This window comes from Pleurodeles waltl, chromosome 1_1, assembly GCF_031143425.1.
Source record: "Pleurodeles waltl isolate 20211129_DDA chromosome 1_1, aPleWal1.hap1.20221129, whole genome shotgun sequence".
NCBI classification, from domain to species: domain Eukaryota; kingdom Metazoa; phylum Chordata; class Amphibia; order Caudata; family Salamandridae; genus Pleurodeles; species Pleurodeles waltl.
In genome coordinates this window covers 9,801,077-10,089,434 of record NC_090436.1, presented here as the reverse complement: position 1 = coordinate 10,089,434, position 288,358 = coordinate 9,801,077, and the positions used below count along the sequence as shown (strand labels likewise).

Genomic DNA, 288,358 nt, shown 5'->3' with positions numbered 1-288,358 from the left:
TGGGGTCTCCCTTCTTCAGAGATGTTAGTATAACGCCTGAGATTCCTTCTCTGTGTGTGTTGAGAGCTCAATCTGGAACACATGGAACACCTCAACTTTAAACTGCAAATTGCAGCAAACTTCACCCTGCATGAAACCCTAGGCTACCTACGCACCAGTGCCCTGAGGCGCCTTCATTGCCCCCCTAGACCTCATCTCCAGAGCTTTCATCCTCCTAGGACACCTCAATTTCCATCTATAGGACTGTTTGACCCCCAGTTCAGCCACCCTTCTTGACAACCTTGAAAACCAGAGACTAATCCAACTCACCATAGAGCCCACACATGCTGCTGGACACATCCAAGATCTTATCTTCACATCCTTCAATAATATCATTTATGATCAACACACTAAGACCCATCACCTAGACAGACCACACCATAGTCAGTTTCACAATCAGCATCCACAACACAGAAGAACCCCCACAATGGGTCCAACACGCTGACACCAGAACAACCTAACACAAGGAGATTCAATGAGATACTCTGACCCCAATGAAACAAAACCACATATCAAAAACCAGAACACCAGCCAGTTGATTCACCGAAGACCTCAGAATGAACTAACAACACTGCAAACAACAGAACAGAAATGAAGAACCAGGAAAAGGGAATTGGAAAAAGATGCTTTCAAAGCGTCCCAGAGAAAGTACTACTGACTAATCCAAGAAACTAGGAGGAAGGCACTAGTTGACTGAATAACACCAGCTCCAGTAGCAAAGTAATGTTTGCAATTGTCAAGGACTTCACTGCTCCCACAGCTACCACCAGCAACATCAGCCAATCACAAGATCTGTATCACAACCTCTCAGACTTCTTTTGTGGCAAAATTACAGCCTTATACAGCAACTTTCCACATTAACCGTACCCCCTGACCCTCTCCAAAAGTATTCCAGTGATGAACGACAATAACACAATCACCACATGGGACCTCATTGACACAGAGGAAAGCGGCAGACCTCCGCCCCCACCGCGTCTCCATACGTTTTCAGGCCTCGCCTACAGACACGGTCTGCTCTAGAAAGACCAATTGCGGTCAACACCAGCATAGTTTTGGGTCAGCCCATTGTTTACCATTGGTTGGCTTTCTTATCTATCTCACTTGATCCCTTCTTAACCCCTTCCCCGCCACGGACGTAATGGTTACGTCCATGGCAGCGCCCGTGTGGCGCCATGGACGTAACCATTACGTCCTGGGACTGGCAGTCGGGGAAGCGCCAGCGCTTCCCCCAAGGGCCACCCCCCACCCCCCAGGCCAGGGCTGAAAGGGGAATACCTTCCTCTTTCACCCCCACCGCCCCCATGACGTCAGCGCGCGATCGCGCGCTGATTTCATGAAAGGGGGAAAGACGTGCTGGAAGCCATTTGCTTCCAGCGCGTCTAAGGGAGAAGGTGAGTTTTTCACCTTCATGCGTGGGGGGATGCCTCTGAAAGAGGCATTGAGGGAAAGGAAAGGGTTTTCCTTTCCCTCGATGTCTCTTTGAGCATTCGTGCTGCCCGATCGCGATGCGATCGGCAGCAGGAATGCCCACTAGACACCAGGGATTTGTGTATGTGTGTGTTGTGTGCTTGTTTATTGTGTGGGGGAGTGACCCCTTGGGCAAGGGTCGCTCCCCTTGGGGGGCAAATTTATTTTTCGGCATTTCTGCCCCCCTTGGGGGCAGATTGGCCCTATTTGTAGGCTGATCTGCCCCCAAGGGGGGCAGAAAGCCACTAGAAACCAGGGATTTTATTGTTGTTGGTTTTTTTTTTGTGTTGGGGGGCGGCCCCTTGGGCAAGGGTCGCCCCCAGGGGCCCGTATGTGTTATTGGGTAGTTCTGCCCCTAGGCCTATTTTTTAATGCCTTTCTGCCCAAGGGGGGCAGAATCCCCATAGCGCCAGGGATACTATATGTGTGTGTGTGTGTGCTTTGTGTGGGGGTGTGGCCCCTTGGGCAAGGGTCGCCCCCCCCAAAGGGTGCAATGTAATCTGGGTGATTTCTGCCTCCCCCCCCCCCCCCTTGGGGGTAGATTGGGCTATTTGTTTTAGGCCCATTTTCCCCCAAGCAGAGAACACTAGACACAAGGGAAAATTAAAAAATGGTTAGTGGCGGAGTGTTTGTCAACTGGCGAAGTATTTGCTTTTATGATAATAACAGTTTTTCTCCTTTTTGTTCTAGTTCAAAGCTTTTGCTGACTTTGCTGTGGCTTGTTGCAGTTTTGGCAGTAGTTGTCCTGCGGTTTGCGTAGTTGCATGTTTTAGGTAAGTAAATACATTTAATCCAAGTGAGTATTGTTGCCATGCATGAATGACATGTTTGTAGGTGGTGTACTGAATGCAGGACTGTGTGTGAAATTGTCCTTAGATTTATGCACAATGATTATTGTGTTGTCTTATGTCTAATTTGCTTTTTTTTCTTCTCTTTTTAGTGGGATATCATTGGTGATTGCTGTGGCTGTGCAGAGTAGTTGCTGGTGAGTCAAGCTTTTTCAGGCAAGTGAGCAGTATAGTTTTTGAGTTTATAACTCTTAGTGATAAAGCTACACTTTGTTACTTATCTTACACAGTGCTGGTTGTTGGTGGTGTATTTGTCCAGTTAATTTTTGTAGGAAGGATCATGGCTAGCCGTAGGATGACCGATCAGCAGGTTGTTGGTTTGCTTTTTGAGTCATCTTCTGACCATGACTATGAGACTGACTCTGCATCTGAGGCAGAGGAGGAAGTGCAGGATTCTGGAAGTGAATTTTCTGTCAGAGATGAATCATCTGATGATGAAGCCACTCTCAGTGCTGATGAAGGGCCTGTTTTAGAGGAGGACAGTGATGTGCCAATGGTGCAGGAGCCAGCGGCTGAAAGGCTTTCCATTGGAACACCTGACACGTGGGTTGCACCATACATGGAGCAGCCACAGATGCCTGCGTTTACTGGTTTCCCAGTGTGTCGAGTTAATACGGAAAACTTTTTGCCAGTCAACTTTTTTGAGTTGTTTATGGACGATATATTTTTGAAGAGATTGTTGAGCAGACTAATTTGTATGCAGAGCAGTTTTTGAGGGACAACGCTGCCAGACTTAGGCCACACTCTAGAGCTACCCAGTGGATTCCCACAAATCTGGAAGAGTTGAAAAAGTTCTTGGGTTTAACTTTTTTGATGGGGCTGATAAGGAAGCCATCGCTGTCTTCATATTGGTCTACTAGTCCCTTGATGGCAACTGCTATATTTCCTGCCATCATGAGTCGTAACCGGTATGAGCTTCTTCTTCGGATGTTGCATTTTGTAGATAATGCTTTAGCCTTGCCACGAGATCATCCTGATTCTGACTGTCTTTTTAAGATTAGACCTGTCCTTGATCATTTGGTAGATCGGTTTTCAGAGATCTATGTTCCAGGGAAAGAAATATCTGTAGATGAGTCTTTGGTCCTGTTCAAGTGTCGTTTGGTTTTTAAGCAGTACATTCCTAGCAAGAGGGCACGGTATGGAATTAAATTGTATATGCTGTCAGAAAGTAGTACAGGATATGTTTATAATTTCCGGGTCTACACTGGTAGGGATTCCAATATTGACCCCCCTGGTTGTCCACCCACTTTTGGAGTTAGTGAGAAAGTTGTGTGGGAACTTGGTAGACGACTGTTTAACAAAGGTCACCATTTATATGTAGATAACTTCTACACTGGAGTTCGGTTGTTGAAGGATTTGTTCAGAGTGGACACTGTTGCTTGTGGCACAATCTGCTCTAATCGGAAAGGCTATCCAAGAGAGCTTGTCTGTAAAAAACATGAGAAGGGACAGTGCAGTGCTTTGCGGAATGACGAGCTGCTAGCTCTGAAATTTGTAGACAAGAGGGATGTATACATGCTAAGCACCATCCATGATGAGAGTACTTTACCTGTGGCTGTTTGGGGTCAGGTTGCCGAAGTGCGCAAACCTGTGTGCATCTTAGACTATAATAAGCACATGGGTGGTGTTGATAGAGTAGATCAGAAGTTGGAACCTTACACTACTGCTCGTAAGTCTTATGTGTGGTATAAGAAATTAGCGGTTCACTTGTTCCACTTGGCAACTTTTAATGCTTTTGTTGTGTTCAAAGATAGTTCTCCAGAGTCAGGGATGACATTTGTGAAATTTCAGGAGTCAGTGATAGCTAGCCTTTTTGTGCTGGAACAGGCAAAAGTTCCTAGAGAAGCAGTGGTGGAGGATGTGGCTAGATTGAAAGATCGTCACTTTGCTGAGCACATTCCTCCTACGGCCAAAAAAAACTTTCCTGCTAAGAGATGTAGAGTCTGTGCTAAAAGAGGTATCAGGAAGGAGACTAGGATGTACTGCCCTGATTGTCCTTCAAAGCCTGGGCTGTGTGTGGGTGGCTGTTTCAGGAGCTACCACGCACAGAAGAATTATTGGGAAATTCCGTGAGCGTAAACTGCTGTTTTATATTTTTATATGTTCGGTTTCACGGTTGGCATTAGTCATGTATTCAGTTAGAGCTTTTGTGTTTGTAGTTTTGTACTTATTTATGATTAGTGGTTTCTTTGTTGTTTAAAAACAACAAAAAAGGGATGGTATGTGTAGGGTGGCGCTTGGCTGGCGGTGTGCGTGGGGTGGTGCTTAGCTGGCGGTGTGCGTGGGGTGATGCTTGGCTGGCGGTGTGCGTGGGGTGGCGCTTGGCTGGCGGTGTGTGTGGGGTGGCGCTTGGCTGGCGGTGTGGGTGGGTGGGGTGGCGCTTTCTTGGCAGTGTGCGTGGGGTAGCGCTTGGCTGGCGGTGTGGGTGGGGTGGCACTTGGCTGGCGGTGTGGGTGGGTGAGGTTGCGCTTGGCTGGCGGTGTTGGTGGGGTGGCGCTTGGCTGGCGGTGTGCGTGGGGCTTGGCTGGTGGTGTGGGTGGGGTGGCGCTTGGCTGGCGGTGCCAGCCAAACGCCAGTCCACACACTCATCAGCTGGTGTGATTGCTGTATCAGGCATGTGGGCGTATGGAAGTGATGGGCCCTTGACTGGCGCTGTCTGTGGATGCGAGTCTTGTAATGTGCTGGGCCCGTGGCTGGTGGCGTGAATGGTCTTGTGCATGTCATGTATGAAAGGTGTGTGAATGGACTGTAAAGCGGTTGGTGCCTTGTCGTGGCTTTACAGCTCACGAGCTGTGAGTCATTGGTTCAGTTTTTTGGCCTTTCAGTTATTACCAGTGCATTTCACTTTTGTGAAATCTCTTGTTAATAAAATTTGATCTACTGAACTATCACTCACCCTCGTGCCAAATCAAACCAGTATGTGTGGTACAAATGACAAAACCTGCCCCGCTGTAATCAGGCGTCGCAGCACACTTGAGACACACTAGGTGTCTCAGGTGGGACCCCAATGATGAAGCATGCCACCAACTTGGTTGGTGGGTGAGGGGTCTTTTTCACATAACCTAAGTGTGTTTCTTTTCACAATTTTAGTGTTTGGCACATCACATACGTATGTGGACACATCAAAATGATATATTACAAAACTACCTGTGTTTGGGGGGGAGGGGCCACCTGTGTTTTTGGTCCTGGGTGCGGGCTTCATCTAGGGAAACCTACCAAACCCAAACATTTTTTAAAACTAGACACCCCAAGGAGTGCAGGGAGATGTGGCTTGCGTGGATCCCCCAACATTTTCTAACCCAGACGCCTCTGCAAACCGCAAAATTTGCTTAAAAAAGCATATTTTCCTGACTTTTGTTTGTACGATCACTGCTCCAGCACAAAATTCCTACTCCCCAGTGTTCCCCTCAGTCTCCCAAGTAAAATGACACTTCACTTATGTGGGTCCCCAAAGCAGAGTCAGTCTAAAGATGTATAAAAGAATATGTCCTTATAAACTCGCTGTGCTATCCCCTCTATCTCTACAAGTTTTGGGCCTTATTCTGTTGCAGGCACCTGGCCCACCCACACAAGTAAGGTATCATTTTTACCGGGAGACTTGGGGGAACGCTGGGTAGAAGGAAATTTGTGGCTCCTCTCAGATTCCAGAACTTTCTGTCACCGAAATGTGAGGAAAACGTGTTTCTTTAGCCACATTTTGAGGTTTGCAAAGGATTCTGGGTAACAGAACCTGGTCAGAGCCCCACAAGTCACCCCATCTTGGATTCCCCTAGGTCTCTAGTTTTCAAAAATGCACAGGTTTGGTAGGTTTCCCTAGGTGCCGGCTGAGCTAGAGGCCAAAATCTACAGGTAGGCACTTTGCAAAAAACACCTCTGTTTTCTTTCAAAAAATGGGATGTGTCCTCGTTGTGTTTTGGGGCGTTTCCTGTCGCGGGCACTAGGCCTACCCACACAAGTGAGGTATCATTTTTATCGGGAGACTTGGGGGAACGCTGGGTGGAAGGAAATTTGTGCCTCCTCTCAGATTCCAGAACTTTCTGTAACAGAAATGTGAGGAACATGTGTTTTTGTTAGCCAAATTTTGAGGTTTGCAAAGGATTCTGGGTAACAGAACCTGGTCAGAGCCCCACAAGTCACCCTATCTTGGATTCCCCTAGGTGTCTAGTTTTCAAAAATGCACTGGTTTGCTAGGTTTCCCTAGGTGCCGGCTGAGCTAGAGGCCAAAATCTACAAGTAGGCACTTTGCAAAAAACACCTCTGTTTTCTTTAAAAAAAATGGGATGTGTCCACGTTGTGTTTTGGGACGTTTCCTGTCACGGGTGCTAGGCCTACCCACACAAGTGAGGTATCATTTTTATCGGGAGACTTGGGGGAATGCTGGGTGGAAGGAAATTTGTGCCTCCTCTCAGAGTCCAGAACTTTCTGTCACAGAAATGTGAGGAACATGTGTTTTTTTAGCCAAATTTTTAGGTTTGCCAAGGATTCTGGGTAACAGAACCTGGTCAGAGCCCCACAAGTCACCCCATCTTGGATTACCCCAGGTGTCTAGTTTTCAAAAATGCACAGGTTTGGTAGGTTTCCCTAGGTGCCGGCTGAGCTAGAGGCCAAAATCTACAGGTAGGCACTTTGCAAAAAACACCTCTGTTTTCTTTCAAGAAATGGGATGTGTCCACGTTGTGTTTTGGGGCGTTTCCTGTCGCAGGCGCTAGGCCTACCAACACAAGTGAGGTATCATTTTTATTGGGAGACTTGGGGGAACGCTGGGTGGAAGGAAATTTGTGGCTCCTCTCAGATTCCAGAACTTTCTGTCACCGAAATGTGAGGAACATGTGTTTTTTTAGCCAAATTTTGAGGTTTGCAAAGGATTCTGGGTAACAGAACCTGGTCAGAGCCCCACAAGTCACCCATCTTGGATTTCCCTAGGTCTTTAGTTTTCACAAATGCACAGGTTTGGTAGGTTTCCCTATGTGCCGGCTGAGCTAGAGGCCAAAATCTACAGGTAGGCACTTTGCAAAAAACACCTCTGTTTTCTGTGATGTGTCCACGTTGTGTTTTGGGGCATATCCTGTCGCGGGCGCTATGCCTACCCACACAAGTTAGGTACCATTTTTATCGGGAGACTTGGGGGAACGCTGGGTGGAAGGAAATTTGTGGCTCCTCTCAGATTCCAGAACTTTCTGTCACCGAAATATGAGGAAAAAACTTTTTTTTTAGCCAAATTTTGAGGTTTGCAAAGGATTCTGGGTAACAGAACCTGGTCAGAGCCCCACACGTCACCCATCTTGGATTCCCCTAGGTCTCTAGTTTTCAAAAATGCACAGGTTTGGTAGGTTTCCCTAGGTGCCAGCTGAGCTAGAGGCCAAAATCCACAGTTAGGCACTGTTTTCTATGAAAATATGTGATGTGTCCACGTTGTGTTTTGGGCCATTTCCTGTTGCGGGCGCTGGGCCTACCCACACAAGTGAGGTATCATTGTTATCGAGAGACTTGGGGGAACGCTGGGTGGAAGGAAATTTGTGGCTCCTCTCAGATTCCAGAATTTTTTGTCACCGAAATATGAGGAAAATTTGTTTTTTTAGACAAATTTTGAGGTTTGCAAAGGATTCTGGGTAACAGAACCTGGTCAGAACCCCACAAGTCACCCCATCTTGGATTCCCCTAGGTCTCTAGTTTTCAAAAATGCGCTGGTTTGCTAGGTTTCCCTATGTGCCGGCTGAGCTAGAGGCCGAAATCTACAGGTAGGCACTTTGCAAAAAACACCTCTGTTTACTTTGAAAAAATGGAATGTGTCCACGTTGTGTTTTGGGGCGTTTCCTGTTGCGGGCGCTGGGCCTACCAACACAAGTGAGGTCCCATTGTTATCGGGAGACTTGGGGGAACGCTGGGTGGAAGGAAATTTGTGGCTCCTCTCAGATTCCAGAACTTTCTGTCACCGAAATTTGAGAAAAATGTGTTTTTTTAGCCAAATTTTGAGGTTTGAAAAGGATTCTGGGTAACAGAACCTGGTCAGAACCCCACAAGTCACCCCATCTTGGATTCCCCTAGGTCTCTAGTTTTCAAAAATGCGCTGGTTTGCTAGGTTTCCCTAGGTGCCGGCTGAGCTAGAGGCCAAAATCTACAGGTAGGCACTTTCCAAAAAACACCTCTGTTTTCTTTGAAAAAATGGGATGTGTCCACGTTGTGTTTTGGGGCGTTTCCTGTCGCGGGCGCTAGGCCTACCCACACAAGTGAGGTATCATTTTTATCGGGAGACGTGGGGGAACGCTCTGTGGAAGGAAATTTGTGGCTCCTCTCAGATTCCAGAACTTTCTGCCACAGAAATGTGAGGAACATGTGTTTTTTTAGCCACATTTTGAGGTTTGCAAAGGATTCTGGGTAACAGAACCTGGTCCGAGCCACACAAGTCACCCCATCTTAGATTCCCCTAGCTCTCTAGTTTTTAGAAATGCACAGGTTTGGTAGGTTTCCCTAGGTGCCGGCTGAGCTACAGGCCAAAATCTACAAGTAGGCACTTTGCAAAAAACACCTCTGTTTTCTGTGATGTGTCCACGTTGTGTTTTGGGCCATTTCCTGTTGCGGGCGCTGGGCCTACCCACACAAGTGAGGTATCATTGTTATCGAGAGACTTGGGGGAACGCTGGGTGGAAGGAAATTTGTGGCTCCTCTCAGATTCCAGAATTTTTTGTCACCGAAATGTGAGGAAAATGTGTTTTTTTAGCCACATTTTGAGGTTTGCAAAGGATTCTGGGTAACAGAACCTGGTCAGAACCCCACAAGTCACCCCATCTTGGATTCCCCTAGGTCTCTAGTTTTCAAAAATGCGCTGGTTTGCTAGGTTTCCCTATGTCCCGGCTGAGCTAGACACCAAAATCTACAGGTAGGCACTTTGCAAAAAACACCTCTGTTTTCTTTGAAAAAATGGGATGTGTCCACGTTGTGTTTTGGGGAGTTTCCTGTTGCGGGCGCTGGGCCTACCAACACAAGTGAGGTATCATTGTTATCGGGAGACTTGGGGGAACGCTGGGTGGAAGGAAATTTGTGGCTCCTCTCAGATTCCAGAACTTTCTGTCACCGAAATATGAGGAAAATGTGTTTTTTTTAGACAAATTTTGAGGTTTGAAAAGGATTCTGGGTAACAGAACCTGGCCCGAGCCACACAAGTCACCCCATCTTAGATTCCCCTAGCTCTCTACTTTTTAGAAATGCACAGGTTTGGTAGGTTTCCCTAGGTGCCGGCTGAGCTACAGGCTAAAATCTACAAGTAGGCACTTTGCAAAAAACACCTCTGTTTTCTGTGATGTGTCCACGTTGTGTTTTGGGGCATATCCTGTCGCGGGCGCTATGCCTACCCACACAAGTTAGGTACCATTTTTATCGGGAGACTTGGGGGAACGCTGGGTGGAAGGAAATTTGTGGCTCCTCTCAGATTCCAGAACTTTCTGTCACCAAAATGTGAGGAAGATATGTTTTTTTAGCCAAATTTTGAGTTTTGCAAAGGATTCTGGGTAACAGAACCTGGTCAGAGCCCCACAAGTCACCCATCTTGGATTCCCTTAGGTCTCTAGTTTTCAAAAATGCACAGGTTTGGTAGGTTTCCCTAGGTGCCAGCTGAGCTAGAGGCCAAAATCCACAGTTAGGCACTGTTTTCTATGAAAAAATGTGATGTGTCCACGTTGTGTTTTGGGCCATTTCCTGTTGCGGACGCTGGGCCTACCCACACAAGTGAGGTATCATTGTTATCGAGAGACTTGGGGGAACGCTGGGTGGAAGGAAATTTGTGGCTCCTCTTAGATTCCAGAATTTTTTGTCACCGAAATATGAGGAAAAGTGTTTTTTTAGCCAAATTTTGAGGTTTGCAAAGGATTCTGGGTAACAGAACCTGGTCAGAACCCCACAAGTCACCCCATCTTGGATTCCCCTAGGTCTCTAGTTTTCAAAAATGCGCTGGTTTGCTAGGTTTCCCTATGTGCCGGCTGAGCTAGAGGCCAAAATCTACAGGTAGGCACTTTGCAAAAAACACCTCTGTTTTCTTTGAAAAAATGTGATGTGTCCACGTTGTGGTTTGGGGAGTTTCCTGTTGCGGGCGCTGGGCCTACCAACACAAGTGAGGTATCATTGTTATCGGGAGACTTGGGGGAACGCTGGGTGGAAGGAAATTTGTGGCTCCTCTCAGATTCCAGAACTTTCTGTCACCGAAATATGAGGAACATGTGTTTTTTTAGCCACATTTTGAGGTTTGCAAAGGATTCTGGGTAACAGAACCTGGTCAGAGCCACACAAGTCACCCCATCTTAGATTCCCCTAGCTCTCTAGTTTTTAGAAATGCACAGGTTTGGTAGGTTTCCCTAGGTGCCGGCTGAGCTACAGGCCAAAATCTACAAGTAGGCACTTTGCAAAAAACACCTCTGTTTTCCTTCAAAAATTTGAATGTGTCCACGTTGCGCTTTGGGGCGTTTCCTGTCGCGGGCGCTAGGCCTACCCACACAAGTGAGGTATCATTTTTATCGGGAGACGTGGGGGAACGCTGGGTGGAAGGAAATTTGTGGCTCCTCTCAGATTCCAGAACTTTCTGCCACAGAAATGTGAGGAACATGTGTTTTTTTTAGCCAAATTTTGAGGTTTGCAAAGGATTCTGGGTAACAGAACCTGGTCCGAGCCACACAAGTCACCCCATCTTGGATTCCGCTAGGTCTCTAGTTTTCAGAAATGCACAGGTTTGGTAGGTTTCCCTAGGTGGCGGCTGAGCTACAGGCCAAAATCTACAGGTAGGCACTTTGCAAAAAACACCTCTGTTTTCCTTCAAAAATGTGGATGTGTCCACGTTGCGCTTTGGGGCGTTTCCTGTCGCGGGCGCTAGGCCTACCCACACAAGTGAGGTATCATTTGTATCGGGAGACGTGGGGGAACGCTGGGTGGAAGGAAATTTGTGGCTCCTCTCAGATTCCAGAACTTTCTGCCACAGAAATTTGAGGAACATGTGTTTTTTTAGCCAAATTTTGAGGTTTGCAAATGATTCTGGGTAACAGAACCTGGTCCAAGCCACACAAGTCACCCCATCTTGGATTCCCCTAGGTCTCTAGTCTTCAGAAATGCACAGGTTTGGTAGGTTTCCTTAGGTGCCGGCTGAGCTAGAGGCCAAAATCTACAGGTAGGCACTTTGCAAAAAGCAGCTCTGTTTTCTGTGATGGGTCCACGTTGTGTTTTGGGGCATATCCTGTCCCGGGCGCTAGGTCTACCCACACAAGTGAGGTATCATTTTTATCGGGAGACTTGGGGGACCATAGAATAGCAAAACAAGTGTTATTGGGGGTTATTCCAACTTTGGAGGAGGTGGTAATCCGTCCCAAATGGGACGGATTTACCACCAGCCGTATTACGAGTTCCATAGGATATAATGGACTCGTAATACGGCTGGTGGTATATCCGTCACTTTACTGTCACTTTTGGGACGGATTACCACTTCCTCCAAAGTTGGAATAACCCCCATTGTCTCTTGTCTTTCTCTACATTTTTCCCTTCCAAATGTAAGACAGTGTGTAAAAAAGAAGTCTATTTGAGAAATGCCCTGTAATTCACATGCTAGTATGGGCACCCAGGAATTCAGAGATGTGCAAATAACCACTGCTTCTCAACACCTTATCTTGTGCCCATTTTGGAAATACAAAGGTTTTCTTGATAGCTATTTTTTACTCTTTATATTTCAGCAAATTAATTGCTGTATACCCGGTATAGAATGAAAACCCACTGCAGGGTGCAGGTCATTTATTGGCTCTGGGTACCTAGAGTTCTTGATGAACCTACAAGCCCTATATATCCCCGCAACCAGAAGAGTCCAGCAGACGTAACGGTATATTGCTTTCGAAAATCTGACATTGCAGGAAAAAGTTACAGAGTAAAACATAGAGAAAAATTGATGTTGTTTTCACCTCAATTTCAATATTTTTCTTTTTCAGTTGTTATTTTCTGTAGGAAACCCTTGTAGGATCTACACAAATTACCCCTTGCGGAATTTAGAATTTTGTCTACTTTTCAGAAATGTTGCGGTTTCTGGGATCCAGCGTTGGTTTCATGCCCATTTCTGTCACTGACTGGAAGGAGGCTGAAAGCACAAAAAAATCGTAAAAATGGGGTATGTCCCAGTAAAATGCCACAATTGTGTTGAAAAATTGGGTTTTCTGATTCAAGTCTGCCTGTTCCTAAAAGCTGGGAAGCTGGTGATTTTAGCACCGTAAACCCTTTGTTGATGCCCTTTTCAGGGAAAAAACCACATGCCTTCTTCTGCAGCCCCTTTTTCCCATTTATTTGAAAAAAACGAAATTTTCACTGTATTTTGGCTAATTTCTTGGCCTCCTTCTGGGGAACCCACAAAGTCTGGGTACCTCTAGAATCCCTAGGATGTTGGAAAAAAAGGACGCAAATTTGGCGTGGGTAGCTTATGTGGACAAAAAGGTATGAGGGCCTAAGCGCGAACTGCCCCAAATAGCCAAAAAAAGGCTTGGCACCTGAGGGGGAAAAGGCCTGGCAGCGAAGGGGTTAATCAACCTCTTCCCTTCTTCATCTTGTGTGAGCCCCACTCCTGGAGCACAGCCTCTTTTCCGTCCTTTTGCTTTCATGACTTGTAAACTTCTACTTCTGACATTCAGGAAACAGCTTTTTTCTTTTTCCTTTTACACGCCGTTGGAGTGCATGTGTTTTCTTGCTTGCCCCCTCTTCTCTCCTGTGTGGCATTTCCCCCAGTTCTGTCCATGTTGCTCTCCCACCTCCCAGCTCGTCCATTGCTTACTGCTTTCCTCACAGTCCATCTCAGCTATTTTTTATACCACACCCCTATTACTTCTCTGCCTCTCCCTGCTCATCACTCCTTCTCATCAGTGACATTTACTTGCCCCCCGATTCACACACTCCTCCTTGTCGCCTTTTTTTATCTTATGTTTTTTTATTAAACATTTAAGAAGGACTCAGCAGCTGGAATTTGCTGATCGGCCACTCTTTGAATAAATGGCTATTTCCCACTTTTTTAAATTTACTTCAAGACGGGCGTCTGCTATCTTGGAACAGTAAATTTAAAAAAATGCCTGCTGTGTCATGATATGTGAGCGTGTATGTGTGGTGATGCAGATTCTCATATACGTCATCATGCCGCGACTGCCTTAGCATCATGACGCATAAATATTCATGTGTGGTGGCACATGCATACACCCTCATAATCTGGGTCTGTGTAGGGGTGGAGTGTGTGTGAAAAGGAGTCCTGCAGAGGTGTCTGGATGGTTGGTGGAAGGAGATGCAATTGTTCAGGTAGGTGGGGCCTAAGTTGTGTAGTAACTTCAATGTGTGTCTGAGGAGTTTGAACTGGACGTGTTTGTGTATCGGCGGCCAGTGGAGCTCCCTGAGGTGTGGTGTGGTGTGAGTTATGTGTGGTACATTGAGGATATGTCTAGCTGCCGAGTTCTGGAGGGTTTGTAGTCCTTTAGTACCTTGCTGGTGACTAGGGCAAGTGACAGTTTGTCTAGTGCTCTTTGGGATCTATTTCAAGATCTTCCTCAGCATGTTCAGGGGGTGAATGCAGGATGCATTGACAGCGTTGACGTGCAGTCACATCCAGTTTGCCGTTGATGAATATTCCGAAAAGGAATCCTGGCATGGGTTCTGAGTGTGAATCCGAGTCTGGCCACCAGTTGGAGTCCCATGATGATGAGATGTTCTTGCCAAAGATCACTCCTTCTGTCTTGTTGATGTTGAGCTGGAGACAGTTGGCTTTCATCCAGCTAACAACTTTGGCAATGGAGGCAGTGAGCTTGTTTCTTGTGCAGGGGGTCTTGTCCGAAAGGGAGTGTATGAGTTTGGTGTCATCAGCATAGGAGAGGTTGTTGATGTCATCTGTGCATCTGACATTTTCCAGCGGTATCGTGTATACGTTGAAGAGGGTGGGGCTGAGTGGTGAATCTTCAGGCACTCTGCAGAGGAGTTTGTGGTGCCAGCCCGACAGCTCGTGTTCCACCCATTAAGAAGAAGCAGATCTAGCAGAGAGCAGGTCCTTGGATGCAAATCTTGTGCAGTCGCCTGAAGGCGATGGGTTGTGAGACCATGTTAAACGCTGCAGAGAGGTCTAGAGAATGAAGACTGCTGTGTCTCCTCTTTTCAGAATCATGCAGTTGTCGTCTGTGGCAGCAACACGTGCTGTTTCTGTACTGTAGATGGGCCTGAATCCAGGCTGTGTGGCATTGATGTGCTGGTTGTTGCTGAGGTGGTCGGTGAGGCTTGGGTTGATTATTTTCCCTATGCCCTTCACTGGGTATGGCGGGAAGGAGATGGGTCTGTAGTTGGAAAGCGGGGCTGAGCCAGGGATTGTGTATAAACACGGGAGGACATTACGGGAATCAGTGGCAGTTTCATCAAGCTTTTAGTCTTTTTTTGGAGGTAGATGGATGTTTGTGAGGGAAGGGGGCAGAAGTGCCCTGCAAGGTCCCAACCTCCCTCTGAACACTCTCCCACACAGACACAGGGACTATTTTTTGCATTTGTCAGGCATTGTCTCGTCTGAGAGGGAAGAAGCAGTCCCTGAATAACTTTCTCAGCCAAAGGCAGCTCCCATGTTTAACTCAGTCAAGCAATCAGTAGATGTGTAGAGCGAGTGACATCTACCTGTGAGGGTATTGAGGTGCCAGCATGGTTCAGTTGATTAGCCAAATAGCCAGATTTTCAGGGACTTTTGGAACTCTGGAATAGATGGGAGGTCCAGAGATGAAAGGGTAGCTCATTCCATATCTTCACTGCAGGGCAGGAGAAGGAACGATCTCTGCATCTGCTACATCATTGGGTTAGAGAAAGGGAAGGTTTCCGGAGCGGAGACATCTGGTGAGCTGATGGAAGTTCAGGCAGTGGTTCAAGTAGGCAGGTCTGCAGTTATGTAGGGCCTTCTATGCACGGGTCAGGAGCCTGAACTGGCATCTTTTCTGTACAAGGAGCTAGTGGAGTTCCCTGAGGCAGGCGGTGATGTGGGTTTATCTAGAGGGATCCAGGACGAGTCTGGCTCCAGCATCCTGTATGGTCTTTAGTCATCGAAAGAGCTGAGCTGCGATCGCTGTGTAAAGAGCATTGCCATAGTCTAGTCGGCTAAAGATGAGGGCCTGGGTGATGGTGTGTCTTGAACTTTGGGATAGCCATTTGAATATCTTACGAAGCATGCAGAGGATGAAGAAGCAGGAGGAGGAGACGGAGTTGACCTGAGTCTTCATGGTTAGCTTGTTGTCCAGAATGATTCCTAGGCTCCTAGCGTGGTCAGTGGTGGTAGGATCAGGTCCGAGTTCTGAGGGCCACCAGGATGCGTCCCATGGGGAACTTTTGTTTCTGAAGATCGGTACCTCTGTCTTGCTCATATTGAGCTTCAGGCACTTGTCCTTCATCCAGCTGGCAGCCTTGTGATGAGTGTGTGGTGGGAGACCGCATCGAAGACTGCCGAAAGGTCTAGGAGAATCAGAGACGCAGTCTCTCCTCGGTCAAGAAGGGCTCGGATGTTGTTGGTAGCCACAAAGAGGGCTGTCTCGTGCTGTTGTTGCTGTGGAATCCGGATTGGAAGGAGTTGAGTAGGAGGTTCCATTCCAGATGGTTGATGGCTTTTTCTAATACTTCGGCCGGGAACGGGAGTAAGGAGATCGCTCAGTAGGTAACTGAACAGAAAAGGGCTAGAAGAGGCCATCATTTCCCACAGGACCTTTTCAGATGCTCGGTTGGTAGGAGATTCCATTCACCAGTAAGCAGCATCTTTCAGATAATCCTATATTGTTCACCAATACCACCCTATCCAAGATAGTTGCGTCCATTTCAGATGAGTCTTTGGTGCACTCACCAGAAGGACTGGAACTTCAGCATTTTCGGTAGACTTTTGTTCCTTTCAATGTGGTTGTCTTCGCACTCACCAACAGAACATCTTTATAAAACTGACTCCACTCTGCAGTAGGCACTATCCCACAGTGCACCACCCCAGGGTATCCAGCCATCTGCAACCAGAGCCCAGGGACCACTTTGCTCACCTACTTTATCAAGTGCCATCCCTAAGAGAAAGCTGGGTGGGCTTGCATGGCTGCGAGTTCCCTCCAGACAAAAAGAGTGAAATGCATCAGCTCAGGCTGTGGTCATCTGTGGGAGGCTGCTTCTTGCAGCTCCTAGAAGCACTGAGCTAAGCTTGAATAAATACTTTGCATATTCGTCTCCAAAGCTTTTGAAACAAAGGAGTATTTCTATATGTTCCCTTAAATGAAAGGCAGGCTCCGGGTCTGCTAAATGCAACATACGTCCACCAAGCATGGATAGGCAATGCTTCGGTATTTTTCCAATTAGCCGTAATGGATTTGATAGTTATAGAAATAAGGAGATTGCCTCAGGAGCTAGAGACCTGGGATCGACCCTCGGTGTCGGCGCAACGTCCTGTGATTCTTGACAAATCATTTAATCTCCCCGTGCCCATGAACAGTGCCTTGAGAGCCTCACCTGTGATAAACCGTGCTATATAAATCTACATTTCATTTCATTATTATGAAGGTCGGATCATTTTTCTAATCTGATTTGAGATTTTGTTGGATCACCAAGCTAGCTATTATTCCAGTAACGTCCGACGTCCATTTTGGATTGGGAAGAAGTTAACAGGAGCCAATCTGAGAGACGTACTCAGGCTACCAGTTATAACAACAGATGGGGATACACTTGTATGTTTACAACAGCAATAAAGGAGGCTTTGAACAGCACAGCCCCCCTTCGGTCAGCTAAAACTGAACATAAGTCTCCTCAGGCCGAGTGCTACAGTCAAGACCTCAGAAGGAATCAGCAGAATTGTAAAAAGATGGAGCGAGCTTGGAGATGCTCTAAATCTAAATCAGAAGCTTGCTCGATAGCTTTCATAAACAACTTCAAGCTGCGAGAAAAAACTTCCTGGCAGATAGGTTCGAAGAGAACTCATCCTCCATCAAGGAACTTTACAATATTCTTAAAGAAATCATGCAGCCTGTGCATCATCTATTACAGCCTTATAGGCCACCGTAGCGGGCTATACTGACCATTAAAGGCCTGCCCCAGCATTAAAGGCCCAGGCTGAAGGCTGACCGTGCAGTGATATGTCTCCTCGTTCAGTCTCCCCTGGGGAGGCAGAGGGACATATTTATGGGGATTTGGCATAGAGCATTGCAGCAGGCATCTTGCCGTGCTGCCCTATGCAAAGTGAAAGGGCAGGAATGCATATTCCTGTCCTTTCCCGCTGCGCTGGTGCCATTGTGGCAGCCTAGCACCAATGCAGACACCCTTACGCCATGGAGCAAGGGTGCCTCTGTTGCGTGCAGGATTGTTTTGTTCAGTGAGGGGCACCTTCCTGCACAAAAACAATCCTGGGAGGCGTTTTCCTCTTTCTATGGGTGCTGCAGAAAGCAGTACACACAGAAAGGGGAATAAATGAGGAGAAATACAAATATTTCTCCTTCTTACACCTGACCTCGGGAGGCGTAAGGTTTTGGGGCTGACCCAGGTTTACATGATTTTGTAAATCTGGGGCAGCGTCAAAATCCAGGGGTATTGCGAGGGAAAACCCACTGCAACGCCCATGGAACGCCTCCCTGGCACAGAGTAAGGCAACGCAGTGATCTGCTCTGCCTTGCCTTACTCCATATTTATGAGGCCATGCAAAGCCAAGCAAAGTGGCTTCCTAAATATGATTTAGTGGGTTGCACGCCATTGCATCACAAAAAGTGACGCAACAGCGGCAAAAGGGCCTCGTAAATATGGGACTTAGTCCATAGAATTAAAGCCATATCTCTGTCTCCTTTTAAGTCTAAGGCCACCTGTACACCTTGTGCTGTGGCGGTTTCTCTTCGAGGGTGGGGGAGTGTTACCTCCCCACCCTCTGCGAGCTGAGCAGAAAGAAATAGAATGGCAATGAAAATAGTTCATTGCCATTTTATTTCTTCCTATGCAGTGCGCACCAGCCCAGAGACATGCTGGGCGTGCCCTCTGCTGCCGGAAGCAGAGATAGCAGAGGACTCCCTCTGCTTCCGGCAGCTGAGGGCTGGAGCAGTGCCTGGACTGGATGCTCCAAAGTGCGCATGTCACTTTGGCCGACTGCTTTGCGCCGGTCTAAGTGACATGCGGCCTTTGAAGCTTTCCACCCAGCTGTCTTAAGACTGCTGAGTGGAGACCAGACACAGGCCTCCAGGGCCTGAAGAAGAGTCCAGTCAGGACGCTCCATCCAATCCAGGCACTTCTTTCATGCTGGTTAACCTCATGAGAGCAGCGTCTGGACTGGTGAGGGGAGCTCTCCCGCTATTGGACAGCAAAAACACAGGAGCAGGTTGCGCAACCCGTGGGTAAGTACCTTTTATTTATTTTTATGTGTGTGTGATGCAAGGTGTGTAATGTATGTTAAAGTGTGGGGGATATAAGTGTAGTGTTTGTGTTTTAGTTAGTGTTATTTGGGCAATGGTGGGATGGATGGTTTACTTTAGGGTTTTGGAGGGAGGGGATTTTTTTTTGTGTTTTGTTTTTTGCAAAGCTGTGGGGCACTTCACTTGGGCCACCACTTTAAAAGGGTACAGGCCACTTCTCACCTTGTGGGGTGCCACAGGGGTCTTCATTGAGCTCCACCTTGTTTAATGTATATGTGGCACCCCTGGCTGAGATTGTCAGGGAATATGACAAAGATAATGCCCTCTGCAAATGACATGCAACCGGTGGCGTCATTCACAGAAAAGCAGAAGGGAACCAGGGAAAGATTTGTTGGGTGCGAGCGCTCGGTTGCATGCTGGATGCAGCAGAACTGTTTCCAACTTCAAGGAGACAAGACAGAGATTATGCTATTTGGCAAGGTCAATGGGAATTGGACAGATGACTATTGGACACACAGACTGGACTGCCTCTTGTCCCAAATGTTTTCCCAGAAATCTAGGTGTTCTCCTAGATGACACCCTCAGCCTGAAGGATCAAGCTGTGGTGGCCTCTGGTACTTGCTTTGGTGTCTTGCATATGTTTAAAAATTGCATTCCACTGCAATGTGGAAGGCAGTCATGCAAGCCCTTATCAGCAGCATATTGGACTATGGCAATGCCTTGTAGGTTTACATATGTGATTCGTTGCTGGCACGTCTACAAGTAGTATAGAACACAGCCAGCCGGCTGATCTGCCATCTTCAGCCCAGAACAGCATCTGAATCGCTCCTAAAATCTCTCCAAATGAAAGAGAGGAGTCTTTAAACTTATTTGCCATCTACGTAGAGATTGGCATGGTGTGGCCTCTATGTATCGTAGAGACGGGGTTGGTTTAGATCAACCTGGATGAAGGCTAAGATCATCTGATATGATACACAAGGCGGAAAGCGGTGGCCGCTCTTTCTCCTATTGAGTGGCAAGGAGATGGAATAAGGTCCTATAAGAAACTGATATCCTTGAAAAAACTTCTCTGTGCTTGGCTTTTTTTATGTGTTGGTGAGATACTATGTTACTTCTTGGTCTGACTAATACTTCATCCTTAGCGCTTGGATACTCCTTTGGGAGTGAGCTGTTTGTGCTTAATAAATAAATGAAGTTAACATAACATAACATAACTGCAGTACATGCAGGTAAACGTCTGTAAGAAGCAGTTATATCTCCTGGAAAGACCAGATGCAGTATGGATGGTGATCCACTATTTTGAAGGGAACATGAAGAATGAAGAGAAAATCACCTTTTTAAAATCCAGAACAGGCCAATCTTTCCAGGCTGTACCAAAACAGAAGGGCACTGACCCTCAAAAACAGATGAAGTCTCAAAAACAGGAGAACCTTGACCCTAAAAAAAAGAAGAGGTCTGATCCTCAAACATGGAACAGCCTGACCCTCAAAAACAAAAGAACTCTGATCCTCAAAAACAGAAGAGCCGTGACCCTAAAAAACAGAAGAGGTCTGATCCTCAAAAACAGAAGAACTCTGATCCTCAAAAACAGAAGAGCCATGACCCTCAAAACAGAAGAACCATGACCTCAAAACAGAAGAGCCCTGAACCTCATAAACAGAAGAACCATGACCCTAAAAAACAGAAGAGCACTGACCCTCAAAAACAGAAGAGCTCTCCTGTGAAAACCAGGCTCATTTTGGGCTTGGGGTACAAGAGCGTCTTGAACCGAGCAGAGCCGGGCCTCTGGTTCGAGTTTTCAGTGGGTTGCCCACCTATAATACCGTGAACAAGAGAGTAACGTCAGGAAGGGCAGGATCCATGCAAAGATGTAAAACCCATTCAGAGTGTGAGGGTGGAAGGAGAGAGATGGATGCAAAGGAAGAGAACAGCTGAAATAAGATAGGAGGCCGGGGGAGAAGGGTGATAAAGAAGGGCACATGGAGAGAAGATGTGGGTGTAAAGTTGACAGAACCAGCAAAAGAGTTGAGGCAAGAGACGGCGAGAGGTTGGGTGGAAAGATGAGAGGAAAGGAGTAGAGCATTGTGGGGAAAGATGGATGTAAGAGCAGTAGAATAAAAGAGAGAATGTAAGATGCTGGTGGAGAGATACAGGAACAGGAGAGTATGGAGGGGTGAAGAGGATATAAGAGGGGGCTGAAGCAGCAAGAGTAGGTACGAGGCTGGGCAAGAGATGAGGTGTAGAGCATTGAGGGGTGAGAGGGACGTAAGTGGGAAGAATCAGCACAAAAGTAAGAGGCTGGAGAAGAGGTAAAAAATCCTTTTATTTTCCTGTAAGAAGTGTAAAAAAGTCTTAGTTTTGAGAAACATGTGTTATCCTTCACAAGGGGCTGTCATCTTGAAGTGTCCTCAGTGTGTCAGAGCTCACTCCAAGATGTGATAACGGTATTGAAACTCATATATGTATGTCATGTTTACCATACTAGATTAGCACCTCACTCAGCCACCCTAGCTGTGTCTTTTGAAAGGGACTGATTTGGAGCAGGTGGTAATAGAATGAAACAATGTGCAAAGTATCCTGCAAAGTGATAATGGACAGCAGTCACCCTGCAAGACGTAAGTGCTGTGAGGCCCAAAGAAGGAGCTAGATTCAAGCAGGAAAGGCAGAGGATCCATAGTTGACTGACGGGCCTATGACCAGGCCACTTGGTGAGAAGATGGTTTTATTACTGTGGAAACTCCTTGCTTGGGCTGGCTTGGCCGTTGGTGCACAACCCAAAAGGATGCAACAGTCTTGAGGTTCAGGTGCACAGAGTCTGACTGAGCTCTCAGAGACACCTGGCTCATTCTCATGTGCAGAATGACAATAGGCGGGCTTGGGCAAGCAGTGTATGATGTGCGCCTCTTCCCACAACGAATGATCCCAAACCTCAAGGAGTGACAGCCAGGCCTCACAGGAAGTGTCTGCTTTCCAGGAACACAGGCCCCTGTGAGAGGTGAGAGGAAGAAGGAGCAGTGTACGAGAGATAGGGGGCTGCAGGGAGGAGAGCAGCTGAGAAGTGAGGGGGCATTCCATAGAGCACATCCTTGCATACTGAGTAAGCACTGAGCCTAGGCAAGTGCGTAGCCAGTAGGTTCAGGAAGAGAGATCTGTCATTGGAGGCAGGAAGACAAAACCAGTTTGCTTAGGTACATGGGGAGTGTCTGGAGTGACTTGTGGATAATGGACATGATTTTGCATTCAATTATCTCTATAACCAAGGTCCCATGGATTTACCTGAGGACAGCACTGTTTCATTATTACTTCTAAGGCCATACATGAGTCGAGTGGCGTGGTTCTGTCCCTTTGGATCCGATGAGTGTCTTCTCACACTTGAGACTTTTTAAATTGTAAGTTTACGGTATTACTTTTGCACGAGTCTGCAAGTCACACACCACCTCCCCAATCTACCCATTTCACAGTGCTACGTTTCCTTCCCCTTTATCTGTAAAGTGTATAAAGTCTACGCTAGTCGGCCCTTTTGTTTTGTTGCTTTAATGTATCTCTTTAGTGACTGGCTCCTACTATAGAGTTGTGAGTCTTTTTGTCCCAGGTCACAAGCTGTTTTCCCTTTAGGCCATCTATAATGTATATCTTTAAGGTGTTTCAGTTCTTTGTATCTTTTAAGAATGGGGTTAGTAAGTAATTGCTGTGTGTAAGTGCTCTGTGAGCATGAGTGGGCCAGCCTGTGATGCTTCTACCTGCCACTATATCAGCCCCCCCCCCACCTGTGGATGACATTTGTGTTGTCTCCTCTGCTTTTATTCAGTTTGCTACAGTTCCTGCAGGTCACTTACCCCATCTAGCATGCATCTGTTTGTGTTGATCCCCTATATCTGCTGAACCCTAAATGCCTTATCATGAACTTCACTAGCATAAAGGGGGGCTCAGAGTCACTTGACGTCCCGCTGTATAGTTCTGGGACAATCTGAGTTGGAATTTTAATCATGCCCTAATCTAGGATCAATTAGTGAAGATTGTGGCAATCATATCTTTTTTGGAGCAACCTAGGCCTATCTGTTTCCGCCAGCTTGGTTAATGTTATGTATTTCCAAGGGGCACCTTCCTGCACAAAACCAATCCAGAGAGGTGTTTGTCCTCTTTCTATGCGTGCTACAGAATGAGCACACATAGAAAGTGGAAAAACAACGAGAATTAAAGATATTTGTCCTTGTTTTGCCTCTCCTGGGGAGACCACCGCCATTCCAAAGTCAGGCACAACGGAGGCCAGGCAGGAAGGAGCCTTCAAGGAGACACAAAAAACACACGCATGTCTGGTTTCATCTGTTCAGTACAAGAAATGTTATCAACACAGCTGCATACTACCGCTGAGGGACGCTGAGGCTGAGGAGCACGGAGGCATGGACCGCTGTATCAGAACCCTGATGTCCTGACTGTATGACATCATACTGCTAACCTAGAAAATTGCTGGCCAAAGCACACTGCTCTGTACAAACACTTACAGGAATCAATAAAAACTGTGAGTAACACTTACTGACTTGCCAAGTTGGCAAGATGAATCCTACAGGAATGAGAGCAAAAATCAGGAAGCATCTTCGGCTGGTACCATTTTTTAGGTGCTGGAAAGGGTGTGTGGCCTATGTTAGACACCAGTAGGAAGTTACCTATTTTAGTGTTGGATAAAAAAAAATTCATAGAGCAGGCAATAGGTGTGTGTATTAAAATGTAGACCTCACAATGTAATGACTGAGACGAGTAAGACAGGCAAGTAGGTAATGTGTAGTTCTCCACATGGTATTTGCACATTTAAAAGAAGAGGACAGCCAAACTGTCCTGGAGTATCAAGGTTGTAGCTTCATCAGATCCCTTCGGTCTTCGCTCCTGCCTGAAAGACCAGTAACACCTTCAAAGTTATCCAGGAGCACCAGTGAGGTCATCCACGGATGTTGCATCTTCACCAGATCCCTTCGGCCTTCACTCCTGCCTGGAAGACCAGTAACACCTTCAAAGTTATCCAGGAGCAGCAGCTAGGTCATCCGAGGATGTTGTATCTTCACCGGATCCCTTCGGTCTTCGCTCCTGCATGAAAGACCAGTACCACCTTCAAACTTATCCAGGAGCACGAGCGAGGTCATCCGAGGATGTTGCATCTTCACCGGATCCCTTCAGTCTTCGCTCCTGCATGAAAGACCAGTAACACTTTCAAAGTTATCCAGGAGCACCAGCGAAGTGACCCGAGGATGTTGCATCTTCACCGTATCCCTTCGGTCTTCACTCCTGCCTGGAAGACCAGTAACACCTTCAAAGTTATCCAGGAGCACGAGCGAGGTCATCCGAGGATGTTGCATCTTCACCGGATCCCTTCAGTCTTCGCTCCTGCATGAAAGACCAGTAACACTTTCAAAGTTTTCCAGGAGCACCAGCGAAGTGACCTGAGGATGTTGCATCTTCACCGTATCCCTTCGGTCTTCACTCCTGCCTGGAAGACCAGTAACACCTTCAAAGTTATCCAGGAGCACGAGCGAGGTCATCCGAGGATGTTGCATCTTCACCGGATCCCTTCAGTCTTCGCTCCTGCATGAAAGACCAGTAACACTTTCAAAGTTATCCAGGAGCACGAGCGAGGTCATCCGAGGATGTTGCATCTTCACCGGATCCCTTCAGTCTTCGCTCCTGCATGAAAGACCAGTAACACTTTCAAAGTTATCCAGGAGCACCAGCGAAGTGACCCGAGGATGTTGCATCTTCACCGTATCCCTTCGGTCTTCACTCCTGCCTGGAAGACCAGTAACACCTTCAAAGTTATCCAGGAGCACGAGCGAGGTCATCCGAGGATGTTGCATCTTCACCGGATCCCTTCAGTCTTCCCTCCTGCATGAAAGACCAGTAACACTTTCAAAGTTATCCAGGAGCACCAGCGAAGTGACCCGAGGATGTTGCATCTTCACCGTATCCCTTCGGTCTTCACTCCTGCCTGGAAGATCAGTAACACCTTCAAAGTTATCCAGGAGCACGAGCGAGGTCATCCGAGGATGTTGCGTCTTCACCGGATCCCTTCAGTCTTCGCTCCTGCATGAAAGACCAGTAACACTTTCAAAGTTATCCAGGAGCACCAGCGAAGTGACCCGAGGATGTTGCATCTTCACCGTATCCCTTCGGTCTTCACTCCTGCCTGGAAGACCAGTAACACCTTCAAAGTTATCCAGGAGCACGAGCGAGGTCATCCGAGGATGTTGCATCTTCACCGGATCCCTTCAGTCTTCGCTCCTGCATGAAAGACCAGTAACACTTTCAAAGTTATCCAGGAGCACCAGCGAAGTGACCCGAGGATGTTGCATCTTCACCGTATCCCTTCGGTCTTCACTCCTGCCTGGAAGACCAGTAACACCTTCAAAGTTATCCAGGAGCAGCAGCGAAGTAATCCGAGGATGTTAAGTCCTTTTCAGACGTCTTCACCTCAATCTCACATATGGAGAAGCCTAAGCGCAATGCTCACAACTAAAATTGAGGGAAGATTTTTACCTCCAGACTGACCTCTACTGCTGTTCATGGCCCATTCCTGACCAACTCAGCCCCAGAGATTTTAGCCACTAAAAGCTCCCCTGAAGACCATTTTCAGGTCATTCTTCCAGCATCGATAAACCTGGATTAAAGGACATGAGATCAGCTATTGGACTGTTTTGGCATAGTTTAGTTTTGCTCTATGTTGGTAAGGGTTGTGTCTCTTAAAACAGTAGAATCAACTTGGTGAGTTTCTTTATGTGACATTTGATTCTTAGTGCCTCATTAACACTGAAGTGGTGCAGCGCTGCGTCATTTCAGAAACGTAGGGATGCGCGGTATTTACTACAATTCGACACCCCCCTGTGTTCTCCCTAGCACTGGTGCTAAAATTAGCTGCCTAGCCTAGCACCATAGTGCATGGGTGCCTGCGTTGCAGGGAATGATTGTTTATGTGCAGAATCCACAGCTAGGCCCATTGCAAAAAAAAAGTCTGTTTTCAGTGGAAAAATGGGATGTGTCCCTGTTGCGTTTTGGGCAGTCTCCTGTCGCGGGCGCTAGGCCTACCCACACAAGTGAGGTACCATTTTTATCAGGAGACTTGGGGGAATACAGAGCAGCTGAACAAGTGTTATTAGCGATTGTCTGTCCCTGCATTTGCACCTTCCAAATGTAAGACAGTTTATAAGAAACAAGTCATTTTGAGAAATGCCGTCTAATGCGCATACTAGTACAAGTACCCCCTAAATTCAGAGATGCGCAGATGACCACTCCTAAACTCCATACGTGTGCCCATCTCAAACATACATAGGTTTCCTTGAAACCTATTTTTCACTCTTTATATTTTACTAAGTGAGTTGCTGTATGCCCGGTACACAATCAAAAACCATTGCAAGGTGCTGCTCCTTTATTGGCTCTGGGTACCTCTCGTTGGTGACCCTACAACCCCTACATATCCCCACAACCAGAAGGGTTCAGCAGACATAACGGTATATTGCTTTAAAAAATCTGCCATAGATGGAAAGATTTACAGATGAAAACATAGACCGAAATAGCTGTTTTTTTTCAACTCAATTTCAATATTTTAACTGTTACTTTCTATAGGAAAACCTTGAAGGATCTACACAAATAACCCTTACTGAATTCAAAAGTTTGTCTACATTTCGGAAATGTATAGCTGTCAGCGATAAACCATTGGTTTCACACCCATTTTTACCACTCACTAGAAGGAGGTTGAAAGCACAAAAAATAGGAAAAATGGGCCATGTCCCAGTAAAATGCCAAAACTGTGTTGAAACATTTGGTGTTCTGATTCTAGTCTGCCTGTTCCTGAAAGCTGGGAAGATGGTAATTGTAGCACTGCAAACCCTTTGTTGATGCCATTTCCATCACTGGTGGTACCACACTGGGAGCCAAGTGACCGTCATTGGTGGTACCACACTGGGAGCCAAGGGATCATTACTGGTGGTAACACATTGGGAGCCAAGGGACCATCATTGGTGGTAACACACTGGGAGCCAAGGGACAGTCACTGATGATAAACGCTGGGAGCCAAGGGATCATCATTGGTGGTGCCACACTGTGGTCAAGGGATCATCAATGGTGGTAGCACACTAGAAGACAAATGACCCAGTCTCCCTGGTGGTAACACACTGAGAGCCAAGTGACCGTCGCTGCTGGGAGAGATGGGACTCTGGGAGAGATGGGACCATCATTGGCGGTACCATACTGACAGCCAAGAGACCATGATTGGTGGAATTACAGTGAGAGCCAACGTACCATCACTAGTGGTAACACACGGGGAGCCAAGGGACCATCACTGGTGGTAACACACTGAGAGCCAAGGGACCATCAGTGGTAGCAACACACTGAGAGCCCAAGGGACCATCACTGGTAGTAACACGCTGAGGGCCAAAGGACCATTGCTGGTGGTAACAGACTGAGAGCCAAGGGACCATCATTGGTGGTACTACTTTGAGAGCCAAGGGATCATCACTGGTGCTAACACACTGGGAACCAAGTGACTGTTATTGGTAGTCACACACTGACAGCCAAGGGACCATCACTGGTGGCAGCATACTGAGAGCCAAGGGACTATCAACGGTTATAACACGCTGGGACCCAAGGCACAATCTCTAGGGACGGCAGACTGAGAGCCAAGGGACCATCACTGATGGTAGCACACTCTGAGACAACGGACTATCATTGGTGGTAGCAGAGTGGGAGCCAAGGGACCATCACTGGGGGTACCACACTGGTAGCCAAGGGACCATCACTGGTGGTAACACACTGGGACTCAAGGGACCATCCCTTGTGGTAACATGCTTGGACCCATGGAACCATCATTGGTGGTAGCACACTGAGAGACAAGGAACTCAGTTGGAGGTACCAGACTGAGGTCAAGGGATAATCAATGGCAGTAGAACACTGGGAGACAAGGGACCAACAATGGTGGTAACACACTAGAATTGAGGGGACTATCCCTGGAGGTAAGACACTGGGAGACAAGAGAGACAGTCTCCATGATGCTAACATACTGAGAGGCAAGAGATCGTTTCTGGCGGTACCTCACTGGGAGCCAAGGGATCCTCAATGGTAGTACCTCACTGGGAGACAAGGGATCATTACTGGTGGTACCACACTGAAATGCAAGGGTCGATCACTGGTGTTACTAAAATAGGAGCCAAGGGACTATCAATGGTGGTACCACACTGGAAGCCAAGGGTCCATCACTGATGGTAACACACTGGGAGTAAAGGGACAGTCACTGGTGGTAACACATCAAGAGCCAAGGGACCATCATTGGCGGTAGCACACAGACAGCTAAGGGACCATCACTGGTGGTAACACACTGAGAGTAAAAGGACAGTCACTGGTGGTAACACATCAAGAGCCAAGGGACCATCACTGGCGGTAGCACACAGACAGCTAAGGGACCATCACTGGTGGTAGCACACTGGGAGCCAAGGGACCATCACTGGCGGTACCACACTACGAGCCCCGAGAGTGGATTCCACCTTCTGCTGGTGCCCACATCTATGGAAGACTGGTTGCTTCGGAAGGCTCGAGGTGGGGCGCACACTGCCCCCTCCTGGATGTCTCCAGGCAGTGCTCTAAATCTGGAATGGCTGCCTGCCATGCTCACTTTATACAGGCTAACAGGACCCTGGCCTGAGCTGCTTAAGTGGCATGCCCAGTGGCTGCCAAGCCACCATTTACAAGGTTTGTTTTATGAAGGAATGAAAGAAGGGGGTGCAACTCCTATACAAGCTGAGGCAGAGAAGAGGGCCTTGGTCCTATTAAACAGCCTTATTAGGAACAGATCTGTATGAATTCCTTCCAGGCCTGGTTTTTTGTTTCCTTAGAAAGTGACGTATGCTGGTGGTATATTTTGCTCTTTCAATGTCTGTCCAGACTCCTTTTCTGTGCCATACTGTCCTGCAGATGCCCTTGCCATAGCCAGGCCTCAGTGCACAAGGACTTACCTGTGTCTGGGTCAGGTGTAACATGCTGTTAGTTCCCTGCTCTTGGTTGTGCTGCAGCCTGACTAATGCAGGCTGGGATTAGGGTGGGCGTTGTTGATTAAAGATACCCACCTGGTTCCCTTTCAGGGCAGTAATGCGTTCTGGGGTGGCCCCTGGTGCAGACAGACCTCTGCCCCACCAGAGGGACCAAGGCCTTCATAGATCTGTGAGGTGGCCAGTTTGGGCAGTTGATCAATGATACCGGAAGGAATTTCAAGGTGTTTCACCATATATTTCTGGAGTCATATTGTGTTACACTGCAGCCTGTCGTACACCTGTAGGAGAAACCTTTGTTACACAGATCAGCAGTCCAGCGTCCTGTGCACAACCGCGGACTCGCACACAGCCGTAAACCTTCTATTCAGAACTTTGGGGCATATGTCCAAGAAGATTGCGCCACGGTTGCGTCACAATTTTTTACGCTCCCACAGTGCATTCAGTACTCCATATTTACAAGGCAACGCATTTATGCCAAGGCACCATTTTTGGAGGCCTGTGTCAGAAAATACCTGTGGTGTAACCGGCTGTAATGTACGCAGGGTATTCGTTCCTTTGTAAAATCTCACTTACAACTGCCGCAGTGGTATTTACAGGTTTGGCAATGTGTGACGCATTTTTTTTATGTGTCGTGCAGAGCCTGGAATGCATCAAAACTCCTACCCTTTGCTAACCGAGGCGTAGGAAGTGACGCATTGGCTGTAGAGTAGGAATGTTCACCAGCTGAACTCACGTAACACACTGCAGTAAGTGAGGAAATCAGGTCCTTTCAGCTGGTAGTAGCTCTACATATGTAACAACCATGTCGTAGGACCCCATCACCGACCTGGGACCATGGCACTTATGGTATTATCATCCACTACAGCAATTCAATGTGGCGCTGTGTACTCCATGTAAGGGACAGGCCACGATTGTCACATTTTCATATAGGAATGGGTACCCAAGCCCAGCCAATCGTACTACAAATCACCGAAGGTAAGTACACACATGAGGTAGGTAACACAGGAATTGTCTCTTTACATAACAACATATACTGATATCCACTCACATTCAAGTGTCACTCAATAAGTCACACATAATTATGAATCTTTGTACATATAAGTAGACGATGCCCACTGTAATAAGACAGATAGCAGTACTTCGTACTTGGATGCTTTACATCCAGGACCGATGGAATAAAGTCCAACATGAGTTTTTCACCATTTCACACTCTATGACACTAGTCCCCACACATTAGGGCTACTTGCGTCAGTCAGTACTGACGCATCACCTCTGTTTTCTGATGCATTGCTATAGTTGCGTCTGTCGTAAGGCCAGCTTCAGCAATGCGCCACTTTTGGGGCAAATGCATTGCAGCATCCTTCCCACAGATGCATCAGCATTTCCGACGCACCTTGGAAGCTTGCAAGATGATGCTCCATACCATAAATAATGTGCTAAGCAATAAAGCCATAGTTATTGTTTGTGAAGAATAAACATTACATTATCCACTTTGTACCATATACGAAAGGGGACCAACATACCAAATTTGAACACTTTCCCCTCCCCCCGTGCTTGGCTCATCATAGTGGTAGTAACAGTAGGGTATACATATTCCTCAGTGACTGGATGAAGATTTCAGAGCATGTTATGCAATGGTTCAATGCCCCTATATGCTCATTTCAGCGGTGTCGCCCCCTTCTTCCTGAAGTCCCCTAGTTCGTGTTTCTTTGGGGACCCTGTTGTGTTGTTATGTATGTAATTATTTGAAATACTAGTTGTTATTTGAAATGTGTTGTTGTATTGTGCGCGTGTCTGCATCGCGTGTCTCCGTTCGGATTCGAGAATGGACTTTCGGTAGTTGGAGAGAGATCGGAGAGGTGGTTGAAGAGGAGACACAGAGACACGCAGCGCAGTGGATGCGGCAAGCCTTATTATTCATTAATACTTAATAGATATCCTATACTAAATATAAGGACTCCGACTTTACAGACCCCCGTCTGGCTACCGGGAACATCTGCGGCGGTAGCATGTGGGTCATCTGCTCGGTCATGTATCATGGCTGCCCATGCCAGCAGATCATCTGCTAGTTTATCGTCTCATCTGACTCTTGTCATATGAGCCTCCTCAGCCCCAGCCCATTCCGTCGTGTCCGTAACCAATCTATTGTCAAAGGGGATGAGTCCCAGAATAAATGAGCTGAATATATTTGACCTATAGTTGAGGTGAAATGGTACAAAATAGAGCCGGGTCAACTGCATGCTTGAAACATGGGCGATTGATAATTCCCCAGAACCAGGTACAGCGGCACATCCTGCTGGCACAAAGAAAGTCGTCCCATGCCTCATTTCACAAAGCTTGTATTCGCTCATTTAATACCTTTCTATACAAAGAACGACAGGAGGCAACCCTCAGACTACCCGAGGCACAGTCCGAGGGCTTCGAACAACAGACGATGCGCCTTAGAACAGGTAGCATCAGACCATTTAGGTGAGTTTGGAGCCCTAGGACTGCATTATGAAGCCAAAAGGAGCTTAAATTGGTCACAAATGATGGCGAATGAACTCAGAATATCCACATCAGAAGAGTCGCTACTCAGGCACGAATTGAACTCTGAAAAACAACCTTTGAACAAATTTAAAAGTAAGGTGCCCAGAATCACATTCTTCCACTTAAGGCGCTGGGACTAAGAACTAGGTACAACCCCCTCCAGAATACAATGCTCAGAGGGAACAGCCCCCAGTTCCCAACAAAACAAATGCTGTGAGGGGATTGAGATCACTCAAGGGGCACTGGACCACCTCAAAATTCAACAACAAGCGAACCATTGGAAAAGAAATAAAAATGTATTCAATAACACGTGCTGCGCCTCTCCCAGTAAAGCTGGGTTTGGGGTCGATTAGTGAGGTACAGGTAGAGACTCCGGGCTGGATTTAGAGCCTCATTATGAGGCTGGCGATCCTTTGACCGCCAGCCGCGCAGTAACGGTCGGACTGTGGCGGTCCGACCGCCACGTTACAACCCTGGCGGGTGAACCTGCCAGGGGACCACCGTCTCCACCGGGAACGTGGTTCCCGACAGCTAGACGGCGGATGCAGTTGCACTCAGCCACGGCGGCGTTGAACTCAGCGCCACCGTGTTGATTACAATGTGCTTTCCACCACCCTTTCCATGGAGGGGACCCCCCCATGAACAGGCTGGCAGAAAGCCAGTGACAAGGGTCACAGGGGGGCCACTGCACTGTCCATGCCCATGGCATGGGCAGTGCAGAGGCCCCCCTGCCCAGCACAATTGGAATGCGCACTGTCCGCTTTGCAGACTGTGCTCATTCCGATGGTGCTGGTGTGTTACGGTATTGGCCTTGGCTCTCCTAAGGGATCCAAGACCAATATCGTAGCACTGTTTCCGCTGGTCAGCCCGCCGGGAACGCATAATACAATGTTCCCGATTGTCAGCCCGACAAATTTGGCAGTCGTCTTCTCTGACCGCCAAACTCATAAGGCCCCAAGATCTCAGTGGATGGAATACTCCGTCACAAACTTGGCGGATATCCCATCTGCTGTTTTACGATCTCCATAGGCTATAATAGGGACGGGATATCAGTCACATCTGTGACGGAGTAACTCCTCCACCGAGATCAAAATCAGGCCTGAGGTTATATGCAACCAATAGTAAATTCATAAAATTACCCTCGGACTAGTGTAAAAAAAAGGACGATCTCCTAAGAGGGATCACCACCTACTCAATTTTGCAACAAACAAACTTGGGAACAGGAATGCAAATTGAAATTTCCAGCTAAGATAATGAAGCTTTTTTCTAGCATGGGTTTTGGTAAACGAAGCAAAAAGCTTTTTAAAACCTGACCTTCAGCTTGACTACCTGTCTTCAAAAATGAATTATAAAAAGGTATCCGAAAAATTCAGGGAAGGTTGGGAAATGTCAACCACGATGCAGCTATATTAGGAGAACTAGTAAGCAAAAAAGGGCCGGATGTACAAAGCCATCAAGCATTTCTTAACAGTCTGAATCGCTATTTCGGGACATTAAGAAATGCTAAATGAGCTTTTCAGATGTACAAAGCCCTTTAGGGAATCGCAAATTGAGATTTCTACCCAGTAGACATTGCCATTTGCGATCCCTATTCAGATGTACAAAGCATTTCCTAAATGCAAATTGGGGATTTAGGAAATGCAATTACCATTGACTCCAAGTTGATGGTATCCATGTGCAATTTTCAAAAAGCCCCCAAAGATATTTTGGGGGGCATATGCATATGCGTGCTCTACATATGCACCACTATTTTTGGGGTGAATCACAGGGGACATTTTGCCCATAGCCATCCTTGGTTTTTCATTCCAAAATAGCAATTTCCTATTGGGAAATCGCTATTTTGGAAATGCAAAACCGACCCACTGTAACAAATGGCATGGAATTTCTTAATTGTGATTTCCTGATAGCAATTTCCACTCCGTAGGAATCACTATTAGGAAATCGGTATTTGATACATATCATTTTGCATTTCCTAAACAGCGATTTCTATGGAGTTGCTATTTAGGAAATGCAAGATTGCATCTACGTACATCTGGCCTTAACACTTTAATAAAGGGCAAACACACCAGGATGAGAAGTCACCCCCGCTTTTTCCCTCCCGTGCGGAGAGGGAGTTGCAGGTACAAAATGTGAGGTATACCCAACCAGGTGAAAGTTGTTATTGATATCCCACATTTCCTGTATACAAATTATTTTAAATCTATGCAGCAAGGAAAAAATCTCTGCATTACCACTTTTGTTATAAAGACCAGCAACATTTCAACTCAAAAAGGGAAGAATACTTGGGAGACTCAACCACCCATCAGTAACGGTCTTGCAAGTATGAGAACTCTCCGGGGGGTGAGATCGGTGGTTTATAAAAATAACCTAAAGGAAGAAGGCAAATCCCCACAATTGGCGTAGATCTGGCTGCAAATTGTGACAACAAAGAGCCAGCTTAGTCGGGATTGCCAAACTTGACTACACACAGTCCCCTTGGAAGGGTTTGGTTTGGGGCCCTCCTTGCCGTAATAATAGACTTGTACAAAGATATGTGAAACCCCAAGCGTGTATTTAACCAGTCAACCACCTTGTTATTCAGGCACACCTAGGCTCTGATTTAGATGTCGGCAGATGGGTTACTCGTCACAACAGTGACGGATATCCCGTCTACCGAAAGATAAATTCTGTTAGTTCCTATGGGATTTATATTTCTGCAGACGCGCTATCTGTCAACGTTGTGACGGAGTAACCCGTCCATCAATCACTCAGAATTTATAAAGTGCACTACTCACCCGTAGGGGTCTCAAGGTTCGGGGGGTCGTTCCTCTGTGCTTCAGTCGAGAGCCAGGTCTTAAAGTCCTTCCTGAATTGAGGTAATGATGGTGACTGCCCGAGGTGCAGGGGCCGGGTGTTCCAGATGTTTGCCGCAAGGTAGGCGAAGGGACTTCCTCCAGCCGAGGTCTTACGTATGTGGGGTACAGTGGCTAGTGCCTGTTGAGCTTAGAGGTCTGGCGGGGGAGTCGATGTTGATGCAGTGGTTGACGTAGGTGGGTCCTAGGTCGCCCATGAATTCCTTAATAAGGCCCTTAGTCTTCTGTGCTGTTAGGGCCCAATGATGGGGCATTGGCCATACCGATGACGTAAGGGGAAGCAGCGGGAGGTAAGCTTAAACTATTATGCACCAGATCAGATGGTCGAAAAGACGACAAATCCTTATTAAAGGCGGAAAACCAGAGCCCCACCCTGATGTAAATAAATCTGCGGTGGCCTGCGATGAACAAGACTGAACAGGATTGAAAGGGATAGAGCTTTTATCGTACATAGACCTTGGCTGTTGCGATGTTGGATGTTGGGCATGGAACAGGGCAACATGGGGCTCCCTCTGTGGGGGCCAACTATTTGTGTAGTCCTCTCCCTACTACCTAGCACATTCACATTCTCTCCATCAATAACGCTAACCGGAGCGACTCCCAGAGCCATTACACTGGCCTGTGGGGTTCCTAAAGTTTCCTCAAACTTAACAATGGCATCCTCGATCTTAGAGAGTCTAGCTTTTCAAGAAGAAAGAGGGGAAACAACTAGGGTTTCAAGTTTTTCAAAGCTCACCAACAATGAGTCCTTCCAAAAGTCTTTTCATAAGTTCATTGCCTTAGCATCAGGATTTGCCACTGCCACTGAGTGGTTCATTGTCTGGGTATTAGGACCAGGTTCCACCTCAACTGCAGATTTCTTCTGCAATAGCCCCACTGCTGAGGTCAAACACGTCATGATGTTTTGGCCGTTAAGCGGACGTTTTCCATCCCCCGGGGACAGTTTAATTTACGTATACCCATGATGAAGATAAGAAGATGAAAACAAGAAATCTCAGGCCAAGGAGCCAAGAGAGGAGACCCGGTCCCGTCTCAGGGGGTCGGGGACAGGTGCGTATGGGCCCGCTCTTGGGCTGGTCTTCGCTCTGGCACGTCCCATGCTGAGGGGTTTCAAAAGTGCTTTTATAACGGTGGCGTGGCGTGCTGCAGGCCCCTCCTCTTAGCAGGTGAAGTGTGTGCTGGGGGACAAAGTCCTACCCCAGCGCTGGCACAAATACAAAGATTCCTTGCAGATTTCGGTCACAGAAGCACAGATGCTAACAAGGTCATGGCTCTGTCTTCCACAACTGCCCAACAGGTATTGACTCGGCTTCATCCTCTGGCCCAACTTCCCAAGGAGTAAACTAAGGGGCATATTTAGGAGAGGTTTGCGCCCCCAAAGCGTCACATTTTGTGACACAGCGGCAGTGCAAATTTTTCACACATATCTGTGAGGCCGCGCAAGGCCACTTTGTGTGGCTTTGAATGTTCTCCTAGATATGGAGTAGGAAAACGCAGCACGAATCGCTGCGTTGCCTTACTCTGCGCCAGGGAGGCGGTCCATGGGCACTGCAGTGGGTTTTCCCATGCAACACCCATGGGTTTTGATGCATCCCTAGATTTACAAGGGCATGTAAACCTGGGGATGCGTGAAAACCTTACGCCTCCCCAGGGGAGGCACAACGAGGAGAAATATCTTCCTTTCTCCTTGTTTTGCCTCTTTCTACAAAGAGGAATTTCGACTCCATGGATTGTTTTTGTGTAGGGAGGTGGCCCCTTCCTGCACGAACACAATTTTAGCCCATGACACAAGCACACTTGGTCCATGGTGCAAGGGCGCGTGTTTTGGCGCTAAGCTGCAGAAGTGGCACCAGCACAGTGGGCAAAGTATAGGAAGGCACCACATGCCACAAATGACTTACTGGGCTGCCCTGCACCAAATCCCCATAAATCTGTGCCTAAGTGGGCACACTGTATAGGCTTTCCTTTACAATGTCACCTGTAATCTCTGACACATAACCTTCATGCAAGCCTGGAGCCAAAGTTGGGTCATTATCTTCTTGCGTTCCCCGATGGGTATTCTAGCAGGCAGGGGCTCTGCTTTCCTCGACTTGTTTACATGCCACATGGTCACGTGATGTGCTTTGTCCGTGCCACTGACGTGCTGCAGCGGCTTAAATCATAGAAGCGTTGGGGACACCAATCAACAGTTGGCTCAGGTCAGCCCACCATGCTTGGACTGGGGTGGCCTCCTGTTTCTCCTGGATGTGACGCTCCTGGGTCTTCACCTTTCTCTGGAACAGAAAGTCCACCACATGTTCCACCCATCAGAGCCCAGCTCACCTTCCTGGCACCTCCCCCAGAACCATCAACAGACCACCAAGTTTAGTTCAGTTTTTCTTCTCAGGTGGTCTCCTTTCCGCAGGATGCCCCCCACCAATGCGCCGTGACTCTTGATTCTATCTCGTCATTGTCAGGGGCCCCCCCCCCCAGCATTACTATACTTGGGCTTGGCCTGAATGATCCATCTCCCTGCCCTCTCTCCCCTGCTTTGTAGTTTCAACTTCTCTCCCTTCTTTTTCCTCTCGTCCTTTTTCCTTTCTTTTCTTCTCTCCATATGTAGCTTAGTTTCTCACTCCTACACATCTTTCGTCTTCCTTTCTTATATTTTAGTAACGTTTGGTAATGGTGCATGTTTTGCAAACAGATTTGTATCTTACTATGGATTTATGCTGGACTTACGTGCCATTGAATTTGCTGATATTTATTTTTGGTTCTTAATTTATGTCAATAAAATAACCGACACACAAAAAACAGACCACCAAGTTACTTTTTTTATTTTCATGTGTATCTAAGAAGAGTAATGCCACTTTTCAAGCAGATGTGTTTCCTTTACAAGCGTTAGATGACTTCCTGCTTCAACCTAGGGCCTGAGATTGACAGACGGGTTACTCCGTCACAAACGTGACGCATATCCCGTCAGGCGTATTACGATCTCCATAGGCTATAATGGAATCGTAATACGGCGGACAGGATATCCGTTGCACTTTTGTGACAGAGTAACGCCTCCGCCGAGTTCTAAATCAGGCCCTTAGACTTCAGGTCTAAACTTCGACTTCAGGACCAAAGTTAGACTTCAGGTCTAAACTCGGACTTCAGGTCTAAAGTTAGACTTCAGGTGTAAAGTTGGACTTCAGGTCTAAACTTACTCAGACTTCAGGTTTAATACATTTGTATTCCTGGCACTTTCTCTATTGGTAAGAAAAACTACTTAACATCCCAGCAAACGTCATCTTTGACCTCAGTGCCCCTAAGACGGACAGACGTACAACCATGAAAACACTTGAAACTCCCCCTCTTACACCTGGAATTCACTGCAATATCGTCTTTAGAAAACTGTTCATTTTTGCTGGCGCCAACTCCTTCCCCACTCCACGGGGCCCTTGTTTACTTCCTTGAGAATGAGGTCTCTCCACTTCTTGCCAAAATGTCAGGGCTGTGGTTAGTCGGCCTCTCTCAGATCAGACCTTCTTCCGGTCCAAGGCCTCCATTAGGCTGTTTCATTACCTCCCCGATTTACGACTTGTTTAGCCAATTCCCGGCCTCTGTCCTCGCCCCCTTCGATTCAGCCCAAAAAGTTTCAGGCTTCTTTGATCTCAGAAAACAAAGCTGCCACGTGACCACTTAAGGGGGGGAGGGGCGAATTACTAACGCAGGAGATATCAGGACCAATTAATATCCCATTAAAACTCTCTAGAAGCGTCCAAGTTTCTAACCGTCTGCAGGAACAATGGCTTAAAATTAAAGAAAAATCCGTGTGCGTTAGGAGAACATACTGAGGGGGCGTTTATTCTGTTTGGTTGGGGCCACAAACTTTCAGGTGCTTTGTTTAAATCTAGGTGAAAGTGTGCAGAAGTGTTTGCCCCAGTGGTATGTCCAGGGAGCTGCCTGCGCCCCAGCTTGTCTGTGGGACACACACGAGGCCATGTGGGGTCCTGTGACAGGTGCATCCCTCCATCTGGACCACACACACCCACCTCCCTGGACGAGGGAAGGAGCGTGCCAAGCCTGGGCCACCCACATGGAGTGCCCAAGTCCCGCAGTTGGCATAGATGACAAACTCATTGGTAACCAAGGTCTTACCCAGTACTTAATTTGTAAAAAGATAAGCGCCAAGGCCCTTGTCGGGAGTCCACTGCAGTGTGTCCACCAATCTCCCCTGACTGCGCTGCCAATGAAAGTACCAACACAAATACCATGGCACTGACGCAAGTGGCACAATCTATACTTTAAATATACATTTAAAATGACTAACGTGTGCCGCACACGCCATTCTTATAGCTTTGGGTGGCAGGTATGAGTGTTTCTGTTATATATATTTAATTATCAAACAACTGTTGTTGTGTTCCTCTCAAAATTACACAAACAGCGCCACCATGTGACAGGCTGTTATAAGAGCCAGTGCTGAGAATAAACTGAGGTGGTAAGCACCGGAAACCACCTGCTCAAATTAAGCACTGGTACCCTGTGGTTTGGAAACCGAAGCCTGGGACGGTGTCCAGTAACAGCCTGGTTAGCAGTACCAGCAGCATGAACGGCAAATGAATTACCTGCCTACCAGGTGCTAACAGTGAACAGCAAAGAAACGATGTGCCAGCTTCCAGTGGGTGTCTACGCACCTGAGTATACCCGGGTCATCAAGAACAGATGCCAGCTCCAGATGCCAGCTCCTGAGGCTCTTCTGCAGGCTACCACACATGGGCATGAATACTCAAGCTACATCAGAAACTGCCAGGGTCATCAGAATCGTGCCAGGAAAAATCATCCCACATCAGAATCATGCCAGGGTCAAGCCCAGCCACACTGGAGCTATTCACAAAAGTAATTTACACTTGTGAGTAATTTACATGTGTAATTTAGTCTTAAACTTTTGATTAACATCACTACTATTGCCTAGTCAAAAAACCTGAGTGGAAAGTGTGGACTTACACGTCTCAATCTGCTGTAAAACAGGATGGAGCCAAATTTCTGAGTGTAAGTTACTACCGCCTTCCCAAGAAAATAATAAATAAAATCCCACTTAAATAAAATAAAATTATTGAAAATAGTTTAAAATATAAATAAATAGAATTTAATCTAAAATAAAAATATTTATTATTTAATTGTGAAATATTTTAATAATCTTTTTCAAATGTACACATTAATATAACATTACTTTTTATTAAAATATATCTAATTAATTAATTCTATGCATCACATTGATAATTAGTAATGCACAATAAAAGAAAGTATTTTTTTTACTTTAGGTGGGAATTTATCTTTTCATCTCAAGTTCAAAAAATAATTTCAATTTAAAATGTTTAAATCATTATAGATTGAATTCAAAATTAAGTTGATAGTGTTCTAGCATTTTTCTTTTGTGTAACATTTAAAATAAATATGTACCATTCATTTACAATAATATTTACGATATTTTACTAACGTATTATACATTTTCAAGTTCCCCTGAGTGTGGAGAAGTCTACCTATGGTAAAGTAAAGGGGAAAGTTAAAAGGTTTATTTCACTAAAAAATAGAATAAATATTTTTAAGCTAAAGTTTCATGTTAACAAAAGACAGAAAATGCTCCAAACACACAACATCCGGGCCCCACACAGATGGGCGAAGGACCCAGTTGCAGGGGGCTAATAGAACAATTTAAAAACAGAGAAAAGGCTGTTAGACCACCCTCCTAGCAGGCAACAGGAAATGACCTCTGGTGCCACAAAAATGATAATGCTGCAATCACTAGCAGCCTTCTTCAGCCCGGTGAGCTGCTGGTGCTCATGCACAACAACAAAAAGTGCACATGGTGTGGCTATCTAGCACACAGAGCCCTGCTCTGGATCTCAAACTGTGTCACAGAAGTGTTTCAGCACACATGCATTAAAAAAGCTGCAGGTTGCTATGGTGATTTAGAGTAGGGGAGGATGCTCTCCAGAGGCATGCGGGTACCGTTCTCCATCCCAGCAGAGACAAACATAGTCTTGAAAGGTTCCAGCCCTACTGGAGGCCCAACTATCCCCAAATGCCTAAATGGGAGTCTAGCAGCCCAGAAAGGCTACTGCCACGGTGAGCGCCAGCGAGCGCAAGGCCGTAAATGGCATCCTCAGAATAAAGAGACCCAGAGGACCGCGAGGTCCACCCAGCTGCCCATAACCACCTCTTATTTAGATGCTGAAAAACATATGAGTAATTACAACTCCCCACTGAGATGCAGGAGCTGAAAGTCACATTCACAATCCGCCATTCCCAACTGCAGGTCAGCCATCTCTCAAGTTACAGCGACAGGATACAACCTGTGGAAGGCTACCTGAGGTTTGCTGAGACCGAAACATCGCAACGCCTGCTCAACAAGACCGGGTGGGAAGGAAAGTAGTGAGGGTAGCAGGGATACCCTGATCTTAACTGCTCCTTATTGAACATTGCCACCTCCTCTCCTCAGTCTGAAATCACAGACGTGACATTTGCCACAACTAAGGGCTTGATTTAGATCTTGGCGGACAAGTTACTCCGTCACAACTCTTTACGGATATCCCATCTGCCGAAATATAAATCCCATAGGTTATAATGGGATGTATATTTCGGCGTCCGGGACATCCGTCACCGTTGTGATGGAGTAACTCGTCCGCTAAGATGTAAATCACGGCCTAAATCTGTAGGATTTCACATCTTATACTTTGGGAAACACTGACAGATCACTGCTGACGGTGGCCTGATTTACAGTCTTGGGGAAGAGGTTACTGCGTTACAAACGTGACAAATATCCCATCTGCCAAATTACGATGTCCATAGGATGTAATGGGCTTGTACTACAGCGGGCAGGATATCCGTCACAACTGTGACGAGTAAACCCCTCAGCCAAACTCTAAATCAGGCCCTTCTCTGTTATATGTCAAACAACTCCTCTGCTGCTTAGACAACATCATTCTAGGTCATTGTAGCCTGACAGGGGGCGAACAAGTCCCGACCTCAATAAATCTTTCATCTTTCTTGGATAACCACGCCCTTATGCAACACTCCAAAATCCCCACCTATGCAAACGTGGCGTCCTATCTCGTATCACACCAAAAAAGGATGCGTAAACGTTTGTACTCCCCAAACAGTAGATCAGTCTGAGTATGTCTAGGCGTGTTTCATGCCATCACACTCATCTCATGTTCCCAAGACCCAAATCCAAGGGAGTTAGTATGACCTGGGAAACTGTGAAACACTGTCCTATCGGGGTTTGAGGAGCCAATCGACACTCCTTTAGACGCCCAAACAAAAACAACCGCTGGAAATATCCCACAAATGGATCTCTGCACACCAGACATGCACCCTGCTGAAATATGTTGAAATTGAAACTGACTTGCATGGTATGTAAGGTGGTTCTTCTAAACATGGAGGAACCAAGCAAAGGAGAATAAATAACTGGTTCTCATCTGACCCTAAAGGAAGAAACAATGTTTGTGTGTGGGTGAGAGAAGGCAGATAAGCTATCCTACCACCTCCAATAAAGTCTCTGCAAAGTCTAAAAGAATATCCTCAAACCAAAGGCAGCATTGTTTAAATCTCTGATCAACACAGCAAAAAAAGACAGACAACTCTTAGAGCTATTTGAGAAAGAGGCACCCCAAGTAAAATATACCACATTCTGAGGTGTGAAGAATTTCATACACGCTTTCAACACCCTAATGATCTGATGACCCTTCTTATATGATCTGGGGAACCCACCCGAGCTGCCATGGTCAGATTTCTAACACCCGGTGCAAGGACTTCCTTCAGTGAGCCAATATGAATTAGAAATCCATTGGATTGCAACCCATACACAACCCACTGAGCAATGCTCTCCAGGAAGCTTTTTCTGGTAACGATCAGGCTTATAAGATGAGTTCAGGGTCACAGTGGAACTCTGCACTCTGTTTCGTAAATGAATAACACATGAAAAATAGCATTTAAAAAATGAGACATGCATTTTAAAATGTTTATTTCAAAATCTTAACCTACGGAATAAAATATAAATGGTAACCACACAGAATGGAACTAAGCTAGTCATGATCAGTGAAATCAGCCATTACATGTCCTCCATCATTATTGAGTTCTTAGCCTCCTAAGAACCTTCTAGGCTGATGAAGCAGTAAATAGCAAGCCTGTATTTGAGTTTCTCAAGATGGATCGATCGCACAGCATACCTGTGTTTTAGTTTAAGCCTGGGCGGAACGCGCAGAGTTTCACTCCGCGGAATTCTGCAGTTACATGAAAACTCCACAAGAGTCTGCAGAGTTCTGCGGGGAGGCCGAATTCGGGCACGTCATGCTGCTCGTGCTGATTTTTAATGCCGGGAGCAAGTTCCGTGCTGTGAATTCAGCGTGAACAGCACCACACGACGCACCAGATTTTCTACTCGAGCGGCAGATTTCTCAATGCGAACGGTCTTGACCTGCCGCAACTGCCCACATTGAGAAATCTTGCTGGGAGGTGTTCTAGCACCTGAAATTCACTCTACAGGACACAAATTCTTGCTCACACTCACCAAGTTAACGTTGTCGAGCGACGCATAAGAAAAAACTCCCCACGCAGTGGTTGGTGGAGTTTTGCCGGAATTCCGCACTCCAAGTGGAGCACAGAGTAGGCAAAACTCTGCCGGCGGAGTGGAATTTTTCACCCACCCCTAAATAGCAACAGGCTGAACACCACTTCTCGCTGTCCCTGAAGTTGCTTCTGACAGAGGCAGTGTCGTGCTGCGAGTCAGCGTGATGTGATAGTTATAATTCAAAGATCCTCTCTGACTATGGTTAGATTGCTGAGTTTTTTTTTGTATCTGATCGCTGATTTTATCTCATCTCATCTAGAAAAACAAATCAGCCCCTGCCGTGCCCCCACTTGTTTCACTAAAATCAGCAGTAATCCAAATACCCTAAAAATGGGGCTAATTACATTGTTCCTCAAAACACTCTAACAAAGACTTGAACTATGCAGAACATTTTCTCCCCATTGCACAGGTTGCTATGCATGGTTATACCACAGAAAAACTGCCTTGCTGCGCAGTTGATAGATTTCTAAATAATTGCATACTTAAGGAGCAACAATTCAGGCCCAGGTTTGTGAGGATCTCGTGAGCACACACAGCGGCGCCCAATGCTGTTTTGTGTGAGGAGAGGGAGCAGGAATGGGGCCGCGTCTGCAGAGGTACGGCGCCACCCTGCTCTCTCCCTAGCGCTACGCACACAAGCGCCATAGCGCTGCGAGCGCCTTTGCACCATAGCGCTGAGGGTTTGTGTGTAAGTCTAGCATAGGTTTTGTACTTAAAGGGTACTTTCCCAGTACGGAATACTACGGTTACACTAACTTTAAAACCTTTCCCACTTCGGATGTGTGCAAAGTGGGAAAAGTTAGGAGAAATAAAAGCATAGTCGTTTTAACGCCGGCTTCAAAGCGGCGTTAGTTTGTGCCGTAATCCCTGTCTACCGTCGATAGTAGATACCGTTTTGTGTCAGTAATGATGGGTGGTTGCTCAGAGTCGCCTACGTACCACCCATGGAACGCCCCCTTGACGCAGAGTAACGCAAAGCAGAGCTTAACAATGGGTTTCATTACTTTTTCCTAAAAATCAATGCAAATAACAATCGGCATTGGTTTCTAAATCTTGAAAAGGATTTTTGCGTCGGCTCTGCGTTATAAAGGTTACACAAACACAACGCAAAACTTTCATAAATCTGGCCTGGGTTCGAAGGAGGGCACAGTACAGAAACCATCACACTGAACCAAAAAGTGTCATATTCTGTATATTTTGTAGCAATGAAAACTGCCTCCCAATATTCCTGGATCTGTCATCAGCATTTGACATGGACCAGGACACCCTGATTTAAACCCAGGAAGAACGGATGGGTGTGAAAGGATTGCTCTCCTCCTGAAATTAAAGATCCTTCTCAAGCAAAATGGCACCGGATCACTGAGTCCACAGGGTTCAGATTGACACCTTCCCGTTTGATCTTTACATTGAAACTCTACGGGCCTCACAAGGGATCAAGCAGACGACACGTAGGTTTACATCAAATTAATCAATTAAATAATCTGACTTTCAAGATAGTCAAACCTCTCCTGACACCTGAGACCTGATGGCTTTAACACTGAGCTCTTCGTCCCTGAAACCTGGCCTCACCTTCCTCTCAGATCAACCTCCTCCTCCTCTAAGATCACCCTCCTCCTCCTCTAAGATCACCCTCCTCCTCCTCTAAGATCAACCTCCTCTTCCTCTAAGATCAACCTCCTCTTCCTCTAAGATCACCCTCCTCCTCCTCTAAGATCAACCTCCTCCTCCTCTAAGATCACCCTCCTCCTCCTCTAAGATCAACCTCCTCCTCCTCTAAGATCAACCTCCTCCTCCTCTAAGATCACCCTCCTCCTCCTATAACATCAACCTCCTCTTCCTCTAAGATCAACCTCCTCCTCCTCTAAGATCACCCTCCTCCTCCTCTAAGATCAACCTCCTCTTCCTCTAAGATCACCCTCCTCTTCCTCTAAGATCACCCTCCTCCTCCTCTAAGATCAACCTCCTCCTCCTCTAAGATCAACCTCCTCCTCCTCTAAGATCAACCTCCTCCTCCTCTAAGATCACCCTCCTCCTCCTCTAAGATCACCCTCCTCCTCCTATAACATCAACCTCCTCTTCCTCTAAGATCAACCTCCTCCTCCTCTAAGATCACCCTCCTCCTCCTCTAAGATCAACCTCCTCTTCCTCTAAGATCACCCTCCTCTTCCTCTAAGATCACCCTCCTCCTCCTCTAACATCACCCTCCTCCTCCTCTAACATCAACCTCCTCTTCCTCTAAGATCACCCTCCTCCTCCTCTACGATCACCCTCCTCTTCCTCTAAGATCACCCTCCTCTTCCTCTAAGATCACCCTCCTCCTCCTCTAAGATCACCCTCCTCCTCCTCTAAGATCAACCTCCTCCTCCTCTAAGATCACCCTCCTCTTCCTCTAAGATCACCCTCCTCTTCCTCTAAGATCACCCTCCTCCTCCTCTAAGATCACCCTCCTCTTCCTCTAAGATCACCCTCCTCTTCCTCTAAGATCACCCTCCTCCTCCTCTAAGATCACCCTCCTCCTCCTCTAAGATCACCCTCCTCCTCCTCTAACATCAACCGCCTCTTCCTCTAAGATCACCCTCCTCCTCCTCTACGATCACCCTCCTCTTCCTCTAAGATCACCCTCCTCCTCCTCTAAGATCACCCTCCTCCTCCTCTAAGATCAACCTCCTCCTCCTCTAAGATCACCTTCCTCCTCCTCTAAGATCACCCTCCTCCTCCTCTTGAACCGCTCCTCCTTTTCCTGCCAAACAAAGAAGTCAGGATCAACATGAGGCTACTTCCCTAAAAGAATCCTTGTCAATCTGCAAAGTGGTGGATAGAGTTAAAGCGCTGTTGTGTTATGTTGTGCTGTGTTATGTTATGTTATGCTATGTTATGCTATGTTATGTAATGTTATACTATGTTATGTTATGTTGTGTTTAGTTATGTTATGCTATGTTATCTTATGCTGTGTTATGTTATATTTTGTTATGTTATGTTATGCTATACTATGTTATGTTATGGCATGTTGTGTTATGTTATGCTATGCTATGTTATGTTATGTTTTGTTATGTCATGCTATGTTATGTTATGTTGTTATTGTTATGCTATGTTATGTTATGTTATGCTATACTATGTTATGATATGTTGTGTTATGTTATGCTATGTTTTTTTATGTTATCTTATGTTAGGCTATACTATGTTATGTTATGTTGTATTGTGTTATGTAATGCTATGTTTTGTTAGGTTATGTTATGCTGTACTATCTTATGTTATGTTCTGCTATGTTATGTTGTGTTATTTTATGCTATGCTATGTTATGTGATGTTATGTTATGTGTGCTTGTAAAACCCACTAGGCAGAGCTAGGCACACACCTACTCAGTGCCAGGGGTTCCTTGCGCTGAGCAGGTGTGAGTGCCTAGCCATGCTTATGCTACGTTGGTTAATTGAAAAGCCAGGTCTTGAGCTTCTTGCGGATTTGAAGCAGAGAAGAGGCGGCTCTGATGTGGAGTGGGTGGGTGGTCCACTCCTCAGGGGCGATGTCACAGAATGCCCGTCTGCATGATCTGGTTTGGTGCATGCGTGGCATGTATGCAAGTAGGGGTCCTGCGGAGCAGAGGTGTCTGGATAGTTGGTGGAACAAAATGCGACTGTCCAAGTAGGCGGGCCCTAAGTTGTGCAGAGTTTGAATTTGTGAGCTTGAAATGAGCACCTTTGTGCATCAGACGCAGAGTTGCAGTGTGAGGTGTGGTGTGATGTGAGTTTTGTGTGAGAGGTTGAGGAGGAATCTGACTGTCAAGTCCTCAATTGTTTGCAGACTTGGAGTGAGCTGCTGGTGGTCCCAGGGTACGGGGTGTCCCGGGGGTACAGCTTGCTGGTAACTAGGGTGTCCCCGGGGTACAGCTTGCTGGTGACTAGGGTGTCCCCAGGGTGCAGCTTGCTGGTGACTAGGGTGTCCGGGGGTGCAGCTTGCTGGTGACTAGGGTGTCCCCAGGGTGCAGCTTGCTGGTGACTAGGGTGTCCCCAGGGTCCAGCTTGCTGGTGACTAGGGTGTCACCGGGGTACAGCTTGCTGGTGACTAGGGTGTCCCCAGGGTGCAGCTTGCTGGTGACTAGGGTGTCCGGGGGGTGCAGCTTGCTGGTGACTAGGGTGTCCCCGGGGTGCAGCTTGCTGGTGACTAGGGTGTCCCCGGGGTGCAGCTTGCTGGTGACTAGGGTGTCCCCGGGGTGCAGCTTGCTGGTGACTAGGGTGTTCCCGGGATCCAGCTTGCTGGTGACTAGGGTGTCCCCGGGGTCCAGCTTTCTGGTGACTAGGGTGTTCCCGGGGCCAGCTTGCGGGTGACTAGGGTGTCCCCGGGGTCCAGCTTGCTGGTGACTAGGGTGTCCCGGGGGTCCAGCTTGCTGGTGACTAGGGTGTCCCCGGGGTGCAGCTTGCTGGTGACTAGGGTGTCCCCGGGGTGCAGCTTGCTGGTGACTAGGGTGTCCCCGGGGTACAGCTTGCTGGTGACTAGGGTGTCCCGGGGGTTCAGCTTGCTGGTGACTAGGGTGTCCCCGGGGTGCAGCTTGCTGGTGACTAGGGTGTCCCCGGGGTGCAGCTTGCTGGTGACTAGGGTGTCCCCGGGGTGCAGCTTGCTGGTGACTAGGGTGTCCGGGCGGTCCAGCTTGCTGGTGACTAGGGTGTCCCCGGGGTACAGCTTGCTGGTGACTAGGGTGTCCCCGGGGTGCAGCTTGCTGGTGACTAGGGTGTCCCGGGGGTCCAGCTTGCTGGTGACTAGGGTGTCCCCGGGGTGCAGCTTGCTGGTGACTAGGGTGTCCCCGGGGTCCAGCTTGCTGGTGACTAGGCAGCTTGCTGGTGACTAGGGTGTCCGGGGGGTCCAGCTTGCTGGTGACTAGGGTGTCCCCGGGGTCCAGCTTGCTGGTGACTAGGGTGTCCCCGGGGTACAGCTTGCTGGTGACTAGGGTGTCCCGGGGGTACAGCTTGCTGGTGACTAGGGTGTCCCCGGGTGCAGCTTGCTGGTGACTAGGGTGTCCCTGGGGTGCAGCTTGCTGGTGACTAGGGTGTCCCCAGGGTGCAGCTTGCTGGTGACTAGGGTGTCCCCGGGGTGCAGCTTGCTGGTGACTAAGGTGTCCCCGGGGTCCAGCTTGCTGGTGACTAGGGTGTCCCCGGGGTGCAGCTTGCTGGTGACTAGGGTGTCCCCGGGGTGCAGCTTGCTGGTGACTAGGGTGTTCCCGGGGTCCAGCTTGCTGGTGACTAGGGTGTCCCCGGGGTGCAGCTTGCTGGTGACTAGGGTGTCCCCGGGGTGCAGCTTGCTGGTGACTAGGGTGTCCGGGGGGTGCAGCTTGCTGGTGACTAGGGTGTCCCCGGGGTTCCAGCTTGCTGGTGACTAGGGTGTTCCCGGGGTGCAGCTTGCTGGTGACTAGGGTGCCCCCGGGGTCCAGCTTGCTGGTGACTTGGGTGTTACCGGGGTCCAGCTTGCTGGTGACTAGGGTGTCCCCGGGGTGCAGCTTGCTGGTGACTAGGGTGTCCGGGGGGTGAAGCTTGCTGGTGACTAGGGTGTTCGGGGGGTGCAGCTTGCTGGTGACTATGGTGTCCCCGGGGTCCAGCTTGCTGGTGACTAGGGTGTCCCCGGGGTCCAGCTTGCTGGTGACTAGGGTGTCCCCGGGGTGCAGCTTGCTGGTGACTAGGGTGTCTGGGGGGTGCAGCTTGCTGGTGACTAGGGTGTCCGGGGGGTGCAGCTTGCTGGTGACTAGGGTGTCCCCGGGGTCCAGCTTGCTGGTGACTAGGGTGTTCCCGGGGTGCAGCTTGCTGGTGACTAGGGTGTCCCCGGGGTCCAGCTTGCTGGTGACTAGGGTGTTCCCGGGGTCCAGCTTGCTGGTGACTAGGGTGTCCCCGGGGTGCAGCTTGCTGGTGACTAGGGTGTCCGGGGGGTGAAGCTTGCTGGTGACTAGGGTGTCCGGGGGGGTGCAGCTTGCTGGTGACTAGGGTGTCCCCGGGGTCCAGCTTGCTGGTGACTAGGGTGTCCCCGGGGTGCAGCTTGCTGGTGACTAGGTTGTCCCCGGGGTCCAGCTTGCTGGTGACTAGGGTGTTCCCGGGTTCCAGCTTGCTGGTGACTAGGGTGTCCCCGGGGTTCCAGCTTGCTGGTGACTAGGGTGTCCCCGGGGTCCAGCTTGCTGGTGACTAGGGTGTCCCCGGGGTCCAGCTTGCTGGTGACTAGGGTGTCCCCGGGGTCCAGCTTGCTGGTGACTAGGGTGTCCCGGGGGTACAGCTTGCTGGTGACTAGGGTGTCCCCGGGGTCCAGGTTGCTGGTAACTAGGGTGTCCCCGGGGTCCAGCTTGCTGGTGACTAGGGTGTCCCGGGGGTACAGCTTGCTGGTGACTAGGGTGTCCCCGGGTTCCAGCTTGCTGGTGACTAGGGTGTCCCCGGGGTGCAGCTTGCTGGTGACTAGGGTGTCCCCGGGGTCCAGCTTGCTGGTGACTAGGCAGCTTGCTGGTGACTAGGGTGTCCGGGGGGTCCAGCTTGCTGGTGACTAGGGTGTCCCCGGGGTACAGCTTGCTGGTGACTAGGGTGTTCCGGGGGTACAGCATGCTGGTGACTAGGGTGTCCCCGGGGTGCAGCTTGCTGGTGACTAGGGTGTCCCCGGGGTGCAGCTTGCTGGTGACTAGGGTGTCCCGGGGGTGCAGCTTGCTGGTGACTAGGGTGTCCCCGGGGTGCAGCTTGCTGGTGACTAGGGTGTCCCCGGGGTCCAGCTTGCTGGTGACTAGGCAGCTTGCTGGTGACTAGGGTGTCCGGGGGGTCCAGCTTGCTGGTGACTAGGGTGTCCCCGGGGTCCAGCTTGCTGGTGACTAGGGTGTCCCCGGGGTACAGCTTGCTGGTGACTAGGGTGTCCCTGGGGTGCAGCTTGCTGGTGACTAGGGTGTCCCCAGGGTGCAGCTTGCTGGTGACTAGGGTGTCCCCGGGGTGCAGCTTGCTGGTGACTAGGGTGTCCCCGGGGTCCAGCTTGCTGGTGACTAGGGTGTCCCCGGGGTGCAGCTTGCTGGTGACTAGGGTGTCCCTGGGGTGCAGCTTGCTGGTGACTAGGGTGTTCCCGGGGTCCAGCTTGCTGGTGACTAGGGTGTCCCCGGGGTCCAGCTTTCTGGTGACTAGGGTGTCCGGGGGGTGAAGCTTGCTGGTGACTAGGGTGTCCCCGGGGTCCAGCTTGCTGGTGACTAGGGTGTCCCCGGGTTCCAGCTTGCTGGTGACTAGGGTGTCCCCGGGATGCAGCTTGCTGGTGACCAGGGTGTCCCCGGGGTCCAGCTTGCTGGTGACTAGGGTGTCCCCGGGGTGCAGCTTGCTGGTGACTAGGGTGTCCCCGGGGTCCAGCTTGCTGGTGACTAGGGTGTCCCCGGGGTCCAGCTTGCTGGTGACTAGGGTGTCCCCGGGGTCCAGCTTGCTGGTGACTAGGGTGTCCCGGGGGTACAGCTTGCTGGTGACTAGGGTGTCCCCGGGGTCCAGCTTGCTGGTAACTAGGGTGTCCCCGGGGTCCAGCTTGCTGGTGACTAGGGTGTCCCGGGGGTACAGCTTGCTGGTGACTAGGGTGTCCCCGGGTTCCAGCTTGCTGGTGACTAGGGTGTCCCCGGGGTGCAGCTTGCTGGTGACTAGGGTGTCCCCGGGGTGCAGCTTGCTGGTGACTAGGGTGTCCCCGGGGTCCAGCTTGCTGGTGACTAGGCAGCTTGCTGGTGACTAGGGTGTCCGGGGGGTCCAGCTTGCTGGTGACTAGGGTGTCCCCGGGGTACAGCTTGCTGGTGACTAGGGTGTTCCGGGGGTACAGCATGCTGGTGACTAGGGTGTCCCCGGGGTGCAGCTTGCTGGTGACTAGGGTGTCCCCGGGGTGCAGCTTGATGGTGACTAGGGTGTCCCGGGGGTGCAGCTTGCTGGTGACTAGGGTGTCCCCGGGGTGCAGCTTGCTGGTGACTAGGGTGTCCCCGGGGTCCAGCTTGCTGGTGACTAGGGTGTCCCCGGGGTGCAGCTTGCTGGTGACTAGGGTGTCCCCGGGGTCCAGCTTGCTGGTGACTAGGGTGTTCCCGGGGTCCAGCTTGCTGGTGACTAGGGTGTCCCCGGGGTGCAGCTTGCTGGTGACTAGGGTGTCCGGGGGTGCAGCTTGCTGGTGACTAGGGTGTCCCCGGGGTTCCAGCTTGCTGGTGACTAGGGTGTTCCCGGGGTGCAGCTTGCTGGTGACTAGGGTGTCCCCGGGGTCCAGCTTGCTGGTGACTTGGGTGTTACCGGGGTCCAGCTTGCTGGTGACTAGGGTGTCCCCGGGGTGCAGCTTGCTGGTGACTAGGGTGTCCGGGGGGTGAAGCTTGCTGGTGACTAGGGTGTTCGGGGGTGCAGCTTGCTGGTGACTAGGGTGTCCCCGGGGTCCAGCTTGCTGGTGACTAGGGTGTCCCCGGGGTCCAGCTTGCTGGTGACTAGGGTGTTCCTGGGGTCCAGCTTGCTGGTGACTAGGGTGTCCCCGGGGTGCAGCTTGCTGGTGACTAGGGTGTCTGGGGGGTGCAGCTTGCTGGTGACTAGGGTGTCCGGGGGGTGCAGCTTGCTGGTGACTAGGGTGTCCCCGGGGTCCAGCTTGCTGGTGACTAGGGTGTTCCCGAGGGTGCAGCTTGCTGGTGACTAGGGTGTCCCCGGGGTCCAGCTTGCTGGTGACTAGGGTGTTCCCGGGGTCCAGCTTGCTGGTGACTAGGGTGTCCCCGGGGTGCAGCTTGCTGGTGACTAGGGTGTCCGGGGGGTGAAGCTTGCTGGTGACTAGGGTGTCCGGGGGGTGCAGCTTGCTGGTGACTAGGGTGTCCCCGGGGTCCAGCTTCCTGGTGACTAGGGTGTCCCCGGGGTGCAGCTTGCTGGTGACTAGGTTGTCCCCGGGGTCCAGCTTGCTGGTGACTAGGGTGTTCCCGGGTTCCAGCTTGCTGGTGACTAGGGTGTCCCCGGGGTGCAGCTTGCTGGTGACTAGGGTGTCCCCGGGGTCCAGCTTGCTGGTGACTAGGGTGTCCCCGGGGTACAGCTTGCTGGTGACTAGGGTGTCCCCGGGGTCCAGCTTGCTGGTGACTAGGGTGTCCCCGGGGTCCAGCTTGCTGGTGACTAGGGTGTCCCGGGGGTACAGCTTGCTGGTGACTAGGGTGTCCCCGGGGTCCAGCTTGCTGGTGACTAGGGTGTCCCCGGGGTGCAGCTTGCTGGTGACTAGGGTGGGAGCCGTTTCTTCAGGGTGTGGAAGTCGGATGCAGTCACAGCATTGACTTGTGCGGACATGTCCAGTTTGTTGTCAATGATTATTCTGAGGTTCTTAGCATGGGTTCTGGATGTTGGTGTGGGTCAATGTTCAGCCGACCACCAGTTGGAGTCCCACGACGAGGTGGCTTTGCCGAAGATCACTACTTTTGTCTTGTTAGCATTGAGCTCGAGATAGTTGGCTTTCATCAAGCTAACGACTTCGGACATGCAGGCGGTGATCTTGTTTCTTGTGTTGCGGTTCTTATCCGAGAGGGATAGTATGAGTTGCGCGTCGTAGGCATAGAAGATGAAGTTGGTATGGTGTGCACGGATGACGTTGGCCAGAGGAATCATGTACGTGTTGAAAAGGGTGGGGCTGAGCGATAAACCTTGAGACACTCCACAGGTAAGTTTCCGAACTTCGGAGGTGTAAGGTGCCAGGCTGACAGCTTGTGATCAATCCGTTAAGAAGGAGCAGTTCAAGCACAGAGCACATCTCATGTGCGCACCTGATGAGGATGCAGTGTGAGACCATGTCGAGTGCTGCAGAGAGATGTCCAGGAGAGTGTGGCCTTCGTTGTCTCCTCTGTCAAGGATCATGCAGGTGTCGTCTGTGGTGACAATATGTGCTGTTTCTTTACTATGGTCGGACCTGAGCCCGGAGTGTGTGGCGTCAATGAGCTGGTGGTTGCTGACATGGTCAATGAGGTGTCGGTTGATTAGTTTCGCTCAGGTCTTTGCGGGGTATGGTAGGAGGAAGATGGTCTGCAGTTGAAAAGCGTGGTTTATTGAGCAGGGGCATGGCTGTGGCCTGTTTCCAGGTGTCCGGGGATGTGGTTGAGTCAATCGAGAGGTTGAGAATGGGTGTTAGTGCTCCGCTGATCGTTAAGAGTCTTTTGGTGACGGTGTGGCAGGGGACGAGGGTCAGATGGAGCCCCCGAGCGGATGGTTTTCATGGTGGTGACGGCAGGCCACAAGGTCTGGGTTCGTTCTTTGGCTTTGATGGTGATTTGAGTTGCATCACTGACCGGGTCCAGTTGAGGATCGAAAATGCTGTAAATGGAGGGATTTTGTTACAGAAGAATTATGAGACATTGTTGCAATGGTCTTGTGAGGGGGCAAATTTCACCTTCTGTAAAATCTAACATCGTTAATACATGCAAATTATTCATTGCTAAAGAAGTTCTCAGAAATGCAGTGCGGTCCCTAGTGGTTTCTCGCACCAACTGCAGAAATAGACTCCTAGATGACCTCTCCAAAAAAGTGACATCACCAGTGAAAGTAATGCATTTACTCACAATTAAAGGTAATTCTAACCACATCACCTTCCTACAATCCTCTCTGAGTTAGCTCTCCGGGGAGACAAAGCTGTGTGCACCTAACCTGAACAAAGTACCTAACCAGTAAACTAGCTATCACAAGACACACCAGACACTTAAAGAATGAAAGAAAGTTCAGGCTCCTGTAACCCCATTTATTTAAAAAATGGCTCTCATGCCAGGGCTTTCTCAGGAAACACTCCAAAGGTTGGGAATAAATTACCAGCACAAATAAGACGAGCATATACCTAATGTCCTTAAATCAGGGCCTTGAAGTATACTCCCTACGAACACTTGAGTACACGTGCACCATAAGACACAAATAAGAAGCTCTGGACCTACTTTCAGGATGCACTAAACATGGTTTGGGATGAAGAAAGGTCCCTTGTACAGGTTCAGAGACCTTTCTCCTCTGCCTGAAATTCCCCATAACGAGGTGTAGTGGTTTTGACCCCCGCCTCAGCACACACCATGATCGCGCTGTCTTGTGTGACACGGCTTTTGTATGATAATAATACATGTTAGACACAAAACAGGGCTGGTTGCCTGCAAACCTGGCCACATTAATGCCCCCATTATGATAATGGCGGAAAAACCTCCTACTGCCGCAGCGACGGCCGCCAAAAGATCGTCGCCGCGGCTACCATCCGTCCGCCATAATATGACCCGAGCCGGATTTCCGCCACAAGAAGGGCGGATATCTGGCTGTGGCCATACTGGCGGATGGCGGTAAGGTGGCTCTGCTACCACCAGCAGTGCCACGTCAGTAGACCGCCGCCAGCAGTATTATAAAAAATAATACGGCCTGACAGTGTTCTGCTAGCGGGAGCTGCTGCCGGTAGCAGCACCCCGTCCCGTCCCCTGCCAGAAGACCCCCTGGATCCAGGTAAGTCGGGTTTCCGACAGGGGAGGGGAGGGGAGGGTAGGTGTTGTGTGTGTGGGGGTGTGGGGGTGTGTGCATGTATTTGTGTGTGTGCGTGAATGCGAGTGTGTGTTTAGTGTTGTTTGTGTGCGTGTATGAATGTGTATGTGTATGAATGTGTGTCAGTGTGTGTATGAATGTGTGTGAGTGTGTGTATGAATGTGTGTGAGTGAGTGTGTGTATGGAAATGTGAATGCGTGTCTGCATGTATGTTTTGATGTGTGTGCAGATGTGTGCGCAAATGAATGAATGCATGAGTGTATGTATGTGTGGATGAGTGTGTGCCTGCATATGTGTGTGTGTGTATAGGGGGGACATGGATGTAGGGAGGTGTGGGGGGTGTCTGGGGAGGTTTGGGGGGGAGGGGGCATCCTATCAGTGACAGGGAAAGAATTCCCTGTCACTGATAGGGCCTACTGTCTACTGCGTTCGTAACGCCGTGAAAACCATGGCGGTAGGCAGGGTCATGATACCGGCGGCGGCACAATAGCGGCCGCCGGACTGGAGATTCTTATTTCCACCCCGGCGACTGCTACCGCCATGGCGGTCGGAGTGGTACATTGGCGGATTGGCTTCAGCCAATGTCATAATGTGTCATAATGTGGCGGTAAGTACCGCCAGCCTGTTGGTGGTACTACCGCCACATTAGCGCCGACCGCCGGGGTCGTAATGACCCCCTTAATGTTAGAGCATGTGTGTAAGAGGTATAGCACCTAGAGGAGCAGACAATGATAACAAGAGGGTGCTCAATTGCGGTGTTTCCTGTTTAGAAACTCCAGCGCATATGTATGAGGTGTAGTGCCTAGAGGAGCAGACAAACTGAATGAATTGTAATGATAACAAGAGGGTGCGCAATTGCTGTGTTTCCTGTTTAGAAACTCCAGGGCATATGTAAGAGGCGTAGTGCCTAGAGGAGCAGACAAACTGAATGAATTGTAATGATAACAAGAGGGTGCGCAATCGCTGTGTTTCCTGTTTAGAAACTCCAGGGCATATTTATGAGGCGTGCGGCCCCGGAGCGTCACTATTTTTGATGCTCTGGGACGCAAACCTCACACAAGGCACTTTGCGTGGCTTTGAACAGCCTCATAGATATGAGTAGGGCAAGGTAAGACAGTCGCTGCGTTTCCTTACTCTGTGTCAGGACGCTGTTCCAAGGGCGTTGCAGTGGGTTTTCCAACGCAACGCCCATGGACTTTGACGCTGCCCCAGATATACAAAATCACGTAAACCTGGGGCAGAGCCAAAACCTTGCACCTCCCAAGAGCAGTCATAAGAAGAAGTATTTTAATTTCTTCTCGTTTTTTCCTCTTTCCATGTGTGCTGCATTCTGCAGCCCACATAGAAAGAGGAAAACGCCTCTCTGGATAGTTTTTGAGCAGGAAGGTGCCTCTTCCTGCACAAAAACAATACTGCCTAGAAGAAAGAAACCCTTGCACCGCGGTTAAACAGTGCCTGCGTTGGAACTAGGCTGCTGAAACGGCACCAGCGCAGGGGGAAAGGACAGAAATGCGTGTATGCTATAGATACTGTGCATCCCTGCCCTTTAATTTTGATGCAGAGCAGCAAGGATACACGCTGCACCGCGCTGCACAAAAACCCCATAAATTTGGGCCTCCATGATTTCTGACACCGTGTGAGCAAGACAGAGAAGGAAAACTTTCCACGTTTTTTGTGCATGCATTGTAAGTTTTATCTTATTGCACCAACTGTGATGGCATGACAATTGCCCAGTGGACAAAGTTATTTATGATTCAAGTCATGTTTGGTCTAAGATCTGTATACAATACATTACATTTTATATAACATTGTGTGGAGTCTCTTTTGTGGTGTAGTTATTGTGTCACTGGTGTGAGTGTGTTGCACAAACGCTTTACACATGAACTCCGGGGATAAGCCTGCATGCTCTGTGCCAAGCTGCCAAGGGGGTGAGCACAGGTTATCTTTGGTGTGTAACTCACTCGCCCTGACTAGAGTGGTGGGCTTTGCCTTGCTGAGGTGCGTACCCTAGCCAACCACAAACCCCATTTCTAACAGTGATAAACATAAAAAAGGTACCGATGCAGGTGTGTGGTTAGACACATGGACCGGTTGCTATGGGGAAGTACTTCATGCCTGAGTTCTGACTGCGGACTCGATAACAGAATAAGGCATGTGGGCAAGCCTACATGGCTTGGCATAACTGAGGCTTGGTGACCTAATACAGCTGAAGACATCATAGACACTTTGGGAGGGGAATTGTCTAACGCGTCAGGAATGTGTCCTGAAACATGACTGGGGACTATTTAACATTCGCCCTGATCTGCATATTTCTTTATGAGAATTATGATAATTTGCAGAAACATGATTTGTAAACAAATACAACGAAATAATCATAATATAGTACAATTACCAACCAATGTGTGTGCACACTGGTTTGGGACTACAAGGGCGGGCTCCATTTTATCATCATCTGCAGAGAAGAGATTCTCCGACAGGTTTATTTGACTCCTATCACATGTCTAGCAGAGCAGAGCTTGCTGGTGGAGGAGTGAGACACCTGCAAGTTCTCCTTTCTACAGAAAAGGTAAATTTCCTTTCGGGGTTATGGTGATCTACCAGATGGGACCTCAGTCATATTGGTCAATGTGTGTGTACTGGGGCCTTTCAGTGATCTGAAGTAAGACCCAGAGTGGGGCTTTGTAATCGAGAGGGCCACCGGGTGTGCCTCTCTTCAATCAATCAATCAATCAGGATTTATAAAGTGCTGTAAATCACCGGTGAGGGTCTCAAGGCGCTGGCGTTGCTAGCTGCTTCACAGTGCTCTGTTCATTTGAACAGCTATGTCTTGAGTCCCTTCTGAATTCCCAGTGATGTGGTGCTCCTGAGGTGGAGGATAAGCTCGTTCCAGGCTTTGGCACCAGGTGAGAGAAAAAGTATCCTCCACAGTTAGATTGGCAGATCCAGAGGGTGTCTGTGAGGAAAAGGAAGGCAGATCACAGGTGCCTGGTTGGTTGGTGAAATGTCATTCGTTTGTTGATGTTTGCTGCAGGGGCAGCTCCTCCATTAGGAGCGCCCCCCCCACCAGCAGCGGCAGTTGCAAAACCTTTACAAGAACGCAATAATAAACTTGTTTTCTTGTAAAGAGGCGGGGTCACAGGGGTGATGAGCAGTCACTCCCTCTCAGTGCGCATGTATGTTGGGCCAGCTGTCTCGGGTCGGCCAAACGCACATGCACAGTGTACTCTCCAGCCCGGCACTGTGTTGCGGGGCTGAAGGGAGCAGGCACAGGCTCCCAGTCTGCTTGGGAGCACCCTGGCTGGGAGCTCTCAGTCAATCCTGACGCTGCTCTGAGCAGCGTCAGGATTGGCCGCAGGGCAGGCTGGGAGCCTGTGCCTGCAGCCTGCAGCAGAGGAGATGGAGGAGCGGAGCGGCGGCGTGCAGGTAAGTTTTTTTTAAAAATGTTTATCTACCCATCCTGCCCAGCGCACTGCACCGCCCCACCCCTTCCGAGTGCCACAACTGGTTTGCTGGTCCTTCGTTGTGCAGGGCTTTGAAGGCGAGGGTCAGCATCTTGAACCAGCATCTCTTCTAGATCGGGAGCCAGTGGAGCTTCTTGAGGTGCGGGGTGATGTGGGTCCATCTGAAGAGGTCGAGGATGAGTCTTGCTGTGGGGGTTTGTATTGTCTATAGTCTCTTCAGGAGGTGTGCAGTGATTCCTACGTAATCTCTTTCTCAGGGGAGTGACTACAGTCATCTACCAGACTACAGAGGGCTGTCACTGGTGGCAGCAAAGTGGTTATAGCGAAGGACAGGCCTTTCTGCCTCCTACCTGCCTAGGCAAGTACCATCCGTTTCAAATTTCTCTGCAAAATGGCTTGGCTCTTTGCCCATAAATGCGCTGTATGGGTAATGCATGTACATGCACTACATGTGTGTGTGGACCATATGTGTGGATAGAACAACTGGGGTTTCCCTTTTGGTACCTAAGATGGAGGCTTGGAAGAAGAGTCCAGGCTGTAGATGTATGTTGCAGGGCAGTCCATATTACAGGGATCTCTCTCAGTGGGCCAGACCTGTTCAATTTGAGCCAGGGTTTGCCGGCGGGGGACACTGGCTCTTATTTTTGGGGACCAGTACTTATTTTTCCTCATCAGAGATTTCCCGGGAGCAAGAAAATGGAAAATACAAAAACCAAAAAGACGGAGAATGAGAAAGGCAGAAAATTAATCACCAAGGGAGGCAACAGAAGCCAGTAAGAGTGAGACATTGGGTCTGAGAGTGTCTGGTAGTGTATTAAACAGGCCAGAAGTGGATCAGGACTATGCACCCTCTGTATTCAACACGCTGGCATTTTATCGCGCCGGCCTCGAGTGTCTCAGCAGCTCTTTGTGCATTGGCACTTATTATTTTATAATTAAGTCACTGGGGCAGACATAAGAATATGCTAAAATTATGACAGGACACAAGTAGCCCTTTCAAAGCTAGGGAGTTGCCTACTCCCACAGGTTTGCGGGTAGTTAAGTGGGGCAGCCTCACCTGCCTCTGTGATTTGTTTTTGGTTGCTCTTGAAAGGAGACTCGCCTCTTCCACGTCTTTCAGGACCTCGGCTGGCCCAGTCCGAAAATTTACATCCAACACCCCACTTCTGATCTATTATAAAACTTATGACAAAGGCAGTAGGCTTGGCTTATTTTTTGTGAAAATCATCTTTAAAGTCAATAGGCCTTTAATTGAGATACTGAGTAAAAGTATAAGGACAGGTATTTTGTTACATGGAAGATCAGACTACCTTAATAGACAATGTTTTTGTTTATTTGCCCCTTTGAGAAACACTAGATTTAAAAGATTGTGCATGTTTTGATGGGACTCTCCACTTCATGTATAGACCCTCATGCCCTGTTCATGACAGCAAGCTCACCAAATCTGTTGTGGACATCTGCCTGAAACTGAGTGTGCTTCAGTTCTGGTGCTGGTGGCAAAGTCCTTTTGGTTTCCATTTCCGTTTCTTTCTGTCTTCATTTTTCTTTCTTCTTAGAGTACTTGGCAGCTCTCGAAGCAGTGCTACCCAGTTTCTAGTTTGCAAGTCATTTCATCTGCAATGCTTCTAAACCAGGCAGCCATCTTGGAATGATGTTATCTACAGTTTATCATTCTTTACCATTTCCAAGATGGCCACCTCATTTAGAAGCAACATGTTGGCCATCTTGTATCAGTACAGCAATGATATACTATGCATAACACCATTTCAAGATGGCCACCTCATTTAGAAGCAACATGTTGGCCATCTTGTATCAGTACAGCAATGATATACTATGCATAACACCATTTCAAGATGGCCACCCAATTCAGTATTTACATAGTGCTCACCTTCGAATGGCATTATGTATAGTGTATCACTATTTTACTGTTGCAATATGGTCAACACGTTGCCTCTATACAGGGAAGCCGTTTTGGAACTTCAAAAGAATGATGCACTTGGCAAAATACCATTCTAAGATCACCATCAACTGCTATGTTTATTTTTTTATTAGGTCGAGCATTCGAGACCTCTTGTATATACTTTAGTATATACTTCTATACTTCTTTGTGGGGTCTCTGCTTTTTCACTGGTTTGTTTGAGTGTCCTTAAAAAATCCTTTCATTGCTAGTGGTCAATCCTTGCTCTTTGTCCCACCTTTCCACAGTTGTACACTCCCCTGGAGCATGGCCCTAGTACTTGTACCCTTCCACCTGTGCCTATGAAGCATCTGCTTAGGGATTACTTTGTTCAAAGGCTAATAGCATTTGACCAGAACGCTGGATGTTTCAGTGGCTCCAGGCTGTTTCTGTTTACAGGGCTCTAGTCTATTACTTACTTTTCATCTGCAGTCATGTGTGACTTTGTTTGTTCCATTCATTACTCTCCCTCGCACATTTTCTGTTCTTGCATTACAAATGCTTGTTCCTTTTGTCTGTTTCTGCGAGCGCTCAGCAGCGCTTTGAACCGGCTGCTTATGTCAACTGTTTTACTTTTTATTTTCAGTTTGGGGCAAGAAAACGCTAATAGCTGAAACTCGAACGAACATGAGACCTATTGCAGTTCAAATGCTTGTGTTATTTTCAGTCTGTGTGGCAATAAAAGTCCAGTCAGTAATTTACAACACTGTGATCTCTAACTCGAGCAAACACAAGACTATTGCATTCCAAATGCTTGTTTTATATTGCAAGCATATGCCCACCAAGTTTAGCATTAACATTTTCCCTTTTTCTACATATATTCTTTTAATTTATCTTGCATATCATTTTTGAGCTTCTACTTGTGTCATTCTGGATTTGTGGATGGGTCACTACAAGAATGAGTCAGTGGGTGAACGGAGGGATGAAGGCATGAGTTTAAAGGAGAGGAGTGCATACATGATAACCTCTTGTGTTCCTAACTACCAATGACTGAAGAGTCATTTTCAGTGTTAAAGCTGATATCCTAGCATTGCCAATGTTTGTTTGCTTTCTATTAAAATTGACAATGTTTGTAATACCAGTATAGTGCATTCTTACATTTTATACAGTACATACATGAATCTGCTCAATACAAATAAATTCCATATATCTGTTTAAAGTACAAATGAAAGAAAGACATTTTTGTTAGGTCTCTCCTGCAACAGCTCTTGCATGCAAGAGATATTTTTTTCTACAATGTGTTAGGAGTCCGCCCACTGTTTACTATTTGTTGGCTTCAATGTCACTGTTATTTGCTGCATTGTAATTAGCCACCACATGCCACCTTCATTTCCTCTTCTTTCGTATGGAGCATGGACCAAGTACTGGTTGTTGCATCTTGATTAATGTCCTTCTACTGTTTGCTCTGTGATTCAGATACTATTTAGCGTTGTTTTTCTTCTTCACCTTGTGTTGGTTCTTCACTCCCACTCCTCTTGTCTGTTTTGCTTCTTCTTTCTCACCCCTCACCTTTCCGCAGCCCCTATTGCTCCTTCCCTTCCACCACTCCATTGTCCGTGTTGATTATTCACTTCCAGGCCCCACTTTCCCGTTGTTGGTCTTGGGTACCACCTCATCCACCATAAGAAAAAAAAGGTGCGATGATGGGCAAACACTGACCAGGTTATAGCCCGTTTCCTCCTGTCCCGTTGCTGTTTCCAACCACCCTTCCTCTTGTTGTCTGTCTTGCCCACCCACTCTAAGGAAAAGAAGAAAAAAAAAGAGCGTTGTCTACATCATAGCACTTTTTTCTAACTTTTAGCCATGCTAAACAGGAGCCACACTGCACTACAACGTGGATAAAAGACATTGGCAATAGCTCTTGAATAGTCGAGACCTATTAGCCTTGCCAATGCTTGTTTTGTGGTAGAGAGGTTCTTACACTCACCTCTATTTTCCATTTAAAAGGCTGAGGATTGTGGGCTTGATTTCACAAGCAGTCTGCACTGTTTTGTGCTAAACTGTTTGGTCCTAGACTGTGGGGTGCTAGCTTGGCTGAGGGAGAGGCTGGTGTATTGGGCCTGGCCACACAGAAGGTGAAATATCTGAGCAGAAGTTTAGGGTGCTCCAGAACCACGTTGGGCTATAGTTTGCACCTTTCTTTGAATGAAATACTGGACATTTGTTCATGTTCTGGAGCAGCCAATAGGTGCTAGTTTTTTTTTATGTTACGTTTTTCAGATTTGTATGGCGCGGCCTATCAGTGCTGAGGGTATCCAGGTGCCCTAGCAGGACTGCAGTTCTGGCCGTGTTCTGAGTTGAACATCCAAGCCTTCAGCTTCCTGAGGAAGTTGAAGAGTGGAGTGGCGGCCCTCTTAAATAGACAGAGTTCACTACAGCTCTTGGCTGCAATGAAGGAGAAAGCACAACCTCTTGTCTTGCTTTTGCGGATGCTACCAGGAGGAACCGCCCTTCGAGCTACTTGCCTTGTTGTGTGCTGGCCTGCCTGGTCGCTGCCCACTGCTTTGTGCCTAGTGCCTTCCCAGCGCTTACTAAGACCTGAGACACCTTTGCACACAATTAGGGGCTGCTGATTTTTTTAATTGTTTTAACTTCTGTTTCAGCTGCATTGTGTTCTAGTTTAGGCTTTGAGGGATTTTGGCTCTATGAGTTAGTGGACGCCTTTTTTGTGGTTGGCGCTCTAGTCTTCCGATTGAAGAGACTACTTAAATGACATGGCATCGCGACCGCACGCAGCATGCGCGCTTAAGGAGCACCAAAGGCAAGCCTGTCTGCACCCGTCCGCGCCCAGATTGCGCCTTACGTCAGCAACCCTTCCAGTTTTCCCCAAATACGGTATTTTCCAGAGAGTTATTGCTATAGGTTAACCTACTAGGTAAGAGTGTACGCAGTTTAACTTAATGAATGATGCTGAATATTTATGCTGCAATAATTGCAAGGTTGTTTGTATGGTGAGGAATCCACCACCTCTCCATAATTTACGGCATTGCCCTAAGGACTCCACTAGCTTTTTCAGTGCTTTTTTAAATAAAAACTTGGTCCTTAATAAAACATAAATATGAATTCTTTGAGTTTTTAGAGACAAACATCCCTCAAGTAGTATTCTTAACAAAAACCTGGGCTGATTAAAAAACTGCTTTAGATGTTGTTCCCAAACTCCCAGTTGCATATGAAGTCAATAGATCAGATGGTAATGGTAAACGCGGAGGGGGGTTCGCTGCAAATCATCCCAATTCTTTTTAAGTCACCTGTGAACTTTTACAACTAGATAACAGTGAGGCTTTAGTATTTAAATGTAAAATAAATGCCCTTGAGACTTTTTCAAGGAGTGTTGATTTATACAGGAGCCGAAGGCACAAGTTCTGAATGCATTAAATTTATTATTAGAATCTGGTATTCACTACTCAAAGTTTACAATCTTGGGTGATTTTAATTACCATTTAGAAGACTCCAAGAATAAATAATCATTGCATTTATTAGAAACTTTTAGTTGTTTTAACATGAACCAGTTGGTGACCTCCACTACACACATTGCAGGTCATACTCTAGATGGCATTTTTTCTGCAATGAAAGTGGAAGGGATACTTCCATTAACTTGGTCTGATCACAATGCAGTCAATTTTAAATTAAATTTAATAGCACAAAAGCTTAAAGTCATCTGTAGTCCATTTTAAATGAGATTTAATAGCAGAACAGCCTAAAGTCAGGATGACAAAAAATATATATTGTGCCTGGAACAAATTGAATTTTGATGGCCTGGAAGGACATCTAAATAGTTCAAGACCGTTGCTCCCACTAATTTCAAAAGATGCAATAGGGTGTATAAGAAGTATTTGCTAGATGAGGAAAACCTGAGAACATTTAGAAACGGTCCATCTGCACCTTGGGTCTCCTACAAGCTGAGACAAATGAAGCAGAAATGCCTCAGACTAGAAAAGATCTGGAGATCTAGCTGTAGGACTGATGGTAAAATCAATTACAAAACACTGTTCAGGAGTAAAAGAAACTTATTATTGAAGAAAAAACAGCTACTGCACAGAGAAAATTAACAAACTATGAAATCTTCACGAGAACTTTTCAACACCGTTCAGACGCCAGTGGCCTCTCGCCCTTCGGTTGCCCCCCCCCCGAGCCAGCTGTTTGCAATAAATTCCCCTCACATTTTAAAGATAAAGTGGAAGTCGTTTTTCATGACTTTGACTCTAGTGTCTCCTCGCAAGATCCAGGGACCAAATCTTTCTCTCAAGATTTAAAGAATTCTAAGTTTTCACATTTTCCTTTGATATCAGACAAGTGATCGAGCTTATCTTACACATTAAATCAGGGCCCCCCAGATCCTGTTCCAGCTAAGATAATGCGTGAATTGACCCTTTAAATAGCACCAACCTTTGCATCATTATTCAATAATACGATAAGGAAACAATGCTTTCCTAGGGGGTGGAAACAAGCTCTGGTTCTACCACTTCTACAAACCCATCCTTGACCCGATGTTAGTAAGAAGTTATCAACCAATATCTCGATTAACGTTTCCCCCTAAGATTATTGAGAAGTACCTTAATGGTGTTTTATCAGATTATATGGAGAGTAACAATATCTTGAATATCTTGAAGTCTCAGAAGACATTAGGCTCGCCATGGACAACGGTGGAAGGGTTGCAGTGGTCTTCTTGGACCTGTCCGCAGCCTTTGATATAGTAAGCCAGATACACTTCTCTTGGAGAGGTTGGCGCCAATTGGGATCTCAGGATCCACTTTTGACCTTCTTCCTTCATTTTTAGGAGATCGAGAGCAAATGGAGGCCCTTTGGGGATTTTAACTTAATATGGTTTACTCTGCCGTCTGGGGCCCCCCAAGGGGCGTCTCTCAGTCCTACGCTTTTTAATATTTACGAGGCTCCTCTCGGCAAACTTATCTGTTCTTTTGGCTTTGCCACTATTGCGTATGCAAACGATTGTGGTGTCAATCCCTAGCAGTGTTGAAAAAGTTGCAGATTGGTTTAACAATTGCATGCAGGCTAACACAGACCGGATGAGTAGTAACTGTTTAAAATTAAACACACAAAAAGAGAGGTTCTCCTTTTTGGGAAAGATGTCACTTTTTGGAATAACTCCTGGTGGCATTGATCTCTAGGTTCTGCTCCTGTCCTAATTCCCAAAGCAAGAAATCTGGGAATCACATTTGATTCGGAGTTATCATTTGTGGAACAGGTCAATAAATTGACATCCTCATCCTTGTTTATTATAAAAACGTTAACCCCTTGTGCGTTGAGGATGGAACAGTTCTGTCCTCAGCCGCGGTAGGTGCGTGCTGAAGATGCAATCAATGCGTCCTAGCACCCACCCACGGGGGAAGCGCTGGCGCTCCCCCGTGGTCGCCCAGTTCAACCCCCCCACCAGGGATGGCAGCAGAACTGCTTCCGCTGCCATCCCCACCCCCTATCGGCGATCTGATGACATCGACATGCATGCGGCACACCAACGTTGTCAAATGCAATCACTCGCGCTGGAAGCCATTTCTGCTTCAAGCGCCTGTGGACGAGAGGCATTGTAAAATTTTCTGAGGTGGACAAACGGAAGATTTCTTTCTCAAAACAGACATGGGGGAAATGAAGTTGTTATTCGTTGTCCTGTTTTCAACTGATCCCTGCTCCACATTCACAGGTGAGCCCTGAGATCGCGGAGCAGGAATCAATCCACTAGGCCACAAGGGATTTTTTTGCTGTATGTTTGGGAGCAGCCCCTTAGGCAAAGGTCTCTTACCAGGGGGCAATGTATCTTCGTGTTTCGGTGCCCCTGCAGATAAATTAGCAGTTTTTTCAGCCGAACTGCCCCACTTGGGGGTCGAAACCACTGGGGCACCAGGAATTTCACATTTTTAGGAAAAAGAAAGAAGTGACCCCTTAGGAAAGGGTCTTTACCTGGGGGTGGCAATATTTCTTCTCTGTTTCTGCCCTCCTGAAGGTAGATCAGCTGTTTTTTTATTTTTAGAAAAAAGTAAGGGCGGATCTGCCCCCCCCCCCCCGCACTCCCCCCCTGGGAGCTCCAAACCCACTAGGCCACCAGGGATTTCTTTTAATACATTTGTAGGGAGCGAACCTTTGGGCAAGCCCACTAGACACCAGGGAGTTTCTTTTTGATATGTCGGTGTGGCTCGTCTGGACCCTTTAGTGGTGAAATTAATTGGTATACTTTTGGCCATTTTCTGCAGAGGGTGGATGGCCATATTTTTAGGTCAATCTGCTCCCAAGGGGGTCAGAAGGCCACAAGACATCAGGGAAAGTTCCGGTCTACGCGTAATAGCGTTTGGCTGGCTGTATGTGTACTGGATTTGGGTAGTGATGGGTAGCGTTACATCATGTTAACTGTTTTATTTATTGTCAGCATTTGCATTTGTGATTGCAATGTCTAATTTCTCATTTTTACTCTAGTGCAAAGCTTTTGATTTCCTGCGACTCCTGCGTGTGGTAGATCTGCAGTTTGTGTTGTTGCGTGTGGTTGGTAAGAAACCTTTTTTGCACTGCTTACTCTAAATGAGTGGCATTTCCCTGCATGGAAGTGTTTTTTTTTGTAAATGGTGTAATATTAGCAGCATGTTTAGCTTCTGTTTAATTGTGAGTGAAATTCTCCTTACATTTGTGCACAATGTGTATTGTGTTGTCTAGTGAGTAATCTTTTGTTTGTTTTTCCTTTCTGGTGGGATATCGGTGGTGCTTGCTGTATCTGTTCAGAGTAGGCGATGGTGAGTCTAGCTGTCTCTGGCAAGTGAGTGGTATTGTTTTTTTAGTATCTAGGTCTTTGTGATAAAGCCACACTTTGTTTATTACTTATTTTACTCAGTGTTGGTTATTGTTGACCTATTTGTCAAGTCACTTTTATTAGTAAGGATTATGGCTAGCTGCAGGTTGGCCCCTCAGCAGGTTGCTGGTTTGCTTTTAGAATCTTCTTCTGAACAGTGTTGTGAGACTGCCTCTGCATCTGAGGTAGCGGAGGATGTGTAAGATTGTGGCAGTGAGTTTTCTGTCCGAGAGGAATCTTCCGATGAGGAAGCCACTCTCAGTGCCGATGAAGTGCCTCTTTCAGAGGAGGACACTGATGTGCTGATAGTGCAGCCGGAGGCATCTGGATTGCAGCCTGGGGATGAAAGGCTTCCCATTGGAAGAGCTGAACTCTGGGTTGCCCCAAACATGGTGCAGCTGCGTTGCCTGGCTCTACTGGTGTCGCAGGGTGTAGAGTCAAAACGGAAAACCTTTTGCCTATCAATTTCTTTCAGTTGGTTATTGACAATGCCTTTTGGAGAGATTGTTGAGTAGACTAATTTGTATGCGGAACAGTATTCGAGGGACAACAGTGCCAGACTTAAGCCCCACTCTAGAGCGACCTAGTGGGCATCGACAAATCTGGATGAGATGAAGTTTGTGGGTTTAACTTTTTTAGTGGGCTTGATAAGGAAGCCGTCACTATCTTCATATTGGTCTACTAGTCCCTTGATGGCAACGGCTATATTTCCTGCATTCATGAGCTGTGATCGTATTTGCTGCTGCTTTGGCTGCTGCATTTTGTTGGTAATGCTTTAGCCTTGCCATGAGATCACCCTGACTGTGACCGTCTTTTTAAGATTCAACATGTCCTTGATCACGCTGTAAATCGGTTTCCAGAGGTCTATGTTCCAGGGAAAGAAATAGCTACTGATGAGCCTTTGGTCCTGTTGAAGGGCGTTTGTTTTTTAGGCAGTACATTCCTAGCAAGAGGGTACGTTATGGAATTAAGATATATCTGCTGCCTGAGAGTAGGACTGGATATCCCTATAATTACAAGGTGTACACTGGCAGGGATTTCAGTATTGACCACCCCGGTTGTCCGTCCACTTTCGGAGATCGTGAGAAAATTGCGTGGAAACTTGGTAGAGGACTTTTTTAATAAAAGTAACCATTTATAAGTAGATAACTTCTACACTGGTGTGCAATTGTTCAGGGAATTGGTCAAAGTGGGCACTGTTGCTTGTGACACAAACCGCTCTAACTATAAAGGTTATCCAAAGGACCTTGTCTGTAACAATCTTAAGAAGGGACAGTGCAGTGGCTTGCATAGTGATGAACTGCTAGCTGTGAAATTTGCAGACAGGAGGGATGTCTACATGCTGACTACCATCCCTGATGAAAGTACTTCACCTGTGACTGTTTGGGGTCAGGCTGCTGAAGTGCACAAACCTGTGTGCATTGTAGACTATAATAGGCACATGAGAGGTGTTGATAGAGCAGATAAGAGGATGAAACCGCACAATTCTGTTTGTAAGACTTACATTTGGCATAAGAAGTTGGCTATCCATCTCTTCCACTTAGCGACCTTCAATGCTTTTGTTGTGTTAAAGGAATGTTCTCCAGAGTCCAAGATGACATTTGTTCAGTTTCTGCAGTCTCTGATAGGCAGCCTTGTTGTAGTGGAACAGACAAGTGTTCCTTGAGTTGGAGGAGTGGAGGATATGACAAGAGAGAAAGATCACCATTTTCCTGATCTCATTCCTCCCATGCACAAAAAAGACTTTCCCGCTAGGAGGTGTAGTCTGTGCGCGAAGAGGTGCACTGAAGGAGACTCATATGTACTGCCCTGACAGTACCACACAGAAAAGAGTTTTTGGGATCAACCGTGAGCATAAAAGTGAACTGCTTGGTCTGTATCGTTGTCTATTTTTTGTGCAGTTTCACGGCTGGCATTAATGTGGTGTATTTAGTTACAGCTGTTGTGTTTGTAGTTTTGTATTTACTTACAATTGGTTTGTGTTTTCTTTTGTTTACAAAAATGTGATGGCGGTGTGCGTGGACTGGCGCTGTGCCTGGAGTAGCACTTGGCTGGAGGTGTGCGTGGAATGAGGCTTGGCTGGCGGTGTGTGTGGACTGGTGATTGGCTGTTGGTGTGTGTGGACTGGTGATTGGCTGGGAGAGTGTGCGTGTGACTTGTTGCTGGTCACTACACATACTGCTAGCCAAATGTCAGTCCACACACTCCATCAGCCGGTGTGACTGCTGTGACAGGCATGTGGGGATATGAAAGTGATGAGTCCTTACGTGGCGCAGTCTGTTGATGGGAGTGTTGTAATGTGCTGGGCCACGGCTGGCGGCGTGAATGGTCTTGTGTGTGTCACGTATGAAAGGTGTGTGAATGGATTGTAAAGAGGTCAGTGCCTTGACGTAGCTTTACAGCTCACGAGCTGTGAGTCACTGGTTCAGTTTTTGGATCTTTCAATTATTAACAGTACATTTCATTTTTGTGAAATCTCTTGTTGATACAAGTTTATATATTGAACCATCACTCACCCTTGTGCCAAATCTAACCAATATGTGTGTGTACCAAGAACGGTGGGTAGCCGTACTTATTGCACTTCTCCTCTCAGTTGGGAATTCAACTCACAAAAAAACCACTCCACTGTAATCAGGAGTTGAAGCACACCCCTGACACGCTAGGTGTCTCGGGTGGGACCCCAATGATGAAGCATGTCACCAACTAGATTGGTGGGCGAGGGGTCTTTATCACAAAACATAAGGGCTTTTTGTTTCACAATTTGAGTGTTTGGGTCATAAGTAGGAGACTTGTGAGCGTGCTTGCTTCTTGTCTAGGGAAAATCTACCATCTCTAGATGTGTTAGAAAACTAGACACCCAGGGGAGCAGAGGGTGGTGTGCCCCTTCTGGATCCCAACAAGATTCTTAGCCACAATGACCTGTAAACATCAAAATGTGACTAAAACATACATTTTGCTTGCATTTTTGTGCCATATTCTTCCACAAACAAAAATAAACCACATATTTCCTACAACCCAGTGCTCCCCTCTGTCTCCCGATAAAAATAATACCTCATTTGTGTGGGTGACCATAGCAGAGCATCCTAAAAACGCATTAAAAAAAACCTTTTGGACCCGCTACAGTTCCCCTCGCATTTTTGGCCCTTCCCAGTTGCGTGCACTAGGCCTACCCAAACAAGTGAGGTACCACTTCTATCAGGAGACTTAGGGAAATGCTGGGTGGAAGGAAGTTTGTGGCTCCCCTCAAATTCCGGAACATTACATCACAGAAATATGAGGAAAATGTGTTTTTAGACAAATTTTGAGGTTTGTAAGGGATTCTGGGTGAAAAATGTGCTAAAAGCCACACAAGTCACCCCATCCTGAAATCCCCTAGGTGTCTAGTTTTCGAAATTGTACAGGTTTGCTACATTTCCCAAGGTGCCGGCTGAGCTAGAGCCCAAAATCCACAGCGAGGCACTTTGCAAAAAACAGGTCAGTTTTCAGTAAAAAAAATGGGATGTGTTTTGGGGCATTTCCTGTCATGGGCGCTAGGCCTACCCACACAAGTGAGATACCATTTTTATCAGGAGACTTGGGGGAATGCTGGGTGGTAGGAGGTTTGTGGCTCCCTTCAGATTCCAGTACTTTGGATCACAGAAATGTGAGGAAAATGTGTTTTTGTTAGACACATTGAGGTTGCAAAGGATTCTGGGTATTAAAATGTGGTGCGAGCCACACAAGTCACCCCATACTGGATGCCCCTAGGTGTCTAGTTTTCAAAAATGTACAGGCTTGCTAGGTTTCACTAGGTACCGGTTGAGCTAGAGCCCAAAATCCACATCTAGGCACAGTGCAAAAAAAGGGTCAGCTTTCAGTGGAAAAATGTGATGTGTCCACGCTGCGTTTTGGGGCACTTCCTGTCATGGGCGCTAGGCCTACCCACACAAGTGAGGTACCATTTTTATCAGGAGACTAAGGGGAATACAAAATTGCTGAACAAGTGTTATTAGCGATTGTCTTTCTCTGCATTTGCACCTTCCAATTGTATGACAGTGTGTAAGAAAGAAATTATTTTTAGAAATGCTCTGTAATTCACTTGCTAGTATGGGTACCCACAAACTCAGAGATGTGCAAATTACCACTGCTTCTAAAATCCATATCTTGTGCCCATTTTGGAAATACAAAGGTTTCCTTGATACCTATTCTTCACTCTTTATATTTTACCAAATTAATTTCTGGATACCCAGTACACAAACCCATTGCAAGGTGCAGATCCTTTATTGGCTCTGGGTACCTCGGGTTCTAGTTGGACCTACAATCCACATATCTCTGCTACCAGAAAGGTCCAGCAGATGTAACGGTATATTGCTTTTGAAAATCTGCCATAGATGGAAAAAGTTACAGTTGAAAACAGACAAAAAATGGCTGTTTTTTAACTCAATTTCAATATTTTATTTTTTCAACTGTTACTTTCTATAAAAGAACCTCAAAGGATCTATACAAAAGACCCCTTGTTGAATTCAGAATTTTATTTACTTTTCAGAAAAGTATAGCTTTCCAGGATCCACCATTGGTTTTACACTCATTTCTACATCTAACTGGAAAGAGGTTGAAAGCACAAAAAGTAGGAAAAATGGGGTATGTCCCTGTAAAATGTCAAAACTGTGTTGAAAAATTTAGTTTTCTGATTCAAGTCTGCCTGTTCCTGAAAGATGAGAATGTGGGAATTTTAGCACCGCAAACCCTTCAGTGATACCATTTTCAGGGAAAAAACAGATGCTTTCTTCTGCAGCAATTTTTTCCCATTAAACAATTTAAAAAACGATTTTGCTGTATTTCGTGTCATTTCTTGGTCCCCTTCACAGGAATCCACAAACCCTGGGTACCTTTAAAATCCCAAGGATGTTGGGGAAAAAAGGATAAAAATTTGGTGTGGATAGCCTATGTGGAACAAAAGTTATGGGGTCCTAAGCACAAAGTACCCCAAATAGCCAAAGAATGGCTTACCATGGGGCGGGGGGAAGGCCCAGCAGCGAAGGGGTTAAAAAAAGGTGTTACCCTTTATCCACCAGACGTGCAAAGGTCAATCGCCATTTCCCTAGTTTTGTCTAGGCGCGATTCCTGCAATGCCCTTTATTTAGGTATTAACCAGAGACCCTTCAACCAGCTTCAGATGGTACAGAATACAGTTGTTGTTTGATCAAGGAAATCCCCAAATTTAAGTCCATATCTGCTGCTTTGGTGGAGCTGCATTGGCTCTCTATCAGAAAGAGGATTGCTTTTAACACGTTATGTATAGCTTATAAAGTGCTACATGGAGGGGGCCACAGTATTTTAAAAGTAAATTTCAGTGGTACTGCCTCCAAAGGACATTGCAAACTAACACCACGAGATCAGTGATTGTCTCTGTAGGAGGCTGGACTGGCTTGTAGTGGGTACCAAGAGGTACTTACACCTTATACCAGGCCCAGGTATCCCTTATTAGTGTATAGGGTGTCTAGCAGCTTAGGCTGATAGATAATGGTAGCTTAGCAGAGCAGCTTAGGCTGAACTAGGAGACGTGTGAAGCTACTACAGTACCACAAGTGTCACTTGCACAATATCATAAGAAAACACAATACACAGATATACTAAAAATAAAGGTCCTTTATTTTTATGACAATATGCCAAAGTATCTCAGTGAGTACCCTCAGTATGAGGATAGCAAATATACACAAGATATATGTACCCAATACCAAAATATGCAGTAATAGCAATAGAAAACAGTGCAAACAATGTATAGTCACAATAGAATGCAATGGGGGCACATAGGGATAGGGGCAACACAAACCATATACTCTAGAAGTGGAATGCGAACCACGAATGGACCCCAAACCTATGTGACCTTGTAGAGGGTCGCTGGGACTGTAAGAAAACAGTGAGGGTTAGAAAAATAGCCCACCCCAACACCCTGAAAAGTGGGTGCAAAGTGCACCTAAGTTCCCCAAAGAGCACAGAAGTCGTGATAGGGGAATTCTGCAAGGAAGACCAACACCAGTAATGCAACAACAATGGATTTCCTGACGAGAGTACCTGTGGAACAAGGGGACCAAGTCCAAGAGTCACGATCAAGTCGGGAGTGGGCAGATGCCCAGGAAATGCCAGCTGTGGGTGCAAAGAAGCTGCCACCGGATGGTAGAAGCTGTGGATTCTGCAAGAACGACAATGGCTAGAAACTTCCCCTTTGGAGGATGGATGTCTCACGTCGTGAAGAGTCGTGCAGAGGTGTTTCCGTGCAGAAAGAGCGCAAACAAGCCTTGCTAGCTCCAAGGGTCGTGGTTAGGGTTTTTGGATGTTGCTGTGGCCCAGGAGGGACCAGGATGTCGCCAATTGCGTGAGGAGACAGAGGGGGTGTCCAGCAAGACAAAGAGCCCACTCAGAAGCAAGCAGCATCCACAAAAGTGCCGGAACAGGCACTACGAAGTGGAGTGAACCAGAGCTCACCCAAAGTCACAAAAGAGGGTCCCACGACGCCGGAGGACAACTCAGGAGGTCGTGCACTGCAGGTTAGAGTGCCGGGGACCCAGGCTTGGCTGTGCACAAAGGAAATCCTGGAAGAGTGCACAGGAGCCGGAGTAGCTGCAAAACACGCGGTTCCCAGCAATGCAGTCTAGCGTGGGGAGGCAAGGACTTCCCTCCACCAAACTTGGACTGAAGAGTCACTGGACTGTGGGAGTCACTTGGACAGAGTTGCTGAGTTCAAGGGACCTCGCTCGTCGTGCTGAGAGGAGACCCAGAGGACCGGTGATGCAGTTCTTTGGTGCCTGCGGTTGCAGGGGGAAGATTCCGTCGACCCATGGGAGATTTCTTCTGAGCTTCTAGTGCAGAGAGGAGGCAGACTACCCCCACAGCATGCACCACCAGGAAAACAGTCGAGAAGGTGGCAGGATCAGCGTTACAAGGTCGCAGTAGTCGTCTTTGCTACTTTGTTGCAGTTTTGCAGGCTTCCAGCGCGGTCAGCAGTCGATTCCTTGGCAGAAGGTGAAGAGAGAGATGCAGAGGAACTCTGATGAGCTCTTGCATTCGTTATCTAAGGAATTCCCCAAAGCAGAGACCCTAAATAGCCAGAAAAGGAGGTTTGGCTACCTATCAGAGAGGATAGGCTAGCAACACCTGAAGGAGCCTATCAGAAGGAGTCTCTGATGTCACCTGCTGGCACTGGCCACTCAGAGCAGTCCAGTGTGCCAGCAGCACCTCTGTTTCCAAGATGGCAGAGGTCTGGAGCACACTGGAGGAGCTCTGGGCACCTCCCAGGGGAGGTGCAGGTCAGGGGAGTGGTCACTCCCCTTTCCTTTGTCCAGTTTCGCGCCAGAGCAGGGCTGGGGATCCCTGCACCGGTGTAGACTGGCTTATGCAGAGATGGGCACCATCTGTGCCCATCAAAGCATTTCCAGAGGCTGGGGGAGGCTACTCCTCCCCAGCCCTGACACCTTTTTCCAAAGGGAGAGGGTGTAACACCCTCTCTCTGAGGAAGTCCTTTGTTCTGCCTTCCTGGGCCAGGCCTGGCTGGACCTAAGGAGGGTAGAAACCTGTCTGAGGTGTTGGCAGCAGCAGCAGCTGCAGTGAAACCCCGGGAAAGGTAGTTTGGCAGTACCCAGGTCTGAGCTAGAGACTCGGGGGATCATGGAATTGTGTTCCCAATGCCAGAATTGCATTGGGGTGACAATTCCATGATCTTAGACATGTTACATGGCCATGTTCGGAGTTACCATTGTGACACTATACATATGTCGTGACCTATGTATAGTGCACGCCGGACACAAAGTCCGGGGAATTTGCCCTGAACAATGTGGGAGCACCTTGGCTAGTGCCAGGGTGCCCACACACTAAGTAACTTAGCACCCAACCTTTACCAGGTAAAGGTTAGACATATAGGTGACTTATAAGTTACTTAGGTGCAGTGGTAAATGGCTGTGAAATAACGTGGACGTTATTTCACTCAGGCTGCACTGGCAGGCCTGTGTAAAAATTGTCAGATCTCCCAATGGGTGGCACAAGGAATGCTGCAGCCCATAGGGGTCTCCTGGAACCCCAATTCCCTGGGTACCTCAGTACCATATACTAGGGAATTATAGGGGTGTTCCAGTATGCCAATGTAAATTGGTGAAATTGGTCACTAGCCTGTTAGTGACAATTTGGAAAGAAATGAGAGAGCATAACTACTGAGGTTCTGGTTAGCAGAGCGTCAGTGAGACAGTTAGTCATAACACAGGTAACACATACAGGGCACACTTATGAGCACTGGGGCCCTGGCTGGCAGGGTCCCAGTGACACATACAACTAAAACAACATATATACAGTGAAATATGGGGGTAACATCCAGGCAAGATGGTACTTTCCTACAGTCTCAAGCACAAAGAAGATGACCTGGGCCGGTCGTCGCTTTGTACATTCCACATATAAGTTGTGGAATGATCTACCCTTTTCTCTGGAAAGCCAGGATAATTTTCTTTGTTTTACAAAGTTACTAAAAACCTGGCAGTTTTTGACACCCCTTTCAGCTACTTAAGCTGGCTCGAGGTTAAAGGCATTAGTATTAGGCCAGCGCCAAGACGCCCTTGGGTATTCACATGTTATAGACATTTTTATACCAAATCAAATCTTATTGGCTTGCCCCGAAAGATTGTCCTGTCCTGTGCTCTCAGCAACCAGAGCGTGGGGAGCTCTGTGTATAGTGCTTTGTTTATTCAGCCAGGGCGAGGAGAGCGCTTCGTAACACAGATTGTGAATAGCGCTATACACCATCCTGTGGGGCGTGTGACAGGTGTGCTGTGACTCCTGTGCCAGACTGGAGTCTGCACCCATCGCCGTCGCGCATCCAGCACAGCTCAATCCTGCGTCATCAGAACCATTGCGCTTGGATCAGCGCATCGCCTAAAGTAAGGCAACCGCTGCACCTTGAGAACCCGCTCAGAGGGGACCTGTCAGCCAGACTGGAGTGCGGCTTTAAGTAAGGCTTGCGCCTCACCGTGAAGATTCCCCCCCAGTGTGGCTCTACTGTTCCAGCCCGCTGGTGGATACCAATGGAGTCTGCAAGGGCTGGGTGCCGATAGCCGAGGCTTGCATCTGATGCCTCCCTCGTTCCTCGAAAGACAGTGATGACCCCCCCATGAAGGTACTGCCCTGACACGGCTGTCCCACACGTGGCCTTGCTGCTCCTTCCATGTCGGATGAGTCCTCAGGAGGTCTTCTCCCCCTGGTCTTCCGCTGTGTTGTCCTTCTCAGGACAGGAAGCTGAGCAGCCGCCTGTGCGCTTGTGGACCACTGCGGTGCTAGAGCTCTCCTTGTGTTGAGACCCAGTGAGGCCTAGCAGCCAGATCCGGCTGGGGTGATCCCCTACCCTGTCTTCTTCCAAGTGTAGGATATGGGGGCAATATTGGGTTTTCTCTAGAGAGGACCCTGAGTGTAGTGCACAGCAGCTTTAACTCACTGATCGCTCAGGGACACAAACAGAGTTACCATATCACTAGGGGGTGATCCCTATAACAGTTTCAGTGGGGATCGTACTGCATATATGAGATTATACCTATGATGTTAGCATCTGCCCTACACCCATTATTCCGGATGGTATTCACAATGCAACGTCCTACCTGCCCAGCAATTATGGTGTCCTATGACGCTCAGGTGTCTGAACTCTAAGCCCGGTCGCAGTGCTAACACTACGTGGTGATTCATGTACATAGTTGTGGTCCTCCTAGGCTGAAGCACGTCATTACCTAAGCATTTGTTGATTCTGGAACATGTTGAGTGATTTACACATTATCATGATACTGAGTTTCTAACTACTCCATATGCACGTTACCTATGCCTATGTCATTTTGGTCTCATGATATATACTCAACAGAGAAACCTATTTTTATATAATCCTGTGTGGAGTCTCTTTTGGGGTGTATTTATTGTGTCACTGGTGTGAGTGTGTTGTGTAAACGCTTTACACGTGACCAGTTAGGATAGCCCTGACTGCTCTGTGCCAGGCTATCAGAGGATGAACTCAGGTTATCTTGGGTGTGTAACTCACTCGCCCTGACTAGACTGGTGGGTTCTGTCTCGCGGAGGTTCGTGCCCTAGCCAACTAGAAACCCCAATTCTAACATTGGTTTGTTCAGATATAAAAGACTGAGTTTTGGAGTATTTCCAGCTGCTGAGCTATTTCATGATGTTATTCGCAGAGTGATCCAATCTGTTACACATGATTTCAATTACAGTGTTGACATTGGTTTTTGGGAGAAAGCAAAAAGAACATGACAAGGCCCTTACCCAAATATGCCAGCTACTTGCTGATGCAGGTCTCACTCTGAATGCCGCAAAGTGTGAGTTTCACAATAGCAAACTCAAGTTTTTGGGGCACGTATTCTCTGATGGGGGAATGACTCCAGACGCAAACAAGGTGCATGCACTGTCATCCACTTGCCCCTCCCCAATATGTTACTGTGCTGCAATCCGTTCTAGGCAGGGCAAGTTATTGTTCATGATACATTCCCAATTTTGCTGCAGAGAGTGCTCCATTGAGAGACTTGAAAAAGAGAAATGTACATCTCCAGTGGTCTCCAGAAGGCGACCAGAGTTTCAAAAACATTAAATATGTGATTGAGAATGCAACAGAAATGGCCTACTTTGACCAAGTTACATACCGAAATAATGGTTGGTGCAAGCCCCCTAGGGCAAGGGGCAATCCTTCTTCAACACAATGGCCATCTGAATGCTCAGAAACACCTTGTGGCCTATCCCAGTCGAAGCCTGCCTGATACAGAACGTATCTACTCCCAGCCATAAAAAGAGAATCTGGGTGTGGTGTGGGCCCACAAACATTTTCATGTACTCGTCTACGGAAAACGATTCACCATCATCATGGTCACCAGGCATTCCTTACAATTTTTGAAAACCCCAAGACTAAGATGCCCCCTCGCAACGAGAGGTGGGAGTTAAGACTACAAGAAAACGATTATGAGATTGTGCACAAACCAGGAAAGGATAAAAAAAAAAACGGCAGATTATCTTCACAAATGCCGCTGCATCATCAGAGTTCAACATCCATGACAGCTGAAGCATATCTCAACCTTATTGTGAAATCCAGCACACCAGAGCTCTATCTGTGGATCAAATCATTACTGCCACCAACACAGATAAAGACATGAACATAGGCAAAGAACTGATTAGCACTCAATCATGGAGGCAAAGTACCAGGACTCTTGCTGATGTAGAATTCCAAAAATTAAAAAATGTGCAGGATGAGTTAGCAGTCACCCATGAAGGTGTAATACTACGAGGCTCGAGAATTATCATACCTGGAAGCCTAAGACGGCGGGTCATCGAGGTGGCCAGTGAAGGACACCGTAGTGTTGTAGCCACTAAAAGAACATTAAGAGATCGAGTGTGGTTTACGCGGCTAGATGAGCGAGTCGAGAAGGAGCAGGAGGCGTGCCACATTTGTAGTTATTTATCCCTCAAGGTGACACAGCACCCAGTGACAATTCCTGATCTTCCTGCCCATGCCTGGGAGTTGCAGTTGACTTTGTTGGGTCTTTAGGAAATGGACATTGTTTCATAGTAGTCATAGACGAATATTTATGTTTTCCCTTGATGGAAGACCTATCTTTGTCAATCCATGACAAAGTCATAGAATGGCTTGATGACATCTTTGCAATGTGGGGCATCCCCGAAATCTTCAAATCTGATAATGGCCCACCCTTTAACAGCAAAGAACTTCTTGTTCATCTCAAGGTCAAAGACCAAAGTACTACATTCCTCTAGCCCCAACCCATGGTGTACTTAAACAATTCATGGGCACCCTCAAGAGGGTCATTCAACAAGCGTCCAAACACAGGAACTGATCTGTGCCAGGCCGTCCAGGCTATCGATCAACTCATCACTCCACAACAAGTGAGAGTCCAGCCACCTTGCTATTTCGAAGAGCCAAGACTACCTTGATGGGCCCCGGACCGATCAGTGCATACTGACAAGATTGGAGACACCGTAGTAGCTCAGAACATAAATCTGAAAACATATGGAGATTAGAGTCGCCATGCCCAGGTGGTTTTTGACAAAGAACACTAGGTAATGGTTAAGCAAATACGCAGACGGAAAATGGACAGTCCTTTTGCTCCTGATTCGTTACAGGTTGTGGCGTGCAAAGGACATATCGTGACAGCACATCATTCTGGATAATCCATCACTTGGGACACACATGTTAAACACATACCCGACACTTGTCGAGTCCTGAAACCCTACGGTCGGAGGCGACTCCGCCAGCAGGTCTGGCCCACGCTTCTGAGCCTGTGTCGCCGTTGCCCATCCAGGTGGACCTCGATCCGAGATGACTCTGACCCGGAAGTACGTAATGTGTGGGAGGTGCTAGGGCGTGGCTAACGGAAAGTGTGACGGAATGCAAGGTGTGTGAGTGTAGCTGAGGAATGAAGTAATGTTTGACCGCAGCTCTCATGTGATGAAATTCATCTGCATGCTCCCGGGCTGGGGAAGACGCTTCACCTGGTGCAAGCCCTGTGCTTGCCATGCCATTCCAAGAACCCTACTTCCAGGGTCACTTCAGAGCTGCGCCCCCACTTTCATGAAGCCGTCGGAGGTCGCGCATGCACAGCCTGGCCCTTGTTTCCAATATTGCACCTGGGCCTGAGCACCTAAATAAACAGCTCTTCATTGCATGTGCGGTAGTTAATATTCTGTAAGACACGAAGGAGAGACCCCGCCGAACAGCCGATGGATGCTGGAAATATGAGCAGAGGGTCAGGAACAGACAGGAAATCACACAAGTAAACAGGCAGCTCGGTCTGAGCGCCGCACACATCTGTTTGCTGTGATTTCATTAAAATTAGGAGCTACACCGAGAGGGGTTTCCATGGCAACCCGGAATATATATGATTACATATCAAGGAGAACAAAACGGCGATATGAGATGGGAATTAATGTGGACGGGGGGGCAGAGAGACCCGAGGTGGATGGGGACGGACTTAAGTGAGGGCGGCAGCGCCCCCCCCCCCCCCCCCCACGGCACATATTACAGATGCGGAGAGCAGCCTATTACATAAACCTGAGGCTGCAGCTGCCAAAGGCAGCTTCTGTGTCCAGCTTTCGTATTACAAATGAAACCCTTTCTGTAACGCCCAGTGTGTTCGCTGGCCTGTGGCACGGGGAGGGGGCCAAGAGGGGTGAATAACTATGGCAAGAAGTAGAGGGGGGGTGTAAGAGGTTACCATGGGAAGTTGCTTCCCTCAATCAGCCTCACTTAACACCTGTAATTTATGGCCTAGAAAAGGACAATTCCTATTTCTGATCAACCCCCCTAGGCCCCCCCAACATATCTCACCTACTCCCCAAAGCTGCACAGACTAGTGAACTCACCAGAGCCTCAGCAGGAACCACTCACTACCTGGAAAGGCAAAGAGATGGGAGACAGACAGGCACAAGGCTGATTGACAGCATTTGTGTAACGCCCACTGCCCCGAGGAGTCCTTGGAAATGAAGTAACAAGCATTGGTTCAAACTACTGAGCTACTTCATTCGCATATGATGCACAAGCAACAGGCGGTGTTGTGGTGACTGTGCGCATGTCGCGGATACTGCCGCGGTGTGGTGGGGAGGTGGCACACCTGGGTTGCAATCATGGTTTCACCACTTGCCTACACTACCTCATATCCTGGGCATCTTACCTACCCCCAGGTGCCTTAACTCTGATATCAAAACCATCTAGAGACAAGATTGTAGAAGCACCAGATTAAATACTGAGGACCACACTTATAAAAATGTACGCACAACAGGAAGCCAGCACACATGGAAAAAGGAAAAAACCAGGGCAAATAAAGATATTTCTTCTTGATGGGGCTCTGGTGCGCAGGGTACAGGTCTGACTCGATCCCAGGTTTACTTATGTTGGTAAATCTGGAAATGTGTCAGAATCCAGGGGTGGATGCGTGGCAACACCCGTGGTCCATCCACTGAACGCATCCCTGCCGCAGAGTAACAACGCAGTGATTCGCGCTTCTATGCACTACTCTAGATATCATTTAGGTTTTGCGTCCCCTTGCATGGCGCATGAGTGACGCAAAACCTTCGTAAATATACCCATCTGTCTGCAGAGGCCAAGGAACATATGGTTATGGTGTTTCCCCACAACCCCTCACCAGTACTTGAAATGCAAAAATGAAAGTATAGGTGCTCACAATCCCAGAGTACCTTCCTTGCTACTGAGAAGTGCAGATACTCATCTATTAAGAGTATTGCATCCTTGCTAAGATGTGCAGGTACTGTCTGAGTACCTGCGTATTTAATGCCCTGCCACTCACCTTATGGGACACGTGGTGCATGGGAAATAGCTTTCAGGTTGGCCAGGGTTTGCACCTCAGCCAGGCAGAACCCACCACTCTAGTCTGGCCGAATCACACACCAAAGATAACCTGTGCTCGCCCCCGGTAACTTGGCACAGAGCAGTCAGAGATCATGTGAAAAGCATTTGTAGAACACACTTACACCAGTGACACAATGAAAATGCCACAAAAGAGGCTCCACACAGGATTATATATAAGAAAATGTGTTTCATGTATTATAAATGTGAGAAAAAGCCTCTTTTTGACATGGTTAGCCCCCACGTGTTGCCTGATGTATGTTGTACCCTAGACATTGATAGTGCCCAGGACCTCTGCTAACCAGGTTCCCTGGGCCAGAGCTCTTTCCCTAAATTGTTGTGATGCATTGGCACAATGGGAGTCACCCTTGGCTGCCACCATAAGTCCCTAGTAAATTGTACTTAGGTGCCCAGGGCAGGAGGTACTAAGAGTAGGCCTCCAGACACCCAGTGTACATACCTTGGGGGAGAGATCCATCTGTCTGGTTTGTAAAACAAAGTCCTTTCTGCGTGGCGATGCCAACAGCCCCTCCCTCGGGAATGTGCAGAGCCCAGGCAGCGAGCTTCAAAGGGCTAACAGCCTTTCAGACTTAACCCCCAGGCCTGCTGCTAAGCAGCAGATGGTAACCCCTGTGCAAACCCCTACTTTTGGTGGGAGCAACAGCGGGAAACTCAAACAAAGGGTAGGAGGAGTGGTCCCACCTGGTATGCACCACCCGTAAGGTGTTGCCTGCGAGGTGGACATTCCATTTAATTTTCCTCCATCTTGGACAGCAGAAAAATAGCCAATCAGGGATAGGGAGGTGACCCTTCCCCCAAGAAGTGGTAATTTTAGTGGGTGTAGCAACCCAAAGGTAGGTGACCCAGTGGTTGCTACCAGGTTCCCCCTAAAACGCCCACTAAATACAGTATTTAGTGGGCATCCTTAGACCAGGAAATCAGATTTGACGAACAAAAGAAGACCAGCACCAAGAAGATCCAAAGCATGATAAATGTGGACCCTGCTGCCCCCAAGAAAAGGCGCCAAACCCTGCCTGCTGCACCCAGGACCCGACAATCGCTGCCAAGGAGCTGCTGGACAACTGGACAACTTTACAAGAATCCCAGAGGACCTCAAGGCTTTGCAAATCACCCAAGCCCTCCCTTCAGAGTGGAGGTACCACTCTACAACTTAAAGAAACCAGCAAGCTAGTGAGGGTCACTTCGCTGACCAGGTGCTAACTACAGAACCGGACACTGCAGCTGCACCAAACTTCATTCCGACGACCGCAAGGGCAAACCCTGCCAGTGTGCCAAGTCTAGTGGCACTGCGACCCCTTGTGGCCAAACTGAGCCAGTATCCTGGGATTTGGTCAGCTAACATCGGACACCAAGCAAAACAGCCCGCTTGGGCTGCAACTGGACCAGGAGGAAGCCCTAGTCAAGGGACTTGAGGTACACCCCAGAACTCCCACCAGAATGCCCCTGTTGTCCTGAAACCGACCCTGGAGTCAACTTAACTACTTCCCCAGAAGGCATCCTTGCGCACAGCCTCTTGCTCACCGATCTGCTCTGCACCCGGCCGCCCTGTGCCTTAAGGGTCCCCCACCCCTTGCGACCTCGAGACTCCAAGGGGACCCCAGAGATCCAACTTAAAATTTATCTGTGCAGAGCCTTTCCAAGTGGTCCCCCGCAGTGGCCCTTCTCCAGCTCCAGTGATATTCTTCCTCTGCTCCCACTGGAACCAGGAGCTGCCCGAACTGCACCAGCTGGCACAGTGTGCCCACTGATGACCTCGACCAACCTGCAAAACAAGAACTTGGTGACCAAATGTATGATTTTATGTGTAATTTTAAAGTTGATCCATCATTGATTCCTATGATGTGCAAATACTCACAAAAAGACTATTTTCATTAAAGTTCAAAAATGTATATCTCAAAAAGTACCTAAACAATTCTGATAATCTTGGTCTTAAATTTTTTATAAGAATCTGAAGTTTTGAGTTATTCATTTGAGTGTGTGAGTTGCAGGATTGATACTGTGATTACAACAAATGCTTTGCAGTTCTCCAAGATTGGCCTAAATGCTAAACTAAGGTACCTTAAGAATTAGAGCATTAGGTGATCTAGTTTTACCCCATTAAAAACCAACGTGTGTTTGTCTGGATCCCATGCACAATGTGCCTAGCTTTACACTACATAGAGGGCCAGCCTACTACAATAAACATGTTTATAAATCATATATATGTATTAGTTCAGAAGCAGTATAAATCAGTAATATCTTGGCCAACTCAGGGGTTGTCAGGCATCACAGTGCACGCAGCAAGAAGTCGTCTCATCGGGTGCAAACATCAGAAATCTTCATTACAGTGCATAGTATGCAGTCACATAAAACAGTACCTGTTGTCCAGAACAGTGTAGGGTACAAGACAACATATGTTCATTTCTGGGACAGAGCATGGTAAAGGAGATGCCCGAGCTCATCACATGTACAAATCACTGTAGAACATGTCTCCACATGTGGACTTACAGGGATACCCTCCTAGTCTCCAGTAGGCTGTAGTAACACGTGACATACTGCATGAATGACATTCCAGTAACGTTTAGGGGTAAAACGCATGCATGGTGATAGAAGAAGTTATCAGGGCCCGGAATACAGCAGTGACATTTTTGAATTCTTACGTTTGGCTGTCCTGTTATGGAGCACTGCGTGTTCCCTCCCTAGAACAGAGTGCAGCCCATCTGCACTCATCTTAGGGGCTTGATGGTAGTCAGAGGAGTCTCCTAACGAGTGTCAATTCAACCAGCAACCCCGATGCTACAGGCACCTCTGCGTGCCTAGTTACGGATGTATGGAAATTTTGTTTTGTGAGGCTCCTGTGCCTGCACAGTAGAGACAGATGCACGAGAAGTGCCACCAGGTACACCGCCCCCTTCCAGGGCACCAACACTCACATTGGGAAGTCCTTTATATATGTCTAAGTGGTAATTTCTGATCTGTGAAGAATAGCGTGGGCATGTTTGGTATGTTTCAAATGGTAGTAAGAAACCCTGCTTACCGGTGTGGGTGGATTTTACATTACTATTATAGAAATGCCACTTTTAGAAAGTGGGCATTACTCTGTGCTTATAACTCTGGTGCTTTGCAGCCAGACTCCAATCCACGTCTGGGGCACAGTGACAGCTCCACGTTGTGCATACTGTCCAGAGAGCCATCCATCAGGGAGGGTTAGGTGTGACAGGGTTACATCTGCATACTGATGGTCTTCCTGGGCTGGTGGGGAGAGAGGCAGGGTGCACTTTACACAGGCTTTGTGGTGTATTTATTGTGTCACTAGTGTGAGTGTGTTGCACAAACGCTTTACGCATGATCTCTGGGGATAAGTCTGACTGCTCTGTGCCCAGTTACAGAGGGTGAGCATAGGTTGTCTTTGGGGTGTAACTTGCTCGCTTTGACTAGAGTGGTGGGTTCTGTCTGGCTGAGGTGTATAGCCTAGCCAACCAGAAACCCCATTTATAACAGGGAGATCGATAGATAGATAGATAGATATTAGTCACTAAAACTCAAACAAAAGTTTAAAACAGAAGGCTGTTCTGGAATCTACAAAAAAGAAAGATCTTGAAAAAAAAAAAAGGAACTTTCTGAAATCTTCTTTGTCGGAGAAGCAAGAATTAGTACATAATGTTGTCTCTGTCCTCCAGGCCTTCTAAAAGTGAAGTTTCCCCCGTGGTCCGTGGATGAGCCCTGTGCTCCTCGACACTTCTTCAAAGCCTCAGACCCACAGGCCAAGCTCCTCCAGACTTGAGATCTGCACCCCAAGACTGCCCTCAGCCCCATTCGAGCTTTTGTCTTCGAGGCGCTGTTTCTCTGCTGACCTCTCTCCTTACATCTCTTTCTCAGCCTCTCCCCACTTCCTCACTCTTTTCTGCCTCTCTTGGTCCAACAGTTCTTTTCCTCAGACCTTCATCATCGCTCTGCACTAACTCCCTCCTTCTTCACATCTGACTCCCTCCTTTCATCTGTATTTCCTTCCTTTCACTCTCTTTACTTCTCCTCTTTTCTCTACCTTTCTCCTTGCGGTTTTCCTCTCTCCACTCTTTGGGCCCTCTCCATCTCCACAAGACATTCTCCTTTTCTTTCATCTTTCTTTCCTTCTTTCTTTGCTTCCTTCCTTCTCTTTCCTTCCTTTTTCTTGTTTCCTTCCTTTTGTTCTTTCTTTCCTTTCTTCTTTCTTTGCCCCCTTCCTTCTCTTTCCTCTTCTTTCCTTTTCTTCTTTCTTTCCCTCCTTTTGTTCTTTACTTCCTTCCTTCCTTCTTTCCTTCCTTTTCTTCTTTCCTTCCTTTTCTTTTCTTTCCTATTGTTCTTTCCTTCCTTTTCTTTCCTATTGTTCTTTCCTTCCTTTTCTTTCTTTCCTTTTCTTCTTTCCTTCCTTCCTTTTCTTTCCTTTTGTTCTTTCCTTACTTTTCTTTTCTCCTTCCTTTTCTTTCTTCCCTTTCGTTCTTTTCTTTCTTTTCTTCTTTCTTTCCCTCCTTTTGTTCTTTCCTTCCCTTTCTTTTGTTCTTTCCTTCCTTCTTTTCTTCCTTGCCTATTGTTCTTTCCTTCCTTTTCTTCCTTTTCTGTCTTTTCTTTTGTTCGTTCCTTCCTTCTCTCCTTCCTTTTCTTTCCTTTCCTTTTGTTCTTTCCTTCCCCTTTTCTTCCTTTCTCTCTCTATTTCTTTCTTGTGATCCCACATCAGCCTCGTCCTTATCCCTCCCTTGTGCCTCTCCCTCTCTCCCGGTTTTTACTCTCCGTGTCTCTCACCCCCTCCTCTCACTGCCTCTCTCTCTCCCTTTCCCTCCTATCAACCCCCCAGGTGTGTCTTCTCCCCTCCCAGGCACATCTCCCTCTTCGGGCAGCTCCCTCGGGTCACCTCAGCGCCACCTGCTGCCTCCAGACTGGGGGCTGATGAAACATCACTGAGGGCCACTGAGTGAGCTGCGGGTGTAGCGCCTAGTGCGCCACCGCTTGGCCTGTAGCGCCACCTGCTGTCTGGAATGAAAACCTTCCAGGCGCGGCAGTGCAGTGCTGGGGGTGCAGCGCCAGAAGTTGGGCCGTCTCTTCCCTCTTATGGAAAGCACCTTTTAGTGCCCCCCCCCCCCCACCCCCCCGCCCTTTCTGCCCCCAGCATGGCCGGGGGAGGTGCTACTCCCAGCTGCACCTGGGCCTCAGTTCAGAGCCGGCTGGATGACAAGCTCAGTTTACAGTAAAACCCATTTAATCCTCCAAAGATGACAGGGGACTTTTCAGCCTTAAAGGCTCTATTTTCAGAACTTTGTCATATAGAAATGGATCGGGGTTGTCAAGATCGATTAATCAATAAATCGGAGTGCAAACCTCAAAGTGCAGAAATCAATCAAAGAACTCCGTAAAGTTCAGACCAACACACTTCAAACTCTAAAATGGGAGAGAAGAGCTCTCTCCACACGAAAAGAACACACTTTCATAGAGATCTGAGCCAGGGGTGGCCTTTCAGACATTTACTAGGGCCGCTCATGGCTCCCACCAACTAAACCAGACAGGATTCACTAGACAAACACATGGCTCCCCCAAACTGCACCACTCAGGATTTACTAGTCTGAAACACATGGCTCCCCCAAACTGAACCAGTCAGGATTTACTAGTCTGAAACACATGGCTCCCCCAAACTGAACCAGTCAGGATTTACTAGTCTGAAACACATGGCTCCCCCAAACTGAACCAGTCAGGATTTAATAGACTGAAACACATGGCTCTCACAAACTGAACCAGTCAGGATTTACTAGACTGAAACACATGGCTCTCTCAAACTAAACCAGTCAGGATTTACTAGTCTGAAACACATGGCTCCCCCAAACTGCACCACTCAGGATTTACTAGTCTGAAACACATGGCTCCCCCAAACTGAACCAGTCAGGATTTAATAGACTGAAACACATGGCTCTCACAAACTGAACCAGTCAGGATTTACTAGACTGAAACACATGGCTCTCTCAAACTAAACCAGTAAAGATTTACTAGACAAACACATGGCTCTCACGAACTAAACCAGTCAGAATTTACTAGACTGAAACACATGCCTCTCACTAACTAAACCAGTCAGGATTTAATAGACTGAAACACATGGCTCTCACTAACTAAACCAGTCAGGATTTAATAGACTGAAACACATGCCTCTCACTAACTAAACCAGTCATGATTTACTAGACTGAAACACATGGCTCTCACTAACTAAACCAGTAAGGATGTACTAGACAAACACATGGCTCTCACGAACTAAACCAGTCAGGGTTTACTAGACTGAAACACATGGCTCTCACTAACTAAACCAGTCAAGATTTACTAGACTGAAACACATGGCTCCCACCAACTAAACCAGTCAAGATTTACTAGACTGAAACACATGGCTCTCACTAACTAAACCAGTCAAGATTTACTAGACTGAAACACATGGCTCTCACTAACTAATCCAGTCAAGATGTACTAGACTGAAACACATGGCTCTCACACTGAACCAGTCCGGATTTAATAGACTGAAACACATGGCTCTCACGAACTAAACCAGTCAGGATTTACTAGACTGAAACACATGGCTCCCACAAACTAAACCAGTCAGGATTTACTAGACTGAAACACATGGCTCTCACTAACTAAACCAGTCAGGATTCACTAGACTGAAACACATGGCTCTCACTAACTAAACCAGTCAGGATTCACTAGACTGAACACATGGCTCTCACTAACTAAACCAGTCAGGATTTACTAGACTGAAACACATGGCTCCCACCAACTAAACCAGTCAAGATTTACTAGACTGAAACACATGGCTCTCACTAACTAAACCAGTCAGGATTTAATAGACTGAAACACATGCCTCTCACTAACTAAACCAGTCATGATTTACTAGACTGAAACACATGGCTCTCACTAACTAAACCAGTCAGGATTTAATAGACTGAAACACATGCCTCTCACTAACTAAACCAGTCATGATTTACTAGACTGAAACACATGGCTCTCACTAACTAAACCAGTAAGGATGTACTAGACAAACACATGGCTCTCACGAACTAAACCAGTCAGGGTTTACTAGACTGAAACACATGGCTCTCACTAACTAAACCAGTCAAGATTTACTAGACTGAAACACATGGCTCCCACCAACTAAACCAGTCAAGATTTACTAGACTGAAACACATGGCTCTCACTAACTAAACCAGTCAAGATTTACTAGACTGAAACACATGGCTCTCACTAACTAATCCAGTCAAGATGTACTAGACTGAAACACATGGCTCTCACACTGAACCAGTCCGGATTTAATAGACTGAAACACATGGCTCTCACGAACTAAACCAGTCAGGATTTACTAGACTGAAACACATGGCTCCCACAAACTAAACCAGTCAGGATTTACTAGACTGAAACACATGGCTCTCACTAACTAAACCAGTCAGGATTTAATAGACTGAAACACATGGCTCTCACAAACTAAACCAGTCAGAATTTACTAGACTGAAACACATGGCTCTCACAACCTAAACCAGTCAGGATTCACTAGACTGAAACACATGGCTCTCACAAACTAAACCAGTCAAGATTTACTAGACAAACACATGACTCTCACAAACTAAACCAGTCAGAATTTACTAGACTGAAACACATGGCTCTCACGAACTAAACCAGTCAAGATTTACTAGACTGAAACACATGGCTCCCACAAACTAAACCAGTCAGGATTTACTAGACTGAAACACATGGCTCTCACGAACTAAACCAGTCAAGATTTACTAGACTGAAACACATGGCTCTCACAAACTAAACCAGTCAGAATTTACTAGACAAACACATGGCTCTCACGAACTAAACCAGTCAAGATTTACTAGACTGAAACACATGGCTCCCACAAACTAAACCAGTCAGGATTTACTAGACTGAAACACATGGCTCTCACGAACTAAACCAGTCAGGATTTACTAGACTGAAACACATGGCTCCCACGAACTAAACCAGTCAAGATTTACTAGACTGAAACACATGGCTCTCACGAACTAAACCAGTCAGGATTTACTAGACTGAAACACATGGCTCCCACAAACTAAACCAGTCAAGATTTACTAGACTGAAACACATGGCTCTCACTAACTAAACCAGTCAGGATTCCCTAGACTGAAACTCATGGCTCCCACAAACTAAACCAGTCAGGATTTACTAGACTGAAACACATGGCTCTCACTAACTAAACCAGTCAGGATTCACTAGACTGAAACACATGGCTCTCACTAACTAAACCAGTCAGGATTTACTAGACTGAAACACATGGCTCTCACGAACTAAACCAGTCAGGATTTACTAGACTGAAACACATGGCTCTCTCAAACTAAACCAGTCATAATTTACTAGACTGAAACACATGGCTCTCACAAACTAAATCAGTTAGGATTTACCAGACAAACACAAGGCTCCCACAAACTAAACCAGTCAGGATTTACTAGACTGAAACACATGGCTCTCACGAACTAAACCAGTCAAGATTTACTAGACTGAAACACATGGCTCTCACTAACTAAACCAGTAAGGATGTACTAGACAAACACATGGCTCTCACGAACTAAACCAGTCAGGATTTACTAGACTGAAACACATGGCTCTCTCAAACTAAACCAGTCAGAATTTACTAGACTGAAACACATGGCTCTCACAAACTAAATCAGTTAGGATTTACCAGACCAACACAAGGCTCCCACAAACTAAACCAGTCAGGATTTACTAGACTGAACACATGGCTCTCACTAACTAAACCAGTCAGGATTTACTAGACTGAAACACATGGCTCCCACCAACTAAACCAGTCAAGATTTACTAGACTGAAACACATGGCTCTCACTAACTAAACCAGTCAAGATTTACTAGACTGAAACACATGGCTCTCACTAACTAAACCAGTCAGGATTTACTAGACTGAAACACATGGCTCTCACTAACTAAACCAGTCAGGATTTACTAGACTGAAACACATGGCTCCCACCAACTAAACCAGTCAAGATTTACTAGACTGAAACACATGGCTCTCACTAACTAAACCAGTCAAGATTTACTAGACTGAAACACATGGCTCTCACTAACTAAACCAGTCAAGATGTACTAGACTGAAACACATGGCTCTCACGAACTAAACCAGTCAGGATTTACTAGACTGAAACACATGGCTCCCACCAACTAAACCAGTCAAGATTTACTAGACTGAAACACATGGCTCTCACAAACTAAACCAGTCAGGATTTACTAGACTGAAACACATGGCTCTCACTAACTAAACCAGTCAAGATGTACTAGACTGAAACACATGGCTCTCACACTGAACCAGTCAGGATTTAATAGACTGAAACACATGGCTCTCACGAACTAAACCAGTCAGGATTTACTAGACTGAAACACATGGCTCTCACGAACTAAACCAGTCAGGATTTACTAGACTGAAACACATGGCTCTCACGAACTAAACCAGTCAGGATTTACTAGACTGAAACACATGGCTCTCACAAACTAAATCAGTCCGGATTTACTCGACTGAAACAGCTGCTAATGAATACTTTTAGAAAATCTCTTATAGTTTTACAACATGGACCTTCTCAGAAATGCCACCAGCCCTGGGACAAATATTGTTACGTCTTGTACGATTCTAAGACGCTGGGTGCAACCTTGAGTTAATACAGACCAGAGAGTGGCCGAATATTATGAAACCACCACTCACCAAATACAGATGAGAGACTGGCACTCACTGATTAAACTACACACTCACCAAATACAGACCAGACACTAGCTGCCTTAAATTAAACCACTCACCAAATACAGATCAGAGAGTGGCCGAATCTTATTAAACCATCCACTCACCAAATACAGGCCAGACACTAGCTGGCTGAAACTAAACCACTCACCAAATACAGGTCAGAGACTGGCACTCACCGATTAAACTACACACTTACGAAATACAGACCAGACCCTAGCTGGCTTAAATTAAACCACTCACCAAATACAGATCTGAGAGTGGCCGAATCTTATGAAACCACCACTCACCAAATAAAGATCAGAGAGTGGCAGTCGCTGATTAAACCACACACTCACAAAATACAGACTAGACACTAGCTGGCTCAAACCACTCATCAAATACAGATCAGAGACTGGCACTCACTGATTAAACTACACACTCACCAAATACCGATCAGAGCCAACCAGAAACCCCATTTCTGATAGGTAGATTAAACCACACACTCACAAAATATAGACCAGACACTAGCTGGCTCAGATTAAACCACTCACCAAATACAGACCAGACACTAGCTGGCTTAAATTAGACCACTCACCAAATACAGACCATGGAGTGGCCGACGCTTATTAAACCACCACTCACCAAATACAGATCAGAGACTGGCAGTCGCTGATTAAACCACACACTCACAAAATACAGACTAGACATTAGCTGGCTTAAATTAAACCACACACCAAATACAGATCAGAGACTGGCACTTACTGATTAAACTACACACTCACCAAATACCGATCAGAGCCAACCAGAAACCCCATTTCTGATAGACAGATAGGTAGATTAAAACACACACTCACAAAATACAGACCAGACACTAGCTGGCTCAGATTAAACCACTCCCCTCTTACAGACCAGAGAGTGGACGAATCTTAATAAACCACACACTCACGAAATGCAGGTCAGACACTAGCTGGCTTAAATTAAACCACTCACCAAATACAGATAAGAGAGTGGACGAATCTTATGAAGCCACCACTCACCAACTACAGATCAGAGACTTGCAGTCACTGATTAAGCCACACACTCACAAAATACAGACCAGACACGAGCTGGCTTAAATTAAACCACTCACCAAATAGATACGAGAAAGGGGCCGAATCTTATGAAACCAACCAGAAACCCCATTTCTGAGAGATAGATAGATTAAACCACACACTTACAAAATACAGGCCAGACATTAGCTGGCTTAAATTAGACCACTCACCAAATTCAGACCAGGTAGTGGCCGAATCTTATTAAACCACCACTCACCAAATGCAGATCAGGGAGTGGTCGACTCGCTTAGACCACACACTCACAAAATACAGACCAGACACTAGCTGGCTCAGATTAAACCATACACTCACCAGAGAGTGGGCAACACCAAATACACCACGCACTCCCCACACAGATCAGAGACTGGCGGTCACTGATTAAACCACACACTCACCAAATACAGGCCAGACACGAGCTGGCTTAAATTAAACCAGTCACCAAATACAGACCAGGGAGTGGCCACACTCACCAAATACAGACCGAACACTGGTTGACTCGGATTAAGCCATAACCTCACGAAATACTCACCAGAGAGAGGGCAACACCAAATACACCACACACACACCAAACACAGATCAAACACTGGTGGTCACTGATTAAACAACACACTCACAAAACACGGAGCAGCTGCCTCAAACTAAACCACACAATCATCAAATACAGACCAGGCACTACCTGGCTCAAATTAAACCACTGACTCAACAAATACAGACATGGGAGTGGTCGACTAGATTTAACTACACACTCACCAATTACAGATCATAGACTGGCACTCACTGATTAAACCACACATACACCAAATACAGACCGGACACTAGCAGGCTCAGCTTAAACCACCCTCACCAAATACTCACCAGAGAGTGGGCAACACTGAATACACCACACACTCACCAAACAGACCAGACACTAGCAGGCTCAGATTAAACCACACTCTCACAAAAAACAGACCAGACACTAGCTGTCTCAAATTAAACCACACACTCACCAAGTACGGACCAGGAAGTGACCTAGTCAATTAAACCACACACTCACCAAATACAGACCAGGGAGTTGCCAGGTCAATTAAACAACACACTCACCAAATACAGACCAGGGAGTAGCAGTCTCAATTAAACCACACAATCACCAAATACATATCAGATACAGATGAGACACTGGCAGTCACTGATTAAAAAACACACTCACAAAATACAGACCAGACACTATCTGGATTAAATTAAACCATTCACTCACTCACCAAATACAGACCAGAGAGTGGCTGACTCTTATTAAACTACACACTCACAAATACAGACGAGGGAGTGGCCAACTCTTGTTAAACCACACACTCACCAAATACATACAAGAGATTGGCAGTCACTGATTAAACCACACACTCACAAAATACAGACTGGACACTAGTTGGCTCAGATTAAACCACATCCTCACCAAAAACACACCAGAGAGTGCACAACACCAAATACACCATACACAGATCAGACACAGGTGGTCTCAAATTAAACCACACACTCTCCAAATACGGACCAGGCATTGGCCAGTTTAATTAAACCACACACTCACCAAATACAGACCAGACACTGGCCAACTCAGGTTAAAACCCACTTACCCAACAAAGACCAGATACTCGTGGATGCAAATACAAAATACTCACAAAATACAGACCAGACACTGGTCAACCCTGATTAAACCCAACGCTGACAAAATACAGACCACAAACTGGCCAACTCACATTAAATCTCACACTCCCCAAACGCAGCCCAGAGACTGGTAAATACTTATTAAATCACACACCCACCAGGTACAGACCAGAGATTGGCCAATACTTGTTAAATCACACACTCACCAAATGCAGACCAGAGACTGGTGGACACTGATTACATCACACACTCACCAAATGCAGACCAGAGAGTGTTGAACACCAATTAAACTGCACACTCACCAAATGCAGACCAGAGAGTGGCGGACACCAATTAAACTGCACACTCACCAAATGCAGGCCAGAAAGTGGTGGACACTGATTAAATCACACACTCACCAAGAACAGACCAAAGACTGGTTGACTCTGGTTAAATCACAAACTCACCAAGTGCAGACCAGAGACTGGTGGACACTGGTTAAATCATACACATACCAAGTGCAGACTAGAGACTGGCTAACACTGGTTAAACCACAAACTCACCAAGTGCAGACCAGAGACTGACACTGGTTTAATCACTCACTCACCAAGTGCTGGCCAGAGACTGGCAGACACTGAGTAAATCACACACTCACCAAATGTAGACCAGAGACTGTCGGACATTGATTATATCACACACTCATCAGATACAGACCAGGGACTGGCTGACACTCACTAAATCACACATTCACCAAGTTCAGACCAGAGTTTGGCTGACAGTGATTAAATCACACACTCACCAAATGCAGACCAGAAAGTGGTGGACACTGATTAAATCACACACTCACCAAATACAGACTAGAGACGGGTGGACACTGGTTAAATCACACACTCACCAAGAACAGACCAGAAAGTGGTGGACACTGATTAAATTACACCCACCAAGTGGAGACCAGAGACTGGTGGACACTGATTAAATTACACACTCACTAAGTGCATACCAGAGACTGGTGGACACTGGTTAAATCACACACTCATTGTTGGAATTGGCCCTTTCCGCAGGGTTATCCCAATCCCCTAACGTTTTGCCTTTCTCCTCCTATGTTTCTGACCCTCTTTTTGGTGGCTTTAGGACACTGGGACTTTTACCACTGATAGTGCAAAAGTGCATGTGTTGTCGCCCTTAAAACTTGGTATAAGTGGCTTACACCTGTTTGGCTTATTTAATCTACCTGTAAGTCTCATGTAGAGTGGTATACCATTTACCCAGGGCCTGTAAATTAAATGCTACTAGTGGGCCTGCACTGCTCATTGAGCCACCCACAGAAGTAGCCTTCCAAACTTGTCTCAGGCCTGCCACTGCAGGGGTTGTGTTACTGCCACAATGACTTGGCAAGTCAAACTACTTGCCAAGACCTGAACTCCCTTTTTACTACACCTAAGTCACCTCTTAAGTAGGCCCTAGATAGTGAGATGGGCAGGGTGCTGTGTATGTAAAAGGTTATTTTAAGTGTTATATGTCCTGGCAGTGACAAGCAGCCTATTGTGTTTCTCACTGCTGTGGGTGCTACTCCTCTCACAGGTGTGCATTAGGGATTCCCTTATATATGTCTAAGTGGTCCTTTCTGATCTATGAGGAGGAGCGTGGGCATGTTTGGTATGTTTGGAATGGTAGTGAGAAAGCCTGCTTACTGGAGTAGGTGTATTTTACAATACTATTTTAGAAATGCCACTTTCAGAAAGTGGGAATTTCTCTGTGCTCATACCTCTGGTGCTTTGTAGCATGACTCAACTCCACGTCTAGGGCAGGGTGACAAATGCACTCTGTGGATACTCTCCAGACAGCCATCCATTGCAGGGAGGGTTAGGTGTGACAGGATTACATCTGGATACTGATGGTCTTCCGGGTGGGAGAGAGGGAGGCAGGGCGCACTTTACAGTTGAATAGGCTGTGGCCTGCACTCACTCAAAGGGTCATTTACCCCCCTAACTGATGTCTGAAGCCAGGGTGGAAGAGAAGGGAAATCCTTGGAAGTAGTCAGATCTGGCTGGAAACTTCTGCCACCTTCTAGAAGCGGGGTATGAGGAGTATAAGTACCGGGGCTCTTGCCCCCATGATTTTTAGAGCACTCTTGGACCTGGGACTAAATCTCTGCCAGAGGGACTGCTGAGCTGTAAAAGGACTCATCTGGACTGCTCTCCTGTTGATGTCTTGCTGCCTGGTACTTGCTGGGTGGCACAAAGGACTTACCGTGATTGCTTTTCTGCTTGTTGCCCTGCTGCTCCCTGACTCCGGACCAAGGCCCCACAGGGACTACCAGGAGGAAACGCCATCCCTACTAGCTGTTTTGGTGTCCTGGCCTGTTTGCCGTCCCCCTTTCAAGTGTTCACCCAGGAGTCCAGCGCAGGGTCAATGCCGGTTGCTGCTCTGGTAATCATAATCATTGGTGAGTGTTCCTACCACACCCGACTTCTAGCGTGTGCTGAGAAATTGACAGCATCACAGGGACTGGTGCCCTGTAGTGTGCTGGGAAGTGATGTACCTTCCACTATTGTTGCCCCGGTACATGAGAAGCGCTGGCTTTTTTATTTTTTAATCCTTCTTGAGTGCTGAGGGGGTGCTCTGTGATGGCAAGCAGGTGAGGCCCTTCCCGCAGCTGCTGTAAGAAGCAGCAAGCAAAGCTCATGGGATCCTCTGGTTGAATCACACACTCACCAAGTGCAGACCAAAGAGTGGTGGAAACTTATTAAATCACTCACTCACCAAGTGTGAAACAGAGACTGCCGGATACTGATTAAATCACACACTCACCAAGTGTGAAACAGAGACTGCCGGATACTGATTAAACTACACATTCTCTAAATACAGCCCAGACACTGACAGATACGATTAAATAACACATGCATCAAATACAGTCTGGACACTGAGTGACTCAGATTAATCCACAACATTTCCAAATACAGACCAGAGAGTGGCAGACACCTACTAAATCACACACTCACCAAATACAGACCAGAGAGTGGCAGACACCTACTAAATCACACACTCACCAAATACAGACTAGAGAGTGGCAGACACCTACTAAATCACACACTCACCAAATACAGACTAGAGAGTGGCGGGCACTGATTAAATTACACATTCTCTAAATACAGACCAGAGACCGACAGATACGATTAAATTACACATGCATCAAATACAGTCTAGACACTGAGTGACTCAGATTAAACCACCCACTCACCAAATGCAGACCACAAAGAGACAGACACTCACCAAATGCAGACCACAAAGAGGCCGACAGTGAGTAAACCACACACTCACCAAATGTAGACCAGAGGCCGACGGTGAGTAAACCACACACTCACCAAATGCAGACCACAAAGAGGCAGACAGTGAGTAAACCACACACTCACCAAATGCAGACCAGAGGCCGACGGTGAGTAAACCACACACTCACCAAATGCAGACCACAAAGAGACCAACGGTGAGTAAACCACACACTCACCAAATGCAGACCACAAAGAGGCAGACTGTGAGTAAACCACACACTCACCAAATGCGGACCACAATGAGACCAATGGTGAGTAAACCACACACTCACCAAATGCAGACCACAAAGAGCAGAACACAAGAGTGCAAGGGCCACCTGGGAGAAATCCACGGTGATGGTGTGCTCGGAGTGACTTAGTGCATGCTGCTATTAAACTCTTGATATTCGCCGACGACTTTGGTGGCTAGATTATTTGCTGTTCTGTAAATCAGGGGTCAAGAAAAAGACGGGGGTTCCAAAAGCGCCATTTACCATTTTAATTCCCCTAAGAAGAATTGCTCTGCAATACAGATAAAGGGTGAAAGGAATCACACCAATTTTGGCATGATGGTAAAACTTTACTTAAGAAAGTTTGTTTGCTTAGTTTGGTTAAATCTGTTCCGTAGGTTGAGAAAGTAACGTTTAAAAAGGTGCTTGGTTGCTAAGAAGGGGTTGAATTCAGAAAATGTATCCACTGTAGGAAAGTAGCCTCTTTCTAGCAAGGTTACCCCCAAGTTTGGCCTGTTTGTGAGTGTGTTTTTACTGTCTCACTGGGATCCTGCTACCCAGGACCCCAGTGCTCATAGTTTGTGACCTAATGTGTATGCCTGTGTAGTGCCTGACTGTCACTGAGGCTCTGCTAACCAGAACCTCAGTACTTATGCTCTCTCTGCTTTCAAATTTGTCACTGTAGGCCAGTGACTTCATTTACCAATTTCAATTGGCATACTGGACCCCCCCCTGATAAGTCCCTAGTATATGGTACCTAGGTACCCAGAGCATTGGGGTTCCAGGAGATCCATATGGGCTGCAGTATTTATGTTTCCACCCATAGGGAGCTCAGACAAACCCTTACACAGGACTGCCATTGCAGCCTGCGTGAAATAGTGCACACACTATTTCACAGCCATCTTCACTGCACTTAAGTAACTTATAAGTGACCATAATGTCTAACCTTCACTTGCTGAAGGTTAGGTGCAAAGTTACTAAGTGTGAGGGCACCCTTGCACTAGCAAAAGTGCCCCCACATAGTTCAGGGCAATTCCCCCGGTCTTTGTGAGTGCGGGGACACCATTACACGCGTGCACTACATATAGGTCAATACCTATATGTAGCTTCACAATGGTAACTCCGAATATGGCCATGTAACAAGTCTAAGATCATGGAATTGTCCACCCATTCCAAATCTGGTATTCGGGAGCCAATTCCATGCATCCCGGGGGCTCCACCATGGACCCCCAGTACTGCCAAACCAGCTCTCTGAGGCTTGCACTGCAGCTACAGCTGCTGCCACCTCACAGACAGGGTTCTGCCCTCCTGGGGCCTGGGCAGCCCAGTCCCAGGAAGGCAGAACAAAGCATTTCCTCTTAGAGCAGGGTGTTGCACCCTCTCCCTTTGGAAATAGGTGTTACAGGTTGGGGAGGGGTAGCTTCGCCCAGCCTCTGGAAATGCTTTGAAGGGCACAGATGGTGCCCTCCTTGCATAAACCAGTCTACACCAGTTCAGGGACCCCTTCTCCCCTGCTCTGGCAGGAAACTGAACAAAGGAAAGGGGAGTGACCACTCCCCTGTCCATCACCACCCCAGGATGGTGCCCAGAGCGCCTCCAGTGTGTCCCAGACTTCAGCCATCTTGCTTTGCAAGGTGTGGGGGCACTCTGGAGGGCTCTGAGTGGCCAGTGCCAGCAGGTGACGTCAGAGACCCCTCCTGATAGGTCCATACCTGATAAGGTAGCCAATCCCCCTCTCAGGGCTACTTAGGGTCTCTCTTGTGGGTTCTCTTCAGATTCTGCTTGCAAGTTTCCTCCAGAAATCCTCTGCAACAACTTCAGACTCTTCTGACCTCAGATCAACCGCAGCCTGCTCCAAGAAACGCTGTAACTGCAAAGTGTCTACAAGAGACACTTTTCTTCAGCAACCTCAGCTCCAAGTCAGCAACTGCAACAGTTTCCATGGTGTGCATGCTCTGGGGACTCCCCGTCTCCATCCTGCACCAGAAGAACCAAAGAAATCTCCAGTGGAGTGACTGAATCACTCCCCTGCTCGAAGCAGGCACCTTCCAAGGCGACGACCGGTACCCTGGGAGTCCTCTCACAGCGACGAGCGTGCTCATAAGGACACAGAGGGTGGACATCATCGACAGACTGTCCCTGAGGTCCTGCTGACACAACTTGGAGGAGGTAAGATCTTGCTTTCCCAGGGAACGATGGTACCCCTGTGTATTGTGTATTCTTTGCCTCCTGAGGCCTCTGTGCACTCTTTGCAAAATTCCTTTGTGCACAGCCTGGCCCAGGTCCCCAGCACTCCACCCTGTGATGCTCAACTCGCTAAGTTGTTCTCCGGCGGCGTGGGACCTTCTTTTGTTGTGCTGCATCAACTGCATTTTGCACCTCCTTTGAACCCAGATCCTGCGGCTTCTGGGTGTGCTGGCTGGCATCCTGAGGGCTCTCTAAAGTGCTGAGAGACCTCTCTTCCTCTTCACACAGAGTTGAGGCCCCCAGGTCCCTCCTGGGTCCATCCATCGCCATTTTGATGAAAAACACATTTTTGCCGTAGCCAAGGCTTGTTGGCGCCTTCCAACAGGAAATCTCATCTGCAACGATCTTCACGCCATGGGACATCTTTTGCATCACGCAGAAACCCGCTGGCATCTTCCTAGGGTGCATTTCTGTAGTCTTCAACTAACCGGAGACTCTTCTTTTGCACCCACTTCTGGGTTGGCAGGGGCACCTATCCTTCGTGGAACTTCTTTCGACTTCTGGACTTGGTCCCCTTCCTTTGCAAGTCTTCAGGTCCAATAATCCAGTAGTTGTTCTTTGCAGACTTGGTTGGCTGCTGCAAATTCCCAAAACCGAGGTGTAGTGTGTCCTAAGGAAAGTTGCAGTACTTTACTCCTGCTTTTCCGGGCTCTGGTGTGGGGTCATTTACTTACTTTTACTGTATTCTAACTCTCCCAGCGATTCTGCACACACTGCACTTGTCTAGGGGGTAATTCATGATTCACATTCCACTTTCTTAGTATATGGTTTGTGTTGCCCCTACACCTATTTTCTCCCATTGCATTCTATAGGTTTTCCTACTGTTTGCATTGTTCTAGGACTATTAACTTGTCTAATTTTGGTGTCTAGTGTATATATTGTGTATTATACTTACCTCCAGAAGGAGTATTGTCTCTAAGATATTTTTGGTACTGTGTCACCCAAATAAATACCTTTATTTTTGGTAACACTGAGTATTGTCTTTACTTGTGTATAATTACTGTGTAACTATAAGTGGTAATGCATGAGCTTTGCATGTCTCCTAGTTCAGCCTAAGCTGCTCTGCTATAGCTACCTCTACCAGCCTAAGCTGCTAGAACACTACTACATTCACTAGCGAAGGATAACTGGACCTGGTGTAAGTACCCAAGGTACCCACTACAAACAAGGCCAGCCTCCTACATCCACGACTCTCAGAATTAAATCAATAGTCAGTTCCTATTGGCCAAGGAAGATAATTCGCCAGTTGGCCATTTCACATCTCAAATCCAAAAAGATCTGTTTGGCTGACAACAACATGAGGCAAAGTTGTGTCCTCTATTTGAAGACTTGAGGATGTCCTGAAAATAAAATAGAATGAGCATATAACTAGGCAGGAGGGCCACACCCTGATCACTGGGGCTCCCAAGTGCAGGTCCCAAAACAACCCAATTTCTGCTGAAATAAAAGAAAATGTATACGTCTTCAAGGGAAGGAGCAGTTTAAGCTTTCATCGATCTGTGGGAGCACCAGCAGATCGAGCTACACGGACAGAAGGGCCCGCTATGCCTGACCCAATGTGGTACCGCATCAAATTTCCATCCACCTCGTAGACCACCGCCATGCTGAAATTTAGGGACTGAAGGGCCCTGCTGTGCCGGACCCCAGCTGGTATCACTGCAATCGTCCATTTACTGGGTAGAACACCTCTATGCCAAGCCTCACAAAGTGAAGGGCCCTGCTGCACCTGGGCCAACGCGGTCTGCATCAAGCCTCCATCCACTCAATGGACCACCAGGCAAAGCTTCAAGGACCCGCTGTACCTGTGCCAACGCGGTCTGCACCAAGCCTCCAGCCACCCAATGGACCACCAAGCAGAGTTTCAAGGACTCGAGGGCCCCGCTGCACCAGGGCCAACGCGGTCTGCATCAAGCTTCCATCCACCCAATGGACCATCAGGCAAAGCTTCAAGGACCCGCTGTACCTGTGCCAACGCGGTCTGCACCAAGCCTCCATCCACCCAACGGACTACCAGGCAAAGCTTCAAGGACCCGCTGTACCTGTGCCAACGCGGTCTGCACCAAGCCTCCATCCACTCAATGGACCACCAGGCAAAGCTTCAAGGACCCGCTGTACCTGTGCCAACGCGGTCTGCACCAAGCCTCCATCCACCCAATGGACCACCAGGCAAAGCTTCAAGGACTCAAGGGCCTGCTGCACCTGCTTCAATAGCTGGTGTTTCTTCTGCTGTTTGGGAGGGTTTCAACCTCTGGGTTATTTGCTGGGAAATAAAGGTCTGATATCCAGGACTCAGCCACCTGTGCCCTGTTAAAAACTGTATTTCCTCCGTTCTCAGTATCCCAGCCAGGCTGACCTGATGTTACGTTGGGACTCCAAGCTGACACCAGGAGACCTAAAAATATTACGAACTGAAATAAGAGGTTACCTGCAATGTACAGATCACTGTCCAGTTACCTATGTGCGGGTGATGGGACGGTGAGGTAGGAGGATGTCTCAACAGTCCGGAAAGTATCAAGTGCACTAGGATGAGGCTTTGAAATCTGCAACCCATCTTCTAAGGAGCGGTAAAATTGAGCTTAAAGCACTAAAAGGTTTAAAACACAGCGGCTGTTCGAGTGAGATCACTCGCATTACAACTTTCTACCAACACAAACCAGCAACGGGATCAGGAGACCCTTCGGTCATTGCTACGCGTCACTCCATTCCACAGTTCTCTGACACAACTGGTCTTCCAAAAACTTCTAGAGAGGAATATTGGAGTCTGGGGTTCAGCACCAGAAAGATGTACAAGTCCTGGAGCGCGTAATAGCTGAGACCCTGGGATCTGGTGGATGAACAGTCTTGTGACCCAGCACTCTCACGAGTGATGCTCGTCTTAAGATGGCGCTACAGAGATGGTCTACACTGATGTGTAGACCTTGGTCTTGCAGTAGCTACAGCAATGTAACCAAACCTGAGCCTCCACTTTCAGCTGGTCTAAGAGACGTTTTCAACAACCAGGAAAAAATATCTGGTGGAGGGCCTTGAAATCTCATCTTTTAACCATTCAAGCACCAGTCCGTCCATCTCTATTCTCTCCGAGGGTTGAACTCGCTGCTTCCTAACTGGGTGCTCCTTGGTCTGGGCAGGTCTGTTGCAGAAGTCTGTGGCATCTTGAGGCTGCAGGCTTCCGCTAGCGCTGAATGTTCATGGTCACGGCTACAATGGCTGATGTTACCACTGCTGGGGCAGTTGTCTCCGCCACCAGGACAAACGGGCTGGTGCTCAGTCCGCAGTGTTCTTTGAACTGCAGTCGAGGAAAGGCCTCACCTGTTCCAGTCCCACAGAAACAAGTCTTCAAGCACCAGTCTTCATCTTTCGGATTTCCTCACACGTGGGAGATCCAAAGAGAGGAACCACCTACAAGTCTCTTATCTTAAATGCCTTTGACTAGGCTGGTCTCCTGACTGTCTAAAATATACGACATCTAAGCACTTCAGAGGTTCCTCGGAGTCAATTCGAACCAAGTCTCACATTATAAAACGGACGCTAGTACCAACAGAAATCTAGCACCAGGGCAGCTCTAAGGCTCTTGGAAGACACTCCGTATCACATCTCGACCCCAGAAGGTACCACCTGTATCTTTTTAACTAAAATATGCACTTAATTAATTAAATCCATTCTCTTTTTGTAATGCACTGTCTAGACTCTGAAGCGACAGGAAGTTTCTCAAGCTCCAGGACTCAGACTTGACTGCTAGCTCCCCTTGAAAGAGTAAAGTACCTACAGGGAGTAACAGTGGAGGGCACTAATACTCTGGCCCTGGGACACCAGGTCAAATAACCCACACAGGATGCGGACTACCCCAGGACCCCAAGAAAAGCCTTATCTCCTAACGAGAGAGAGAGGGGCTGGACCTCACTCTGGTCCCCAAGAGTGTGTAGCATATGTCTAAGGTCTCCTCTATAAAAACAGATACTATGCTACTGGCAGTGAGCGCTAGAAGAACAAATCATCTGCTTCTAACAGCTATAGCCCTGCTCGTCTCCCAAGCCCTTCATCACGCCTAATTACCGAGTGAAAAAAGAAGGTGGATTGAGCCGGACCAGCCCTGTAGGCAAGATGAAAAAGGGGGCTGTGTAACCAGCCCCTTCCAGCCCCTGAAGACCGAGGTTCTGTAGAGAGGTGTGCTGGACCAGTCAGGGGACACTTGAAAAAAGACGGCGGCCTTAGACTCTGGGTGTTCTGAAAGTAAAGCCATGATAATGAACTTTCCTGGTAGCTTTGGGATGCTGTCAGGGGTTTTGAGAAGGGGGGTTCCATTGCTTGGAAATTCGGGACCTTCTAAGGCTGCATCTCAGCTGTGGAGATGAACCACCAAACGAGGGCAGAGGTCTCCTTTCTTACACCAGTTTGGGTTAGTCTTTGCTGGGCCTATATCGTCAAGGGCTGTTGTGAGTGAGTGACTGCAGGGAAGGAATAATGTGGGGCAGAAATAGCATAGCTGGAGGACCCCCAATATATTAGCACCTCAGTGTAGGAGCTGGTCTGGTGTGTGGTGAACACCTCTGGTGTTATCACCTTATACCAGGTCCAGTTATCCCTTATTAGCATAGTGTAGTCAGTGTCTAGAAGCCAGGGCTGTCTAGAGGTAGCTGTGGATGAGCAGTCAAGGCTTATCTAGGAGACATGCGAAGCTCATGCAAGACCACTGTAGTCACACAGTACTTACACACATGAAAGAAGCACACAGTGTTACAAAAAATAAAAATACTTTATTTTAGTGTCACAAATACTAAAATACTATATAGGTAATACCCCAACTGGAGGTAAGTAAAACACACTATGATATGTACAGTAGCAGTCAAGAATTACCATAGAATGCAATGGAAAACAGTGAAAGCAACAGACAATAATGAAGGCCTGGGGAGACCAAACCATATACTAAGAAAGTGGAATGTGAAAGAAGGACCCCCACCCACAGAAGTGGAATTGGTAGTGGGGAGCTGGAGGAAGATGAAAACCCAAAAGGTAACTGTAGGATGTTGGCTCTGTATGTGCTATTTCAAAGTAAGGAATAGCATGCACAGAGTCCAAGGGTTCCCCTTAGAGGTAAGATAGTGGCAAAAAGAGATAATACTAATGCTCTATTTTGTGGTAGTGTGGTCGAGCAGTAGGCTTATCAAAGGAGTAGTGTTAAGCATTTGTTGTACATACACACAGGCAATAAACGAGGAACACACACACTCAGACAATTCCAAGCCAATAGGTTTTTGTATAGAAAAATATATTTTCTTAGTTTATTTTAAGAACCACAGGTTAAAATTCTACATGTAATATCTCATTTGAAAGGTATTGCAGGTAAGTACTCTATGAACTTTGAATAATAACAATAGCATATATACTTTTTTACATAAAACACATTTAGCTGTTTTAAAAGTGGACACAGTGCAATTTTCACAGTTCCTGGGGGAGGTAAAGTAATGTTAGTTCTTGCAGGTAAGTAAACCACCTACGGAGTTAAAATTGGGGTCCAAGGTAGCCCACTGTTGGGGGTTCAGAGCAACCCCAAAGTCACCACACCAGCAGATCAGGGCCGGTCAGGTGCAGAGGTCAAAGAGGTGCCCAAAACACATAGGCTTCAATGGAGAAGGGGGTGCCCCGGTTCCAGTCTGCCAGCAGGTAAGTACCCGCGTCTTCGGAGGGCAGACCAGGGGGGTTTTGTAGGGCACCGGGGGGGACACAAGTCAGCACAAAAAGTACACCCTCAGCAGCGCGGGGGCGGCCGGGTGCAGTGTGCAAACATGCGTCGTGTTTCCAATAGTTTTCAATGAGAGACCAAGGGGTCTCTTCAGCGGTGCAGGCAGGCAAGGGGGGGGGCTCCTCGGGGTAGCCACCACCTGGGCAAGGGAGAGGGCCTCCTGGAGGTCACTCCTGCACTGGAGTTCCGATCCTTCAGGTCCTGGGGGCTGCGGGTGCAGGGTCTTTTCCAGGCGTCGGGATTTCAGAGTCAGGCAGTCGCGGTCAGGGGGAGCCTCGGGATTCCCTCTGCAGGCGTCGCTGTGGGGGCTCAGGGGGGATAATGAAAATGTCACTTACCCAGTGTACATCTGTTCGTGGCATTAGTCGCTGCAGATTCACATGTTTAGCACAGTCCGCTGCCTGGTGTTGGGCTCGGAGTATTACAAGTTGTTTTTTTTCGAAGAAGTCTTTTTTGGTCACGGGACCGAAGGACTCCTCCCTCTTCGGCTCCATTGCGCATGGGCGTCGACTCCATCTTAGATTGTTTTCCCCGCAGAGGGTGAGGCTGGAGTTGTTTGCTATAAATAGTGCCCATGCAATGGAGTGAATACATATGTACATAAAAAGTTTATAATAATTATTTACAAATGTACAAATGTTTAAGATTTAAGATTTACTTCTAAACGGCTACAGGCTTCCCGGGGAGGCGGGAGGGCACATGTGAATCTGCAGCGACTAATGCCACGAACAGATGTACACTGGGTAAGTGACATTTTCAGTTCGATGGCATATGTTGCTGCAGATACACATGTTTAGCATAGACTATAAAGCAGTTACCTCCCCTAAAAGCGGTGGTTTAGCCTGTAGGAGTTGAAGTAGTTTGGAATAATGTTCTTAGTACAGCTTGGCCCACTGTAGCTTGTTGTGCATTTAGTACATCTACACAGTAGTGTTTAGTAAATGTATGAGGCGTAGACCAGGTTGCAGCCTTACATATTTCGCTCATCGGAATGTTTCCTAGAAAGGCCATTGTAGCACCTTTCTTTCTGGTTGAGTGTGCCTTTGGTGTAATAGGCAATTCTCTTTTGGCTTTAAGATAGCATGTTTGAATGCATCTGACTATCCATCTAGCAATGCCTTGTTTAGAGATTGGATTTCCTATGTGTGGTTTTTGAAAAGCTATGAACAGTTGTTTTGTTTTCCTGATTAGCTTTGTTCTGTCAATGTAGTACATTAGTGCTCTTTTGATGTCTAATGTATGTAGTGCCCTTTCAGCCACGGAATCTGGCTGTGGGAAGAACACTGGTAATTCTACTGTTTGATTTAAATGGAATGGTGAGATTACTTTTGGTAGAAATTTTGGATTTGTTCTTAGAACTATTTTATTTTTGTGTATTTGAATAAATGGTTCTTGTATGGTAAATGCCTGTATTTCACTTACTCTTCTGAGGGATGTGATTGCAATGAGAAATGCGACTTTCCACGTTAGATATTGCATTTCACAGGAATGCATGGGTTCAAAAGGTGGACCCATGAGTCTTGTTAAGACGATGTTAAGGTTCCATGAAGGAACTGGTGGTGTTCTTGGTGGTATAATTCTTTTTAGCCCTTCCATGAATGCTTTAATAACTGGTATTCTAAAGAGAGACGATGAATGAGTAGTTTGTAGGTAAGCAGATATTGCTGCGAGGTGTATTTTTATAGATGAAAAAGCGAGGTTTGCTTTTTGCAAATGTAGTAAGTATCCCACTATGTCCTTTGTAGAGGCATGCAATGGTTGGATTTGATTGGTATGGCAGTAGCAAACAAATCTTTTCCACTTAGATGTATAGCAGTGTCTAGTGGAAGCTTTTCTAGCTTGTTTTATGACCTCCATACATTCGTGTGTGAGGTCTAAGTGTCCGAATTCTAGGATTTCAGGAGCCAAATTGCTAGATTCAATGATGCTGGGTTTGGATGCCTGATCTGTTGTTTGTGTTGTGTTAACAGATCTGGTCTGTTGGGTAGTTTGACATGCGGTACTAGTGAAAGGTCTAGTAGAGTTGTATACCAAGGTTGTCTTGCCCATGTGGGTGCTATCAGTATGAGTTTGAGTTGGTTTTGACTCAATTTGTTTACTAGATATGGAAGGAGAGGGAGAGGGGGAAAAGCGTATGCAAATATCCCTGACCAACTCATCCGAAGAGCATTGCCTTGTGATTCGCGGTGTGGGTACCTGGATGCGAAGTTTTGGCATTTTGCGTTTTCTTTTGTTGCGAATAAATCTATCTGGGGTGTTCCCCAAATTTGAAAGTAATTGTTCAGAACTTGGGGGTGAATTTCCCATTCGTGGACTTGTTGGTGATCTCGCGAAAGGTTGTCTGCTAGTTGGTTTTGGATCCCTGGAATAAATTGTGCTATTAGGCGAATGTGGTTGTGAATCGCCCACTGCCAAATTTTTTTGTTAGGAGACACAATTGTGTTGAGTGTGTTCCTCCTTGTTTGTTTAAATAATACATTGTTGTCATGTTGTCTGTTTTGACAAGAATGTATTTGTGTGTTGTTATGGGTTGAAATGCTTTTAACGCTAGAAATACTGCTAACAGTTCTAGGTAATTTATATGAAATTTTGTTTGGTGTACGTCCCATTGTCCTTGAATGCTGTGGTGATTGAGGTGTGCTCCCCACCCTGTCATGGAAGCATCTGTTGTTATAACGTATTGAGGCACTGGGTCCTGAAATGTCCGCCCTTTGTTTAAATTGTTGCTGTTCCACCATAGAAGCGAGAGGTATGTTTGGCGGTCTACCAACACCAGATCTAGAAGATGACCCTGTGCTTGTGACCATTGTGATGCTAGGCACTGTTGTAAGGGTCGCATGTGTAGTCTTGCGTTTGGGACAATGGCTATGCATGATGACATCATGCCTAGAAGTTTTAGCACAAATTTTGCTTGTATCTTTTGGTTTGGAAACATAGCACTTATTACCTTGTGGAATGCTTGAACTCTTTGTGGACTTGGAGTGGCAATTCCTTTTGATGTGTTGATGGTTGCCCCTAGATATTGTTGTGTCTGACACGGTTTGAGGTGTGACTTTGTATAGTTGATGGAGAAACCCAGTTTGTGAAGGGTTTGTATGACATATGTGGTGTTGTTTGTGCACTTTCTTACTGTGTTGGTCTTGATTAGCCAATCGTCTAGGTAAGGAAACGCATGTATTTGTTGTCTCCTGATATGTGCTGCTACTACTGCTAGACATTTTGTGAATACTCTTGGTGCAGTTGTTATTCCGAATGGCAACACCTTGAATTGGTAATGTATTCCTTTGAATACGAACCTTAGGTACTTTCTGTGAGAAGGGTGTATCGGTATATGAAAGTACGCATCTTTTAGGTCTAATGTGGTCATGTAATCTTGCTGTTTGAGCAGTGGAATGATGTCTTGTAGTGTGACCATGTGAAAGTGGTCCGATATGATGTAGGTATTTAGTGTCCTGAGATCTAATATTGGTCTTAATGTTTTGTCTTTTTTTGGAATTAGAAAGTACAGGGAGTAAACTCCTGTGTTTTTTTGTTGTACTGGTACTAACTCTATTGCATCCTTTTGCAGTAGTGCTTGAACTTCTAGTCCTAAAAGTTCTAAATGTTGTGAAGACATTTTGCGTGTTTTTGGAGGGATGTTTGGTGGGAATTTGTGGAATTCTATGCAATAGCCATGTTGGATTATTGCTAATACCCAATTGTCTGTTGTAATCTGCTGCCAAGATTGGTAGAATTGGCTTAGTCTTCCCCCCACTGGTGTTGAGTGAAGGGGTTGTGTGACTTGAAAGTCACTGTTTAGGTGGAGGTGTTTTTGGAGTCTGGAATCTTCCCCTACTCCTTGGGAATTGACCCCCTCTATATCCCCTGAAACCTCCCCTTTGGAATGAACCCTGATATGGTGTGGTTCTTGTTTGTTGGCTGGTGGTGTCTGTGGGTTGGCCACGAAACCCCCCTCTAAATGGAGTTTTTCTAAAAGAGCCTCTGCTCTGCGGGGAGTAGAGTGCGCCCATGGCTTTGGCCGTGTCTGTGTCCTTTTTAAGTTTTTCAATGGCTGTGTCCACTTCAGGGCCAAAAAGTTGTTTCTCGTTGAAGGGCATATTAAGGACAGCCTGCTGGATTTCAGGTTTGAACCCTGAAGTGCGGAGCCAAGCGTGTCTCCTTATGGTGACAGCAGTGTTGACTGTTCTCGCTGCAGTATCGGCTGCGTCCATTGAAGAGCGGATTTGATTGTTTGAGATCGTTTGTCCCTCTTCAACTATTTGCTGCGCCCTTTTTTGGTATTCCTGGGGAAGATGGTCTATGAGAAGTTGCATCTCATCCCAGTGTGCGCGGTCATATCGGGCTAGCAGCGCTTGAGAATTTGCGATGCGCCACTGGTTGGCTGCCTGTGATGCTACTCTTTTTCCTGCCGCATCAAATTTTCGGCTTTCTTTGTCCGGAGGTGGGGCGTTGCCAGATGTATGGGAATTTGCTCTTTTGCGAGCTGCCCCTACTACTACGGAGTCAGGTGGTAACTGCGAAGTAATAAACACTGGGTCTGTGGGTGGCGGTTTGTATTTTTTATCCACCCTTGGGGTGATGGCTCTTGATTTTACGGGCTCTTCAAAAATTTGTTTTGCGTGCCGTAACATCCCTGGTAGCATTGGGAGACATTGATATTGGCTATGTGTAGCCGAGAGGGTGTTAAATAAAAAATCATCCTCTATAGGATCGGAATGCAGTTGGACATTGTGGAATTCTGCTGCCCTAGCCACCAGTTGCTAGTATGAGGTACTGTCCTCTGGCGGTGACGGCTTTGTGGGGTATGAATCGGGATCATTGTCCGGCACTGGGGTGTCGTATAGGTCCCAAGCGTCTTGATCCTGATTATCTTGACTTATAGTAGTTTGCGCTGGTGAGTGCATTTGTGGCGGAGTTTGTGCCGGCGATGCCTGTTGTGGTGGAGAGGGCGGAGGCGTGACTTTTTTAACCACTTTGGCTTGTGGTTGTGCGTCATCCTTGAGAAATCCGATCCTTCTTTTTCTCATTATTGGGGGAAGGGTTGATATCTTCCCTGTGTCTTGTTGGATGTACAGTCTCTTTTGTGTGTAGTCTGATTCTACACTTTGGAGCTCTTGTCCAAATCTGTGCATCTGGCCACTTATTCCTTGTTCCTCTGTGTAGGAAGGAGGTGTGGAACTTTTCGGAGCCGAGAGAGAATCTTTTTTCGGCTTCGGTACCGACTGAATTTTTGTGGCTTTCGGCAGTGTGTCTCGGTGCCGATGTTTTTCGGTGCCGGCATCTTGTTTTTGCTTCTCGGAGCCGCTATCTCGGCTCCGAGGTTGCTCCATGGCGGTTCCTCGACCGGAGTCGGGTGTCTTCGCTATGGGCGTGCCCTTTTTCGGCGCCTTCGATGGCTCGCCGGTTTTATGGGTCGAGCCATGGCCTGTTGGCAGTGGCGTCCCCTGGGCTTTTGTTTTTTCGATGGTTTTTATTTTCGACGTCTTACTCACTGTTTGTTGTTGTTGTTCGACGTCGGAGTCTCCGGATTCTGAGTCCGGAACCGAGAATGTTTCCTCTTCGTCGTCGAAACGTTGTTTTGTCGGCGTGGACGCCATTTGTAGACGCCTGGCTCTTCGGTCCCGGAGTGTTTTTCTGGACCGGAAGGCTCGACAGGCCTCACAGGTATCCTCCTTGTGCTCGGGGGACAAGCACAAGTTACAGACCAAGTGCTGATCTGTATAAGGATACTTACTGTGACATTTTGGGCAGAAACGGAACGGGGTCCGTTCCATCGGCTTCGATGTCGCACGCGGTCGGGCCGACCAGGCCCCGATGGGGGATCGAAGCTACCCCAAAGTCTTCCGATGATCGGTGTCGATGTACCTAACTATCCCGATACCGAACGGAACAATACCGACGCTTTCTTCCGAGATTCTGACTAACTTTCCGAACCGAAACACGGAGCGAAAAGGAATACGTCCGAACCCGACAGCGGAAAAAAACAATCTAAGATGGAGTCGACGCCCATGCGCAATGGAGCCGAAGAGGGAGGAGTCCTTCGGTCCCGTGACCAAAAAAGACTTCTTCGAAGAAAAACAACTTGTAATACTCCGAGCCCAACTCCAGGCAGCGGACTGTGCTAAACATGTGTATCTGCAGCAACATATGCCATCGAACCTTTGGTTACTCACATTCTTGGAGTCGCCGGAGGGTCCTCCCTGTAGCGTTGTTTCTTCACCAGTCGAGTCGGGGTCGCCGGGTGCAGTGTTGCAAGTCTCACGCTTCTTGCGGGGATTGCAGGGGTCTTTAAATCTGCTCCTCTGGATACAAAGTTGCAGTCTTTGTTGAACAGGGCCGCTGTTCTCTGGAGTTTCTTGGTCTCTTAGAAGCAGGGCAGTCCTCTGAGGATTCAGGGGTCGCTGGTCCTGGGGAAAGCGTCGCTGGAGCAGTTTTCTTCTGAAGGCAGGAGACAGGCCGGTAGGACTGGGACCAAAGCAGTTGGTGTCTTCTTTCTTCTTCTGCATGGGTTTTTCAGCTCAGCAGTCCTCTTCTTCTGTAAGTTGCAGGAATCTAGTTTCCTAGGTTCTGGGGAGCCCCTAAATACTGAATTTAGGGGTGTGTTTAGGTCTGGGAGGGCAGTAGCCAATGGCTACTGTCCTTGAGGGTGGGTACACCCTCTTTGTGCCTCCTCCCTGAGGGGAGGGGGGCACATCCCTATACCTATTGGGGGAATCCTCCTTCTACAAGATGGAGGATTTCTAAAAGTCAGAGTCACCTCAGCTCAGGACACCTTAGGGGCTGTCCTGACTGGCCAGTGACGACTCCTTGTTTTTCTCATTATCTCTCCTGGACTTGCTGCCAAAAGTGGGGGCTGTGTCCAGGGGGAGGGCATCTCCACTAGCTGGAGTGCCCTGGGGCATTGTAACACGAAGCTTGAGCCTTTGAAGCTCACTGCTAGGTGTTACAGTTCATGCAGGGGGAAGGTGTGAAGCAACTCCACCCAGAGCAGGCTTTGTTTCTGTCCTCAGAGAGCACAAAGGCTCTCACCACATGGGGTCAGAAACTCGTCTCTCAGCATCAGGCTGGCAGAGACCAGTCAGTCCTGCACTGAACAATTGGGTAAAATACAGGGGGCATCTCTAAGATGCCCTCTGTGTGCATTTTTTAATAAATCCAACACTGGCATCAGTGTGGGTTTATTATTCTGAGAAGTTTGATACTAAACTTCCCAGTATTGAGTGTAGCCATTATGGAGCTGTGGAGTTCGTTTTTGACAGACTCCCAGACCATATACTCTTATGGCTACCCTGCACTTACAATGTCTAAGGTTTTGCTTAGACACTGTAGAGGCATAGTGCTCATGCACCTATGCCCTCACCTGTGGTATAGTGCACCCTGCCTTAGGGCTGTAAGGCCTGCTAGAGGGGTGACTTACCTATGCCACAGGCAGTGTGAGGTTGGCATGGCACCCTGAGGGGAGTGCCATGTCGACTTAGTCATTTTCTCCCCACCAGCACACACAAGCTGGCAAGCAGTGTGTCTGTGCTGAGTGAGGGGTCTCTAGGGTGGCATAAGTCATGCTGCAGCCCTTAGAGACCTTCCCTGGCATCAGGGCCCTTGGTACCAGGGGTACCAGTTACAAGGGACTTACCTGGGTGCCAGGGTTGTGCCAATTGTGGAGACAATGGTACATTTTATGTGAAAAAAGACTGGTGCTGGGGCCTGGTTAGCAGAGCCCCAGCACACTTCTCAGTCAAGTCAGCATCAGTATCAGGCAAAAAAAGGGGGGTAACTGTAACAGGGAGCCATTTCTTTACAGTAACTACCAGAGTGCCCCCCGCGACCAGGAGAAAAGAGGTAAGTAACTAAACCCACCAAAAGGACTTCAGAGAAGGATATTGCAAGACCCAGATAAGACTTCAAGAAACCAAAGGTGGATCCTTGAAGAGGAAGAACTGGAAAAGAAGGGGACCAAGTCCAGTTCACGTTGGAGTGTCCAGTGGTGGCAGGAGCCACTACCCACCCGTATATGGATGCAGGTCAACAGGGAGACGAAGACGGTCAGCAATGCAGCACTGGAGCAGATGAAGAGTCCGTGGAGTGATGCAGTCGACATCCCACCCTGGAAGAAGGATTACAGTCGGTCAGTGGTGTAGAAAAACCACCAACAAGCCTTGGCAAAGATGATTAAGAAAAGTGGAGTTGCCGGGGACCAGCAAGGTCCAGGGAGACTCAACCCACGGAGGGGAGTCCTAGGTGACTCTCAGCAGTGAGGAGAGTCACAGGAAGAGGAGGCAGCCCCCACAGGCAGCAAGCACAGGAGTCGAGATGAGGCCCACGCAGCACATCAGGAAAGGAGTCCCACGTTACATGAGAAGCACGCAGAGGGCTGTGCGTTGCAGGAAATAGTCCTGGGGCTACACAGAGCCTGAAGGTCTCTTGGAGGAGATGCCAACAAGCCTTGGTAGGTGCAAGAGACCCAGTGCATGGGGCTACTGTCCTGCATGGAGAGGCAAGGACTTGTCGTCTCCAAAGTTGGACAGCTGGCAGGGAGGACCAAGGAGACCACTCCAGACCACCACCTGTGATGCAGGATCCATGCAGCTCTGGAGGAGACGAGATCCATCCAGCTGGTTGTCGTTGCAGTTGGTGCCTGTGGATGTAGGGGAGTGACTCCTTCACTCCAAGGGAGATTCCTTCTTGCTTCCTGGTGCAGACTGAAGATTTGCTGCCCTCAGTGGACGCACAGCTGGGGAAATGTTGCAGTTGCTGGAAGGAGCAGGGCAGAGTCGTCGCTGTAGCTGCAGATTGTAGGTTCCCGTGAAGTCCAGTTGCGGTCCCAGTGGTCAGAAGTTAAAGTATATGTTACAAAGGAGTCCTGCTGGAGTCTTGCACGTTGAATCTGAGGACCCACCCAAGAGGGAGACACTAAATAGTCCAGAAAGGGGGATAGGTCACCTAGCAGGGTGACCACCTGTCAGGAAGGGGCTGTGATGTCACCTGCCTGACTTGGACACTCAGATACTCCCAGAGGCCTCTGCCCACCTTGGATTCAAGATGGCAGAATCAAGTGGCCACCTGGAGGAGCTCTGGGCACCACCCAGGGGGGGATAGACAGGGGAGTGGTCACTCACTTTTCCACTGTCCAGTTTCGCACCAGCGCACTGACTGGAGATGATTGAACTGGTGCAGACTGGTTTATGCAATGAAGGCACCAAATGTGCCCTTCAAAGCATACCAATGGCTTGGGGAGGCTACCCCTCCCAAGCCTTGTAAATGCTATTTCAAAAGGGAGAGGGTGTCGCCGCCCTCCCCCAAAGGAAATCCTTTGTTCTGCCTTCCTGGACTTGAGCTGGTCAAGCAGCAGGAGGGCAGAAACCGGTCACTAGGATGACAGCAGCTGGGCTGCCTTGAAAAACCCTGCAAACTGGAAGGAGCAATGCTGGGGGTCCCCTAAGGAGTGCACAGAATCATACAACCAATACTGGCAACAATATTGGGGTATGATTCTGACATGTTTGATAGCAAACATGCCAAGGTTCGGAGTTACCAATGTGTATCTGGACATAGGTAGTGACCAGTACACACGTAAAATGGGGTGCCCGCGCTCACGAAGTCCAGGGAAATGGAGCTGGAGTTCATTTGGGAACCTCTGAGCATTCAGGGGTGCCCCCACACACAGGTACCTGCACTCTGTCTCTCTGGACTAGGAGGGCCTACCATAGGGGTGACTTACAGTGACCTGGTGTAGTGGCCTGAAGAGGAAGGGTGCATGCTCCCTTTCATGCAGGCCTGCAGAACACTTTACATGGGCTCCCTATGGGTGACATAAGACATGCTGTAGCACGTGGGGAACCATTAGTTTCCCAATGCCCTAGGTACCATATACTAGGGACTTATTGAGGGAACCAGTATGCCAAATGTGGGTTGTGTGTAGTCCAAGCAACCACATTTAGAGGGAGAGAGCACTGTCACTGGGGTCCTGGTTAGCAGGATCCCAGTGAACACAGTCAAACACACTGACAACAGGCAAAATGTGGGGCTACCCATGCTAAAAAGAGGCTACTTTCCTACACTCAGCACTAGAAGTTTAAAGGAACACAGACAGTTTTAAAGTTACCACACGACATCCTTCCACACCAGATCTCAGTTGTTGGCACCTGAATACCCATGTTTCAGGCTGTCAGGACATCTAGTGCATATTCTTGAACAGCTGAGAGCATGCTCAATCTGTTTCCATCAGGACAGGGAGTTGCAGGGCATCCAGTCTACAATGCAGTGTTTGTGTTTTTTGCCTGTTGTCCTACTCTGCTCACTGTTAACTACCCTTGGTACCACTGACTCACCTGGTTTTCATTCTACCTCTGTAATACATTTGTGAGGTTCCTGGCAGGGTGTTGATGGTAGGAGTCCCTCAAGGCTCTGCCCTGGGTTCCCACTTCTCTTTTTACACCTCATCCACTTCTTTGGCCTCCTCTGTCATCTCCAGGCAAATGATGCTCAAATCTGCCTCTCATTTCCTGCTTTCCACTCCCCACCTCCAGGCACAGGTCCCGAAGAGCCTCAGATCACCATCGCTATCAGATCTCTTGAGCAGGTCTCACTCAAACTGGACATATTGTACAATCTTTCTGCATCTGAACCTGCTTACCTACCTTGTCCACTTGCTTCAGTTAGACCACTATATCCCAAGCCAGAAACCATCCTGACAGCATTTCAAAGCGTCAGTGACTGTAGAAACATTCACTAGTCACCCAGCAAAGGGACTTCGGTTACTAAACATGCAAACACCTCCTTCCATACAGCGAAGACTGTGAGCTCTAACTCACTGTACTACAACACCATTCCTATGTACAGCACTTCTGGCCAAAATGCTCCTGTTTCCCAAGACTCAAAAACGAAGATTATCCAGATACTTGACACAAATAGCTGGTCAGGAGGGCAGAAAGGGGAGGGCTCCACAGCAGATGGTGAGTGATATACAACAGGCCACTTCTCATCAGGACCAGGTTCTTCTGTTTTAGTCATATGCTTGGCACCTGGGGCTAAACCAAGTCCAGGACAAATGAAGTGCGATGTTGAGGTAGATGTGAGCGGAGAAGATGCACATCAGTGTCAAACAGAAGTATAAAGACCTCTGCAATCATCAGACCCAAGGGGAAGTTGTTAGATTTGAAGTAAGGCCAACCAGATGTATTAGTTTGCTTCCGTTACACCCACACTATGTGCAAGCGTAGGAACGGGTACGTGACGATGGATAGGGATGGAACGAAAGCCGACAGGTTAAAAACATGTATGTGTGAAGGGGAAATGTCCATCACACCACAAGACACGACTATATCAGACCATGTACATATTGCTGCTTCTATGTACATATATAGAGGGGTTTATGCCTGCTACAAAAACTTTACTGAGTTCTTTTTATATCTCTCAAACTCGCGCCTCTTCTTTTGGAAAGCGATCAATATCACCGATCCTCCGACAGAAATGAAAAAACTGCCAAGGCCACAGACGTCTTGTAAGCCAAAAAACTATCATTTATCACTTGTGATGAGTCAGTAGCTCTTGGAGTCACTGGAATGCAACTTTTTTTTTTTTTTTTAAACATGGGAGTAACATATGCTTGCTTTAGTTCTGGAGGTACACCCACTGTCTGAAGAGAGGGGTTAGCTACATCTGCTAGACTTGCAGCCAGATTTTCAACACCCTTTTTCTTAGAGGAACCCGGATGTCAGATGGAGAGCATTCCCAGTATTTACAGTATCACCTTGTAACTTCGGTAAAACAAACTTGAGACACCACCAAGCACTGGGATCTAACTTGCCCTTGGTATCTCCTCTCTGGCAGTTGGTCTTTTCCCTACAGTTAAGGATTTTACCATGGAAATTAGGCCTTTAGCCTGTTGCACCCTTTGCTAGTTTCATTTATAGCCTTTTTGCACAGTCCACTATTTGTGAAAGTGTCAGGAATGTTATATATTTCTATAGGGGCATCCCTAGCCATTTCTATTTTATTACTTAACTTCTCTTGCTTCCATGAAACATTTTTATACAGACTGCAAGCTTTTTATGGCTCAGTGGTTGTCTTCAGAATTCCAGTTGTGCCACTTGTACTAAAACCTTCAATTCTCTCATCGCCTGCAAGTCTGGCGTGAAACAGCTACTGAGCTTGGCCCCTGTTTTTACTTTTTTTTTTATTTACCTGAGAGCTGCTAAGTCTACACAGCTTCTAGGAGACTTATTAAAGTGTGTTCTATTTTTCGTGCAGCTCACGCTAAGCACGCATCGGATGAGATGAGACGCTCCCTCAAACTATCTCCATTAAGATTCATGAAGTTGGAATATTCAGCCAGTTCATTGGTGCGCGCAGATTCCTATTCAATGTGGAATCCATTGTAATAAAACAACAGAACTAAGGCCAGTCCAATCAAGGTTTACTACAGGAGTGACCTGCATCAATGGATGCTTTCAATTCCCCAACTGAGCATCTGGCATTTATGCTTTGTTTTTTTAAACAGTTTTTAAAAGTCTATCTCTTGAAAAGTACACCAAACCTTAGTAACTCACGTATCTTCAGGGTTTACACAATAAGCTGAAGAATGGTGGATGGAGAGAGTTGTTCGACCGAACACTCGTTTCAGCGTAGCTGTTTCAAAGTTCATTTTTGAATGGACTCCTCTCCTATGTAGTGGTCCCCTGTACTGCGATGATCCTTATATTGTGACGTGACGTGCTGCATTGTACGGAGATGTCTTGGATGAAGGTCTGGGGACTACCCTCGCGTGCTATGATCGCACAGGGTTCAGGTCTATGCAGGGAGGCCTCCAGGCCAGGACCTCTTTCTAGGATTAATCTACTTTCAGTCTCTCAGCTTTGCCCCCTCCTCACACAGGTGGTTCACTGCAGGTAGAGAGACTGTGTGATCATTGATAGTTTTTGGTGCTAGACAGTGATTCTTCTGCATTGCTGATGTAAATGTCATGGATCTGGCCAAAACTTTTCAATGGACACAAAATCACTAAAGGCTCACACAAATTGTGTACATTAAGAACAGTTTATTATCAAAATGTCTGTAATATAATTCGAAATAGTTATTGACAATTGTTTGCTTCGGCCATAGATCACACAAGGCATTTACACTGAGTTTGCCCTGCATTTTGGGAGGAACAAGAACATTTTATAATTTTAAAGAGTCCCCGAACAGAACCCCAGGCACACTGCAAAGATGAAAAAAGCATAGGGAGGGGCCTGGACAGGAGAGACTGCGTGTGGAGATAAACAAAAAAAAAAAAAAAAGAGATATGTACGCTCTGTTGAGGGACCTACACCATAGGTCGTTGCACATACCCAAGAAGACCCAGGTGAGATAAACCACCTCTCCACAGAAACTACGGCCCGCGGCTGAAAAGCGAATACGCATGTCTTACTTATACACGCAATCTGTCTCGCGGTCCTATTACTCCAAACTGCTTTTCTTGATGTAACTCTCCCCATTCATTTATCCCTCCCTCTCTTCCTAATAGACGCAGACAGGAAAGCATAGAAAGCATTTGACAGACTGGAGTGCTACAAGAAACAATCCGCTTTCTTTCATTCCTGAAGAAAATGTTTTTAGCTAGATGAATCAAATATATCTGAATTGCAATAATTAATGTTTAAAAAAGTTGATGTGAGAGATTCTTATGCTATTTGTCAACCTAAACAAAACACAGGCAACTCAGCTGCAAACACTCAGTCAAAACCTCCTTCTGATTAGCCGATGAAAACGCTGCGCCTGGACGCGCCCGGGTCTCCAGACACCCGCGTGCCATCTCCATGCAGCTTTCCTGTGCTCTACTGTAGCGAGGACCGAGGAGTTCGAGGCGCTACTTGGCATCAATGCCTCTGTTCGCGGGCACGTGGCGGAAGCGACACCTCTCTCCATTGGTGCAGCCGGCGTTACGCCAAAACTGGCACTCCATTTCTGTGGGGAGTTTCACACCCTCTCTACAGAGAAAAAGTAGGTCACACTTAGAAAACGTAGGTCACATTTAAAAAACAGTCACATTTAGAAAAGCTGAGGACATGGAATCGCCCAACATCAAAAACAAAAAATAAACAAAGGACTAATGAAAACGTAAGAAGTTGGAAAATTCCACACCCAGCCACTAGATGGCGCAATAATACATAGCATGTGAATCCAGAAAAGATACATGCTGCAAAAGGAAAATGTTACTTAGCCAGTAAGCATCTGTTATTGGCATGCACTGCTGTAGATTCACATGCTCTACATACTTATGCAATCTAGTGATGGGTCTGGAAAGCTGCAACTTGGTTTCCTTCGAAAAGTCTTTCGAGTCACGGAGTATGGTGATGACGACTCCTGCCGATAATGCGAATGGGCATCGACTCCATTGTTAGATTGTTTTCCCGCAGGCGGATGTGAATGGAGTGTAGTGTAAAGGTAATAGAAATGAAAAATATCCATGTGTGTGAATATCTGTCAGACTGTAATGGCCACAGGTGTCCGGGGAGGCGCATGTGACATGCTACATCATGTCACAAACAGATTCTTACTGGGTAAGTAACACTTTCCGTTCGATGGCACGTGTGGCTGTAGATACTCATGCTCTGCATAGACTGCAAAGCAGCCTCTCCACAGCGGTGGCTATTATGTGGGTGTTACAGTTTTTTAGAAAAGAGTACGCAGCACTGCCTGACCTACGTTAGCTTGTTGGTGTGCTAAAATACACACACAATGTTTAGTAAAAGTGTCTGGTGTAGCTCACGTAGCTGCCTTACACATGTCAGCTTTGGGAATATTACCTAAAAAGGCCACGGATGTGACGAGTAGTGTGTGCTCCAGGAAGAATAGGTAGTGCTCCTTTGGCTTTTGCATAACAAGTTTGGATACATTTGACAATCCATCTTGCTATACTGGATTTAGTAATGGGTTGCCTTTGTGTGTGGGGGGGGGGGGAGAAGGCAACCAAAAGTTGTTCTGTTTTTCTAAATGCTTTAGTTCTGTCATTGTAGAACACAAGCGCTCTTTTCACATCTAATGCGTGGAGGGCTCTTTCAGCAACAGAATCAGGTTGCGGAAACAAAGACTGTCAATTCAATAGCTTGATTGAGGTGAAATTTAGATACCACTTCTGGTTAAAAGTTTGGAGCTGTAAGGACTACTTTATCCTTATATACTTGGAAAAAAGGTTCTTGCAGGGATAATGCCTGGAGCTCACTTACAGGTCTAAGGGAAGTCATTGCAACTAAAAAAGCCACTTTCCAAGACAGCAACTGCAAAGGACAGGAGTGTAGTAGTTCAGAAGGGGGGCCCATGAGCTTACTGAGGGCCTCAGTAAAGTTCCAAGAAGGCACTGGAGGTAGCCTAGGCGGAATCACTCTTAAGCACTTCCATAAAAGCTTGAATGACTGGGACTTTATAAAGAGAAGAATGTCTAAGGTAAGCCGCTATGGCTGCCAAATGTAACCTAATGGAAGTGTACACTAAGTTTGCTTTTTACAAATGAAGACATAAAATTATATTTTGCACCGACACTTTGAAAGGGCGTGCAGTAGTAGACAAAGCATTTCCACTTTGCTGCATAGCATGCCCTAGCAATAGGTCTACGCGCTTCCTTAACAATATCCATACACTCTTGACTTACGTTTAAATATCCAAACTGACTTCAGAAGTCAAACTGCAAGATTCAATTACTTGGGATTTGGGTGCTTCACTTGACCAGGGTTCTGAGTGACAATGTCCAGGTTTTGGGGAAGCTTCTCGTGAGGAACCACTGTTCATTCTAGCTGAGTGGTGAACTATGGCTGCCTGGTCCATGTAGGAACCACCAATATCAACCCGGGGGATGTTTGCCTGAGCTTCCGAACCCAAAATGGAAGAAGAGGGAGAGGTGGAAAAGCGTAGGCAAATATCCCTGAACAGTTTATCCATGGAGCATTACCCTTGGACTAACGGTGTGTGAACCTGGAGGTGAAGTGTGGGCATTTTGCATTTTCATTTGTTGCTAATGGGTCTATACTTGGAAATCCCCACCTTTGGGAAGTAGAGAAATAGGACTTGAGGGTGGAGTTTCCACTCATGGATTTGTTGCCGCATCCTGGTGAGGTCAGCAGAATGGTTGTGTGTTCCTGGGAGGTGTTTGGCTAACAGATAAATAGCGTGCCGAATGGGCCAGTGCCAAACTGTCTTTGGGAGACGAGACAAGTGTAGAGAGTTTGCACCCTCCTCCCTGTTGTGCACATAATACATGGTTGTCATGTTGTCTGTTCGTATGAGGACTACTTTGTTGATGAGATGAATTAACGCTTTGAGTGCTAGTTGAACAGCTAGCAAATATAGATGATAGATGTGTAGAGTTCGATGCATGTGTTCCCAAAGACCCTGGAGTGTGAGATCCTGGAGGTGAGCATCCCACCACGTCTGAGGTGTCCATCGCCAGAATGACCTGTGGAACATGGTCTAGGAAAGGCCGCCCCTTCAAGAGATTGGATTTGTTCCACCACTGCAGAGCGTGATAGGAGAGGTTGTCTACCAACACTAGATCCCGTAGACCAGAGGTCTTCAAACTGGGGGCGGCCCCCCTAGGGGGGCCTCCAGTGATCCCATGGGGGGAGCCAGTCTCTGGTCAAAAAAAACATTTTACAGATAACAGGGATTTGTTTTAAGCGGAAGCATGTTACTGCATTGTTAAAAAGGTAACAGTACTTAACTGCAATGTTTTAATAGGTCTAGCCACATTTAAACATTGAAATCTTTATAAAATAATTGCGAGGAATTCTGAGGGGGGGGGCCAAGCATTTTTATTTTTCAACTGGGGGGGTGCAGCATTAAAAAGTTTGGAGACCACTGCTCTAGACGATCCTGTGCCCGAGACCATTGGCTCAAAAGACCTTCCTGCCGCAGACATATGTGAAGATGGGAATGTGGCATGATGGCAATGGAAGAGGCCATCATGCCTACAAACCTCATGACACATTTTACTGGGACGAAAATGAGAGCGTTGCACCTTAAAATGTTGTATACTTGATGCATTTGGGTAGGCTAGTCCCAACTGTGTGTTGAGAATGGCCCCTAGGTAGGGTTGTATCTGAAGCGGATTCAGGTGTGATTTTTGGAAATTGATTATGAAACCTAGTTGATGAAGCAAGTCTATGGTGACGGCTATGGTGCAGACACTGTGTGAGGGTACTGGCTTTGATGCACCAGTCGTCCAGGTATGGGAAGCCATGAATGTTTTGCCTGTGCAAGTAAGCTGTGACAATTGCGAGGCATGTTGTGAACACTCCTGGTGCTGTTTTGACCCCGACGAGGAGCACTTTGAATTGATACTAGTGTCCTGAGGCATTTGTGATGTGCTGCGTGTATAGGAATGCAAAAGTAGGCGTCCTTTAAACCCAGTGCTGATGGAAAGTTACCTTGCTGAAGCAGTGCAATCACGTCTTGAAGCGCGACTATGTAAAAATGTTCTGATATAATGTAATGATTTACAGGTCTGAGATCGAGAATAGGTCTTAAGGAGCCATCCTGTTTGGGTATGAGAAAGTATAGTGAACATACTCCTGTCCCCTGATGGTGCTGAGGAACTGTCCGCTAGTAAGGCCTGCACTTCCTGCTTGAGCAGAATGACATGTTCCTGTGAAGGATTGTGAGGGGGGGGGACGTTTAGAGGTGTGGAATTGAGCTCTAGAGAGTAACCATGTTGGATAATATCCAACACCCATTGGTCTGTTGTGATATTTTGCCGGTGATGAAAAAAGAGCTGAAGACGTCCTCCTACAACCGGAAGGTAGGTGAAGTGAGTCACTGCTTGGGGACAGTGGAAGAGACTGTAGGGGAGGGTGTTTTTTCCCGGGCCTCTGTTGTTTCCCATATAAGAACCCTTAAAAAATCCTCTATGGGAGGATGAATGGGATTGGCTTTAGCCACACTCCCTCCCGCAACCTCCGATCAGCCGACCTCGCACTAGCCAGTCCCCAGCATCCAACGAGCCACCACAGGAGGCAGGGCCTTCTCTTACCTCGCCCCCACAACCTGGAACTCCCTCCCCACCAACCTCCGCAAAACTAAAGACCTCCTACTCTTCAGAAAAAACCTCAAGACATGGTTGTTCGAGCAGTTGGAATCAAGAAAATGGTGGCTCAAAGGACCTCTATCAAAGTGTGTCGATCCTGGGGCATACACGCTTGAAAGATGGTATGGGAGGTTTCCCGAATGGAAGAGGCCTAAGAAACTGTCTTGAACCGGAGCCCAGTGAAAACACAACCAGACCCAAGAGCAGAAGAAAACAATCTAACAATGGAGCTGATGCCCATGCGTATTACCAGCAAGAGGGGGAGTCATTCTACCTCGTGACTTGAAAGACCTTCCGAAGAAAAACAACTTGCAGCCTTCTGGACCCAACACTAGATGGCAGAAGTATGCAGAGCATGTGTATCTACAGCAACACATGCGATCAAGCACAGCTTTGCATGCTACTTCAAGCTGACAAACTGTGGACTGCAAGAAAAAATGATACTTGCCTGTAACAATTGATTTGCAGGCTCTAGTGCTGTAGGTTCACATGCCTGCCATTGTTACAAATTGTTTCTCTTTGATGATGCCTTCTCCTAAAACCAGAAATTGCAGAACACAGGCCCCACCTTAGATTGCCCCAAGATGGCTGCTATGGCCTGAACTCTTGCCGCTCCTAGGACTTACCCCTGCAGCTGAGTCAAATGTGTAGCTATTAAACTTTCTAACAAGACAAGAATGTTGGATGTTCTAGAAAGTAGCGAATGAACAAGAAAATCGAAGGCATCATTTTCTGCAGGCTGGAGACAATGTGGCATGAGAGCACGACTACCTGTCGACTCCCCTCCCACTCAATTCTTTCCTATCCCAACTTCCCAACGGGTCTGTCCAAACAATGAGCGCTTCCTTACTTTGGCGTTTGTCTTCCGTAGACCCCTGCCAGTGTGGGGGTAGCGTGATCAGGATGTCGCAGCTGCAATACAAACTTGGTTCCCTCAACCTCCGCCCCCTGCAGGAAACCAACAAATGGAGTGAGAAGCAAGCAAGAGTCTAACATCTGAAAAGAAAGTGAGAAGCATGCAAGTTACACCAATAACTTATATAAAGTATTAGATTATGGAATGTTTATAAAGTGCACATAAACAAGTATTTATATGAAAAAACTGAAAAGGACAAAGTGGCCAAAGTGCAGAGGAAAGTTCAAGGTATGGGCCGGAGAGAGATTAGGGGTGAAAGACAATGTTTGTCAAGACAAAATATTCAATCACTAATCCAAAAAGACACCCCACACTGAAGCCAGTCATCGCCAGATGTTATACGACTTGTGCACCTATCCGTGATAGTCGATGAGGCGAGACTTCAGTGCCCTCCTCAACATGCAGTTATGCTGTCTTGAGATACAGAAACTAAGCTACCTGCAGTGCACGTTTAAAATGCCCATAGGTCTCCCATCAACACTACCTGGGTGTGAACTGAGGTAGGAAGGCCTCAATTCTCTTTGTGCAAATCTATGTATCAGCAGTGAAGGCCAAAGAGCTAGGGGATAAGCTAGGCAACTAAGAGAATCACTCTTCATTAAACCCAGCAGAGGAAGGTGAATTCATGGATACCAGGTCGGCTGTTGCACACTGTGCTGGGAGCACTAGTTAACTCATGTTTGAACTCTATAACAATCTTCTTACAGGGCTTCCCAAACAGCCTCTAATAACAGGAGGCTCAAAATGCCAGAGTACTTCTAATGATCACCACACCTTAACAGGAACACATTACAGAGCCCCCAAAGTCAAACATTGTGTATAACAGTAAAAAAAAACATAAAAACCTTCAGGCTGTTGGTACTAATCATTCGCATAATACCAAAATAAAAAAATATCACAGCTGGTCACTTGGGTGTCTCAGTGCCCAGGAATCAGTGTTTGCTGCTTTCTTTATGACCTCTCACCTAGTTCTTTCGGAATCTAAGCAGCCACAATTCCTAAATACAGGATGGATTTAAAAAACAAGACCTAAGGATCCTATAACCCAAATCAATCACCCCAAGCAACAAGGCTGCTCCACCTATAAAACTCCTTAGTGACACCAGTGTCCACAGTCCAGTTAAGTCTTATGATCAGGTCCACACACAAGACAGGGGCGCCAGTTCATACTATGGGCGGATTACGAGCGCTGCATTTAATTGTGATCCTGGGCAAAATCAGTTTGTTTAAGGGTTCTCAATTATAAGTTACAGCACTCGCTAATGGGTATGATAAACCTCCCTCTCCCACAATTTACCCCAGGTACATTTTGCGTGCTCAAGCGAGCCAAAATATTACAAAGGAAATATGATCCTGGAAAATACATGGAGATTTAGGTGCGGACACATCCAATCTTCTCCCAGAGTTTAATAACTTAGGATATGATCAAGTGAGTGGTAGAAGGGAAGATGCGTTCGATTCCCAACAGTCGGGGAAACTATGGCAGAGAAAGCCCCAGTCCGGATGATGGAGGTCATATGGGGGAAACCATGAGAGACAATAAAAGCAAAGACCCGTAAGATTTGGGCAAAAGCACATTGTCAGTCAGAAAGAGAGATGCTGTCAAAGTGACAGAAAATGAGAAGCAGGGAAAAACATCAAGATGAAGAGAAAATGAGAAACTTTTACATGAAAGACAAAAAAAAAAAACGGTATAAAATATTTTTAAAAAAAGCACAAATAAGCTAAAGAAAAGAGATGCAAGGAAAATCACCCAGAAAATACAAACATTGCACTGAAATCAGAAGCAATCTTAAACAGCCTCTCACCTGCAGGGCTGAAAAGGCGGCTTCTGCTGACTCTTTACTTTGGTAGTTTACAAAGGCACAAGTTCTGTCCTGGAGGATCCGAATAGTGTGAATCGCACCAAACCTAGGCAGAGGACAAGACGCAGAGGAAAAGATGACTTGGTATCTTAATTGTCCGCCTCTCCTTAGAACTCTCCTCCCAATTTTGGAAAAAAAACCTTTATAGCACACTATCTTACACAAAAGGCCGCTTGGAGCTCTTCTTCATGACTGCGCTGTGCATTATCCTCCAGTTATTGGGGTCAGAAACAGCCACTCAGAAACAGCTATAGCAACCCCAAAATTGCATCAAGTATAAGTCTACAATGCCCTAGTATGTGGTTAACATTTTCAATTGTTTTTTTTTTTTTTGTTTTTTAGTATTTGCATTGAAACCTTATTTCTATGAATCCAACCTCCCTTCACCAGGAGGGTGGGTGGGTTGCATGTGATCCTAAAAGCGCACACAGCTGCAGAACTAATTCAATAACTTGTTTCTTTTTCTAGGTCACTTGCACAAGCGCTTTGACCGGTTGTAAGAATTGTGGGGTTTTCACTAAACGGCTGCACGCCCACCACTTTCACTCGTTCGTGGGCTTCCCTTTCAAAAAGCCTTTGTTATCATTGGTAAATGCTTTACATTTGTCCCTCTTTGGGGCAGTTTTGTTACCGCCTTGCAGATTGCATACATGGATAATTGTACGACTGCTGATGCGTTTAGTTAACTTTTTCTTTCTCTCCTTCACCCTCATGGCAGCCGTGGCGCTCTGAACCAGCTCGCTTATGTCAACTGTTTTACTTTGCATTTTCAATTTATGTGTCATGAAAAGTCCAGTTAGGAATTTACAATGCCAATAGCTCTAACTCTAGCAAATGCGAGACACACAGGATTGCAAATGCTTGTTTCAGCCTGGATCTATAATAGTTTTGTGATGCGCACCAATTATGTAGCAGTTTCACTGAGGTAAGGAGTTTGGGCCACCTCTGATGCCTTCCCGCCCTGATTGACTGCGGTGTCCCTCAGGGCACCATCCCCGGATAAATTCTCAGTTTTATGTATAATCCTTGGGGGACCTCCTTCGAGATTTTGGTTTTTCGTACCAGTAATAAGCAGACAAAACTCAAGTCTACTTAAAACAAGATAACTCTGAATCTATCAAACATAAAATCTATCTCAAATAGAATGTGATTTAGACTGAACGTCTGCTCCTCGTGTCTAATCTCAATCACACCATTGACCTCTAACTATAATCCCTAAAATAGTAGATATCATTCCACCATTTGCTACTTCTGCTACATTTATAGGGTCCTTTCTCATCCCGATGGCAATCTTAAAATCCCCATCCACGCCGAGGGTCAATATTCTACATTTCACCTTCACAAACATAAGCTCAAACACATTATTTTCTTCCAGGATCAGAAGTCAGTTTGGCTCTGGGAATCTCTCATATGGACTACGGTTCGTCCCAACCAAAAAAAAACAATCTATTCCTCCATTTTTCTTTTCTTGTACTTATTTAACATGCACTTTAGACATCTATTGCTCACAAGCATTTACTTATGACTAACGGTGCTGCTGGCACATTGCTACATTATTCTTGGCACACGTTTATGGTTGTGATGTTGTTTAGATGTTATGAGTACGAACAGTCCATTACACCCCTCTCCATTCTTATGGATCCTGCCTCATTCCAGCTCCGCCCCTTATAATGTTGACAGCTTTTGATCACTGTCCCAGGCTTATTCCTGACATATCTGAAACTGCTGACTATTCTTTGCTCAGTCACACCCACCAGTCAAACCATCAATAACTACTCTGTGCTTTCGAACTGTAAAGCTCTGAAATTCTCAAACACTGCACCGCAACTCATTTAGTGCATCATTACACACTATCACACACCAGAAAACATCTGTCAATTGCCGACAAACCCTGTACTGTTACTATCGTTTGCTGTGTTATGTTTCTAATGAACAGTGAGCTGATTCATAGCTGGTGTTCTCACATCTCACTTATATACAGCGCTTTCCAACTCTGTAGGGTGGTGTTCACGCTACATAATACAACAAACTTGTGAACACTGAATTTCGTTGCCAGAGTGGGTTATTCAAAGGGTCCCTTTCTTAAATGAGGATATTTGGAGTTCTCAACTACATGTGAGTAGTAAAAATACTGTACTAGATTAAAAAAAAAGTCACAGAGCCAGTTTAATAGTAACTGTAATCAAATCAATGAGAGTTCAAGAGGAATTACTCTTCGCCAGTCGCGAGGGACATAAGAGGTGAAGAGAAGACCAGGCCCCCTTATAGTGGAGGACATACTGAGCTCTGAGGGTTAGCGATGAGAAGAGAGCCTCCTTCCACTAGGGAGCCAAAGGTTTAGCTAGAGAGGAGGCAGTCAACCATCAACCACCCAGGAACCAATCAACCAACCAACAAAAGACATACAACCAATATGCCACATTCGCTTACAAACCAAAACACAGTGAGAGCATTTAGCTGGTATCAAAGACCTTACCGCTGGAAATGAGACCGCATGATTTCCATTGTAATCCTAGGGGTGACATTACCCACCCAGACTGGGTACAGCTGGCTGCAAAGATTTAAAAAGTAATGGCTGAGACAAGAAACAGGAAATTCAGGAAAGTACTTTTTTGACAAACTCAAGTGTAGACAAGGCTGATGCTTTGGGAGAGCAGCACTCACTGGGGCAGGTGCTATGGGATACAGATGCAGAACACAGGAAGTCCAGGATGCAATCACAGGCACACAGACAGAGACTGAGGTACTAACTACGGACCAGACCTCAAGAATGAGAGTAATTAAACATTATATTAAGAAAGTTATTAAAAGAACATCAAATGCGGCCCAGCTAGCCCTCTTAAGCACGAGAATCGTCTGTTTCTTATAAGATAACGTACACAATTCCCGCTGAGAGAAGAAACAGAAAGATCCCATTTGGTGCTGTTCCCCTTCTGGAGGCCGACGGCTCCTAGTATAACGCTGCATCTGTATTCAGAGGCATCGACTATTGAATGAGGGGATGCAAACCTGCGAACAGTTTTGCTCTCAGGCTTTCTTTTCTATGAAAGAATACGCCTTATTAATTTGTCACTGTGACAAGTCCAATGGCATTGCTTTATCTTAGACGGGGTCTTATGAACCTTACGATACATGACTCGATTTTACATTATTAAGATGGTTTTCCTGTTAGTTTTTTATTCTCACAGTATTTTTTATAAATTGTAAATATAAGTATAAATAAATACAAAAATGCAAGATACACATTGGAACGGAGGAATTCCCACCTGAATAAACCACAAAATACTTGGTGACCGAGTTGCACAGGCTTCTTTACCCACCCCTTGGGACTTATAAAGCCCTTTATCCCTCCTCACCCAGCATCCCGGCCCTCGTGGCGGACGCCTTCCCCTCACCTGGGTGTAAACGCAGGTTTTGTTGGTGGGACAGCTCTGGCTGGCTCCCTGGTGTTCGTCGGTGGATACTCTGATGCAGGCGAAGCCTTGGACGTCTGCCCAGAGGTAGTTATCAAGACAGCCCCATCTCGTCCTAGTGAGCTTCCGCGAGAACTGTTTAGACTAAGACCACCTAAAGCTGCTTCCACCTTTGCATATTCTTTTTGTTCCACTGCAGAACAAAAACAAGGAAAATAAACTACAAACAAGTAAGAAGCAAGGAGTCCCAACCTCACAAATTAGCAAACACGTGTTACAAAATCCTCCTTCTCAGGAGGAGTCTCTGTTCTACAAACCTGTATAAATTTATAGGCAATATAAGAAATCTGCTATGGTCACACATTGCGCCATCGGTTAGATCAAGCAAGGTCTTTATGATTTAGTTTGCTTTTTTACAATTACGAAATCCAAACCAATTTTTAATTAATCGCCTACAGAATCGCAAAAGAAGTTCTCCCGTACCAGATGAAGACAGACGAAAATCCTGAGGCACTAAATCCGGCATTTTAATTTTGTTTCCAATATTCAACCTGGCCTGCAAAATTTAAAGAGGGATAAGACGTTAGAAAGCACAGTCAGGCACAGAGCACTAGTATGAAGTATTAGAATTCAACACAAACATTTTCAACTACAGAAATTACTAATCCAATTTATGAATATGTGGGAGAAGGGAATAGGTACTTGGGACACTTTGTGTGTTACCAGAAAGGGCACTGAAGGTGCAGTATTTATGAAGCATTAAGCTTCAAGGCGCTGAAGGTGTGCATGAACAGTGCACAGTGCTTACAACAGACATCCAACGTAACCCGGGCTTCCTTGGGTGTCTTTGGGAACTGAAGCCATGTCAGTGTCTACAATCGCAGAGAGGGAGGGATCTCACAGGCGCAGCAGTGAACCACCTAGGACTCACTGCCTTTCATAAAGTTTACATTTATTTTAAACTGAGTACATCAGTCTACAGGCCTCAGAAGGATGAAAAGGATAGTGTGAGACAGCAAGCTCTGTAGTCTGATAGGAAATAAATAAATGGGGGACACCCTCTGGTCTACAGGTCCCAAATGGCCGGCACCCCACTCTTCTGCCGCTCCGTCACCTCAGCTTAAACTTTCTTTGCTCTCAGCTCTTTGCAGAATCCATCTGCATTTGGCCCCACCAAGGAGCTTCCATTCGACCTCTTTAAATCATAGTCCAAATCATGCAGTGTCTTGTCTTCACCCCAACACTTCAAGCCCTGATCTAGTCACTTGTTGGAAAGAAACAGTGCAATACCAACACATTCTCGCAAACACTGTTGATATCTGTTTTCCCACTAGTTTGTAATTGAACTTCACAATATATACAAACACGAAATCACTTTATGGGAAATACGGGTTCTCACCATTACAATACGTGTGAGATACAATAGCACAGTGCGAATTAAAGGTATTCCTCTTAGAACATTTCTAGATGCTCTCAAAGGCATCCGTACCAACTTGCTCACCCTCTCAATTATCAAATAGTAAAGACAGGAACTTTCCCAAATATTTTGATTTCTAGACTTATACTAACAGGCATCAAAAAGTCTGCAGAAGCATCAAAGCTCCTAAGGAGCAAGCCTGAGATACCACATGCATGTAGGCATATCATACACTGTAAGTAGAAATTTCACAAACACTTTGCTGAGCTGCCCACAAATCGTCACACACTGGCGAGCTGAATACTTACAGCTTAATACTGGAGTGTGCTACCTACCTAGGTGGTGGTGCTCCACCCACATACTACAGCTGCAGGCATTCTAGAGTCAGCCACATACCATGTCTCCCTCTCATAGGTACTGCCATGTTGACTTGATAAGTACTTGCAGAACAGGCCACTGCTATACATATGACTTTGAATATCAAGTTTATTTTGTGGAAGAAACCATTTGTCGCCACCACACACTGCTGTATCAGGTAAGGCTCATGTTACTTATCCTGTAAGAATCTGTTCATAGTGTGCACTGCTGTAGATTCACATACGTAGCACAGCCCTGCCATCTAGTGTTCGGCTCAGAGGTTTGCAAGTTGTTTCTGAGAGGCTGCAGCTGAGACTTGATAGCGTTTACTCTCTCTGGAGCCCCCACTTGTCCCCACAACAGATGAAGTGTGATGTCATGGGGACCAAGTCACTGTTTGGAGGTGGCCGCTCACATGATGGAGCCACCAGGAGCCTCTACTGCACGACTCTCCCAGCTTGCAGGTGGGTCCTGTGCTCTGCAGTACTGGAACAAAGCTGAACCTGCACCTGACTCCAAGGCCTTTTGGCAGTGTGGACTAAAGCCCAAGGGCGGTTGGGGCCTTGTCTTGCCTTCTCGCAGTGTTCATGCTTGATGTCGGACTCCCTGAGAAGTTGTGGCCTACCTTGGAGTGAGACTTTTATGGAGGCCTCAGGGGCCAGAGGAGTACTCATGGCCCTTGGTGTGGTCTTCGGCGCCTGTTCCATGTCCTCCATATCCTGGTCATGGCACTCGAGTGCCAGTTATGATACCGGAAGCCCTGCCTGGACAGCCTCTTCCTCTTCTGCGGAGCAGAGGGGATCTTTGCTGAACACGTCATGGGTCCAGGAGGTGTCCTGCTGGTGCATCATCTTGTTCGTCCAGTGTTGCTTCCTCCAGTACTGATGCGTCTTCTTGAATCAGAAGCGGGGCACAATGGAGCGGAGGTATCACAGTGGTGGGGGCAACAGGCGCAGACTGTCCACCTCTTGATTGTGTTCCCCGGGATATTTTAAGTGACAGCAAGGGCAGATCTGAAAGGGGGTCAGTTCCACCAACTACACACCATTCTCTGGTCAATAAGGACCATTCTTGGCCCCCGGGAGGCAGTCAAAACCATGGGGTGTTACGAAGGTTTTCGGTGCTGACAAAGGTAATCACGCCTTGGGTAGACAAAGATACCAGAGCTTGATCGAACCAGACATGATGGGATCAAAAGGCAAAATACAATCTAACATGGAATCTGCACCCATATGAAACGTACCAAGAGTAGGAGTCACAGCACATTGCAGGACTTGAGAGAGTGCTCCAAACAAAAACAATTTGCAAACCTCCAAGCCCAATACTGGATTGCAGGTGTATGCAAAGCACGTGTTCCCAGAGCCACATATGCTTCGAACTTAGTTTTATGCTCCAATATATCTCCTGAATATAACCTTTCATATGGCAAAAGACCTCCCCTATTTGCAGTCTCGTCCTGGTCTATACCAGGCAGCAAGTACAGACTCGCTCAGGCAATCCCGCTGTCATTCAGGCCCGGCCTGTGCCTGGCACAGACGTTTCCCCCAGATGGACTGTATGCTCATCTGCACCTGCTACTGTTGCGGGGTACGACGGAGATTGTGTCGGTGCCACAGCTTGGTGGTTTTACTTTTTTGTACAAGAAAAATGTCCCATAACTAATCCTGTTAATCACTGTGACAAGTTTTTTCAGTGCTTCAGACACACACTTTGGTCGGTTTGGCACAAAAAATATCAAAGTAGGAAAAAAATGGAAAATGCGATCCTGTGACTTCTTTGAAGAAAAACAACTTGTAACACTCCGAGCCCAACACTAGATGTTGGAAGAGATATGCATAGCATGTGTATCTGCAGCTACACATGCCATCGAGCATGTATATATAGCTCTCCACAAACACAGATTAACGAGTCAGTTCATTTGTTATGCAGAGGAGGAGCTCTTATCCTGCACCCGGCTCCATCCACCCACTTCATCTGCCCCTCCGAACACAGGAACCCAAGGCAGCATGTCGTGGCCAGTCGCATATTGCAGATGGCCGGCTCTAAACTTACCAGCTGTATTAGGCCTTCACATTTCTTCAGCTCGACAGCAGCATCCATGTGAGTGCTATCTTCCTGGAGGATGTGTTTAAAAGCAAGGATGGCACTTGTATAATTCTGCAAGAAAAATGAAAACATTAATCAGAACAGCTAGGGCAGTACTATGATTTTATTCATTCAAACAGCCCTATCTACCTTCCCCGTTTTACACAATATTAATACAGTTAATTTTAATTCTCTGTGGTCAGAGTACAGCCATCACCTGACACACAGAGCCAAATCACCAGATCATGCTCAAGAAATTGGGGATCTCTTTCAGAAGGTTCTGTCTCAGAAGCCTCAGAAGTACAGTAAAGGAGGAAATATGGCTGCTGGGGTGTGTGTATGGGTTGCTGGGCGTGGTCTGTTGCCACCAGGGTTACGCCCATCCTCCTGCGACGTCAGACGTGCTACTAGGAAACCTGTGTGTGTTGTCACTGGCTTCAGATTCCTTCCCCCCCCCCCCACCCCTGGGCAACTTACTGTGTTAGCGTTCTCTGTTTCTTCAGTGTTAACACTCTTTCCCCTCTTTGTCTCATCTCATTTTGTATTTGGGAGGTGGAGGGTGCCATGTGAATCCAGGAAACTCTACGCTACTACTGGTAAGTAACCACTTCATTTTGCAGCATGAATCGTTCTCTGGATTCACAAGTTGTGTACGGATTTTGTAGCAGTATCCCTGGTCACTCCTGGGGCAGTGGCAAAAAAAATAGTCTGAGCTTGTAAATAGATGTTCCAGTACTCTTTAGCCAACTTCTGACTCCTTGTTCACATGTATGTCCATGCAATAGTGTTTGGAGGGGGTGTGGCCTGATGCCCATGTGTCCGCCATACATATTTTGTTTAGACGTACATTTGCTATGATGGCCAGGGTCACTCCTTTCCTGCTTGTGGAGTGTGATCTGGGCTTTGGTTCCAAGAGCATGCCAGCGGTATTGTAGCACAACTGGACTGTTTGCACTATCCACCTTGCAATGGTGCTTTGTCACTGGTAAGCCCTTCCTGGAGTCCACAAAGGATATGAAGAACTGGCTTCCCTTTCTGATCTCCCCTGTCCTTCCAATACATCATGAGTCTACGCATGCCAGGTGTAGGCGGTGCCCTTTCCAGTTGCTTCTTTGGTTGTTGGAAGAAGGCCGGCAGTGGAACTGTTTGGTTTATGTGGATTTGTGGTATCACTCTGAGGAGGGCATGACTACTCGGTCCTTGTGTACTTGCAGGTAAGGTTCTTGGTGCTCAGTGCCTGCAGCTTGCTCACCCTGCGCCGTGACAGGACTCATGTAGTCTTGGATGTGGAATGAGTGGTATGCAGGAGCCCAGCATGCCAGCATATTCCCCACAGCTCTCACGGTCAGAGACTGACCCCTGCAGTAGAAGCGAGCGTGCTTGGTCATTGCTTGAAACCTCTTGAGGGTGGGTTGATTCTTGCTCCTGGGAAAACCTTTTCTCTTTCTGGCTTTGTTGAAGGCTTTTCCTGGTTTACAGTGAAAGCTCCAATCCTGGTGTTCTTGTTGCATTGCAAGTAAAAGCTTCAATTTATTGGGGAAAACGACAGGCACCTGCACCCATTCCTGATGCCTCTCTGGACACTTAGATGGGAGACGCTTGTGAAGCCCCTTCTGTAATACAGATGAGCTCCCGCTCAGCCTCGCTGGGGAATAACCTCAAACGCATTGAGAACACGCGGCTAATGTAACTGGCCGAATGTCGTGCCCAGAAGTGTTGACCAATGGCAGAACCATAACTATGCTTTTAACTATGCTTTTGTCAGCATGTATTTTTATATTTAAGTGCACCAAGATTCTGGGTGTGGGCGGGTCTGAAATGAAGAGTGTCCTGCAGGAGAAGGAGAATTGCACATAAGTAACTTTTCCTTAGTGGCCCCTCGTAAGCCTTTTGAGAGTAAGGTTCTTTTGCTTTGTCTCTCCAATCAGAGCTGATAGCTGCGTTTGAATGGAATAGATGTTTAACGTGTCACAGGTCTGACTGGCTTGATATTCCTAAGACTTTATATACGAGGGCAAACTTCTCCCCAAACCTACAATGTACATGCAAGCAACCACAATCCCCACTGTGTGTACACACATATACATACACACACACACACACACACACTCCCATTACCTTCATTCCCATCAGTGACTTTCCTTTGCGGAAATAGCCCTTTAGAAATTGGGGATAAAGACTTATGGACACTTCTGCATCACCCAGTGCTTCGTTAAAACGACCCATACGTTCCCAGCAGTAGGATCTGTTCCCAAACAGCCTGGGGAAACAGGAAAATGGAGCATTATTATGTTAGCGGAAGGACAACTATGCCAGTTCAGTGCAAGATATTACAGTCTACGAAAACAATTATTAAGTAAGGCTTTCTTGCAGCATCCCAAAGGATCATCTTTATTCTCCATCAAACCCATCCTCACTACCAAGCAAATAACACATCCTGGTGCAACCCTTAGACCCATAACAAAGTCTTACTAATAGAAAACAATGCAACTTAAAAATCATAAGCCTTTCTTGTACTAGAGCCACTTCCTGAACAGCTATCAGCATCCTTCCATATTGCAAACTATGTGAAGAACTGCCATGCAAGAATCAAGACCTACACTGCAGGCAGTTCCTGCTGTGTATCCAAGTCATTCCCTGTCTCAAGTGCACAGAAACCCAAAGTTTCATGAACGCAACCCATGCCCCAGACTGCCTGGGCCTTGGATCGCGACCCTCAAATGGCAAGGAGACGGTAATCTTGTTTGTTCACTGAACATGGTCAACTTCCCCTGCCTTGGCCCGGCTATGGGAAAATCTCAGATTCCTGCCACACAGCATCTGACATTGTGGTATGTCTCACTAAGGACCCATACATGTCTAAGCACTAAATGAATCCATTCATCAACCGCTCAATTATCATTTCTTCCTCACTTACAACAGTGTCCCTTTACCCACATGAACACACGACATCCTCCTTGAACCTGCCATGTAAAACTTTCAAACTGGGTTACACCGCGTCCAGGTGTATTTCGAACTTAAAACCTGGACGTCACATCCACCCAGCTCCCAAAATGGCTCCAGTGATGGAGAATCTGAAGCTGTTGTTTTCATATTTCATTTCCATTAACTCCCATCTCTGCCCTAATTCCCTTTTTTCATCTCTCTTTTGTCCACCCAATCTTCCCTCCTCTTCTCTCGAGTACCATTCAAAGATCTCCAGAAGCACGGAGCGTGTTATATATGAACCCTATACACATGTATGTCATATGTAACTCCTACTCCCCGCCCCTCTTGTCCATGCTCTGCAACTTCCCGTGGTCACATGAGCACTTTTACAAATATAAACATTAAACCAATATATATTTATCAAGGCCAGTTAGTAAATATACTCACGGAGTTCAGATGCATGACAACTTGAAAGAAATCCAAGTCAAAGTCTTTCTGAAACTAAGCTGGTGCCACAATTAAATAGAAAAACCTGGCAGAAAACAGGTGTCTCTCAGCCATCACCAAAGACCGAGCCCCTCTAGAAACAAACCCACTTCCCTTCTGCACCACCAGAAACTATTTGGCCTGATCCTTAGGGTGACGTGTGCCACCTGGAACAACAGAGTAAGCTCTAAAAACACGTTTGTACAACAGGACTTGGGTGGCAAGGCCCAGGGGAAGCCTAAAACATGGCCCTTGTCAAGAAATGTCAATAAAGGCAGCAAGAGAACTCACCTGTAGTCCCGAGGGTTTAATTTTATAGCTTCAGTAAAATAAACAACAGCTGCTGCAAAGTGGCCTCCACTCGCCATCTTATTACCTAAAGCTGAGAAATGAAATGGAACTGGTGAGCTATGGGCACAGTTGGAAGGTGCAAGAGATGGAGGAAGGAATCATGAGAGGGCACAAAGCCAGACTCAGAAGGAAGATTAAGCAGGGACCCGGCAGCAAGGAACTTTACATGGAACAAAGCAAGCGCATTAAGAATTGCAGTGGAATGGCAAGAGTAAAGCAATCAAGGCTTACAAGGGGCGACCACACGGGTGCTCTCTACGGGCATAACAGGGTGACCAAGCTGTGATGTGCCCACATGCAACTTTTTATTAAAAGCTTTCTGGAGTGCAAACGGCGCTGAAATACACCCAAGAAAGTAAAGTCCAGGCACGACAAAGTGTAGTACTGCAAGGATTGCCAACCAGACGCAGAAAGAGGCGCCGGGGGGCAAGCAGACCCAGCCTGAGGAATGGGGTCCATTTCCCTGTCAGTTCGACTCTTAGAAGGCAACATCTTACAAATATGGTAGCGAGAAGATCTAGGAGATGGATACAGCAAATAACGACACAGTAAGTGCGGCTCACCTGCACAGATCTTATGTAGGATGAAAATGTTTTAAAGAGACCCATCATCCATCTGCACAAGAAGTATCACCACTATTGCCCTGCCAAAACAGTCTTTAAAAGAAGAATCCAAGCAAGAGGACTTTGTTTCCCATCATCCATCGGCACACCACCTCCACGCTCGTATCCCCTTCCCAGGACCTACTGAATAGCAGCCGCAGCACAGATGCCCCACTTGCACACCAAAGGCAAGACTGTTTTAACTAGTCCATGCCTGGACGACACCCAGCATTAAGAACCCTGGTCCTTCCTCTTCCCATTGATACTCTATAGTGCTTCTCTGAGCTCCAACCACAGCCGCTGCTCACCGCAACAATGCAGCACTCAACACAGAGCGAGGGCTCACATGCCCCTCCTTCACGTTCTTGTGCACTCTCCCACACCCGCTAACCATCACTGCTGCACCAAGATCACAGCACCCCACTCACTCACAGAAATCAGCCACCAGCTCACACCCACAGAGACCAACCACGACTCACGCAACATAGATCTAAGACCTACTGCAGAACTACACTCAACACGTTCTTCCTCACGGAGACATGGCTAAACCCAGACTCTACGCCCGGGAATCGCTACAGCCAACCTGCCAGCTACAAGATCCCCGAGCAAGACCATCAGCACAAGTGCAGAGATGGAGGTCACCATCAAACACACCATCATCTTCATCCTCCTCTGTGGCCTTAACTTTGAGGTAGAAGACTGCACCGGCCCAACTCTACGGCCCTTCTGGAAAACCTCGACCGCACATAGCACATTACCAATATCCTCCCACATCGCCGGACACCTATGGGATCCCATTTCTCCTCAATCAACAACACCACAGTTGACAAGCCAACAGCTATGACCTGGGGAGACCACGCTCTTCTCAGTTTCAGCATACTACACCACTACAGATCTACCACCAGCAGACCCTCCCGGCACAGCTGGAAAAGCATCTTACTAAAAGCCATCAGTAACCTCAACAACTGGATTGCTGGATCGCTGCATGCACTGCCCCCCTGGCTCCCCTCAAGCACAGCCCACAGGCCAGCTGGTACACAGAGAAACTCCACTGCAAGCAAATGAAGCGCAGACATAGAATACGTCAAGGCACCACAGATAAAAGCATCTTCAAATCCGCCCCAAGACGCTACCACCAGCAGATACGTAATATTAAGCACACAGACCTCCCAGACAGAATATTCAAGGAAATATTTGCCTTCATCAAAGATTTAATTGCACCTCCTGCCACATTTACCCTCTTGCAAGACCCTCTGCAACAAGCTCTCAGATTTCTAATGTAATGAAATCACATCCATATACGGCAACTTTAAGCATCAACTCCCCAGCACCATTGCATCACCACTTCCTCTCACGGCCAGAGAACAAACCCTGACCTCATAGTCCACCATCTCCACCATAGAGACCACTGCTGCCATGAGAACCATCCACTCGGGGTCCCCATCTGACTCTTCCACCCATCACGCATTCCCAAAGGACTACTGCCCATAGGCGAAGCACTAACACCCGTCCTTAACGCCTCCATTAACTCCGCCACATTCCTAGACACTTAGAAATATCCCACCATCACAACCCCTGCTCAAGAAACCATCGAATGACCCGCCCACACTCTCCAACTGCAGACTTATCTCCCTCCTACCATACCCAACCAAAGCCTTAGAAAGATTATCAACCAACACCTCACAGACCACCTGAGCAACTGTCCGCTCCGACGTCATGCATTCAGTCCTGATTCAAGCCCAATAACAGTGGAGAAACACCACTTAGTACAACAATAGCTGACATCTGCATGATCCTTGACGGAGGAGACATGTCAGCCCTCAATCTCCTGGACCTCTGTACAGAATTTGACACTGTCTCACAGCACATCCTCATCAGGTGCCTGCACGAGACTGGCACTCAAGGGGCCGGCTCTCTGCTTAATCTGCTCCTTCTTGGCTGGCAGCCTACAAGCTGTCAGTCTGGCACCTTACTCGTTGGAAGCGCTGCATTCTCATCTGCAAAATGTTTCAATCCTCTTCCCACCCTCTTCAACACATGAATGATCACCCTGGCCAACATCATCCGCATACACAATATCAACATCCTCTCATGCCCTCCACACGCAATTCATAGTCCCTCTGTCTCTCTCTCTCTCTCAGACAAGACAAGATACAAGTTCACCGCCTGCATGACCAAAGTTACTAACTGGATGAAAACCAACTGTCTCAAGCTAAATACCAACAAGTCAGAAGTAGTGATCTTCGGCAAGAACAGTTCACCGTCGAACTCAAACAGGGGGCCAGCTGAACTTGGACCCACACCAGGAACATCTTCATTACTGAGAGCAAACTAGACATGACCACTCAAGTCAATGCAGCTACTGCGCCCTGTCTCCACTTCAAGTGGCTCCCAAGCAACACCAGAAAAAGCATAATTCATGCCATAGTTGCCAGCAAGTTGGATTATGGGAAGACCCTCCAGGTCTCAAAAAATGATACAAATGTTACTAGACCTGCTGGTCAAGTAGCTTGAAAAATCTACTCGACCTAATTGTAATGTACTTTACCTGAAAACGAGTCTCAAATTGTGTGATCCTAGGGAAATATTGTATTTTACAGTCGCCTTTTTCTTCATTCCCACATACGAGTGCACCTTCAAATATGTGAGTTCAGCATTTCTGCTGAAAAAATACTCTTGATTAAATACACTAATCGTTTGCTCCACGTATAATAAATCTAGCCCACATATAGGGTGCACATGACCCATGCACGACTTGCCTCTTAGTTTACTAATAGCTTTGTCATCAAGGCAGGAGTGTTTCTCAGTTTATGTTTAAACACTCACTTTTAATAAATATATTACTAAAGCATGATGTGGTAGCCACTGTCATTTACAGACAGTATATTTCCAAGAAATGTCCGAAAACCTTCCCACTAACTTGCAGCTTTACTGATAAAACTATATAGTGTACTAACAATCTGTGAAAACTGGGTTTCAGGAAACATTTATCAATTGCACAAGTGAAGTGTTCTGACTTTTTTTCCCGTCACACAGAAGTACAAAAAATGGTCAAAGTTATTGAAATATATTTTGAAATGTTTTAAAGTTCTAAAGTTGATTTAATTATATAAATGTGTGTTAGGAAAAACCTGATACCAAAAGCCTTTCTTTTCATATAGGTCAGACAGTTCACCTTACAAAATCCTGGAACTCTGAAGTCACCAGGAAAAGTATTTACATTTCAAGAAAACAAGCTGACTTTTGACCTCTGTCTCTGAACACAGAGCAAATGTGACAAGAATAAGATTTAAAGGCATCCTAATTGCTAATTCAGTTTGTGACTGAACAGAACACCTCTTTGTCCACTCGCTAGAAGGGTCGAGTGGAATCTAAAAAGAGCTCGACCTCATAAAATTAAACTCGCCACAACGAGTGGTTGAGTAGATTCTTCTGCCCCTTCCCTCTATGCCGGGATCACCAAGCAACTCACTCTGGGCACTCCACTGGCTTTCGATACACAAACTGCTCATTGCAAATTCCTCACACGCAGACATTCAAGAACCTACACACCTGAACGGTTGCATCTGGTTCCTCCAAACAATTTCTCTTGACACTTACACAAATCCCACAAACCCACAGAACTAGATCAGATCAAAAAGCCTTCTCCTGCATCACTCCTAAAGCACTGAGTGACCTTCCACTCCATATCAGAGACGCCTCCTCTCTTCACTTAACCAACCGACCCTAAGCAGGGCAGGACACACACCTACTCACCACCGGGATACATGTGCGAGTGACGGTGCACTGTGCAAACACACACAGAGGTATTCTCCTTATCTGCCATGATGACATGTGGGAATTCTTTCCCTGGCCAGAAAAGATATACAAATACCCTAGAAATAATTGACATTTGAGGGACGCTGAAATTAGGGCTCTTTGTAGTTCAGGGAAGATCGAGAAGACTTCAAAAAGTCATTCAAATGTTAAGTTAAAAAGCAGAGCTTTTTTGGCAACTTCACACAGCATTGCTACGGAGGCCTCAAGGAGGGGAAGGGAGTAGAAAGGTCAGCACTTGCACCTCGATGGCTCAAGTAGTTTCAAATGAGGTAGTTGTACTACTAAACAAACATGGTTGGGCTTCTAGCCATCCTAACGTAGTTTGCCATGTAGAAAGCACTATGGATTCCCAACCTGGCAACAGAGAATGATTCAAGCATGTGAATGTATGAACAATTCTATGGTGAAGAATAAGAACTAGTTGTAAGGTTCACCACCACATGTCTTTACTGTAAATAACATATATCCTTAGATCAGAGGTCTTCACACTGGAGGGTCTGCCCCTCTGGGGAGGGGGGGCTCACCAGATCTTGGTGGGAGGGGGGGAAGAGAACGAGGCTCTAAGAGAAGCATCATGCTGATACAAATGTTTGGTATTAAGGTGGAAAAAATAAGCATCAGTAAATCACTTTGTAATGGGACAACTTTTGTCATTTGAATCCTGGCTGGGAAGGGACTCTAGATATTCCTCAAACCTCTTCTCCACCATTACTGATAATCACACTGTGGGTCCATTTACACTTAAGTAAGGCCTGGCAGACTAGAATAGTATGTTTGGCAATCACGCATTTCATTACATTTTTAAAAGGGGTAATAGAACTTAACTGTAATGTTTAATTATGTTTAGGTATATTTAAAAGTTGCCAATTTAATAAAATAACTGTAAAACAATTTGGGGGTTGGGTGCTTTTTTGGAGGGCTTTCGAAACTGAAGACCACTGCCCTAGATGAACTACTGTGAAACAATCTATATCACGCTGCACAAACATATGTCGATGTCTGAGTGTGTAAAAGCAAGTAGCCAGGCTGTGCTTGAACAGGAGACAAACGGACTCTTCCTTTGCACTGAAATAGCTCCAACTTTTTGTTAAAGGTGTTATCAAAAGGCAGCAGACTGATTACTGTATCTTTACCTTGTAATTCATAATATAACTGAATCAAATCTCAGTTCATGCACTCTCATCTAAGACATCTTAAAGAAAACACAAACATATCAAAATTACTAGCAAACGGCATAGACGCAGGTCCTTGAACATTAAAGCTCCCCGTCCTTCGTTAGACCAAATCTTATGAGTTCAGACAGATTATTGTATCTTTACCTCACAAATCCTAAAATCTTAGTGCCTGTACTACCCCCTAAGAGATCAATGATAAACACACACATTTTAAAATTACTAGCTATTAGCATAGACGCAGGTCCTTGAACATTAAAGCTCCCCGTCCTTCCAGTTAGCCCAAATCTTAGGAGATCGCAGATAAATTATCCTACCTTTACCTCACAAATCCTAAAATCTTAGTGTGTGTACCATCCCCAAGAGATCATAGACAAAAGCACACACATTTTACAATGACTAGCGAATGGCAGAGACACATAGCCTTGAACATTAAATCACCCCATCCTCCTAATGTGACCAAATCTTATAAAATTGCTTGCCGGCTCCGACCCTCTTGGAGTACAGCTTTTTATGTCCCATAACCCTCACCATTTTTAAATGCCATTGAGCCATAGTGGGCATCGTCCTGGATTTCCAATTAGCCAGCATTAAAGACTTTGCTATCAAGATGAACCTGAAGCAGCGCTGAACAAGTGCAGTCTGCCGTGAACAGAATTCCCAAAAAAGCCTCCAACGGATCAGGGACAATTACCCGGCCTGACCAGGCATTAGAAGATCAACGGGCGAAATATCAGATTCAGACCCGCACCGGATATTCTCCTGTTAGCATCTTCAAACATGCGCTTAATTTTTGCTGGTGTATAATATGACATCCATTTACCATAAAAAGCCAAGCATTTAAAGTTTGCAGCACAAATGGCTTTCCCTGTAATCTCGGTTTAAACTTGCATTGTGCTCGGATTACTACCCTGCCTGTAATACTCGTTATTTTATTCAGATGATCCACAACATTGTTCTCCCCTAGTCCTATAGCTAAGACGCTGTACCAATTTCCTATACCTGAAAAAAGAGAAATTAAAAAAAGCTTGAGATATTTTCTGAGCCACTTAGGAGATTTCCGCCGGACGGCCTTCACACAAGTGCTGTATCTGAATAAAACTAAAATACAGACTTGTGGGTACTACATTATTTTCTTGGATAAGGTCCTGCCAAGAAACCAGACGATTATTACGGCAGAAGTCCCCCATCCGTAAATAACCAAGCGCTCTCCACCTGTTGGTCGTAGCGCCGCTCAGGTCCAGACCGAAGCTTGGGAAGTCCTCGAGTGTTACCTCCGGGTGGAAACATGGCACCTTGAACCCTTGTGAAATACTGGTAGAAACGTTTTACTATCATTCGAGGTGACTTATATCGAGTCCTTTTTGGAAATCTGGGGATCCGTCTAAAAGAAACAAGATACACCCCCAGAGTATTTCAACATTTTGTTGAAATAAAAATTACTATACCCAGATGTATTTCTCGAAGAGGAAGGTAAGCAGTTTAGCAGAGTTGCATCACAGTAGTTTTTGAAATAATGCAAAGATAATCCGCCCTCTTCCCGAGTCAACTGCAGAATCGAAAGATTAACTCTAGGTCTCTTCTTTTGCCAGATAACTGTACGAATGACAGTTTCAAAAACGGAGTTTGGGACCTTAATCATAATATTGGCGAAGGCGAATAAAAAAAGCGGCAGAAGAGTCATCTTTATCAAGGAGACGCGTCCTATGACGGTCCCATCGCTGAAGCAACACCCATGATGTATCTAGTAAGGATTTATGATTAAGATTATAAAGATCGGCATAGCCCAATGTAAGCTCAACCCCGAAATACCTCATGGGGAGCCTGGCTTGAAAAGATGCGGACATAACTACGGGAAGAATCTCAGCCAAACAACTGAACAACAGAACTTCGGACTTGGCCGCTTGATTTTACATCCCCCCCTAAAACCGCAAATTACGTGATTTTATGAAAGGCATACTGAATATTTACCGCCAAATAGAATACAATATGATCTGCATACAGCTTATGCTTGGAAGCACCTATGAAAGGGGAACGAATAGCTGGATCCTGACATTCAGCACAAGCCCAGGGCTCTATGAACATTGCACATAAAACTGGGGACATTGGGCATCCTTGCCGAGGCCCAAGCTTGACTACTAGATCCCCTGCCGAGAGGTTGTTTATAAATATGGAAGCTTTGGCCCCGTAATACAGTTTGCTTAACAAGCTAGCAAACTTATCTGGAGATGCAAATTTGCGCAGTATGTCAAAGAGGAGTCCCCATTCGACCAAATCGAATGCCTTTTCTGCGTCAAGGATTATTGCGGCAGCTCTCAGCTTCTGACTGGAAAAAAGTAAATCACTTGAACTAAAAAAAAATGTGTATTTGACGCCATTAACTTCCCAGGTATAAACCCGTTTTGATCCCCATGTATGAATGATGATGCTACAGAGGAGATCCTAGTGGCCAATATCTTTGCATAAAGTTTGTAGTCGCTATTTCAAAGGCTTATGGGCGATATGAATTCGGATCGTCAGCAGGATTGTCTTTTTTAAGAAAGTCGACGACCACCAAGTCAGTGAACGAGCCCGGTATGGGGCCATCCTGGAGGATTTGATTCAAAATACATATCAGAAATGGAGGTAGTTGCTCTGCAAAACCCTTGTAGGTTTCTGCCGGCAATCCATCCTTCCCGCAGGCTTTGGTGTTAACCGCGGATGTAATGTCTAACTGCACTTCCTGCAGAGGTACAGGCGCAATGAGGACGGCCATTCTGTTCTGACCTTAGAGTGGGATCTGAACTTTTGCCATCCAGCCCTCGATAGCTGAGCCAGGACCCTTCGATTCTACACTGATTGTAGCGTAATGTTGTAGAAATGTCTGTGCACTCTCAGATATATGTGTATGAATTAAGTTGCTCTGAGGATCAATAATTTTTGTGATTATGTATGGTCTGGTCATGGAAATAGCTCTAACATCCTGCGAGGCAGCCACATTTTGATTTCTGTGCGGAATAAATAAAGGTGGCCATATTCAGAAGGAGCGATAACACACAGGGACAAAATAATCAGAGTTTGTGTCCCCCTTCCCATTCATTGGTCACCACCACTCATGCAAGTTACAACCCAAGGCCAGCCGACTGCGGTCCTCACAGCCATGTCCAATGGCTGGAGCTCCAATCTACCCGCCAGGTGAGCGCGACAATGCTGAGCCAATGCAAATCACAAAATCTGCAATCACATGACAAAGAGGAACCCGATCCCTGAGAGTTTGGGACATGTAGTAGGCAGACTCATGGATGTGGTTGGAAAGGGGTCTTCGGGATAGCTTTACTACTGCAGTGCATAGAGGATGTCTTACCTCAGCTTTACTCTGAGGCCTGTGCCTCAGGATTGCTTGGCCCTCAGGGTAGAAGAAAATGGGAGCTATTTGACCTGGAGCAAATATTTAATCTGAAACTAAACGGAGCATGAGAAGAAAAGAAAGGACCAGAAGATATTCCACCTCCCCCCCCACTCGTTATGTAGTCATATGAGCAGTAAGTGAGCTGAGGTACAAATGTATTAAATCTTAGGAAACGACAGAATAAATAAACATTGCCAAACTGGTGCCATCAGTAGTTATAACATCATTTTAGGGACACTATGAAATAAGAGTTAAAGAACAAGAACACTTACCAGCAAATTCCATGCACTGCTGCAAGGGGTTAATCCCATCTATGGTCTAAAAATCAAGAAGATCAACACTGTAAATATTTAATACTCAACAAAATTAAAAACAAACAATGCTCACGCGAGGCTGAAAATTGGTAAATGATAGAAATCCTGCTCTTGCCGCAGCCCCGAGGTACACAAACCACATTCACCATCACAGGTAAACCCTCATTACTGGCTAAAGAATCAACTAACACCAACCACAGGAATCCGGAAACTCCTGTTCCTCACAGAAGAGAGCTCAGAACACACTGTTCATCAGCAGAGAGCCACAAACTAGCGCTGGGCAGCTAACAAAGCCCACAAACAAAGGTTAACTACTTCTAGGAGTAGTTTCGCATCTTGGGAAATGCTCTGGATGTACCTGCGGTGCATTATTAGTGGTGTCCTCCGTTGCTAGGAGGCTGGCTTCAGATGAGCGTGTTTTCGCAAACCAGTGCTCAGCACTCTCTGTCCAGCCTGTTTCACATACATGTCTCATGAAGGAATGTACATGTACATATGCCTGCTGCACAGGTGTCAATAATAGACACACCGGCAAGAAAAGACATCACTGCTCCCTTTTCCTTGTAGAATGAGCCTTTGGTTTTCACCCACACTCTTCCTGCCATCCTGCAAAATACCGGTGTACGGCTCCCCTTTGTGATTGGTTTTGTTTCCTGCAAACACTATGTAACAAGGCCTCTGGCATCTACTATGTAGAGTGAGGCTGGTAACTGCACAGACTGGGAATGTGGATGCTTGAAACCACCTTGGGCAGAAACTTGCTTTGTCCTCAACTTCATTTAGTTTTTGTGGATTCTTAAATAGGGTTCTCGTGCTGTGAGTAGTTCCAGTCGCCAACTACATAATGATGTGATGACAACTAAAAAGGCAGTTTTTAGGTTACAAATGTGAGTGCTGCCTTGTGCATACAACAAGCTACACACTGCGATAAACAATCATGGCAAATAGATTCTAGCCAAGGAAAGGCCTAAAGAGGGAGACTGAAGGAGTCACTCAGACCCCACCCGCGCACAGAAAGGGACACCTCGGCCTGACTAAGGAAGCTTTGAAAACCTGCACGACCGGCCAGAGATAGCATCACACGTCCACGGAATCTCTGGTCATGTACCACGCTTCAAAGAGCCGGAACTGATCCCGATGAAAAGAGCTGATGAGATGGGCTCGAGACATCCAGGAACAGGAAACCACTAGACATACTTGTTAAAATGGCAACACCCAACTCACAAAAGAAACAAATAAGCAGAGAGGCCAGGAAGCAAGCCCCAGTGGTTTACAAAGATAGCTCAGTTATTCTGCCGCGCACCCTCACAAGGGAAAAGCAGAAGTTACGGAGACCAATGATCGGGCGCTGAACAACACGAAATCTGCTTCAAATAGATGTTCCTATGTGGGACGGACGTTCAGTTGGGCCCCACCATACATCACACGGCATCACCACAAGAAGGGTCCAAACTCTTACGACAAATCAAATCAAATCATCAACATTTATAAAGCGCGCTACTCACCCGTGCGGGTCTCAAGGCGCTAGGGGGGAAAGGGGGGGTTATCGCTGCTCGAACAGCCAAGTCTTTAGGAGTCTCCGGAAAGCGGAGTGGTCCTGGGTGGTCCTGAGGCTGGTGGGGAGGGAGTTCCAGGTCTTGGCCGCCAGGAAGGAGAAAGATCTCCCACCCGCCGTGGAGCGGCGGGTGCGAGGGACGGCAGCAAGTGCGAGGCCAGCGGAGCGGAGGGGGCGGGTGGGGACGTAGAAGCTGAGGCGTCTGTTGAGGTATTCCGGTCCCTTGTTGTGGAGGGCTTTGTGTGCGTGGGTGAGAAGACGGAAGGTGATCCTTTTGCTGACTGGGAGCCAATGCAGGTGTCTCAGGTGTGCGGAGATGTGGCTGTTGCGGGGTACGTCGAGGATGAGGCGGGCCGAGGCGTTTTGGATGCGTTGCAGGCGGTTTTGGAGTTTGGCGGTCGTCCCGGCGTAGAGGGTATTGCCGTAGTCCAGGCGACTCGTGACAAGGGCGTGGGTCACGGTTTTTCTGGTGTCGGCGGGGATCCAGCGGAAGATCTTGCGGAGCATGCGGAGAGTGAGGAAGCAGGCGGAGGACACGGCGTTGACTTGCTTGGTCATGGTGAGAAGAGGGTCCAAGATGAAGCCGAGGTTGCGGGCGTGGTCTGCGGGGGTCGGTGCGGTGCCGAGGGCCGTGGGCCACCAGGAGTCGTCCCAGGCGGACGGGGTGTTGCCGAGGATGAGGACTTCCGTTTTTTCAGAGTTCAGCTTTAGGCGGCTGAGCCTCATCCAATCTGCGACGTCCTTCATACCCTCTTGTAGGTTGGTCTTGGCGCTGGCGGGGTCCTTGGTGAGGGAGAGTACAAGTTGGGTGTCGTCGGCGTAGGAGGTGATGATGATGTCGTGCTTGCGTACGATGTTGGCGAGGGGGCTCATGTAGACATTGAAGAGTGTCGGGCTGAGCGATGAGCCTTGAGGTACGCCGCAGATGATCTTGGTGGGTTCTGAGCGAAACGGAGGGAGGTAAACTCTTTGGGAGCGGTTAGCGAGGAAGGAGGCGATCCAGTCCAGGGCCTGGCCTTGGATCCCGGTGGAGCGTAGGCGGGTGATTAGGGTGCGGTGACAGACGGTGTCAAAGGCAGCCGAGAGGTCGAGGAGAATGAGGGCGACTGTTTCACCGTTGTCCATCAGGGTTCTGATGTCGTCTGTGACTGAGATGAGGGCGGTTTCCGTGCTGTGGTTGGTTCGGAATCCGGTTTGTGAAGGGTCGAGCAGGTTGTTGTCTTCCAGGAAGGTGGTCAGCTGTTTGTTGACGGTCTTTTCTATTACCTTGGCTGGGAAAGGTAGAAGAGAGATGGGGCGGAAGTTTTTCAGGTCGCTTGGGTCAGCCGTAGGTTTCTTTAGAAGGGCGTTGACTTCAGCGTGCTTCCAGCATTCGGGGAAGGTAGCAGAAGAAAAAGAAGAGTTGATGACGGTCTGGAGGTGCGGGGCGATGATGTCGTCGGCTTTGTTAAAGATGAAGTGCGGGCAGGGGTCCGAAGGGGCGCCGGAGTGGATAGAGTTCATGATGGATTTGGTTTCTTCTGTGTTGATGTGGGTCCAGTTGTTGAGGGTGATGTCCGGGGAAGCGGGTTCAGTGGTGTATGGTTGGGTCTGGTGTCCGAAGCTGTCGTGGAGGTCGCTGATCTTGCGATGGAAGAAAGTGGCGAGGGATTCGCACAAATCCTGTGAGGGCGTGACGGCGTTGGCGCTGGCGCTGGGGTTGGAGAACTCTTTGACGATGCTGAAGAGTTCTCTGCTGTTGTGGCTGTTTTTGTCTAGTCTGTCGGTGAAAAAGTTCCTTTTGGCAGTGCGGATCAGGTGGTGGTGTTCGCGTGTAGCGTTCTTGAGGGCGGTCATGTTGTCAGCGGTGTGGTCCTTGCGCCAGGCCTTCTCAAGGGCACGACAAGTTTTCTTTGATTCTTTGAGGGTGTCAGAGAACCAGAGAGGTTTTTTGGTGTTGGTCTGTCGATGCGTGCGTTTGAGGGGAGCAAGGTTGTCAGCGCAGTTGGAGATCCAGTTTGTGAGGTTGAGAGCTGCGTCGTTGGGGTCGGTGGTGAGGGTGGGTTGGTTGGCGGCGAGAGCGGAGAAGAGTTGCTCTTCAGGGATCTTGTTCCACTGTCGACGAGGGATGGGTTGAGTGCGGAGGTGGGAGGTCTCGCGTCGGAATGTGAAGTGGACGCAGCTGTGGTCGGTCCAGTGTAGGGCAGAGGTGTGGCTGAAGAAGACGTGTTTGCTGGCGGAGAAGATAGGGTCGAGCGTGTGTCCGGCGGTGTTCACCAGTTGTTTGAGGCCGAGGTTGGCGAGGTTGTCGAGCAGGGTGGTGGTGTTGGGGTCGTTGTTTTGTTCCAGATGGAAGTTGAGGTCGCCTAGGAGGATGTAGTCCGGTGAGGCGAGGGCGTGCGGGGAGATGAAGTCGGTGATGGCGTCGCTGAAAGAGGCGCGAGGTCCGGGAGGACCGACAAGATCCCCAAAGCTGCCAGGAAGCACTGTAGAAACCGGCAGAGAAATCAAAGAGAGGGAGGTCCCCTGAGTAGGAGCTACATGAGCATCTCCTGGAACATGGGCAATACCAGGAAGAGACTGTAGCCCAAGCAGCAACGTGACAAACTGGACAAGCAAACTAGATACAGTAAGATCTTTCTTGAAAAGACTTCCATCCGGAAAAAGATCTGAGGACTCGAGCACGGCAGACACACAAAGATGGGCAGAAGTAAAGGTCGGAAGTGGGGGAATTTTTCACGTTAAGGTTATCACAGAGTTAGGGGCAGTTTTGTTATACAAGCGAACACCATCCAATCAAACTCACACCAGCCTTGTACACCAATTCTACATTTCGTGCATTGTCTCTTAACGTGAAGGGGCTTAACCTCCCTTCTAGAGAAGAAAGATTCATGCCTCCCGGTCAAGCAAACTGCTGACAAAGTGGTGCCTCGAGAGAAGCACGTAAAGAAAGGGGACACAACCAGGCTGAAATCAAAACAATACCCAACAGTTTCACTCCTCGGCCTAGAATACAACCCTCGCAATGGCGCTATGGGCAACTAATGCTGCCTGGAGGCTGCTGCTGGAGCGGTGGGGTGGTGGGGAGGCGGCTGGGAGGTTCACTGTCCTTGCGCACCTGGATGCTGCCAGCTTCCTCGACAGGACTGGGGTGCCTGGGTTTAGCGTAGTGGCCCTCGGTGTTGCCTATAAATGAAGCCTCTGGCGAAGCCACAAAGGGGTAAAATTATTGGGGACACTGCCTTTAGGGTGGGGAAAAACCAAGGGAACGTGCTACGGCTTTACTTCTTTGAGGGCTCTAGGACGGACTAGCATCTTGTCAAACAGGTGAGACCTGTCAAAAGGCATATCCATGGGCGACACCTGAATATTATCCGAGAAGCCCATGGATCTTCTCCATGAGCGACACCTGGATATTACCTGAGAAGCCCATGGATCTTATCCATGAGCGACACCTGGATATTACCCGAGAAGCCCATGGATCTTATCCATGAGCGACACCTGGATATTACCAGAGAAGCCCATGGATCTTATCCAGGAGTGACACCTGGATATTACCTGTGAAGCCCATGGATCTTATCCATGGGCGACACCTGAATATTATCCGAGAAGCCCATGGATCTTCTCCCTGAGCGACACCTGGATATTACCAGAGAAGCCAATGGATCTTATCCATGAGCAACACCTGGATATTACCCGAGAAGCCCATGGATCTTACCCATGCATGTCCCTGGAGCCCCACACCAGCCCTGACTGTTCTACAGAAACAGTCTGTCATGTCCAGACCCGACAGTACTGCAGATTTAGCCACATACTAGCCACACCAACTGGTCTACGCCAAGTAGGCGCGGAATTCCTCTGGGACCAAGAATCTGTGACCATCTCTCATAATGCATGGGAGACCGACCTAGCTAACTGCTGGTGCTGACTGACCGAAATGGGAAGCTAGCTAATGAGAATATCCTCTTTCCAATTCACTCACGACTCTTTCTTGGGGTGGGGGGAGTGGTAAGGAACGAACTGAGATTAACCCTGATAGTAAATGCCTGATTTATCAGGCCCAGGTGAGTAGGAAGCAGTGTCAGGAGTTAACCCAAGTACCCATGAGTGTGTCAGTCGGGGCTCAGACAAGGTGTGTCCAGATTGTAAGTCTTCTTCAGGGCTGACGCTGGCTTTCATCTCAGAGTAATTGTAACCTGAGGACTTAATCTGCTAGTTTAATGATTACAACAAATGGGGTGGTTTCTTCAGTTGAGAGGCCAGGGAAAAGGCCTAACTTTATGTCGGAATTAATGTCCAATCCACTGCCTCTTGTAGATTCGGATAACATTTGTCATCATCGGATTGTGGGGGAAATTCATCCTCATCGTCACCAAAATCTGGTTGATTCTGGCTAGAGTCTGGTCAGAAAAGTTGTTGGACAGCTGAAGGACGGCTCCTAGGCAAAGGTACTGTTTTATCAGAGTCCGAATGGACTGGGACTAGGCTAGGCGTTTAGCGGTGGGAATTCAGCAGACGTTGAGACAGTTTCCGGTCAGAGTTGGAAGGAGAGTACAACGTGCATAGGCTTCCAGCATCAGAAGCGTCAATGTGGCAGGAACTGGCAGATTGTGGAGTCGACTCTAGCGCTAAGCCTGAAGCGGGTTCCAGATGCAGAGACTGTGCAGAGGGCAAATACACTTGGTAGCTTCCCAACTGGAGGCCTGTGGCGCAAAAGGTGCGCCACAGGGAGCTGTCAGGGTGCCAGATTCGTAACATGGTCTCTTTAATTACCTCAATCTGTTGTAGCATACGGACAACCGTGGAAATTAAGGAGGCTCGTGGATAAACCATGGAATCGATTCCTCGGTTGGCAACAGAGACCAAGACTGAGGGATACCTTGATGTCCCCGAGACTTCTAAGGAGTGTGGCACAGCTGGGACAAGGCTATCTTGGACTTCTAATGTTTCACTGTGGACTTTGGTTCATCAAGGGATTTAGGCCATAACAATAACACATTACAGTAACTGCCCAAGAGTGAGAACGGGACTCTGCTCAAGACATTGAGCGGGAGCACGTTCTATGCAACTTCCTGCAGTTTTCAGAGGTGTGCAACGTGGAGTGGTAGTCAGAACCCAAAAACTACGTGTGGCTTAGTCACAGATATCTGCTTGAGACAGTTCCCACAAGGTTTAAACCCTGCAGTTTTAGAAGAGGACATTCAATCCACACTAGAGAAGAATTTTGAGAGGAAAAAACTGACGAGCAAAAGTTAAGAGCTAGCTTTGGATCCAAAAAAATGACATAAAAGAAAGGGACCATTGTCATCGTACCTGGGTGGCGCATATATGTGGACCCAGCCATTACTTCCAGGGCGTATAAGGGGGGTCCGACATAAAACTGCATGTATAAGGGAGCTAAGCTGAAAAATCTTCCAGGTCCAGTCTGATGTCAAGGGATATTCTAAAGGTGAGGAATCCATGTCTAGAAACATCTATCAGAATAGGTTTTTGTGATTATCTGGTTTAGGCACCAGAAGTAGACAAAGTATACTTTTTACTTGATTTGCCCTTACACTTTTTTAGGGTCAAGCCTGCAGGAGCATGCACAGGGTATGCGCTCTTGCTTGTGAGACACAATCTTTTCCAAAAAGGGCTTGGGGCCCGCCCACTGCTTACTATTTCTTGGCTTCAGTGTCTCCCTTCCTTTGGGCTGCTCTTATTACCTAGGATTGTACAACCCGCTTCCTGTATTTTGTTCAGTTCACCTCTGCCTGTATTTACTGGTCTGTGATTGATGCCTTTGACAGACAGCCGAGCTTCGATCGCTTCTGCCAGGTGATAGCGGTTGCTTAGCAACAGGTTTGTAAAGAGGCCTGGACTGCAGTTGGCACCTCAGGCAACAGGCTCCGGTTTCTTGTTTCGTTTCATGTCTGGGATACAGTGGCCTAATCCTTCCAGTCCCACATAGTTAGCACCAATTTACAATTACAGATTGAGCATTTGTTTTGGTTTACTTTTGACTGAGCCAAAATATACACACTCAAAGGAGTCAAAAAGATTCTCTGGAATGCACTTCTTAATCTGAAGAAGACATTTATTATAGCTTCTTGCAAGGTTCGTGAAGGAAGGTTTGATTAGTAACAAGTGTACTTCCAAAATGTGCAACAACAACGTGAGACTATGTATAAAAAGTCTTCTATCTATAAACAGCAAATATATACTTGCAAGGATACAAACAATTATATATTGAGATATAGATATATATGCAATGCAAAGCAAATAATTAATAACGATTCATCAGCTTTGGTTCCTGTATCGCTAAGCTCAAGGCCTTGAACTTCCCGTGGTCATCAGACTCAATTCTCAAAACCTCAAACCAACCCGCCAGACCCCTGCTAGGAGCGACCCAGTCAGAGCCAGGACACTGGGCTTCTCCAAGGCCGACAGAGTTATTAGACACCCCCAGCCCACCCACCGAGCTCCAAGTAGATGTTATTATCTTGGTATCGGTGGATAGTCAGACAGTACCCTGAATTAAATCCAAGCTATTTCCTGTCGGAGTCAGATCACATCTGCGGCTAATGTTAGCCTTCCTGCCATTTGCATCTTCATAATTTGTGAGTGGGCCTACGGAGGGTGGAGAGGATTTGAGTCTAATACCAACTTCACTGGACTCTCTAAAATGACAAATTCGCAGTTCGAAGTCAATAAGATTATTCACTAACAAACTGTCCACAAAACGAATAGAGATAAAATCAAATTTGGTACTTGTAGGAAGTTGGCTCTGTATGAACTATTTCAAAGTAAGGAATAGTATGCACCAAGTCCAAGGGTTCCCCTTAGAGGTAAGATGGTGGCAAAAAGAGATAATTCTAATGCTCTATTTTGTGGTAGTGTGGTCGAGCAGTAGGCTTATCAAAGGAGTAGTGTTAAGCATTTGTTGTACACACACAAGCAATAAATGAGGAACACACAATCAGAGACAATTCCAGGCCAATAGGTTTTTGTATAGAAAAATATATTTTCTTAGTTTATTTTCAGAACCACAGGTTCAAGATTTGCAGGTAATACTTCAAATGAAAGGTATTGCAGGTAGGTACTTTAGGAACTTTGAATTAGCAAAATAGCATATACAGTTTTCACATAAATCACATATAGCTATTTTAAAACTAGACACTTAGTGCAATTTTCAACAGTTCCTAAGGGGAGTAAGAGTTTGTTAGTTTTTGCAGGTAAGTAAACCACCTACGGGGTTCAAGTTTGGGTCCAAGGTAGCCCACAGTTGGGGGTTCAGAGCAACCCCAAAGTTACTACACCAGCAGCTCAGGGCCGGTCAGGTGCAGAGGTCAAAGCGGTGCCCAAAACGCATAGGCTTCAATGGAGAAGGGGGTGCCCCGGTTCCAGTCTGCCAGCAGGTAAGTACCCGCGTCTTCGGAGGGCAGACCAGGGGGGTTTAGTAGGGCATCAGGGGGGGAGAGAAGTCAGCACAGAAAGTACACCCTCAGCAGCACGGGGGCGACCGGGTGCAGTGTGCAAACACGCGTCGGGTTTTCAATAGGTTTCAATGGGAGACCAAGGGGTCTCTTCAGCGATGCAGGCAGGCCACCACCTGGGCAAGGGAGAGGTCCTCCTGGGGGTCACTCCTGCACTGGAGTTCGGATCCTTCAGGTCCTGGGGGCTGCGGGTGCAGAGTCTTTACCAGGCGTCGGGATCTGAGGAACAGGCAGTCGCGGTCAGGGGGAGCCTCGGGATTCCCTCTGCAGGCGTCGCTGTGGGGACTCAGGGGGGGCAACTCTGGCTACTCACGGTCTCGCAGTCGCCGGGAAGTCCTCCCTGAAGTGATTGTTCTCCACAAGTCGAGGCCGGGGGCGTCGGGTGCAGAGTAGCAAGTCTCACGCTTCCGGCATGAAACGCAAGTTGTTTCAAAGTTGCTGCTTTGTTTCAAAGTTGGAGTCTTTGGTGAACAGGGCCGCTGTCCTCGGGAGTTCTTGGTCCTTCTAGAGCAGGGCAGTCCTCTGAGGATTCAGAGGTCGCTGGTCCCTGGGGAAAGCGTCGCTGGAGCAGTGTCTTTAGAAGTGGGGAGACAGGCCGGTAGAGCTGGGGCCAAAGCAATTGGTGTCTCCGTCTTCTCTGCAGGGTTTTTCAGCTTAGCAGTCCTCTTCTTCTTAGGTTGCAGGAATCTCAGTTCCTAGGTTCTGGGGAGCCCTTAAATACTAAATTTAAGGGCGTGTTTAGGTCTGGGGGGTTAGTAGCCAATGGCTACTAGCCCTGAGGGTGGGTACACCCTCTTTGTGCCTCCTCCCAAGGGGAGGGGGGCACATTCCTATCCCTATTGGGGGAATCCTCCATCTGATAGATGGAGAATTTCTAAAAGTCAGAGTCACCTCAGCTCAGGACACCTTAGGGGCTGTCCTGACTGGCCAGTGACTCCTCCTTGTTTTTCTCATTATCTCCTCCGGCCTTGCCGCCAAAAGTGGGGCCGTGGCCAGAGGGGGCGGGCAACTCCAGTAGCTGGAGTGCCCTGTGGTGCTGTAACAAAAGGGGGTGAGCCTTTGAGGCTCACCGCCAGGTGTTACAGTTCCTGCAGGGGGAGGTGTGAAGCACCTCCACCCAGTACAGGGTTGTTACTAGCCATAGAGTGACAAAGCACTCTCCCCATGTGGCCAGCAACATGTCTCTAGTGTGGCAGGCTGCTAAAACCAGTCAGCCTACACGGATAGTCGGTTAAGGTTTCAAGGGACACCTCTAAGGTGCCTTCTGGGGTGTATGTTACAATAAAATGTACACTGGCATCAGTGCGCATTTATTGTGCTGAGAAGTTTGATACCAAACTTCCCAGTTTTCAGTGTAGCCATTATGGTGCTGTGGAGTTCGTGCATGACAGACTCCCAGACCATATACTCTTATGGCTACCCTGCACTTACAATGTCTAAGGTTTTGCTTATCCACTGTAGGGGCATAGTGCTCATGCACTTATGCCCTCACCTATGGTATAGTGCACCCTGCATTAGGGCTGTAAGGCCTACTAGAGGGGTGACTTATGTATACTGCATAGGCAGTGTGAGGTTGGCATGGCACCCTGAGGGGAGTGCCATGTCGACTTACTCGTTTTGTCTTCACCAGCACACACAAGCTGGTAAGCAGTGTGTCTGTGCTGAGTGAGGGGTCCCCAGGGTGGCATAAGATGTGCTGCAGCCCTTAGAGACCTTCCCTGGAATCAGGGCCCTTGGTACCAGGGGTACCAGTTACAAGGGACTTACCTGGATGTCAGGGTGTGCCAATTGTGGAAACAAAAGTACAGGTTAGGGAAAGAACACTGGTGCTGGGGCCTGGTTAGCAGGCCTCAGCACACTTTCAAATCAAAACTTAGCATCAGCAAAGGCAAAAAGTCAGGGGGTAACCATGCCAAGGAGGCATTTCCTTACAGTACTCCACCAAACATAACCCACCTCTTACAAAGATTACACAAGGGCACATATGTTCAGGTGAGGTGTGGCAACCAGGGTGAATTGACAGACCCTATTGCTATTCAACGGGGGGTTAGTCGAGGGTGTGTTTTGGCACCCACCTTATTTACTTTATATATAAATGAGGTGGTACAAGCTGTGTCCTTTTGCCAAAACGACGCTCCATCCTTGAATAATCAAATGATTCCTATATTGCTTTTTGCAGATGACTCTCTCCTTATTTCTAAGACCCCATTGGGTCTCCAGATCATGGTGGATAAGTTCATGACCTTCTGCAGTGATTATGGGCTAGAACTAAATGCTGGTAAGACCAAATTAATGGTACTTAGATCCCGTTCTGCTAAGAGATGTACTGTTACTCTAGCTGGGGCTCCTCTGGGGAGGTAAATTCAATAGATTACCTGGGTGTGAGGATCTCTAACAAACTGCTTTGGGAAGATCAGATCAACAAGAGTGTATCGCTTCTTCAACATAGATCTGGGGCCATTCTGCATTTTTATAAGAGCACAACTACAGAAGCAGTTTCTCCGGCCATTAAGATTTATATAGCCAAAGCACAGAACGCTGATACTTATGGCGCTGAAGTGCGGGGCTCTTGTAGGACTTTTAAATAGGCAGTGGGTGAGAACAATTTTGCCAGAGCATTACTCGCGTGCCCGGGCAGTACCCCCTTGATACCCATTTTTTTGGATCTTGGTTTCAATCGCATCTCTGACGTGATAGCTTTGAAACCACTACTCTTTTGGGTAAGAATTTGGATTCCCAACCCCAGCTAGTTAGCTACAGGGATTCTCTTTCTGATCTTTTAAACAGACCCAATGTGACATCAATCCCATGGTTCAGGCATGTTTTCGAATGGTTTTGTACCCTGTGCCTTAGGAATTATTGGGAGAACCCACAGGATTTAGAGAAGGCCCATAGATTGTTTTTGAAAAAAGCATATGTCAGAAATAATTACATCCTTGGTTTATCACACAAACGATTGACCAATACCTTTCTTGGTTATAAATGGTACCCTGAGTTTGAGTCCATTTTAGATCTCATCCCCAATATTTTGGGGAAGAGTTTGTATGTTCGCTTCCGTTATGGGTGTTTACCGCTACTGGCTTTTGTTAATAGCCGGAGGCTATCGACGGAAATTATATTATGCCCATGTTGTAAAACTGTTCCGGAAACCGTTGAACATTTTATGTTCCTCTGTTCAGCATACACCCTTCCTCGTCGCAAGTGGATTCGTCCAGCTTGTCAGACGTTGGGTTTTAGGCAATTTGTCCCAGTCCTCAGGAGTTAAAAGAGCGATACTTCTGTTACTCTGATTCATACAGTTAGCAAGTTTCTTGAGGCCGCATGGTATATACGAATGCATTTTTTTAAAACTGCTGTAGTTTTATTTTAGGTATGCTCTGGGTAACGCGCTGATAGATTTTATTGTTTTTTATTGTTAATAATGAATGATGTTTTTATTGTTACTTATTTTTTATGGATTTTACTGTACATGTATTTATATCAATTACTGGCTTGTTTAGGTAAACCTTGACAGGAATGTGTCGAAACTGCCCATCATTCTGAGACACTCCTTTCAAGGTCAAACTGTTCTCTTGCCTATCATAAACACTAGCTTGTTACGGCCTTATCGTACTAACTGCTCACCTATTACATGTTGTGTACCAGCCCTGGCTCTTCGGTGAGAAGAAAAACACATAGAAGTGGAAAAAACACATTGCATAACATGTTTACACGGAAAAATACTTTAACATGGAGGCAAAACTAAGCTGAATGCAAAATGGAGTCTAGACTGAATACAATATAGAGTCTGTAACCAGTGACCACTAAAGTGACAATAGGCAGCTAAGCCAGGTGCAAAACGGTGTGACACGACATCAGTTGTCAATACTCAAATAACATTAATTTTTTTTTACGAAAGGAAGTTATCACCAGAGTGAAAACACAGGTCTAGCAGTCAATACAAATTGACTCCATTTTAGCACAGACCCGTACGGTTCGAGACCTTTGTGTTCCTTTCACCACATCATGCATGTTGCAATTTGTAGTCTTTGCTTCTTTGAACCAAGTGGGCTAACCCAAGCTCAGATTACAATAGTTTATAAGGGATTCTGCAAGATTTCAACCATGGTGTCTCTGGAGACGTGAACGATCTCCAGATTGTCAACGAGACCTGATCCAGCATATCAAGCCTCAGTCAATCCACTCCACCTTCCCATCTCTGCTCCAAACCCCATTCCCGCTCCAGCCCACCATCTGCAGCCCACCATCTGCAGCCCACCATCTGCAGCCCACCATCTGCAGCCCACCATCTGCAGCCCACCATCTGCAGCCCACCATCTGCAGCCCACCATCTCCAGCCCACCATCTGCAGCCCACCATCTCCAGCCCACCATCTCCAGCCCACCATCTCCAGCCCACCATCTCCACTCTACCCCACTACAAGCAAGCCCACCCCAGTCCAAGCCACTAGTTTTTAGCCATGCCAAGCAGCAACCACACTTGTGTACAACATGGCTAAAACGCATTGTTCAAGTCAATAGCTCTTGCATGGGCAGGATCTCCTACCTTTTTCCAGTGCTTGTTTCTATTGCTTTTTATAGAAGTTGTTCCTCCACTTCTTGCTGCAATAAAGGTAGCTCGGTCTGTGTGTGGCCCTCTTGATTTTGGTACAATTGTCAGTTTTTGCAAAGGTTTTATGCAATTTCTGTGGGCAAATACAACTTGTTGGAGGTCATCTTCCACTACTCTACACAATCTGTGTTTTGGGTTGCAGGCATAGTGCCGAAGTCACAATGTTGCAGGTCCTGTGCCCTTTGGGACTTGCCCTCTGAACTGTGCTCTAACTCAGAAGGACTGGTGCAAGGGGAGGGTTATTGCCACAGTGATGGGTAACTTGTACGCTCTGCTGCAAGGAAACTGTCTGATGGGTTGTTTGGAACCCACCTCTAGCCCCACATCTTCTGGCAGGATTGGCTCCTATGTATTTACATATTCTCTGTTTTTCTGTATGCCCATTTTGGATTATGTGTGTTTATTTATTCAACTGTGCATTTTATATGCCAATGCATAGTGTTGTTAATGTACTTGTTTCACTGAAACAAGATAATTCACAGCTTGCTCAAATAAATGAACGCTTTATTTTTGCACGGCTAGAAATGCTTTTCTAGTTACTGTATTTATGTAGTGAACATAGAAACAAGGGTCTTGTTTCTCATGTATTATTCTTAAACAATAAACAAGATTTCGCAAAAATTTTGTAGGTGAAAAGCTAGAGAAGCTTCATTGTGAGGGCCACTTTAATTATCCAGCAGGAGAGGGCCAAATTATACAGCAAGAAATGTTAGATTATGTGGAATTATGCGGCACATTTTGTGATACTATTGTTTCATTATATTGTCATTTTGAAACTTGTCAACACTGGCTGGGCATTAGTTTCACTTCATTAGTAGCAGTTTAAAACCTTTATATAGCAATAGGCTACAGAAAGGTGACCAGTCAGCCTTTGCCAAGGGCTTTCCACTGCGCTCTTAGTAACTTTTGAACTGTTTGAGCTTGAAACTTTTTTTTTGTTAAAATCTGCGGATTCTGCAGAAGATGAGGGATTATGTGACAAATGTGGCAAATGTATAATTATGCGAACATCGCCGCATTTGCACAATAGCATAATTCCAGTGGCCCTGGTTATTGTTTATTCAACAATGTTCAGACAGTCTTAAACTGGAGCGCAGCATTATGAGATAGAGAGGAACTCCGAAACAGAGGGCAGTGCCGAGCTGTAAACACCTTTCCTTGTTCTAGGCTACAGACTAGGAACAAGCTTCTCTGCCAGCTTGAGTACACATCGGCTGAAATACACTATTGTTCAGAAAAGGTTTGCAGGTGTGAAGAATCTATGAGACTTGACTAGGGCCCTTTTGGTGTTAAGTTTAGCTTCCTGAGCACAGAGAAGGGAGTGGCTGGGGAGGCTGATTCGGAGAAACCCTCAAACACTGTCAAAATGTCACCATATTTTCTGTTCTGCATGGTAACAGATATTGTTGCTAATATCGCGTTTTACTTTTAGCTAATATTCATACTTTGTGCACCTGGTACATTAATTCCTTGGTGCCAGACAGTCTAGACAACCCTCTATCGAGTGTGTTCTGGAGAGAAATCCAGAAAATTTATAAATTCCTCTTCTGACAGCTCCTCTGAAGTGCAAAGCCTCCATGGACTTTGTGGTCTACTTGTCCTTCTTGATTTGTTGTAGCGCCTCGTCCATTGCAGCACTGAAAAGGTAGTCTGTAGGAAGTTGGCTCTGTATGTGCTATTTCAAAGTAAGGAATAGCATGCACAGAGTCCAAGGATTCCCCTTAGAGGTAAGATAGTGGCAAAAAGAGATAATACTAATGCTCTATTTTGTGGTAGTGTGGTCGAGCAGTAGGCTTATCCAAGGAGTAGTGTTAAGCATTTGTTGTACATACACATAGACAATAAATGAGGTACACACACTCAGAGACAAATCCAGCCAATAGGTTTTGTTATAGAAAAATATCTTTTTTTAGTTTATTTTAAGAACCACAGGTTCAAATTTCACATGTAATAGCTTGTTTGGAAGGTATTGCAGGTAAGTACTCTAGGAACTTTGAATCATTACATTAGCATGAATACTTTTGTCATAGAACACAATAAGCTGTTTTAAAAGTGGACACAGTGCAATTTTCACAGTTCCTGGGGGAGGTAAGTTATTGTTAGTTTTCACAGGTAAGTAAGTCACTTACAGTTCTCAGTTTTTGGTCCAAGGTAGCCCACCTTTGGGGGTTCAGAGCAACCCCAAAGTTATCACACCAGCAGCTCAGGGCCGGTCAGGTGCAAAGGTCAAAGAGGTGCCCAAAACACATAGGCTATAATGGAGAGAAGGGGGTGCCCCGGTTCCAGTCTGCCAGCAGGTAAGTACCCGCGTCTTCGGAGGGCAGACCAGGGGGGTTTTGTAGGGCACCGGGGGGGACACAAAGTAGCACAGAAAGTACACCCTCAGCAGCGCGGGGGCGGCCGGGTGCAGTGTGCAGACACGCGTCGGGTTTCCTTCAGGTTTCAATGGGAGACCAAGGGGTCTCTTCAGCGATGCAGGCAGGCAAGGGGGGGCTCCTCGGGGTAGCCACCACCTGGGCAAGGGAGAGGGCCTCCTGGGGGTCACTCCTGCACAGAAGTTCCGTTTCTTTAGGGGCTGGGGGCTGCGGGTGCAGGGCCTTTTCCAGCCGTCGGGAAATGGAGTTCAGACCGTCGAGGTCAGGGGGAGCCTGGGGATTCCCTCTGCAGGCGTCGCTGTGGGGGCTCAGGGGGGACAACTTTGGTTACACACAGTCGTAGAGTCGCCGGAGGGTCCTCCCTGAGTTGGTTGTTCTCCACCAGTCGAGTCGGGGTCGCCGGGTGCAGTGTTGCAAGTCTCTCGCTTCTTGCGGGGAATTGCAGGGGTCTTTAAATCTGCTCCTTGTAACAAAGTTGCAGTTCTTTTGGAGCAGTGCCGCCGTCCTCGGGAGTTTCTTGTCTTTTTCGAAGCAGGGCAGTCCTCAGAGGATTCAGAGGTCGCTGGTCCCTTGGAAAGCGTCGCTGGAGCAGGTTCTTTGGAAGGCAGGAGACAGGCCGGTAAGTCTGGGGCCAAGGCAGTTGGTGTCTTCTGGTCTTCCTCTGCAGGGGTCTTTCAGCTCGGCAGTCCTTCTTCTTGTAGTTGCAGGAATCTAAATCTTTAGGTTCAGGGAAGCCCTTAAATACTAAATTTAAGGGCGTGTTTAGGTCTGGGGGGTTAGTAGCCAATGGCTACTAGCCCTGAGGGTGGGTACACCCTCTTTGTGCCTCCTCCCAAGGGGAGGGGATCACATCCCTAATCCTATTGGGGGAATCCTCCATCTGCAAGATGGAGGATTTCTAAAAGTTAGAGTCACCTCAGCTCAGGACACCTTAGGGGCTGTCCTGACTGGCCAGTGACTCCTCCTTGTTATTCTCATTATTTTCTCTGGCCTTGCCGCCAAAAGTGGGGGCCGGGGCCGGAGGGGGCGGGCAACTCCACTAGCTGGAGTGTCCTGCAGTGCTGTGACAAAGGGGTGAGCCTTTGAGGCTCACCGCCAGGTGTTACAGCTCCTGCCTGGGGGAGGTGTTAGCATCTCCACCCAGTGCAGGCTTTGTTACTGGCCTCAGAGTGACAAAGGCACTCTCCCCATGGGGCCAGCAACATGTCTCTAGTGTGGCAGGCTGCTGGAACCAGTCAGCCTACACAGATAGTCGGTTAAGTTTCAGGGGGCACCTCTAAGGTGCCCTCTGTGGTGTATTTTACAATAAAATGTACACTGGCATCAGAGTGCATTTATTGTGCTGAGAAGTTTGATACCAAACTTCCCAGTTTTCAGTGTAGCCATTATGGTGCTGTGGAGTTCGTGTTTGACAGACTCCCAGACCATATACTCTTATGGCTACCCCGCACTTACAATGTCTAAGGTTTTGCTTAGACACTGTAGGGGCACAGTGCTCATGCACTGGTGCCCTCACCTATGGTATAGTGCACCCTGCCTTAGGGCTGTAAGGCCTGCTAGAGGGGTGTCTTACCTATACTGCATAGGCAGTGAGAGGCTGGCATGGCACCCTGAGGGGAGTGCCATGTCGACTTACTCAGTTTGTTCTCACTAGCACACACAAGCTGGTAAGCAGTGTGTCTGTGCTGAGTGAGGGGTCTCTAGGGTGGCATAATACATGCTGCAGCCCTTAGAGACCTTCCCTGGCATCAGGGCCCTTGGTACCAGAGGTACCAGTTACAAGGGACTTATCTGGAGGCCAGGGTGTGCCAATTGTGGAATCAATGGTACATTTTAGGTGAAAGAACACTGGTGCTGGGGCCTGGTTAGCAGGGTCCCAGCACACTTCTCAGTCAAGTCAGCATCAGTATCAGGCAAAAAGTGGGGGGTAACTGCAACAGGGAGCCATTTCTTTACATAGTCCCTAGTGTTTTCTTTTTAATTTACTTTTAAATCGTTCTGCACGGCAGTTGCATAGTTCTACAACATGGCTAAAACATTGGGAAAGTTTACAAACCTAATGGCTTTGCAAATGCTTGTTTCTCAGGGATGGCATCAAGGTTTCTAGAAAAAAAACATGATTCTGGCTGTCATTCTTCCAGCAGTACACCATGTGTATCAGTCATCCTTTTAATGAGCATGTTGTGGACTGCCAGGTCATCTGGGAGCAAAGGTCTCAAGGGATATATATGGTTTGATTCTTTCCTCCGGTGGCTCAAGTGTCAGGAACTTATCAATCCCGCCTGGAGGCATCGTGCTCCTGGAACGATGCCTCTTAGCCTTAATCCCCTTCTTCATAGCAGAGCCCATCCTCCTGTTCCTCACTGGGTTCTGGTTTTGTCGGGGTTCTATTTCAGTCTGCCCTTCTTCTTGACTGACTACACATTTAGATGGGATGGGAAATCCTTTCAGTGACTCAAAGTCTCTCTTCTTTTGTACGAGGGCTGCTTTTTCAGCCACGAGAGACCATTTTTTTTTTTCCCCCAACATCGATCGCTCTGCTTGGCGGCGAAGGCTTCTTTCTCTTCAGAGTCACAGCGTTCTTCTCTTTGCCTCCTTTTCCCTCCCTGGTCTAGATTACCTTTTGGTGTCCAGCTGGTTACTTAGGGTTTGCCTCCCACAAACCCTGCTTAAACCCGTGGGACTATTTTTGCTTTTGCTCCCCGCTTTGGTTGCCCAAATGGTTCCCCGATGGTGCGGTTTTCGAGTCTGATACTCTGATTAATCCTGCTTCAGCTTTGAGATATTACCTGGTGTTGTTTCCTACCTTCCGCAAACCTTTAGGTTTCTTTTAGTCTTTTTTACATCAATGACAATGACCTCGGCATCAGATCCTTCACACTGCGCCAGCTGTTTCTTCAGTGTTGTCCACCTCATCACTGGATAGAACAAGTTGCCAGAGTGAGGGCTCTAACTGCATCATTGTGGAGCATGCCCACGTTTGTTTTTCGCTTACTATCAGAGTCTTTGGCTGGAATACGCTGCGCATTTTGTAGCTTGTTGTGCTATGAATTGTTGAGAGACAAAGGTTATAGACCTCATGGAAATACTTTTGTAAAAATCTGTTATGGCACCTTGGGCAGAATCTAAATGGAGAATTCTCAATTTCCCTTGATGATCTTGGGTCTCCACCTGCACATTCACCAACTGTGTGGTTGTTTTCCCTGCGGCAATCCTCTGGAAGGTTTCAGTTTATGTTGGTGTTATCCAAAGTTGTCAATGCCACTCATTGATTTGCTGGTCTAATCACCAATGTTCTCCATTTTGCTTGATACTTTCCCAGTAGATCCCTCTGGAGCATTTCTATATGCTTCTTGGCCCAACATTGGGAAAAAAAGAAATCTAAATGTCAACTGCGCACTTAAAAGTATGTCTAATATTAAAGAGGGAAGGACATGCAACCAAACAGGCACGTCCAAGAAGCAGGGGAAAAGAGTAAACAAGCATTTGCAATGCAATAGGTCTTGCATCTGTGAGAGTTAGAGGTACTGGCGTAAATGACATGTTTTGGTTTGGAGTCTAGGGGAGGTATGAACAGACGCAGCTGGTGCATTGTCTAGAAGACTAAGTATTGGGAATTATCACCGGGAACAGAGACAGCTGCAGCACTGCCTAGAGGACTTAGAATGAGGAATTACCACAGGGACCAGAGGAGCAGCTGCAGCACTGCCAAGAGGACTTAGAATGGAGGAGTTACAGACGGGAACAGAAGCAGCTGCAGCGCTGTCTACAGGACTAAGAATGGAGGAATTACCACTGGGACCAGTGAAGCAGCTGCAGCGCTGTCTACGGTACTAAGAATGGAGGAGTTACCGACGGGAAGAGAGAAGCAGCTGCAGCACTGCCTAGAGGACTAGGAATGAGGAATTACCGATGGGACCAGAGAAGCAGCTGCAGCACTGCCTAGAGGACTTAGAATGATGAATTACCACAGGGACCAGAGGAGCAGCTGCAGCACTGCCAAGAGGACTTAGAATGGAGGAGTTACCGACGGGAACAGAGAAGCAGCTGCAGCACTGCCAAGAGGACTAAGAATGAGGAATTACCACTGGGACCAGAGAAGCAGGTGCAGCGCTGTCTACGGGACTAAGAATGAGGAATTACCACAGGGACCAGAGAGCAGCTTCAGCGCTGTCTAACGGACATAGAATGAGGAATTACTACTGGGACCAGAGAAGCAGCTGCAGCGCTGTCTACAGGACTTAGAATGAGGAATTAACAACAAGACCAGAGAAGCAGCTAGCAGCACTTCCTAGAGGACTAATAATTATAAATTACCACTGGGACCAGAAAAGCAGCTGCAGCGCTGTCTACAGGACTAAGAATGAGGAATTACCACTGGGACCAGAGAAGCAGCTGCAGCGCTGTCTACGGGACTAAGAATGAGTAATTACCACAGGGACCAGAGAGCAGCTGCAGCGCTGTCTACAGGACTAAGAATGAGGAATTACCACAGGGACCAGAGAGCAGCTGCAGCGCTGTCTACAGGACTAAGAATGAGGAATTACCACTGGGACCAGAGAAGCAGCTGCAGCAGTGTCTACGGGACTAAGAATTATGAATTACCACAGGGACCAGAGAAGCAGCTGCAGCGCTGTCTACGGGACTAAGAATGAGGAATTACCACAGGGACCAGAGAAGCAGCTGCAGCGCGGTCTACGGGACTAAGAATGATGAATTACCACAGGGACCAGAGAAGCAGCTGCAGCGCTGTCTACAGGACTAAGAATGAGGAATTACCACAGGGACCAGAGAGCAGCTGCAGCGCTGTCTACGGGACTAAGAATGAGGAATTACCACTGGGACCAGAGAAGCAGCTGCAGCAGTGTCTACGGGACTAAGAATGAGGAATTACCACTAGGACCAGAGAAGCAGCTGCAGCGCTGTCTATGGAACTAAGAATGAGGAATTTCCACTGAGACCAGAGAAGCAGCCGCAGTACTGCTTAGGACTTAGAATGAGGAATTACCACTGGGACCAGAGAAGCAGCTAGCAGCATTGTCTACGGTACTTAGAATGAGGAATTACCACTGGGACCAGAGAAGCAGCTGCAGCGCTGTCTATGGGACTAAGAATGAGGAATTACCACTGGGCCAGAGAAGCAGCTGCAGCACTGTCTACGGGACTAAGAATGAGGAATTACCACTGGGCCAGAGAAGCAGCTGCAGCGCTGTCTACGGGACTAAGAATGAGGAATTACCACTGGGCCAGAGAAGCAGCTGCAGCGCTGTCTACGGGACAAAGAATGAGGAATTACCACTGGGGCCAGAGAGGCAGCTGCAGCGCTGTCTACGGGACTAAGAATGAGGAATTACCACTGAGACCAGAGAAGCAGCTGCAGTGCTGCCTAGAGCAGTGGTTCCCAACCTGTGGGCGGGGACTTCTGGGGGTCCGCGAAGCCTCCTCAGGGGGTCTGCGACTGCTTAGAAAATTTAACAATATTAGGTTCCAACTATCAGTAATGACTTAGTGGGGGGTCCCCGGATTCCAATAATGAGTCAGTGGGGGTCCCCGGGCTCCAGTATTGATAAGATGGGGGTCCACAGAAGTCAAAAGGTTGGGAACCACTGGCCTAGAGGACTTAGAATGAGGAATTACCACTGGGACCAGAGAAGCAGCTGCAGCACCGCCTAGAGGACTTAGAATGAGGAATTACCACAGGGACCAGAGAAGCAGCTGCAGCGCTGTCTACGGGACTAAGAATGAGGAATTACCGATGGGACCAAAGGAGCAGCGTCCAGCACTGTCTACGGCATTAAGAATGAGGAATTACCACTGGGACCAGAGAAGCAGCTGCAGCGCTGTCTATGGGACTAAGAATGAGGAATTACCATTGGGCCCAGAGAAGCAGCCGCAGCGCTGTCTACGGGACTAAGAATGAGGAATTACCACTGGGACCAAAGAAGCAGCTGCAGCGCTGTCTACGGGACTAAGAATGAGGAATTACCACTGGGCCAGAGAAGCAGCTGCAGCGCTGTCTACGGGACTAAGAATGAGGAATTACCGATGAGACCAGAGAAGCAGCTGCAGCGCTGTCTACGGGACTAAGAATGAGGAATTACCACAGGGACCAGAGAAGCAGCTGCAGCACTGTCTACGGCATTAAGAATGAGGAATTACCACAGGGACCAGAGAAGCAGCTGCAGCGCTGTCTACGGGACTAAGAATGAGTAATTACCACTGGGACCAGAGGAGCAGCTGCAGCGCTGTCTACAGGACTAAGAATGAGGAATTACCACTGGGACCAGAGAAGCAGCAGTGTCTACGGGACTAAGAATGAGGAATTACCACTGGGACCAGAGAAGCAGCTACAGCGCTGTTGTAGGAAGTTGGCTCTGTATGTGCTATTTCAAAGTAAGGAATAGCATGCACAGAGTCCAAGGGTTCCCCTTAGAGGTAAAATAGTGGTAAAAATAGATAATACTAATGCTCTATTTTGTGGTAGTGTGGTCGAGCAGTAGGCTTATCCAAGGAGTAGTGTTAAGCATTTGTTGTACATACACATAGACAATAAATGAGGTACACACACTCAGAGACAAATCCAGCCAATAGGTTTTTATATAGAAAAATATCTTTTCTTAGTTTATTTTAAGAACCACAGGTTCAAATTCTACATGTAATATCTCATTCGAAAGGTATTGCAGGTAAGTACTTTAGGAACTTCAAATCATCAAAATTGCATGTATACTTTTCAAGTTATTCACAAATAGCTGTTTTAAAAGTGGACACTTAGTGCAATTTTCACAGTTCCTAGGGGAGGTAAGTTTTGGTTAGTTTTACCAGGTAAGTAAGACACTTACAGGGTTCAGTTCTTGGTCCAAGGTAGCCCACCGTTGGGGGTTCAGAGCAACCCCAAAGTCACCACACCAGCAGCGCAGGGCCGGTCAGGTGCAGAGTTCAAAGTGGTGCCCAAAACGCATAGGCTAGAATGGAGAGAAGGGGGTGCCCCGGTTCCGGTCTGCTTGCAGGTAAGTACCCGCGTCTTCGGAGGGCAGACCAGGGGGGTTTTGTAGGGCACCGGGGGGGACACAAGTCCACACAGAAATTTCACCCTCAGCAGCGCGGGGGCGGCCGGGTGCAGTGTAGAAACAAGCGTCGGGTTTGTAATGGAAGTCAATGGGAGATCTAGGGATCTCTTCAGCGCTGCAGGCAGGCAAGGGGGGGGTTCCTCGGGGAAACCTCCACTTGGGCAAGGGAGAGGGACTCCTGGGGGTCACTCCTCCAGTGAAAGTCCGGTCCTTCAGGTCCTGGGGGCTGCGGGTGCAGGGTCTCTCCCAGGTGTCGGGACTTTGGTTTCAAAGAGTCGCGGTCAGGGGAAGCCTCGGGATTCCCTCTGCAGGCGGCGCTGTGGGGGCTCAGGGGGGACAGGTTTTTGTACTCACAGTCTTAGAGTAGTCCTGGGGTCCCTCCTGAGGTGTTGGATCGCCACCAACCGAGTCGGGGTCGCCGGGTGCAGTGTTGCAAGTCTCACGCCTTTTGCGGGGAGCTTGCAGGGTTCTTTAAAGCTGCTGGAAACAAAGTTGCAGCTTTTCTTTGGAGCAGGTCCGCTGTCCTCGGGAGTTTCTTGTCTTTTCGAAGCAGGGGCAGTCCTCAGAGGATGTCGAGGTCGCTGGTCCCTTTGGAAGGCGTCGCTGGAGCAGGATCTTTGGAAGGCAGGAGACAGGCCGGTGAGTTTCTGGAGCCAAGGCAGTTGTCGTCTTCTGGTCTTCCTCTGCAGGGGTTTTTCAGCTAGGCAGTCCTTCTTCTTGTAGTTGCAGGAATCTAATTTTCTAGGGTTCAGGGTAGCCCTTAAATACTAAATTTAAGGGCGTGTTTAGGTCTGGGGGGTTAGTAGCCAATGGCTACTAGCCCTGAGGGTGGGTACACCCTCTTTGTGCCTCCTCCCAAGGGGAGGGGGTCACAATCCTAACCCTATTGGGGGAATCCTCCATCTGCAAGATGGAGGATTTCTAAAAGTTAGAGTCACCTCAGCTCAGGACACCTTAGGGGCTGTCCTGACTGGCCAGTGACTCCTCCTTGTTATTCTCATTATTTTCTCCGGCCTTGCCGCCAAAAGTGGGGCCTGGCCGGAGGGGGCGGGCAACTCCACTAGCTGGAGTGTCCTGCTGGGTTGGCACAAAGGAGGTGAGCCTTTGAGGCTCACCGCCAGGTGTGACAATTCCTGCCTGGGAGAGGTGTTAGCATCTCCACCCAGTGCAGGCTTTGTTACTGGCCTCAGAGTGACAAAGGCACTCTCCCCATGGGGCCAGCAACATGTCTCGGTTTGTGGCAGGCTGCTAAAACTAGTCAGCCTACACAGATAGTCGGTTAAGTTTCAGGGGGCACCTCTAAGGTGCCCTCTGTGGTGTATTTTACAATAAAATGTACACTGGCATCAGTGTGCATTTATTGTGCTGAGAAGTTTGATACCAAACTTCCCAGTTTTCAGTGTAGCCATTATGGTGCTGTGGAGTTCGTGTTTGACAGACTCCCAGACCATATACTCTTATGGCTACCCTGCACTTACAATGTCTAAGGTTTTATTTAGACACTGTAGGGGTACCATGCTCATGCACTGGTACCCTCACCTATGGTATAGTGCACCCTGCCTTAGGGCTGTAAGGCCTGCTAGAGGGGTGTCTTACCTATACTGCATAGGCAGTGAGAGGCTGGCATGGCACCCTGAGGGGAGTGCCATGTCGACTTACTCGTTTTGTCCTCACTAGCACACACAAGCTGGCAAGCAGTGTGTCTGTGCTGAGTGAGAGGTCTCCAGGGTGGCATAAGACATGCTGCAGCCCTTAGAGACCTTCCTTGGTATCAGGGCCCTTGGTACTAGAAGTACCAGTTACAAGGGACTTATCTGGATGCCAGGGTCTGCCAATTGTGGATACAAAAGTACAGGTTAGGGAAAGAACACTGGTGCTGGGGCCTGGTTAGCAGGCCTCAGCACACTTTCAATTGTAAACATAGCATCAGCAAAGGCAAAAAGTCAGGGGGCAACCATGCCAAGGAGGCATTTCCTTACACAACCCCCCCCCAAACGAAAGAGGATGAGACTAACCTTTCCCAAGAGAGTCTTCATTTTCTAAGTGGAAGAACCTGGAAAGGCCATCTGCATTGGCATGGGCAGTCCCAGGTCTGTGTTCCACTATAAAGTCCATTCCCTGTAGGGAGATGGACCACCTCAACAGTTTAGGATTTTCACCTTTCATTTGCATCAGCCATTTGAGAGGTCTGTGGTCAGTTTGAACTAGGAAGTGAGTCCCAAAGAGGTATGGTCTCAGCTTCTTCAGGGACCAAACCACAGCAAAGGCCTCCCTCTCAATGGCACTCCAACGCTGCTCCCTGGGGAGTAACCTCCTGCTAATGAAAGCAACAGGCTGGTCAAGGCCATCATCATTTGTTTGGGACAAAACTGCCCCTATCCCATGTTCAGAGGCATCAGTCTGCACAATGAACTGCTTAGAATAATCTGGAGCTTTTAGAACTGGTGCTGAGCACATTGCCTGTTTCAGGGTGTCAAAGGCCTGTTGGCATTCCACAGTCCAGTTTACTTTCTTGGGCATTTTCTTGGAGGTGAGTTCAGTGAGGGCTGTCACAATGGATCCATATCCCTTCACAAACCTCCTGTAATACCCAGTCAAGCCAAGGAATGCCCTGACTTGAGTCTGGGTTTTTGGAGCTACCCAGTCCAGAATAGTCTGGATCTTGGGTTGGAGTGGCTGAACTTGGCCTCCACCTACAAGGTGGCCCAAGTAAACCACAGTTCCCTGCCCTATCTGGCATTTGGATGCCTTGATAGAGAGGCCTGCAGATTGCAGAGCCTTCAAAACCTTCCTCAGGTGGACCAGGTGATCCTGCCAGGTGGAGCTAAAGACAGCAATATCATCAAGATAAGCTGTGCTAAAGGACTCCAAGCCAGCAAGGACTTGATTCACCAACCTTTGGAAGGTGGCAGGGGCATTCTTTAAACCAAAGGGCATAACAGTAAACTGATAATGCCCATCAGGTGTGGAGAATGCTGTCTTTTCTTTTGCTCCAGGTGCCATTTTTATTTGCCAGTACCCTGCTGTCAAGTCAAAGGTACTGAGAAATTTGGCAGCACCTAATTTATCAATGAGCTCATCAGCTCTTGGAATTGGATGGGCATCTGTCTTGGTGACAGAATTGAGCCCTCTGTAGTCCACACAAAACCTCATCTCTTTCTTTCCATCTTTGGTGTGAGGTTTGGGGACTAAGACCACTGGGCTAGCCCAGGGGCTGTCAGAGCGCTCAATTACTCCCAATTCCAGCATCTTGTGGACTTCCACCTTGATGCTTTCCTTAACATGGTCAGACTGTCTAAAGATTTTGTTCTTGACAGGCATGCTGTCTCCTGTGTCCACATCATGGGTACACAGGTGTGTCTGACCAGGGGTTAAGGAGAAGAGTTCAGGAAACTGTTGTAGGACTCTCCTACAATCAGCTTGCTGTTGGCCAGAGAGGGTGTCTGAGTAGATCACTCCATCTACTGTACCATCTTTTGGGTCTGATGACAGAAGATCAGGGAGAGGTTCACTCTCTGCCTCCTGATCCTCATCTGTTACCATCAACAGATTGACATCAGCCCTGTCGTGGAAGAGCTTAAGGCGGTTTACATGGATCACCCTCTTGGGGCTCCTGCTTGTGCCCAGGTCCACCAAGTAGGTGACCTGACTCTTCCTCTCTAGTACTGGGTAAGGGCCACTCCATTTGTCCTGGAGTGCCCTGGGAGCCACAGGCTCCAGAACCCAGACTTTCTGCCCTGGTTGGAACTCAACCAGTGCAGCCTTTTGGTCATACCAAAACTTCTGGAGCTGTTGGCTGGCCTCAAGGTTTTTGGTTGCCTTTTCCATGTACTCTGCCATTCTAGAGCGAAGGCCAAGTACATAGTCCACTATGTCTTGTTTTGGCTCATGGAGAGGTCTCTCCCAGCCTTCTTTAACAAGGGCAAGTGGTCCCCTTACAGGATGACCAAACAGAAGTTCAAAAGGTGAGAATCCTACTCCCTTCTGTGGCACCTCTCTGTAAGCGAAAAGCAGGCATGGCAAGAGGACATCCCATCTCCTTTTGAGTTTTTCAGGGAGCCCCATGATCATGCCTTTTAATGTCTTGTTGAATCTCTCAACCAAGCCATTAGTTTGTGGATGGTATGGTGTAGTGAATTTATAAGTCACTCCACACTCATTCCACATGTGCTTTAGGTATGCTGACATGAAGTTGGTACCTCTGTCAGACACCACCTCCTTAGGGAAACCCACTCTGGTAAAAATACCAATGAGGGCCTTGGCTACTGCAGGGGCAGTAGTCGACCTAAGGGGAATAGCTTCAGGATACCTGGTAGCATGATCCACTACTACCAGGATATACATATTTCCTGAGGCTGTGGGAGGTTCTAGTGGACCAACTATGTCCACACCCACTCTTTCAAAGGGAACCCCCACCACTGGAAGTGGAATGAGGGGGGCCTTTGGATGCCCACCTGTCTTACCACTGGCTTGACAGGTGGGGCAGGAGAGGCAAAACTCCTTAACCATGTTGGACATATTGGGCCAGTAGAAGTGGTTGACTAACCTCTCCCACGTCTTGGTTTGTCCCAAATGTCCAGCAAGGGGAATGTCATGGGCCAATGTTAGGATGAACTTCCTGAACAGCTGAGGCACTACCACTCTCCTAGTGGCACCAGGTTTGGGGTCTCTGGCCTCAGTGTACAGGAGTCCATCTTCCCAATAGACCCTATGCGTTCCATTTTTCTTGCCTTTGGACTCTTCAGCAGCTTGCTGCCTAAGGCCTTCAAGAGAGGGACAGGTTTCTTGTCCCTTACACAGCTCCTCCCTTGAGGGTCCCCCTGGGCCTAAGAGCTCAACCTGATAAGGTTCAAGCTCCAAAGGCTCAGTTCCCTCAGAGGGCAGAACTTCTTCCTGAGAAGAGAGGTTCCCTTTCTTTTGCTGTGTTGTAGTTGGTTTCCCAACTGACTTTCCTGTTCTCTTGGTAGGCTGGGCCATTCTTCCAGACTCCAGCTCTACTTGTTCACCCTGTGCCTTGCACTGTGCTCTTGTTTTCACACACACCAGTTCAGGGATACCCAGCATTGCTGCATGGGTTTTTAGTTCTACCTCAGCCCATGCTGAGGACTCCAGGTCATTTCCAAGCAGACAGTCCACTGGGATATTTGAGGAGACCACCACCTGTTTCAGGCCATTGACCCCTCCCCATTCTAAAGTAACCATTGCCATGGGATGTACTTTTCTCTGATTGTCAGCGTTGGTGACTGTGTAAGTTTTTCCAGTCAGGTATTGGCCAGGGGAAACCAGTTTCTCTGTCACCATGGTGACACTGGCACCTGTATCCCTCAGGCCCTCTATTCTAGTCCCATTAATTAAGAGTTGCTGTCTGTATTTTTGCATGTTAGGCGGCCAGACAGCTAGTGTGGCTAAATCCACCCCACCCTCAGAAACTAGAGTAGCTTCAGTGTGGACCCTGATTTGCTCTGGGCACACTGTTGATCCCACTTGGAGACTAGCCATACCAGTGTTACCTGGATGGGAGTTTGGAGTGGAACCTTTCTTGGGACAGGCCTTGTCTCCAGTTTGGTGTCCATGCTGTTTACAGCTATGACACCAGGCCTTTTTGGGATCAAAGTTTTTACCCTTGTACCCATTGTTTTGTGAAGAGGCTCTGGGCCCACCCTCCTGTGCAGGTTTTTGGGGGCCTGTAGAAGACTCTTGACTATTTTTAGTTTTGGTTGTCTCATCACCCTTCCCCTGGGGAGTCTTTGTGACCCCTTTCTTTTGGTCAACCCCTGTTGAAGTCTTGGACACCCTTGTCTTGACCCAATGGTCCGCCTTCTTTCCCAATTCTTGGGGAGAAATTGGTCCTAGGTCTACCAGATGCTGATGCAGTTTATCATTGAAACAATTACTTAACAGGTGTTCTTTCACAAATAAATTGTACAGCCCATCATAATTACTTACACCACTGCCTTGAATCCAACCATCTAGTGTTTTCACTGAGTAGTCAACAAAGTCAACCCAGGTCTGGCTCGAGGATTTTTGAGCCCCCCTGAACCTAATCCTGTACTCCTCAGTGGAGAATCCAAAGCCCTCAATCAGGGTACCCTTCATGAGGTCATAAGATTCTGCATCTTGTCCAGAGAGTGTGAGGAGTCTATCCCTACACTTTCCTGTGAACATTTCCCAAAGGAGAGCACCCCAGTGAGATCTGTTCACTTTTCTGGTTACACAAGCCCTCTCAAAAGCTGTGAACCATTTGGTGATGTCATCACCATCTTCATATTTAGTTACAATCCCTTTGGGGATTTTCAACATGTCAGGAGAATCTCTGACCCTATTTATGTTGCTGCCACCATTGATGGGTCCTAGGCCCATCTCTTGTCTTTCCCTCTCTATGGCTAGGATCTGTCTTTCCAAAGCCAATCTTTTGGCCATCCTGGCTAACTGGATGTCCTCTTCACTGGAGTTATCCTCAGTGATTTCAGAGTTGTTGGTCCCTCCTGTGAGGGAACCAGCATCTCTGACTATTATTTGTGGAGTCAGGGCTTGAGAAGCCCTGCTCTCCCTAAGTAGGACTGGAGGGGGGGAATTTCCCTCCAAGTCACTATCTTCATCCTCTGAGTTGCCATCCTCAGAGGGGTTGGCCTTTTCAAACTCTGCCAAAAGCTCCTGGAGCTGTACTTTGGTAGGTTTGGGGCCCATTGCTATTCTTTTTAGTTTACAGAGTGACCTTAGCTCTCTCATCTGTAGATGGAGGTAAGGTGTGGTGTCGAGTTCCACCACATTCACATCTGTGCTAGACATTATGCTTCTAAAAGTTGGAATACTTTTTAAGAAACTAAAACTGGTTCTAGAATCTAATTCAAACTTTTACCAAACTTTTAAACTCTAAAAGAAATGCTAAACAGGATCTAACACAAGGCCCTAGCAGGTCTTTTAAGAATTTAGAAAACTTTTCAAATTGCAAAAATCAATTTCTAATGACAATTTTGGAATTTGTCGTGTGATCAGGTATTGGCTGAGTAGTCCAGCAAATGCAAAGTCTTGTACCCCACCGCTGATCCACCAATGTAGGAAGTTGGCTCTGTATGTGCTATTTCAAAGTAAGGAATAGCATGCACAGAGTCCAAGGGTTCCCCTTAGAGGTAAAATAGTGGTAAAAATAGATAATACTAATGCTCTATTTTGTGGTAGTGTGGTCGAGCAGTAGGCTTATCCAAGGAGTAGTGTTAAGCATTTGTTGTACATACACATAGACAATAAATGAGGTACACACACTCAGAGACAAATCCAGCCAATAGGTTTTTATATAGAAAAATATCTTTTCTTAGTTTATTTTAAGAACCACAGGTTCAAATTCTACATGTAATATCTCATTCGAAAGGTATTGCAGGTAAGTACTTTAGGAACTTCAAATCATCAAAATTGCATGTATACTTTTCAAGTTATTCACAAATAGCTGTTTTAAAAGTGGACACTTAGTGCAATTTTCACAGTTCCTAGGGGAGGTAAGTTTTGGTTAGTTTTACCAGGTAAGTAAGACACTTACAGGGTTCAGTTCTTGGTCCAAGGTAGCCCACCGTTGGGGGTTCAGAGCAACCCCAAAGTCACCACACCAGCAGCGCAGGGCCGGTCAGGTGCAGAGTTCAAAGTGGTGCCCAAAACGCATAGGCTAGAATGGAGAGAAGGGGGTGCCCCGGTTCCGGTCTGCTTGCAGGTAAGTACCCGCGTCTTCGGAGGGCAGACCAGGGGGGTTTTGTAGGGCACCGGGGGGGACACAAGTCCACACAGAAATTTCACCCTCAGCAGCGCGGGGGCGGCCGGGTGCAGTGTAGAAACAAGCGTCGGGTTTGTAATGGAAGTCAATGGGAGATCTAGGGATCTCTTCAGCGCTGCAGGCAGGCAAGGGGGGGGTTCCTCGGGGAAACCTCCACTTGGGCAAGGGAGAGGGACTCCTGGGGGTCACTCCTCCAGTGAAAGTCCGGTCCTTCAGGTCCTGGGGGCTGCGGGTGCAGGGTCTCTCCCAGGTGTCGGGACTTTGGTTTCAAAGAGTCGCGGTCAGGGGAAGCCTCGGGATTCCCTCTGCAGGCGGCGCTGTGGGGGCTCAGGGGGGACAGGTTTTTGTACTCACAGTCTTAGAGTAGTCCTGGGGTCCCTCCTGAGGTGTTGGATCGCCACCAACCGAGTCGGGGTCGCCGGGTGCAGTGTTGCAAGTCTCACGCCTTTTGCGGGGAGCTTGCAGGGTTCTTTAAAGCTGCTGGAAACAAAGTTGCAGCTTTTCTTTGGAGCAGGTCCGCTGTCCTCGGGAGTTTCTTGTCTTTTCGAAGCAGGGGCAGTCCTCAGAGGATGTCGAGGTCGCTGGTCCCTTTGGAAGGCGTCGCTGGAGCAGGATCTTTGGAAGGCAGGAGACAGGCCGGTGAGTTTCTGGAGCCAAGGCAGTTGTCGTCTTCTGGTCTTCCTCTGCAGGGGTTTTTCAGCTAGGCAGTCCTTCTTCTTGTAGTTGCAGGAATCTAATTTTCTAGGGTTCAGGGTAGCCCTTAAATACTAAATTTAAGGGCGTGTTTAGGTCTGGGGGGTTAGTAGCCAATGGCTACTAGCCCTGAGGGTGGGTACACCCTCTTTGTGCCTCCTCCCAAGGGGAGGGGGTCACAATCCTAACCCTATTGGGGGAATCCTCCATCTGCAAGATGGAGGATTTCTAAAAGTTAGAGTCACCTCAGCTCAGGACACCTTAGGGGCTGTCCTGACTGGCCAGTGACTCCTCCTTGTTATTCTCATTATTTTCTCCGGCCTTGCCGCCAAAAGTGGGGCCTGGCCGGAGGGGGCGGGCAACTCCACTAGCTGGAGTGTCCTGCTGGGTTGGCACAAAGGAGGTGAGCCTTTGAGGCTCACCGCCAGGTGTGACAATTCCTGCCTGGGAGAGGTGTTAGCATCTCCACCCAGTGCAGGCTTTGTTACTGGCCTCAGAGTGACAAAGGCACTCTCCCCATGGGGCCAGCAACATGTCTCGGTTTGTGGCAGGCTGCTAAAACTAGTCAGCCTACACAGATAGTCGGTTAAGTTTCAGGGGGCACCTCTAAGGTGCCCTCTGTGGTGTATTTTACAATAAAATGTACACTGGCATCAGTGTGCATTTATTGTGCTGAGAAGTTTGATACCAAACTTCCCAGTTTTCAGTGTAGCCATTATGGTGCTGTGGAGTTCGTGTTTGACAGACTCCCAGACCATATACTCTTATGGCTACCCTGCACTTACAATGTCTAAGGTTTTATTTAGACACTGTAGGGGTACCATGCTCATGCACTGGTACCCTCACCTATGGTATAGTGCACCCTGCCTTAGGGCTGTAAGGCCTGCTAGAGGGGTGTCTTACCTATACTGCATAGGCAGTGAGAGGCTGGCATGGCACCCTGAGGGGAGTGCCATGTCGACTTACTCGTTTTGTCCTCACTAGCACACACAAGCTGGCAAGCAGTGTGTCTGTGCTGAGTGAGAGGTCTCCAGGGTGGCATAAGACATGCTGCAGCCCTTAGAGACCTTCCTTGGTATCAGGGCCCTTGGTACTAGAAGTACCAGTTACAAGGGACTTATCTGGATGCCAGGGTCTGCCAATTGTGGATACAAAAGTACAGGTTAGGGAAAGAACACTGGAGCTGGGGCCTGGTTAGCAGGCCTCAGCACACTTTCAATTGTAAACATAGCATCAGCAAAGGCAAAAAGTCAGGGGGCAACCATGCCAAGGAGGCATTTCCTTACAGCTGTCTACGGCATTAAGAATGAGTAATTACCACAGGGACCAGAGAAGCAGCTACAGCGCTGTCTACGGGACTAAGAATGAGGAATTACCAGAGGGACCAGAGAAGCAGCTGCCGCGCTGTCTACGGGACTTAGAATGAGGAATTACCACTGGGACCAGAGAAGCAGCTGCAGCGCTGTCTACGGGACTAAGAATGAGGAATTACCGATGGGACCAGAGGAGCAGCTGCAGCGCTGTCTATGGGACTAAGAATGAGGAATTACTACTGGGACCACAGAAGCAGCTGCAGCGCTGTCTACGGGACTAAGAATGAGGAATTACCACTGGGCCAGAGAAGCAGCTGCAGCGCTGTCTACGGAACTAAGAATGAGGAATTACCACTGGGACCAGAGAAGCAGCTGCAGCGCTGTCTACGGGACTAAGAATGAGGAATTACCACAGGGACCAGAGAAGCAGCTGCAGCGCTGTCTACGGCATTAAGAATGAGGAATTACCACAGGGACCAGAGAAGCAGCTGCAGCGCTGTCTACGGGACTAAGAATGAGGAATTACCGATGGGACCAGAGAAGCAGCTGCAGCGCTGTCTACGGGACTAAGAATGAGGAATTACCACTAGGACCAGAGAAGCAGCTGCAGCGCTGTCTACGGGACTAAGAATGAGGAATTACCGATGGGACCAGAGAGCAGCTGCAGCGCTGTCTACGGGACTAAGAATGAGGAATTACCACTGGGCCAGAGAAGCAGCTGCAGCGCTGTCTACGGGACAAAGAATGAGGAATTACCACTGGGGCCAGAGAGGCAGCTGCAGCGCTGTCTACGGGACTAAGAATGAGGAATTACCACTGAGACCAGAGAAGCAGCTGCAGTGCTGCCTAGAGGACTTCGAATGAGGAATTACCACTGGGACCAGAGAAGCAGCTACAGCACCGCCTAGAGGACTTAGAATGAGGAATTACCACAGGGACCAGAGAAGCAGCTGCAGCGCTGTCTACGGGACTAAGAATGAGGAATTACCGATGGGACCAGAGGAGCAGCGTCCAGCACTGTCTACGGCATTAAGAATGAGGAATTACCACTGGGCCCAGAGAAGCAGCTGCAGCGCTGTCTATGGGACTAAGAATGAGGAATTACCATTGGGCCCAGAGAAGCAGCTGCAGCGCTGTCTACAGGACTAAGAATGAGGAATTACCACAGGGCCAGAGAAGCAGCTGCAGCGCTGGCTAGAGGACTTAGAATGAGGAATTACCACTAGGACCAGAGAAGCAGCTGCAGCGCTGTCTACGGGACTAAGAATGAGTAATTACCACTGGGACCAGAGGAGCAGCTGCAGCCTGTCTACGGCATTAAGAATGAGGAATTACCACAGGGACCAGAGAAGCAGCTGCAGCGCTGTCTACGGGACTAAGAATGAGTAATTACCACTGGGACCAGAGAAGCAGCTGCAGCGCTGTCTACGGGACTTAGAATGAGGAATTACCGATGGGACCAGAGAAGCAGCTGCAGCGCTGCCTAGAGGACTTAGAATGAAGAATTACCACTAGGACCAGAGAAGCAGCTGCAGCGCTGTCTACGGGACTAAGAATGAGGAATTACCACTGGGACCAGAGAAGCAGCTGCAGCGCTGTCTACGGGACTAAGAATGAGGAATTACCACTGGGCCAGAGAAGCAGCTGCAGCGCTGTCTACGGGACTAAGAATGAGGAATTACCACAGGGACCAGAGAAGCAGCTGCAGCACTGTCTACGGCATTAAGAATGAGGAACTACCACAGGGACCAGAGAAGCAGCTGCAGCGCTGTCTACGGGACTAAGAATGAGGAATTACCGATGGGACCAGAGAAGCAGCTGCAGCGCTGTCTACGGGACTAAGAATGAGGAATTACCACACGGACCAGAGAAGCAGCTGCAGCACTGTCTACAGGACTAAGAATGAGGAATTACCACAGGGACCAGAGAAGCAGCTGCAGCGCTGTCTACGGGACTAAGAATGAGGAATTACCACAGAGACCAGAGAAGCAGCTGCAGCGCTGTCTACGGGACTAAGAATGAGGAATTACCGATGGGACCAGAGGAGCAGCTGCAGCGCTGTCTATGGGACTAAGAATGAGGAATTACTACTGGGACCAGAGAAGCAGCTGCAGCGCTGTCTACGGGACTAAGAATGAGGAATTACCACAGGGACCAGAGAAGCAGCTGCAGCGCTGTCTACGGGACTAAGAATGAGGAATTACCACTGGGACCAGAGAAGCAGCTGCAGCGCTGTCTACGGGACTAAGAATGAGGAATTACCGATGGGACCAGAGGAGCAGCTGCAGCGCTGTCTATGGGACTAAGAATGAGGAATTACTACTGGGACCAGAGAAGCAGCTGCAGCGCTGTCTACGGGACTAAGAATGAGGAATTACCACAGGGACCAGAGAAGCAGCTGCAGCGCTGTCTACGGGACTAAGAATGAGGAATTACCACTGGGACCAGAGAAGCAGCTGCAGCGCTGTCTACGGGACTAAGAATGAGGAATTACCACAGGGACCAGAGGAGCCGCTGCAGCACTGCCTAGAGGACCAACTCGCACATGCGTAAAGCCAGCACTGGGAGTACTTCCTAGACCAGCAGGTCCAATCTATACTTACAAGTGGGGCAGGCATCTCAGAATAATCAGTGAGGGTGGATGTGCTCAAACCAATCAGAGCAGAGGCTTTGCAAAGGACCTGATACCTTACCTAAGGGCGCTGCCACATCTCTGCCTATGGGCAGGCAGCATGTTACAACATTCCCAGGGCAGCGAGACGGCACCTTGTTCAGCTAGGGTGACCACCTCAACGACAACCTCATGCAGTTTCCTGTCTTGCACTTTCATGTGACAATCTGATGCATTCTGGGTGATGTAGTCTTGGTTTAATTCCACTAAACTAATCAGGGTGACCATACCAGACAGTAATGATTTGTACTTGAAGAGCTCAGGCACAGAAATAGTGTCCTATGAACCAGAGTGATGTGGGCACTGTCCCTAGAGAAGCAAAATTTGCTGCAAAGGCCCTGAAATATGTTCGCACTGGTAACAGTAAAAATATGAAATATACTACACTTCCCCCTCCTCATGCTCACATTTATACCACCATGAATAACGAAACCCGTCACACACATCCCTGCAATACAAGTGCATTGTGGTGGGGTTTACAATGCAGTGTGCGAGATGCCAAGATGAAGAGCCTCCTTTGTCCAAAAGCGGTGAGCGCACATGTAAGCACTGAGGCACGCGTTACATTGGCAAGAGGGCGTAAATGTATTCCTTGAGCGAATGCCAAGCAGCACACATGGATACAAGATCGGATGCTAGGTGGTAGGGGATTGCCCCCCGCAGAACGTGGCAGAAAGGCGAAGCAAAGGCCAGGGATGGTGTAGACACAAAAAACAAATTCAGATGGCATCCGAGCTGGCACAAGACGCGGCGTATAAACACAATATGGGCACCCCGATGTCTCGTTTTCATTCCTCAAATATTATTTTAATCCGCTTAACCTCAAAGACAGCCCAACTGGGACGGTACAGAGTTCATATGCTAATGCTACATAAAGCAATGCCCCTTCTAGACTTTCAGAACCAGTTTAGCATATTAGGGCCAAACTACACAGCAGTCTCGTGTGATTTACTGTCCTCTGAGAAACCAGCAGTCGAGGCCCAAAAGCCCGCATCAGAACAAAAATATCAAGCGAGAAATCAGTTTAATGCTCAATCAATCAAGAATTTGTAAAGCGCACTACTCACCCGTGAGGGTCTCAACATGTGACGTCAGCGAAACTAACCCTGATTTGCAGTAAATAATTGATCATTTCAATCTTTACAGCATGCCCTCTGTCGTGAAAGTTGTCACTGTAGTGGTTTTGGTGACAGAGGACACTATAAGGATTGAAACGCTTCGGCGTGCTGGAGTGTCACACAGGCTGGTGTGATGTGGCGACTGGTGTGCTCGACTAGGACAGAGTTCCTTGGATCTGCGGTTCTTTCAGGTAACGACCATTTCAAGCTCTCCGCTCATCATGGACCTGGTGGAGGGTTAGTCAGATCACAATGTCCTGAGGAGTCCCTACTACTCATCATGGGTCCAAATGTTGACAAATCTCCATTTGGTTGCGTAGTGGGTATATATCGCCAGGAAATATTTTAGACAAATAGATACTATCTCTGTTATATAGTATTATGAAGTATTTGTTCCACATTTTAGAACCCTCGAACAGAACTGAAAGTAGAAATTGATTCTACAAACCTTTGCCCCCTATACTTGACATCAATCATTTTCATTAGTTAATAACTACTGAATTGTACAAATAGAATGGAGCACCTCAGAAATGAACTAGAGGTTTCCTACTTATTGCCTCAAGGAACTGTTGCATTAGTCGACACAGAATGAGGCGCACGCATGGACCTCTGCACACTAAGAATTAGCAAGATCTGGTGAGAGCACCATCTACCTACTTTTAAAGACCCCACCATCCTCCCACAACTGGTACCTTTGAGACTATAAGCAATGGAGTTAAAGCTTCTAAAAGCAGCTCCCTACACATACTACGCAGGAGCAGTAACGCCCAAAAGTGCAATCACGACAGAAAAGAGCATTACAACTTACGTGTATAGGCGCCGCACTCTTCTGGCCTTTCAATGTCCCAGGTAGTTTGTCAGGGCTTTTCTCCAAGAATGGTTTTTCCTTTTTAATATTTTTCTCCTTTCTCTCTACTTTCGGCTTACTTTCTACTTTACGCCACACCTGGTTAACAAAACTGCTGTCCATATCCAGCTCGGCCTAGGATGGAAAGAAACAGGTTGGTTTTGTACTTCGAAGAAGAACTGAAGATAGAGACGGAAGTGTTAGCAGCTGAGGAGGTCGCGTGTTGGAGAAGAACCAGCGTGGAATGGGGTGCCATCAGCAAACACTCACAAGTGGGCACATCCACCTGCTATCTAGCATAAAATGCCATCTGCTACACAAAATAAGGCTTGAACTGCAGATGATTCTAATGTATAAATCGAGTGCCCATGAATGTAGCATGAAACCCTGTGTAGTGTCACTGAAACTTGTCAGATGCTCTGAAACTTTTGTTCCTACTGCAGGTTTTGCCAATGAAGAATGTCCAACAGCTTGGTTAGTGCCAATGGAGGACACCCCTAGCCCATGTTGTACAACTGGAGAAAGTAGGACATCCTGTGTGGTGCACCTGATGGTCTGTGAGCCTCTGTGATGCAAATGAAGATGGCCTGAGGCCTACCTGGTGCCACTAAAGATCCAGCACAGCTGAACTCTGTCCAGTAGCATCCATCGTTGGGTTCATGTTAACTCGCGCGTGCACCTGGGTGGTACCAGTGAATGATGTGCAATAGTGCGGAGGAGGCAATACTCTTTAGGAAGGAAGGGACGGCCCCTTTTTCTGTTGGGTGCCCATAAGATGATTTCACTTAGCCATGCTCCCTCCACACAAATTTACCTCTAATTGCTCCTGATCCCAGTCGTCGTCCTGTTCGCTCTCCTCCGTCTCTTCACTACAAGTGGACTCCGGTTGAGGGGGTCCGGACGCTACGCTGCTGTTTTTGGAAGGGCTTTTGTGCTGGGCATGAGGTGGCCCCTTCTGGGAAGACATACTAACACCTTGCGTCGTCTTCTCCATCTCCAACTCCTTTATAGAACTAACATCCCCAGAACCCTTTTCCTATGGGAGAAAACAACATATATACTCAATCAGGCTTCACCCATTCATTCCATGTGGGATCACACAGAAAAGCTGCTGATGTTTAACTGAGTGGTTCAAGGGAAAACACTCAAGTCGTACGGGGATCATCATTTCCAAAACAAATTATGTACCGTAAAGCATTAACATTCAAATGTAGAGCACAGTAAAAAGCAGAGGAATTCAATCTCATGGTTTTGTTCCCTGACAGAGCGCGAACATCTAAACGGACATGTCTGTGGGACCGGTAACAGTTTTCCACTTATTTGTTGAGTATCTGGGATAACAAAAGCATGGAATTATGACAAAAGAACAAAATGCATTACTCTGCTGAATACTAAATTGTTTTACAATTACCATTCAGTGCCCGCTGTTTCCACAAAACTAAAAATCTTAATTTTAAGGATTCGTTGACCAGTATCCCATCCCAAGGCAAACTTTTTTTTTTTGTTGCCTTATATCGATTCTAAATATTTATGACAACAGACGCGTTAAGTGCATTATTTTTAGACTGCATGAATAGCAGTTGACATTTGTTCCCAAGGAGTGAGCTCAGGGCGTGTTGATTATAGATTTGCTATTAAACAAGAGTGACAGAATTTTTCGTTTACCTCTGAAGTTGGTTAACATTTTTTTTTACCTATGCCGAACAAAACATCTGAGGAAATCTAACCAACTTTCTGTTTAACTCTGTACGAGTCTAGCCACATCCAACACTCCATATACAGATGAATAGACTCTTGCATTCACATTTACCAAATGGCCAACAAACTCATACTTGATAAACCAAGAGCTCATTCAACACGTGATAAACTGCGGCTTGGCTGGGGCGTGTGCAGGTGTCAGGCAGTTGTACGGAAGCTGCATGGAAGTCTTGTCATGCATTCGAACATTACTGTCTATACACACATGCTCACACATACACACACTGCATTCAAAATATATTTTTGAGGTGGAGTTTAGGCAGCGCGCATCCACTGTCTGCAAGACATGCTGTATTCAGCATATGGGTTTTAACCACACCCACTATTGCCATGCGTTCTTTGTTGTGCTTGTCTTAAATGCTTTCTTATTAGGAATGTCCCTCCCTTGAGTGCTTTGTTCCCTCGCAGGCGATTTCACGAAGAGAACATTTTTGTTGGCCATCATACTATGTTCATGCTTCCTCCTGTTACCTGTGATGGCCCTTCCACCCGTCTGCACATTGCAGCCTTAGTGTACTTTTTTAGTTGTCTATAGCAATGTGTTCACACCACACCAGTGAAAACACACCAAAGGTTTTAGGTTTAGTTTGTGATGACACTTTGTTCTTGGATATCTCTCGCTGAACTCCGAGCACGGCGAAGGTGCTTTGTTCTTGGATCTCTCTCTCGGTCTGCACTTCCGAGTGCAGCAACGGCGTTTTGTTCTCGAATCTCTTTCTCTGCACTTTGAGCGTGGTGGTGGGTCTTTGCTCTTGGATATCTTTCTCTCTGCACTTTGAGCGCAGAAATGGCACTTTGTTCTTGGATCTTTCTATCCCTCTGCACTTTGAGCACGGTGATGGCGTTTTGTTCTTGAACATCTCTCTGCACTTTCTGAGCACGGCAATGGCACTTTGTTCTTGGATCTCTCTCTGTACTTTGAAAGCAGCGATGGCACTTTGTTCTTGGATCTCTCTCTCTGCACTTTGTGCTCGGTGATGCCACTTTTTCTTGGATCCCTCTCACTCTCTGTCTGCACTTAATGTGGTGATGGCGTTTTGTTCTTGAATATCTCTCTCTCTGCACTTTGAGCGTAACAATGACGCTTTGTTCTTGAATCTCTCTCTCTGCACTTTGAGTGCAGCGTTAGCACTTTGTTCTTGGATATCTCTCTCTCTGCACTTTGAGCGCAGAAATGGGGCTTTGTTCTTGGCTAGCTCTCTCTCTACTTCTCTGTCTACCTCTACGTACCTCTACCCATCTTCTCTGTACCTCAACCCCTCTGTCATCCTCTCTAACTCTCCACCTACCTCTCCACCTCCCTCACTCCGCCTCCACCTCCCCAGCTCCACCTCCTCTCTACTACACCCACTCCACCACCCACTCCACCTCCCTCTCTCTACCTCTCCACCTCCCTCTCTCTACCTCTCCACCTCCACACCTCCCTCTACCTCTCCACCACTCCACCTCCTACTCCACCACTCCACCTCCTACTCCACCACTCCACCCCCCACTCCATCTCTTACTCCACCACTCCACCTCCCACTCCACCACTTCACCTCTTACGCCACCTCCCACTCCACCTCCCTCCCTCCACTACCTCCCCAACTCCACCTCCACTCTACTACACCCACTCCACCACCTGCTCCACCTCCCTCTACCTCATCTCCCTCAACCTCTCCACCTCCACACCTCCCTCTACCTCCCTCTACCTCTTTCTACCTCTCCACCTCCACCACTCCACCTCCCATGCCACCTCCCAATCCACCTCTCCACCTCCCTCACTCCACCTCCCTCACTCAACCACTCCACCACCCTCTCTACCGCTCCACCTTCCCACCTCCCTCTCCACCCCTCCCTCTCCACCCCTACACCCCACTAAATCCCTCTAAACTTCAACCCCCGCCCCTCCCCCCCCACACCTCACCCCCACCCCGTTGCGTACTGATCCTAACACAGTGGGCGCTGCCTCCACCCACAGAGCATGGGCGGTCTAGTACAAGGAGCAGCGAGTGCCCCGCACAGGCCCGACTGCCCTTCATGCTGCCCATGTCCGAGTCCGGCGTCACACACACCCAGGAGTACTTGTAGTGGCAAGCAGAGGCGCTACACCATCACACAACAGACACGCACACACAGTGGCAAGCAGAGGCGCTACACACACACAACAGACACACACAAGCAGTTCATTCGCACCCAGAAAGCAAGAGCTGGTGCCAGTGCCAGTGCTTGTTTGCTCACCCCGCTGCCCGCACAGGTGCCATCCGGGCTCTGCTGCTCCGCTGCCCACAGCGCTGGGTAGGAAACGGAAACCTCAAACCTGCAGAGTCACGGCTACTGCACCCCACCCTTCCCCATCGCTGCAGCCATTGGGGGGGGGAGGGGGGGGGGCTGGCATGAAGCTGGGCACTGCCTACCTCTAGCTGTGGGATGGAGCAATCAGACAGGGCAGGCACTGGGGTGGGGGGAGGAGAGGGGCAGGCACTGGGGAGGGGGGCACTGGGGAGAGCAGGAGGGGCAGGCACTGGGGTGGGGAGGGGCAGGCACTGGGGACAGGAGAGGGGCAGGCACTGGGGACAGAAGGAGGGGCAGGCACTGGGGACAGAAGGAGGGGCAGGCACTGGGGACAGAAGGAGGGGCAGGCACTGGGGACAGAAGGAGGGGCAGGCACTGGGGAGGGGCAGGCACTGGGGACAGTAGGAGGGGCAGGCATAGGGAGAGGCACTGGGGAGGGGCAGGCACGGGTGGGGGAGGAGAGGGGCAGGCACTGGGGAGAGGATGGGGGCAGGCACTGGGGACAGGATGGGGGCAGGCACTGGGGTGGGGGGGAGGAGAGGAGCAGGCACTGGGGACAGGAGGGGGGCAGGCACTGGGGGGGGTGAGGGGGGAGGCACTGGGGACAGGAGGGGGGCAGGCACTGGGGTGGGGGGAGGAGAGGAGCAGGCACTGGGGACAGGAGGGGGGCAGGCACTGGGGACAGGAGGAGGGGCACTGGGGAGAGGAGGGGCAGGCACTGGGGGGGTGAGGGGGGAGGCACTGGGGACAGGAGGGGGGCAGGCACTGGGGTGGGGGGAGGAGAGGAGCAGGCACTGGGGAGAGGAGAGGAGCAGACACTGGGGAGAGGAGGGGCAGGCACTGGGGTGGGGGGAGGAGAGGAGGGGGCATTGGGAACAGGAGGAGGAGCAGGCACTGGGGTGGGGGGAGGAGAGGAGCAGGCACTGGGGACAGGAGGGGGGCAGGCACTGGGGACAGGAGGAGGGGCACTGGGGAGAGGAGGGGCTGGCACTGGGGTGGGGGGAGGAGAGGAGCAGGCACTGGGGACAGGATGGGGCAGGCACTGGGGTGGGGGAGAGGAGTAGGCAATGGGGACAGGAGGGGGGCAGGCACTGGGGGGGCGAGGGGGGAAGGCACTGGGGACAGGAGGGGGCACTGGGGAGAGGAGGAGGAGGGGGCACTGGGGAGAGGAGGAGGAGGGGGCACTGGGGAGAGGAGGAGGGGCAGGCACTGGGGAGAGGAGGGGCAGGCACTGGGGTGGGGGGAGGAGAGGAGGAGGCACTGGGGACAGGAGGAGGAGCAGGCACTGGGGACAGGAGGGGGGCAGGCACTGGGGAGGGGGGCACTGGGGAGAGCAGGAGGGGCAGGCACTGGGGTGGGGAGGGGCAGGCACTGGGGACAGGAGAGGGGCAGGGACTGGGGTGGGGAGGGGCAGGCACTGGGGACAGGAGAGGGGCAGGCACTGGGGTTGGGGAGGAGAGGGGCAGGCACTGGGGTTGGGGAGGAGAGGGGCAGGCACTGGGGACAGAAGGAGGGGCAGGCACTGGGGACAGAAGGAGGGGCAGGCACTGGGGACAGTAGGAGGGGCAGGCATAGGGAGAGGCACTGGGGAGGGGCAGGCACGGGTGGGGGAGGAGAGGGGCAGGCACTAGGGAGAGGATGGGGGCAGGCACTGGGGACAGGATGGGGGCAGGCACTGGGGTGGGGGGGAGGAGAGGAGCAGGCACTGGGGACAGGAGGGGGGCAGGGACTGGGGGGGTGAGGGGGGGAGGCACTGGGGACAGGAGGGGGGCAGGTACTGGGGTGGGGGGAGGAGAGGAGCAGGCACTGGGGACAGGAGGGGGCAGGCACTGGGGGGGGTGAGGGGGGAGGCACTGGGGACAGGAGGGGGGCAGGCACTGGGGTGGGGGGAGGAGAGGAGCAGGCACTGGGGAGAGGAGAGGAGCAGGCACTGGGGAGAGGAGAGGAGCAGGCACTGGGGAGAGGAGAGGAGCAGGCACTGGGGACAGGAGGAGGGGCACTGGGGAGAGGAGGGGCAGGCACTGGGGTGGGGGGAGGAGAGGAGCAGGCACTGGGGACAGGATGGGGGCAGGCACTGGGGTGGGGGAGAGGAGCAGGCAATGGGGACAGGAGGGGGGCAGGCACTGGGGGGGCGAGGGGGGAAGGCACTGGGGACAGGAGGGGGGCACTGGGGAGAGGAGGAGGGACAGGCACTGGGGAGAGGAGGGGCAGGCACTGGGGTGGGGGGAGGAGAGGAGGAGGCACTGGGGACAGGAGGGGGGCAGGCACTGGGGACAGGAGGAGGGGCAGGCACTGGGGACAGAAGGAGGGGCAGGCACTGGGGACAGAAGGAGGGGCAGGCACTGGGGACAGAAGGAGGGGCAGGCACTGGGGACAGAAGGAGGGGCAGGCACTGGGGAGGGGCAGGCACTGGGGACAGTAGGAGGGGCAGGCATAGGGAGAGGCACTGGGGAGGGGCAGGCACGGGTGGGGGAGGAGAGGGGCAGGCACTGGGGAGAGGATGGGGGCAGGCACTGGGGACAGGATGGGGGCAGGCACTGGGGTGGGGGGGGAGGAGAGGAGCAGGCACTGGGGACAGGAGGGGGGCAGGCACTGGGGGGGTGAGGGGGGAGGCACTGGGGGGGTGAGGGGGGAGGCACTGGGGGGGTGAGGGGGGCAGGCACTGGGGTGGGGGGGAGGAGAGGAGCAGGCATTGGGGACAGGAGGGGGGCAGGCACTGGGGACAGGAGGAGGGGCACTGGGGAGAGGAGGGGCAGGCACTGGGGTGGGGGGAGGAGAGGAGCAGGCACTGGGGACAGGATGGGGGCAGGCACTGGGGTGGGGGAGAGGAGTAGGCAATGGGGACAGGAGGGGGGCAGGCACGGGGGGGCGAGGGGGGAAGGCACTGGGGACAGGAGGGGGGCACTGGGGAGAGGAGGAGGGGCAGGCACTGGGGAGAGGAGGGGCAGGCACTGGGGTGGGGGGAGGAGAGGAGGAGGCACTGGGGACAGGAGGAGGAGCAGGCACTGGGGACAGGAGGGGGGCAGGCACTGGGGAGGGGGGCACTGGGGAGAGCAGGAGGGGCAGGCACTGGGGTGGTGAGGGGCAGGCACTGGGGACAGGAGAGGGGCAGGGACTGGGGTGGGGAGGGGCAGGCTCTGGGGACAGGAGAGGGGCAGGCACTGGGGTGGGGGAGGAGAGGGGCAGGCACTGGGGACAGAAGGAGGGGCAGGCACTGGGGACAGAAGGAGGGGCAGGCACTGGGGACAGTAGGAGGGGCAGGCATAGGGAGAGGCACTGGGGAGGGGCAGGGACGGGTGGGGGAGGAGAGGGGCAGGCACTAGGGAGAGGATGGGGGCAGGCACTGGGGACAGGATGGGGGCAGGCACTGGGGTGGGGGGGAGGAGAGGAGCAGGCACTGGGGACAGGAGGGGGGCAGGGACTGGGGGGGTGAGGGGGGAGGCACTGGGGACAGGAGGGGGGCAGGCACTGGGGTGGGGGGAGGAGAGGAGCAGGCACTGGGGACAGGAGGGGGGCAGGCACTGGGGGGGTGAGGGGGGAGGCACTGGGGACAGGAGGGGGGCAGGCACTGGGGTGGGGGGAGGAGAGGAGCAGGCACTGGGGAGAGGAGAGGAGCAGGCACTGGGGAGAGGAGAGGAGCAGGCACTGGGGAGAGGAGAGGAGCAGGCACTGGGGACAGGAGGGGGGCAGGCACTGGGGTGGGGGGAGGAGAGGAGCAGGCACTGGGGACAGGAGGGGGGCAGGCACTGGGGACAGGAGGAGGGGCACTGGGGAGAGGAGGGGCAGGCACTGGGGTGGGGGGAGGAGAGGAGCAGGCACTGGGGACAGGATGGGGGCAGGCACTGGGGTGGGGGAGAGGAGCAGGCAATGGGGACAGGAGGGGGGCAGGCACTGGGGGGGCGAGGGGGGAAGGCACTGGGGACAGGAGGGGGGCACTGGGGAGAGGAGGAGGGGCAGGCACTGGGGAGAGGAGGGGCAGGCACTGGGGTGGGGGGAGGAGAGGAGGAGGCACTGGGGACAGGAGGGGGCAGGCACTGGGGACAGGAGGGGGGCAGGCACTGGGGACAGGAGGAGGGGCAGGCACTGGGGACAGGAGGAGGGGCAGGCACTGGGGACAGGAGGAGGGGCAGGCACTGGGGAGGGGCAGGCACTGGGGACAGGAGGAGGGGCAGGCACTGGGGAGGGGCAGGCACTGGGGAGGGGAGGGGAGAGCCTCCCCTCCTCCCCCCAAGGCCACGGCCGGATGACCTCCCACCGGGTGCAGACTCTCACCAGACAGTGTCACAACCAGGTGCCTCCGTCTACTGCCGGACCGCAGCGTTTTTATTACACCAAGGGTGAATAATAGTTTATTACTGCCGGACTGCAGCGTTTTTATTACACCAAGGGTGAATAATAGTTTATTACTGCCGGACTGCAGCGTTTTTATTACACCAAGGGTGAATAATAGTTTATTACTGAGGGACTGCAGCGTTTTTATTACACTAAGTGTAAATAATAGTTTATTATCCGCCACAAAAAGGGTCAGAAAGCAAGGCGGGCCCAGCACTGCTCGGTATTTACAGGAGCAGAGGCCGGATGAGGAAACACTGTTGGCTCCAGCCCAGGTTTACTCTCGGCTCAGCTCTGCGGATTAACTTTCATCCGGCCCAGTAACTGGCAAGGAGTGTGCGGGGAGTGTGCGGGGTACCCCAGACACAAAGTGTCAAGGAGTGTGCGGGGAGTGTGCACCCCAGACACAAAGTGTCAAGGAGTGTGCGGGGAGTGTGCGGGGTACCCCAGACACAAAGTGTCAAGGAGTGTGTGGGGAGTGTGCAGGGTACCCCAGACACAAAGTGTCAAGGAGTGTGCGGGGAGTGTGCGGGGTACCCCAGACACAAAGTGTCAAGGAGTGTGCGGGGAGTGTGCACCCCAGACACAAAGTGTCAAGGAGTGTGCGGGGAGTGTGCGGGGTACCCCAGACACAAAGTGTCAAGGAGTGTGCGGGGTACCCCAGACACAAAGTGTCAAGGAGTGTGCGGGGAGTGTGCGGGGTACCCCAGACACAAAGTGTCAAGGAGTGTGCGGGGAGTGTGCAGGGTACCCCAGACACAAAGTGTCAAGGAGTGTGCGGGGAGTGTGCACCCCAGACACAAAGTGTCAAGGAGTGTGCGGGGAGTGTGCGGGGTACCCCAGACACAAAGTGTCAAGGAGTGTGCGGGGAGTGTGCAGGGTACCCCAGACACAAAGTGTCAAGGAGTGTGCGGGGAGTGTGCGGGGTACCCCAGACACAAAGTGTCAAGGAGTGTGCGGGGAGTGTGCAGGGTACCCCAGACACAAAGTGGGGTCCTTCCTGCCCAGCACCAGAGCAGTCTAGGGGGGCCACAATGTGCAGCCAGGCACGAGGGGAGGTGGGGTCCCAGGTCCAGCTCGCCCCAGGCTGTTCCACCCTCTCGCTCCCGCCTTCTCTTTGCTTTAAAACCCATTTTTTGAGAAACGTCTCCTTGCTTTGCCCTCATTTTCACTGATTTCACTGCTTTCAGCTTGTTTTTTGAGTACTTTCTATTTGCTTTTCCGCAGTTAGCTTCAGCGCAATCGCTTTCTGACCTCTTGTAAGTATTGTGGTCTTTTAACCACGCCCATCACCTTCACTTGTTCGCATTCGTAGGCCTGCCTTTTAAAAATCTCTTGATCGCATTGGTAAATGCTTTACGTTTGTCCCGCCACGGGGCGGTTCTGTTACCACCTTCCAGACTGACCCTGTTACATGGATTACGGCAGGACTGCTGATAGACGTCAGCGCGGTCTAACTACTTTTTCCTTTTGTCTCTCCCCTTCGCACTCATGGCGGCCCTGGCGCTCACAGTGCAGACAGCGAGCTGCTCACATTCTTCACACAGTTCCCTGATTAGAGTCATTTTCTGGCTCTCCCCTAAGTACGTTCTCGCTCCAGAAAGAACATTAATCGCCAGGCGTATTTTGACATTATTTGCACTCTGTGGTCTGCTTAGTACGTGTTCTTTGCAGCAGGCACATTAACCCTCTGTGCTACCTTGCAAAGAGCCCAAGCTTCCACTAGATGAAAATACGTTCTCTCTCCAGAAACAACGTTGATCACGAGTTATTTTGACATTTATACATTATTTGCTCTCTGTGATCTGCCTGGTACACGATCTCTGCAGCAGGACATTAACCCTCTGCACTACCTTATGAAGAGTCCAAGCTTCCACTAGACAAAAGTATGTTCTCTAAAGAAAGAACATAAATCGCCAGAGTTACTTTGACATTTTCACATTACATGCCCTCTGTGGTGTGCCTTGTACACATTCTTTGCAGCAGGCACGTTAACCCTCTGTGCTACCTTATAAAGAGTCCAGTCTTACACTAGACAAAATAACGTTATCTGCCCAAACACATTATATGCACTCTGATCTGCTTAGTACACATTCGTTGCAGCAGGCGTATTAACCCAGTGCGCTACCTTATGATGTCTCCAAGCTTCCACTAGACAAAAGTAAGTTCTCTCTCCAGAAAGAACATAAATTGCCAGTTCGTTTGACAATTTTACATTATATGCACTGTGTGATTTGCCTAGTTCATGCTCTTTGAGCAGGCACATTAACCCTGTGCGCTACCTTACAATGAGACCAGGCTTCCACTAGACAAAAGTAGATTCTCTCCCCAGAAACATTAACCCTCTGAGCTACCTTATAAGAAGTCCAAGCTTCCACTAGATAAAACTATGTTAAAACTATGTTTTCTATCCAGAAACAACAGTAATCACCAGAGTTATTTTGACATTTGATGCAATCTAAAACAGAAAAACATCACAAATGAAAAAAAAAAGCTGTATCTGTGAGCTGAAGGGGCCTGGAGTGGCTGGACATGGAATATATAGGCCTGATATGGCTGTAAAATTACATATTTAGTGCTCTAACATTTATATGCAGCAGCCATGTTACTGCATAACACTTTAAAGCTATTGTCTGCTTTGAAAATGTTTGTTTTTGGGCCTCCTGGAATAATGAGTTATTTAAGCGCAATGTTACAACTTTACTGAACTCCTTAATAAATAGCTTTGAAATTTGTCCACTGCGGCTGCTTCCAAACCCTGTGCAGGCATCCAACCCCAGCTACTGAGCCGTGGCTCCAGTTCGTGATGAAAACAGTCAGGTAGGCTGCTGAAATCCTGGCTTTGCCATATTTTAATGTGATACAATGCTACTCAAGAGGGCATTCCATTTGAAAGATCATAAAATTGGAAGCCAGCCTTCCATTAGTATTGTGCAGTTGTCCGGATCCCTAGCTCAAAACATGATTCGCTCATTTCGTTTGTTTCTGCTTTGCATTCTGGGACTTGTAGTTTTATTTTTAGAACATGATACAAGCTGCGAAAACAAAGAAGAAACCGGACTACATGAACTACACATGTTTGAGACTGTGAAGCTTGAGCTGTGAGTGCAAGTATTCATAAAAGTAACCGCAAGTACAGCTCACAGTAGGTAATCTGTACAATGGTCAATATCTTACAACTAATGTTTCAGTTCAAGACTGAGGATTATTAATATCATGCGAGATAGCTCTCCTCAAGCGTGTGAAAAATCATGGGCGTTTTGTTCAACTCCCCAGACTGCAGTAAAGGGACAGTGATCCAGTAAGCAAGCATTCTTGGAGTACAATTATTTATTCATTCCCCTCGGGCAATGTCACCTGTAACAACTGCCAGGTAAATGTGTTTTGCACCTGGGAGCAGTTTGTGTTTTAAGGGCCTTGATTAAAAAAATATTCCAGTAGGCCTACTAGCCCTTTAGTTATATGCAGGGCCAATGGCAGAAAGGACCAAAATATGCAGCAGCATTGACCAATTAATGTGGCAAAAAAAAGTCCAGTTATGCATTTACAATGCCAATAGCTCCAACAATTAAATGTGAGACCTATTGCATTGCAAATGCTTGTTTTTTGTGTGCCTTCTCCTTGCTTTCCCCGTTTTTGGGTGCCTCCGCCTTGCTCTTCCCTCGTTTTCACTGCTTTCTCCTTGCCTTTTTTCTTTTTTTAGTGCGTTCTCAGTTTTGTTTTCCTTTTCCTTGCTTCTCCCCTGTTTTTAGGTGACTTCTCCTTGCTTTTCCCTCGTTTTCACTGCTTTCTCCTTGCCTTTTCTGTCATTTTTTTGTGTGCCTTCTCCTTCGTTTTGTGTTCCTTCATTTTGTGTTCCTTCTCCTTGCTTTTCCCGTTTTTTGTGAGCCTTGTATTTGCTCATCCCTTGCCACTCCTGCATGCTGTCCGTTATTTCCGGCCTCCCGCCTAGTCCCGCCCACCACTTCCCAGAGCCCCTCCCTTCTCAAAGGACCTACTTAGTGGAGGCTGCAGCGGGACCCCATTGAGCAGGTCCCGGGACCAGCTCTCCCCGTGCTGCTAGTTCTTGCTCCAGTCGTCTCCTTGCTTTTTCAGCGCCTGGAGACACTCACGGGTGATTTGGTGCACTCTATAAATCCTTGATTGACTGACTGATTTTCAACAGATGCTTCCCAGCGTGTCACCGGAGACACGTTGTATTTCAGCCTCCCTTTACATGGCCATTTGTGACTCCGTGGGTGGCGGCTGAAGGGAAGACTTACTTCTTCAGGCCTCAAAAGGAGGAGGGATGCATGCTTGGGAGAGGTAGGAGTAGGGCTGCCAGCTTTCCTATCGAAAAATACCAGCCATCTGTCGTTGTTTTAAGCCTTACGGTGCCCTGGACGAGCTGTTCTCACCCTCGGCCGCTGTGTGCAGAGGACGAGACCTGCACCGGGCCAACGGGGGCGCGCTAGCCCCCCATGGGCCTTTCACCCCCTCCCCAGGGCTGGGAGGGGAATCGCTTCCCCTTCTACATCTGACCCCCTCACCGTGAAGCCTGATGACATCAGCACACAATTGTGTGCTAACTCAGAGCCCGCACCCTTTGCGCTGGAAGCTCAGCTCCAGGTGCTATCGGAAGAGAAATGCTTTCCATGTCCCTTCCTATCAGGGACGGCACAGAGACATGAAAGGAAAGAAAAGGCCTTTCCTTTCTTGTCTCTGAGCATTTCTGCAGCCCAAGCGTGAAGTGATCGTGAGACAGAAACCACTAGTCACCAGGGATTTTTTTTTTGCGATTGGTTTACATTGATAAGGGGAGTGACCCCTGGGGGACAAATTTATTTTAGGCCATTTCTGCCCCCCTTGGGGGCAGATCGGCGTATTTTAATTAGGCTGATCTGTCCCCAAGGGGGGCAGAAACCTCTAGGCACCAGGGAGCAACCCCTTAGGCAAGGATCGCTCCCCTCGTGGGCAATTTTATTTTAGGCCTAGGCCATTTCTGCCCACAGGCCTATTTTTCTTAGGCCAATCTGCCCCAAAGGGGGGAAGATACCACTAAACACTAGGGATTTCTTTTTTTTGCGCCAATTTCACGCAAGGGTAACGGTCACTCCCATGGGGGGCAAATTTATTTTAGGCCATTTCTGTCCCCAATGGGGGCAGATCAGCTGTAAAGCCCATCTGCCCCCAATGGGTGCACAAAGCCCACCAGAGAACAGAGAAGATTTAAAAAAAATTTTTTTTTTAAAAAAGTCATAGCCCCACCCCAAATAAATGGGGACAAAGTTGTTGTGCCCACAGGTGAGCAGATGGGACAATTACCCACGATCCACTCCCTGGGAGGGGTGGGGGGGTGGGGGGGGGCCTAAGGCCTACTAGATGCCAGGGAATTAAAAAAAAAAAAAAAGTGTGGTGGTGGCTACCAACCAGTATGGGCATGGTTATGCCCCCCCCACCCCAACTGAAGGGGGTAACAGTCTGCAAGAAGACATTTGTTTAGTTTGGGTTTTGGATTTACATTTGGGCCATAAGAGCTTGTCTAACTCTCAAAATCGACCCACTTGGAATGGTGAGGGCTGTACTTTTTGGACTTGGGATGCTGCCATGTAGAAAAATCTATGAGACCTAGACACATTTGAAAACTAAACATCTGGGTGAGTCCAGGGTGGTGTGCTTCACATGCACCGTACACCATTTTCTTACCCACAATGCCCTGCAAACCTCCACCTTTGCTTGAAATTACACATTTTTCTGATGGAACCTTCAGGAATCTGTAGGAATCCACAAAATTCCTACCACCCAGCACTGTCACACCTATACCAATAAAAATTCTGCCCCACTTGTCAGCCGAAAAACATTTTTTTTTCTCAAACTGCACTCTAGGACCTGCTTTGGTTCCCCCTTATTTTCGACATGTCTTTGGCTCTGCCCGGTCACAGGTGAGTTATCATTTTTACCGGGAGCCTGTGGGGAACGTTGGGTGGTAAGAAACTTGTGCCGGTGCGGTGATCCCATGGAGAAATGTGGGAAAAATTTTATTCAGCTAAATTTGAGGTTTGCTGAGGATTCTTGGTAAGAAAGCCCTGGGGGATCCACGCAAGTCACACCTCCCCGGACTCTCTCGGGTGTCTAGTTTTCAGAAGTGTTTGTGTTTGGCAGGTTTCCCTAAATGACTGCTGAGCCCAGGACCAAAAACAGAGGTGCCCCCCTACCTCCCCTGCAAATACAGGCAGTTTTGTATTTAATCATTTTGAGGTGTCCACTTAGTGTTTTGGGCATTTCCTGTTGCGGACACTAGCCTACCCACACAAGTGAGGACCGATTTGTATCGGGAGATGTGGGGAAATGCTGGGTAGAAAGAAGTTTGTGGCTCCTCTCAAGATTCCAGAACTTTGCAGCACCGAAATGTGAGGAAAAAGTGTTTTTTTTGCCAAATTTGGAGATTTGCAAAAGATTCTGGGTAACAGAACCTGGTGAGAGCACAAGTTACCCCATCCTGGTTCCCCTAGGTGTCTAGTTTTCAGAAATGTACAGGTTTGGTAGGTTTCCCTAGGTGCTGGATGAGCTAGAGGCCAAAATCCACAGCTAGGCACTTTGCAAAAAACTGGTCAGTTTCTTTGGGAAAATGTGATGTGTCCACGTTGTGTTTTGGGGCATTTCCTGTCAAGGGCGCTAGTCCTACCCACGCAAGTGAGGTATCATTTGTATTGGGAGACTTGGGGGAACACAGAAGAGCAGAACAAGTGTTATTGCCCCTTGTCTGTCTCTACATTTTTTCCTTCCAAAGGTAAGACAGTGTGTAAAAAAGACGTCTATTTGAGAAATGCCCTGTAATTCACATGCTAGTAAGGGGACCCCAGAATGCAAGATGTGCAAATAACCACTGCTTCTCGGCACCTTATCTTGTGCCAATTTAAGAAATACAAAGGTTTCCTTGATACCCAATATTCACTCTTTATATTTCACCAAATGAATTGCTGTATACTCGGTATACAATGAATACCCATTGCAAGGTGCAGCTCCTTTATTGGCTCTGGGTACCTAGGGTTCTTCTTGAACCTGCAAGCCCTATATATCCCCGCAACCAGAAGAGTCCAGCAGACGTAACGATATATTGCTTTTGAGAATCTGACAACTCAGGAAAAAGTTACGGAGTGAAATGTGGAAATAAATGGTTGTTTTTTTACCTCAATTTCAATATTGTTTTATTAAGCTGTAATTTTCTGTAGGGAAACCTTGAAGGATCTACACAAATGACCCCTTGCTGAATTCAGAATGTTGTCTACTTTTCAGAAATGTTTAGCTGTCCGGGATCCAACATTGGTTTCACACCCATTTCTGTCACTAACTGTAAGAAAGGTGAAAGCACAAAAAAATAGTAAAAATGGGGTATGTCCCAGTAAAATGCCAAAATTGTGTTGGAAAAAGTGTTTTTTTTCCAGTCAAGTCTGCCTGTCCCCGAAAGCTGGTGATTTTAGCACAGCAAACTGTTGATGCCATTTTCAGGGAAAAAAAAACAAGCTTTCTTCTGCATCCCATTCTTCCCATTTGTTTTTAAAAAAAACAACAAAAAAAACTTTTGCTGTATTTTGGCTCATTTCTTAGTCTCCTTCAGGGGAACCCACAAACTCTGGGTACCTTTAGAATCACTAGGATGTTGGAAAAAATATGCAAATTTGGCGTGGCAAGCTTATGTGGACAAAAAGTTATTAGGGCCTAAGCGCGAACTGCCCCAAATAGCCAATAAAATACTGATGATGCAGGGAGAAAACCGGTCAGGCGGCAACCATAAGTATGAGAAACAGAGCAGGTATCATATGATAAAGTGGGGTTTTGGCTTGGTGAAACAGGTTGCAGACATGCAACTCGATCAGTGAACACAATATGAGCTGGAAACTCCTGTACAGAATAGGTCTGTTTCCATCTCAAGACTGCCTGGGGAAATATTCTCCCAAACTGCCCTGTACAGCAGGCAGCAGAACAGAAGGCAATTGTGTCAGGGGCACTGGAAGTGCACATCAGGGGGGTGCCAGATAGTGCTGTAGGGTTGAATAAATTGTACGACAAGAAATAATAATATGCGGATTAAAGCAACACGTGATGTATTTTCATTTTTTTTTTTTTTTTACATACATGGTAATATTGCTTGGATAAAGATTTCTCCTCGGTACCAGTTTAACAACCAAATACAGAAACAAGCAACTGAAAGATGATGAGCTAACCTTTGCTAAGGGCTTTTCCGAAGGGCGCGTGAACACATTTCAATGCGTTTTACTAACTTTTTATACGTTTGAGCTAGAAACAATTTTTTTGTGATAATCTGATGAATTTAGGCAAATTCATAATTATGTGAACTAGAGCTGCAGCATGTCATGATTCCAGTTTCTCCGCCTCCCGGTACATCACGCCCCTACCTGGTCCAGGGCTTTGCCTTCCAGCTGAAGGACGTGGATGGCACAGCGAGCACTGCTAAGGTTTGCAGCTGTTCACAAGTATGTCCCCTCGCTTTCACATCCTAATGGTTCCTGCACTGAGCTGCTAATGCTGTGAGACGAGGTCAGAAAAACACACCCTGCCATTAAATAAAACTGAAGAGGGTGGGGCGGCTACTGCAAGTAGATTGTAAAGAAGGGCTTCAATTATTAGAGTGTAGAATGCTTGATGAGTAACAACTCATGTTGGGCAAGAAAGTGTTTCATTAAAGTAATATTGGTGTTTTCAAGGGTTATCCGGACCCAGGTGCTGCATGGAACAGACTCTTAGAGAATGAAGCATGCAGGGGGCTGCTGCAAACACACCCCTGACACATCTTATACCCTTAATGACTGTACTGCGTGTGCACATACTGAGAGCAGAAAGGTTGGGTTGGAGGGACCTCATTCCTGTACAAATGGGATAAAGTAATTTTCACATTGACTTGCAATGAAGTGGAAGCAGCTTTAAGCGGGGGGGGATGCGACCTTGCGGCTAATGCTACTGGCTTTGGAGAACCAGGCTCAAATCCCGGCGCCTTGGATTAACATCCTGTGATTCTGGGCAAATCACCCTGTGGTGATGATGTAAAGTGCTCTAACACCCTCCAGCCAGGATTAGAAAAGAAGCTAAAATAAAAAGTTATGGCTTACAGAATATGGAGTCTCCTGTCTCAATCATGAACGCTGGCGTGGATGGTTTTAATGACTAGTATCCCATCCAGCTCTCTTGAGTAGTAGAAGGAAACCAGTCTGGGAGAAGAGCATACTCCAGTCCATAAAAAGCAAACACCTAGTAATAATCGTTCTTCCAGCTCATGGCTCATCCTTTGTAATGTATCCAGCTAGAATATACACAGATCTAAAGTTACGCAACATTAGATTAGGCAACAAATTCCATAAATCAAAGGTACTGAACTTGTCTTCGTAGGGCTCTAGAAAATCTCCTACACTTGACGCTTTAGACCTGTTGGTGTCACGCGTGTCCCCCCAACCCTGTGATGCTGACAAACAATCACCTCATGGCAATGTTCCCAAAGGTGGCTGTTCTGGGGTGGGCTTCAGCGCTGGCGAGTACAAAGATGGTTGGCATGTGGCTACTAAGTTGGGCTTTGATGTGGGTAAAGCAGTAAGGGTGTGGATGAAAGGTTAGATGAATCTATGAGGGGACCTTGATTGCAGTTAAGAAGAGGAGTGAATATGAGTTGGAGGAGATGCTTCAAAGATAAGAACAGAGTAGAGGGAGTGAATGTGGGTGAGGGCGGTTAAGTCTAGATATGTTGGTAATGAAAGTTTTCTGTGCCTTTCCCTTTCAACCATCAGCACCTTGATAAATCGCCTAAGAATACAAGTATGCTCTAGGTTGTAAGCAGTGGACAGAATGTATCTTTTCGTTAAGGAAGAATGAATAAGGCAGAAATGGTGGTTCCAAGAGCACCTGGGTATAAACCATATCAGCAACAGACTTGGCCGGATGGTTGCATACAGGGCGCCGCACCAGCCCGGATGGGCAATTCTTGAAGAGGGGGCAAGAGTGATGACCGAAAAAAAAAACTGAAGTCTTTCCATTAGATATGCTTTGTGTGATTTTATAAAAACCACGGCTGTGAAATATCTGTGTTAAGAACATCTGATAACTTGTCATTTGGGGGGCACCTGCAGTCGATAACTACTTCTACATTGCAAGCAATGGTTTGTAATACAGGGGGGATTCAAGTAACCAATTTATAATCTTCGAATCAATTACATGCGGCCTTTTAAGCTGGGCAACAGTGAAACCTATCACTAAACCTGAAATTAGACTTTAAACTAGAAAGGCTAGCAAACCTGGGTATCCAACGGATGGCCACATCTTGGACAACCTCTTTCTTGAAAGAACACACTTTTCAAGTCTTCTACTCAAGCACTACATCAAACTCTCATGCTCCCACTTCTGGAGTTCCCCAAGGATCGGCCTTAAGACCGATGCCATTTAATAGCAATGTTTGCCCCTTGTGGACATTGTGGAAAGATGCGCCCTTTACTCGGTTCTCCTACGCAGATGACACTCAAATCATCTTTCCTCTTTCAACTGCGCAGGGCCACAATTTGGATGCCCTGAATTCTGCCCAGGCAAGATCTCCACCTGGATGAACACCAACTCCTTAAAGCACACTGGCAACAAGACCAACTCATGGTAATGGGCAAGACCCTCTGCTATGGGGCCCCCAACATAGGCCTAAAACCTTAGGCCCTCTCCTGAAATCTGTCTCCAAAGTAAAGAACCAAGGTTTTTGGCCAGATGTGAATCTGTCAAGGCGAACTCAAATCATCAATATAGCTTCTACCCGCTTTGCGATTCTGAAATGGCTGAAAAAAAATAATCTGGATTGTCCCTTTTTTCAACCCAAACAATGGTCATTTAGACCCTGAGTTTATCAAGACTGAATTACAGAAACATCCTCAAATTAGGGGCAGACAAGGCCTCTATTAGACGGCTTCACATCACCCAGAACTCTGCCACCACACTTCTGTATCATCTTTCTAAACATGTGTAGGAAGTTGGCTCTGTATGTGCTATTTCAAAGTAAGGAATAGCATGCACAGAGTCCAAGGGTTCCCCTTAGAGGTTGATAGTGGCAAAAAGAGATAATACTAATGCTCTATTTTGTGGTAGTGTGGTCGAGCAGTAGGCTTATCAGAGGGTAGTGTTAAGCATTTGTTGTACATACACACAGGCAATAAATGAGGAACACACACTCAGAGACAAATCCAGCCAATAGGTTTTGTTATAGAAAAATATATTTTCTTAGTTTATTTTAAGAACCACAGGTTCAAATTCTACATGTAATATCTCATTTGAAAGGTATTGCAGGTAAGTACTTTAGGAACTTTGAATAATTACAGTAGCACTTATACTCTTTACATAAAACACAAATAGCTGTTTTAAAAGTGGACACAAAGCAATTTTCACAGTTCCTGGGGGAGGTAAAGTATTGTTATTTTTAACAGGTAAGTAAATCACTTACAGGTCTCAGTTTTGGGTCCAAGGTAGCCCACTGTTGGGGGTTCAGAGCAACCCCAAAGTTATCACACCAGCAGCTCAGGGCCGGTCAGGTGCAAAGGTCAAAGAGGTGCCCAAAACACATAGGCTTCAATGGAGAGAAGGGGGTGCCCCGGTTCCAGTCTGCCAGCAGGTAAGTACCCGCGTCTTCGGAGGGCAGACCAGGGGGGTTTTGTAGGGCACCGTTGGGGACACAAGTCCACACAAAAAGTACATCCTCAGCAGCGTGGGGGCGGCCGGGTGCAGTGTGCAAACAAGTGTCGGGTTCTCTGTAGGTTTCAATGGGAGACCAAGAGGTCTCTTCAGCGGTGCAGGCAGGCAAGGGGGGGCTCCTCGGGGTAGCCACCACCTGGGCAAGGGAGAGGGCCTCCTGGGGGTCACTCCTGCACAGAAGTTCCGTTCCTTCAGGTGCTGGGGGCTGTGGGTGCAGGGTCTTTTCCAGCCGTCGGGACTTTAGGATCAGGTAGTCGCGGTCAGGGGGAGCCTCGGGATTCCCTCTGCAGGCGTCGCTGTGGGGGCTCAGGGGGGACAACTTTGGTTACTCACGGTCTCGGAGTCGCCGGAGGGTCCTCCCTGAGTTGTTTGTTCTCCACCAGTCGAGTCGGGGTCGCCGGGTGCAGTGTTGCAAGTCTCACGCTTCTTGCGGGGATTTGCAGGGGTCTTTAAATCTGCTTCTTGAAACAAAGTTGCAGTTCTTTTGGAGCAGTGCCGCTGTCCTCAGGAGTTTCTTGTCTTTCTTGAAGCAGGGCAGTCCTCTGAGGATTCAGGGGTCGCTGGTCCTTGGGAAAGCGTCGCTGGAGCAGGTTTCTTTGGAAGGCAGGAGACAGGCCGGTAGGACTGGGGCCACAGCAGTTGGTGTCTTCTTTCTTCTTCTGCAGGGGTTTTCAGCTCAGCAGTCCTCTTCTTCAGGTAAGTTGCAGGAATCTAAATTCTTAGGTTCAGGGAAGCCCTTAAATACTAAATTTAAGGGCGTGTTTAGGTCTGGGGGGTTAGTAGCCAATGGCTACTAGCCCTGAGGGTGAGTACACCCTCTTTGTGCCTCCTCCCAAGGGGAGGGGGTCACATCCCTAATCCTATTGGGGGAATCCTCCATCTGCAAGATGGAGGATTTCTAAAAGTTAGAGTCACTTCAGCTCAGGACACCTTAGGGGCTGTCCTGACTGGCCAGTGACTCCTCCTTGTTGTTTTCTTTGTTTCCTCCGGCCTTGCCGCCAAAAGTGGGGGCCGTGGCCGGAGGGGGCGGGCAACTCCACTAGCTGGAGTGTCCTGCGGTGCTGGAACAAAGGGGTGAGCCTTTGAGGCTCACCGCGAGGTGTTACAGCTCCTGCCTGGGGGAGGTGTTAGCATCTCCACCCAGTGCAGGCTTTGTTACTGGCCTCAGAGTGACAAAGGCACTCTCCCCATGGGGCCAGCAACAGGTCTCTAGTGTGGCAGGCTGCTGGAACCAGTCAGCCTACACAGATAGTTGGTTAAGGTTTCAGTGGGCACCTCTAAGGTGCCCTCTGGGGTGTGTTTTACAATAAAATGTACACTGGCATCAGTGTGCATTTATTGTGCTGAGAAGTTTGATACCAAACTTCCCAGTTTTCAGTGTAGCCATTATGGTGCTGTGGAGTTCGTGTTTGACAGACTCCCAGACCATATACTCTTATGGCTACCCTGCACTTACAATGTCTAAGGTTTTGCTTAGACACTGTAGGGGCACAGTGCTCATGCACTGGTGCCCTCACCTATGGTATAGTGCACCCTGCCTTAGGGCTGTAAGGCCTGCTAGAGGGGTGTCTTACCTATACTGCATAGGCAGTGAGAGGCTGGCATGGCACCCTTAGGGGAGTGCCATGTCGACTTACTCATTTTGTTCTCACTAGCACACACAAGCTGGCAAGCAGTGTGTCTGTGCTGAGTGAGGGGTCTCTAGGGTGGCATAAGACATGCTGCAGCCCTTAGAGACCTTCCCTGGCATCAGGGCCCTTGGTACCAGGGGTACCAGTTACAAGGGACTTATCTGGGTGCCAGGGTGTGCCAATTGTGGATACAAAAGTACAGGTTAGGGAAAGAACACTGGTGCTGGGGCCTGGTTAGCAGGCCTCAGCACACTTTCAATTCAAAACATAGCATCAGCAAAGGCAAAAAGTCAGGGGGTAACCATGCCAAGGAGGCATTTCCTTACACAACCCCCCCCCCCCCAAACGAAAGAGGATGAGACTAACCTTTCCCAAGAGAGTCTTCATTTTCTAAGTGGAAGAACCTGGAAAGGCCATCTGCATTGGCATGGGCAGTCCTAGGTCTGTGTTCCACTATGAAGTCCATTCCCTGTAGGAAGATGGACCACCTCAACAGTTTTGGATTTTCACCTTTCATTTGCATCAGCCATCTGAGAGGTCTGTAGTCAGTTTGAACTACAAAGTGAGTACCAAAGAGGTATGGTCTCAGCTTCTTCAGGGACCAAACCACAGCAAAGGCCTCCCTCTCAATGGCACTCTAACGCTGCTCCCTGGGGAGTAACCTCCTGCTAATGAAAGCAACAGGCTGGTCAAGGCCATCATCATTTGTTTGGGACAAAACTGCCCCTATCCCATGTTCAGAGGCATCTGTTTGCACAATGAATTGCTTGGAGTAATCTGGAGCTTTTAGAACTGGTGCTGTGCACATAGCTTGTTTCAGGGTGTCAAAGGCCTGTTGGCATTCTACAGTCCAGTTTACTTTCTTGGGCATTTTCTTGGAGGTCAATTCTGTGAGGGCTGTCACTATTGATCCATATCCCTTCACAAACCTCCTATAGTACCCAGTCAAGCCAAGGAATGCCCTGACTTGAGTCTGGGTTTTTGGAGCTACCCAGTCCAGAATAGTCTGGATCTTAGGCTGGAGTGGCTGAACTTGGCCTCCACCTACAAGGTGTCCCAAGTAAACCACAGTTCCCTGCCCTATCTGGCATTTGGATGCCTTGATAGAGAGGCCTGCAGATTGCAGAGCCTTCAAAACCTTCTTCAGGTGGACCAGGTGATCCTGCCAGGTGGAGCTAAAGACAGCAATATCATCAAGATAAGCTGCACTAAAGGATTCCAACCCAGCAAGGACTTGATTCACCAACCTTTGGAAGGTGGCAGGGGCATTCTTTAAACCAAAGGGCATAACAGTGAACTGATAATGCCCATCAGGTGTGGAGAATGCTGTTTTCTCTTTTGCTCCAGGTGCCATTTTGATTTGCCAGTACCCTGCTGTTAAGTCAAAGGTACTTAAGAATTTGGCAGCACCTAATTTGTCAATCAGCTCGTCAGCTCTAGGTATGGGATGGGCATCTGTCTTGGTGACAGAATTAAGACCTCTGTAGTCCACACAAAACCTCATCTCTCTCTTTCCATCTTTGGTGTGAGGTTTGGGGACTAAGACCACTGGGCTAGCCCAGGGGCTGTCAGAGTGCTCAATTACTCCCAACTCCAGCATCTTGTGGACTTCCACCTTGATGCTTTCCTTAACTTGATCAGACTGTCTGAAAAATTTGTTTTTGACAGGCATGCTGTCTCCTGTGTCCACATCATGGGTACACAGGTGTGTCTGACCAGGTGTTAAGGAGAAGAGCTCAGCAAACTGTTGCAGGACCTTCCTACAATCAGATTGTTGTTGGCCAGAGAGGGTGTCTGAGTAGATCACTCCATCCACTGAGCCATCTTTAGGGTTTGATGAGAGGAGATCAGGGAGAGGTTCACTCTCAGCTTCCTGGTCCTCATCTGTTACCATTAACAGATTTACATCAGCCCTATCATGGAAGAGTTTTAGGCGGTTTACATGGATCACCCTCTTGGGGCTCCTGCTTGTGCCTAGGTCCACCAGGTAGGTGACCTGACTCTTCTTTTCCAGGATTGGGTAAGGGCCACTCCATCTGTCCTGAAGTGCCCTGGGAGCCACAGGCTCCAAAACCCAAACTTTCTGCCCTGGTTGGAACTCAACCATTGCAGCCTTTTGGTCATACCAAAACTTCTGGAGCTGTTGGCTGGCCTCAAGGTTTTTGCTTGCCTTTTCCATGTACTCTGCCATTCTTGAGCGAAGGCCAAGTACATAGTCCACTATGTCTTGTTCAGGCTCATGAAGAGGTCTCTCCCAGCCTTCTTTAACAAGAGCAAGTGGTCCCCTTACAGGGTGGCCAAACAGAAGTTCTAAGGGTGAGAACCCTACTCCCTTCTGAGGCACCTCTCTGTAAGCGAAAGGCAGACATGGCAAGAGGACATCCCATCTCCTTTTGAGTTTTTCTGGGAGCCCCATGATCATGCCCTTTAATGTCTTGTTGAATCTCTCAACAAGGCCATTAGTTTGTGGATGATATGGTGTAGTGAATTTATAAGTCACTCCACACTCATTCCACATGTGTTTTAGGTAAGCTGACATGAAGTTGGTACCTCTGTCAGAAACCACCTCCTTAGGGAAACCCACTCTGGTAAAGATACCAATGAGGGCCTTGGCTACTGCAGGGGCAGTAGTCGACCTAAGGGGAAAAGCTTCAGGATACCTAGTAGCATGATCCACTACTACTAGGATGTACATATTTCCTGAGGCTGTGGGAGGTTCTAGTGGACCAACTATGTCCACACCCACTCTTTCAAAGGGGACCCCCATCACTGGAAGTGGAATGAGGGGGGCCTTTGGGTGCCCACCTGTCTTACCACTGGCTTGACAGGTGGGACAGGAGAGGCAAAACTCCTTAACCTTCTGGGACATAATAGGCCAGTAGAAGTGGTTGACTAACCTCTCCCACGTCTTGGTTTGTCCCAAATGCCCAGCAAGGGGAATATCATGGGCTAAGGTCAGAATGAACTCTCTGAAACCCTGAGGCACTACCACTCTTCTAGTGGCACCAGGTTTTGGATCTCTTGCCTCAGTGTACAGGAGTCCATCTTCCCAATAGACCCTATGTGTTCCATTTTTCTTGCCTTTGGACTCTTCAGCAGCTTGCTGCCTAAGGCCTTCAAGAGAGGGACAGGTCTCTTGTCCCTTACACAACTCTTCCCTTGAGGGTCCCCCTGGGCCCAAGAGCTCAACCTGATAAGGTTCCAGCTCCATAGGCTCAGTTCCCTCAGAGGGCAGAACTTCTTCCTGAGAAGAGAGGTTCTCTTTTTCTTGTTGTGTTGCAGCTGGTTTCCCAGCTGACTTTCCTTTTCTCTTGGTAGGCTGGGCCATTCTTCCAGACTCCAGCTCTACTTTTTCACCCTGTGCCTTGCACTGTGCCCTTGTCTTGACACACACCAGTTCAGGGATACCCAGCATGGCTGCATGGGTTTTCAGTTCTACCTCAGCCCATGCTGAGGACTCCAGGTCATTTACAAGCAAACAGTCGACTGGGATATTCGAGGAGACCACCACCTGTTTCAGGCCATTGACCCCTCCCCACTCTAAAGTTACCATTGCCATGGGATGTACTTTAGTTTGATTGTCAGCATTGGTGACTGGATAGGTTTGTCCAGTCAGGTATTGGCCAGGGGAAACCAGTTTCTCTGTCACCATAGTGACACTGGCACCTGTATCCCTCAGGCCCTCTACACTTGTCCCATTAATTAAGAGCTGCTGCCTGTATTTTTGCATGTTAGGGGGCCAGGCAGCCAGTGTGGCTAAATCCACCCCACCCTCAGAGACTAATGTAGCTTCAGTGTGACACCTGATTTGCTCTGGGCACACTGTTGATCCCACTTGGAGACTAGCCATTCCAGTGTTAGCTGGAGTGGAGTTAGAAGTGGTATTTTTCTTGGGACAGGCCTCGTCTCCGGTTTGGTGTCCAGACTGACTACAGTTACGACACCAGGCCTTTTTGGGATCAAAGTTTTTACCCTTGTACCCAGAATTGTTTTGTGAAGAGGCTCTGGGCCCACCCTCCTGTGCAGGTTTTTGGGGGCCTGTAGAAGACTCTTTACTATTTTTGTTTTTGGCTGTCTCACCACCCTTCCCCTGGGGAGGTTTTGTGACCCCTTTCTTTTGGTCACCCCCTGTGGAAGTTTTGGACACCCTAGTCTTGACCCAATGGTCCGCCTTCTTTCCCAATTCTTGGGGAGAAATTGGTCCTAGGTCCACCAGATGCTGATGCAGTTTATCATTGAAACAATTACTTAAGAGGTGTTCTTTCACAAATAAATTGTACAGCCCATCATAATCACTTACACCACTGCCTTGAATCCAACCATCTAGTGTTTTTACTGAGTAGTCTACAAAGTCAACCCAGGTCTGGCTCTAGGATTTTTGAGCCCCCCTGAATCTAATCCTATACTCCTCAGTGGAGAATCCAAAGCCCTCAATCAGGGTTCCCTTCATGAGGTCATAAGATTCTGCATCTTTTCCAGAGAGTGTGAGGAGTCTATCCCTACACTTTCCTGTGAACATTTCCCAAAGGAGAGCACCCCAGTGAGATTTGTTCACTTTTCTGGTTACACAAGCCCGCTCAAAAGCTGTGAACCATTTGGTGATGTCATCACCATCTTCATATTTAGTTACAATCCCTTTGGGGATTTTCAACATGTCAGGAGAATCTCTGACCCTAGTTATGTTGCTGCCACCATTGATGGGTCCTAGGCCCATCTCTTGTCTTTCCCTTTCTATGGCTAGGATCTGTCTTTCCAAAGCCAATCTTTTGGCCATCCTGGCTAACTGGATGTCCTCTTCACTGGAGTTATCCTCAGTGCTTTCAGAGAGGTTGGTCCCTCCTGTGAGGGAGCCAGCATCTCTGACTATTATTGTTGGAGTCAGGGCTTGAGAAGCCCTGTTCTCCCTAGATAGGACTGGTGGGGGGGAATCATCCTCCAAGTCACTATCATCTTCATCTGTGTTGCCATCCACAGAGGGGTTGGCTCTTTCATACTCTGCCAACAGCTCCTGGAGCTGTAGTTTGGTAGGTCTGGAGCCCATTGCTATTTTCTTTAGTTTACAGAGTGACCTTAGCTCTCTCATCTGGAGATGGAGGTAAGGTGTGGTGTCGAGTTCCACCACATTCACATCTGTGCTAGACATGTTTCTAAAAGTTGGAATACTTTTTAAGAATCTAAAACTAGTTCTAGGTTCTAATTCAAACTTTTACAAAACTTTTAAACTCTAAAAGAAATGCTAACAGGGACTAACACAAGGCCCTAGCAGGACTTTAAAGAATTTAGAAAAATTTCAAATTGCAAAAATCAATTTCTAATGACAATTTTTGGAATTTGTTGTGTGATCAGGTATTGGCTGAGTAGTCCAGCAAATGCAAAGTCTTGTACCCCACCGCTGATCCACCAATGTAGGAAGTTGGCTCTGTATGTGCTATTTCAAAGTAAGGAATAGCATGCACAGAGTCCAAGGGTTCCCCTTAGAGGTAAGATAGTGGCAAAAAGAGATAATACTAATGCTCTATTTTGTGGTAGTGTGGTCGAGCAGTAGGCTTATCCAAGGAGTAGTGTTAAGCATTTGTTGTACATACACACAGGCAATAAATGAGGAACACACACTCAGACACATCCAGCCAATAGGTTTTGTTATAGAAAAATATCTTTTCTTAGTTTATTTTAAGAACCACAGGTTCAAATTCTACATGTAATATCTCATTTGAAAGGAATTGCAGGTAAGTACTTTAGGAACTTTGAATAATTACAGTAGCACTTATACTCTTTACATAAAACACAAATAGCTGTTTTAAAAGTGGACACAATGCAATTTTCACAGTTCCTGGGGGAGGTAAAGTATTGTTATTTTTAACAGGTAATTAATCACTTACAGGTCTCAGTTTTGGGTCCAAGGTAGCCCACCGTTGGGGGTTCAGAGCAACCCCAAAGTTATCACACCAGCAGCTCAGGGCCGGTCAGGTGCAAAGGTCAAAGAGGTGCCCAAAATACATAGGCTTCAAAGGAGAGAAGTGGGTGCCCCGGTTCCAGTCTGCCAGCAGGTAAGTACCCGCGTCTTCGGAGGGCAGACCAGGGGGGTTTTGTAGGGCACCGTGGGGGACACAAGTCCACACAAAAAGTACACCCTCAGCAGCGCGGGGGCGGCCGGGTGCAGTGTGCAAACAAGCGTCGGGTTCTCTGTAGGTTTCAATGGGAGACCAAGAGGTCTCTTCAGCGGTGCAGGCAGGCAAGGGGGGGCTCCTCGGGGTAGCCACCACCTGGGCAAGGGAGAGGGCCTCCTGGGGGTCACTCCTGCACAGAAGTTCCGTTCCTTCAGGTGCTGGGGGCTGCGGGTGCAGGGTCTTTTCCAGCCGTCGGGACTTTAGGATCAGGCAGTCGCGGTCAGGGGGAGCCTCGGGATTCCCTCTGCAGGCGTCGCTGTGGGGGGTCAGGGGGGACAACTTTGGTTACTCACGGTCTCGGAGTCGCCGGAGGGTCCTCCCTGAGTTGTTTGTTCTCCACTAGTCGAGTCGGGGTCGCCGGGTGCAGTGTTGCAAGTCTCACGCTTCTTGCAGGGATTTGCAGGGGTCTTAAAATCTGCTTCTTGAAACAAAGTTGCAGTTCTTTTGGAGCAGTGCCGCTGTCCTCGGGAGTTTCTTGTCTTTCTTGAAGCAGGGCAGTCCTCTGAGGATTCAGGGGTCGCTGGTCCTTGGGAAAGCGTCGCTGGAGCAGGTTTTTTTGGAAGGCAGGAGACAGGCCGGTAGGACTGGGGCCAAAGCAGTTGGTGTCTTCTTTCTTCTTCTGCAGGGGTTTTCAGCTCAGCAGTCCTCTTCTTCAGGTAAGTTGCAGGAATCTAAATTCTTAGGTTCAGGGAAGCCCTTAAATACTAAATTTAAGGGCGTGTTTAGGTCTGAGGGGTTAGTAGCCAATGGCTACTAGCCCTGAGGGTGAGTACACCCTCTTTGTGCCTCCTCCCAAGGGGAGGGGGTCACATCCCTAATCCTATTGGGGGAATCCTCCATCTGCAAGATGGAGGATTTCTAAAAGTTAGAGTCACTTCAGCTCAGGACACCTTAGGGGCTGTCCTGACTGGCCAGTGACTCCTCCTTGTTGTTTTCTTTGTTTCCTCCGGCCTTGCCGCCAAAAGTGGGGGCCGTGGCCGGAGGGGGCGGGCAACTCCACTAGCTGGAGTGTCCTGCGGTGCTGGAACAAAGGGGTGAGCCTTTGAGGCTCACCGCCAGGTGTTACAGCTCCTGTCTGGGGGAGGTGTTAGCATCTCCACCCAGTGCAGGCTTTGTTACTGGCCTCAGAGTGACAAAGGCACTCTCCCCATGGGGCCAGCAACATGTCTCTAGTGTGGCAGGCTGCTGGAACCAGTCAGCCTACACAGATAGTTGGTTAAGGTTTCAGGGGGCACCTCTAAGGTGCCCTCTGGGGTGTGTTTTACAATAAAATGTACACTGGCATCAGTGTGCATTTATTGTGCTGAGAAGTTTGATACCAAACTTCCCAGTTTTCAGTGTAGCCATTATGGTGCTGTGGAGTTCGTGTTTGACAGACTCCCAGACCATATACTCATATGGCTACCCTACACTTACGTCTAAGGTTTGGCTTAGACACTGTAGGGGTACAGTGCTCATGCACTGGTGCCCTCACCTATGGTATAGTGCACCCTGCCTTAGGGCTGTAAGGCCTGCTAGAGGGGTGTCTTACCTATACTGCATAGGCAGTGAGAGGCTGGCATGGCACCCTTAGGGGAGTGCCATGTCGACTCACTCATTTTGTTCTCACTAGCACACACAAGCTGGCAAGCAGTGTGTCTGTGCTGAGTGAGGGGTCTCTAGGGTGGCATAAGACATGCTGCAGCCCTTAGAGACCTTCCCTGGCATCAGGGCCCTTGGTACCAGGGGTACCAGTTACAAGGGACTTATCTGGGTGCCAGGGTGTGCCAATTGTGGATACAAAAGTACAGGTTAGGGAAAGAACACTGGTGCTGGGGCCTGGTTAGCAGGCCTCAGCACACTTTCAATTCAAAACATAGCATCAGCAAAGGCAAAAAGTCAGGGGGTAACCATGCCAAGGAGGCATTTCCTTACAACATGCATCCGTCTCATGTCTCCTTTGCAAACTTCAATGGCTGAGGGTGAACAAACGTATAAAGTTCAAAGCCTTATGAATAAAGTTGTGTCGGGTATTGGTCAACTCTACCTGCAAGAACTAGTGGTGCCATATCAACCAACACGCTCCCTTCGATCGAGCGTCCAGTACCGAGGTATGGTTCCCAGAGTTAAACTGCCTCACATGGGCGGTCGCTCCTTCTCATACTTGGCCATAGCTGTGGAATACCATGCCAGGACCCCGAGAAGCTGACCCTCACTGACTGCCTTCTGTAACAATCTGAAAACCTGGTTGTTGTGATCACTTCTCACTCAGCAAGCTCTACCTCTCTGCCGAAGCACTTTGAAAGCCCTTTTGGGCAGCTATGTTGTATAATAATAGATAAATATCGAGTCTTCATTCACTAAATGTTTCCATCTCAGAATTGAATGAAAACTGAGTAAATCTGCAAAAAGTATTAGAATGCATAGATGTGATACTCCAAATGAGCGTTGAGATCACTCTTTTTGGGCCAACAGCATATCTTCTAGCTCCAACCTCTGCATTTCAGGTGAAACCAGAAGTGATCACCCCTTCATACCTTAACCTTCTCCTTACTATTGTAGGTGCTTTTTGTGCGACACAACATCACCCTTGAGATGGGAGCTTAGCTGCAAAAGGAATCCTTCCCACATTGCTGGATGACTTTAATTTGCTGGTCTTCTGAAAGATGCCTCTTAGCAAAAGAACAGTTCATGCAGCTGCACAAAAGCAGTTTTGTCCGTCTACCTCTCGTAGTAAAAGACTAGTGCAATCAGTGGATGTGTATGGTCTCTTGCGGATACAGTAATCCCACTGAGGGGTAATATTTTATTCACCTATTGATGTTCTTGAGGCTTGATCTGTGCAGGTGTTAGTCTAGTCGACCTAGCTGGTGACCCACTTCTTGGCTTTTTGCGGATCTGCCTTTGCTGGGTGTCCGAGATCCCTTTTAATGGCCTTTTTCAAGTAGTCAGGCATCCTGGATCTGAGGCCAAGTACATAATCCACAATGTCTTGTTTAGGGGACTTGAGAGGTTGCTCCCATCCTTCCCTTACAAGAGCAAGTGGATCCGTAACAGGGAGTCCAAACAGAAGTTCAAAGGCACAGAAGCCCACTCCCTGCTGAGGAACTTACCTGTAGGCAAACAGAAGGCATGGCAACATGACATCCCATCTCCTCCTGAGTTTTTCAGAGTACCATAATCATGCCTTTGAGAGTTTTATTAAATCTCTCAACCAAACCATTGGTTTGGGGGGTGGTAAGGAGTGGTGAACATGTAACACCACATTCCTTCCACATGGCTTTGAGGTATGCAGACATGAAGTTTGTACCTCTTTCTGATGCCACATCTTTGGAAAGCCCACCCTGGAGAAGATTCCCAGGAGGGCCTTTGCTACTGCAGGCGCTGTAGTGGTCCTTAGAGTTATAGCCTCTGGATACCTGGTGGCATGGTCCACCACCACCAGCATGAACTGTTTTTAGAGGCAGTGGGCGGGTCTAGGGGGGGCAATAATATCCACCCCAACCCTCTCAAGGGCAACCCCAACCACTGGTAGTGGAATTAGGGGGGCCTTTGGTGTGCCACCTGTCTTGCCAGTGGCTTGGCAGGTGACACAGGAGAGACTAACTCCTTTGTATCTTCAGACATATGGGGCCAGTTAAAGTGTGGGACAAGCCTGTCCAAAGTCTTTGCCCCAGGTGACCTGCCAGGGAAATGTCATGTGCAAGGGTCAATAAAAATTCTCTAAACTGCAGAGGTACTACCAACCTCCTGGTGGCAGCAGGTTTAGGTTCCCTTGCTTATGAGTATAAGAGGTTGTCTACCCAATACACCTTGTGGGTGCCACAGACATCCCCTGCTTCCTGAAGGACAGCTTGCTGTCTTAATCCTTCCAGTGTGGGACAGGTATGCTGTACCCTACTGAACTCCTCCCTGGCAGGCCCCCCTGCACCTTCAAGTTCAGCTGAATCAGCTTTCAACTCCTCAGGTGTAGGTTCTACCAAGGGAGTGGATTCATCCTCCTCAAAGAAGAAATCCTCAATGGAGGGTGGGGTAGGGAGCAACTTATTACACTTGGCTTTGGGAGCCTCTTGGGCCATTGATTCAAGCTCAAAGATTCATTTTTTGTTGCTTCTTGGCCTTAGCCCTAGTCAAAGCAAAAATATGCCCTGGGATGCCCATCATTGCTACATGTGCCTCCAACCCCACTTCAGCCCAAGCTGAAGTCTCCAAGTCATTCCCCAAGAGACACTCCACAGGTAAGTCTGTGGATACTACAACCTTCTTTGGGCCAGTACCCTCCACCCACCCCCCCCCAGCTGAAATCAACAACTGCTGTGGGGTGGCATACAATGTCGGTGTGGGCGTCAGTCACTTGGTACTGATGACCAAGTAGATGTTGCTCAGGGGACACCAGTTTTTCAGTCACCATAGTGACGCTGGCACCTGTGTCCCTGTAGGCCTCTGCCTGAACACAATTTATCAAGGGCAGGTTCCTTTACTTACCCATCTTAAGTGGACAGGGAGCAAGGGTGTCAAAATCAATGCCCCCATCTGAGTAACTCAGCCTCAGTAGTTTACCTAACTAAGCCAGCCCAACCACACTTCCTAAAGTGATCCCAGCTACACCCTTGGAATGGCTATTGCTGCCTGAGCCACCACTACTGTTGTTGCTAGAGGCACTAGTGGCAGAGTTGGGGGGTTGTAGTGGTGGGTGGTTTGGTGCTTTTCTTAGGGCCGGAGCTGTCTCCTAGCCCATGGCCCTTGTTCCTACAGACATAGCACCAAAGCTTTTTTGTTATGGGAAGAGGAAGAGGATTTGGACCCACTCCCAGATGAATTTTGTGGGCCTGATGAAACTCTTTAGTTTTGTCCCCACCCTTGTCCTGAGACTTACCTGCTTCCTTTTTCTGGTCCTCGTCACCACCAGTGTGAGCTTTTCTGCTCACTTGTTGTGACCCACTTGTCTGCCTTCTTTCCCAATTCTTGGGGAGAGGTCAGATCTGAGCCTAGGAAGTACTAGTGCAATAAATCAGACACACAATTGTTCACATATGCTCTCTTAAATTCAGATTGTACAAGCCCTCATCATCACTCACTTTACCACCATGTAACCAGCCCTCCAAGGCCTTCACAAAGCAGTCCACAAAATCAACCCAATCTTGGGAGGACTCTTTCATGGTCTCCCCTCAGACAGAGGTGACATGAGTGGCAGGATGAAAATCTGTCCCTAGGTTTGGTAACCCTCTGAACTAGTCCCCTAGGAACAAAGTGGGGCCTGCTTACATGGCCACCCTTGGCAATACATGTAGTGCTTTCAGCTACAGCAGGGGGTTTTGCTACAAATCATGTGATCCTCTAAGGGACCCTCCTGAACCGCCTAAGTGTCCAGATCCCCTCTTTCTAACACTGGGGGTTACAGTTTACCTCCCCTTACCTCTCTGCCTGGCTACCACCTCTTTCCTGGATATCCTGGAGGAGAAGTCCCAAGAGCAGCATTCTCTTACTAAAGTTCCTCACTGTCTTCAGTTTACTACTCTTACACACTTCCCTCAGTTCCTGAAAGGTGAGGTCCTCACAGTGAGAACCCATGTTCTGAGAGGTGCTAGGTACACAAGACATGTTAGAGTGGTGTAGGGTGTGCCTAAGCTCCCTAACCTCTAGTCTCTCTTACAGAGGTTTGGAGCAAGGGCTATGCCTAGCCCCTGTGGTACCCAAACCCTAGAGACTATGTCCAGACACTAGGTGTATGTGTATGTCCCCAGTTAGTAATGAAAATGTCACTTACCCAGTGTACATCTGTTCGTGGCATTAGTCACTGCAGATTCACATGTTGTGCACATCCCGCCGTCTGGTGTTGGGTCGGAGTGTTACAAGTTGTTTTTCTTCGAAGAAGTCTTTCGAGTCACGAGACCGAGGGACTCCTCCTCTTTTGCTTCCATTGCGCATGGGCGTGGACTCCATATTAGATTGTTTTCCCCGCAGAGGGTGAGGTAGGAGTTGTGTGTGTTAGTAATAGTGCCCATGCAATGGAATGAATAAGTATGTACAAATTAAGGTTTAAGTAATATATTTACAAATGTACAAATGTTGAAGATAACTTTCAACGGCTACAGGCTCCCGGGGAGGCGGGTGGGCACATGTGAATCTGCAGCGACTAATGCCACGAACAGATGTACACTGGGTAAGTGACATTTTCAGTTCGATGGCATCTGTTGCTGCAGATACACATAGACTAGTAAGCTGTTATCTCCCCAAAAGCGGTGGCTCAGCCTGTAGGAGTGGAAGTAGTCTGAAATAAAGTTCTTAGTACGGCTTGACCTACTGTGGCTTGTTGTGCGGATAGCACGTCTACACAGTAGTGCTTAGTAAATGTGTGAGGCGTAGACCATGTGGCTGCCTTACATATTTTGTGCATTGGAATATTCCCTAGGAAGGCCATGGTAGCGCCTTTCTTTCTGGTTGAGTGTGCCCTTGGTGTAATGGGCAGCTCTCTTTTTGCTTTAAGGTAGCAGATTTGGATGCACTTAACTATCCATCTGGCTATACCCTGTTTTGATATTGGATTTCCTGTATGAGGTTTTTGAAATGCAATAAACAGTTGTTTTGTTTTCCTAATTTCTTTTGTTCTGTCAATGTAGTACATTAGTGCTCTTCTGATGTCTAATGTATGTAGTGCCCTTTCAGCTACCGAGTCTGGTTGTGGGAAGAACACTGGTAGTTCTACTGTTTGATTTAAGTGGAACAGTGAAATAACTTTTGGTAGGAATTTAGGATTGGTTCTTAGTACTAACTTATTTTTGTGTATTTGGATAAAAGGTTCTTGTATTGTAAACGCCTGAATTTCACTTACTCTTCTTAGAGATGTGATGGCAATGAGAAATGCAACCTTCCAGGTTAAGAATTGTATTTCGCAAGAATGCATGGGTTCAAAAGGTGGACCCATGAGTCTAGTCAAGACGATGTTAAGGTTCCATGAAGGAACAGGTGGTGTTCTTGGTGGTATTATTCTTTTTAGGCCTTCCATAACCGCTTTAATGACAAGTGTCCTAAATAGTGAAGTTAAAAGGGTAATCTGCAGGTATGCAGATATTGCTGCGAGGTGTATCTTTATGGAAGAGAAGGCCAGATTTGACTTTTGTAAGTGTAGTAAGTATCCCACTACATCCTTTGGAGATGCGTGTAATGGTTGAACTTGATTATCATGGCAGTAGCAAACAAACCTTTTCCATTTGCTTGCATAGCAGTGTCTAGTGGATGGTCTTCTAGCTTGTTTTATGACTTCCATACATTCTTGGGTGAGGTCTAAATGTCCGAATTCTAGGATTTCAGGAGCCAGATTGCTAGATTCAGCGATGCTGGGTTTGGATGCCTGATCTGTTGTTTGTGTTGTGTTAACAGATCTGGCCTGTTGGGTAACTTGACGTGGGGTACTACTGACAGGTCTAGTAGTGTTGTGTGCCAAGGTTGTCTTGCCCATGTTGGTGCTATTAGTATGAGTTTGAGTTTGTTTTGACTCAATTTGTTTACTAGATATGGAAGGAGAGGGAGATGGGGAAAAGCGTACGCAAATATCCCTGACCAGTTCATCCATAGAGCATTGCCTTGAGACTGCTTGTGTGGGTACCTGGATGCGAAGTTTTGGCATCTTGTGTTCTCTTTTGTTGCAAATAGGTCTATTTGAGGTGTTCCCCAAATTTTGAAGTAAGTGTTTAGAACTTGGGGGTGAATCTCCCATTCGTGGACCTGTTGGTGATCTCGAGAGAGATTGTCTGCTAGCTGATTTTGGATCCCTGGAATAAATTGTGCTATCAGGCGAATGTGGTTGTGAATTGCTCATCGCCATATCTTTTGTGCCAGGAGGCACAGCTGTGTCGAGTGTGTTCCCCCCTGTTTGTTTAGATAATACATTGTTGTCATGTTGTCTGTTTTGACAAGAATGTATTTGTGGGTTAGGATGGGTTGAAATGCTTTCAACGCTAGAAATACTGCTAACAATTCGAGGTGATTTATATGCAGCTTTGTTTGATGTACGTCCCATTGTCCTTGGATGCTGTGTTGATTGAGGTGTGCTCCCCACCCTGTCATGGAAGCATCTGTTGTTATCACGTATTTTGGCACTGGGTCTTGGAAAGGCCGCCCCTTGTTTACATTTGTACTGTTCCACCATAGAAGCGAGATGTATGTTTGGCGGTCTATCAACACCAGAACTAGAAGGTGACCCTGTGCATGTGACCATTGTGATGCTAGGCACTGTTGTAAGGGCCTCATGTGCAGTCTTGCGTTTGGGACAATGGCTATGCATGAGGACATCATGCCTAGGAGTTTTAATACCATCTTTGCCTGTATGTTTTGTGTTGGATACATGGCTTGTATAACCTTGTGAAAATTTTGAACCCTTTGTGGACTTGGAGTGGCTATTCCCTTTGTTGTGTTGATTATCGCTCCTAAGTATTGCTGTATCTTGCACGGCAGAATGTGTGATTTTGCATAGTTGAGGAGAAACCGAGTTTGTAGAGGGTTTGTATGACATAATTTGTGTGATGTGAACACTTTGTTAGGGAGTTGGTCTTGATTAGCCAATCGTCTAGATTCGGGAATACGTGTATTTGCTGCCTTCTGATGTGTGCGGCTACTACTGCTAGGCATTTTGTAAATACTCTTGGTGCGGTCGTTATACCGAACGGTAACACTTTGAATTGATAATGTATTCCTTTGAATATGAACCTTAGGTATTTCCTGTGCGAGGGATGTATCGGTATGTGGAAATACGCGTCTTTGAGATCTAAGGTTGTCATGTAGTCTTGTTGCTTTATGTGGTAACACGTCTTGTAGCGTGACCATGTGAAAGTGATCTGATTTGATGTAGGTGTTTAGTGTTCTGAGATCTAGGATTGGTCTCAGTGTTTTGTCCTTCTTTGGTATTAGAAAGTACAGTGAGTAAACTCCTGTGTTTATTTGTGTACATGGTACCAGTTCTATTGCGTCTTTTTGCAGTAATGCTTGAACTTCTATTTCCAGAAGGTCTAAATGCTGTTTTGACATATTCTGTGTTTTTGGTGGGACATTTGGAGGGATTTGGAGAAATTCTATGCAATAGCCATGTTGGATAATTGCTAAGACCCAAGTGTCCGTTGTTATCTCCTCCCAAGATTGGTAAAACTGACTTAGTCTTCCCCCCACTGGTGTTGTGTGGAAGGGTTGAGTGACTTGTGAGTCACTGTTTTGTTGTAGGGGATTTTGGGCTTTGAAATTTTCCACGGTTTCTAGGGAATTGTCCTCTGTACTGGCCCCGAAAGCCTCCCCTTTGGTACTGTCCCTGGTAGGTAGACGGTGTTGATTGTGAGGTACTGGCTTGTGTGGCCTGACCCCGAAACCCCCCTCTGAAGGTTGTTTTACGGAAGGTGCCGAAAGTGCCTCTGCCCTGCAGGGAAATAGAGTGCGCCCATGGCCTTAGCTGTGTCAGTGTCCTTTTTCAGCTTCTCAATTGCCGTGTCCACTTCTGGTCCGAACAATTGTTGTTCATTGAACGGCATATTGAGCACTGCTTGCTGTATTTCCCGTTTAAAGCCAGATGTGCGCAACCATGCGTGCCTTCTTATGGTTACTGCGGTGTTAATTGTTCTTGCAGCTGTGTCCGCTGCATCCATAGAGGAGCGTATTTGGTTATTGGAGATGTTTTGTCCCTCCTCAACCACTTGTTTTGCCCGTTTTTTAAATTCTTTGGGTAGATGCTCGATGAGATGCTGCATCTCGTCCCAATGGGCTCTGTCATATCGCGCTAGGAGCGCCTGAGAGTTCGCGATGCGCCACTGGTTTGCAGCTTGTACTGCGACCCTTTTCCCAGCTGCGTCGAACTTGCGGCTTTCTTTATCCGGGGGTTGTGCATCGCCTGATGTGTGCGAGTTGGCTCTCTTGCGAGCTGCCCCTACTACAACTGAATCTGGTGGCAGTTGTGAGGTGATAAAAGCAGGGTCCGTGGGCGGTGCTTTATATTTTTTGTCCACCCTTGGAGTTATCGCTCTACTCTTGACAGGGTCTTTGAAGATCTGCTTCGCGTGCCTTAGCATTCCTGGAAGCATAGGCAGGCTCTGGTAGGTTCTATGGGTGGAGGAGAGGGTGTTGAAAAGGAAGTCATCCTCGACAGGTTCTGAGTGTAACGACACGTTATGGAACTCTGCTGCCCTAGCTACCACTTGTGTATACGCTGTGCTGTCCTCGGGTGGTGAGGGCTTGGTAGGGTACGACTCAGGACTATTGTCTGATACTGGGGCGTCGTATAGGTCCCAAGCGTCTTGGTCATCTTGGCTCATGGTGGTGTGAGCCGGTGAATGTGACGGAGTCTGTGCCGGAGATATAAGAGTTACAGGTGGAGGAGAGGGTGGCGGAGTTACCTTCTTCACCACTTTTGTTTGTGGTGTTTGTTCTTCTGTTTGGAACTCAAGTCTCCTTTTTCTCCTGATTGGGGGAAGAGTGCTGATCTTCCCTGTCCCACTCTGTATGAAGATCCGCTTTTGTGTGTGGTCTACGTCAGTGGTCTGTAACTCCTCTTTGAATCTGTGTTTGCGCATTTGAGAGGACAGTGATTGTTCCTCTGAATATGAGCTGGTAGTTGGTTCGGTTGCTGGTCGTTTTGGCACCGAAACTGTGTCTTTGTTTGTTTTCGGCTCCGAGGCGAATTTTCTCTTTTTCGGAGTCGAGCCTTCTCGGCGTCGATCATCCTCGGTGCCGCTATCTCTGCGTCGAGCAGCTTCAGTTCCGCTGTCTCGGCGTCTATCTTTTTCGGCAACACTTTCTCGGTCCCGAGATTGTTGCGTGCCTGTGTCTCGCCCTGAGTCGGACGATCTCGGCACCAGTTCGGCCTTTTTCGGTGCCGATGGACGGTCACCTACTTTATGGGTTAAACCATGGCCTGTTGGCAGTGGCGTCCCCTGGGCCTTGTCTGTTTTCTTGTGTGGTGCTTGTTTCGACGTCTTACTCACGGTTTCCTCGACGTCGAATTCTTCCGAGTCCGATTCATGGATGGAGAAGGCTTCTTCTTCTTCTCCCTGTTCTTCGAACCCTCGGTGTCCTGTCGGCGTGGACTCCATTTGTAACCTTCTGGCTCGCCGGTCACGGAGCGTTTTTCGGGACCGAAACGCACGACAGGCCTCACACGTTTCTTCTTTGTGCTCGGGCGACAGGCACAAGTTACAGACCAAATGTTGGTCTGTATATGGATATTTATTGTGGCATTTAGGACAGAATCGGAACGGGGTCCGTTCCATCAGTGTTGATGTTACACGCGGTCGGGCCGACCAGGCCCCGACGGGGGATCGAAATTACCCCGAAGGGCTACCGGAGCTCTTCACGATTCGGTGTTGATTCTATCTAACCCGATCCCGAGCGAAAACAATACCGACGTAGTTTTCCGAAGTTTTGACTATCTTTCCGTCCCGAAACCCGGAGCGAAAAGGAACACGTCCGAACCCGATGGCGGAAAAAAAACAATCTAATATGGAGTCCACGCCCATGCGCAATGGAAGCAAAAGAGGAGGAGTCCCTCGGTCTCGTGACTCGAAAGACTTCTTCGAAGAAAAACAACTTGTAACACTCCGACCCAACACCAGACGGCGGACTATGCACAACATGTGTATCTGCAGCAACAGATGCCATCGAACGTGGTCTTTCCTAAGGAAAGTACCAAGGGACATAGTGGTAAGGCAATTGCAAGTGCTTGTCCCACCGCTGCACCACCAATGTAGGAACCTGGCCTGGTGTGTGGTGGGTACCCAAGGTACTTACACCTTATACCAAGTCCAGGTATCCCTTATTAGTGAAATGTAGGCAGTGCCTAGAAGCCAGGCTCTCTAGAGGTAGCTGTGAATGAGCAGCCCTGGCTTGTCTAAGAGACATGCAAAGCTCAGGCAATACCACTGTGGTCACACAGCACTTACACACATAAAGGAAAACACTCAGTTGTACAAAAATAAAAGTACTTTATATTTGGAACAAATCACCACAAAATACTAGACAGGTAACCCACCCTTAGGAGGTAAGTAATACACTAAATATGTACACTAGTAATCAGAAACAGGCATATGAAAGGTTAGAAAACAGTGCAAACAGTAATAACCAGTAGTGACACTAGGAGGAGCACAAACTATATACTAAAAAAATGAAATGCGAACAAGGTACCCCCCACCTAGGTAAGTAAACTGTGTAGAGGGGATCTGGGAGCACACGAAAACCACAGAGGTAAGTAACAGTACCCCCAGCGACCAGGAATGCAGGAGTAAAACACTGGATTTTCCCCAAACCACCCAAAAGGAGAAAAAGAAGACACCCAGGCGAGGCTGCAAGAAAACTAGCAGTGGATTCCTGAAGAAAGAAGACCTGCGGGGAGAGGGGACCAAGCCCAAGAGTCACAGTGGAGTCCAGGAGGAGTAGGAGCTACTACCCACCCAGCTGTGGATGCAGGAGTTGGTTGACAGTGATGAAGAACAGGTCAGCATTGCAGCCCTGGAGCCAGAGAAGAGTTCCTGATGGATGCAGATGAAGTCTCACTCTGGAAGGAAGATTGCAGACAGGTGTTGTGCAGGAATTCCACCAACAAGCCTTGGCAATGGCAAACTTGCGGGTAGTGGAAAAGAGGTGCTGCTGGGGACCAGCAAGGCCCAGGAGGACTCACCCCAGGAGGGGGAGTCACAGGATACCCTCAGCATCACAGAGTCCACAGGAGCAGAGGCAGCACCCACAAGAGTCACACAGGACCCCGCACAGGAGTTGCAGAAGGAGCCATTGCAGCACTACAAAAGAGGATACCACGCTGCAGGACAACCACACAGGGGGCTGTGCTTTGCAGGATGGAGTGCTGGGGGCTGGAGCTACACGTCGCCTGAAGATACCTTGGAGGAGATGCAAACAAGCCTTGGCAGCTGCAAGAGACATGGTGTATGGGGGGGTATTGCCCTGTGTGGAAAGGCAAAGGCTTACCTCCACCAAACTTGGAAAGCCGGCATAGAGGACCAAGAGGACTATTCCAGATCGGGACCCGTGATGCAGTATCGAAAGGGAGCTTGGTCACCTAACCAGGTAAGCAACTATCAGGAGTGGACTGACCACTCAGATGCTCACAGAGTTCCCTGCCAATCTTGGAAACAAGATGGCAGAACCCAGGGACACTCTGGAGGAGTTCTGGGCACCACCCCTGGGGCAGTGATGGACCGGGGAGTGGTTACTCCTCTTTCCATTGTTCAGTTTCGCACCAGAGCAGGGACTGGGGGGCCCTGAACTGGAGAGGACTGGTTTATGCAAGGAGGGCACCAAATGTGCCCTTCAAAGCAAACCAGTGGCTTGGAAAGGCTGCCCCTCCCAAGCCAGTCACACCTATTTCCAAAGGGAGAGGGTGTTACCTCCGTTTGTTCTGCCTTCCTGGGCTTGATCAGATCAAGCAGCCGGAGGGCAGAAACCTGTCTGAGGGGTGGCAGCAGCTGGGCTGCCCAGTAAGACCCTGTAAAACTGATAGTAGCAATGGTGGGGGTCCTTTAAAGGAGCCCACAGTGTGCATGCAATCATACTTCCAATACTTGCTATACTAGGGCTTTACATGGGGGGACCAGTATACCAAATATAGGAAGAAAAAGGTACAATTTAGAAGAGAGCAAAACTACTGGGGTGCTAGTTAGCAGGAGCCCAGCAGACACAGTCAAACATACTGATAAAGGCAGCAAATGGGGGTAACCATACCAAAAAAGAGGGTACTTTCCTACACCCTTGAACAGCTTATCCGGTGCTCCCCTAAAACAATAAACCAGGCTGACAGCAGACCACCAAGCACGGGAGGCACTGAGCAGCAGGCAGAGAGCAGGTATCTTTGATTTGACTGACTGATTCACCTGCAGACCAAAACATGCGCTGGTGTGAAATTCATCCGCCATTTTGCACATGACTGATCAGAGTAAATCATATATGTTGTAAATAATACAAGTCATCATGCGGCTGTTGGTATGAGTATTTTAGTTTGTGATAAAATTACATCAGAACACCTGCCTCAAAAGAAGATGTACCTAAATGTGGATTTAACATGGAAATTCAAGCCTATCTTTAGAGGGTCAAATGCCACCGATTGCAGCTTGCAGTCCTATGCATGCATAAGTGAATGTAGTTTGAAGTGCTATGCTTGCACAGGTGACTAGCTTGCAATGCTATGCTTGCAAAGGTGATTGCAACTTTCATTGCTATGCTTGCATAGGTGATTGTAGTTTGCATTGCTATGCTTCCTTTCATAGGTGATTGTAGCTTGCAATGCTAGTCTTTCTTGCACAGGTGAATTTGCCTGCAATGCTATTCTTGCATAGGTGAATGTTGTTTGCAGTGCTATGCTTGCTTGCATAGATGACTGTAGCTTGCAATGCTATGCTTGCATAGGTGATTGTAGCTTGATGTGCTATGCTTCACTGCATAGACGATTGTAGCTTGCAGTGCTATGCTTGCATAAGTGAATGTAGCTTGCTGTGCTATGCTTTCTTGCATAGGTGGATGTAGCTTGCAGTGCTATGCTTGCTTGCATAGGTGGATGTAGCTTGCAGTGCTATGCTTTCTTGCATAGGTGGATGTAGCTTGCAGTGCTATGCTTGCTTGCATAGGTGACTGTAGCTTGCAATGCTAAGCTTCCTCCCATAGATGACTGTAGCTTGCAGTGCTATGCTTTCTTGCACAGGTGAATTTGCTTGCAATGCTATTCTTGCATAAGTGAATGTAGCTTGCAATGCTATGCTCGCTTGCATAGATGACTGTAGCTTGCAATGCTATTCTTGCATAGGTGAATGTAGCTTGCAATGCTCTGCTTGCTTGCATAGGTGACTGTAGCTTGCAATGCTATGCTTTCTTGGACAGGTGAATTTACTTGCAATGCTATTCTTGCATAGGTGAATGTTGCTTGCAGTGCTATGCTTCCTTGCATAGGTGAATGTAGCTTGCAATGCTATGCTCGCTTGCATAGATGACTGTAGCTTGCAATGCTATTCTTGCATAGGTGACTGTAGCTTGCAATGCTATGCTTTCTTGCACAGGTGAATTTACTTGCAATGCTATTCTTGCATAGGTGAATGTTGCTTGCAGTGCTATGCTTCCTTGCACACGTGAATGTAGCTTGCAATGCTATGCTTGCATAGGTGACTGTAGCTTGCAATGCTATGCTTGCTTGCATAGGTGACTGGAGCCTGCAATGCTATGCTCGCTTGCATAGGTGAATGTAGCTTGCAATGCTATGCTGGCTTGCATAGGTGAATGTAGCTTGCAATGCTATGCTGGCTTGCATAGGTGAATGTAGCTTGCAATGCTCTGCTGGCTTGCATAGGTGAATGTAGCTTGCAATGCTATGCTTTCCTGCACAGGTGAATTAGCTTGCAATGCTATTCTTGCATAGGTGAAAGTTGTTTACAGTGCTATGTTTCCTTGCATAAGTGAATGTAGCTTGCAATGCTATGCTCGCTTGCATAGATGACTGTAGCTTGCAATGCTATGCTTCCTTGCATAGGTGCATGTAGCTTGCAAAGCTATGCTTGCACAGGTGAATGTACCTTGCAATGCTCTGCTTGCTTCCGTAGGTGAATGCAGCTTACAATGCTCTGCTTGCTTGCACAGGTGAATGTAGCTTGCAAAGCACTGCTTGCTTGCATAGGTGATTGTAGCTAACAATGCTCTGCTTGCTTCCATGGGCGAATGTAGCTTGGAATGCTATGCTTGCATAGGTGAATGTAGCTTGCAATGCTGTGCATGCTTGCACAGGGAGTCATTGGATCTGCCGTACACACACTTTTCGTTGCTGCAAGAGACGCAGTGCACGCAGGTACTGTCCTGCATGGGAAAGCAAGGGCTTACCTCCACCAAAGTTGGAAAGCTGGAAGAGAGCACCAAGAGGACCACTCCGGACCACCACCCGAGATGCAGGATCCATGCAACTCAGGATCAGGAGATGCACGCAGCCAGTCATCATTGCTGTTGGTGCCTGCAGATGCAGGGGAGTGACTCCTTCACTCCAAGGGAGATTCCTTCCTCCTCATGCAAACTGAAGACTTGCTGCCCTCAGAGGATGCACAGATGGGGAAATGTTGCAGAAGCTGGAAGGAGCCGTGGAAACAATGTTGCAAGCAGAGTCTTTGTCGTGGATGCAGATTGTCGGTTCCTGGAGGGTCCAGTTGCAGTTCCAGTGGCCAGAAGTCGAAAAAAGGTTGCAAACCTAAATAGACTGGAAGGGGGAGTGATCACCTAGCCAGGTGACCACCTATCGGGAGAGAGCTCAGACGTCACCTGCCTGACCTGGCCACTCAGATGATCCCAGAGGTCACTGCCCACCTTGTATTCAAGACGGGAGAATCAAGGGACCTTCTGGAGGAGCTCTGTGCACCACCCCCTGGGGTGGTGATGGACAGGGGAGTGGTCATTCCCATTTCCATTGTCCAGTTTCATGCCAGAGTAGGGACTGGAGGTCCCTGAACTGGTGCAGATTGGTTTATGCATGGAGGGCACCAAATGTGTCCTTCAAAGCATACCCGTGGCTTGGGGTGGCTACCCCTCCCAAGCCATGTAACACCTATTCCCAAAGGGAGCGGGTGTTACCTCCTCCTCTCCCAAAGGAAATCCTTTGTTCTGCCTTCCTGTGCTTGAGCTGATCATGCAGCAGGAAGGCAGAAACCTGTCTGATGGGTGGCAGCAGCATGTGCTGCCCAGAAAACCCCAGAAAACTGGTGGGAGGAATGCTGGGAGTCCTCTAAGGAGCCCTGGGAGTGCATGGAATCATACTACCAATACTGCAACAGTATTGGGGTACGATTGTGACATGCTTGATACCAAACATGCCTAGGTTCGGAGTTACCATTATGTAGCTGACATAGGTAGTGAGCTATGTCCAGTACATGCGTAAAATGGTGTCCCTGCAGTCACAAAGTCCTTGAAAATGGAGCTAGAGTTTGTGGGGGTACATCTGCTAGTGCAGGGGTGCCCTCACACACAGGTACTTGCACCCTGCACTCTGGGCTAGGTGTGCCTACCATAGGGGTTACTTACAGTGACATGTAGTGAAAAGGGTGCATGAACCCTTTCACGCAGGCTGCAATGGCAGGTCTGCAGAGAGGTTTGGCAAGGGCTCCCATCGGTGGCATAATACATGCTGCAGCCCATGGGAGACCCCTGGTGCCCCAATGCCCTGGGTACCATATACTAGGGTCTTACATGTGGGCACCAGTATGCCAATTCTGGAGTGTAAAAGCCATGAACAACTGAATTTAGGAAAAGAGAGGACAGTCACTGGGGTCCTGGTTAGCAGGATCCCAGTGAATACAGTAAAAAAAAACTCACTGACATCAGGCAAAAAGTGGGGGTAACCATGCCAAAAAAGAGGATACTTTCCTACAACGCTCACACAATTTTACTTACTTCCAATTTCAAACTTACGCAGCCCTTAATGACCAATTGCATACTGGACTTCAGAAACTCCATTAAAGCGTTCTTCAGCACCATTACCAGTAGGATGGTACAATGAGGTGCATCTCCGTACAAAACTGTTTCTAGATAAGCAATTCTGCAATGCTTTGGAAACAAATTGTGGACCATTATGGCTCAGCAAAGGCTTCATGCTGGAATGTCATCCAGGAGACTCAATACAGCATTCAAATCCACCTTCTCCAATATACACACTTCTGGCCACTTAAAAAAACAACAATACATATCAATCAATCAGGATTTATAAAGCGTGGTTAATCACCTGATAAGGTATCAAGGCGCTTGCAGGTCCCGGAAACTTAATCGAACAGCCATGTCTTGAGGGTCATTCAGAATTCTGGAAGTGAGGTGATGGTCCGGAAGTGCGTGGGGGCTATTGGGTTTTTGCTCCAATGTGAGAGGAACAGCACCCTCTATTCCAGCTTTGGTAGATGCCGGGAACATGGGCAAGTGAAAGGGAGGCAGAGAGTAGTCTGCTTGACGGTTGGTGGCTATATACAATGGCAACTGGGCAATACCCTGTTGATTTTGCACTGACACCAAAATGTCAATAGCTGAATCTTTCCAAGGCCATTAGGCCAGTCTAATGGGGACAAGGACGTCTGAAAGTAACTTGGCTTCTTATCTACATTGATACACTCAACACATTTCTGCACAAACCTCTGCACCTCACTATCAATACCAGGCCACCAATAGTGAGACTCAGTCCTCCTTTTGCAATTGATGATGCCCAAATGTCCAGATGTTTCATTTCCGTAATACTACCACTAAGAAGTTGAGGTGGAATCACTTTGATACCTCTTAAAAAGATCTTCCCACGACAATCTATCTTTAACTTCCCAGAAAGGTTTAAAAGGTTCACTTTCATTTCCTTTATCAGCCATCCTTTCATCACATGCAACTTGAGTTTACACAGAGTGGTATCCATCTCATACCTTTCCAAACACTGTTCTTTGCAAATGACATCTGAAACGTTTTCATTCACAAGTAGAACACACACAGCCAGTCATTGATTATACTCTAAACAATCAGACTGTGAAGATGATCGACTCAAACAATCAGCAACTTTATTCTTAGCATCAGGCACATACTGTAGCTTGTAATTGTAGTCTAAGGACCCCAAGGAGAATCTGATGATGTGAGCAGTAGCTTTCTCCGCACTGGCTGTGGTAAGTATGTTGGATGGGGGTTTGTGATCAGTATGGATTAAAAACTCTGAACCGCAAACATACTGCTGGAATTTGCAAATTCCCCACACACGCCATCATCTTTCTCCATTGTAGAGAATTTCTCTTCAGCTGGAGAAGGGGAATGTGATGCCCACAAGACCAATTTATGAAAAAAAAACTTGTAAACCTCTTGTACTGCCATCAGTGGTTATGATAGTTTTGGCTCAGGGTCAAACCCATGTAAGGGAGAGGAAGACTACATGTTTTAATACATTCAATATACTTTTGATCAACACTGCCCCAGGAAAGTCTTGTGTTATCATATTAACGATGGGAAAACAGAGGCAATGGCATAGAATCAGAAGAAGGATCACTGGCAGACGAAAAATATAATGAGCTATTTAGGCTTAACAATCGTGCAGGACATTGAACCGATTCCAGCAGTTAACTTAAAGAAAGCCTTGGAGGAGTGCACCAAGTTAATGCGAGAGTGGGCACATCTCCCTCTCACAATCATACGAAGAGTTAGTCTAATTAAAATGGTGATCTTGCCTAAGCTGAACTTTCTATACAATTCCATCGCCCTGCAAATGAATAAAAGACATCTGGATAAACTTCAACAAGCCATAAATTCTTTCACAAGGGCTCAGAAAGGTCCCGGGATCTCATGGAAAAGACTACGCAGAAGGAGAGAAAAGAAAGGCCTTGCTCTCCCCGACCTGCAATATTATTGGCATTCCAAATGGAAAATGCTAGAACGCTCACCTCCCCAGATTCTTCAGCGATTGGAGATTTGTTTAAGATTATGGTAGGCACTGTGAAAGCGGCAACAAAACACTTTTTATATAAATTCGGTGACCCAAAATACTTTAAAAAGGTGAAACTGAAAATACTACTGGATACGGAAAGAGTGTGGTACAAGCTTAGGCAAGTAGCGAAGACTGACTACTACAGCCAGTGGGCGCCTGTATGGGGCTCCGCGGGTACCCCAAAGTGCTTGGGGGGAGGGGGGGAATGTACTGGCGGTGCCACTTAGGAGGGCAGGCATAGAGTAATGAGGGGACCCTTTAGGGATGGATCCCTTCTGTCCTGGGGAGATCTAACGGAGCTAACAGGAGGGACCCTCTCTAGACTGAAGTACAATCAGCTGAAAGGCTGGGCACAGGGGATCAGTGCAAGTCTGGGATCAGCGTGCCAGTTTGAGGATAAGTTAATCAATCAATCATAGCATTTGTACAGCGCACTACTCACCCGTGAGGGTCTCAAGGTGCTGGGGGGGGGGGGGGGGGGGAGGAAGGGGGGGGCTGCTCGAACAGCCAGGTCTTGAGGCGTCTCCTGAAGGTCAGCATGTCCTGTGTTTGTCGCAGGTGGATAGGAAGAGTGTTCCGCGTCTTGGCGGCGAGGTGGGAGAACGATCTGCCACCGGCGGTCGTTCTGTGGATGCGTGGAATGGTGGCGAGGGCAAGATCAGCGGGGTGAAGCTGTCAGGTCGGGGTGTAGAAGGAGAGCCGCCTGTTGAGGTATTCTGGTCCGGTATTGTGCAGTGCTTTGTGAGCGTGGATGAGGAGCTTGAACGTGATTCTCTTGTTGACGGGAGCCAGTGCAGGTCTCTCAAGCGGGCTGTGATGTGGCTGCAGCGGGGATGTCAAGGATGAGGTGTGCGGAGGCGTGGAGTCTTTTTGGAGCTTGGCTGTGGTTCTTGCGTTGAGGGCGTTGCCGTAGTCCAGTCTGCTGCTTACGAGGGCTTGGGTGACCGCCCTTCTGGTTCCGGTGGGGATCTATTTATAGATCTTTCGAATTATGCGGAGGGTGTTGAAGCAGGAGACCCCCGCGTTCTAACAAGATATCAATCTGGTATTGGGAAATTTCAGACATATCCAACATCGACTTCAAGTTACCAGGTGTTCTCTAGGGAGAAGGCATGCCTCTTGAGCAGTTAGAAGACAGATGGCAAGTATCTATGTACACCTTGTACAGGGTAGTAAAGCCTGCCCCACTGAGGAGAAATCATCGCTTTACCTTACACAGAGCCTGTGTCTTATAAACTTTCAAAGATGATGAAGGGGGAAGTGTCAAATGTGCAAAATGCGGTCTGCAGAGAGCATCAGACACACATGTTCATGGAGTGCCCAACAGTACACTGCTTCTGGGAAGAGGTGTGTAAAACCATCTTGAGTATTCTGAAACAGGAAATCTCAGTAAGTCTTTCCTTAATAATCTTTGGCCTACTCGAGGAGGATGATGTAAGGAGCAGGGATGCGAGGAATGTGCTCTCCTACTTGATACTTCTGGCTAGAAGGGAAATGTGCCATCAATGGATGTCAGAGTCGCTCCCCATGCACACTGACTTTTCAAAACATCTAGAAGGGACATAGTGGTGGGAATCTATATAAAAAAATTAAAAAAAGGAAAAACTATGGTCACTGTTGGTTGAATGAAGGGGATATCAAGGACAAGGGCATTAAATAGGCCAAGATATTGCATTGTAGTCCAATGATTATACACCGTTCTTCTCTCCTCCTTTGGTGATGGGGTAAAGAAAAAAAAAAAATACACCGCTGCACTAAAATTTACTAGAATTCTTAAGTAACTGTTTTATCTCAAATCTTTTCATGGCAAAATCTAACAAAGTTTGAATAAAATTCTGCAAACCCGAGGAAAGATGTGACTTCATCTTTGGAAAGTGGAGAAGATGCTTTTTTTTTTTTCACCTTTCACCATCTGTTTTTGAAAAAATAATCCTTCTCTGTAATTTTAACTGCAAGTGTCAGGAATAGTCTATAGGTGAGAAAAATGGCCCGATGGGTAACATGTATGACCATTTATAACTTACAAGCTCTTAAGATCAAGCCACGGATGAGTCTGCGTGCAGGAGCTTGTGCTTCTTCTAATTTCAGTTTCATACCCGACAAGTTTTCAATATGCCTTTGTATTACATTTCATGTTGTCAATTCCATGCATGAGCAGGTCTCCATGGCTTGCTGTTAGGTTGTAGTAAAGCTAAACTGTTCGGCACAGTGCGAGTAATGCTGTAAAATCCAGGTGGATTTTTGTCACCAGTCGGTAAACATCAGGCCTCATGCGCCCAAGCAGACAGGAGGCTGCACACACTTGCTAGGTGCAATAAAAGATAGACAGGACCTATATGCTGGATGTTGGTAGACCGAGTGTTATCCGTGTCTAACGAACATAGACGCCCCAATTGGGCCCCGCATGTAGTTAGGTGTCCAAGAAGAAGAAAGGACCTAAAACTAAGCTTGTAGTGTATTCTGACCTATCCTTTTGAACCACACTCTCTACCTCAGGTGATGTCAGCTGCTTGGATATCCCGTCCGTCACTTTCGGAGTTTGCATTCTTCTCCTGTTGTGACTTCAAAGGATGCGCTGCAAACGATTCAATAAAAAGTTTAATTTGGACGTGCGTGTCGCTGCCCTCATTTCCTTGTTAATAATGACAGAGCTACACTCTGAATGGTATGTCAAATGCCTGCTTCTGTTTTCAAAGATACCCAATCACAAACACCTAATTTGGTATTCACATGGTCGGGAGGCTGACACTACAGTGCTCACAGGTCCATGCCCGGCCCACTTAGCGAGCACTGTAGCTGCCGTTTGTGCAAGGTGCCATCTTCTAGACGGAATCTAGCCACTAAGCCTTTACCATGATCCAACTGTAGTGGGCAACCCATCTGAAGTGCTGCAGCATCCAGATTCAACCTCACATGGGTGGTCAATGGATCTTGTATAAATCATCCTTAAGGGCTGTCTGGGCTTTTTAGAGTGGTTCACAGTGTAATCAGATTTGCATATTGTCGGTCTTGAAAAAGCAGTCCTTAAATCCATGGGTCAGTGTAAAGTCTAGCGACCATCTGATAACCACTTTAGTCACGGTTATATATAATATTTCTTTTTACAGCTTACATCCTCAGTTTGCTATGTCAGAAAGTGTTCTCCCAATATACATCTTAAAACTTTCATACACACAATCTCTCCTTCTTTGAAACCCTATTCTTACAGCCCAGCAATACCCAACCTCTGCCAGCCTATTAATCTCACCAACCATTTGCCTGAAACCACATACCCTCAATGAAGATCACACCTAACTGGTATTACTTTTAATCATGCAGAAAGAAACTATAGAAAAATGAACAGGTTTTCTCTCCTAGAGAGCACGACTAATCTCAATCATAAACAATACCACTGGATTAACCACTAACTTTGGATACTCGAGTAGTGTGCTACTCGCTGTAAACTGCTTCAACATCTTATCATCGGTACAAACTGCGCTATATAAATGCAATTACAATACCTCAACTAAGTGATTAAATTAAGTTTATATTTACATTTCCTGAGCTCAGCAGTTGGCCCATTGTCACTTAACAGTCAGTATAATCCTCATCCCCAGTCATGCTCCTCACTGTGTCTACCCATTATAAGAATGTAATCTTCTACATGATATCACCTACATGATATTTAAATGGTTAGTACATCCAGCACTGAAACACACTAGCTGCCGACGCCAAATCAAATGACATGAGCTTGTACTGAAAACACCTGAAAGGTGTGATAAAGGTGGACAAAGGCTTACTTTGCAATGAAGGAACGGTTGATGTAATGCTGAAGTTTAAACAAGTGATATAAATCACTTAACACCCAGGATCTTGTTGAATTTTGGAAGTAGAAACTTGTTGATTAAAATATTTTGGTTAAGATCACGTACATCTACTCAAAGCCTGACCCTGCTATTAGCATAGAGTGCAAACACTAAAGGGGCTAACCATTCAGCTGCCTAAATGTCTTCTATAATACCTTCTCTAGCCAGTCTTTCGAATATACCCTTAACTTCATCCCTAATACGAAACATAATATTGCTTACTTTGTGGTTAATAGGGTTGTGATTCCCTTTCAACACAATCTTATGCCGAAACCCCAGTAATTCTCTAAACATTTTGGCAAACACCTTAGGGCACTCATTGCACATTTAATGTGGAAAAAATAATCCTGTGTACAAACAAAAGTTGTTCAGGACTATTGGGATTAGGGGAAATAAATGTATTTGTCTGATATAACCATATCCGCAGAGCAGAGTCTGGGAGTTGGCGAATTAGTAGCTGACCCTACTATAACTCTCTTCCAAAAAACATCCAATATGTTTGTGTTCTTTGCTGGGGAGGCCCCTCTCACACCATACATTCTGGTGGAACATACCCCTAGACATAAAATGAGCCCTGAGGGGTCGCTTTATATGTGCTCTCCACTTGGGATAACAGAGCAGGTTTGCACTGGAGTCGCCACCTGTTTGTTCTGCTTGAGACAGTTTCAGTGAGAAAGTCCTCTCTTTCTACTGTAAGCCATGTTGGGCAGCAGTCACCGCATCAGGCATGAAGGGCTTGACGGGGTACTGTTCCAAAGGCTCATCACTGCCCAAGTACAAAATATAATTGTCCTATACATCTTCCTTGTGTGGGGTGAGCTTGATATGTTCTGCACCAGTCTGCACAGTGGTGGCTTTGTTGTGACATTTTGTTTCCTTGGTATTCTGTACTAGAATAGATCTAGAGAAAAGGTTTCCTTAAAATAAATAAATATTTCGCATTTTCTAGTTGCGACTGAGCACCCAAATTCAGTTCTAAATCCAATGACAAAACTAGAATGAAGCAGATGACATTTGGATTGGTGAATAAAAAAAATACATTCTAAGTGCACTTAAGAGTTTTTGGGAGGGTTGGTAGCAGCACAGGAAAGTTGGTGGAAGACGTAAAGCATGGAGAGAGCTGAAAAACACATCCACATTGATAGGAGTGGATTACCAAAAAGAAAAAAGAAGTTGCAAAAGTCTGAGCAGTGGAAGGACAAGTTAGCTTGACAAGAGTATGGTAAAGAGACTATGCTCCAGTGGGAGGGAAAACACAAAATGGGCAAGGAAATTCATTGAATAAGAAGCAAAGACATATGAGTAGCAATACACCCAATAAATGGTATGCAGCTGGTATGCTGTAAGCCCCTGTAAGTTCTTAGTAAACTCACAATAGGTTCTTTTGAAACCAGAAGGTTTGTGCTGTTTAGTAGGCATCACCTGAAAAGACCACACACAACTGGTTTTAGTAAACCCCAGAAAAAAACAACCCCAACCTATGAAACAAATAACAAGAGGTTACTCACCGATTCGTTACCCTTTACATTTTTAATTTCTTTTTTTTTATTCTTTAATTCTTCTTCTAATTTTTGTTGACGTTTTCTGTCCTTCTGCCGCTGTAATACAAATGAACAACACAAAACGGTGATATGTGGCCAGCTTTAAGCCTAGAAGGCAAGAAGTACTAAGTGATGCAACATTGATATTGCAGCAGACCAGAAAACCAAGGAACTGTGTGCTGTGCCATAAGGACACTTGAGCCGGACATCCCAAGTACCACCCTACACAAACAGGTAGTGCAATGAAGCATCATGCGCAGTGGGATACAGACGTTCATGCCACAAGCGCATAGAAGCACTATAAGCAGTGGCATAGACCACTCCTGTTGGATGGTGAAAGAAACACTGTATAAGACGCATATGGACCACAATCCAGACAGTCTAAGAAGCACCAACACAAGGTGGCAAAGAGACACAGGCAATGAAGCATCATGTGCGGCTGGGTAGAGATGCTCATGCCACATGGTCAAAGAAGCACTGTAAGAGTCAGCACAGGGCACTCATGCTGGACGGGCAAAGCAGCATGTTGTGAGTTTCCTTATGGGCACAAGCTGTAAAGCAATTACCTGCTTCTTAAGTTTCTTCTTTTCAGCTTTATTTTTCACTCTCTCTTCTTCAGCCACCAGCTCGTTAGCAATTCGTTCAGCTTCCTGAAAATTAGATCACATTTCATGATGTTGCAAACACTGTCCCCCTCTTTCAAACAACAGAAGCTCGACTTCTGAACTTTGGACTCCTACTGAAAATAAAAGTCTGTCAATCCTGTCAGCCATTTTCACATCCACTTGTAAACTATTTTTATGTCATAGTGGTTTAGCAATCAACAAAGCCCTGCAGGCAGTATTTAATGGGATCCACCAATGTATGCAAACAGTCTACAAGAAAGCCAGACCAATGGGAGAATTGTTTTCCAAACTATTCGAGATTCAGTTGAACTTTCTAGCACCAGCAAAGGCTACAACAGGGAAAGTGAGAGGAGGAACCTAACAAAGAGTAAAAATTTTTTAGAACAGTTTTAAGGATGAAAGGGACAAAAAGCAGGGGGTTCTGGAGTATAATGCCCTCCCACAGAACAGAATAAGAGTTAAGAGACTTTGCAGAAAAGTTTCAGCTCCTACAACACAGAGGGCTGACTCTCTTCATGAGAGCAACCACTCTTTACAACAGCACGGACATTAAACAGCAAAAACACCACTGCATCTGGTGAAAGGTACATCTGAAGGGCAAGCATCAAACACTAGAGACAGGATAGTTGGGGGGCAGGCAAGGCACTGGTAATGCATGCGTCTTAGAAGCATTGAAGCAAACCTCTCAACACATCATACAAAGCTTGGGATGCGGCCCAGGCGTGTAAGCACACTGAAGCAAATGAGGTACGGATAGATGCACTCCCTTAGAAGCAGGATTCAATAAACTGTCCATGCACCCATGCAGGAACACCAATGAAGTACAGGATGTCATGGAATGGAGCAAAACAGCAGAGAAGCACCCAATGCACAGAACACTCTAGTGGGAGACCTAATCACCAGGCTTCGAGGTAGTACACAGCTCCAAGAGGCAATGTCAAGAGCATGCAATATGCTGAGTAAAATCTGTTTAACTATCCTTTACCTCTGGGGGTCCTTTAAATATGAGCATCTGAAAATCGGACAGCCACTGTTCTCAAAAATGTATATTAAGACAAAAAGCCACAACAATGTTTTTATAACTGGTACCATTTGGAACAGCCATTTCCCATTTCTTTCCCTGCCCAGATGAGGTGTGGCAGCTTCTCACTCTGGATGCCTTAGTTGGCTGTTGTCGGCTGGCACAGAAAGTAACCGGAAACCTCTGAACCGAACAATGTTTTAGAATCCTACCCAGAGGCCGTGTTATTATTCCTTCTCCTGATATGTTTTTTACAATAAAGAAATACATTCTCTCATCGCTGATCCACATTATTTATTTTGCATTGACAATGTCAGGGTAAAGCAAACTGAAATTACTGCCACCCAGGCCACCATCTAAGTAGGTGCCCAAATCTTCCCAACCCCCCCACCCCAATCTTCAAGTTTCTTCTTGTAGCCACAGCTGTATATTCCATGAGGCTCTCCACGGAGCTTCCTGTTTCAAAAGCAACTAAGAAAGGATTTTCTGATACCGGAGTCTTCTTCAGTATTCTGTGTGAGTGCCTTGGAGAATGAATACCCTTGGGTGAATTCACAATGACATTTTATGAGTACATCAAGAAATACTGCTTCACATACTAACAAGCGTCTGAATTCTCCCCAAAACGGGCAACTTCATCTTAGTAAGCAGGCACAGTATTTACTATTTGACTAACTTTATGCAGGTACACCATTTCAGATGTTTTAGGATCAATTCACAAAGGCATTTAGGAGTAACTTCCCATTACTACAACAGGACAGCGAGCACCACCCTTTCTATCTGCACAAACTCAATAGGAGTGTAAGGAAATGCCTCCTTGGCATGGTTGCCCCCTGACTTTTTGCCTTTGCTGATGCTATGTTTACAATTGAAAGTGTGCTGAGGCCTGCTAACCAGGCCCCAGCACCAGTGTTCTTTCCCTAACCTGTACTTTTGTATCCACAATTGGCAGACCCTGGCATCCAGATAAGTCCCTTGTAACTGGTACTTCTAGTACCAAGGGCCCTGATGCCAAGGAAGGTCTCTAAGGGCTGCAGCATGTCTTATGCCACCCTGGAGACCTCTCACTCAGCACAGACACACTGCTTGCCAGCTTGTGTGTGCTAGTGAGGACAAAACGAGTAAGTCGACATGGCACTCCCCTCAGGGTGCCATGCCAGCCTCTCACTGCCTATGCAGTATAGGTAAGACACCCCTCTAGCAGGCCTTACAGCCCTAAGGCAGGGTGCACTATACCATAGGTGAGGGTACCAGTGCATGAGCATGGTACCCCTACAGTGTCTAAACAAAACCTTAGACATTGTAAGTGCAGGGTAGCCATAAGAGTATATGGTCTGGGAGTTTGTCAAACACGAACTCCACAGCACCATAATGGCTACACTGAAAACTGGGAAGTTTGGTATCAAACTTCTCAGCACAATAAATGCACACTGATGCCAGTGTACATTTTATTGCAAAATACACCCCAGAGGGCACCTTAGAGGTGCCCCCTGAAACTTAACCGACTGTCTGTGTAGGCTGACTAGTTCCAGCAGCCTGCCACACTAGAGACATGTTGCTGGCCCCATGGGGAGAGTGCCTTTGTCACTCTGAGGCCAGTAACAAAGCCTGCACTGGGTGGAGATGCTAACACCTCCCCCAGGCAGGAGCTGTAACACCTGGCGGTGAGCCTCAAAGGCTCACCCCTTTGTCACAGCCCAGCAGGGCACTCCAGCTTAGTGGAGTTGCCCGCCCCCTCCGGCCACGGCCCCCACTTTTGGCGGCAAGGCTGGAGGGAACAAAGAAAGCAACAAGGAGGAGTCACTGACCAGTCAGGACAGCCCCTAAGGTGTCCTGAGCTGAGGTGACTCTGACTTTTAGAAATCCTCCATCTTGCAGATGGAGGATTCCCCCAATAGGGTTAGGATTGTGACCCCCTCCCCTTGGGAGGAGGCACAAAGAGGGTGTACCCACCCTCAGGGCTAGTAGCCATTGGCTACTAACCCCCCAGACCTAAACACGCCCTTAAATCTAGTATTTAAGGGCTACCCTGAACCCTAGAAAATTAGATTCCTGCAACTACAAGAAGAAGGACTGCCCAGCTGAAAACCCCTGCAGCGGAAGACCAGAAGACGACAACTGCCTTGGCTCCAGAAACTCACCGGCCTGTCTCCTGCCTTCCAAAGATCCTGCTCCAGCGACGCCTTCCAAAGGGACCAGCGACCTCGACATCCTCTGAGGACTGCCCCTGCTTCGAAAAGACAAGAAACTCCCGAGGACAGCGGACCTGCTCCAAGAAAAGCTGCAACTTTGTTTCCAGCAGCTTTAAAGAACCCTGCAAGCTCCCCGCAAGAAGCGTGAGACTTGCCACACTGCACCCGGCGACCCCGACTCGGCTGGTGGCGATCCAACACCTCAGGAGGGACCCCAGGACTACTCTGATACTGTGAGTACCAAAACCTGTCCCCCCTGAGCCCCCACAGCGCCGCCTGCAGAGGGAATCCCGAGGCTTCCCCTGACCGCGACTCTTTGAACCTAAAGTCCCGACGCCTGGGAGAGACCCTGCACCCGCAGCCCCCAGGACCTGAAGGACCGGACTTTCACTGGAGGAGTGACCCCCAGGAGTCCCTCTCCCTCGCCCAAGTGGAGGTTTCCCCGAGGAATCCCCCCCTTGCCTGCCTGCAGCGCTGAAGAGATCCCGAGATCTCTCATAGACTAACATTGAAAACCCGACGCTTGTTTCTACACTGCACCCGGCCGCCCCCGCGCTGCTGAGGGTGAAATCTCTGTGTGGACTTGTGCCCCCCCCGGTGCCCTACAAAACCCCCCTGGTCTGCCCTCCGAAGACGCGGGTACTTACCTGCAAGCAGACCGGAACCGGGGCACCCCCTTCTCTCCATTCTAGCCTATGTGTTTTGGGCACCACTTTGAACTCTGCACCTGACCGGCCCTGAGCTGCTGGTGTGGTGACTTTGGGGTTGCTCTGAACCCCCAACGGTGGGCTACCTTGGACCAAGAACTAAGCCCTGTAAGTGTCTTACTTACCTGGTCAACCTAACAAATACTTACCTCCCCTAGGAACTGTGAAAATTGCACTAAGTGTCCACTTTTTAAACAGCTATTTGTCAATAACTTGAAAAGTATACATGCAATTTTGATGATTTGAAGTTCCTAAAGTACTTACCTGCAATACCTTTCGAATGAGATATTACATGTAGAATTTGAACCTGTGGTTCTTAAAATAAACTAAGAAAATATATTTTTCTATATAAAAACCTATTGGCTGGATTTGTCTCTGAGTGTGTGTACCTCATTTATTGTCTATGTGTATGTACAACAAATGCTTAACACTACTCCTTGGATAAGCCTACTGCTCGACCACACTACCACAAAATAGAGCATTAGTATTATCTATTTTTACCACTATTTTACCTCTAAGGGGAACCCTTGGACTCTGTGCATGCTATTCCTTACTTTGAAATAGCACATACAGAGCCAACTTCCTACATTGGTGGATCAGCGGTGGGGTACAAGACTTTGCATTTGCTGGACTACTCAGCCAATACCTGATCACACGACAAATTCCAAAATTGTCATTAGAAATTGATTTTTGCAATTTGAAAAGTTTTCTAAATTCTTAAAAGACCTGCTAGGGCCTTGTGTTAGATCCTGTTTAGCATTTCTTTTAGAGTTTAAAAGTTTGTAAAAGTTTGAATTAGATTCTAGAACCAGTTGTAGATTCTTAAAAAGTATTCCAACTTTTAGAAGCAAAATGTCTAGCACAGATGTGACTGTGGTGGAACTCGACACCACACCTTACCTCCATCTTAAGATGAGGGAGCTAAGGTCACTCTGTAAAATAAAGAAAATAACAATGGGCCCCAAACCTACCAAAATACAGCTCCAGGAGCTTTTGGCAGAGTTTGAAAAGGCCAACCCCTCTGAGGGTGGCAACTCAGAGGAAGAGGATAGTGACTTGGAGGAAAATTCCCCCCTACCAGTCCTATCTAGGGAGAACAGGGTCCCTCAAACCCTGACTCCAAAAATAATAGTCAGAGATGCTGGTTCCCTCACAGGAGAGACCAACACCTCTGAAATCACTGAGGATAGCCCCAGTGAAGAGGACATCCAGTTAGCCAGGATGGCCAAAAGATTGGCTTTGGAAAGACAGATCCTAGCCATAGAGAGGGAAAGACAAGAGATGGGCCTAGGACCCATCAATAATGGCAGCAACATAAATAGGGTCAGAGATTCTCCTGACATGTTGAAAATCCCCAAAGGGATTGTAACTAAATATGAAGATGGTGATGACATCACCAAATGGTTCACAGCTTTTGAGAGGGCTTGTGTAACCAGAAAAGTGAACAGATCTTACTGGGGTGCTCTCCTTTGGGAAATGTTCACAGGAAAGTGTAGGGATAGACTCCTCACACTCTCTGGACAAGATGCAGAATCTTATGACCTCATGAAGGGTACCCTGATTGAGGGCTTTGGATTCTCCACTGAGGAGTACAGGATTAGGTTCAGGGGGGCTCAAAAATCCTCGAGCCAGACCTGGGTTGACTTTGTTGACTACTCAGTGAAAACACTAGATGGTTGGATTCAAGGCAGTGGTGTAAGTAATTATGATGGGCTGTACAATTTATTTGTGAAAGAACACCTGTTAAGTAATTGTTTCAATGATAAACTGCATCAGCATCTGGTAGACCTAGGACCAATTTCTCCCCAAGAATTGGGAAAGAAGGCGGACCATTGGGTCAAGACAAGGGTGTCCAAGACTTCAACAGGGGGTGACCAAAAGAAAGGGGTCACAAAGACTCCCCAGGGGAAGGATGATGAGACAACCAAAACTAAAAATAGTAAAGAGTCTTCTACAGGCCCCCAAAAACCTGCACAGGAGGGTGGGCCCAGAGCCTCTTCACAAAACAATGGGTACAAGGGTAAAAACTTTGATCCCAAAAAGGCCTGGTGTCATAGCTGTAAACAGCATGGACACCAAACTGGAGACAAGGCCTGTCCCAAGAAAGGTTCCACTCCAAACTCCCATCCAGGTAACACTGGTATGGCTAGTCTCCAAGTGGGATCAACAGTGTGCCCAGAGCAAATCAGGGTCCACACTGAAGCTACTCTAGTTTCTGAGGGTGGGGTGGATTTAGCCACACTAGCTGTCTGGCCGCCTAACATGCAAAAATACAGACAGCAACTCTGAATTAATGGGACTAGAATAGAGGGCCTGAGGGATACAGGTGCCAGTGTCACCATGGTGACAGAGAAACTGGTTTCCCCTGGCCAATACCTGACTGGAAAAACTTACACAGTCACCAACGCTGACAATCAGAGAAAAGTACATCCCATGGCAATGGTTACTTTAGAATGGGGAGGGGTCAATGGCCTGAAACAGGTGGTGGTCTCCTCAAATATCCCAGTGGACTGTCTGCTTGGAAATGACCTGGAGTCCTCAGCATGGGCTGAGGTTGAACTAAAAACCCATGCAGCAATGCTGGGTATCCCTGAACTGGTGTGTGTGAAAACAAGAGCACAGTGCAAGGCACAGGGTGAACAAGTAGAGCTGGAGTCTGGAAGAAGGGCCCAGCCTACCAAGAGAACAGGAAAGTCAGTTGGGAAACCAACTACAACACAGCAAAAGAAAGGGAACCTCTCTTCTCAGGAAGAAGTTCTGCCCTCTGAGGGAACTGAGCCTTTGGAGCTTGAACCTTATCAGGTTGAGCTCTTAGGCCCAGGGGGACCCTCAAGGGAGGAGCTGTGTAAGGGACAAGAAACCTGTCCCTCTCTTGAAGGCCTTAGGCAGCAAGCTGCTGAAGAGTCCAAAGGCAAGAAAAATGGAACGCATAGGGTCTATTGGGAAGATGGACTCCTGTACACTGAGGCCAGAGACCCCAAACCTGGTGCCACTAGGAGAGTGGTAGTGCCTCAGCTGTTCAGGAAGTTCATCCTAACATTGGCCCATGACATTCCCCTTGCTGGACATTTGGGACAAACCAAGACGTGGGAGAGGTTAGTCAACCACTTCTACTGGCCCAATATGTCCAACATGGTTAAGGAGTTTTGCCTCTCCTGCCCCACCTGTCAAGCCAGTGGTAAGACAGGTGGGCATCCAAAGGCCCCCCTCATTCCACTTCCAGTGGTGGGGGTTCCCTTTGAAAGAGTGGGTGTGGACATAGTTGGTCCACTAGAACCTCCCACAGCCTCAGGAAATATGTATATCCTGGTAGTAGTGGATCATGCTACCAGGTATCCTGAAGCTATTCCCCTTAGGTCGACTACTGCCCCTGCAGTAGCCAAGGCCCTCATTGGTATCTTTACCAGAGTGGGTTTCCCTAAGGAGGTGGTGTCTGACAGAGGTACCAACTTCATGTCAGCATACCTAAAACACATGTGGAATGAGTGTGGAGTGACTTATAAATTCACTACACCATACCATCCACAAACTAATGGCTTGGTTGAGAGATTCAACAAGACATTAAAAGGCATGATCATGGGGCTCCCAGAAAAACTCAAAAGGAGATGGGATGTCCTCTTGCCATGTCTGCTTTTCGCTTACAGAGAGGTGCCACAGAAGGGAGTAGGATTCTCACCCTTTGAACTTCTGTTTGGTCATCCTGTAAGGGGACCACTTGCCCTTGTTAAAGAAGGCTGGGAGAGACCTCTCCATGAGCCTAAACAGGACATAGTGGACTATGTACTTGGCCTTCGCTCTAGAATGGCAGAGTACATGGAAAAGGCAACCAAAAACCTTGAGGCCAGCCAACAGCTCCAGAAGTTTTGGTATGACCAAAAGGCTGCACTGGTTGAGTTCCAACCAGGGCAGAAAGTCTGGGTTCTGGAGCCTGTGGCTCCCAGGGCACTCCAGGACAAATGGAGTGGCCCTTACCCAGTGCTAGAAAGGAAGAGTCAGGTCACCTACCTGGTGGACCTGGGCACAAGCAGGAGCCCCAAGAGGGTGATCCATGTGAACCGCCTTAAGCTCTTCCATGACAGGGCTGATGTGAATCTGTTGATGGTAACAGATGAGGATCAGGAGGCAGAGAGTGAACCTCTCCCTGATCTTCTGTCATCAGACCCAAAAGATGGCACAGTAGATGGAGTGATCTACTCAGACACCCTCTCTGGCCAACAGCAAGCTGATTGTAGGAGAGTCCTACAACAGTTTCCTGAACTCTTCTCCTTAACCCCTGGTCAGACACACCTGTGTACCCATGATGTGGACACAGGAGACAGCATGCCTGTCAAAAACAAAATCTTTAGACAGTCTGACCATGTTAAGGAAAGCATCAAGGTGGAAGTCCACAAGATGCTGGAGTTGGGAGTAATTGAGCGCTCTGACAGCCCCTGGGCTAGCCCAGTGGTCTTAGTCCCCAAACCTCACACCAAAGATGGAAAGAAAGAGATGAGGTTTTGTGTGGACTACAGAGGGCTCAATTCTGTCACCAAGACAGATGCTCATCCAATTCCAAGAGCTGATGAGCTCATAGATAAATTAGGTGCTGCCAAATTCTTAAGTACCTTTGACTTGACAGCAGGGTACTGGCAAATAAAAATGGCACCTGGAGCAAAAGAGAAAACAGCATTCTCCACACCTGATGGGCATTATCAGTTTACTGTTATGCCCTTTGGTTTAAAGAATGCCCCTGCCACCTTCCAAAGGTTGGTGAATCAAGTCCTTGCTGGCTTGGAGTCCTTTAGCACAGCTTATCTTGATGATATTGCTGTCTTTAGCTCCACCTGGCAGGATCACCTGGTCCACCTGAAGAAGGTTTTGAAGACTCTGCAATCTGCAGGCCTGTCTATCAAGGCATCCAAATGCCAGATAGGGCAGGGAACTGTGGTTTACTTGGGCCACCTTGTAGGTGGAGGCCAAGTTCAGCCACTCCAACCCAAGATCCAGACTATTCTGGACTGGGTAGCTCCAAAAACCCAGACTCAAGTCAGGGCATTCCTTGGCTTGACTGGGTATTACAGGAGGTTTGTGAAGGGATATGGATCCATTGTGACAGCCCTCACTGAACTCACCTCCAAGAAAATGCCCAAGAAAGTAAACTGGACTGTGGAATGCCAACAGGCCTTTGACACCCTGAAACAGGCAATGTGCTCAGCACCAGTTCTAAAAGCTCCAGATTATTCTAAGCAGTTCATTGTGCAGACTGATGCCTCTGAACATGGGATAGGGGCAGTTTTGTCCCAAACAAATGATGATGGCCTTGACCAGCCTGTTGCTTTCATTAGCAGGAGGTTACTCCCCAGGGAGCAGCGTTGGAGTGCCATTGAGAGGGAGGCCTTTGCTGTGGTTTGGTCCCTGAAGAAGCTGAGACCATACCTCTTTGGGACTCACTTCCTAGTTCAAACTGACCACAGACCTCTCAAATGGCTGATGCAAATGAAAGGTGAAAATCCTAAACTGTTGAGGTGGTCCATCTCCCTACAGGGAATGGACTTTATAGTGGAACACAGACCTGGGACTGCCCATGCCAATGCAGATGGCCTTTCCAGGTTCTTCCACTTAGAAAATGAAGACTCTCTTGGGAAAGGTTAGTCTCATCCTCTTTCGTTTGGGGGGGGGTTGTGTAAGGAAATGCCTCCTTGGCATGGTTGCCCCCTGACTTTTTGCCTTTGCTGATGCTATGTTTACAATTGAAAGTGTGCTGAGGCCTGCTAACCAGGCCCCAGCACCAGTGTTCTTTCCCTAACCTGTACTTTTGTATCCACAATTGGCAGACCCTGGCATCCAGATAAGTCCCTTGTAACTGGTACTTCTAGTACCAAGGGCCCTGATGCCAAGGAAGGTCTCTAAGGGCTGCAGCATGTCTTATGCCACCCTGGAGACCTCTCACTCAGCACAGACACACTGCTTGCCAGCTTGTGTGTGCTAGTGAGGACAAAACGAGTAAGTCGACATGGCACTCCCCTCAGGGTGCCATGCCAGCCTCTCACTGCCTATGCAGTATAGGTAAGACACCCCTCTAGCAGGCCTTACAGCCCTAAGGCAGGGTGCACTATACCATAGGTGAGGGTACCAGTGCATGAGCATGGTACCCCTACAGTGTCTAAACAAAACCTTAGACATTGTAAGTGCAGGGTAGCCATAAGAGTATATGGTCTGGGAGTTTGTCAAACACGAACTCCACAGCACCATAATGGCTACACTGAAAACTGGGAAGTTTGGTATCAAACTTCTCAGCACAATAAATGCACACTGATGCCAGTGTACATTTTATTGCAAAATACACCCCAGAGGGCACCTTAGAGGTGCCCCCTGAAACTTAACCGACTGTCTGTGTAGGCTGACTAGTTCCAGCAGCCTGCCACACTAGAGACATGTTGCTGGCCCCATGGGGAGAGTGCCTTTGTCACTCTGAGGCCAGTAACAAAGCCTGCACTGGGTGGAGATGCTAACACCTCCCCCAGGCAGGAGCTGTAACACCTGGCGGTGAGCCTCAAAGGCTCACCCCTTTGTCACAGCCCAGCAGGGCACTCCAGCTTAGTGGAGTTGCCCGCCCCCTCCGGCCACGGCCCCCACTTTTGGCGGCAAGGCTGGAGGGAACAAAGAAAGCAACAAGGAGGAGTCACTGACCAGTCAGGACAGCCCCTAAGGTGTCCTGAGCTGAGGTGACTCTGACTTTTAGAAATCCTCCATCTTGCAGATGGAGGATTCCCCCAATAGGGTTAGGATTGTGACCCCCTCCCCTTGGGAGGAGGCACAAAGAGGGTGTACCCACCCTCAGGGCTAGTAGCCATTGGCTACTAACCCCCCAGACCTAAACACGCCCTTAAATCTAGTATTTAAGGGCTACCCTGAACCCTAGAAAATTAGATTCCTGCAACTACAAGAAGAAGGACTGCCCAGCTGAAAACCCCTGCAGCGGAAGACCAGAAGACGACAACTGCCTTGGCTCCAGAAACTCACCGGCCTGTCTCCTGCCTTCCAAAGATCCTGCTCCAGCGACGCCTTCCAAAGGGACCAGCGACCTCGACATCCTCTGAGGACTGCCCCTGCTTCGAAAAGACAAGAAACTCCCGAGGACAGCGGACCTGCTCCAAGAAAAGCTGCAACTTTGTTTCCAGCAGCTTTAAAGAACCCTGCAAGCTCCCCGCAAGAAGCGTGAGACTTGCCACACTGCACCCGGCGACCCCGACTCGGCTGGTGGCGATCCAACACCTCAGGAGGGACCCCAGGACTACTCTGATACTGTGAGTACCAAAACCTGTCCCCCCTGAGCCCCCACAGCGCCGCCTGCAGAGGGAATCCCGAGGCTTCCCCTGACCGCGACTCTTTGAACCTAAAGTCCCGACGCCTGGGAGAGACCCTGCACCCGCAGCCCCCAGGACCTGAAGGACCGGACTTTCACTGGAGGAGTGACCCCCAGGAGTCCCTCTCCCTCGCCCAAGTGGAGGTTTCCCCGAGGAATCCCCCCCTTGCCTGCCTGCAGCGCTGAAGAGATCCCGAGATCTCTCATAGACTAACATTGAAAACCTGACGCTTGTTTCTACACTGCACCCGGCCGCCCCCGCGCTGCTGAGGGTGAAATCTCTGTGTGGACTTGTGCCCCCCCCGGTGCCCTACAAAACCCCCCTGGTCTGCCCTCCGAAGACGCGGGTACTTACCTGCAAGCAGACCGGAACCGGGGCACCCCCTTCTCTCCATTCTAGCCTATGTGTTTTGGGCACCACTTTGAACTCTGCACCTGACCGGCCCTGAGCTGCTGGTGTGGTGACTTTGGGGTTGCTCTGAACCCCCAACGGTGGGCTACCTTGGACCAAGAACTAAGCCCTGTAAGTGTCTTACTTACCTGGTCAACCTAACAAATACTTACCTCCCCTAGGAACTGTGAAAATTGCACTAAGTGTCCACTTTTTAAACAGCTATTTGTCAATAACTTGAAAAGTATACATGCAATTTTGATGATTTGAAGTTCCTAAAGTACTTACCTGCAATACCTTTCGAATGAGATATTACATGTAGAATTTGAACCTGTGGTTCTTAAAATAAACTAAGAAAAGATATTTTTCTATATAAAAACCTATTGGCTGGATTTGTCTCTGAGTGTGTGTACCTCATTTATTGTCTTGTGTATGTACAACAAATGCTTAACACTACTCCTTGGATAAGCCTACTGCTCGACCACACTACCACAAAATAGAGCATTAGTATTATCTATTTTTACCACTATTTTACCTCTAAGGGGAACCCTTGGACTCTGTGCATGCTATTCCTTACTTTGAAATAGCACATACAGAGCCAACTTCCTACAAGGAGTATTTCCCGAATATTCCCATTTAGGATGTTTTGGGGCCAGTATACATAAACATTTAAGAGTATATGAATTAATTCAGGTACTCAGAAGTGCCTCTGTCCTGTTTTGGGACATCCGTTCTACGCCTCGGTGCCTATTTCTAAAATCAATGTATGTTGTATTGCTGTCCATCTGCAACAAGTAGCATTTCATATTTATTTTGGTAACAAAATGAATGCAGGTCGTGATATTCTACCAACACTTTTATAGTAACCACAAGTTGATTTCAAGAGTGTCTGCGTGATTGATACAGCTCTTGTGGTGTGTAAGAGCTGAACAAAATCCTCACCCAACCGCAGGGCAGGTGACCTACTGGGGCCTCAATCTATTTGTCCAATCACAAGGGAATAAAACAACTCGATTTTATAGGGCCCACCCCTCTCCCCCACCCCAACCTCAGGAAACTCCACTGGCTTCCCATCCAGAAAAGATGCAAATTCATGCTGAAGATCCACACCTAGAAAGCTCTTTACACCCAAGGGTCAGCCTACATCAACCACTGCCTGAAATTCCACAACCCCTACAGACTTATGAGCTCTGCCTCCCTCTAAACCCGCCCCCCACTCCACCCTCGCAGGTGACAAGTCACGATCTACAAATCCAGTATGATAAATAGTGTTTTATACCACATCATCTGATGTTTTAATCCATGATAATAACGGGTGTTTCTAAAAATAAATTCACTGGTACCAGTTTACCAACCTCAAAGGGATGGAAACTCAAGGCGCCCATCCCGGAATTCAAACGTGGGACTTGACAGCCATAACGTGGCAGGGGGGCAGTGTTGAACTGAGCCATCTTGTAGTGACAATTTAGGAGTCATGGTCTAGCGGGCTTTGTCAATAGCCTGGAACAGGTTCCCAGCACTCTGAAGGTGACACATATCATACAAAATAAGGATTGCCGGCAATCGACAGAGCACACTCACCGCAGGTGTAACTTTATGCTGCAGGGGGAATCTAAAACTATGGAATGGGTTACTGGATGACGGGTTTGGTGGAGTCTGAGATGTCAGGAAGGCTCGCTGAAGTCCACAGTAAGTAGCTGTGTTGGTAGAATCCGATTCATCCTCATCATCTTCATCGGAGCTATCTAAATATGCGTCGTCGTCCTCATCATCTTCACCACCTGCTTCATAATAGGGGTATCGCTGGGCTGGATCTAGAGGAAAGGTTAAAAGTGATAACGGCTTTAGGAAAGTAGCCTCTTTTTAGCACAGTTACCCCCACCTTTGGCCTGTTTGTCAGTGTGTTTGACTGTCACTGGGATCCTGCTAACCAGGGCCCGAGTGATTATGTTCTCTCCCTTCTAACCTGGTAACTTGAACCATTTTCACCCCACATTTGGCATACTGGTCCCCCCATGTAATTCCCTAGTATACGGTACTAAGGTACCCACGGCACTGGGGTACCAGGGGATCCCCATGGGCTGCAGCATGTATTTGCCACCCATAGGGGGCCCATGCAAAGTGTTCTGATGGCCTCCCATGGACTTCGTGAGTGCGGGGACGCCATTTTATGCGTGTACTGGACATAGGTCACTACCTATTTCCAGCTACATAATGGTAACTCCGAACCTAGGCATGTTTGGTACCAAACATGTCAGAATCATACCCCAATACTGTTGCCAAATTTGGAAGTATGATTCCATGCACTCTGGGGGGCTCCTTTGAGGACCCCCAGCATTGCTCCTACCAGCCACCACTCAGACCGGGTTATGCCCCCCTGCTGCTTGAACAGCTGAAGCCCAGGAAGGCAGAACAAAGGATTTCCTTTGTGAGAGGGGGGTAACACCCTCTCCCTTTGGAAATAGGTGTGACTGGCTTGGGAGGGGTAGCCCACCCCAAGCCACTGGTTTGCTTTGAAAGGCACATTTGGTGGCCTCTGTGCATAAACCAGCCTACGCCAGTTCAGGGACCTCCAGACCCTGCTGTGGTGCAAAACTGGACAATGGAAAGGGGAGTGACCACTCCCCTGTCCATCACCACCCCAGGGGTGGTGCCCAGAGCTCCTCCAGCGGGTCCATGCGTTCTACCATCTTGAATCCAAGGTTGGCAGAGACCTCTGGGAGCATCTGAGGGGCCAGGTCAGGCAGGTGACGTCAGAGCCCCCTCCTGATAGGTGCTCCCCCTCTCAGGGCTATTTAGGGTTTCTCTCTTGGGTGGGTCTTCAGATTGGACTTGCTAGATTCCAGCAGGACTCCTCTGCAACCATACTTTGATCTCTAGCCACTGGAACGGCAACTGGACCGTCCAGGAACTGACAATCGGTATCCACGAAGAAGACTCTTATTGCAACATTGTTTCCACAGCTTCTGCAACATTTCCCCAGCAGTGCATCCTCTGAGGGCGGCAAGTCTTCAGCCTGCATGAGAAGAAAGAAGGAATTTCCCTTGGAGTGGAGTCACATCCCTGCACCCGCAGGCACCTGCTGCAATGACGACCAGCTGCGTGGATCTCTTCTCATCGTGAGCTATGTGGATCCTGCATAATGGGTGGTGGTCCGGAGTAGTCCTATTGTTCCTCTCTGCCAGCTGTCCAACTTTGGTGGAGGTAAGCCCTTGCCTTCCTGCATAGGACAGCACCCTGTGCACAGCATCTCTTGCAGTTGCCAAGGCTTGTTTGCATCTCCTCCAAAAGGGTCTTCAGCCTACGTGTAGCTCCAGGCCCCAGCCCTCTGTGTTGTCCTCCTCAGGCGTGGGACCCTTCTCCAGTTGTGCTGCGTGGGCTCTTCTGCAACTCCTGTGTCCCCATCCTGTGGGACTCCTGTGGGTGCTGCTTTGCTGTCGTGGGCTTCTTCTTCCAGCACGGGACATCGTCTGCATCCCTCACAAACTCTTGACTGACTCCAGGGCTGCAGTGCTGACCTCCTTTGCGTCACCGTCGACCAACTCCTGCATCCACAGCTGGGTGGGTAGTGGCTCCTACTCCTCCTGGACTCTTCTGTGACTTCTGGACCTGGCCCCCTTCTTCCACAGGTCTTCCTCTTCAGGATCCACCACTGGTTCCTTGCAGTCTTGTCTGGGTGTCTCATTTTCTTCTTTTCCTTCCTTCTGGGTGGTTTGGGGAAAATCTAGTAATTTACTCCTTTCCTCCTAGTCACTAGGGGGCACTGTGTACCTTTGGTGGGGGTCCTGTGTTCGCATTCCATTTTTTAAGTATATGGTTAGGGCTCCCCCTATGGTCACTATTGTCTAACTGCATTTGCAGTGTTTTCTATCACTTTCTATACCTATTGCTGATTACTAGTGTACATATCTAGTGTGTTACCTACCTCCAATTGGAGGGTTGCCTTTGTAGTACTTTTTGGTATTGTGTCACTAAAATAAAGTACCTTTATTTTTGTAACACAGTGTTCTCTTTCATGTGTGTAAGTGCTGTGTGACTGTGGTGATATTGCATAAGCTTTGCATGTCTCCTAGATAAGCCTTGGCTGCTCATCCACAGCTACCTCTAGAGAGCCTGGCTTCTAGGCACTGCCTACTCATCACTAATAGAGGATACCTGGACCTGGTATAAGGTGTAAGTACCTTAGGTACCCAACCCAACACCAGGCCAGTTTCTCACAATGGCAACAATTTATATTCTAACTCTTCTGAAGTGAGCGTGCACGAGGACAGAGGTGTGTCACGGAAGCGTAAGGGACTGTTTGTATGTGTGAATCATCTGAAAGCTACATACATGCACACCTGGTTTCCCATTATGAAGATTCTCATTAAGAAGATTTTTGGTCCCTAGACACCTTTTTTTTTTTTTCAAAATCAAGATTAATAGGCCTTTCTTAAAGCATTCTGCCCATCAAGAGTAGGGCGTGGTGTCACAAGGTTGGAATGTCCTGCGAGGCTGCGCACAGCCACACACTGTTTAAGGGTATTCACCAACTCTTCTCTAACCTCTTCTCATACTGGAAAGGGTTAGAAATTAACTCCTGAGCAGGGAAGAAGTACAACTTTTTACATGGCGGCTAAAACAAAAAAAAACAAAAAAATGCTGGGGTTGTGAGAAAGAAAATTTCCAGTCGCTTAACAGATAGTGTGCTAGGAAGACTGAGTCCAGGCCTACTTTTGTAAAACGTGTGAGAATTCCTGAAAGTCATACATACACCAGAGCAAGGACATACACTGCAGGTCACTTTTGGGATCTGGCCCTCTAATTTAGCTTTATGCTGTCCATAATGGTTTTACACTGATTTGCCATTATTCATTTTTTTAAAGAAGTGGCGTCTATACACTTTAGATACCATGTTTCAGAGTTATCAAACCTTTTTTGTGTATATTTCATTTTTAAAGCAAACTATCAACAATCCTGCTTTCAGGATTCTGCATGTATTTGCATATAATCATGAGCATTCTGTATTACAAGTAGTTCAAACATTTAGGAAGCACATTTTTATATTAGACCAGCAAGCTTAGATCACTGCACGTCCTGTGAGTGCTCACTGTAGCAGTAAATGTTTTGCATTAATGAACCATGAATACAAGTTTGAATAACTTACTAGTTCTCTTTCATAGATCCATGCTGTGGCACTCTGAACTGGCTGTCAAGAGGTATCTACTTGGCCTGAGGACAAAAACAAGTAAGCTTGACCCCAAACAATATGTCCTTGGCGTCGAGAGATGAAAACTGCAGAACCCGCATATTGCGAACAGGTTTAATGAGGGCATCCATTATGGAAACCTTTCTTATCCATCATGGTTTGTTTACAGCCATAAAGCCAAACCCGCACTTTGGTTGGAGTGAAAGTGAGTCAGAAGAAAGACACTACAGAAGCCTGACATTGGTACTGATCTTTCAGTAGCAGGAACCTTTCAGCGGAGCAGTGGCTGCCGCAGCCAAGTGTGCCTTTGGTGTTCTGGGAATGGGCCTGTTGGCTTTCTGTTGGTAGGAGGTGGTGTAAGATCACTGTGTGGCAAGTGACTACTGGTCCTGCCTGAACAACTGCATCTCTCTGGTTTTATCATGACAGTATCTATCAGCATCTCTAGGGCCTTACAGGAAGTGAATAATAGTCCTTACTTGTTCACTGACGGTGGGTAAGCATTGCTCTCCAGGAAAGGCGGACCATCTGCAGACGTTCTATACTCTTGGCTTACCCAATGTAGTAGTCAAAACTCCACTAAGGGCGACAACAAATGCAGCACCAGGGAAATTACTGAGCATCAGAGTTTTTAAGACAGAAGAGTTTTAAATACTAATGATGTTTTGAGAGCACAGTAGAAGCCAAGAATAACGCAGAGAAATAACTCTTCAGCACAGTCTGCATTAAGGCACCAGAGCCGTTCTCTCTGACAAGGCTAATGCCTGACTTCCACCCAGAAAAACTGGCCACGTGTTCTATTACTTCAATTAAAACCGTCAAGTTCAGAGGGACATTGCTGCAGTGAGATTAATACATTTCTTTATGTAAAGTGTTCTGGGCCTATCACCTCATAGCCAGGATAAAATATTCTACTGCTTATGAATATTAACACTCTCTGCTGAAGCCAATCTGTGGTCAGCCGAGGGAAGGCATAGGTCAGAATTGTGTGGTTAGATCACAGATAACTCAACTTACCCAGCTTTGTCATAATCTCAGCTAATCCAAGTGAACTTCCATAAGACAACTGTTGCAACTTCTCAGGATCGTTAATGATCATCTGTTTAACAAAATCCATCATATCCTGGAAGAAGAGCAAAGCAGCAAGTGAGAGGCGACAAACTGTCCATAACCGCCTAAGAGGAGGGGGCGGGCAGCAACCAGGGAGGGGGCGGGCAGCAACCAGGGAGAGGACTCTCCAAGCTTGAACTATAAGCAGGGTAATGACTGGTGCCAGAAAGTGGGGGTGAGCAAGGGGAGGGCCGGGTGTGAGTGAACTATAAGAAAGGTATTGAGCAGTGTCAGGAAGGGAGGATGAGCGGGGGGGCTGGGTGAACTATTAGCAGGGTAATGAGCAATGCCAGGATGGCAGGGTAGCGAGGGAGGGGTGGAGCCCGGTACGGTAGATGCAGGGTATTTAGTGATGCCAGGGTGTGAGGGGTGACAGTGGGATCTGGGTACGCTAAAAGTAGTGTTAAACGTAAGGGTTGCGAGGGAGGCCTGGATCCAAGTAGCTAGGAATATGGGTGGCAAGGGGAGGGCAGGGTCAGGGGATCCTAGAAGTCGGGTAATGAGGGATGCCAGGATATAGAGGAATGAGGGAAGGGCTGAACCTGGGTGTGACAGAAGCATGGTAATGAGTGGTGCATGGAAGTGGGGGATTTACAGAGGAAGAATGGGCCAGCTAAGCTAGAAGCACAGTAATGAGTGATTTTAGAAAGTGAGGGCAGTGAAGCGAGGGCGGGGTCCTGGTATGCTAGACATAGGGTACTGAACGATGCCAGAAAGCAAGGGTGGTGAGGGGGAGGGCTGGATGTGGGTATCCTAGAAGTAAGGTAATTCGCAATGTGTGAAAGAAGGGTTAACAAAGATAGGGTTTAACACGGGTATTCTAGAAGTAAGGTAGCTAACGACGAGTGAAGGAGGGATTAACAAAGATAAGGGTTTAACCCGGGGATGCTAGAAGTAAGGTAATTAGCGGTGCCAGGAAGTAGCGGTGGCAAGAGGAGGGCTGGATCCCTTTAGAAGTAGGATAAAGAGAAGTGCTAGAAAGTGAGGGTGGCAAGGGGAAGGTTGAACCCGGGTATGCTAGAAGATAATTTGTGACAAATGTCCAAAACTAAGGCTGACCAGATGAGGGCTGGGTCTGGTATGGTACAAGCATGGTATTCAGCTGTGCCAGGAAGTAAGGATGGTAAGGGAAGGGCTAAAGTTGGCTATGAAAGAAGTAAGGTAATGAATGCCAGGAGGTACGCATGTGGCGAGGGAAGAGTTGGATGTGAGTATGCCACGAGGAAGTAATTTACGATTCTTGACAACAGGTGTGGCGAAGGGAGGGTTTAACCTTGGGATGCTAGGAGTAAGGTGATGTGCAATGGCAAGAACTAAAGGTTATGAGGAGTGGGCTGGATCCTGGTATTTTAGGAAGGTATTGCACAATGCCCGAGCAGGGTAGGTGAGCGGAGGACTTGATCCGGATATGCTAGATGTAAGGTAATTAGTGATACCATGAAGTAGGGAGGGTGAGGGAAGGACTGGATTCAGGAGTGCTGGAAGTTAGATAATAAGTAATGCCAGGAAGTAAGGATGGACCAGGGGAGGGCTGGATGTGGGTATTCTAGAAGGAGGGTAACCCTTGATGGGAGTAAGTAAAGGAGGGGAGAGGGTTGAATCCAAGTATGCTAGAATCGGGGTAATTAGTGATGCCAGAAAGTAAGGGATCCAGTGAGTCTGCATCATACATCGCTACCGCCATCCCTGATGGTTACAAGAGAGCACACCGGGACGAACCCACAAGCACAGAGAAAGAATCGCCAGCATCTACAGGGACACCATCCGCTGCACTACATCCCCGATGACCCGACACCAGCAATGAAACACCTCAACTTCCAACTCCACATTGACGGGAAAAGCACCATCAGAGGCACCCTTGCCTCCAGACCACGCCCCAGCAACACCATCCTGCAACTCATCGCCCCGCAAGCAATAGACTCCGAGCACTACATATTCTTAGGGGACCTCAACTTTCACCTCGATGACCCTAGCGACTCCAACTCCACTGGCCTCCTGGAAAGCTTGAGCAAAATCAGCCGTAAGCAGCTCGTCACTGACCCTGCCCACATCGCAGGACACACGACCGACCCCATCTTCACCGCCAGCGACAGTCGAGAACATCCACACTACTCATCTGGTCCAACCATCACAGTATACACTTAACCATCGCTAGACACACATACTCTGGTACCCTACCCACCCCCCCCCAGATCCACACAAAGAAACTGGAAAAAGATATCAGAAAACCGGTGAAACGCTCTCTGCTCCCACCTCCCAGACTCTACACACAACCCTAGACAGGCAGCAAAGAGCTTCTCCCAATGGATCACAGAATGCACCAACACCATCGTCCCACCAAGACAGCCAAGGTCCAAGAACAAAGCAAAAGAGCAAACTGTTTCACAGAGGAACTGCACTCCTCCAAATGCAACTGTTAACTTGAAATGAAGTGACGCATCAGTAAAAAAACACAGAAGACTGCACCGCCTTCAGGGCCACCCTAAACCACTAGCTGACCGTATCAAAGCCAGCACAACCCACAGCAAAGAACTCTTCGCTATCGTGAAAGAGTTCACCAATCCCACAGTCACTGAGAATGACATCACTCCCTCCGAGGAACTGTGCGACAACCTTGTGGACTTCTTCCACAACAAGAACTCAACTATCTACGAAATCTTTGAACACCAACCCTCCGCCGCAGACAGTATCAACCAGCTCACATACAGGAACACAAACCCTGAACACCTCACCCGCTGGGAACTCATCACGTAAAACACTATCTCCATCATGAACTCCGTAAACTCGGGAGCACCCACAAATGCTTCCTCCACCACGTCTTCACCTCGGAAGCAAGACAATCTGCAACAAGTTCAGGAAGTTCCTAGATACCTCCATCACTGTGGCCCCCTTCCCAGAGGTCTGGGAGCACGCTGAAGTGAGGCCTCTCCTGGAAAAAAAAATCTGACGACCCAGTCTCTGATCAACCAGCGCTGACCCAACACCTAGAAGTCTCCTGTACTCCTCCCAATCTGGATTTCGAGCTAACCACAGCATTTAGACAGCCCAGGTTGCTGCCACAGATTGAATCATCAGATTCTGATTCGCATCTGTTGAGCAGATGTGGGTGGAGACAGACGCTAGCGGTCCCATATTTAAAAGATTTGTTTACCTGGGCTTCTAGGTTGAAGTCACCTGGTGTGTTGCTACAGAGCCTATTTTTGCAACCTGTTGTATTATTTAACACTGAGTCCTGATGATGGTCTGACGGACCTCTGACTGCCACTACAGGCCGAAACGTCATTACCTTCTCATTTGACAAGCTGCTGAATTGAAAGTCCATGATATTGCTTGAACTGGGACTGAAAACCAGGCAATTATTGCGCAGAACTGTCATGAGGAGGGTTATAACCCCTTCCTGGATCTGCAGTGGGGATTTAATCTTATGATCTAGAGGGGTTATATACAGTGTTGTTGTTTATGAAAGGGACATTCGTAGGAATTGTTCTACATGTTTTTGAACTTCCTGAACCCTATGGAGTAATATATTGGATTTTAACAGTACGGAGTTGTCTTATTCATTAATTGAAGACTGTATAATATGTACGCATACTCTATCTAAATAATTCCTCTAGGAGCATTTTTAAGTGAGACACTCCTGGACCATGAGGGAATCAGCAGCCCTCATCCTCCTGGACCTATCCGCCGCGTGGATGAACCACATCCTTATCAACAGACTCCAGCACATCAGGATTCAAGGAAAACGCACTCAACTCGATCGCCTCGTACCTCACCGGCAGAACCCAAAGGATCAGTCTCCTAACGTTCACCTCAGAGCCCAAGATGATCTGTGGAGTCCCCAAGGGTCATCTCTCAGCCCGGCCCTCTTCAACACTTACATGACCCCTCTCCCCCCCACCCCTTACTGTCAGATCAAACTGACTCAACTTCATCTCCTACGCCGATGATACACAGCTCATCCTCTCACTGTCCGGATCTCTCCCCACCACAAAAGCTAACTTCCACTGATGCATGATGAACACAGCAAACTGGATGTCAACTGTCTCAAACTCAATGCCAAAAAAACTTAAGTCCTCATCTTTGGCAACAACACCTCGCCATGGACTGATACATGGTGACCCGCAGAGCTCGGCACACCCCCACCCCAAAAGACAACGTTCGCAACCTCAGCATCATCCTGGATAGCAAGCTATCCATGAATAAACAAGTTGGTGCGGTTTCGTCCGTCACGCAGGCTCTCATCACTAGCAGACTGGACTACGGAAACATGCTCTATGCAGGAAAGGCATGTCCCCGAAGGAGTGACGTGAAAAAACGGTTGTGTAGTTCTTCCAACCGTAACTTCAGCCGCCGAGGTGAATAAGAAACCTTCAGTGCCCTGTTATTATATGCCAGCTAAAAACGCCGCGTGTGACCACCTGGCACAAGCAAACAGTCTAAGGAGGGATGACTATAGATTCAAAGAGACGCTCCTGTTAGTAATCTCTCACGGGTCGTCCTGAAATAGAATCTGGACATTGCTAATAACAGAGGTGACGTTGCCCATCGATAGTCCTGAAGAGGCCCCGAGTGGAAGGGCCGAAACGCGTTGACACTTAAAATGGCGAGATTGGGTTCGTTAATCGGAGTCAGCTTCATAAAAATCAGCAAAAACGCTCTGCAAAATACCCTGAACAAATATATAGGTATTTGCCAATTGCATATATGCGAATTTCCAATCATCGTAACACAGTGGATTACAACCAGAATGCTGAGAATGTAACCACCAATGTCTCATGAAGAAAGGTTGTTGGGCACAGCCCTCTAGTAATGATATGGTCAATCATCAGACTGAGAAGCTAGATGGTGGCTTCAATTGAATTAAGAAGAAAATGCGAATTCAATTGTTTATGTTGGTATTAATTTTAAGTCTGTCTTCTTATGTAAATACTTTGATGGTTGTATTCATTTCACCAATTATTTTTTGTCTGCCTCACACATAAAATAATTGCAATAAATTTTGGAAAGTAACTAATCCAACAAAGACAGTATTAAGCACTGTATTTGTAAATAATGATATAATCTATCCCTACCTGTAGGCCATTGTTTCTGCATATATACTATGCAGGAATCACAGCACACCTCCTGAAGAGACTCCAGACAATACAGACCTCAGTGGCAAGACTCTTACTCTACCTCCCCAGAAGGACCCACACCACGCCCCATCTCAAAAAACTACACTTGCTCCCTATTCAGAAGAGATTCCAGTTCAAGATGCTAACCCACTCCTACAGGGCCCTGCACAAGGAAGGACCAGCATACATCAATAAACACCTGACCTTCCACCAACTGACCAGACACCTACGATCAGCTTCCCTCCCCCTCGCAGACACCCTATGGACCAGTTGAGGCAACAGCGGAGGACGCTTCTCACACCTGGCAGCCAAGGCCTGAAACAACCTCCCCCTGCAGCTCAGGACCGCACCATCACTCCCACGAGTCAGAAGTGAACTAAACACGTGGATGTTCGAATGATCATTCTTCCACGCAGCAGCCTACAGCTCCAGCCCCTTGAGACCCTCACGGGTGATTTGCTGCACTCTCTAAAAATGTTTACTAATTGAGAAGCTGGGTAATGTTATGCTAGCAGTACTGTAATGAGTGATGTAAGAAAGTAAAGGTGAGGGTGAGATCTGGGTGTGCTAGAAACAGGGTAATGGGTGATTTTTAGGAAGTGAGAGGGGCAAAGGAAGAGTCAGATCCAGGTATACTAGAAGTATGGTAACGAACAATGCCAGTAAGTAAGGGTGGGAGGTGAGGGCTTGATCTGGGTATGCTAGATGCATGGTAACGAGCGTCGCTAGAAAATAAGGATTGTGAAGGGAGGGCTGGATCTGGATATCTTATGAGTAAGGTAGCTAGCGATACCTTACACTAGGGGTGGCAAAGGAAGGGCTTAACCCGGGGATGCTAAAAGTGAGGTAAAGGGCAATGCCAGACAGTAAGGGTGCCCAGAAGAAGGTTGAAGTCAGGTACGCTGGAAGTTAGGTAGTGAGTGATGCCAGAAACAGGGTGATGAGAAGAGGGCTGAGTCTGTGTATGGTAGAAGCATGGTAATGAACTATGCCAGGAGCTAAGGGTGGCAAAAGTAGGGCTGAACCTGGGTACGCTGGAAGTAGGGTTAGCCCTACCCTCACTTACCCACTTCTTGGCTCACTACCCCACTTATAGTTCACCCACACCCATTCCTCCCCTCGCCATCCTCGCTTCCTGGCACATCTCATTACCCTACTTATATACAGGGAGTGCAGAATTATTAGGCAAGTTGTATTTTTGAGGATTAATTTTATTATTGAACAACAACCATGTTCTCAATGAACCCAAAAAACTCATTAATATCAAAGCTGAATATTTTTGGAAGTAGTTTTTAGTTTGTTTTTAGTTTGAGCTATGTTAGGGGGATATCTGTGTGTGCAGGTGACTATTACTGTGCATAATTATTAGGCAACTTAACAAAAAAAAATATATACCCATTTCAATTATTTATTATTACCAGTGAAACCAATATAACATCTCAACATTCACAAATATACATTTCTGACATTCAAAAACAAAACAAAAACAAATCAGTGACCAATATAGCCACCTTTCTTTGCAAGGACACTCAAAAGCCTGCCATCCATGGATTCTGTCAGTGTTTTGATCTGTTCACCATCAACATTGCGTGCAGCAGCAACCACAGCCTCCCAGACACTGTTCAGAGAGGTGTACTGTTTTCCCTCCTTGTAAATCTCACATTTGATGATGGACCACAGGTTCTCAATGGGGTTCAGATCAGGTGAACAAGGAGGCCATGTCATTAGATTTCCTTCTTTTATACCCTTTCTTGCCAGCCACGCTGTGGAGTACTTGGACGCGTGTGATGGAGCATTGTCCTGCATGAAAACCATGTTTTTCTTGAAGGATACAGACTTCTTCCTGTACCACTGCTTGAAGAAGGTGTCTTCCAGGAACTGGCAGTAGGACTGGGAGTTGAGCTTGACTCCATCCTCAACCCGAAAAGGCCCCACAAGCTCATCTTTGATGATACCAGCCCAAACCAGTACTCCACCTCCACCTTGCTGGTGTCTGAGTCGGACTGGAGCTCTCTGCCCTTTACCAATCCAGCCACGGGCCCATCCATCTGGCCCATCAAGACTCACTCTCATTTCATCAGTCCATAAAACCTTAGAAAAATCAGTCTTGAGATATTTCTTGGCCCAGTCTTGACGTTTCAGCTTGTGTGTCTTGTTCAGTGGTGGTCGTCTTTCAGCCTTTCTTACCTTGGCCATGTCTCTGAGTATTGCACACCTTGTGCTTTTGGGCACTCCAGTGATGTTGCAGCTCTGAAATATGGCCAAACTGGTGGCAAGTGGCATCGTGGCAGCTGCACGCTTGACTTTTCTCAGTTCATGGGCAGTTATTTTGCGCCTTGGTTTTTCCACACGCTTCTTGCGACCCTGTTGACTATTTTGAATGAAACGCTTGATTGTTCGATGATCACGCTTCAGAAGCTTTGCAATTTTAAGAGTGCTGCATCCCTCTGCAAGATATCTCACTATTTTTGACTTTTCTGAGCCTGTCAAGTCCTTCTTTTGACCCATTTTGCCAAAGGAAAGGAAGTTGCCTAATAATTATGCACACCTGATATAGGGTGTTGATGTCATTAGACCACACCCCTTCTCATTACAGAGATGCACATCACCTAATATGCTTAATTGGTAGTAGGCTTTCGAGCCTATACAGCTTGGAGTAAGACAACATGCATAAAGAGGATGATGTGGTCAAAATACTCATTTGCCTAATAATTCTGCACTCCCTGTACACCCACACTCTGCCCAGGCTAACCCACACTTCCTGGCACCGCTTATTATCCTCACTATAGTTCACTCACACCCAGATCTCCCTTCACTCACCTTCACTTCCTGGCACCACTCATTACCCTGCTTACTGTTCACCACACCCTCCCTTCCCTCACCCACACTTCCTGGCACCGCTTATTTCTCTGCTTACGGTTCACCACATCCAGCCCTCCCCACGCTCACCCTCATTACCCTGCTAATAGTTCACTCACACCCAGCCTTCCCCCTCGCTCACACTTCCTGGCACCGCTCATTACCCTGCTTACAGTACACCCACACTCTGCCCTGGCTAACCCTCACTTCCTGGCACCGCTCATTACCCTGCTTATAGTTCGCCTACACCCTGTCCTCCCTCGTCACCCTCACTTCCTGGCGTAGCTCTTTGCCCTGCTAATAGTTCATGCAACACTCCGCCCTCCCCTCACTCACCCTCACTTCCTGGCATCGCTCATTATTCTCCTTACAGTTCACCCACACACTCCCCCACCCTCATTTCCTGGCACCACTCGTTACCCTGCTTACTGTACACCCACACCCAGCCCTTCCCTCGCTCACCCTCACTTCCTTGCGCCGCTCACTACCCTGCTAATAGTTCAGCCGGGTACAGCTCGGCACTAGCCGATTTACCCCTGCATTCAGCACTCCCCTCGCCAGCCCTCACCTCCATGGCTAGCTACCCTGCTTCTGGTAGACTTCCATCCCGCCATCTCTATACTTCTGTAGACTTGCCCTCTCGGCCTGCCGCAGATGACACGTGCAGACAGAGCACACACTGCAAGAAAGACTCACATGGGGGGCTGGGCGGTCCAGCGGGTCCTCTCGTCTCCAGACTGCAAACTGCCCTGGGGGCACATAGGGCGAGCGGGCATCTCCTGCAGGGTAAAGAGGCAATGGGGGTTAGACCGGGGGGTCTCTCCTGCCCTTCCGCCTAAAGCATCCACTCAGGGAAGGGACTCCCTCCTGCCCTCATTCCTACAGCATCCCCCTATGTAGGAGGCTCTGTCCTGCCCTCATTCCTACAGCATCCACCCAGGAAGGGGTTCTATCCTGCACTCATTCCTACAACATCCCCATATGGAGGGGACTCTCTCTTGCCGTCCCTCCCACAGCACCCACAAAGGGAGGGGGCTCTCTCCTGTCCTCTCTCCCACAGCATCCACCAAGTGAGGGAGTTCTCTCCTGCCCTCTCACAGCATCCACCCAGGGAGGGGACTATCTCCTGCCCTCCCTCCCACAGCATCCACCCAGGGAGGGGACTATCTCCTGCCCTCCCTCCCACAGCATCCACCCAGGGAGGGAGCTCTCTCCTGCCCTCCCTCCCTCATCCTCCACTCAGGGAGGTGGCTCTCTCCTGTCCTCCCTCCCACAGCATCAACCAAGAGAGGAGTCTCTCTCCTGCACCCAGGGAGCGGGCCGTTCCTTCCACCAAAGGAGAGCATCTTTCTCCTGGCCAGGGCAAGCCTGCCCTCCCACAGCAGCTGGGAAACATGCCCTCCCACATCAGCCACCAAGGAGGGCCGCCTGTCCAGCAGCCTCCACTCCAGGGGCCCTGCCCCTCCAGTACCATCCAGGACCAAGCATCCTAAGAGCCCACACCCTCCACCGAGGGCACCTCTCCCCAACACCTCCCCCACTCCTAACGATGCACCACAGAGGGAATCTTTGCCCCCAACCGGGGGGTCCCCCATCCTCCTGGGGTGTGCAGGATGTTCACAGATTGCCTCTCGCCACGTTATTTCCAACAAACAGAACTGCCAGGACAAACTACACACCCGTGACACTAAATTGAAGACACAACCCATCACTGCAGACAGAAAGCATCTTCTGCCCCTTCCTAAGGTGCGCGAGATCACACTCGGTGCACACTTGGGGCTGAGTCACAAAGAAAACTTAGACTTTTGTGTACATTTCCGCTTCTGTCATTCACAAGCTACGAGTCTATAGTAAGTTTAGGTCTGCAGGGTCTCCTCACTCGGAGGATTCTGCAAACAGGCCTGTCGTAGCTTTCTATGTGCGGAGTCTCTGCAGCTGTAAACTTACTATCAACTCGAAGTTTGTGAATATACAAGAGTGTACGTTTCCCTTTGTGACTCAGGCCCTCGGGGTGCACATGGGCAGTCTATCCGGACACTGCATTTCTTGCCTCTGCTGTTTCTTGGCCAGTCTCTTCTAAAGACCCGTCCTTTCTGAGCCAGGAGGTTTTCTGGATAGTAGTGTACTTTGAAAGTTTGGGAATAATCTACCTAAGGTTCGATTCCTCCCCTCTCACACTGGGAGCACAGCCAGGCCTCTCCCCTGGCACACTGCTCCCAGTGTGATAGACCTGTTCTACACTCAGAGCCAGGTCTCTCACCTGTCACACTGTGTGCAGAGCTGAGCCTCTCTACGCCTCTCCCCTGTCACACTGGGAGCAGAACCAGGTCTCTCCCCGGTCACACTGGGAGCAGAACAGGTCTCTCCCCGGTCACACTGGGAGCAGAACCAGGTCTCTCCCCGGTCACACTGGGAGCAGAACCAGGTCTCTCCCCGGTCACACTGGGAGCAGAACCAGGTCTCTCCCCGGTCACACTGGGAGCAGAACAGGTCTCTCCCCGGTCACACTGGGAGCAGAACCAGGTCTCTCCCCTGTCACACTGAGTGCAGAACCAGGTCTCTCCCCTGTCACACTGCTCCCAGTGTGATAGACCTGTTCTACACTCAGAGACAGGTCTCTCACCTGTCACACTGTGTGCAGAGCTGAGCCTCTCTACGCCTCTCCCCCGTCACACTGAGAGCAGAACCAGGTCTCTCCCCTGTCTCACTGAGAGCAGAACAGGGCTCTCACCTACCACACTGGGAGCAGAGCCAGGCCTGTCACCTGTTACACTGAGTGCAGAACCAGGTCTCTCCCCTGTCACACTGGGAGCAGAACCAGGTCTCTCCCCTGTCACACTGGGAGCAGAACCAGGTCTCTCCCCTGTCACACTGGGAGCAGAGCCAGGGCTCTCACCTGTCACACTGGGAGCAGAACAGGAGTGCAGAACCAGGTCCCTCCCCTGTCACACTGGGAGCAGAACAGGGCTCTCACCTGTCACACTGGGAGCAGAACAGGGCTCTCACCTGTCACACTGGGAGCAGAGCCAGGGCTCTCACCTGTCACACTGGGAGCAGAGCCAGGGCTCTCACCTGTCACACTGGGAGCAGAGCCAGGGCTCTCACCTGTCACACTGGGAGCAGAGCCAGGGCTCTCACCTGTCACACTGGGAGCAGAGCCAGGGCTCTCACCTGTCACACTGGGAGCAGAGCCAGGGCTCTCACCTGTCACACTGGGAGCAGAGCCAGGGCTCTCACCTGTCACACTGGGAGCAGAGCCAGGGCTCTCACCTGTCACACTGGGAGCAGAGCCAGGGCTCTCACCTGTCACACTGGGAGCAGAGCCAGGGCTCTCACCTGTCACACTGGGAGCAGAGCCAGGGCTCTCACCTGTCACACTGGGAGCAGAACAGGGCTCTCCCCTGTCACACTGGGAGCAGAACAGGGCTCTCCCCTGTCACACTGGGAGCAGAACAGGGCTCTCCCCTGTCACACTGGGAGCAGAGCCAGGCCTGTCACCTGCCACACTGAGTGCAGAACCAGGTCTCTCCCCTGTCACACTGAGTGCAGAACCAGGTCTCTCCCCTGTCACACTGGGAGCAGAGCCAGGCCTCTCAAGGTCTCTCCCCTGTCACACTAGATGCCCAGCAGGCCTCTCAAGGTCTCTCGCCTGTCACACTTGGTGCGGAGCTGGGTCTCTCTCTCTCTCATCTGTCACACTAGGTGCAGAATCGGGACTCTCACTATGTGCAGAGCATGACCTCTTAAGGTATTTCCCCTGTCACACTGTGCGCAGAGCATGGCCTCTCTAGGTCTCGCCCCGTCACACTTCATGCAGGCCTTGGAAGAATCTACTCGCCCACTCACAATGGCATCTCATTTTATCAGGTCGAGCTATTTTTAGGACCTACTTGCCCGTTCTGGCAGTTGACAAAGAACAAGTGTTTGATTCAGTCAGAAAGTGAAGTAGCAATAAAAATGCCTTTAAATATTGTTATCTTATCACATTAGCTCTGTGTTCAGAGACTGAGGTCAAGATTCAGTCTCTTACAATTAATTTTCCTTCTGACTGCAGAGTTCCAGGAGTTTGTAAGGTGAACTCTGACATGCTATACAAAGTTATTTAAATGTTGTGTGTGCAAACATTTGAAAATATGTCAGCTGTTGTGAAAGCCCATTTTTTTGTACTTCTGTGTAAGGAAAAAATATTTTAAAAGGATTAAAACAAATCACAACACTGCTTTGTGATGTGCAAAGGAGAAATATGTTTCATGAAACCCAATTTTCTGAAATTATTGTTAACACACTATATAGTTTTATCAGTAAAGCTGCAAGTTAGTGGGAAGGGTTTTGGACATTTCTTGGAAATGTGCTGTCTGTAAATGACAGTGTGCAACCACATCACGCTTTAGTAATATATTTACTGAAAGTAGGTGCTTAAGCAAACTGAGAAATACTCCTGCCCTGATGGCAATGCTATTAGTAAACTCATGGATCATGTGTCCCCTATATGAGGGCTAGATTCTTATAATACATGAAGCACACATTTAGTCTACTATTCAAACAAAAGAGTTTTTAGGTCGAGCGCACAAGCGCTTTGACCTGTTGTACGTATTGTGGGTTTTTAACCACACCCATCACTTTCATTCGTTCCTGGGCTTGCCTATCAAAAATCACTTGATGTCATCGATAAATGCTTTACGTTTGTCCCGCCTTGAGGCTGTTTTTGTCACACCTTGCAGACTTCCCTGTTACATGGATTTTTGCACAACTGCCGATCTACTTCAGCGTGGGCAAACTATTTTTTTTTTCTTCTGTCTCTCCCTTTCGTGCACCATGACACAGAGCAAACAGGCACCACAGCGTGAACTCCATCGGCGGTATTAGAGCTCTGGTCACACTGTTCACAGATCCCTAATCAGAGTAATTCCTTGTGGCTTGCCCCGTAAAACACTTGAAATTGGTAAATGCTTTACGTAAAAAAACAGACATCCTCAAAGCGAAAGTGGCTCTCCTAGTACAGCAGGAGAGCCAATGCTACAATATTCACTGCACTCAGGAAACCTGCCCCATAATGCTTTGCAGGGCATTATTTTTACAAAACATTTTTGCTAATCACTCAGCCTGTGGTGGTCCGAGGACAATGGGACCACTTTCAAAATGCTCTGTCTACATCATCTATTGGTGCCCACACTAGGTTAGTGGGGACCCTAAAATAATAACCCCTCCTACCATTCAGTGTCTTTTAAACTTTCTCTTGGCTAGAACTTTTCCTTTGCAGCTGGGAGAAGTTTGGTTGAACGGCCTTGTTTGTAATATCGTTGCAGTAGGCCTGCTAGCCCTGAAAACGCCCTCTAGGGGCTAAGTATATGGTTACACTGCATTACGTTCTCCTGTTTTTTTTTCCATTGGGGTATTCCCTCTAGGGGCTAACAATATGGTTACATGACCATGTTTCTTACAAATAATATGTTTGTTATGGTGCCCTCTCAGGATGTTTTGAGCATTACAGTCTAATGCCAAAAGTTTTGTTCTGATAAAGGTATATATAATAATTGTATATTTGTTACTAATCTCTTCATTTTACAATTATGACCATGATTCAGGCCAACGTAACATCCTTATTACACTATGACTGTTTGAACACTTGATATGTTTGGGTGACCCTTCTAGTTCAGTGGTTCCCAACCTGTGGGCCGGAGACCCCTTGGGGTCCGCACAGCCTCCTCAGGGGGTCCGCGACTGTTTAGAAAAGTTGATATTAACATATTAGTCCCCAGCTTTCAGAAATGACTCATTGGGGGGGTAGGAGGTCTCTGTGTTCCAGTAATGATAACGTGGGGGTCCACAGAAGTCAAAACGTTGGGAACCACTGTTCTAGTTAATTTTTCTTGTTACTCCTCCGTGGATGTCTTGTTTCGTGAACTGTGTTAGTCAGCCAGCCAGCAACTCGGATGGCGAGGCGGTGAAAGTGGTATTCTATTGGAATTAGCATGGCATATTTACATTAGGATGCTAAATGACAACATTTTCATTTTTTGCTGTAGATCGAGGAAGAAGGTAAATAGACGTGCTTTAGTTATATGCAGGGTCACTATAATTATGTGGCAGGAAAAGACAACATTATGAGGTAGGGTTGACCAATTTATGTGGCAAGAAAAGTCCAGTTTTGAATTTACAATGCCAGTAGCATTGGCAATAACTCAAACAAATGCGAGACCTATTACAGTGCAATGAAGGTGCACTCGTATGTGAGAATAAAGAAAAAGGCGACTCTGTAAACTAATATATTTGCCTAGAAGCACACAAGTTGAGACCTGTTCATGGATCAAGTACATTACAATTAGGTTGAGTATGCAAGTTACTCGAGCTGCAGGCCTAGTAACATTTTTGTAATTTTTCAAAGGCCTGCACTACGTGCAGAGCACGGCCTCTCTGGGTATCTCCCACGTCACACTGTGAGCAGAGACAAGTCTCTGTAGGTCTCTCCCGTGCCACAATAGGTGCAGTGCAAGGCCTCTAGTTCCCTTGCTGTCACACCAGGAGTAAAGCCAGGCTTCTCTAGGTCTGCCCCCGGGCACACTGGATGCAGGGCCGGGCCTCTCTCTTCCCTGTCACACTCAGTACAGAGCCGGGTCTCTTCCCAGTCAGTGAGTGCAGAGCCAGACGTCTCTAGGTCTGCCCCCGGGCACACTGGATGCAGGGCCGGGCCTCTCTCTTCCCTGTCACACTCAGTACAGAGCCGGGTCTCTCCCCTGTCACAGTGAGTGCAAGGTCAGGCCTCTCTAGGTCTCTTCCGCTGGATGCAGGGCCAGGCCTCTCTCTTCCCCGTCACACTCAGTACAGAGCCGGGTCTCTCCCCTGTCACCGTGAGTGCAAAGTCAGGCCTCTCTAGGTCTCTTCCTCTGGGTGCAGGGCCGGGCCTCTCTCTTCCCCGTCACACTCAGTACAGACTCAGTACAGAGCCGGGTCTCTCCCCTGTCAGTGAGTGCAGTCAGGCCTCTCTGGGTCTCTTCCTCTGGGTGCAGGGCCGGGCCTCTCTTCCCGTCACACTCAGTACAGAGCCGGGTCTCTCCCCTGTCACCGTGAGTGCAAAGTCAGGCCTCTCTAGGTCTCTTCCTCTGGGTGCAGGGCCGGGCCTCTCTCTTCCCCGTCACACTCAGTACAGACTCAGTACAGAGCCGGGTCTCTCCCCTGTCAGTGAGTGCAGTCAGGCCTCTCTAGGTCTATTCCCCTGGGTGCAGGGCCGGGCCTCTCTCTTCCCCGTCACACTCAGTACAGAGCCGGGTCTCTCCCCTGTCACCGTGAGTGCAAAGTCAGGCCTCTCTAGGTCTCTTCCTCTGGGTGCAGGGCCGGGCCTCTCTCTTCCCCGTCACACTCAGTACAGACTCAGTACAGAGCCGGGTCTCTCCCCTGTCAGTGAGTGCAGTCAGGCCTCTCTGGGTCTCTTCCTCTGGGTGCAGCGCTGGGTCTCTCTATTCCTTCCACCCCCCCCCCCCCTCCGTCAAACTAGGAGCAGAGTCAGAGAGCTCTAAGTCGCTCTGCTGTCACACTAGGTGTAGAGCCGGGCCTCTACTTTGATATTGAGTGCAGAGCCGAGCTTTCTAGGTCTCTCCCCTGTCACACCCAAAGCAGAGGCAGGCCTCTCAAGGTCACTCTCCATCACACTGGGGAAAGAGCCAGGTCTCTCCCCTTTAACACTGGGTGTACAGCCGAACCTGTGTCTCTCACCCGTCACACTACATGCACAGCATGGCCTCTCTGGGTCTCTCCCCTGTCACACTCTGTACAGAGTCGGGTCTCTCCAGTGTCACACTGTGAGCAGATCCAGGCCTATCTAGGTCTCTCCCCTGTCACACTGTGAGTAGAGACAAGCCTCTCAAGGTCTCTCCCCTGTCACTGTGAGCAGAGACAAGCCTCTCTAGGTCTCTCCCCTGTCACACTGTGAGCAGAGACAAGCCTCTCTAGGTCTCTCCCCTGTCACTGTGAGCAGTGTCGATCCCTCGCTGTCACACCAGGGGCAGAGCCAGGCTTCTTTAGGACCATCCCCGGGCAAACTGGATGCAGCGCTGGGCCTCCCTGGCTCTCCCCTGTCACACTCTGTACAGAGTTGGGCCTCTCTAGGTCTCTCCCATGGCACACTGTGAGCAGACCCAGGACCTCTAGGTCTCTCTCCTGGCACAATGGGTGCAGGGCATGGCCTCTCGAGATCACTTCCTAGTCACATTGGGTGAAGAGCATTGGCTCTCTAGTCCCCCACCGCCTGTCACACTAGGTGCAAAGTCAGGTCTCTCTGTCTCTCACACAGAGTGCAGAAACAAATCTCTCTAGGTCTCACCCCTGTCACACTGGGAGCAGAGCCACAAGTCTCTAGGTCTCTCTCTTATCACAATGGGAGTTGACACAGGACTCTCCTGTCACACTGGGAGCAGAGCCTGGAATTTCTATGGGATTAGACACAGGACTCTTTTCTGGTACACGGGGAGCAGAGCTACATCCTTCAATGTCTCTCCTCGGTCACACTGGGAGCACAGCTACGTCTTTCAATGTCTCTCCTCAGTCACACTGGGAGCAAAGCCACGGATCTCTAGGTCTCTCTCCTATAAGAGTGGGCGTAGACTCAGGACTCCCTTTCACACACTCATGTCATACTCATGTCTTTCCCCTGTCATACTGGGGTCAGAGCCAAATCTATCTATGTCTCTCCTCTGCTGTACTGGTGTCAGAACCGACCACTCATGGTATCGCCAGTCACACGGGGTGCACAATCTCTTCCTTATCTCAAAGGGTGCAGAGCGGGCTTCTCTAATAGCTCCCCTTTCACACTCAGTACGAAGCTGGTCTTCTCTAGTCTCTCCCCTGTCAAAGTGGGTGCATTGTAGGGTCTCTCTACTGTCTCCCCAGTCACACACTGTGAAGAGCTTCTCTAGTCTCTTTCATGTCACAGTAAATGCAGTTCCAGGACTTTCTAAGTCTCTCCCAGGTCACTATGTGTTGCAGAGGAGGACTCTGGGTTTCCACGTTTGCCAGCCACTGTATTGTGCAGACACTCAGCTCCTCAAAGTTCATCTTACTGCTCATCTATAGCTGTATCCCAGCGTCAAACTCGCCTCACTATCTTAACAGAAGCAACTGCCCAATGGGAGTCGTTTCCATATCTAACTGGATTAGTGACAGGCAGGCATCCGGGTGGGAAGTACAGAGCTACATCTGGAGACACACAGCTGATATTAACTGAAAGGAAAGGCACGATAGAGCGATTCAAGGTGACACTACTGTCACCCACATCCTCATCATTCATAATGTACAGTGGGGGGCATAATTCACTCATGACGGGCCTGAAGGTAACTGGACATGTGAAAAGACCCATCAAGGAAGGACCTAAAGCTGATGTGACGGGTGAGGCTTGATAAATTACTCCTGCTTTTTTACTGCAAGGCACTGACAGACAACTAAAAGATTCTAACAAGAATTCTTACGGTGCAATTCTTCTCCACCTAGGATTTACCGGAGGTGGTAAACACCACCAAAATCCTTCCCTTCAAAGGCAATCTGTGATATTTCATATAACAAAATACCCATATGTAGGCTTTAATGCAGAGAAATAACAATAACAATCCATCATTAATTGTGTGTTGACTTTAACATATGCTATTCACAACTGAATTAAATATTTGTAAAGCGCGAACTGTCACTCCAAAAGGAGATCCTGGTGCTATGGGGGATATCCGCAGAAGCCTAACCATGTAGGGATAACAGATTATAATGGCCAGGAGTAGCAGAAAGTGTCGGACAGTCCATAAACCCATGTCTTAAGTTGTTTTCTAAAGTTAATATCGATATCAATGATTCTCAGTTGCAAACCTTTGCGCTGGTTATTCCAGGCCTTGGTCTCCAGGGATGAAAAAGGTTTGCCCCCCTCTGTTTCGTCATTCAAAAACTGGTAGTTTAAGCAGGTGTGTTATGGATGATCTCCGTGTTCTACTGGTGGTGTAGTGGGTAAATCTGGCCATAAGGAATTTAGGTCCAGTTACGTCAAAAGCTCTGTAAGTCATCAAAATAATCTTAAATAAGATCCTCTTACGGACTGTTAGCCATTGAAACTTTTTAGAGCTGCAGATGTGGAGGACCTTCTTGGGAGTTTAAGGACCAGTCTAGCTGCTGCATGCTGGACGACTTGTAGTTTGCCCACAGTCTGTTTTGAGGACTCAGCAAACAGACTGTTACAATAATCCAAATGTGAAGCAACGAGAGCAAAATCTACTGTCTTTCTGGCCATTAAAGGTAACAGACCAAAAACGTATCTAAGGCCTTTTTTAAATTAAAACAGATGTCTGCTACTGCGAGGGCCTGAGGCCGGAAGCTGATTCAGTCCACCACTGGGAAGGATTGAAAAAGGTTTCCTTACCCACCCGCATGATCTCTGTTTTACCTGCGTTAGATTTCAAATGATTGTCTTTCATCCACTGGATAACAGCAGTCAAGTAGTTTTTAAAGTTTAACTGATGCCAGTGAGGTCTTATCCAAGGATAGTATCAACTGAGTATCGTCGGCCTAAGACACAGTATCAATGTCAAATGATGCAATCAGGGAAATTAGAGGGGCCATATAAATGTTAAAAACAAATGGGCTCAGTAAAGACCCTGCGGAATCCTCGCCATTATTGTTACCTCTGGGGAAAAATACGACCCTAACATCACCTGAAAACGATCTGAAAGAAATGATCGAATGCAAGAGAGGGCTGATCCATTCACTCCACACTCTTTAATTCTTTGAAGTAACAGGCTGTGTGAGACAGTGTCAAACGTGACCGATAGATCTTACAAATTCAGTACTGCATTCGTGTCTGTGTCTAAAGGCAATTTAAGTGTCAGCAACTTCCAATAACGCGGCCTCAGTGGAATGTTTTGGATGGAATCCAGACTGCTGTAGATGCAGCTGCTCTGTATTCTCCAGAAATACAGTTAGTTGAGTGTTTATAAGATGGTCCTTAATTTTGCTCATTGCGGGCAATAATGAAATTGGATGTAAGTTGGACAATATTGTGGGGTCCACAAGGGGTCTCTCTTTTTAGAGGTTTGACCGGCACAAGCTCCATATTGCTGGGACTATTGCGGTGGCTATTAAGTTTTTCATGATCACATTTAGCAGGGGATTTACTCCATCTACTAACTTATGGGGGGCAGGGGTCATCTGGGCACCATGATTTACAGGATAGGATAGCCTGATGATGTTGATCTAGGGATACATCCTGAAAGGCAAGTAGAGTTCTGTTCTTTAGCCATTCTGGGCAATCGTTGATGAGGACATTTGAGAGGGGAAAAGGGTTGAAATCGCATTGTATGGTCTTGATCTTTTCCTCAAAGATAGAGATCTGATCACAAAGAACTTGGGAAGGTGGAATGTGGCTTCCAGTGCCTTAAGCCTGAGGAAGGACCTGGCAATACTGAAGATGTTTTTTGGTTGCCATGTGTTTGCACAATCTGAGAGGTGAAATAAGCTCTTTTTGCGGCTTTGATTTGTTTAGGATATGCTTTTATTGCTTCCTTGAAATTTCGCAGATCTTCAGGCATGTAAGCTTTATTCTATTTCCTTTCTAATTCTTTACAGCGCAGATGAAGTCCTGCTATGGTCTTATTAAGCCAGGGGGAAGAGGGCAAAGTTTTGGGCTTTCTGTTTTTTAGAAATTCCTGAGGTCAAAGCTTTGGCAGACTCGATAAGCCACTTATTAAAAAAGATTCTACATCTTAGGCAGAGTCCTTGCAGAGATAGAGGGGCCTCTGGTGACCTCCCCCCCCCTCCAATTCCCACCCCACAGGAGGAAGCACTGCAAGGGGGGGCAGGAGGTTTGCGGCAAGGCGCCAGGAGATCGGAGGGGAAACTGTGCGTTGGGGGGTGAGGGGTCCCCCCTTCTCCTCCAACCCCTGTGCCTCGCAGGACCCCCTGGCTGGGCAGCTCGACCTGTCACGCACAGACTGGCGCCAATGGATTGAGGTGCATTTAACTGACCTAACCCTCGGAAGGCCTGATTGGCCTGTGTGGGAGTGGCAATGGTGGACCATCAGAGGAGGTGGTCATAGGCCATAAACACAAGGATGGCGAGAGATAAGGAACCCAAGCCAACCAGACAGAGGCGGATGGACCGCTTTACGAAGGAGGTGACCCCCCCACTGTCCCCCCCACCGTCCCCCCCACCCGCCGGTTGCGGACCCTCGGGCAGCACCTGACAATGCTGCCATTCTGTCGGCTATTCAATCCTCGAGTGAGGTGCTGGAGAGACGAGTAGAAGAAGTACGCTCAGAGGTGTCCCTCCTGCATCAAGATCTCCGGAACGTGGCAGAAAGGGTCACCTCGGCGGAAACGCGGATATCAGATTTGGAAGGCACGGTCCGGAATCTCAGCAAGGAAATGGCTGAGACTAGGGTCCTCAACAAAGATGATATGTGGTGGCTGGAGGATGCGGAGAATCGGACCCGCAGGAACAATCCGAGATTCGCGGGCTTTCCGGAAGGAACGGAAGAGAAAAACGTGGGCCAGTTCCTGGAAACCTGGCTGAAAAGTGTCTTGCCGACAGAGAAATTCTCATCCTACTTTGTGATAGAACATTACCACCGGGCACTAGGGGCTGCCCTACAACCCCCCCCACCTGCCCCTATTGGGCGCTGCCAAGGCCCATGATTACCTGTTTCTTAAATTACCAGGACATAGACAAAGGTTCATAAGATGGGTGAGGTGCTGCACGAAAAAACTCAAAAATACTCATCTTTCATGATTACACAAGGGACGTTCAGAGGCAGCGGCACACTTTTGACTCTGTGAAGGCTAAACTCCGCAGCCTCCAGCTACAATACACGCTCCTCTTCCCAGCAAAACTAAAAGTCATCTTCAAGGGGAAAGCGCTCTTCTTTCACTCCCCGGAGGATGCATGGGAGTGGCTAGAGGAGCACTCTCAACTGTCTGGGAGAGGTGGCAATGAGTCAAACGGATGACCCGGGCCCTCTCGGCCCATGGCGTGGCGAGATCGGTCACGACCCAGGATATGGAGGCGAGATGGAGACACGCCGTGGCGAGTGGGTCGATCGAAAGAGGGGAGAAGCATCATCCTAATCAGAGGACAGTTGGGCCCCGGTGATTTGGAGGGGAGGTAGGGGGGGGGTCGACTTGGTGCTGGACATGGGAGTATTGGCCCAAGTGCGACCAAAGGGTCAAAATTGGCATCTCGGCATCCATGGGTGGCAGCCACAACCCAACTAGAAACAGAGGAGGTGGTTCTCAAGGCAGAAGGGCGAGGTCCAGAATGTGGAGACAGTGCAATAAGGTGGGGCCGAAGGAGTAGGAGCTGAACGTGGATAACACCAACCTGTGCAAGGACGAAGTGGAGCAGTAGGTGGTGCTGGACCGTAATCTAGACATTGCGCAAGATCCCTCGTGTTGAGGGGTGTGGCAGGTAGCCTTCCCATTGGGAGGCAACCTGTGAGTTGTAGTTTCGTGTTGAAGGGGTAGGGTTGAGGGAGGGGAGCTACAGACCTCTCGACTCCTGTGAGTGGTAACATGGAGTTTCTTACTCCCTGGGGCGCATGGGAGGTGGGGGGGGGGGGGGGGGGGAGGGAGGGGAAGGGGAAGCAGGTCTTGTTGGCGGTTATTTTTTGCCTGTTTTTGTTGACGTCAGATACACCACAGACATGTGGGCATACTAGGTCCTATAGTCCACACATCTGGCGATTGGTTGTCTAACCCACATGCCTGGGAGTAGGGGACGCCACCCCCCGCCCCCCCACTCCCCTCCCCACATCGAGATCCCCCCTCAAGTATAATGGCTCCCACAAGTGGTATGTCCCCCACCTCCCTCCAACTCAATATGAAGGCCTTTTCTGTGCTATCTTGGAATGTGAATGGACTTACTTAGGGACAGCGTTAAACAAGGTCTGGTGGCTCAGTACATGAAATGAATACACCCAGATGTTGTTTGTGCTTCTACAGGAGACATCTCAAGGGCACCATGAGTAAATTGCTGGGGAGAGGACCCTATGTTACACTGGCATATGCAGGTTACACATCTGGCTCCAGGGGGTGACGATTTTAATCCATAAATACCCGCCCTTTGATATCTTGAGACAGTGGGTGGACCCAGTCGGGAGGTGTATGGGGGTACAGGGACTCTGGGGTAGACAGAAAGTACTGTTCCTAGGTATGTATGCCCCACCTAGACTTCAAGCTCCTGTCCTGGATAAGCTTCCAGAGATTTTATTGGCAGCAGATGCCTCACCCCATGTGGTGGGAGGTGATTTTAATGACGCAATGGACATGGAGCTAGATCGCTCAGTGGTGTCTGTGTAGGAGGCTGGCCTGGCTTGTAGTGGGTACCAAGGGGTACTTACACTCTGTACCAAGTCCAGTTATCCCTTATTAGTGTAGAAGAGGTGTTTCTAGCAGCTTAGGCTGATAAAAGGTAGCTATAGCAGAGCAGCTTAGGCTGAACTAGGGGACATGCAAAGCTCCTACTATACCACTGGTGTCATATGCACAATATCATAAGAAAACACAATACATAGATATACTAAAAATAAAGGTACTTTATTTTTATGACAATATGCCAAAAGTATCTCAGTGAGTACCCTCAGTACGAGGATGCCAAATATACACAAGATATATGTACACAATACCAAAAATATGCAGTAATAGCAAAAGGAAGTAATGCAAGCAGTGTAAAATTACAATAGATTGCAATAGGAGCAACACAAACCATATACTCCAAAAGTGGAATGCGAACCACGAATGGACCCCAAACCTATGTGAGCTTGTAGAGGGTCGCTGGGACTGTAAGAAAACAGTGAGGGTTAGAAAAACAGCCCACCCAAAGACCCTGAAAGGTAGGTGTAAAGTGCACCTACAACCCCCAGAGAGCAAAGAAGTCGTGATAGGGGGATTCTGCAAGGAAAACCAACACCAGCAAAGCAACAACAGTGGATTTCCGGACCTGAGTACCTGTGAAACAAGGGGACCAAGTCCAAGACTCGCGACAGTGTCGCGAGTGGGCAGATGCCCAGGAAATGCCAGCTGAGGGTGCAAAGGAGCTGCCACCAGATGGAAGAAGCTTGGTGTTTTGCAAGAACGAAGAGGACTAGGAACTTCCCCTTTGGAGGATGGATGTCCCACGTCGTGAAGAAGCTTGCAGAGGTGTTCCCACGCAGAAAGACCGCAAACAAGCCTTGCTAGCTGCAAGGGTCGCGGTTAGGGTTTTTGGATGCTGCTGTGGCCCAGGAGGGACCAGGATGTCGCCACTTGGATTAGGAGACAGAGGGGGTGCCCAGCAAGCCAGGGAGCCCTCACAGAAGCAGGCAGCACCCGCAGAAGTGCCGGGTCAGGCACTTAGAAGAGGAGTAAACCGGAGTCCACCTGAAGTCAGAAAAGGGAGTCCCACGACGCCGGAGGACAACTCAGAAGGTTGTGAACTGCAGGTTAGAGTGTCGGGGATCCAGGCTTGGCTGTGCACGAAGGAAATCCTGGAAGAGTGCACAGGAGCCGGAGCAGCTGCAAATCACGCGGTACCCAGCAATGCAGTCTAGCGTGGGGAGGCAAGGACTTACCTCCACCAAACTTGGACTGAAGAGTCACTGGACTGTGGGAGTCACTTGGACAGAGTTGCTGAGTTCCAGGGACCACGCTCATCGTGCTGAGAGGGGACCCAGAGGACCGGTGATGCAGTCTTTTGTTGCCTGCGGTTGCAGGGGGAAGATTCAGTCGACCCATGGGAGATTTCTTCAGAGCTCCTGGTGCAAGAAGGAGGCAGGCTACCCCCAGAGCATGCACCACCAGGAAACAAGCGAGAAAGCCGGCAGGATGAAGCGATACAAGGTTGCAGTAGTCGTCTTTGCTACTTTGTTGCGGTTTTGCAGGCGTCCTGAGCAGTCAGCGGTCGATCCTTTGGCAGAAGGTGAAGAGGGAGATGCAGAGGAACTCTGGTGAGCTCTTGCGTTCGGTATCTGAAGAATTCCCCAAAGCAGAGACCCTAAATAGCCAGAAAAGGAGTTTTGGCTAACTAGGAAGGAGGATAGGCTAGTAAGAAAGGTAAGAGACGATCAGAAGGAGTCTCTGACGTCACCTGCTGGCCCTGGCCACTCAGAGCAGTCCAGTGTGCCAGCACACCTCTGAATCCAAGATGGCAGAGGTCTGGGGCACGCTGGAGGAGCTCTGGGCACCTCCCCTGGGAGGTGCAGGTCAGGGGAGTGGTCACTCCCCTTTCCTTTGTCCAGTTTCGCGCCAGAGCAGGGCTGAGGGATCCCTGAGCCGGTGTAGACTGGCTTATGCAGAGATGGGCACCATCTGTGCCCATCAAAGCATTTCCAGAGGCTGGGGGAGGCTACTCCTCTCCAGCCCTGACACCTATTTCCAAAGGGAGAGGGTGTAACACCCTCTCTCTTAGGAAGTCCTCTGTTCTGCCTTCCTGGGCATGGCCTGGCTGGACCCCAGGAGGGCAGAAACCTGTCTGAGGGGTTGGCAGCAGCAGCAGCTGCAGTGAAACCCCGGGAAAGGCAGTTTGGCAGTACCCGGATTCTGTGCTAGAGACCCGGGGGATCATGGAATTGTCTCCCCAATGCCAGAATGGCATTGGGGTGACAATTCCATGATCTTAGACATGTTACATGGCCATGTTCAGAGTTACCACTGTGACGCTATACATAGGTAGTGACCTATGTATAGTGCACGTGTGAAATGGTGTCCCCGCACTCACAAAGTCCGGGGAATTTGCCCTGAACGATGTGGGGGCACCTTGGCTAGTGCCAGGGTGCCCACACACTAAGTAACTTTGCACCCAACCTTCACCAGGTGAAGGTTAGACATATAGGTGACTTGTAAGTTACTTAAGTGCAGTGGTAAATGGCTGTGAAAAACATGGACCTTATTTCACTCAGGCTGCACTGGCAGGCCTGTGTAAGAATTGTCAGATCTCCCTACAGGTGGCAAAAGAAGTGCTGCAGCCCATAGGGATCTCCTGGAACCCCAATACCCTGGGTACCTTAGTATTATATACTAGGGAATTATAAGGGTGTTCCAGTATGCCAATGTGAATTGGTGAAATTGGTCACTATCCTGTTAGTGACAATTTGGAAAGCAGAGAGAGCATAACCACTGAGGTTCTGGTTAGCAGAGCCTCAGTGAGACAGTTAGTCATCACACAGGGAACACATACTGGGCACACTTATGAGCACTGGGGCCCTGGCTGGCAGGATCCCAGTGACACATACACTAACACAACATATAAACAGTGAAATATGGGTGTAACATGCCAGGCAAGATGGTACTTTCCTACAGTCTGCGGGTAGAGGCTCACATACTCCACTGTAACAATTTGCAGCAACGCTGGGCTTGTCGGACCTTTGGAGAGACACCCACCCCACGGACAGGAAATACTCCTACTTTTCGGGGGCGCATAAAGTATTTTCTAGGTTGGATTACACTTTTGCCCCTGGATGTGGAGGTGGTCCGCCAGACGGACTATCTGGTCTGGGGTTTATCGGACCATTCCCCTTGTCTGTCAGGGGGAGTATCAAACGTATCAAGCACCAACAAAATACCTATCTTCAGGTTTTTATCACAGTGTAATAACAACCCATCCTTAAAAGCCTACTGGCTTTAACACATGCTTTTCCCAATACGTACGCTCCCACCCATTGCTTTCCCATAACATTTAGTCATGAACAGATGACAAACTCAGGTTTCTGGCATAACTTTTCCCAGGTCCCTGACAAGACCGTTAGCCTTCACGAATGGCTTAACACTATACACAACACAGGCATATGTACTGCAGTGTCCATAAGCTGGTAACCAACAAGCATTCATCTATAAAATTACAAACGTGTACAGAATTTCAGCTGGAAAAGCAAAATACTACCTTGCCTAAGAAAGCCGGACAAGGGTAACTGTAGTGGAATACTTGCCTACGAACCTCAGCAGATTGTAGTAATAATTAGAGTGAAAAAATTGTATTATCTTTAAAACATGCTTTATGCAGTTAGTAGGGCAGGCATATTGCCTTTTTTAATAACATTTCATAATGAACACATAAAACCTATTCAATGTGCCATGACTTCTTCCAAAGAACTGATAAGGCCTATTCCCTTTACCATTGGCTTTACACTTTACCCAAAACCGGCTTATTCAAGGGCATATAAACTGGTAACATTTACGCATACTCATAAAAACACATATGTAGGAAAATGCAGCTTGCAACATTATCCAGAACCCTCTCAACAGGGCTTAAAAAGATTGATCACAGTGAAACCCCCCAGGGTCTGTCAAAGGAGTTCACCCAGTCCTAATGAACGAAAATGTGACTAAAATTGATTAGTTGGCTCTGATTAAAAGAAGGGTTCGAGCAGAATGAAACCCTCCCAGCTCCATAGAGCCTCCTCTGCCGCACACTAGCCCACCACACACAGGAGAATCCCGAGCCCACCACCCTGGCATGCCCTTCTGTAACCCCACCCTGACTACACCACACATGGGAAACACTCCAGCACTCTCAGGGGGCCCACAACCGTGATCCAGGCCCCCACCCTAACAACCACACACAGGAGAAGCCCCAATTCTGGCCCAGTTGCCCACCTAATCCTCTCCTCTCCCCCTCCTTCTGTAAACTGATTGCACCACACATAAGAGAAGCCTCAGACTCCCAGTACGCTCCTGGAAAGCCCACCACCCTGACCCAGGTGTCCATTCCACCCCCTCCATCAGTAACCCCACCCTGACTCCAGCACACATGACAGATGCTCCAGGCACTCAGCAAGCTCCTGGGGATCTGACCACACTGGCTCAGATGCCCATATCACCTCTCTGCCCACTCCCTCCTTCACTAACCCCACCCTGACTGCACCACACAGGAGAAGCTCCTTCTTACTCCTGGGGAGCCACCACCCAGCCCAGGTGCCCATCTCACCTCTCTGCCCACCCCCTCCTTCACTAACCCCACTCTGACTGCACCACACAGGAGAAGCTCCTTCTTACTCCTGGGGAGCCCCCCACCCAGCCCAGGAGCCCATCTCACCTCTCTGCCCACCCCCTCCTTCACTAACCCCACCCTGACTCCACCACACACAGGAGAAGCTCCTTCTTAGTCCTGGGGGGGCCCCACTTAGCCCAGGAGCTCATCTCACCCCTCTGCCCACCCCCTCCTTCACTAACCCCACCCTGACTGCACCACACATAGGAGTAGCTCCTTCTTACTCCTGGGGAGCCCACCACCCAGCCCAGGAGCCCATCTCACCTCTCTGTCCACCCCCTCCTTCACTAACCCCACCCTGACTGCACCACACACAGAAGCTCCTTCTTACTCCTGGGGAGCCCAGCACCCAGCCCAGGAGCCCATCTCACCTCTCTCCCCACCACCCCTTCACTAACCCCACCCTGACTGCACCACAAATAGGAGAAGTTCCTTCTTACTCCTGGGGAGCCCCCACCCAGCCCAGGTGCCCATCTCACCTCTCTGCTCACCCCCTCCTTCACTAACCCCACCCTGACTGTACCACAAATAGGAGAAGTTCCTTCTTACTCCTGGGGAGCCCCCACCCAGCCCAGGTGCCCATCTCACCTCTCTGCTCACCCCCTCCTTCACTAACCCCACCCTGACTCCACCACACATAGAAGCTCCTTCTTACTCCTGGGGAGCCCCCCACCCAGCCCAGGTGCCCATCTCACCTCTCTGCCCACCCCTCCTTCATTAACCCCACCCTGACTCCACCACACACAGGAGAAGCTCCTTCTTAGTCCTGGGGAGCCCCCACCCAGCCCAGGAGCCCATCTCACCCCTCTGCCCACTCCCTCCTTCACTAACCCCACCCTGACTGCACCACACAGGAGAAGCTCCTTCTTAGTCCTGGGGAGCCCAGCACCCAGCCCAGGAGCCCATCTCACCTCTCTACCCACCCCCCCCTTCGATATGTGGGGGGGGGGGGGGTGGAGGGCAGACAGCTTCTAGGGGGCTCTAGGCATGAGTCCTCGTCCCCCCGCCCCCCAGACCGGCCCTCACCTGCCCCCTCCATGGCCCCGGGACTCAACACTCCCTCCGGCGGATCATCCCGGCTCCCTGCTGGGCATGCAATGCCGGAAGCGGCCCCGGGGACGTCACTTCCGGCCGAACCTCGGTCCACTTCCGGGCTCGCTCGGCAGCCATGATGGAAGAGGAATGCTGACGTGTGACGGTGGCCGTGTCCGGCGTACAGCGCGTGCGTCTGCCCTACAGGAGCGCGCGCGGGGCTCTGCGGACGCAAAGAGATGCTCTCGCGCCTTTACCGGTCACTCCTGCCGCCCCTCCAATTGCGCAGTTCAGCCGCGCTTCCTTTACCATTCGGTGACATCTGCCCCTTCCAAGATGGCCGCCCCGTTCTCCCGCAGCCCGCTCTGGCGCAGTCTGGGACTACAGCGCGCCCGCGCAGCTGCGCCCGGCGGCCGCGCCTCCCCCTCGGAGACCAGTGAACGTGGCGGCCATGTTTGAGTGGTGCCGCCGAAACCTCCACAGGGGCCTGTAACGTGTGAGAGGCGGCGGGAACCTCCGTTTTATCTTATTTTTTTCCGCTCTGAGCAGCAACTAAGGTCAAAATTACTACTTTTTAAACCCTTTCTTAAAATATTCAGTGCGTTTTTAACTTTCCCGAAATATTTTAGGACTGTAGTTGAAATAGTAAACAAAAATCATGAGCTGTTCTCTGGAAAGTTAAAGTTCCCCTAATCACTGTGGACTGCAGTTACAGCCCTGCCAAGTGCCACGCAGCTCATGTTAGAGTAACGCATTTTCGGCCATTTTTTCCCGCATTACTTGACATTGTCACGCGAAAGAACCGTGTAGTTCCAGTTTCCCGCTTTGCTAGTTAGGCTTCGAGTACTGTTTATCAAAGGCCACAAGGTACACCGGTGTTCAACGTGAGGTATAGGATTATCGATATATTATGTGAAAATACATAGCCTACTGTCGTAGAAACCCGTATCCTAGCCAAGCGAACCAACCCTCTTCAGCATCGCAGTTCCAGGATCCATGCTTCAAGCATTGGTCCTCGGGTAGATGGGGGCACCCAAGGGAGATCCGGGGCTCAGGGAGGGGAAACCACACCCTCCTCCTCCCCATAGACCAGAGGTCTTCAAACTTTTTGATGCTTGGACCCCCTCTCAAAATGTTTTAAGGTGTAAGGACCCCCTCTGACAAATGTTTCTAGAACCTGGTACTCCTCATTGACAATCATAAACGTTTCCAATTTCCACAGCAAATAATTTTTACTGTGAGGAAATAATATTAAACAGTGTTTAGCAAACCAAAGTTCAGTAGTGTGGGGGCACGGTCAAAGATGTGGCTGAAAACTAAGGTCCGAATATGTGAGGAATTGGTGAGGGGAGGAGTGCAAGTCTTCTTGCTGCAGTGCCCTACGGCAATATAAAAGGGCAGGAATGGACTGTATTTATGAAACACAGTGCCTTCCTGTCCTTTCCACCTGTGCTGGTGCACAAATTGCTGCCTAGCGTCAATGAAGGCAGGATTGTTTTTGTGCAGGAAGGGGCACCTTCCTGCACAAAAACAATCCCGAGAGGCATTTTCCTCTTTCTGTATGTGAGGCAGATAGCAACACACATGGAAAGAGGAAAAAAACAAGGAGAAATTAAAACATTTTTCCTCATTACGCCTGCTCTGGGGAGGTGTAAGATTTTGGCACTGCTCCAGTTTACGTGATTTTGTAAATCTAGGGCAGCGTCAAAATCCATGGGTGTTGCGTGGGAATACCCACCACATTGCCCATGGATGCCTCCTTGACGCAAAGTAAGGTAACACAGTGTCTTGCGTGCTTTGCCTTACTCCATATCTATGAGGCAATGCAGGGTGGCTGTGCGTCGCCTCATAGGTATGAATGAGAGGCTTGTGCTGCCGGAGCGTCAAATTAGTGATGCTCTGGCGGTGCAAGCCTCTCGTAAATAATCCCCAAAATATTCTGTAAATTAGTTTTTTTTAAGTCTTTCACTATCAGGTAGCTACATAAAAAATAACAGCAGCTTAAATGAAAAAAAAAATAAAAGAAAGTTGTTTCTCAGCTTAAATGAAAAAATAAATAAAAGAAAGTTGTTTCTCAGTGGGCAATGCACTGTAGTGCATTCTGAAACCTCTATTAGTTAGTACATTGAAGAGGTCTGTGTGTAAAGGAAAAGCAAAATAATTAAATCTTGGTTGGTGCAGTGGAGAATAGTGACTTGTCTATTTTTAGTGCCACAAGGTCACAGCCTGTGACAGAAAGCACGTGGATATGTGAGGCATTATTTTATACTTGCATTACACACAGTGTAAGATAGGCCACTACAAAAAGGTTTAAGATAAAAGGATGCTTTTACAATGTAGATTTAAGTAATATCAGAGCATATGTAATGTCATATTTAATAGCTGTCCCTTCAACACCTCCAGGTGAAGTAAGCGCTATGTAAATAACATTGCAACTAAAATCACACACTTAACAGTACAGTTGTGAACTCTACACTACAACTCATAAAGAATACGTTTGTAATAATAACGCTTTGAGTGATTGGATCATTTAAAGCCAAGAACCAGCACGCAAGCATCATTTACAGTGGCAGAGCAACTCGTAGCTGCGTTTGCATTTCATTCAGGAAGCAGGCACCCTGGCATGAAAGCGTTTTTAGCTGTCTGGCTTTATTTCCCAGCACAGGAAACTCAGTAAATCAGAGTTCAGCTGAGGCATTTTAATGTTGGGAGAAGTGAGTCTGGGGGAATGCTCGACCCCCTGCCCATGTCTCCACGGCCCCCCTGGGGGTCGCGACCCCCAGATTGAAGACCTCTGCCATAGACCATGAATCAAATAATGATGTGCCGACCCCAACAAGCTTCTCCATCCCCGGAGCAATGAAGAGAAAGTCTGGGCCAGCGCAATGCACCTGAGGTTCCAGGGGCACTAGGTGAGCGCCCTTCCATTTCTGGTGCTTTGCAGCAGTTTTAAGATCTTAGCGTTTCTTTTTGCTCAAATGGATGTTATTTCTGATATTTATATGGTTCCCTCGTCTTCATCACTTGATTTTGCTTGCAAGAAAGTGTCACTCATAGTCATTGAGATGTCTCTCATAATTACACTGAAAATGTCACACATAGCAATCTGGCAGTTAGCATAATACATTTTCTTTCTCAACACGTGCAAAAACAGAGGGTGCAGTTTAAGGAGTCCTTGCCATGTGAAAGCAGAACTTCCATCCAGAACATACATGCCAACATTTCCAAACAGGAAAGAGAACTGGTTAAGGAAAACTTGTGTGGGAGCATTTATATTTCCTATTGACTAATGGAGGCAGTTGTAAGTGGAAGACAGCTAAACTAAAACCAATTTTGGCTTAGACCAGCTGGAGTCTCTTTCCTGAGGGTCTGTTGGCATGTACACAGCTGCCACATTTCCCAACTCCATGCATGATCTGCTGCCTGAGCCCGGGTTCTTTGCTTTGAATTCTGGGATTTATATTCTAATTTTATAATGGAAGGAACAAGACAACAAGTCTCACAATTCAAAGCAAAAAAAACTGGACTGGGCCAGCACGTGACACATCGACCTGGGAAACGAGGCATGGCTGTGCTCCAGTCCATAGCCCTGCCAAGTGCCATGCTTCTTGCATTAGAATAATGCATTTCCGCTAATTTTCCCGCATTAAAGCAATGCCTGAGATTGTCACGCAAAAGACCCATATCCTGAAGTGTGAAAACACTGTGCAGTTCCACTTTCTCACTTTGCTGGGGCGTATAAAAAATAAGCTCTGAGTACTGTTTATCAAAGGCCACAAGGAGGCGCTGGTGCACAACAGGAAGTATAGGATTCTTGATGTATTAGGAGAAATATCCTGCTATTGCAGAAAGTCATATCCCAGTCAAGTGAACTAAAGAGATGTGAGACCGAAACACAAAACCACACACTCAACTATTTAATGTACAAAAGCACCCCCTTCTCAAACCATACCATCAAACAGATGTGGATGTTCAACCAGAAAACAAAGCTTCTAAATATATGTAAAGAATTAAATCCACACATGAATTTACCACTGTACATTCGTCCCTCATTCCAATTTTCTGTGCCCCTCATGTCACTTGTGATCATGTATGGCTTGAGAGATCATCCAAGGCTTGTCTAGACATGGATCCAAGTGTATATCTCTCGATCACACCCATTACTTCCATATTTTATGATGCTTCTGAGGGCATCCCATCGCCTTATATACAGGTCCTCCAGTCCCATGCAGTGGTCCATACACTTGGGCCATATTTTCACACATAAAGGGCTGCCTTATTTTTCCATGCCCTTGTAATGTCACATTTCGCCACCATGCAAACCAGGCCACACTAGTGAGCTAGCTTAAGGTCACACGGGGTATGGGCTAGCCCAACACTCCCTCCAGTCCACCCAACACCCCCCTGCAGAAATGAGAAAGAGTGGGGCCGTGTCAAAAGTTGCGAGACAGGTCTCCCTGCAGTTCCCCACATCTCAAGCAGTCCCCTTGTGCTATCAATCCCATGCAATTAAGTTTAGCCTTAGTGATCTATATATATAAGGTGGAGCAATTTCAACTGTATGAGTCTAAATTGGGAGGCTCTTACCTCCTCTCTCAGAGCCTCCAGTGCCTCCTGCCAGTCCTCATCCTCCATCTAGGCTAGCTCCCCCTCCCACACCAGGCTCCATAGGGTCTGGTAAGTTACATAGAAGCATTTTATATATCTCTGACAGTTCATGTGACTTTATGTTCATGAGAAGGAGTTTGGCCTCCAGGTTGGAAAGTGGAGGAGTGGCATGATGGAGTTGTAAGTAATGGAAAAATTGGGTACGATGCAGATTGAATTCTTTATTTCATAGTTCCACCTTGCCACACACCTCTCAACGTGAAGACCCTAATAAGATCCCAAGCGTCAAAACCATGGATAGCTCACACCAGAGGGAACCGAGTACCACCCTGCAGAGGGGTTTCCAGTGTCAACCTATTTGCCCACCCAATGGCCTTTGCAGCAGCCGCCATATCCCAATCACAACCTGAGTGGCCTGCAGAAGGGACTCTGCAGAAGCTCCACCATACAGTAAATGCAGATTTTGGCAGCCCATCAGCCACCCCTCCACCGCATATGCCAGGTCTTCAAACCCCTCAGATCATTAGTCAATTATGACTAATAGATGTGCCTCACAATAGTATAGGAGCACATTTGGAGTGGCAATCCCCCCTCACCCCATGAACTGTCCGGCAGCACTTCCGTAAGGCAATGCGAGGCACGCCACCTCACCAGAATAGCAATCTGAGTTGTTCGTTCACTTTTTTGAAGAATACCTTGTCAATCGGAAATGGGTGATTTTGTAAATTGAAATAATAGGTGCAGCAGTGAGACCATTTTAAAGATGGGCATACGTCACAGCAAGGAAAGAGGGAGAGTGGAACAAAACGTGATCTCGTGCACAAGGCCTTCCAGCTGAGGCAGAAAATTCCGCTCACAGGACCTCTGAACCTCCGGCATAACAAAAACCTCCAGACACCCGAAGCTCGACGACAACACAAGAATCCCCACACCCATGGCATATCCGTGGGGAATAGCACTATGGGATAAATGGAAGACTTGTTTGTATTCATTTGCAGACCTGAGTCTGCCATGAAGATCTGGAGAATCTGGAGAGCTCTGGTCCCTGTCGAGTTCAGATGTTCCAGGAACAAAACATCGTCTGCATAGAGGAAAATCCTATCGCTCTCTTCTTGGGACCA

The 288,358-nt window shown here is 48.0% G+C and overlaps 1 protein-coding gene across 1 annotated transcript; it reads right to left on the bottom strand.

Annotated features, from left to right (window-relative positions):
* Positions 1 to 117,770: 117,770 nt before the first annotated feature.
* On the bottom strand, positions 117,771 to 282,881 carry TTC31 (tetratricopeptide repeat domain 31). Its single transcript, XM_069205761.1, has 18 exons — positions 282,624 to 282,881; positions 263,315 to 263,397; positions 254,553 to 254,658; positions 249,929 to 250,161; positions 236,632 to 236,715; positions 236,033 to 236,122; positions 184,203 to 184,424; positions 183,350 to 183,523; positions 145,881 to 145,926; positions 136,568 to 136,658; positions 134,981 to 135,122; positions 132,830 to 132,934; positions 129,487 to 129,559; positions 128,986 to 129,196; positions 128,067 to 128,141; positions 125,534 to 125,636; positions 123,660 to 123,757; positions 117,771 to 118,721 (listed from the first exon to the last, which is right to left on the bottom strand). Exons 1-18 carry the CDS (start codon positions 282,634 to 282,636, stop codon positions 118,601 to 118,603), a joined length of 2,070 nt encoding a protein of 689 aa, XP_069061862.1. The 5' UTR covers positions 282,637 to 282,881; the 3' UTR covers positions 117,771 to 118,600.
* Between the last annotated feature and the right edge of the window lie 5,477 nt (positions 282,882 to 288,358).

Bases quoted from the DNA above. Each gene is read 5' to 3' on its own strand.
- TTC31 (XM_069205761.1), bottom strand. The intron at 129,197-129,486 runs GTACGGGAGAAC...TTTGTTCTGCAG, and splicing joins TTTTCGTCTGTCTTCATCTG to TGGAACAAAAAGAATATGCA. The intron at 125,637-128,066 runs GTAAGGTCTTTG...TCCTCTGCCTAG, and splicing joins ATGCGGTCTCATTTCCAGCG to GTTTGGTGCGATTCACACTA.